Source organism: Tachypleus tridentatus, chromosome 8, assembly GCF_004210375.1.
Source record: "Tachypleus tridentatus isolate NWPU-2018 chromosome 8, ASM421037v1, whole genome shotgun sequence".
Classification (NCBI taxonomy): domain Eukaryota; kingdom Metazoa; phylum Arthropoda; class Merostomata; order Xiphosura; family Limulidae; genus Tachypleus; species Tachypleus tridentatus.
Window position 1 is genome coordinate 27,239,131 of NC_134832.1, and position 252,128 is coordinate 27,491,258.

At 33.8% G+C, this 252,128-nt stretch overlaps 2 protein-coding genes across 2 annotated transcripts; both read right to left on the bottom strand.

The window, feature by feature from the left end:
• Window positions 1-30,024: 30,024 nt before the first annotated feature.
• Window positions 30,025-236,063, bottom strand: LOC143222033 (metabotropic glycine receptor-like). The gene is made up of 11 exons (XM_076447861.1): window positions 235,880-236,063; window positions 193,504-194,914; window positions 139,201-139,309; window positions 132,996-133,358; window positions 87,044-87,112; window positions 67,261-67,370; window positions 66,023-66,258; window positions 60,111-60,252; window positions 56,525-56,630; window positions 37,097-37,276; window positions 30,025-35,751 (listed from the first exon to the last, which is right to left on the bottom strand). Exons 2-11 carry the CDS (start codon window positions 194,352-194,354, stop codon window positions 35,443-35,445), a joined length of 2,475 nt encoding a protein of 824 aa, XP_076303976.1. The 5' UTR covers window positions 194,355-194,914; window positions 235,880-236,063; the 3' UTR covers window positions 30,025-35,442.
• Window positions 210,603-217,771, bottom strand: LOC143222035 (uncharacterized). The gene is made up of 3 exons (XM_076447862.1): window positions 217,734-217,771; window positions 211,564-211,834; window positions 210,603-211,348 (listed from the first exon to the last, which is right to left on the bottom strand). Exons 2-3 carry the CDS (start codon window positions 211,667-211,669, stop codon window positions 210,822-210,824), a joined length of 633 nt encoding a protein of 210 aa, XP_076303977.1. The 5' UTR covers window positions 211,670-211,834; window positions 217,734-217,771; the 3' UTR covers window positions 210,603-210,821.
• Window positions 236,064-252,128: the final 16,065 nt, after the last annotated feature.

The following is a 252,128-nucleotide window of genomic DNA, read 5'->3' on the forward strand; positions in this document are numbered from 1 at the left end:
TCATTTTTGGTCATTTATATCATTTTAGAACTCAATTCACTTTGCGTATTGCCCTTAAACTTTCAAGTTTTGTTTCTTTACTACTCTGAATTACCTAAGTTCATTTTGAGTCGGTTTAATCCTTTGAACATGGGAGTGTTCTGAGGCTTGTTCCAACGCAGTGTCTGAGGTGAGGTATAAAAGCCACAGATTTTGGTGTTACTTTTGTACCCTCTCTGTTGGCAACACATTTTTACTCTGTAAATATTTTAGACATTATGTCAGGTCCTACTAACGTAGGTGTGAGAAATCAGATGGTTGCCTACGACAATGCTGGGTTGAAACAAGGCGATATTGCAAGACGACTTGGTGCCACTGCAGCATGCGATGATCGCTGGACCCTCACCATTACTCGTCGAAACCGTACGATGTCCTCTAGGTGGATTGCAATTAATTCGGATTTCACGCTAAATGGGTAATTGGCAGTTTGTGCAAGCTAGATACAGAGCAAGACGGATAGTCAAGAAACCTAAACTGACAACTACACATCGCAACAACAGGCTGCAGCGGGCTGGAATCACGTAGTTTTTGCTGACGAATCCAGATTTATTCTCTACCCCGTTGACGGATGGATACGAGTGCGCAGGCTTCCTGGAGAACAGCTGAATGATGAAAATGTTCAGCCCAACGTCGCAGGAAGCGGAGGTTCTGTGGACGTCTGGGGAGCATTCTGTTCTGCAGCTATCAGCCAGTTGGTCATTCAGGATCAAAACGTTACTGGTGTTGTGTCACAATATCCGGGATCGCCACTTACTGCCACTTGCACAAGGTATTTTCTAGGACAATTTCCGGCTGCGGCAGGACAATGCACCGGCTCATAATGTTCGCAATGTGCAAGATTTCTCGCAACAACGTGGTGTGTTGGTCCTGTAAGCCCAGATACCAATCCGATAGAGCATCTCTTGGATGAACTTGGCCGTGCAGTAAGCAATAGAAACGATCCCATTAAATCCCTACAGCAGTTACACCAAGCACTGACTAAAGAGTGGAATAGGATTCCAAATCAAAGACTCGTAACGTTAGTTTAGAGTATGCCACGCCGCCTAGCGAACATTATTGCAGCACGTGGGGGGCCACACACATTAATGAGTTAAATATTCTAATGTAATTGTAATTGTTGCATGTTTACTGAAAGTTGCAGATTGATAATAAATATTTTCACAAAATGACGGTCTTATTTGTTTTGCCTTAGAAGTGGAGAAAAAAACGTCCGTTTCTGGTGGTACACGGCTCGGCATGGCTAAGCGTGTTAAGGCGTGCGACTCGTAATATGTGGGTCGCGGGTTCGCATCCCAGTCGCGCCAAACATGCTTGCCCTCACAGCCGTGGGGGCGTTATGATGTGACGGTCAATCCAACTATTCGTTGGTAAAAGAGTAGCCCAAGAGTTGGCGGTGGGTGGTGATGACTAGCTGCCTTCCCTCTAGTCTTACACTGCTAAATTAGGGACGGCTAGCGTAGATAGCCCTCAAGTAGCTTTGTGCGAATTTCAAAAACAAACAAAACTGGTGGTACAGATCTTAAGGTCTACAGAAATTTCCATAAAGAAGACATAATCATGAAATATTACACGAATGTTCATGTTATAACCGTACTTACCAATAATTGCAAAAGGAAAGACATTGCACACTTTAAAACACAAAAAAATAACAAATAAGGGACAAACAAGCTCAAAATATCACATGTAACAAACTTTTTGAGAAAGGGTGTAGAAACAAACCATGTAACCCCACCTCCTCATTAAGTATTTCACCATTGTTTTTCAACACCCTTCTTTTAATTGTTTTTTGTGACGTAGTTCATTTCATCGCATGTTTTCTCACATTCGTTCGTTTTGCCCTAGACCACGAAAATTTCTCTTTTCGAGATCAAGATTGGAATGTTTCAACCCTTACGATATGTTTCAAGCCTGTATTTTCCGTATTTGGTATTGTGGTTTTTAAATAATATTTTCAATCTGCTTGTTTATCTATACTAGATGGGCTAACAACTTACTCACTTAAATACCTGTTGAAGAATCTGCAAGCGATTGTGGCCCTATGTTCCTAGATGGAATCTAATGGTGATAACTAACTAATACATTATATACATTAAAAACGAAAAGTAGTTCTTGAAAACCTTTAAGTATGTGTATACTTATTATTTGCAATCCACAAATACTTCAATACTCCTTAAGAAATTCTTATAATAAGTTCATAATCCTCTTGGTTTATTTATGTCAAGGCGTATAGCAATGTTTCAACCTGAATTACCCTAAAACTAATTATTCTGTTAGCATATCCTTTGCATAAGATTAGTAGTCAATGGATATCAATTACCTATTACTGGTATATATGCTTTCTTCAGTAATATCATATCAGAATACCTGTATGAAAATTAAAATTTGCTAGATAGAAAAATGTGTATAGGTATGTTTCATTAAATACATACTAAATGTTAAAACCAAATATCGTATGTATGTGATTGTAGGAAAGTCAATATTTAAACATTCAAGCAAAATATCAAAAGGAATAACTGTGTTAAAACAACAAACCCAAACCTGTAATAAAAGGCAGGTTTATTATTGAGCAAAACAAAACAAAACGAAAATAGTGTGTGATATAAAATATGCACCAGGTTTTGGATGCGACGGAAAAAGTAGAACTCATATTGAGATGGGGATACGCCTTCTATTAGTCAACTTCCGTTCGCCACTCTTACAAGAAAAAAAAATTAAAAAATCAAGTAAAATCATCAAAAGAAATGCAGTTTAAGAAAGCGATATATGGGTGCTCAAGCCCACAACTTCCCATGTTTACATCACAGTTCACTGTCTGTAAACAGTTGTTAAATTGACACAAAGTAAGGTATTACCACATGGGGTAGGTAATATAAACTTACCTCTTGAAATTGGTTTCCAAACCCCCCACCTCCCACACACTCATTACAGCATCAAAAGAATAATTTAACTTAATTAATACTACAGTTGATAAATCATACTAGTATATAGTTATAAAAGCCCAACTATATTACTCAAATTTCTATAACCACAAACGAAAATCAAGCACAGAATAATAAAATAGTGAAGCTTATCATAGATAGCACATATCGATTATGTATTGATATGTTGATTGAATATTGGTTATTGACATAAGATCTGTTACCATATTAAAAATATTAAAATAAGTCAACAAAAAATGTTGTCTAGCTTTTAAACTCGTTTTTAAATCTTTTGAATGCTAGACATTTCCACTACGATATAGATCTCTTCTGAGGTGCAACCTTTTAGTTCTAGAACTTCTTTCCCTTAACACTCGACTCGCAATATGAGGGTCGCGGGTTCGAATCCCCGTCACACAAAACATGTTCGCCCTTAGAGACGTGGGGGCGTTATAATGTTACGATCAATTCCACTATTCATCATAAGAGTAGTCCAAGAGTTGGCGGTGGGTGGTGTTGACTAACTGCTTTCCCGCCAGTCTTACACTCCTAAATTAAGAACGATTAGCGCAGATAGTTCTTTATATAGCTTTGCGCGAAAGCGAAAAACAAACAAACAAACAAATCTTTCCCTTCGTAGTCAGTAAGTAAGTTTAACACACAACACAGTTATTTTACTACATGATTACTATTGCAATATTTTAACACTTTCGTCTCACATTGCTTCATCCTTGCTCGTATCGATCAATGTCGGATTTGTATTACGTGCGCCGGTTTAACAGGGTTGACGTTTCTCTTGAGATATCGATTTCAAGTATTTCATAGTGTCTTTACGAATTAACAGACATTATCGTCATCGGGTTTCTAAAGTATAAACCCGGCATGGCTAGGTAGTTAGGGCGCTCGATTCGTGATATCAAGGTTGCGCGTTCGAATCTTTGTCACACCAAACATGCTCGCTCTTTAAGCCGTGGGATCGTTAAAATGTTACGGTCAATCCCACTATTCATTGGTAAAAGAGTAGCCCAAGAGTTGGCGGTGATGACTAGTTGCCTTTCCTCTAGTCTTACACTGCTCAAGTAGGGACAGCTAGAGCAGATACCCTCGTGTAGCTTTGCGCGAAATTAAAAAAACAAACAAAAACGAATTTTACAGCATTTCAACGCACTCGTTCCTTGATCTGGACGATAAATCTAGCTCATGTTATTAATTTTGGCTATTAATTTTGTTACTAATATTTATAATTTACTATCATCATCGATTTGCTTTCTAGCTAATCCAAGTTTGCCATTAATTTATCTAATTATGTGGGGCCTGCTTAATTCTGCTATTCGAAGTTTGTTCATTCTAATATCTCAGTAGTTTCAAGCATAGCCACATGATTAGTGAACTCGACTCACAATTTAAGGGACGCGATTTCAAATCACACAACATGTTCGCCCTTTCAGTCGTGGGGACTTTATAGTTTACGGTCAATGCCACTATTCATTGCCGATGAGTGTTATGTCTAGCTGCCCTCCCTCTAGTCTCACACTGCTAAATTAGGGAAGACTAGCACTGATAGCACTCGTGTAGCTTTGCGCGAAATTCAAAACAAAAACTAGTTTCAGAATAACATATTTAAACTTTTCCTGTCACCCCCTTTTCTCTCAGTGGATTTTGATAATCCATCCAAATTTCAGATTTATCCAAGACAATTTATTTTATACCTTGTAAAACAATATCCTTATCATGATTACTGATAGGCACAGTGTTGTCAACAACGACTTTTTGATAAAGTGTTTTATACGCTGTTGAAATTCATTTATTATTAATCTCAATTTTTTTGAGGGGTAAATGTTTTTACCAATATGCTTTAATTAAACAGTTTGAATTTGCATCTATTCCTCTGAATAAGTATGATTCTTCTTCAGTTAATGATTACTGTAAATCAGAATCTAAATCATGTTGTGCAGTAGTACATTTAGCTTTACTTCTAAATCTGTAGGGTAAAGTTATTCCTTGCCCGTGTCTGCGCTTAATTATTTATCTGCCTCTCACGATGTTTAGCAGCTTAAAACAAATGTTCATTGGCTATTTCAAATGCCATTTACATTCTCTGTATCATTTTAGCTTGTAGTTTTCATTTATTGCATAGTTAATTTTTCTGGGGGTTAATGTTTCTTGCATAGGTAGGCTTACATTTCATCCATGTAACATAAACAAAGGACTTTGTGTAATTGTTTCAGCACTTAGATAAGCTAATATTAACTTGATGACAATACTGAAAGATCGTATCTAATAAGAGTTCTGTTAAATCTCTAGCAGATTGTTAACAGATAGGTGATAAGCACCAGTTTCGATTTTATGAACATCTATCCAGTGTACAACACATTTCTTTCATTAGCCTAGAAGTAAAGTTTGCACCTCTATCTGTTAATAAGTACCGTAGTTTATTTGTTTAGTCACAATTTGATTCACAAATATTTTACCATTGTTTCTGCTTTCTGATCTGGTAAACAGATCGCTTCTGGAAATCTAGTTAGTCAGCAATGACTAGAACATTTATTTCCTGGGTGATAATGACTAGCTGCCTTTCCTCTAATCTTACACTGCTAAATTAGGGACGGCTAGCGTAGATAGCTTTCGTATAGCTTTGCGCGAAATTCAAAACAAACCAAAAACAATTATGGGCATATTAAGGTTGAAACTCCTTACCAGACAACAGACAATGATCTGGATCATTGATAGTCTGGATCTGTGAAGAATATTTTGATTTTTTGAACTTGAAATTTGACATCATCCAACTTAAGCACATGTAATCTTAAAAAGGAGCGATGTGGCGAGGGTATACATTCTCTCTTATTGCTCTTGTTAATGCATTGTTTGGATAGCTTATAATATACTCAAAATGTACATAACGTAACTATTTACAAAGCTCATAATGTATATACGTTTTGTTGGTCAATAACATTACTCCATCTTAAGAATCCAATAAATAAAATCAATGCCTATATTCAATGCAATATTTCAACATTTGCACATAATCGATAATACATGCTTATAAAACACGTATTTCCCATAATACATACCGCTGGCCACACGTAAACAAAAATAGGGATTTCACATGTACAGAAACAGCAAAACATTTTAAGTTTTTGTATTTCATTTATCTAAACGTTCTTACTGGCTGGCGAATGCCTCAACCCTTTATACAAGGCATACACATCTTTCTGTGCAAAAATGTTCGTCCTGCGTCACTGGATATTCACAAGTTATGGATGACGTTGTTAGTCATCGATTAATCAATTTGGTGCATAGCCTGATGATCGGTTTGTTCAAAAGATTGTCTTTCACAGCGCCATTGGTTTATATTTCTGCCTCACATAAGCAAACAAGTCAAATACATTATCGTATTCTAACTCCCTGTCTTCAAAGTCCAAGCTTCTCATTGATGTATGGAGTATAAGGGATGAAAATAACTATACATTATGCTTGGATGAACTGCAGGGCATCTGGGCCTGCTCTTTAACTAATTAGTCTTCTAAGAGGCGGAGCCCGTCAATTTCCGCAATGATATTCTTGATCACGTGATTTTGTAATTCCACATATACATTCAATCACTACACAGGAAGAAAAACATCACTGTCGGTTACTAGTGCAATGTATTAGTTCTCGATGCACGTGAATCAACACCATTTGTCATCTGTCTTCTGGATCACTTCCACGTATTATGTAAATGTCTTTTCATCTTTATGACAGTTCACACCTCGCTGCATCACGCACTCATTTCTTCAGCTGATTCTGTATTCTCGACCATGTCGTTACGATTTGCATCACAATTAGTAAAATCAGTTGATACATATCAGTTCATCGTTTTTATCGCATCCAAATGTAGCTTCTTTGCATTTCCCTATCAACCTATTCAGGTTTTACTTAATAATTTTGCATTCTGTAATTATTATAATTCATTGTCTTCATTGATTAATACTTACAATATATAATTTTTATTTTTCTCTATTCAATTTTTCTGTGTCTAGTTCAAATTTAGTTGCTCTAAACCGTTTAACACAAATACTTTGATTGTCTCACAGTATGAAACACTTTTATTGCTTAGTAATAACATTACCACAAATATTGCTATCAGTATTATGTTTATTACTTTAAACTTATATATTTCGTTTTCTGGCATCATAACTCTTACATTTTCTATGTGCTGTTGAAAGTCCTTAATTGTTAGTCCACACCTTTTACATGGTAAGTATTTAGTTTGTTTCAGTATGCTTTTTTAACATTTGCATTTTTGGTTTAGTTATAATTTTTTAAACAATTGCAAGTCTTCTACTATTATTAATTTTCGAAGTGCTGAGGTGTTTATGTTTTAGTGTGCTTTTGTATACCTAGCCTTAATTCTAAAAATGGAGATAATGATTATTCCCTATCTGTGTGCTGAACAATTGGTCTTTAGTCTTAACTTTATTATATTCTGTTCAACAATCAATTTGATGAATATTGGGTTTTGGATGCACTATTGATAATTGTTTTTGGTTTGGTTTTTAATGTCATGCAAAGCTACATGATGGTTATTTGCATTAGTCATCCCTAATTTAGCATTGACAGTTAGTTAGTATCTTCCACTACTAAATCTTGGCTTACACTTGGGCTACTTTTTTAACAATGTATAGTTGGATTGACTGTAACATGATAACACTTTCACGGCAAAAAGGGCGAGCATGTTTGCTTACCAGGATTTAAATATCACATAGCTGTATGATAAGGCTGGTATGGAACATGTTCCCAAATTTGGATTGCATACTTTGATTGGTCCATCTATACATTTTGACATATCGTCCTCTGTTGTATATCTACATATGTGTATGCGTGTGTTGATCGTTTGACACTGCTATGAAGGATATTTCACCTTCCACTGTTAAAGTTAGGGTATTATCATGGACAGGGTAGTAGATCCTGGGGGTATACATCCCCCCTTCATTTTAGGTGGGAGATATGGTGTATACAATCATCCCTCCTACAGTTTTGTCTGTTGAATTGTTTTATTGTATCACAGGTCTACAAATTGTGTGTTTGTTCTTGTGATTCTCATGTTCTTACCAATCGAATTACATAACTAGGCCTAGATGTAAGCTTTTTCAGTAGCCGAAATGTACATCTTTAATATAGGCGTGCTTCTAAGCTTTTCGATTTAAGCGATAATTCGTAAGTATTAGTCAGTAGGCCTAAGTATACATGCAAGTATCGTGGCAACAAGATTACTTTGTGACTGCATGTTTCAGGTTTACGTAATCAGAGATTACCAATTTGCAAATTGAAGAGTCCGCATAAGTGGTTGCAAAAATCACCCCTCCCCATCGGGTGTGAAAAATCTACACCCTGATCATGGATAATTTAAACACATGTCAGTAGCTTTTAACGACATTTCTATAAACATCCTGAGTGTGTTTTCTACAATGAGGTAGTTCCATCTGTCAACGTGTAGTACATGTAAATCTGATCACCATGTCTAGGGGATACAAAATGTAAATATGGTCCTGATCTTCTTTCAATGTCATGTGATACTTCTTCTAATTTATTAGGGGATACGAAATATGAAAACTTTATAAATGCTGTTACATTAAATACGTGAATTCGTCTAGCCAATTCAGTCTTGCTGCTTTCTACGGTAAAAAATCAAATATAAACATAAAATTTCAGCTTCTGCTCCACCAATTTTAGGTTGTTCAATTCTAGCATGTGTTAACTAATTAGTAATATTTGCTAGTGTATTTGCTACTCGTGTACTCTCCTTATTGTACATTTCTAGGGTCTGGTTTAATTAATTCTTTAATTTTAGTTGCTTGATCGCTTGTTAGATGTATCATTTCTTTTGACATTTGACATTTACTTTTCTGTCGAAGTTCTGAGCATATATATACTTGTATAACAATAATTAAAACGTACAAAAATATCCCAAATAATCATGAAAAGTGGTAACTAGAAATATATTAGCATTTAACATAATAGATAATACTAAATTAGTAGCGTGTGGCATTTACTAACCTACTTTGCATCGCAATTATAAGCCATATACTTCCAAGGTGTTTAACGATGGCTATATCTCATGCAATTAACGTCTTATGTCACTGCTTTTTCAAAACTTCAGTAATTATGTATTTGTGCTACTAATGAATGAAATTCAAATATATTTTTTATTAACTAAAACACTACTTTTTAACTCTATCATGAAAATTAAACGCAGTAACACTGAAAATATGCTAGTGGTTTAGATTATTTTTACTCTCTTTAACTGGTTAACATGAACTAGCTACTTATTCTTATCATGAAATTCTTTTGTTTCAGATTTTACTGTTTTAAACAATAGGCGTATATACTAACACTTTATCTCCGAATTCAAGTTCATTAATCTGCGCCTTCTTATCTGCTCGTGAACTTTTGTCAAATGTTCATTTGTTGTTTTAAATGTAGTTTGCGTTGTATGCATAATTTCTGCTTCACAGTTCCCATCTAATATACAATTCACTTCCTTAGGTAATAATATATCACACGTAATCACTGCCTGATTACTACTGATGTTTAGAGACAGTAGAATAGAAGTCGTTTTCTTCACATCTGTAAGTTAGTAATTACAAAGGAATCCATTCATCCCATATCTTTTCATCCTGTTCACAATACTGTGATATCATATCTAATAGTGTTATGCTAATTCGTGATGACGAGAAACCCATTTGAAGTATAAATGTATTCTCAAGACGGTTGGTATGGGTATTAAAACTTTAATTAAAATAAAGTACAGAACAATGATTCGACCTTCATAGGTCATCTTCACTTTAACAAAGAGTTTGAAAGTAGGTACAAAACAAAAGTCCATACTATGTAAAAATACACTGATAAACACCACATCAACATTATTTATAAAATACAATGCAAAAGTTGCCACGACTTTTATATTGGAGAAATAAGAAGAAAAATTAAAACCAGATTCAAATAACACACACACACAAACACCATCACATGTTTTTTGAACACCGCATATGAAATAAGTGCAACATAACCATACAAAACACTCAGATAATAAGTAGGGAAACAAATATAAACAAAATCAAAGAAGCCCTACCTATAGAACTATTCAAACCAAAACTGGATCAATATAAAGGAGCACCTCTATACCTATACTAAATATTAATCTAACAGGCTCGGCATGACCAAGTAATTAGAGCGCTCGAATCTGAGGGACGCAGGTTCGAATATCTGTTGCACCAAACTTGCTTGTCCTTTCAGCCGTGGGGGGTAGGGTTATAATGCGACCAGTCAATCCCACTATTCGCTGGTAAAAAAGTAGCCCACGAGTAGCTCCCTTCCCTCTTGTCTTACACTGCTAAATTAGGGGCTGCTAGCGTAGATAGCTCTCGTGCAGCTTTTCGCGAAATTCAAAAACAAAAAAACAAAGAATTAACCTAACGTCTAACTGCAACGCTCTCTACAATCCTGTACCCGATTACACTCTCGTTCCTAAGACATGTGCCTGGGAACGGCCAATTGCGAACTCTCTTTATTACCCTCATGATGACCTAAGAAGGTCAAAACGTTGTTTTGTGCTTTATTTTAATTAAAGTTTTAATACCCACAATACCCCTCTTGAGAATGTAGAGTACTGTTAACTTTACTAGTTTATCAGCAATTATATGATGAGTAGTGGGTTTAATTTTCCTTATTTCTAATACTTCACATACTTACTTCATTAATTTTTAAACAGTTTTCGTACCTCTGTCTGTTAGTGAATACTGTGGTATGTCCTACCTAGCGACAATGTGGTTTACTGATTCCTTTGCAGTAAGGTGTCTTTGCTGTGTGACCTAGCAGACATGTTTCTTCTGATCAAGTAATCAGTAACAACTAGTATGTACTAATTTCCTGTGCGTAAGGTTGTTGTGGGCTGTCAATATCCATAGCTATCGTTTGAAACGACATTTTCTGGCTTTAAATTCTATGTAAGGGAGTAATTCTTAATTATGGATTGTTTTGTTTTTTTCTTTTGGCATTCTGTGCACTGATTCACTACAGGTTTTAATATATTTTCTCATGTTTGGTCAAAAGAAACATTTAATTCTTTCACTGTATGTTCAGATGCTAAGTGGACAGCAATCACAGGATCATGGTAAATACACATGACTTTCTTGTGTGGTACTGTGTGGTACTCCTATTCTTGGAATTCTATCTTTATTTTCTTTACTCTCCACTTTCTGTAAAACCTAACATATATTTTTCATCTTCTCCCGGCAATACTCTTCTTTCTCAACATATTTACTGTGGCATCTTTCTGTTGATCATAAATAACATGACCTACCTATGTTCCATACTACTTCAAAAGTATCATCACTATCAAATTTCATTTCCTTACCTTGTTAGACGATTGTTTTTCACAATTCTCTGCATTTCCGGTTATAATTCTACTAAACACAGCAATGTTAAGTATGTTTTTTTTATCTAATTTACGTATAAATAAAAATATAATTCTGCGGTACTAACAACTATGTTGCTAACCTTGATGATGGGCCCTTCAAAGGCACTAGCCACCTTAGGAATCCGTGGTTTGTGATAATGGCAAACTTTCTTCCATATAAATAATAATGAAATGTTTAATATTATACACTGCTGCTAAACTCTCTTGTTCTATTTCTGAGTAATTTATTTCCATTTTTCCTAGTCTTCTTCTCTGATAAGCTATAGGATGTTCTTTCCAATTTTCACCTAAATGTGACTGCAGCAAAATCCAGAGCATTCGTATTTATAACAAACACTCTACTGAAATCAAGACAACTTACAACTGGTGTCTATAATACTGAGTCTTGTATTTTTTTAAAACACTTCTTGTTTTTTGTTTTGAATTTCGCGCAAAGCCACACAAGAGCTATCTGTGCTAGCCGTTCCTAATTTAAAAGTGTAAGACTAGAGAAAAGGCAGCTAGTCATCACCACCCACTGCCAATTTTTGGATTACTCTTTTACTAATAAATGGTGGGATTGACCGTCACCTTATAACGCCCCCACGGCTAAAAGGGCAAGCGTGTTTGGTGTGACGAGATTTCGAACGCGTGACCCTCAGATTACGAGTCGAATGCCCTAACCACCTAGTCATGCCGGGCCCCCATAAAAGTGTATATCGAAGTAGGAATAACAATGCATCCATACAAATAGCCACTGTTCCATAATTTATTACAGAAGAAATCTTGTGCCATACAAGCCAAACATGAAATAAAGTGTTTCCCATTCAGAAAGGAGGCAACATTAGATCAGAGGTGTAGCCCAAATGTTGTTTTGGAATTACTGGCAGTCATTTATAAGGCTTTGTGATAGTAATGATGCTACAGTTACACTTGTTGCAACATGGCCAAAATCAAGTATGAGGCTACCAATTCATCTGTTGGTTGAGGATTGTGCAACCAATAAAAAACAATGCAGGAAAAACAAAATTATGAATCTGATTGGGTTGAACTATAATAAGTCGCCATAACAAAGATACACGCAATGCACGTTCAATAAACAACTGCCATGATCTTTTCTTTGGAACGCTAGTAGTACGATTGATAATACTGACATACAGTACATGTTGAAGAACAGAACCATGTAACTTTTGTTTGTTTGTTTTTGAATTTCGCACAAAGCTACTCGAGGGCTATCTGTGCTAGCCGTCCCTAATTTAGCAGTGTAAGACTAGAGGGAAGGCAGCTATTCATCACTACTCACCGCCAACTCTTGAGCTACTATTTTACCAACGAATAGTGGGATTGACCGTAACATTATAACGCCCCCACAGCTGAGAGGGCGAACTTGTTTAATGCGACGGGGATGCGAAGCTTCGACCCTCAGATTACGAGTCACACGCCTTAACACGCTTGGCCATGCCGGGCCATATAACTTTTGTATAGTATTTGATTGTTTCTACTAATGATTATCAGAAAGAAGGAGCGTACACCAATATTCCTTGTGGATTTTACATAGATGATAATTCACATTGATACCTTCCTTTTATCATAAGCATATTAATGTATAAAGACACGAGCAGATTATTGTTGGTTCAACATTTTAGATATTGTAGTGAAATTCTGACAGGTTGCGCTAGTTGAAAAGAGAAGACCTAAAACACTTTAAGCATGAGAGATAACTTCTATAAATTCCACGTTATACCACTTGGCACCGACCACTTTCTATAGGAGCTTGCATTGAAAGGGCTCCAGATGGAGAGATGCACTGTTTGCTTAAATGATGTTTTGGTGTTTGGCCACATGTTCAAGTTTGTGGCTGAGACTGAGTTTGGTATTCCAATGGATAAAAAAAAATAATAACAGAAAAAAACAAGAACAAGTAGGTACTAGTCAATAATTAAACCAAAGCTTTATTCGCATAATATATGAAATTATTGCCTACAATATAGTCTGCTTATAGCTTGTGGAACTATTGTCTGACTGCTGATCTATGAGTTAAATACTCCAACCAATAGTTTATCCATAATTCTAAATCAAAGCATTCGCATATGTTCCTATTTTACCTGTGTGAAGAAGCTACCTCTCTAGAGGTTGATAAAGAAACACTTGTTATCGTTAGATTTATGAATAAAGGTTGGAGTATGTAACTTTAAACTATAAAAGATTCAGGGAGTTCAAAGGGTAACAGATCTTTCACCAATGCAAAAAATAAAATTGAAGAACACAATAAAATAACAAATACAAATAAAAAAACAGACACAAGTTGCAGACATATTATATTTTATGTGTGTGCTTTTTTCTTAAAACAAAGCCACATCAGACTATCCGCTGTGTCCACCTTAGGAGAATCGAACCCCTAATTTTAGCATTGTAAATCTGTAGACTTACCGCTATCCCAGCGGGGTCTTATGTAATGGGATCATTACAGAAACTGGACTATCTGTAATGTGTAAAATGTTGAAGATAGCTATAAAAAATGTTTCTTTCAAAATATTATGATTGACTTAAAAAAGCACCAGAAATAATTCAGAGAAACCATTTTCATTGTTATGGATAAAAAAATGCTCCATTCTTCATAATCTATCAGTTAATTCCACTTGATATAAACTTGATTCTAAGGATTCTCTTGACAATCCTGAATTTACCTGATTCCAAGGATTCTCTTGACGATTCTAATTTTAGCAGTTAACAAGTGAGGAATAGATGTTTTCAGTCGTCGCAGAAAGTAGTGGTGATTCAGATTTCTTATTATTAATTTGCCAATGGTAATAACCAGCAAACTGCAATGTAATGTGTCAGGAATTTGAATTTAAATGATCAGAATGTCTTCAGCTTATTTGAGGTAAACTAAGACTTATGTAGGAAGCTCAAATATCTATTTATCTGGATCTCTCTTACTGAAAATCTTCGATTTTCTACTGGTAAAAGGTTTAGCACAGTTGTATCTCAGAACGGCTGGTATGGGTATTAACACTTTTAGTAATAAAGCAGAGAACAACGTTTCGACCTTCCTAGGCCGTCTTCATATTAACGAAGAGAGAGTTTATAACCTTAATATACATATTTGATTAACTACATGTGGAAAATACATGAAAAAAATTTTAAATTGTGAATACCTTTGAAGTAAGATACACAGGGTGTTCCAAAATTGTCTTTTCCATTTTAAAATTTAATATTTGTATAATTCAAGAAATACAATCATGTAATTTCAGTATCTTGTAGCCTTATTTAACTAACCATTTTGTGATAGAAGGTAAATATAACTTGCATAAATAACTGAAATTACTATTGATTTTATAGAGACAAAACATTTTGTACTAACCACAAAGTTTACAAGTTATTTTATATAGATTTACTACACATTTCTTTCTAGATCAAACTATTAAAGAATGATTATTTCATTTTAAATGAAAAAGTTATCGTATTATTATTATTATTTAAATACATAAAGACCGAGTAACATAACCTATGTTCCCCAGTGACACAGAGGTATGTCTGCGGACTCATACCGCTAAAAACCGAGGTTTTATACCCCAGGTGGGTAAAGCACAGATAGTCTACTGTGTAACTTTGTGCTTGTTTCCAAACTAACAAACATAACCTATACACATCTCAATTACCATTTCCCAAGGTATTCCTTCACTAATATCAACGGAAACAATAGCCCCATCACGGGTTTCAACTGGTGTAATGTAGATTTTCTCTCTAAAAAATTACATGCTTTTGGATAATTTAGCTAAAACCCAAATCTAAAATATTCTTTCTCTACATTATTAATGTGTAGGCTTTACCTGTTTTGAGCACAGCACAGCTCAATCCAATTACTTTATTTACAAAATGTATCTCCACACTGCAAACCGCCAAAGTTTGTTTTATTTGAGGGAATTAGTTGTACTCCCTTATTTACTACATTTGTATGGGTAACACATACCTACTGGTTTAATATGTACCACAAAAACGTGTAAACTTCAAAAAAGGATTGTATTTCTTCTACACATATAAATCTAAGCATAGTTTGTACTATATGACGTCACTGCTCTCTCGCTCTGTGGTTTCTATAGCAACGAACTAGCACCAATCGCTTAGTTCATGTGCTTCTTCAAAAGTACATTAAGGTGAAATCTGCAGTTCAGTTCAAGTGATATCACCAGAAAAAAGCAGTCACAGGAAATGGAACTATAAAATAAATGGATTATTCGACTATAAACATCAATCCAAATGACATTCTATGTTATCATTTTTAAAATATAATCATACATACAGAGTTTAATGTAGCATGCATGCAAGAAATGATAGCACAATTACTGTCACTGTCATAGCATTACAATAATCTTTGGTCGCCATATTTATCTTAAAAGGAATGTCGTCTAATATTGAGAAACACGAATAACGTCTAAGAGAAAAAATCTAGAGAGATGTTCGAACGTTTGCCGAATTTATGAAAGCCATGTTAGTTAGTTTTTATGCTATCATAGAGTACAATGTTTTGGTGCACTTCAAGAAGTCTGAGAGACACTAACTAGGTCATCAGGCATGATCTAGCAGACCAGCACAACATAAAATCAAATTCGATCGTGAAGATTCTTCAAACAAACACCTGAAAAGATTCGTCACAAAAATAAAGACTGCACGCCCTTTCAACTTATTTGTTAGAATCCACAGTTGTTTTCAACAGTTAAGCCTAATAGTAACCGAGGATTTTCATTTAACAATTTTGGCTGTCGTAGCTTTGTATCTATAGAATTTGATATGCTTTTTTATATCACTACAAATGAACTACAAAGGTTGGGTGATTATTGTAGAATGTCAGAACAAGTTATTGCTACCATATATCACTTAATATATCAGAAAGTGAAGTTTGTGGTTCCCTTGTAGTAGTTGACTTTGGAAATAACCAACTGTCCTTACTATAAAATATTCTAGTAGCTATTTTTAACACATGCTCCACTGTATGTATATTACAATAAGAAAACCCATTTGATAGCCTATAAAGTAAGAAACGTTATTTCGTTTCTGTAATTGGTATATTCTGTCTACTTACCATTCTAGTTGCTAGTCAATAATAAATACCAGTCATAATGATTAGAATGTCATTGTCGGTATTTTGGCCAATGACCAAAGCAACTAGAATTCATCTCCAATGGTTTCTTGTTATCAGAATCATCAAGAAGAACCAATTATACAGTACCAGTGTCCTCTTACTCCTCGTCTATTTGCACGAGGTCACATGATACAGTACTTTCATCACTGGAGCTATTTGGTTAATCTTCCTCTGATTTCTGAAGAAACCAGTTCTTCGGAGGCTTATCAGGGATATAGAGTTTAAACTTGTTGTCATTCTCTACTTGTGTTTATGAAGCTCATTACGTTGTTATTAGACATATACGGACTAGTCTTGTGAGAACGGAGTAGTTCCATGATGCAGGTGCAAACCCAACCTCAAGCTTTCATTACAATCCCGTTTCATTGTAGCATCTTTTTGATGCACAGCACTTATATTAATGTATTATCGTATAAATTAATATATACTAGTTAGTGCAGAATATAGATATGCCACATATTCCTTTGGATATTATAGAATTTCTGCACTGAGTAGAGGATCATATATCAAATATAAGTGAAGCTATCATACCAACATCAGCGAACTTAACAAACCAACCAGATACACTATGACATTCAGTAGATGATCATCCAAATCAATTTGGTCAGTGTTAACACTCCTACGAAAATTGGGGCCTAATAGGCCCCAGAGCAACTTGAAAGGTTATTAATATTAGGCTAATAATTTTGTATTTAAATGAAATTGCCATTAACTGACCCTATCCCTTTATATTTTAAGGAGCAATAATATTTTGACTTTTCAGACATTTGCGAAATAATATTTAATTTTTTTTTAAACATTCACTAAGGGTATTTTGGGGCCTATTAGGCCCCAGATCAAAAAACATAAAAATGACTTTATTTATTTCCTGAATAATTCTAGAACAGGCCTGGGCAACCGCAAAAAGCAAATTATAGTAAAAATATATTAATTTTACAACTTCTTTTCAAAAGATGGATATTTAGGATAATAACTTTACTCCAACAATAATTTTAGACGGTCCTGATTATTGCCTAGTTTGCCCCACGCCTGTCTTAGAACATTCTAGAAACTTTACAGAAGTATTTAGAATATTCTTGAAGCTTCTCGAATATTCTAGAAGAATCCACAAATCTATATATATAGGAGCTGAAATCTTCAAACCGTGTCAAAAATGATATCTCTTGATGAAGCTGTACATTTACTGACAAAACCATCCGACGATGAAAGTGAACATGATAATGTCGAAGACTACGAGGGCTGTTCAAAAAATACGCGGACTGACGTCACAAAACAAAATGTACTTTATTTAGAAGTTACAGGACTGGGACCCCTTCAAAGTACTCTCCTCCCCAACGCACACACTTATCCCAACGGTGTTTCCACTTGTTGAAACAGTCCTGGTACGCTTCTTTTGTAATGTCCTCCAGCTCCTTCGTCGCATTTACCTTAATCTCGGGAATCGTCTCAAATCTTCTTCCTTTCAAGGGTCTTTTGAGTTTGGGGAACAGGAAAAAATCGCAAGGAGCAAGGTCAGGTGAGTAGGGGGGGTGGGGAAGAACAGTGATCGAGTGTTTGGTCAAAAACTCACGAGTTCTGAGGCACAAATTTCGCAGCAATGCGGTGCATCTTCAATTTTTCGGTCAAAATCTCGTAACAAGATCCAACTGATATCCCACACTCTTCAGCAAGCTCCCTGACAGTCAGACGTCGATTTGCCCGCACCAGGGTGTTGATTTTGTCGACGTGTGAGTCGTCAGTTGACGTGGAAGGATGTCCAGGACGCTCATCATCTTCAATGGACTGTCGACCATCCTTAAAACGTTCATGCCACTTGAAACATGCCGTACGCTTCATAGCAACATCACCGTAAGCCGTGTTAAGCATAGCAAAAGTTTCAGTCGCAGAGTTTCCATGGTTAACACAAAATTTCACAGTGAGTCGTTGCTCCTTCAGGTCATTCATTCTGAAATCCGCCAAACGAAAAAATCGCACTTCACTTAAAACCGCGTAGCTAATACACAAATGAAGATAACTGCAATCGGGAAATGGCGTCGTAATCAGCTGATCTGTGCGAACCTAGCGACACCAAGCGAATTCCCCTGGAACCAACTGGAGCCGCGCAATTCAAACAGTCCGCGTATTTTTTGAACAGCCCTCGTACTCTGAAAGTTGTGATGATCATCCTTCTGTAGCCGAAAATGATGAACAAATCGCGCCGTACCCTTCTGAAAATGAAGAAAGTAATCAAGAAGATCTTACTACGATGCCAGTGAACGAACTTTTGTCCAAAGATAAGAATTTTAGTTATTCAACAACACCTTCAAGAATCAACAGGAGAACCGCAGCTCTCAATATATTCAATGGGAACCCAGGCATTACAAGGCAAGCTGCTCCAAGAGTCTCTACACCATTCGAAACATTCAAAATTTTCATTTCTGATAATATGATGGAACAGATCATTCACTCAACAAACACCCTCATGAAAGAACCAATTTTTGAAGAAGACCTCTGGAAATGGATCGCAGCTAATCTTTTCCTTGGAATAAGCAAATCCAAAAATGCATCGATAGACGAAATGTTTTCAACCGAATTCGGTTTGCCATTTTTGCGAAAACTGATTACACAAGACAAATTCAACAAAATGTGCTCAAAAATCAGATTTGACATCCACTCTCAAAGAAATAGAGAAATCAAAGATGCCGCCATCTCTGGAGTCTGGAATTTTTTCATTGAAAATTGCAAAAACAGTTACAACCCAAGCGAATACCTTTACAGTGGATGAACAACTATGTAACTTCAAAGGAAGAGTTGGCTTCAGAACATACATTCCAACAAAGCCAAGCAAATACGGAATAAAGATTTGGTGCCTAACAGATGCAAAGACAAGTTACCTCCTTAACGCTCAAATTTATACTGGAAAGGTTGGAAATACGACAGAAACAAATCAAGGAGAAAGAATAGTCAGAGAACTGAACAGCCATTTCTTGGAAAAGGAAGGACAATAACGACAGATAATTTCTTCACAACAATGACATTTGCCAAGTACCTACGAACAAAAAGAACAGGACTTGTTGGAACCATACGGAAATCAAGAACCTTCCTGCCTCCTGAAATAAATGCAAAATCTAGAGAGTTATCGCCAAAGTTTTTCTACCATGACGACATCACTCTTCTCAGGCACTCAGACAAACCAGGAAAATATGTGCTACTACTGAGTTCTCAGCATCAGTCTGGTGAAGTAGAAGAGAATGGAAAGCCCGAAATCGTCAATCTTTACAATGCAACGAAGGCAGGTGTCGACACTCTCGATCAACTGGTGAGATATTATACAACAAAGAGGCGATCAAAGCACTGGTCAGTCTGCATATTCTATAACATTCTAGATCTTGCTGCGTACAATGCTTTCGTTCTATATTCGACAAAACATCCAGAATTTCTTCGTCAACATAAATCAAGAGCCAGAAGAGAATTTATACGGCAATTGGTGCTTGAAATCAAAGAAATTTACTGCAAAGATAATGACAAAACAACCTCATGTGAACCGCCTGCAAAGAAGGCAAAAAGAGGACGATGCCATTTGTGCGGCAGATCAAAAGATAGACAGTCGAAAATTGTTTGCTCAAATTGTAAAAAAAACGTTTGTCAGAACCATTCTAAAGTTGTTTGTAATGAATGTTGCTAAATCACTGTGTTTCTATTGGAAAAATATATGGGGCCTGATAGGCCCCAAAATCACTTTAGTGGATGTAAATATTTTTTTCGTAGGAGTGTTAACAAACACAGCATGTATGTCAATGCAGTACACAAGCAGTATTAAATGTAATATAATAATTCGGTGTTACTGAATTATAGGTCCATAATATATCATCACCTATAAGGAAATATTCTTATGTACTAAACCTTTCATCATATTCAAAATCATTTCAATCCAGGGAAAAACGATGCAAAAGCTTCTCCAGGTGAACGCAAGTTCTTTGAAATCATCACTATGATTTGTAATCTAGGCCTATCTGTTAAATACACAACATTTTTAGCTAACCTTACGCTCGTTTTGTCTTTCTTTATGCTTAAGGGTCAACAAAAATATTGGCATAATAACAATAACAGGAAAAAAGAAAATGACAGGTAATTATTATATCATTTTTGTAGTTAAATATTATAATCAACCCAGATTTACTAATTGATGTTTATTTTTTTCTTCATAAAAAGGCAAGTCGGCTTCTACGTAAACATCTTATTGTCTTCAGAGATGGCGAATTGACATTGGTTAAATACTTACCTACTACAAAGATTAAACAAAGGATAAAAAAAAGAATGTTTTTGGGTAAGACAGTTAGTTAAGAACAGAAAGAACACGTGATATTTCTCAGTGTTTTTTTTTCACGCTGACTTTTAGAAAGGAAAAATGAGGTACACATGGAATTTTATTCCAACCAGCAATAGTAAATATAGACGTATGAGGAAACCTTACGAACAAGACAAGGTGTAAAAATCATGTGGAATCTTGATATTTATCATTACCTTCTCAACACAAACAAATCTGATATTCACTTTGGCCTGTGTCTTTATTAACAGAAATAAAATACAATAAAAACAGAAATAAAAATGACTTTCTTTACGGGCATATTTATAAACAGAGATATTTATCGTTATCAGTAGCTTTATAAACAGTGGAAGAACTAACTGTATACATAGAGGTAAAGCGGAAGATTTCACCTTTACCAATAGTTTTATAAATACAGACATAGTGGATATTCGTGTAAAGAATTTTACTATTGCTGGAACCAAAACCTCAGTTTAGTTGTAGTCATGTGCTCGTGTTTCGTTAGCTTTCTTCATTAATTTCCTACAAATTCTAATGCTATTTTATATAAAAAAAACTTCCATTTTTCTGTATCTATTTGAAAACAATTGTAGCGAGAAAGAGTGTGTGTTTTCGTATAGCAAAGCCACAAATGGCTATCTTCTCAGCCCACCGAGGGGAATCGAACCCCTGATTTTAGTGTTGTAAACCCGGAGACATACCGCTATACTAGCGGTGGGATGCGAGAAAGAAAATCAACGAATCTTTTCATACTTTGATTCGCTGTGCCCTCTGGTGTTGACTTTAAGTCTTGTTGATGAACTGGCGAAATCGTAGATAACAGCAAAGATGTGACGAATCAAAGAATGTATTATATCTTTACGTCACAGATTCTATTTTCAATTTCGCGTTTGGTAACAAGAAAATAAATCTTCAATAATTTTATTCACTTACCCTTATCAAAGTCTACTACTGGGAATTTTTCTGTTAATTTGTTTGTTTGTTGCGTTTCGCGCAAAGCAACCCAATGACTGTCTGCGCATGTCTTGTGTAATTTTGAATTTATAAATTAAAAGAAAGGTAGGTATCAAAGAGAAAACGTCCTCAGTGACGGAATTCGAATTCATAACATGCTATTTGAAGAAGAAAATCAGTTTAACGGGACAAGTTTAGAGTTATATTTGAGTTTATTTATTTCTTTTATACACGATTAAAACTTCTAACTTGTCAAGGTAAAACTTATTTATTCTGTGAACAGTTAATGTAATAATGTAGACAGCAGGCAAGTGAAAGTTCATAGAGATATAATCATTAATAACATGTGTCTAGCAACGTAAAATATAATTATTTAAATTGGAGGCATGTCAAAAACGTAACACTAACATACTTTATAGGTAACACAAATGAAATAAAAGCCAGTAATAAAAAATAAAACAAAGGACAATCTTATAGTTTTTAATAGTCCACTGTTGACAACACCTGTACATAATATACATGCAATCTTATATCTGGTCATTTCGAAAGGTGGTTAAGGAGCTCGACTCTAGTGTTACACTGATAAATTAGGGCGGCTGGCGTAGACAGCCCTCGTGTAGCTTTGTGCGAAATTCCGAAACGAACAAACACAAAGGGTTTGCATATTTAAATCAAAAATTATAAATTAAAACATTCCGTTCTGTCGTGTTGTGGGTGCGTTATAGTATAGTGGCGTCTAACACAAATAACTGTGTTATAGTTTTGTACGAACTTCAAAATACAAATAAGTACAAATCTCATTAAATGTGGATTTGCCTTCAGAACATCAGTTAGATATTCATGATTGTCAGCAAGGTAATTGTTATTTAACAATGTTTATTCTGCGCAGCCAGGAGACCTAAACTTCCCAAGTGAGCCAATAGCTTAGTACAGCAATATAAAAACAAGTCAGGTTAGAAGCTGTCAGAATCCGTTGCTGCCTTTGCCTCCGTCCAAGATAACATTTAGAGTGACATCCTCCACCCCCCCCCAAAAAAAAGAGCAAAAAATTGTTTAATAAATAAATAAATAATAAAACTAAACCTAATAACAATTCACGAAAGGGGACGAAGAGGAACCACAACGTTCCTGAACACCCCAGTTGGAGAGAGAACTCTTCTGATTTCTCTCTCTCTAAACTAAACCCCTGCCACGTTAGTTTGCGTTTGCGTTTGAGCTGTCAGAATCAGGCTTCACCAGGTTAATTAAGGGATAGCCTGTGATGGGTGGTTCTATATTTTGTCGCCACAAAATGATTTCTCGTCAATGACATGGAGAACATGTGGATTGACTTGTGATGAATAAAAAAATCTTGTTTATTAATGTTGAATTATTTAGTGGTAAGTTCGTGTGGTTGTATAATAAAACCCTATATCTTGTGGTTCTACTATAAAAATAAAGTTGCTAGAAACATTTTTTTACGATTGTTCAATGAAAAACTGATACTTTATAGCACTAAAGGAAGCCAGACTAAATCAAGGCAAAACTAAGACAAACTAGAATAAACTTATGAAGTAAGTAAGAACAATGATGACTTTACAACTACCTCAAGTGGCAATTATAAAACTTTTCCTCAGTCAAAATGAATTTCCTGTTCTACATAATTATTCAAGTCCAGCAAATAATTTTACTCAATTTATTATTAAAAGCAACAACAATAGAAATTCAAAAATTACCTTAAAGTATTTCATTTCTGTGTGTTTATGTTCTGTGCAAAGTTACACCGCACTAACTGCTGTGTCCAGAAATCGAACCCCACATTTCAGGGTTTTTAATTTGTAGACTTACTATCGTGCTACTAGGGGACTTCGTGTCTGTGCTAAGGAAGTTAACTCCACTCTTAGATAAAACGTTTTCAAAAACACAAGTTAGGAGTGTTTTGAAAATTTTCAAAACTTTTTCATACATTTAACTGTAATTCCCATGGGTAAACATTGCTTTCATTAACAAACTTACATATTCTTGCTATTAAAAGAATGCGAAAGATCCACCGCTTGGTCATTTTTAAATATAGAAAGAACAATGAATACTATATCTTGTATAGTTCATCACGTGTTAATCTGAATTAATGTTTCAGACAGGAACTGGTAATGTTAATATACTCAACGGTGTAGAGTTTCAGTCAATAAATAACGAGAACATATTCGTTACTACCAGACTGTAGCCAGCACAATAGCAACAGAATTTTCCTGGCTTTTTATCTTCTCAAACAGTCTCTTGTGTATAAAACAAAAGCTACGTTTATACAAGGAGAGTGTTAAAGAATATGGCATGACAGACAAGGAATATATATCTAGTGCAATTCGAACAACCATTTAGTAGGTCTATATGTATAGTCTTTAATGTTGAACACTTTCTGTTCCTCAATCAGGTTCTATTTCTTTCTTAAGCTACAATGCACACATACTGAGTTTAGCGCGTAAACATAAATAGATTACGTATAAAAGCAGTAAAAACGAATATTAAACATCGTGTACATCTAGTGGGGTTGACTCAGACATCGTTGGTAAGACTAATAATTCACAGAATATTTGATATGTCTGACAGATAGCGATCTTTATTGTTACTTATGTGTACGTGACACATTCACTTGAAGATGAGACAAAGAGTAATTGCGTTTGACAAAAACGGAGTAAAGACATGCAATGGAAAAACTGATTCTCATAAAACTTCTTCAATTAATAATTAACAATAGACATTATTGAAGCAAGAAAAACACACCAAATTTCCTGTTCTAGTGGGTGCAAAAATAAAATCTAAATATAAACCTAAAACCTGTATGAATAGTTACGGATAAAAGTTTTGAAGTTCTTTGTAGCACTACATATGTGTAAATAACCAAAAATGTAATATTATTTAATTGCCCAATATTGAACTCTTGAAGATTAAACACTGCGTTTGAGTTAATACTTCACGTTTAGTCCAACAGCGACACAAACTATTGGTCTGTCAACGTTTCATATACACATTGTTATAATGGGTGTTTTAGTAGAAGGTAAAAGTTTCATTATTAATTTTTTTCATAATGTTGTATAAAGTAAATAGAAAATACCAGACACATCGTTACTGCAAATAGAAGAAATATCTATTCTCTGTATTAAGTACTTGAAGAACCCAATAAAACGTAGACTTTAATAAAAACAACAAAACATTAATTTCTTATGAATTTTTTATTGCCAAAATTTAGTGTGTGTTGTTTATATACATTCTGTAGTCTGAATGAAGTTAGGTGATAGGATGCATGCATGCTCATTGTACTCGTTAAATCTGGGGTTGTATGCAATTAGTATGACAAAGTAGAAACAGTAGTATCATGCATGGGGTGAGTATTGGAGATGAGCAATCGAATACGAATACATAATAATGTATTCATGGATACTTTGTCAGGTAATATGGAATAATGATAAAACAGCAGACGATAGGATTTATTTTATCAATATGAGCTACAGTTTTATCAGATGTTTGTCGCCTTTTAAAGCGCCGACATGCCACATGACTGTTTGCATTTTCCAGTCAAGTATAAAATGACCAGTGGTTCCAAGAAAGCTGCACATTCATCTGTTGTTTTAGAATCACACAGATGTATTGATGTTGGATACAAGTTTCAGAACAGAGATGACTTTTTGTTGGACTTCATCAAATCTGTTCTCAATCAACAATGTGGACAGATGCTTACGACTGGAAAGAATATACTGAGAATCTATGGCTCCTATTAATTCTTGAACACCTTTTTACTTCACCACTAAGAATAGTAGCAGCGTACTGAATGTGTTAGTGATGTGCTTATGAAGAGGATGTGTTAATTTATATTTAGTTGATTCTGTACAGTTTGCAGCTATTGTAGGATTATGATCGCTACTGATGTTGTTGTTTTCTCAAGAAAATAAAAATAAAATAATTGCGCAAAACTTATTGAATGGACCGTTTTAAAGTCCCTCGTGAATTAAATTATTAAGAAAGCGAAAAGTAAAAATTTACCATAAAGAAAACTTGTTAAAAATCATAAGTATACTTAACAGAGCCAGTAATATCAGGTGTGATTTACTAGAACCAATTATTACAAGTGCGATCTACTAGAACTACTAATCACAAGTGTGACTTACCAGAACCAGTAATGTCAGATGTCAATTACTAGAATAAATAATCTAAGGTGTGATTTAATATGATAAGTAATTTCATGTGTGATTTAATATGACAAGTAATCTCATGTGTGATTTACTAGATCCGGCAATTTCAGATGTGACTTACAATAAATAGAAATCTAAAGTGTGGCTTACCACAAGCAGTAATCTTAGGTGTGAATTATTAGAACCAGTAATATTATCCGAGACTCACCAAAATCAGTAATTTCAAGTGTGACTTACTAGAACTAGTAATCTCAAGTGTGACTTACCAGACCAGTAATGTCAGGTGTCAATTAGTAGAACCGGTAATATAAGGTGTGATTTAATAGGACAAATAATCTCAAGCGTGATTTACTAGATCAGGTAATTTCAAGTGTGACTTACTAAAGCCGATAATATAAGGTGTGACTCATCAGAAGCAGAAATCTAAAGTGTGGCTCACCACAAGCAGTAATCTTAGGTATAAATTACTAGAACCAGTAATCTCACCCGGGAATTTCAAGAACCACTAATTTCAAGTGTGTCTTAATAGACACATTTGGAAAACACAAACGTTTAGGAATATTTTACTAATTATAACTTTAATCTCCTAATTCAGCCGTTAAAAATAATCGCTGTATGATTTGTAACATTTAATTTGTCTGCTGTGTCCATATTGAGGACTCGAACCTTGATTTTTAGCGTTGTAAATTCGTAAAACTAACTTATTGCATAATAAGCTCAATGCTTAGAAATTAGCCATACCACTTGTTGCGTAAATACTATATCCAGATTCAACTAATCATTATCACTAAATAATCGTATTAAATAAAACATGTTTTGCCTTTCGAAGGACAACTTACCAAACCTATTTCATTCATAGATCATTTACTCGAGTAAGTATGATAGCTGCAAAGTTACCTACATAGGAAAAAAGCAAGCGCGATTTAAATACTCATCCATGAGTATACGTAAGACGTTTCTACAGAACTGGTCGCTTATACTACATCCAGTGAAACTACTGGGCACACAACCTCTTCTGCGGACTTAAAAGTGTTAGTTATGGACCATATATATTTGAAAGCTTTGGTTAAAGTGTTTAGTGGTTTTATTGAAAAGAACCTCACTATCTAAAATATTGATCCAAATTCGATTACTGATTCTTACCCTTTTCCTCACTTCCTTTAAATCTCAACATTCGTTTCACAAATTATTGTACAAAGTATTGTCTTTCAACATTTACTTATTATCGTAATCATTGTTTTGAATTTATTATAAGAATTTTCTGAAGATAGATTGTGTCTATTTTGAAATATGCTATTCTATGGCTGTGCTTATGTCATTAGGCTACGTTTTTGCATTTCATGAATCTTCACGAATATTATATTTTTCATAAATAGAACGAATTATATTTTGGAATAGAATATTCACCTTTGTTACTTTGTTCAAAGCTAACATTTTGGTGAATAATAACGAAACGTCCAGTAGTTCGCTTTGTTACAAGTTATCTTAAACATTGGGCTTAAGAAATAAACTGCAATTTTGAATGAAATTGTTTATTCCAAAAAAAAAAAAACTTTACTAATATTTAATATCACGGTTATCTCTTTCTGTCAAGAAATGTTTGCGTTTATATTTCCGTCCTTCGATGCTTGTCCATATTTTTAAATATAATTAAATACATATAAATTCTTAATGTAAAAATGTTTTATTAAAATGTTTAGACATTTGTTTACATATCATAAACTTTGTTTCTGGAATCATGTTTTCCCTTTTGATTTCATCTACAGGACTCTTGAATAATTTTCTAATTTTAACACGACAAATGTAGAATGCCTTTTCAAAAGTAAGTTTTATAGTATGGTATTGTCCTTCTACTATAATGTTAACCCTTCTTCTATCACATACATTGAGTTTTCTGCCTTAAAAGAATTTCCCATTAACAGATTGTTGTTATCCAGCCAGATAAAGGTGCACGTGTAGTCATTTTGAACAATTTTAATTAAATCCACCTTTAAATTAGGTGTCAACATTTAGTCAACGGATGGAATATTTTTAATTAAAACAAAACGCTTAGTGGGATGATTAAACAGTTGAATAACGTCATAGCGCTCGTGTGAATTAAATTTGAAATCCATATGAAAGCAGATCCTATGGAATAATTCAAAAGTAAAGTATAAAATACCAATATCAAATATAATGGAAGTACGTGCTCAGGTTTGTTTGTTGTTTTAAGTGCGAACCTACATAACGAGCTATCTGTGCTCTGCCCACCACGGGTATGGAAACTCGATTTGTAGCAATACTAAGCCCTTAAATTCACCTGCGAGTCACCGAAAGTCGCGTGCACCAGAAAAAATTGCCAACATACATTTTTCGCTATTTAACCAGAAATTCAAGTAACTGTCGTCACTGAACTTTGGTGAAATACGTCATTCGTTTAAAACACATCAAAGGAATTTCTAAAATGTTGAATATTATACAATCATATTATAGTAACCGAGATAATCATATTACAAGATAAAATTAATTATTTATAATAGATTGTTTAACGTTCGACTCTGAACGTTTATTTGTCTGTGGATAATTACAAATCTACACACTGGAATATCTGTGCTGTGTGTATTTCTATACTGGTAGAAGGTTGTTAAAAGGTAGGTGTGTATATTACTATATCTCATGTTTCACATAAATTACTAAGTGATGCTGAGTATATTTTATTGTTGTGATAATTGACATCATTTAATACTTGTATTATGTACTTAAATGTCTAACGGATTTAATATTGTGTATTAATTTTAATATCTATATTTGTTTCAGTTTAATAAATATTTAGAAATTCAAGTAACTTACATTGTTAAATGTGCATTGCGCCTGCTCACTAAATTTGTAGGAAATTCTCGAGTGTATGAATCAACAATTCATGTTTTACATTGTTGTATTCGAAAACTTCATGGAGCCCTTCGCCTAAAGTTTATAAATCGACGCAGCAAGAGACAGTTTTTAGAATATTGTTGGTTTGCTACAGTTACTATAAACCTCTGAAGATATAACTGTGATAAACGCTTATAAATAGAAAAACTACAGATATTTGACCAAGAACCTTTATAGATTTAGAACATTACAAATCGTTTTTCTTTAGTGAATAAACTTCGAACGGTAGTATTTCTACAAAGAAATTAGATATTTTCTTCAGGAAAAACACACGTGCGAAGAAATTGGTCAGCTTCCCGTCAAGTGAGCGCCTACTGACACGTGTAAACATATAATTAATTCGCTTATCGTGATCGTCGATAAAATTTTGTTCCAGACCAGATATAAGACTTAGTATATAAATCATTATTTGTAATACCCGTTACTGTATATTGTATTGTTGTTTCTGAATAATATATATCGGTGTTAAGAAATAAAACTGTTTGTATCAATCTTGTTGACAAATATCATAAGTGTGATACATATCGGCATTAAATTAACTTGAAAATTAAAATTTCAGGCTATTTCAAATTATAATATGACAAATGCTTTAAGCAACAAACTGAAAAGTTACACTAAATCACAGAAAAAATTAAAACAAACTAGAATAAACATATGGCTCACATAGGAGAAGAAGAAAGGATTATGGAACTGATTTTCATGTTCTGTTACTGTAGTGAAGTTGGTAAGCTCCACCGTTACATTTATGTTATTTACAGCTAAGTTATTTCTTGGATTTTTTATATTTATGATCTTTTTATTCTGCTAGTCGATCACATAGTGTTGGATCTCACCAGAGACGGTGGGATGGGTTTTACTGCCATGAGAAAACGCTGACTCTGCTGCCCACTACACAATTCCACTCTTCCGCCATTATAGAAATTTTTACAGTCACGCCCCATAAAGAAGCTGCCTCCCTGTGTAAAAGCACTGCTGCACTCACATCGACCCTGTTTCTCTCATATTTCTTTAAACAATAAGGTGATGAAAACACTAATATCAAGTTAATGCTTTCTTTTGGTAACTACATATTCAACTCTTAAACATTACAAATGATACTTTTCAACATACACGTAACTTACACCTTGAATACACTTGACTTAGAGAGTAGTTTAGTTTTCTTATATATTACAAAACGTAGTTCTGTATGAAAAAAGTATGACAAGTATCAGTACCTTTGGGGGAGGCAGGTGCAAAATCTGAAGGGTGGCAGCAATGTGTACAATGAGACGGACTGATTTATCACTACAACAATTACCTCATGTAACAAAGTCTATCTACTCACAATTATTCGAGTTGAATTAATAAACGTTTTATTCATATCTTTAATAAAGGCAACAGTTACATAATTCCAAAAATTTTCTTAAAGCTTAACACAGTTCGTGTCTGTAATAAGAAATTTAACTGTCATCTTAAATAAAACCTTTCTACAAGCACAAGTTAACTAATTTTCAAGGGCAAACATTGCTTTTATCAACAAACTTACATATTCTTGCTATTAAAAAAAAAAAGAGTATGAAAGACCCATTGCTTGGTCATTTTTGAATACAGAAAGTACAATGAATACTATACCTAATATGTTAATTTGAATTAATGTTTCAGACAGGAACTGGTAATGTTAATATACTCAACGGTTTAGAGTTTCAGTCAATAAATAACGAGAACATATTCGTTACTACCAGACTGTAGCCAGCGCAATAGCAACAGAATTCTCCTGGCTTTTTATCTCCTCAAACAGTCTCTTGTGTATAAAACAAAAGCTACGTTTATACAAGGAGAGTGTTAAAGAATATGGCATGACAGACAAGGAATATATATCCAGTGCAATTGGAACAACCATTTAGTAAGGCTATATGTATAGTCTTTAATGTTGAACACTTTCTGTTCCTCAATCAGGTTCTATTTCTTTCTTAATCTACCATGCACACATACTGAGTTTAGTGCGTAAACATCCCACTATTCGTTGGTAAAAGAGTAGCCCAAGAGTTGGCGGTGGGCGGTGATGACTAGCTGCCTTCCCTCTAGTCTTACACTGCTAAATTAGGGACGGCTAGCACAGATAGCCCTCGACTAGCTTTGTGCGAAATTCCAAAACAAACAAACAAACAAACACTTGAAGATGAGACAAAGAGTAATTGCGTTTGACAAAAACGGAGTAAAGACATGCAATGGAAACACTGATTCTCATAAAACTTCTTCAATTAATAATTAACAATAGACATTATTGAAGCAAGAAAAACACACCAAATTTCCTGTTCTAGTGGGTGCAAAAATAAAATCTAAATATAAACCTAAAACCTGTATGAATAGTTACGGATAAAAGTTTTGAAGTTCTTTGTAGCACTACATATGTGTAAATAACCAAAAATGTAATATTATTTGATTGCCCAATATTGAACTCTTGAAGATTAAACACTGCGTTTGAGTTAATACTACACGTTTAGTCCAACAGCGACACAAACTATTGGTCTGTCAACGCTTCATATACACACCTAACGTAGTTCAAAATCAGTAATGTCAAACACCAGAAGAGGAATACGAGATCCGATCACTATGGTAGATGATTCACACCAGCGTACTTTCATTATGAAAACATACATACTACATGTATTATAATTATGCACGGTGAAGGAAGATTATTAACCAGTTTAGAAATATTAAAGAATAATATTTATAAGGCGTAGAACAATTAAAGAATAACCAGTTTTCGATATTCTAGCTATGAAGAGGCACAATTGTTGTCAGTAAATAATGCAGTAGTGTCTCTGAGTTTATTTTTATGCAAACAAATAATAGATGACCAGTCATGTGATATGGCATGTAGATGTCTACTGTTGAAGTTTACATTCACAAACGTTTATTTGGCACTATAGATTCTGCAGCCGAATTAGAAGACGTTTGTTAATTAGAATCACTTCGGACATTAATGCAAGTCGCCATATTGCGTGTATGGAAAGAGTTACTAAATGGTAATATGACCCACTACTCCTCAGTTCTGCTTCCAATTCATCAACAATGTTGAGTCTGAGTTACGTAGATAGAAGAATCTTCCCAAAATATCACATGGTTGAAAAATTGGATTAAATCCGGTGAGAATGATGATTAGTTAGCTTGCTTGAAACCTTTTAATTCGACAAAGTTGCTAACTGTTTGAACACTATAGGAACGCGTGTTATCAACTAATTATCGTTCACATGGTAATACTACTGATTAACAGCATATCGATGGCACCTCTGCCATATTCGTGTATTTTTTTTCTGTGCAAATAGAATTGGATCTAGTTTTCATTCAGGGCTCGAGTTTTAAAAATTAACAAGTGGAACGGTTGGAATTAATATCCAATTTGCGAACAGCAATTCTATACTGCACAAATCTGCCTAACAAGTTAACAACTGGAACAGCGTTCTGTCTCAACTCAAACACTGTCCTTTGCACTCTTCAAAGATGTAAAGTTCTTTATTAGCTATGGTATAAAACATACTTCATTTGTGAACAAGATATCCATTACAAGTTATCTGAATCAATTCACATGTTCCCCACGTCATCGACAAGAAACCGTTTTATGACGATTGGATAGAGGAACATCCACCACTGGCTATCCGTTAACCTGGTGAAGCCTGATTATGATAGCTTCTATACTGACTTGTTATATTCTCTACTGAGCTGCTGGTTCATTTAGAAAGTCTAGATCTCCGGGTTGCATGAAATAAACATTATTAAATAATGATTATAAACAGCATAATAAACGTTAAAAACCGACTGTCTTGCTGACAATCATATATATATATATACACATATATTTTCTATATCTCTAACCAATTGAATAATATTATGAAGGCGAGTCCACATTTTATAAGATTTGTATTATTTGTCTATTTCTTTGTTGGATTTTTTTATTTAAGCGTCACACTGTTATAACGTGCCCACATTTAGATAGGGTTTAATGTGATTTTTTAAAATACAATTTCCTAACGCAAGTATGCAAACCAAAGAACCTCATCTCAACAATTCGGCACAGTAACCAGTGGGTAGTGCTCGGTCTGTTACTGTGTTTAACTGGATTATACAGACCTACCGTTTTCATATCATGTAAATGTTAAGATCGTAGTGTTTCACTATCAGTTGAGATATCACTACATAATTTGCTGTTGTTCAAAGTGCAAACTGAGGGAACACTTCAATAAAACCTGCATATCAGAACACAAAACCAGTTATCCCACAAAGAAGTTACTGTGAAGTGATTTATGTGTGCCTTTGTATTGCTTTAATGTAGAAAACTTCAGTTGTTCGTTAATAAATGTAAGCAGGAAATATATAACATTTTTATACAGTGATAACTGTCTTCATTTACATCACCAACAACACTTTTTTCAATTATCATATAACATTTTAACTGCATCTCCAACAAATCCTTTTAGTTATTAAGGTAATTTTACAAATCGCCATCTTTAATAGTGAGATACAAAACTAGCCTCAACAACAGCTAATTTCAGTTATAAAATCCAAAGTTAACGTCAACAATAACAATCTTTAATGGTGAGATACAAAATTAACCTCACTAACATATGGCTTCAGTTATCATAAAATAGTTAACCATCGTAAGTGCAATCTTCAGTTATAAGATACAATGCTAACCTGGTCACTAGCAGTTTTCAGACATCATTATTAAGTTCACTAACTGTTATTGGTTATAAAGTTAACTTTACCCACAGAAACTTTCAAATATCACATTTAATGTTATAAAAGCAATCTTCAACTATCGATATAATATTGAATTCGCTTACAAGTAGACATCTTTAGTTATCAAACGTAAGATTAACCCTCCCCACGACTGTACTTTGATATCACTAATATTAACTTTATCACTAACAGCTATGGCTCTGCTGCATTATTATGTCAACAGTCAATCTCTTGTCTACAGTGACCAAACTACCCTACAAGAAGGATCCTATTTTATCCACCAAAATGTGTTTAAAGCACTCTGTTGAGGTCCTTACACAATGAACTTTGAATAAATACACTTGAGTCCTATTTTAGAAATATATATATAGGTTTAAATGGTAGAGATACGTATAACAAAGATTAATTTTTCAATGTTTGTCAACAACTTTTATTTAAAGCCGGTGAACCGTTTTACATAAATAAAACCAATAAATTATAACGGTCTTAATTTGATACAGAGAAAAAGAAATAATGTTTACAGTTAAGTGCTGTAATATATGTTATTATTCGTTCGGTCTCTGGGTTTTTCTACTTCAGTGCAGCAATCACAAGATGGTCTCAACAAATTTTAAAGTAAAAAATAATTTTAGCTCACCTTATTAATCGAATTAGTGTACCATAAGCGAGTACTGATAAATGATAAACTTGCATTAGAAAAATGGCTCTTTATGTCGCTTATAGACCCTTTTTAAAAGAACGAAATTGTTACTTTTTTAACATAATAATTTTACACAATTTAATCCAAACTTTGCAAACAGTCAGGTTTGTACATGTATGTATAAGAGTTGTCAATAGTGGACCAACAAAAACTATAAGGTTGCACTTTGTTTTATTTTTTTATTACTGGCCTTTTTCTCCACATTTATTACCTATAAAGTATGTTATCATTAGATGTTTGATATGCCTCCAATTTAAATAATTACATTTTGCGTCGCTGAATTCATGTAATTAACGATTATATCCTTATAAGCTTTAACTTGTCTGCTGTCTACATTATTACATTAACTGTTCACATAATAAATAGATTTTATTTAGACAAGTAAGAAGTTTCATTTGTGTATAACAGAAATAAATAAACTCTGATATTATTATGGTAATTTTCCTATCTAAGCAGTTTAACGAACTAGTTAGCGTGAAATAACACATATTTAAGCTTTTGTATCTAACAGTGGATATATATGATATTTTATTAACAAACAAAACAAAACTCCCATGTTTTGCTTTCAGCAGAAGGAGGCAGTTATCACCAAACTGTATAAAACTATTCTGCAGAGAAAATATAAACCTAGTTTTACCCGAACGATTTCATTTCTTGAATCTAATAATTGTTCCTCTTCTCCTATGAAGGCCAGTAAAGTTAAATAATATAAATTATATTATAATGAATGAGAAACTTTAACTAACGGTTTTTCTGCTAAACACGTAAAAATACTATTCTTATTAGTTTTTACATTTGTAAATCAGGAACACGGTTATGTTCTCTATAAGGAACGTATACATTAGATAAATAGAGTTTAGATATTCCAATAAATTATTTTACAGTTACATTGTACTTTTCACAACATGAAACATATTATTGTTTGGAGCTTTTAAAAATGTTGAAGTGAATGTTTTTCACATCAATTTCTATTTATAATGGTAAAAATGATTCGACTTTACAGGCTAAATGCACTCTAAATTTTTAATACGGCATCAAAGACTGGTTTCTATAACTTAAATCAAAAGTTTCTTCCATTGATATGAAGAACGCCTACTGAATTACCCAACTAGCATCTATTAGTGTTTGAATATACACCGAGTGGTGCTTTCTACTTAAGTCCATTTTTAAAGCTGACTGATGCAGCAGCCATTAAATCTTCATTTCTGATCGACAGTCTATCTCCCTGGAGCGGAGCGCCCTCTACACTCGCCACTGACTCTTCGGGAGTTTTTGATATTTCGGTAAACTCGTGGTCGTAATCGTGATGTTGTTGTTTATGTTTGTGAAAAGCCTGTAATGAAAACCTTCTGTGTGTTACTTTTCGCCCTCCACGTCTTTTGGAAATGTGTGGATTGTCCTTCCTCATGGTCTTGTTACGGAGAACTTGAAGTTGAGTATAAACACGACGAAGCTCAGCCTTGTAGATAAACAATATATATGTTACTATCGGCGAGTTCCCTCTAACGTTGAATTAAAAAAAAGAAATATGTAAAACTTATACATTTAATTACTAAAAATCATTGGTGCTTAGTTACTTTCTGAAAAAATAGCATGAGACACTATTAATCATAACTAATATAAATACTTCTCAAATTCACAATACGACTGAAAAATAACAAACTAGAAGAAATTTGGGAACCAAAAGGGGGAAAAATTTCAAAGTGAAAAATGAAAATTAAACATGTTACACTTGTTTCTTAGTGCAAAACAGTTTATCTTACATGGTCACTCTTTTTAACATAAACAAAATATTGAAATAATGAATATCTTCTTAAATTAACTTTTCTAACACTTGTAGATTTGACCTCACCTCTTGATTATTATGCTCTTTAGCAACCTGAACGTATAATAAATGTACTCACCCCAGCAATTTAACAGTGTAAGACTAGAGGGAAGGCAGCTAGTCATCATCACCCACCGTCAACTCTTAAGCTATTCGTTTACCAACAAATAGTGGGATTTACTGTACATTACAATGTTCCTTTAGCTGAAGGGAGAGAACATGTTTGGTGCGACAGCGATTCCAGCCCGCGACTCGAGCGCCCCTAGCCACACGATGGTTAAAATAAAAAGTATTTTTAGCAATTATCTGTTGTATAAAAGTAGATTTTTCTAGCTTTAGTGTTCAAGAACGTTCTAAATATTGATGCTATAAAAACATGAATCAAACTTCTAATGCCCCACTCAGTTCTTAGGCCTCTATTTTCTAAACGTTAGAAGTTTTTCTTGTTCATATGGAAATATGTAACAGAATGCTTAAGGTTTTAGAGTGGTATTATATACAACAAAATTCTGTTTCGTTTTTATGAATTTCGCGCAAAGCTACAAGAGGGTTATCAACTAGTTGTCCCTAATTTAGCAGTGTAAGGCTAGAGATAAGGCAGTTAGTCTTCACCACCCACCGCCAATTCTTGGGCTACTCTTTTACCAACGAATAGTGGGATTGACTGTCACATTATAACGCCCCATGGCTGAAAGGATGAGTACGTTTGGTGCGACGGGGATTCGAACGCCTTAACCCACCTGGCCATGCCGGGCTCTAAAAATCAACAAATGCCACACCTCTAATTGGCCCTACACATAGGCGAAGTTACAGCTTCTGCAAAATAGTTTTAAACCTATTTCACCTGGCCTGGACTAGACAGTAAATAAGTCTATACAACTTTTTATTACATATTATAATCCGCTCGTCTTTAGTAGTAGAAACATTGATTTAAGTCTAATAATTTTTCCTCTGTTTAAACTATCTTAGCTAGGCTTACTGTAACATCTTCGGGATCCATGTCGGATAGATTGATATCAGCAAGGTCCAGCTCGCAATTAGACATGATTGCTTCGTGCAGCTTCATGGCTTCCGGAAGGTGATCGTGGACGTCAAAGGACGAAAAGTGTCGAGTGTGTGGCCGTGCACTGGGATCCGGAGGCCGGTAGTGGTACCACAACTAAAAAGAGTTCAGTTTTTTACATGACATTTTGAAATTAACCCTTGCCACATGAAACAAAGACCATTACATAAAACACGATTAAATAAAATAAAACATGCTGTCACACAAAACTACAAAGTGGAAATAAATTATAAACGAAAGGTAATTAACCAAACATCCTTGTCTATTACGAGACAGATGTGTCAACGCGGTATAATTGCCACTCAGTTTGAGTTATCCGATACTGTATTCTTATGATCACTTTAAATGTTCTTCTTTTTAAAAAAACAACAAAATAAACTAACAAAAATCGCTCATTAATGGCACAGCGGTATGTCTGCGAACTTACAGTGCTCGAAAGCGGGTTATGAAACCCGTAGTGTAGCTTTGTTCTTATCAATAAAGTAGCAAATCTTTTCCTTTTTAAACAAGTAGCAACTTACTAGCCAAGATACAATACATGTAACCAAGCGGAAATCTTGTAAAAGTACCATAAGCGTATTGTAACATAATAATAAGGCATTGACTTTAACGTTTAACGTTTTTTTTCTTTCCTTAGTTTTTATTGTTAATATTTTTACCATATTCAGGTGCTTTGAGTCAATAAAATATGCATCAATGACAATTGCTAAAAAGATCTTCAAAAGAAACCAGTACGCTCGCTTTTGTGCTGAAAATATGAATTCCATACCAAAAAAACAACCTACCACTTATTAGGTAATTGTTATGTTAGAATGCCACATACACAGGTAAACAATAACCAGAAATCAAGAAGTCTTTATATACATAACAGATGTTTCAAAACGTAACTGTGTTTCTATAACTGTTTACAGAAAGCTTTAAATTCTTTGTTTGTTTGTTTGTTTTGGAATTTCGCACAAAGCTACTCGAGGGCTATCTGTGCTAGCCGTCCCTAATTTAGCAGTGTAAAACTAGAGGGAAGGCAGCTAGTCATCACCACCCACCGCCAACTCTTGGGCTACTCTTTTACCAACGAATAGTGGGATTGACCGTCACATTATACACCCCCACGGCTGGGAGGGCGAGCATGTTTAGCGCGACGCGGGCGCCAACCCGCGACCCTCGGATTACGAGTCGCACGCCTTACGCGCTTGGCGCTTTAAATTCAACCAACATAATAACTTTCTTTGTTTCAGAACATTCCACTTCACTAGAGTTATACCTACAAAGCCATCCCTAATTTTGGACTGATAAATTGAAGGGAACACAGGTAACCAACAGAACCTATAATTAAATCTTGGGCTACTTTAATCTAATAGTGTGATTAAACAGTCATTCTTATAAGTTATCTATGAACTGAGAGCGTGAATTGCATTGCGGCAACGGATCACTAACCATTTGGCCACGCCTAACCCTCACATAATAGCATGATATATACGGCATTTAACGACAAGAACAAACAAAGATTTCTGTTAAATATAATTAAATGAGTTATATACAACAGTTTTAAAATGACTTGACTACACATGCCTGTGAATTTGTTTCGTTTTAATGACGGATTTTCCATAATTCAGATACACAGATTTCGAAAACAATACTCTTTTTTTTTGTCACGTAATAATTTTTTACAAATCAGGAAGAAAAAAATGGTACTTAGATCAAATTATTATTTCGTTTACCATAATGAACATCTTTGATTATTATGTTTGTTACCAAAAACACACACCACAAACAAACATGTCAAACGAATATGTGAAATCTACGTCTTTTGATTTCAAAACTACGTGCTGTGGTATCTCTTTTATATATTGAATATAGTTTCCATGATAAGCATCATGCTGAAATTCCATTCTCTCTTATATCTCCTCTCCAACTCCATGGTGTCTTGATGAAACCTTTTCTCTTGTCCTTCGCTGGTAGCACCGAGATTTTAAAGCAAATAGTCAATACGTGAGTGTAAGAAGTGAACTTTCAAGTTCGTTTTATGACCTTACTCTTTGAATTTATTGAACATGTTATTGACAAAACTTATGTAATTTGGATCCTTGTTGTTTTCTAAAAAAATTTCAATAAGATCTATGTTTTAACTTTTCTCATTGTACTTCCGAACTCAATTACCTACTCTGAAGTCCAAAAGTAAATCACTCAAAGAAAATAGCTGGGAATTGCCCATAAAAATAATTGAAAAAGTCGCAATCTTTGTCTAAGTCTTTTACAAAGTGCGTTATCAAATCTAGCTTTAGATGAAGTGGAATTAATAGGGATTTTTTTGTGTCAACCAAACTTTCACATCTAATGTTTTTCCATCCTTGTATCAGGCTGACTCTGTGAGGCCATTGCTTCTTTATACAGTGATTATTTGGCACTCTGCAACAAAATAACAAATCAAATTCTTTGTTTTGACCTTATCGAAAAGAAGTTCGAAATTTTTGTAAGTCTTCTTCAAGTTAATCAAATAACGTTTTTTACACTTCCTTTGAAGGAATCAAGTAACAATCGCCACTCGCCTGGTTCAAATATTGCAGTTCCTAGCACTGGTATTAATTCAGCAATATTGTTAAAATAAACAAGTTAATATTATTTCTTTTTCTCACGATTTCTATACCAGTAAAATGGTGTCCCTGGAGAAAGTAAGTTCTTAGCCCAAAGTTTGGACCCACAAATCCCCGTAGAATCCTTTGGAAGGTCCAAACTTCTTACTAAATCATTAAGTTCACTCCATATGACAAATTGGGGTTCACCAAACGTTCCAGAAAGAAAACATTCCTTATCATAATTTGTATTAATATCAGATGCAGAACCAAATTAAACTCTATAATGAGTCTCCGGTGGAGTTGATACAGATACATCAGGTCCATGAGCAACGGGCCTTATAGAAGATTGAAGGTTTATGTAAGAAATTTCCTTTTTGTTATGAGTGTTATAGCCTTGCACGACACATGACCAAATATAGCAGTCATCTTGTTGTTTCTAGGCTCACGTCAGACAACCGGAACTCCAAAAAGCAAAGAAATTTTCTAATTTTTAGTCCACTGTCTCAACTTTTAGACTTGAACGTTGTAAATTTTGTGCAGAGCCAATGATTTGTCTTGGTCCCCATGTTTCATCCAAAAATGTATGTAATGTGCTTTTTTTGACGAATTTTGAAACGATTTGCCTTTGTTTCTTTACCACAAATATAGCAGAATATGTTTGGGTCATTTACACAACCCCTTGTTGCCGCAACAGTAAATAAATGACATAAAAAAGAAAAAATAATGTTAAAGTACATGCATAAACAAATGTTGCCCAGAAAAGACACGTCACATGGATTGTTAATCTTTTATATACTAGTGGTGTGGCTTTTGTGAGTTCTAGAACGATCGATAAGTCTTTTACGATTGGTCTAGAGAAATCTATAGCCAGCGGTTGCCAACATTTTAAGTATGACAAAATGGGATCCGATTTCAGTGAAATGTATGAAAGTACATACGATGTTTTGTGAAAAATATGTGCGTAATGGAGAAAATGGATATCATTTTCGGTTTCAACGTACTAGAATTACTACGGAACATGTAAATATTTCAAGACAATAAACCCATTGCAGGCTTGTGAATTACTGATGAGATACATATAAAATAACATACACATATATATATTCAAAGTACCTTTAACCTACGCAAAACTATTCATATGTAGTAAAATAGGTAGGATAATAGTGAAAACAGAGATAAGTCATCAAATTACCTATTTATTTACATGTCGCTCACTACAGGTAGCCCTCACCTTACCGATTTGTTATATGCCACTCATTACTAGTACACCACACTTTGTAGAGCTGTTTTCATAACAGTTTTTGAATCATACATCATGAGGTTCAATTGTTGTGAATCGCAACTGTTATATTATAGAGCCATGCTACTCGAACATTCTAGGTTTATCTCTTTTTTTTTGTATGTTATTATATCATACAATTCCATATGTATGGAAAGTTCTAGACCTCTGTCGGGCTACAAACATGCGTTCAAAATGTAGTTAGTAAGCTGGTTAGATAGAATTTGGTTTGTTTTGAATTTCACGTAAAGCGACATGAGGATTATCTGCGCTAACCGTCCTTAATTTAGCAGTGTAAGACCAGAGAAAATGTAACTAGTCATCACCATCCACCGCCACCTCCTGGGCTACTCTTTTAGCAACAAATAGTGGGATTTACTGCACATTATAAGGCCCCCAGGGTTGAAAGGGCGAACATGTCTGGTGCAACGAGGATTCGAACCCGCGACCCTCGGATAACAAGTCGAGGGGCTTAACAACCTGGCTATGCCGGGCTTGTTAGATAGAGATAGATCTTGGCTAAGTGAGTGTGACTTTAACCTTAAACAGTGTGTAGTGGCTATTATATTATATCCACCAACAGGCTTCAAGTTGAACAAAATACATTTTGCCTAAGGAGTGAATATTTGCTGTAAAATTAATTCCCTCCGCTAGTACAGCGGTGTGTCTACGGATTTACAACGCTAAAATCAAGGGTTTGATTCCCTCTCGGTGGGCTCAGCAGGTAGCCCGCTTTGGCTTTGCTATAAGAAAAGCACACACTGTAAAATTATTATCGATCAGATGGAAACAAAGTTTGATAATAGATATTAAAAACACGGTAATACGAAAACCATTTTTAGAATACAATTAAATTCCATCATCAACAATATTTCCATGAAGGTTTGAGCGCTCACACTTTTTTTATATATAACCACTGATGATGGAAGTTATATTTTCTACAATAAACCTATAGTCATTGGCCATGGTTTCAAACCTGAACAAGAATATACATTTTCTACAATAAACTTTATAGTCGACGAACAGGAGTTTTTCTTGAGGTAATTTATAACTTTTTTTATATTCTTTCACGAAATGGATTATTCAACATTAAATAGGGTTTAAAAAACGCTTGTTTAATCTTTGTCTTTAGAGACTGTTGTTTTCTTGTAAACTCTAAACAGCATTTATCCTATACAGCTCTAAAACATGAAAATTATTGATAGCTTTGTTTAAAAAAAATAAAAAGCACAGAAATAGAACATCTTTCCCAAATAAAATTGGGTTGGTTTGATTTTGAATTTCGCGTAAAACTACACGAGGGCTATATATTCCCAAACCGTCCCTAAGTTAATAGTGTAAGACTAGAAGGAAGGCAGCTGGTCATCACCACCCACCGCCAACTCTTGAGCTATTCTTTTACCAACGAATAGTGGGACTAACCGTCACATCATAACGTTCCCACGGCTGAAAGGGCGAGCATATTTGGTGTGACGGGGATTCGAACCCGTGACTCTCAGATTACGAATTGAGTGCCTTAACCACCTGGCCACACCGGGCCAATAAAAGTGGACAAAATCTCGAGACAACATAAAATTGCAGAACGAAATTTGGTTGGAACTGCCCACAAAAGTCTTTCTTTAGAACGTTTAACCGCAGTTGCTTTATGCGGCTCGCGTCTTCTCCACGTTTGGCATTAGAAATCAACTTTCAAATAAAAAAATAATTACTAAATGATTTACTCGCGATTCGTAGTTTGTGTTATGCATTACACACTTTAGTAATGTACAGTAATAGAAAGTAATTAGTAGGGCTACGTATCTCATCATGGTAGTCGATACTACACGGATCTAAATATTGATGCTGTGATACGACAGTCATCTAGATACACAAGTTGTACAAACTGTTTGTTACAAAGTTTGGCAGGCTTGTCTATAATTTATACTAACATTGTCTTATTTAAGTACTTTACACTTCACAGTACTTTTTCAAATTCTTAGGTTTGATCAACTAAACGGCAAATAACAAGATAAAATACCATTAACAAGTTAATGTTCTTTTTGTTGTTGTTAATTTGCTATGTTACTTTACATGTAATGTTTTTGATAAAAAAATTCTGTATAAAAATGTTCTGACTTTTTCTAAAAGAAAAAAACTTATAATGTTCACTGAAAGCTTACCAAATTTCGTGAAGATATATAAATCGTATCGTATCTGCCCATGTATAGATATAATGGTAACATAGCTTCAAAACACCAGTATCGTATGATGTCGCAGTATCGCCACACTTTTAGTAATTGGTACTTTTCTAATATTCCACGCTGTAAATCAACAATTGACTAATAACTATATTTCCAAATGAGAAAGTTAAGACCAATATATTATTACATAACAGGACTAATTCGTAAAATATGATTTGTTTTTCAGAAGTCACCTCTTCACTTTTACAATATTGGTTATGTTATGAGCGCTAATCATGTGTGTGTGTGTTATAACTTGGATTCATAGGATTTGGTCTCTCGGTATCACCTACCTTCTCATCGGTAGCTCAGCTTTAAGGGATTATAATGTTAAAAACTGAGTTTCGACAATCACGATGTGAAGATCATTGTGTATCGTTTTGCTTAATAACAAACACACAGCATCTATCTAAAGATTGTTTCATAGCTTTCAAAGCTTCCCAATTAATTCCCAGGTTCAGTTCATGGAAAAGATAATAAGAATTTAGCTTGCGCAAAGTACTACGCAAATCTACGCTAATCTACGCAAAGTACTTTGAATTAAGATTGCTGTATAAAATAACATTCGCCCCAGTTTATAATCATTAGAGTATTTGATAAAACTGATTTTTAGCTTGCAACGTGACTTTCGGTTTCTGTAAATTCAAAGTTGTAAATGACCTGACAAAAACAAACTAAACACATGCAATTGTTTGTAATGGGAAGTCTTGTAAAAATAGACAAGCAAACAAAAATTTAATTGTTTGGAGTTCTGATCTCAGTTAATACACTGGCAGACCAGTGGTCAGCTGCCATGCGATAGTTTTTGGAATGTTTTTTGTTTGTACGATGGGATAAATCGAATGTCGTTGATGGAGTTGGTAGGCTGGGACATTGTCTGACAAGCTTCACGGTTGTCTTTTCGCTTGATCGGTCACCAGTGACCAATGTCCAGGTTTTTTCCCTAATGGAATACTTATTTTCTTTCGACTGCTATTTCTGATAATCTCTACTCGATGGATATGCACTTCTGATATGAGTGTATATCAGGCACTTTTCACCAATTTTAATGATATAGAAACTTTTGAAATTTTGTGTAGCTTATTTCTATGCTATTTTTGGAATGAAAACACTTGGCTTAAGAATTTCTTGGTATTGGTGAGGCTTCCTCTCTTTGTCTCTCCATTTTTTTCAGTCAATCCCCTTCTCTCCCCTCCTCCTCTCATCTGAAAACAGAAATGTAATGAGGACCTTCCGTTGGAGACCTAAAACTCCCTTTATAAAACAGTGTTATTTGTTGTTGCTTATATTATCTGAGATAGTGTTACTTAGTGGTGTAAAAGATTTACCATATTTAATTTGTAATCCTACGGATTTACAAGGCTAAAATCAGGGTTCGATTCCCCTTGGTGTTTCCGAACAGATAGCCCGATGTGGCTATGCTATGACAAAAACACACACACATTTATTTTAATTTCTATGCTTATTTCAAGCCAGTTTTCTTTTTTTGCATATGACATATATTATCGACTAGATATTGCGCAAGTCCCGCATATTCTCCAAATTTGTAGATCATTTTATGCGTAAAATCAACAATGTACTAGGCGTGTATTTAATACTAGTGACTGACAATACTGTTGCAAGCGAACTTTCATGAAGGTTCTAGAGTTTCGCGTGATTGATATATAAAAAATGACAAGCCGAGAGATATAGGATTTGTATTTTTGGACAGCTACAGTCAGAATGCTATAGGTCTAAGAGCTACAATGTTTATCAACGCCCGGTAATAACCGGGAAAACTATAGAATTTGATCAGGAACGTATAGACTTTGAACACTATAAACCGTTAAACTTCAGTGAATAACTTCGAGCATTAATATTTTTACGAGAACGTTAAATATTGTCATCTGTAAGAAGTGAACTTGTAAGCAATGCGAGTCCAATCAAGCGAGGTGTGACAATATCGACTTAGAATTAATTTGCTCGTTATGGACCTAGATAATCGATAAAATGTTCAGTTCTAGACCGTATGTAATATTCAATATTGTTTGTAGATTTGTAAAACTGTTATATATATAAACCGTCATTTGTAATAACTATTAGAAATAACCGTTATTATAAATTGTATTGTTTTTATATTTGTATATTAAATTAAATTTTTGTTGAAAAAGAAATTGTGTTTCAAACTTGTCGGCAAATAACATAAATTTGATACATGTTAACATTTTATTAACTTCCAGATTCAAATTCAAAGTTTCAGTTAACATACATAGCATAATAAATCAGAGACTCGTCCGAAATATATTATAATACGTAACATAATAAACTGTAGGCTCGGATCTAATTCAAAGACAAAATTTGAAATAAATTAAAATTCGTATCATATTACAATTTACATTTATCAGTGCCAACAAGAGTTGATTACGTCTGATTGTCAAAATTTTCTTGAATCATACTCTCTCGAACAATTAGAAAAATTGAATAAAGGTGAATTGCTTGAAACTGTCACAATTTTACAACTAGAGGTTAAAAAATGAATAAGAAAAATAAACTTCAATATTAGTCGATGATGATTTATTGTCTGGGGAAGCATAAGGGAAATACTTTAGTGTCTCCACTAGCCAACCAGAGTTGGGATTAAGTTAGAAATCTAGTTAAAACTCAAAGAAATTGAGCTTCAACAAGCTTGAACTCAGTCTATATATTAAGGTATCACCATTTAGTGAAAATGATGTTGATAAATATATCCAACATTTTAAGAAAGTTCCTCAAACACTAAATGGTCTACCGAAAAATAGTTATTGTTATTATTACAGAGTGTTTTGACTGGTAAAGCTCAAGAAGCTTATACTGCTCTGTCTCAAGAAAATTGTACTAGTTATGTTGAGGTTAGAGCAGCTATCCTCAAAGTATACTAGTTAGTACCGGAGGCTTATCGCTAAAGGTTTCGAGGTTATCACAAGCAAAATAGCCAAACGTATATGGAATTCGCTCACCAAAAAAGAAGTTTATTTTGATCGCTGGTGTAACTCTATGCATACTGACAATAGTTGAGACAAAATATGACAGTTATGTTTAATTGAGGAATTTAAATGCTGTGCAAGTGACAATCTAAACAATTATTTGGATGAAAAGAAAGTTGAAACATTACAGGAAGCAGCGGCTTTTTCCAATGATTACACTTTAGCTTATAAAACCAATTATCATAAAAAGAAATTATTGCCATGTCAGCAACAACGTGTACCTGTCCTATCCACTAAAGTTGAGGATTCTTAGAGGAAATCCAGCTTCTACGGCTCAAAATTTTCAGTCGGTCACAATAAAGTTTTATTTAAACTATCAAAGCCTGTCTGTTATTTTTGTAAAAATCCTGGTCTTGTAATGTCCGATTGTTGGAGGTTGAAAAAGTGAAGGAGGCGAAACCCAGTGTGTTTGTTTCCACATATGAACGTGTTTCACCAAATCACTCAACGTTGTTGATTTAGCCACTGAAGAAAAGGCTGATGAAGTTAGAGAGGTATGTAGACATTCTGTGTCTTTTGGTTCTGTTTCTATGACAAATGACACTGTTAATTCCATGTTCATACATATTTTATATAATACTAATGAGATCCAATCACTGTTGTTAGAAGGTGTATTGCCTTTAGATTCAAGTTCTGCCATTGGTGAATTTGTTATTGTTCAGTGTACTGAAGGTGGATTTGTGAATGTTCTTGTTCATAACATTTAACATCAGACCTAGTTTCGGGTCTAGTTGTGGTGGAAGTAAAACAATGGTGTATCCTTATGTTGAGAAACGATTTGGCTGGGGGAAAGGTTGTTGTCGAACCCAAGATCGTTAGTGAGCCAATCACTATTTCATCTAAGGATGATGTTGTTGTTATCGAGAAAAATCCAGACGTGTTTCCCTTGTGTTTCTGTAACTCGAGCTTAAACTAAGAAATTAATCCAAAGTCAAATGGCAGAGATATGTTCAAAAGATGATATTATTGATTTGTTTCAGACATTTTTTAGATTTTACAGGGATCTTGTGAATGATTGCCGTAGTGACAATTTATTGGTGTGTGACGAGAAAAAAATATCCCATAATTTTGTTACATGTTTTGTTGATACCTATGTTACCCCCTTTTGAAAGTCCATGGCCAACTTTTACTATCTCAGAACGTTCATCTGCTGAAGTTTTGTTTGCAAGAAGCAAACTGATTGCTGATCAAAAAGAGGATCTGCAGATCCCAGCACTATTTAAATATGAATTCTCAAAAGATGAACTGGAGAAAGTTCAAAATGGTTACTTTTTTAAAATGATGTGCTCATGAAAATACTGAGACCACCAAATGTGCCAGTTTCAGAGGACTGGGCTATAGTTTATCAAATTGTCGTTCTCAAAGTATAAAGTTCTGAGATATTTTTCTCGTCAAAAATTAATTAATCGGGAAATCTAACCAGAAAATTCCCATTTCTCCTTTGAAACCTATTCCAGCTTTCAAAGAACTCTTCAGCTGCGTGATTATTGACTGTATTGAACCTTTACTAAAAACTTTATCAGGGAGCCAGTATCTGTTGATTATCATGTGTGCATCCACTCGATTCCTCGAAGTTATACGCTTAAGAAAAATGGCATTAAAAATGTTTAAGGTTTTAATCCATTTATTTACTTTTGTTGGCTTGCCCAGAGAAATGTAATCTGATCAGGGAATATATTTAAGTCTGTGTTGTTTCAATAGGTTGTTTAACAGCTTGATACTAAACATATTAAATCTAGTGCGTACCATCTCAAATCACAAGCTGCTCTTGAGAAATTCCATTTTACCTTGAAAACAATTATTCGGATTTATTGCCTCGATAATGAGAAGGATTGAGATGAAGAAGTTAATTTATTATTATTTGCTGTTCGTGAGTCAGTTCAGCCTAGCCCATTCAAATTGGTGTTTGGTCATTAAGTGCAGGGTCCTCTGAAGTTTCTGTACAGTGGTTAGAAGATGACCCGAAAGAAATGCACTTACTGGATTATGTTTCGAAGTTTTGGTCCAGGTTGTTAAGTGCTTGTGTCTTGAAGTCATCCTAAGCTAGAATGAATAACATTTATGATTACAAAGCTGAAGAGCGTATGTTCCATCCCGGTGACATGGTCTTTAGTATTGTTACAAACTGTGGACCACCCACTAAAAACTGGGTACCATGGTCCATATGAGGTTATTTGGAAAATCAATGAGACAGACTATGTTGTAGAAACATATCAATTTTTTAAAGCTCCATCACATCTGAGATGTATGTGAAAATATTTTAGCTCTTGAGTGTTTTCCTAATATTGATGACAGTCTATTTGACTCAGACGCCCATAAGTTTGAAAATATTAGAGATGAATGCAACATCAATCTGAATAATTGCGTCCATTCTGGCCAATCTTGATGCCAAACTCAATCACTTGCTTCCTGAAAAGAAAAATCAACTTTCTATTTTACTGATAGAATATGAGTGTATATTTTAGGATGTTCCTAATCAAACCAACATTGCTGTTCATGAGGTTCTTGTAGGTGATGCTCCTCCTGTGAAACTACATTTTATTATATGAATCCAATCACGGCTTAGAAAATGGGTAAAATATATCCTATATACTACAAAATGGAATTATAGAGCCTAGTAAAAGTGATTGGTCTTCACCTTGTGTACTGATTCCTAAATATCATCATTCAGTTAGATTCTGTACAGACTTTTGCAGAGTGAATGTTGTGACAAAGATAGACTCTTATCCCATTGCTCGAATAGAGGATTATCTTGACAAAATTGCAAAAGCCAGTTACATCACAAAATGTAACCTGCTGAAGGTATTCTGGGCTGTTTCTCTTAGAGATAGAGCAAAGGAAATATCTGCTTTTCTTACTTTTGATCGATTATACCAGTACAGTGTAATGTCATTTTGGATGAAAATTCTCAGACAACGTTTCAACAAATGATGATCAAAAGCCTTAACAATCTGTCAGATGTTGGAATTTAGTTTGATAATATTGTAATTTACAGTAACACCTGGAAATAACACTTATGTGTACTAGGTAGTGTCTTTCAGAGGCTTAAGAAATACAGTCTCACTATAAATTTGGCAAAAATTGACTTTTGTAAGGACAAAGTTGTTTACTTAGGTCATGTGTTAGGTAACTGTCAAGTTGCTCCAATTCAAGCCAAAGTTGATTGCATTGTTAATTATCCAACACCTACAAATAAGAAAAGTTTGATGAGATTTTTAGGGATAGCTGGTTACTATAGAAAGTTTTGTAAACATTTTGCTGACATCTCTGTACCATTACCAAACCTACTGAAGAAAAATAAAAACTTAAAGCGGTCTGAAACAAGCCAATTTGCTTCTGAAAAGGTCAAATATTTATTGTGCACTTATATTATATTGATGGCATTTGACTTTGATAAGCCTTTTGCACTAGCTTTTGATGCCAACGATTGTGGTGCTGGTGCCATTCTATTACAATTAGATGACAGATATTTTAAACACCTTGTTTGTTATTTTTATAAAGTGTTTAATTATTACCAAAATAACTATTGAACTGTAGAAGAAAAATGGTTTTAATGTTAGCGTTAGAACATTTCAATGTATACGTATATGCTATATATATGCTTTACAACAACCCATTGTCATTTACATTGATCACCCAACCCGTTGACGTTTTTTAACCAAATGAAGAGCAAAAACAGAAGTTTAACATTACAATAATATGATTTAAAGATAATCCATGTCAAAGGGGTTGATTACATCTGTGCTGCTTCATTTTCACGTGCTATGTAATTTTATTATCACAAGATTATTTGTATTCATTTTGTTATATGCTGTCATGATTTTTGAAGTTGTATATGTATTTAACAGTGTTGGTCACAATGTATATGTAACTTCTTAGTTAAAAATTGGCGTTAGATAGTTTTTAATTCTCTAAGGAGGGAGGTGAATAAATTTACAGTTGTACATTTCTTTTAGTGCCCTCTCTTGTTTCCATATAGTTTCATTTTAGTACGTAACGTATATTCTTTGTTTTGTATTGCGAAAGTCCCTCCTGTTCTCCAAATTTGTAGAACGTTTTTGAAAGTAAAAATCAACAATATTTTTTTACGGAAACGCGCTAGATAATTGTTGAAGCGTGATTCCTATAAAAAGCGGCTAGCCGAGAGATAGAAGAGAATGTTATTGGATATTTACAGTCAGTACGCTAAAGGCATTCTGATTAACGTCCACTGATAGGAAAACTACAGAATTTGACTAAGAACGTTATAAATTTCGAACATTACAAACCGTTTAATCATTATTGTTCTTACGAGAAAGTTAGATACCTTCTTCGATAAAAAGTGAACTTTTAACTGGTGTGAGGCTAGCCAGAAAGGCGTCATTAGCTTAAGCGAGGAGCAAAAATATCAACTCAGAATTAATTTGCTCGTTGTAGACTTGGATCGTTTATTAAATATTTAGTTTTAGATCGTATATAAAACTCATATTGTCTGTAGGTTTGTAAAACTGTTGTATATAAACCGTCATTTGTAATAACTATTAGTAATAGCTGTTATTATAAATTGGATTGTTTTTATGTTTGTATATTAAAATATATTTGTATTAAAAATGAAATTTTATGTATCAGTCTTGTTGGGAAAATAGCATAAATTTGATACATATTAAAAGTTAATTAACTACTTGAATAAAATTAAAATTTCCGGTTATTTGAAGTAGCAGTACGTAAAGTACACAACATAATAATTCAGAGACCTATAATTCTTTGTTAAAATGTCCTGTTTGTTTCACTGTTAAAGTTAGCACTATACTTGTGTGTTTTTCTTCTTGTTTTATTTTTACCTATATTTTTATTAGTTATATGTTTTTAAACTTATTACTGAGTACTTGTATATTATGTTCTTTGTTAAAAAGTCTTCACTGAAGGGTAATAGTATATTCAGCGTTTAAGGGTATTTTCATGTATTTCTGTATTAAAGAGTAGTTTTTTTTTTGCTAAAAGGTTTTCCTCTTATATACTGTTGTTAACAATAAAAAAACATTGTTGTTGCCATGATATGTATAATGCTATATTTCAGTTTTAGGGTTTTATTGTTTATTTAGTTTGTGTTGAATAGTAGTTTATTTTAAATCTTTATGGGGGTGGGGAGGGAGTGATACGCAATTATATTATATTTTCTGTACATAATGAGGTATTTCGCCATTTTTATCAATACTGAAATAGTGGAAATTTCCATCTGATTTGCTTCTCGACTGTTTCTGGCATAAAAACACTTTGTCCATGACATGACTTCTTGTCCTTGTCTCTAATTCCATCTCTCATACAGAATTTTTATCCTTATTCTCTCCATCGGCAGAAATGCACTGAAGTCTTTCCATTGGAGATCTCTCTATGTCACAGGCCCTAGTTGTTACGACTGAGAGATTAGTCACATGGTCACACTATTGTGAGAGAAAGAAAATAGAACTTTCGCGAAATTGAAAGCTCCATTCCTAAAGCTGGTTTTCTATCTTAGATAATGCTACTTGGTTTTAAATCCAGAAGAGCGCTTTTTAGCTTTTCTAACCGCATAGGTATATTAATTAATAACCTAAAATCCACCTGCCACGCCTCCTACAATTCCGTAAGCGCTTATACTCTCGTCCCTGAGACATGTGTCCGTCAACGGTCACATTCAAATTCTTTCTTTCTTAACTTGAAGATGACCTAGGAAGGTCGAAAAGTTGTTCTCGTCTTATCAATAACAGTGTTAATACCCATAACAGCCTGTTCTGAGATACATTTTTATTTCAAATGGGTTTCTCGTCATCAAGTAATATTATATTTACTTAACTTCAAATGTGTCTAGTCTGTTTATGTCTTGCTCAGCTTAAGAGGCATTCACTTTTTCATATTCAGATAACTCATAAAATTTCATTTTCAATCCTTTTGTAGTTAGAGGGCGTATTATAATTATATCATTATAGAGAAATCAGTTTATCTGACAATGAAACGCTCTATAAACATCAAATAGATCTGTGATTCTGCCCATTTTCTTGCTTTGTAGCTTGTTATGGCCATTATGGCCATGCCTCTTTACTTAAATAACCCCAGTCATCTTATACGTCATATAATTAGCATATACTACACATGTAAATAAATGGGGTGATCGACAAATATGTATAAGCTAGAGGTTTAAAAATTTGGACAGTTTATATGTAGCCTACAATTACTGTAAATATAAGAATGTCGTCTGATTCTCAGGCTATATGTAGTGAACAAATATTTTCAATGAACTCAACACAAAAATCTGTGAATGAAACAAGCCTCAATTCTTACATAATGGGAAAGACTCTGTTGTTTATCAAGGTTTTGTATTTATTTGATCTTCTCAATAACACAGGGAGTTCAAAGGTTAAATCTTGGGAAAGACAGGATAGTGATTTGTTACAAGAATAAAAGAGACAAAAGGTTAAACTAATAGAATCTTTGTTTTGATATGGCCAAGAAAAGATAACTGAAGGATTATTGTGTTTATGAATTGATGGTAAAATTTATTGATTAACATTAAAAAAAATTATAAATTAAATTGTATTTACTTAAAACTAAAATAAAACAAACTAACTTCACAGAAGTATATATGTGTTGAAAAGCAACTGAATTATTATTGAACTCACAGTACAGATCAAAACATACACAATCAGTAAGTACTGAAAGACAAAAAAATCATGGATGAAACTATCACAGCAAGTTTTGAAAGATTCAGACAAATCTGAATGTAATTGTTGGATAAATTCTCTGAAACTGATCAATCATTATATTTGGTGACCAGTACAGTGTCTTTGTTTTTTAATTTCGCGCAAAGTTACACGAGGGCTATCTGCGTTAGCCTTCCCTAATTTAGCAATATAAGACTAGAGGGGAGGCAACTAGTTATCACGACCCATCGCCAACTCTTGGGCTACTCTTTTTACCAACGAACAGTGGCATACTGTTCAAATATGACTCCCCACGATCCTCAGATTGCGAGTCCAGCGCCCTATTCACTTGGCCATACCGGGCCACGACGAGGATAGAGACATTTCTACGCTATATGATTATCATAAAACAATTCTGTATATGCAGTCATAACAGTAGATAAACCAGTTTATCGAATCTTTCTGTAGAGGATAACACTTTGGATTGAATTAAGACATGACTTCGAACTAATTTACCATTTGTTCGAATTAAGACAAACGCAATCTAGTAGACAGCCTCATTTACCGATTTTTTTTTATAAAGGAAATGACACTGATTGAACCTTTACTGAATTACAACTACCAAAATTTACAAAGTTTGAAATATATAGATTGAAGAGCGAGATGTTAGTTATCTGCACACCATAAGACAATAATATAACTTTGAAATATAACTCTTGGTTTACATAATCTGGAATCCATTTATTTTTTTTGTTAGAATTCTAAAATGCAAGGTTAAGTGTATAAATTAAAAACTCTTTGATCTTGCTTTACTGGTTGGGAAGAATGTGTGAAAAATGCAAGCCAAGCTCCACACCGCACTTTCTGAGTCTTCCAGTCCTCGAATGCGACAAGTCTTTGTTCTAACTGAATTGGTTGGCAAGAATGAAATTTATCAGGATTCTTAAGCTTGTAACACTCAGAAACTTTCATTTCCATTTTTGTATGCTGGGTGTGGTCTAATAATCAGTACGCTGGACGACCGATTAGAATATTCAAGGTTTAAGCCATGATATGCTGCTGAACGCACTTTATGATAATTGTAACTGCAACCGTTAATTCTAATATTCAGCCAAGGTTAGCCACACAGATGGCACATGCTTCTGACTGACTTCCTATGTTCTGAGAAGCGTTTCTAAATTAGGGATGACTATGCCCGAAGTTTAAGAGTTTCTGCCCAATTGCTGAATCAAGTACTATTCAGGTGCCAAATACTTAATAACAAATTATGTATTTGTCAGTTGTAAGTTTTTAGCTACAGAGGTTAAGGAGTGGAACACTTTTCTGTAAAAGTAGTTCTTATTGTTTTAGTACAATATGTTATATACACTCTGATGACCAAGGAGAATCGAATTCACAAAATTTAATATTGTAAGACCGCAAACTTACCACTGAACCACTGGGAGGAACTACAAAATTTAAAGTCTTTTGTTTGCTTGTTTAGAATTAAGCACAAAAATTACACAACAAGCTATCTGTGATCTATCCGCTACGGATATCGAAACCCGGTGTATAGCGGTGTGAGTATGAAGATATACTGCTGTGCTACTGTGGGGGAATTCTGAAGTCTCATGTAAAACATATAATGTAAAATTAAAAACAAAATGGAGGATTGAATACGTTATGTTAAACGATTTAGAATATAGAGATCATAAAGCACGTAGCAACCACAGCAGATATAAAGTCTTGATAGAAAGGAGTGTATTAGAACAACATTTGACATTGCTTGACATTCAGTAGAGAGTGTGATGAAAATCAGATTTATCACTTCGAGAAAATCATGTATTCAGATCAGGGATTTAGAATGTAGGTAATAAAATTGGAAAGCAAAGGAATATAAGTCAGTTTGTGATTCAAGGATCATCCAAAAAGAGACCACAACAATTCATACTCCACCCATGCTGAGTAAATGGCATATTGTAACAGGTGAGAATCCATGAACACAAAGATCACTGGAAAAAGCCATTTACTTGACCCAAACAACAGTCACAACATACTCAAAAATGATATCCATCTGAAAAACAGGATGTAGATTCCTCTTCCATTTAACAATCTGATGCCTCAAGCAGCTGTAGAATGAAATATGTATTTATGTTGTTCAACACAAAGACATGTTGGTCAAGTCACAACTTATTATGTGAGATTGAATTTATTGTAACAGGCACTGGGAGAGTGTCGTACTCACACAGTAGATGTACAATGGAAAGAAAGAAGGAAAGTTTAATATACTTTGAACATGATAAATTTATGATGGCTTCTTTTACAATAAAATCTACCCTGCAAGCAATTGTCAACCAGCACAGTTGTCAGGTAGAATATGATCGGACGTAGCGAGAATTTTAATACTTTTATGTGAAATTTGCAATAAATTATATATATATATGTACGTGTGTATATCTATTTTTCCACAGACATCAGTATTACTACTGATTAGTACAACGATAGCTAGTTACACTTTATAAAAACAGTGCTATAAGTTTTGTATTGCCCGCTGGCATAGTGGTATGTTTACGGACTTACAATGCCAGAATGGACAGAGCACAGATAACCCATTGTGTAGCTTTGTGCTTAACTTCCAACAAACACACACTGTACTGCCATTTGAGCCTACACTAATGACCATAATTGTGCATAATGGCTGTACCACACGCAATGTCTTAACAAGCTTCTGTGAAAAATGACGAGGACAACCCTGAGATCTTACATCTTCAAACTTTCCACAAACTTCACTGTACTAAGACGTCAACTATCAAGATTAAACTGATTTTAAACAATAAAAACAAACAAACTGCATCAGTTGACCATACAGATGTGTATTCAAAGAGAATAGTATTGCTATGATTCCAGTTTTTCTAACTACCTTTTTCTTTAAAATAGTTGTTGACTCTGAGGGTTCTCTTCCATAACGACAACCTTTACTGTGAGTATGAGGATGCTGCCCAGAGAGATTATGGTGTGGTTTAATAGCCTATTGCTTTTTTATATATTCCTCTGTGTAACTTACATGTTTCATATAGTTTAATGAAAGCTCCTTTCCTCAAAATGCTGTTCATTTAGCTCTGTTATATTACCTAGAATTATATATAATTCAGTGGTGATGGATGTGACGTATAAACCGATCTATGGCAACATTGGAGAGCTGAATGATCAGGAATTCACTTTCAACTAAATACATAGGTACAAACACATTATCTATGGTATCACGACTCGATGTGAAGTAACATGCAAAGGTATTAACATATCAAGATTATTCTTATAATATGTGGTTAACTCTTCATATAAAGCAACAAGCAGAAATCAACAGTAGCTATTCGTTTGAAATGAAAGCTTACATAAAATGTAAACTTTTAACTGAAAAACTTAAGGTATCTAGAAGTTGTTAATGATTCAACAGTTGATAGGTTTATTATGTAACAGGATTAAGGGGTTAAGCTTCTTCGTCATTTTTTCTTCAGTGAGGAAAAGAAATTCATAAATTAATGATTTAACGCCATAATAGCTATTGTTGTTGAAACAGCATATTACATGAATTGTTACGAGTTAGATATATGAAAGCTTATTTACTTAATATCTTACCTTTGGGCCAAATACCAGGATTAGAATACCAGAAATAGTCAGCTGGCATCGAATGAAAAATAGAAAGAATACAAAGTCTGGACCGAGGGAAAGTCTCATGGTATGCCTAAAAATACAAAATTAAATGTGTTTGAGTGTGAGATAGAGGAGGTCATAATACGTGAAAAAAGAAAGGTAACGTCGTTATTTTTCAATTTAAAGGATATTTTATAAAATTTAAAGAAAAGTTTAAGAGCAGCATATTATTAAAAGAAAAATAAAGATCAGTAGATTCTAAATGTTAACACACATTAAAGTTAAATACCAAACACTGAAGTCACAATTTTTCTTTACAGATAATAACTGTATTTCAAACTGTGAAATCCAGTTCATCTACAGGGGTTTTTGTATTCACATAAATTATTTATATTACTTTAATCTTTTACTCTGCACTCCTATTTGTAATTCTGATTAAACAACATATTTCTCATATTAGTTTCATTCGTTATTGATATCTGTGGATTTGTAGATTTGCTTATGGAAAATATGTAAAAACTTCTTGTCTTTTTACAGAAAATACCTATGCAGTGTTCAGAGATATACTAATTTCTCAACAAGTATTGGTTCATTAATAACAGGAGGGTCTAACAGAAAATTCGCTGAATCTGAAAATTGGACTGTCTTTTACTCAGCGGGACATAAACAGACTGGAAAGATTTAAGAAAAGTTCAGCAAAAGAAATACCAGACATACTTACTTAGAAGGTCACTAACTCTGGTTCTCCACGGTATTGTGTGTGAAAGAAGACAAATTCCTGTCCAATAAATCAAACTGGATTGCTCTAGCTTGAAAACATATTATAATTATTTTAGAAAGGAAACTCAATAACACTGATTCTAAATGGGACTTTTGTTTTTACAAAAGCTCCATTATCTTCTGTCACGATGACGTGATGCTGTGACCAATCCCTCACTAAAAGTAACCACAGTGACAGACTAGAGGAAAGGCCGCTGCTCAACAGCACCTACCACAAACTCCTACACTACTATAATCAATAAATGACGCCCTATTTTATGTAGTACAATCATGCTACCCATATGATAGAGCCGTTTAATGTGAGCTAATATGTAGGCAACTTGTCTGCAGGAATGAATGAAGATGGGTCGATTTTCATTACAGTTTTGAACGGCCGATATGCCACTAGGTAAGCTAATTTGTTTTGACGAGGAAATAATTAAGGTTTGAAATGAACCCATATTTGAGGAGGCACAGCCAAATTACAAATGTAATACAACTGCTCTAACGTGAGTTACGAATGAGAAATAGGTAACTAGCTTTAGCTCAGAACAAGAGTTACGTAAACGTTTTGTGGAAGAAATGAGGGATTAACATTCTAGTGCTGCTTCTATCCCCAAGTTACACTAAAGACTGACAGTGCAATATACGAAAACTGAAAATAATCATAGTTGATGTTTATTTTTTAAGCTTTGAATCATAGAATTTTAGAAGTAATATACGTTTGCAAGATATCTAGTTTCAGAAGTGAAAGTAAACCACGAAATAACTGCAGCAAACGTTAACAACAGATGAAAGTATGATTATCGGAGCGACAAAACAAAGTAATACAAGTGACAGATTTAGGAATTAGATGAATGATAAATTATAATGCAGCAAATATGTGCCAATAATTTTGTTACATAAAATCGTGTAACTGTTTGGCAAATTATTGTGCCAATTTTAACTAACGAATCTGAAATTTGGAAATATTTGCATACAGTGTTAAATAGAAGACTAACAAATACGTTGTAAATATATTAAAGTTTTATAAATTAAGTACTAGTTGTTTTTTACATAGCTCTAGCGAAGATATGTACAAGACAAAAGCCAAGTAATACTGGTTGGATTGTTTGTTTTGAACAATATAACAATGTAAGACCAGAGGGGTGTGTTTGTGTGTGTTTTCTTATAGCAAAGCCACATGGCCTGAGTGGAAGGCAGCCAGTTATCACCACTCACCAACAACTCGACTACCCTTTTACCAACGAATAGTGGTCACATTATGACGCTCCCACACCTGAAAGAGCGAGTATGTTTTGATTGAAGGGGATTCGAATTCACGACCTTCAGAGTGCAAGTCAAGCGCCCTGAAGCCCCCCGCTAGTACAGCGGTATGCCTCCGGATTTACAACGCTAAAATCAGGGGTTCGATTCCCCTCGGTGGGCTGAGCAGATAGCCCTTTGTGGCTTTGCTATACGAAAAACACACACACCCTAACCACTTGGCCATACCGGACCTTAGTGGTTGGAAGTGGTTATGTTTTAAATGGTGTTTTGTGTTTCTTACGACTGCAAGAAGAAGAAGAATGTATAAATAGAGAGGACTGGTAGTGGTATAGAATGTATAAATACAGAGGACCGGTAGTGCTACAGAATGTATAAATACAGAGGACCGGTAGTGCTACAGAATGTATAAATACAGAGGACCGGTAGTGGTATAGAATGTATAAATACAGAGGACCGGTAGTGGTATAGAATGTATAAATACAGAGGACCGGTAGTGGTATAGAATGTATAAATACAGAGGACCGGTAGTGGTATAGAATGTATAAATCCAAAGGACCGGTAGTGGTACAGAATGTATAAATACAGAAAACCGGTAGTGGTACAGAAAATTTTAAGGGGAAAGCGATAAATTAATAAGCTGAAATTGATCTGAATGCTTAATTAAAGCAAATAAAAAAATCTAATAGTATTTATAGAAGTTTTATTTTTAAATGGTACAAAACGAGTTTATTATATATATAAAAGCTGAAAAATAAAATGTGATCAATATGCCTAGACTTTTCAGTGGGGTCGTCCCCGTTGACTACGCCTTTGTGTAGCAGGTAAACTTTAACATCCACCTTTAAGCAACTTGTTTGTATGTTTTGTATGGATGAACATGCAATGAAAAATAATTTGTGTTAGTTGTCCCTGATTTTGAAGTGATTAAATAGATATCAACCAGTAAATCATCACCACCCATTTCTAACTCTTGGACTACTATTTTACCAACGAATAGTGGGATTGACCATACATTATGACGCCCCTATGGCTGAAAGGGCGAACATGTACGATAAAGGATATTGGAAACCGTGATTTGCATATTGTAAATCGAAAGCCATTATCAAAACGCCATGCCAGGCCTCCTTGTGGCCCGCCAGTGACATAGAAGAAACAGTATGGAACTATAGCGCTAGAAACCGGGTTTCATTACCGGTGGTGAGTACAGCACAGATAGCCCATTATGTAGCTTTGTGTTTAACTTCAAAAAAACAAACAAGCAACACAAGGACTAACTACAGTAACCCACCAAAAGCTCTTACGTTACCATAATAAATAACTGAGACCTGATTGAAAGGAAGGCAGCTGGTTAACAGAACCCACCACAAACTCTTACATTACGATAATCAATAAATGGTACCTGACTAGAAGAAAGGCAGCTGGCTAGTTTGACAAAATTATCTTGATGTTTCAAACATTTTAACAAAATCCTCTTGATATTTTATACATTTAACAAAATCCTCTTGGTGTATTTCACACATTTAAACAAAATCCTCTTACTTACCTTATTGCGTGTACAACGAACGATACGATCACTTCAATATAAATAGCAGCAAACAAAACAGTTTTCTCTCTAAAGTAGTCTGCTTTAGCGTTCCTGATGCGGTAAGTTAAATATATTCCAAACAACAAGAAGACAAGCTCACCTGTTAGAAAGAAACAGTTTACAGTTAAAGGTCAGTGTAAGAAGGTCACGAAACATATAACACAGCACTGTGTAGGAGATTTCAACAGCAACATTCTCAAACATTCTAGAACATCCTCAGTTCTACGTCTTTACAGATTGCAACAGATTTTGTAATTAGTTCACTAAACTTATTCCCCAAATTAAATTTCCAGAATCCTAAATAAATTATGTAATTATATAACTAAGATTATAGAAGCAAAAAAAGAATTTAGTTGACTGGTGAGTTGTTGTTTCGTTAAAGTATAGTGTTAATTATCGACTCTTAAGACAACTATGGCCTGGCATGGCCAGTTGATTAAGGCACTCAACTCATAATCTGAGGGTTGAGTGTTCGAATTCTCGTCACACCAAACATGCTCGCCGTTTCAGCCTTAGGAACGTTAGAATGTGACGGTTGATTCCACTATTCGTTGGTAATAGAGTGTCCCAAGAGTTGGCAGTGCCTTTTCGCTAGTCCTATACTGCTAAATTAGGGACAGCTAGCACAGACAGCCCTCGAGTAGCTTTGCGCGAAATTCAAACCAAACCAATTGAGACCATTAATTTACCTGAATTAAAATCATAAAATTATTTTTAATTGCTCAAAGATCATTAAGAAATTATAAAAGCATTCGCTGTAATTTATTATTGTTCTATGTATTAAAATAATCATTAATCTAAATATTCAAATCGCATTTTATAAAATTAACTGTTTCAATTACAAGAATTGCTAAAGAAACTAAACAAGTGAATAAACAAATTAAAACTAGTATAGCATCGATATTAAACATTTCTTTTAACTTCATTTAGTTCAAATAATTAAAAACATACTATATTATTAATGTACTTTATCTGTATCTTAGATGCTAGGATTGTCGTAAAAATTTACATTTTAATTCTCTTGTTTGTTCAGACTTAAGATACATATTAAGTAAAATACAAAAAACAAACAAACACTAGTAACATTTTCATTACATCCTCCTCCCCCCTCGAGATTAAGAAATTCTTGATATCTGAAGTGAAATACGAGATTATTTGCGGTTTTTTTTCAGTCGATTAAATTTCACTCTTTGATTGGTGAAAAATATAACTATTTCTTGCAAGTATTGGCAACTTTAATTAGAAATTATTTTCTAGTGTATTTATAAAATACATATTTTGTATATTAATTTGTACATAAATATAATTGGTTGACAAACTATAACAATAGTCAAATAAGAAATAACACTGATATTTTCCTACTAAGTAATAAAGAGAGCACCTACTTAAAAAAATAAAAACCTTCAAAATTTACTGCATACAAACAGAATTAAGCTTAAACCTAGTTCTTGGGTCAAAACGGAAATTAACCTCGCATATCGACTTATCAAGTTTGAAAAACACGGTAATGAACAAAATATATGCTGTTTATACATTCATTGTTATTATAAGTAGTCTCCATGATAACCCAAACCTAATCAATTTCACAAAACATCGGATACCCTGAACACTTAATAAAAAAGAAGAGAAACACCACTAATAAGGAAGAAGTAATTTGCATACACGCAAAGTCTCTCTGAAAATGTACAGAGACTATTGAAACAGTTCAAAGTTAGAACAGTATTCCTATTCTGAAACCACAACACAGTAATATACCATGAAGAATAAAACACCAGTACGCTGGAGAAATAAAGGGCAGAAATCAGGAGCAAATACACTTACAAAATCTGTGCATTAATAAACTCTCTGCAACAGCTCATTACCTCAAAGAATAAGACCATACAAGTGGAATATGAACCACACACGAGATAAAGAATCATTCTACAATTACTTAACTTTTAGTCAATCTAGCACAGAAGTCAGCAAAACCTGGATACCCCGTTTGGAAACATTTAAGTAGTTTTAAACCATACTTAAGAGTGTTAAAACAGTTGATTCAACCTCCTTATTATTCCCTTCAAATAACTGACTCAAATCCCTCTTAAAACCATTAATAAAATTTATTCAGACTCCTTATAAAACCTTTCACGTAGTTGATTCGAGACCCTTTTAAAAGAATTCCAGTGGACGAGTTTCCATACTTGTGGTTGGCAAAGCCCTGATATCCCTTTGTATAGCTTTACGCATAACAACAAACCAACCAACCAAACAAACTCTTTTAAAACTGTTACTATAGTTTATTAAAACTTCTTATAAGATCACCAATTAAAGAGTTGTGTTCGCCTCATATTATATATGTTAAGAAGTAAAATTGCCTAATATGCACATGCACGTAGATAAGTAAAAATACCTCGGTGCACACCCTCAGGGTCCACATAATATGGTTCCAAAATTTCAGGTTTTTCCTCTTGGAGCTATGATGGTCACATTTTTTATATGGTTTTGCGCAAGAAATTATGCACGTTCGCGCATGTTTGTAGATAAGTAATAACATCCAAGTGCAAGTACTCAGGATCCACTTAGTAGGGGTGCAAAATTTTAGGTCTCTATATTCTTTTCTCTTGAAGCTCTGACCGTCACATATTCTTTTTAATGGTTTTACCCTTGCTTACCTCACAAAACAATGAGCTCGCACACACAATGGAAAAATAATAATACACAGGTACACACCCTCAGGATCCACTTAGTATATGTAGAAAATTTCAGATTTCCAGGTTCTTTCCACTCTGAGTTATTTGGTCACAAACACACAGAAAGACCCATAGATATGTCGTTTTATTGTTATAGATAACGAGAAATTAGATTGTACCGGACAATACATATGTTTTTCATTCATAAGAAGAAATGTCTTAGATGATTAACTGTACGAGACCAGGAAACATACAATACTTTAAACATTGCAAATCTCGTTGGGAATGTTTGTGAAAGAGGTCTTTTTCAATAATACAATGACAAATGCTGGAAATATCAGCAATAAAAATGTATTGTAGTAGTAATAGTAGTAGTATTCAAAACAATTAGCGTTACAATAACTTGAAACTATTTGTACTTTTACAATTGAATAATTAAAAATGTTAATGGAACGATCATATCAGAAACAGAAGGTATCATAATTCTGGAGTTACGAAGTTAGAATAATTTACATTGCAATTTATAATAAAGTAATTACTCAAATTACAAAATTTGCTTTTATTAAAAGGTTATAGTTTTGATTATATACCAGTATTTATACCACAGCTGTTTGTTTGTTATATTGAATATCATGTATAGCTACACGAGGCCAACGCCAACTATTGTCAAGTCCTTAGATAGTATTGTCAGACTGAATAGTGGGATTTATATACACGGCCTTAAACTGCGACATGCTAATCACTGGATAGTGCACTACCCTTCGCAAGTAAGAAGTGATCTAATGTAATTCCAAACATTTTAACAGCCATTTTTCCTGTTGTTGCCATTGTCACCTGCTTATAATAAACAAGGTAATCTTGCATTTAATCATGGTTATGTGATTAGGGTGCTCACCTTCTAATTTGAGGGTCGTGGGTTCTAATTTTCGTCTCATCAAATATACCCGCCCTTTTAGCAGTGGGGGCGTTATAACGTGACGGTAAGTCCCATTATTCGTTGGTAAAAAAGTAGCCCGAAAGTTGGTGATGGGTGGTGAAGACTAGCTGCTTTTCTTCTAGTTTTACACTACTAAATTACGGATAGCTAGTGCAGTTATCCCTTGCGTAGCTGTGCGCGAAATTAAAAAATTAAAATTCATTCAACCAGCTCACAAGCAGATGTAATTGTTAGCGCAAGTGTTCCAATGCATGAGTGATTTTTGTTATAGTTTATATTTTTCTTTATAGATCCAGAAAAAAAAAACACTAAAGTTTTAGAACTGATGTTCTTTTAGATGGTTTCGCCTTAAAAGACTTAAAATATATGATTAAATAATAGTATTTAAATATTTTGGAAATAGTTCATATCTAGTGCCCACTATTGTTATTCGAATAAACCTGATTTGTAGCTGTGCGAATTTGCGTGACTCGATTTATAAGGACTTTCATTAACAATTACTTGACGTATTACCTTCGGACCAAATTCATATATATAATTAATTTTGAAGAAATAATTTAAAGATTATCAGATTTTAAAAGCTGTTCAACATAATAAGGCAATTATACAGTTTTGGTTAGGATATAGCTCGTTTCTAAAAATATATTTTTCAGAGGGAAGGTCTTAATGTAACAGCAAGGAGGAAACAACATATTATTTTTCAAAATTCCACGTAAACAATTTATATTAAAAGATAAATATCAATGTCCATACGAAGTAGCATTACTAGTTTTGATAATCTATAAACAAAGAGATGAAACTATCTCCTCAATGTTGTCAAAAGTTCAAATGAGATAAGCCAAAATGCTTACATTACTTTGATACAGCAATATAGGAGGCTCGATAACGGCAGGCTTTTGTGAAACGATAAAGCAGTAAATGAAAAAAAAATTGGGGTGATATAATGTTTTAGGAAATAGTAAACGAAAGGCTTATGTAGCAAAAATGGATGGGATTCAGTATCATTTATAAACAATTAACTGAAAATAATAAAAAATGCTGGAAACTTTTTCTGCCTCTTAACGAAAAGATTGTTTGTTTATTTTGAATTTCGCACAAAGCTACTCGAGGTCTATCTGTGCCATCCGTCCCTAATTTAGCAGTGTAAGACTAGAGGGAAGGGAGCTAGTCATCACCACCCACCGCCAACTCTTGGGCTACTCTTTTACCAACGAATAGTGGGATTGACCGTCACATTATAACGCCCCCACAGCTGAAAGAGCGAGCATGTTTAGCGCGACAGGGATGCGAACCCGCGACCCTCAGATTACGAGTCGCACGCCTTAACACGCTTGGTCATGCCGGGCCATAAAACGAAAGAAAGTATAGATCGTCAGGTATTTGTTCTTATAATACGTTATGATAAGCATGACCTGTATTAATTCTTTTGTTTGATTACTAAGTTATACTATATTGTTTGCTTATCACGTTATATTCTATTCTTTGATTACTAAGTTATAATATATTGTTTGATTATCACGTTATATCCTATTTTTTGATTACTAAGTTATACTATATTGTTTGATTATCACGTTATATTCTATTGTTTGATTACTAAGTTATAATATATTGTTTCATTACCAAAAAATACTCTGTTGATTATCAAGTTATACTGTATTCTTTGATTATCAAGTTGTACTATATTGTTTGATTACAAAGTTATACGGTATTGCCTGATTACCAAGTTATTCTTTCACGGGCTTAGCCGAATGCATCATCTTCATTTTTGTTTTTAAATTTAAGTTGGTATCTTTTTTATGACTTATTGAGAGTAACTTTGATATTTTATTCATTAGAAAAAACACTTTAAGCAAAATCGTGCTGGATAAAATATATCTTAACCATCTTACCAAAAAAATGTATATTGTAGACACAGCTTCCTGTAAAAACATATTTCAGTAAGGCAAGCTCTTTTCAGGGAGTTAGATAGAGCTGAGTTTACTGAATTATATCTACCTCGAGGAGGCAGACTAGGAGACTGGTTTGGTGTTTGAGACTAGAGAATTGCTTCGCACGTAAAGATAAGATTGATGAATCAGTTGGAACTGACGTTATTGTTAATTTACATGATAAATGCAATAAAGAATGTCTGGTGGGAGCAGATATATGGCGATTTTACAGTTGAACTTTGTAAATTTAGACTGAGTGTGGCATTATTATCGTTTCCAAGAAGGATATTTGAAAACATCTCTGATTTTGTGGCAAAATATTTTAATTCAACTTGCCTACTTCGGTAACGTAATCCCACCAGAGTGCTCGACAGGTAAAAAAGATGAGTCCTTCCACAGTCTTGCCTTCTTCCAAGGCGGTGTGTCCATTGCTTGTGCTATCCACGAGAACAGCTGTCCAAGCAGCCATATAACCCACCACCACCAGAATAATTCCCAACAAGTATTTCAGTAAGTCTCTGTTCCTTACACAAACTCGGTGTGCTCTTCTGGTTTGAAACTCTGCTAAGATTCTAAATCATCAGAAGGCAACGATTATAAAGATAGCACACATATACCAAAAGTACACAAACGCGTGTTGAAGTTACACACTATTGCTATAATGATATTCCTGAAAATGCAGTTAACAGTGAGGATTTACAAAAAATAATTTACTCTTGGTTTTATTACGTATTGATAAATAGATAACATTGTGTATATCTAGTCAATTTGTTATAAAACGATGATTTTATAAGGATTAATTTATGTTGTGTATTTTATATTTTTTGATTCAGATCCATACAATTAACTTTTTTTTAATCCAAGTTTCCTAAAAGTAATAAAATGCAATAACTTACGTAATTAGTACTTTAGAATGGTTACATGTAGGGTACAGAACTACAACATTTAAAAACCTATACATTATTTAAACATTTCGCAGTAAGACGTGAACTACTACACAGAAAACTAAGACACTATCGTCACTCGGAGCATCTATGTTGCAGGAAAGAAAACAAATTTCAATAATCTCAATGACCTTCGTTGACCTTGTATACCTTGTCAATGATACATGGATATCAGTCTCATGTCTTCCTAACTCTAGAATTACAGTGATCTCCGTTGACCTTGTTTACCTTGTCGGTGATACACGGATATCAATGTTATATTTTCATGACCGAGGAATTACAACGCTCTTTAGTGGCCACATAAAGAAGCTACAGTTGGTACCAGTGTATTTAAGTATGTTTTATCAGTGAACCATATTTTGGATACTAATAACCCAGAACGTGATAAATGTTATAAATAATGCTATATACCGAGCCATAAATGGCCAAAACCACAATTATACAGTGTTTACTGTTATGGTCAACCAGTAACCTTTACTTACATATGCTTCAATGGTTGGTTTTTTAATACCGCTCTTTTTAAACCACAAAACCTATTAACCTAGAGTATCACTTCAAATGATAAGTATGCGAGTATGTTACGAACATAAATGTTACAACTTTCAACTTCCTAAGACATTGCGTTATTACCTGTAAACCTTCAAAACGATCGTTCCGTAGAATGTGGCAAACCCCAGTTCCCTGAACCATGGCTCAGCAAGACAGGTAACTACCGAAGGTTCGAAATAGCGAATAACCATCTAGAAAATACGACAGATGTTTAATAATGTTTCACATATCAAAGTGGAGGGATCTGTAACATGTGAATTGTCGGAACAGTTAACAGCCAAAAAATAAATATTTTACTGTAAATACAATTGGGTGTATTTTCAAAAATAAGCGTATGAACTCACCTTAATAAAAGATCATAGAGTATACTTGCAGAAACAAGCTTATTAACTGATTCCGTACGTAATAAAATTATTATAGAGTTTAATTATAAAAATAAGATTTTCAACTGATTTTCCCTGAAATGGAATTATTCTAGGATGTATTGGCAGAAATAAGCTTATCAATTGATTTCCCCTGTGATCGAATTATTATAGAATGCATTTGCATAAATAAGTTTATCAAGTTATTTCGTCTGTAGTAGAATTATAATAGAGTTCAATTACAGATTGGCCACTGGATGTATGTGATCTCAGAAGAAAACGTGCTGATTAGAACTGAGTAGCAGCGAACTAAGAATATATGTCTGGAAAGATAAAAAAATTATTGGTATTTGAACCAAATGCAATCACCTATGCTTATATTTTAAACGCAGAGTGTCTGATAATTATATTCTAGCTGCCAGTGAAAATGACGTAAGCGATCCAAGCTACACTCTTTTTCCACATTCCAATCCTGGTACATCCTCTTACAGACAAAACTCTGCAACGGGCAATAATCATGCCAAACGCATTATCTGATTAACTCGTACCAGGTAATTGTTATGCCATTTGAAACACAAAACAAAGTATTTGTTAATGTCATTTTTCTTAAAGATCGATACATAATAGAACCATCTGGACAGAAAGCAATTTGTACCGAACTGGTATCAGGTGACAGTTGTAACACTTGAAACAAGAAATAAAGTATTTGATGTTCTTATCTATTCTAAACTTTAATACTGAGCAGAACTAACTACCTGGACATAAAGCAGTTTGTACCCAACTCGTACTAAATGGTAGATGCAAAAATGAAAGACCATACCAATTGTAACACACATAGAACAACTAAAAGCGTAGGAATATATGAGACTCACAAGCTAATCAGTATTACATATTTGAAAAATAACATTATGAAATCTGTAAAAATTTATTTTGAGGTTCTTCTTCTTAAATTCCATACGGAGTTTACAATTCAGCATGGTATATTGAGTGCCTCATTATACTACTCAAACTTTACTGTAATTTTTGGTTTGTTTATATAAAATTGTAGCGCAGGGCTACAAAATAATTACATGTGATTCGTTTTCCCTAATTTCAAAGTGACATACTAGACTCTAAAAAAGGAAATTTGTCAAATATTAACTGCTAGTGATTTATTACTCTCGCCTGGCCAGCCAGTGGGATTTTGCCATCACTTTTATACTGCACCTATGACCTTATAGTATAGAGTGGTTTTTGGTGATAAAGGTGTTTGTTTGTTTGTTTTTTTAATTTCGCGCAAAGCTACTCGAGGGCTATCTGTGCTAGCCGTCCCTAATTTAACAGTGTAAGACCAGTGGGAAGGCAGCTAACCATCCACTCACCGCCAACTCTTGGGCTACTCTTTTAACAACTAATAATGGGATTGACCATCACATTATAACGCCCCCACGACTGAGGGGGCAAACATGTTTGATGTAACGGGTTCCGAACCCGCGACCCTCGAATTGCGAGTCGAGTGCCTTAACCCACCTGGCCACGCTGGGCCTTGTGATAAAGAGAGAAGCAACCAAGTACTCTCGGATAACAAGCTAACCACTAAACCCAATTTATAATTGATTTTTGATCGTTACTGCTTTCGTAGAATGATAAGTATTGAATGGGTTTTTGTAATAATGATTTTCATCAGTACAATTTTGAGTTGTAAGCTAAAAAAAATAATAACACTTTGCCTTTGGTTAGCTAAGTGATAATATTTCTTCAAAAGTTTCAACGTTGAAATAAATTGACTATAGAAATCAAGAAACAAGAAACAGTGTAAATCTGTCGGTTAAGACTAAATTTAAAATTTAAAAGAACGCATTTTAACGAACTTAAAGAGCTATCAATATAAAGGGCCCTCTGGCTTGTTCGTCAATCAACCGTACCTTCATTATTTGTATGTCTCGTTTCACATGCAATCCTAAACTGTTGTCTGTTTGTTGTGTGTATTTTTAATACAAAGCTACACAATATCTGCGTCTGTCCCTCATGACGAATTGAACTACAGATGTTTAGTACTGTAAGTCCGCAAACTCATCGCTGACCCACCTTTTAGCATAATAAACAGTGTAAAAATCTGGGTTTGTTTTTGAACAACATATTTATTAATCAAGTCTCCAACTGGAAAACTTGGCATATTTTTGCCATTTAATTTTCATTCGTTAATTTATTTTACGACAAAAACAAAAAGAAGGAAGAGGCGTAAGATATGACACCTACCTATACAGATTATACAACAATTTCTTGGGATTTCTTGTTCCCCTACATAGAATAGTAGTTAACAACACAAGGGAACGGGTTTGTTCTAAATTTATTAATTTTCAGAAAAAAATTTAAATTAGATGAAAATTATTATGAAGTGTTTAAGTAAGCTACCAGAAGCATTAAAATTGGTTTAAAAAACCACCAGGTAGTTTGGGTATTGTAATTAAATTTTCATTCCTTTGCTCACATAACGTTAGAATATCATTGATAAGCGTCCTTAAAGGCCCGGCATGGCCAGGTGGGTTAAGGCGTGCGACTCGTAATTCGAGGGTCGTGAGATCGCATCCCCGTCGCGCCAAACATGTTCGCCCTTTTAGCCGTGGGGACGTTATAATGTGACGGTCAATCCCACTAATCATTGGTAAAAGAGTAGCTCAAGAGTTGGCGGTGGGTGGTGATGACTAGCTGCCTTCCCTCTAATCTTACACTGCTAAATTAGGGACGGCTAGCACAGATAGCTCTCAAGTAGCTTTGTGCGAGATTCAAAACAAACAAACAAGTGTCCCTAAAAGTTTAATCCACGTTATAATATAAAATACTTTTAACTTAAAAATAATATGCAAAGAAATATACCTTGCACTGTAATGTAAAACTGTCTTTTAGTAAAAGAAATTAGAAGCGAGTTAATCAAATAACTTAGACTGTCTTGCACGTTAAACTTTTCACGTTTAAACATAAATTGCATAGGTTGTTGTGGGATAAATATCAAAGTTATGGTAGTTTAATTGCTGTGACAGTTGGGTATATATATCAATACAATAGTTTTGCTTGTTGTATGTCCATATTACTACTTCGCATGGGGGCCTGGCATGGCCTAGCGCGTTAAGGCGTGCGCTTCGTAATCTGAGGGTCGCGGGTTCGCGCCCGAGTCGCACCAAACATGCTCGCCCTCCCAGCCGTGGGGGCGTTATAATGTCACGGTCAATCCCACTATTCGTTGGTAAAAAAGTAGCCCAAGAGTTGGCGGTGGGTGGTGATGACTAGCTGCCTTCCCTCTAGTCTTACACTGCTAAATTAGGGACGGCTAGCACAGATAGCCCTCGAGTAGCTTTGTCCGAAATTCCAAAACAAACAAACAAACAAATACTTCGCATGGTGTGGATGGATCTTCACCAATATTGGTACATAGGTTCATTTAGAGATAAAAATTCTTAGTTTTGCGTTTTGCGGGTCTCCCACTGGGACTGTGGTAAGTCTACGGATTTACAACACTAAAATAACGGTTCGATTCCCCACAGTGGACACAGCAGATAGTCTAATGAGGCTCTGTTGTAAGAAAAAGGCGTTTTGCAGATTTGTTGGGCTTTTTTGCTTTTTTTTACCACTACACCCTTGTTCGAATTAATTGAAACAAATGGTCATTTTACAATATTTTCAGCATGGCGGCCAGTGTAGGCTCGCTGGACCCGCTGATTTCCTTTAACAGTCTTTTTTTCACACAGACGGCGTCATTAGCTGTGTTTTGCAGTACGGTCGATCTATTTTGGGATATATAACGAAATTTTGAGAAATATTACGTCATTCGAAATTGCGTTAGAAGGGCAAGGAGATCAATCAAAAAACAACTTCTTACCAACTCAATGAAGAAAAAACGGTATTTCAGACGGTCTGAAATACAAGAACTGGACGCAAGAACAATGGAGGAAGGTGTTATTCAGTGACGAGACTAATTTTTTCGTACAGGGTCAAAGGAGTCTGCATGTTCGCAGATTTCGATGTGAGAAACTTCGAGAATCTCACATCAATCAGTTCGTAAAACATCCCTTGAAGAAGATGTTTTGGGGCTTTTTCAGCTACTATGGCGTCGGAAGCTTACATATCGTAGAAAGTATGATGCGAGAACCACAGTACATCGAAGTTTTGCAGAGAAGAGTCGTTCCAGAATTGAAAAAGAGATTACCAGATGGATCTGGCATTTTTCAGCAAGATCTGGCTCTGTGCCACACATCGAAACTTGTGATAAATTTTATGACTACAACGCGAATAAAAGTGCTGGACTGGCCTGGAAATTCTCCAGTCTTAAATCCTATTGAAAATCTTTTAGCGATTTGTAAAGAAAGACTTCGGGGAAAAGACTGCTCTACGAAAGATAAGCTAATTGAGACCATAATTGAGGTGTGATTGCAGTCAGCTCGTGACTCGATGCCAAAGCGGATTAATGATCTTCTCAAAAATAAAGGCGGTCATATCATGTATTAATTTGTGAGTAATTTTTGGTTTCTCAGAAATAAAACGCAAAAAATTTTAAAAATCGTAATTTTCTGTCTTGTTTTAATTAATTTGCACAAGGATGTACTTTGACCCCAATTGATGTTTCTTCACCAAATTTATATTGAAGTTTTTTTTTTATCCATGCGGAGGTTCCTGCGAACTTGTGCTTTCAAATGTTTTTGTTTTGCGATTTTTATGGGCGTTTTACACTCATTTTTCCATTATATATAAGGGAAGGAACTTTTCACGTCATAGAGAAACCTTTCATTAATTATGGATGTACATAACGTTTGTCCAGGGTAGGGGTACTCCAGCTAGTTATAATTACCCTGCCTTTATAAGCTTTGATAATGAAAAAACTACAAAAACTAATACAATTAATGAGTTAACCATAAACATGTTAAAACAATTAATGAGTTAACTATACATATGTTAATAAGAATAATGAGTAACCAAACACTTGTTAATACAATTAATGACTTAATCATAGACATCTTAATACAATTAATGTGTTGACCATACATATGATGATAAAATTAATGAATTAACCATACGCATGCTAATACAAATAATGAGTTAACCACACAGATGTCAATACAATTAATAAGTTAATTATTCATATGGTAATAACATTAGGGAGGTAATCATACACATGGTAATACAGTTAATGAGTTAACCATTGACATCTTAATACAATTAATGACTTAACCATACACAAGTTAATACAATTAATGACTTAACCATACACAAGTTAATACAATTAATGACATAATCATACACAAGTTAATACAATTAATGAGTTAACTATACACAAGTTAATACAGTTAATGAGATAATCATGCACTAGTTAATAGTTAATGAATTAATTAGTGTAAAGGAAACAAATCATTGGATGATCACACTTTTAACACCAAAATTGAAATACACCTAACATTAGCTACACAGCTGCTCATCAGTAACGGTGATTATTGCACACTGTTTAGTTCTGTAACTGATGTTAGTTGAGATTGTATGCAATATGAATTTATTATTATTATTATTATCTACAAGTCTAGATTAGTAACTATCAGGCAGTGTTTATTACAAAAGAAACTATATTAGCATATCACATAATTTTAATATCAGTTAATTGGCAAAATTCTTGTTGCACTTATAATGCTTTGGATAAATAATCGCCGACATGGAACTTTACTTGTGAATTGTATTTGACGAACTGTTGAAATACTTTCAGAGAAGTGCTATAAGTTAAAGTTGAAGGTTGAGAGGTCAAATTTTCGTCTGGTTAATGATTGTGTATTCCGTATAATAAAATGTTTTATCCTTACAAATAACTTTTATTTCAATACGCCTTCGTCAGATGTTTTATTCAGATGTTTTGAGCTTGCAGTAAACAGAGCTGTGCATTTGTCAACATTTGATCACACATCAGTTTTCTTTCCCAGTAGGCATTCTAATATTCTTAGAAGCAATCATGCCAAACCTTATAGATGGGCACTTATCAAGAGCATTTCCGAATATATAACGTCATGTGTTCACAATAGTTTTATAAAAGTAAATCAGACCTGTTTAGCTCTAATAATGCTTATCGAAGGATTATTTAGAATTTTTATCACTGTCAAATTTATTATATTACACTATCACAAAACACTTCGAATGAAAATCTATTTGTATTACAATGATCACTCATTAAAATTGCTTAAGACAAGTTAAAACTGGAGTTTAATAATTTAAAATTATCTAGCAAACCATATTAAGAAGTATACACAAAAATAATATATAAATATATATATATATATATTATACACATACATACACTAACAAAGGTATTGGGCAATGCTACGCTTAACAAGATATACTATAAATAGGGCGTGGGGTCCGGCATAGCCAGGTGGTTAAGGCACTCGACTCGTAATACAAGGGTCGCGAGTTCGAATCGCCGTCACACCAAACGTGCTCACCCTATCAGTCGTGGGGGCGTTAAAATTTGATGGTCAGTCCCACTACTCGTTAATAAAAGAGCAGCCCAAGAGTTGGCGGTGGGTGGTGATGACTAGCTGCCTTCCCTCTAGTCTTACATTGCTATATTAGGGACGGAATGCGCAGATAACCCTCGTGTAGCTTTGCACGAAAATAAAAAACACAAACCCAATGGAGCGTGGGTCCTCATTCGTAAAATTAAGGCAATGAAATCAAAATTAAGACCGTTCTATTATAAAGAATCTCTTATGAGGTCTGAAGAAATATATTATACACGATAACAATAATAACCATCTATATATCCACATTGATATTCAAATAATAAGTGAAATTTGTTATCAAAATCTCAACAGCTAATGTAAATTTACTTTTCTAATGTTTTTAGGAATGTAGTTAGTATCAATGTCTGTCTGTAATTATTAATTTTTCTTTTATGAAAAAATAACCGATGCAAGACCAGTAGCTTAAAGTGAAAATGTAATCGTTAAAAAAACGTAAACAATTTACATTATTTGCTCAAATTACATATCCCTATTTTGATTCTTCTAAATATTACACCATTTACACGTGGAGTCAAAATATGGATTTGTAACTTGAGGGAATAATGTAAACACTACGTCTCAAACTTTAAACTTGTTTGTTTAATTTTTGCGATTACATTTTCACTCTAAGTTACCCATCTTGTTTTTGTCATTTTCTGAAGGTCTCTATTCCTGCCTTTATTAATTGTATCATAATATAACAGCATCTACATATAAATAAGCATTTTTAATATTTCTTATAATTGTTGCATTTCCTCTGTCCTATTACATCTCTCTGCTGGCCGGTCTACAAGGTCGAAAACAAGCTAATTACAGAATTATGAATTGATTACAGTATCGTACCTTTCCATACCATTTCTGATGGAGTTGTCCCCTACAGGCACAGTGGTATGTCTATGGACTTACAATGTTAGAAAACGGGTTTCGATATCTATGGTGGGCAGAGCATAAATTTCCCTTTGTATAGCTTTGTGCATAATAACGAAACGTAGCAACAAACAATACTGATGGAGTTTGATTTGTGATATTTCTATGACCCTCTTCAGCGGTGACGACCTTAATATCTGGTGGACCGTTGTGCTACTTTATCTAAAACTAAATATATTCTACATAAAATACATAGCTACAAAATTTCTTCGTCGCATTAGGACTAGAATTGCCGTATATTCGTCATCTCCTGTTTGCATGATTTTTGTCACTCCAGATAGTCAGTTTCAAAGTTGGCTATTCTATTTGTAGTATCTATAAAATTCACAATCAAGCAGTTTTGGATATAATTCTACACTTACTATCAGTCAACACCGTGATTTCCGATTCGATGCTCTGAACTGAACTTAATGCTATCTTTTAAATTTCGTCTTAAAGATTTCTGGTGTGGAGAACGTTTGTATAGCGTTAAAGACGTTTGTGTAACATAGGCAAAATCAATAGTACAGTGATACAAAAACAATAAAAACTGAGATTCTATTGACAGCGTCGTGCCTGAAAGAACAGGAACCCTATACACAAATAAATGATAGATAAACTCAGTATAATTGCAACAGTAAGTTAATAATTGCTTTGGCACGTGTATGTGCCATGTTTGTCATATAAGCATTAAATTACATCTACGGCCTGCGCGCAGCTATGTATGTAGTAGATCATGAGGCTCCATATAAACTACAGACTACATTAAAAAGATTGCGTGTGAACAATTATATAGCTGCTGTCATTTGGTAGGTTGTCAAAAAACTTTAAAACTACCCTCCTCAACGCGCAGTGGTGCGTTTAGTAATTTTATCCAAGGTTTATTACAATACTCACAGCCATTTTTGCTGTAGGCTGGTCAAACAGTATTAAAAACAATAAAGAACAAATGGGTGGTCTTTAATTATGAACCACAACCGTGGCTCATGATTTTTTCCAAGATATTTAATTAAGTTATCAATAATCTTTCTGAATTTTATAATTCACTTTGAATTTTTGAGTAATGTATGGTTGAGTTACAGAAATGTGAGAAATTTATCAGTAATTATTTCCAAAATAGTTTTGCCTAAACAACTAACAAAAACTTATTGATTTGTAACTTCCTGGTCTATCTGCTGGCTTTCCCTTTTTATATATCATGAGAATATTGGATTTATTCAAGTGTTTAGTAAAGTATCAGATGCTCTATATCAGCGGTTCTCAAACATTTTGGTCTCAGGACTTTTACACTCCTAAATTTGATTGAGGGCCCCCAAAGAGCTTTTTTAATGTGAATTATATCTAACGATATTTACCGTATTAGAAATTAAAACTGAGAACTTTATAATTATTTATTTATTAATTAATTAATTTTAAAATAACAATAATAAACCCATTACGTGATAAACATAACATATTTTTATGAAAAATAATCATATTTTAAAAAAAAACATTTTTAATGAGAAGATTGGCATTGTTTTACGTTCTTGCAAATCTCTTTTATGTCTGGCTTAATAGAAGACAGCTGGATTCTCATATCTGCTTTTGCATGCAGTCTGTTGCGATCTGTTGTTGTGGTTGAAGCATATGAAGAAAATACAGTCTCACACAGATATGTAGTTGGAAAAGGGAGGAGTATTTTAACAGCTTTTTCAGATAATTGTGGATATTCTTCTTGATACTGTACCAAAACTCGACAAGTGCTAGTTTCTCAAAGGTTAGTTGCAATGTGGAATCTGAAACCATATCAATGAACTTTGCGTACTCTGTTACATTAAAATCCATTGGTCTATTCTGCACTTCAAGTGAATCTTTTCCCCATGTATGATTGTGTAGCATCATGCATTGGTCATTTGGAGAATATTGATTCACTGAGTTATGCAGATCTTCCAAATGTTGACAACTTTCACTATACAATATCAAAAACATCTTTAATATCACCACCGATTTCGTCAAAAAAAATCTTTATGTATTGGGAAGCGATAGAGGATACAAATTGTCCAAAATTTTAACTTTTGCTTAAAGGCTCGAATTTTATCATTGACAACAAATATTGTCAGTGGTTTTACTTGAAGTGATAGGCTCACTTTTCGAGAAAAGGACTGCCAAATACCCAAGTCGGAATAACCATAGCTTGCCTGTCAGTCGTTCTTTCAAGTATAAATGGTGTTTCATGAAAAAAAAACGGCTAGTTCAGTTCGCAACTCAAACAATCGCACAAGTGCTTTTCCTTGAGACAACCATCGTACATCGGTATGCAGCAATAATGCTTTATGCGAACTTCCCATTTCGTCAAACAGAATATTAAAAAGACGTGTACTCAAGGGTCGAGATTTAATAAAATTAATAATTTGTACTGCTTCATCAAGGACATTCTTAAGTGAAACTAACATTTCTTTTGCTGCGAGTGCGTGACGATGAAGAATACAATGACTACTAGTACAGTTTGGTGCCACTACCTTGGTCGTGCTAATGCGCCAGCAGTTTTACCCACCATTGTTTTTGCACCATCAGTGCAAATGGCAACACAACTGTTCCAGGATTAACCATGAGATTCAAAAACATTATCCAACATATTAAATATTTTAGCACCAGTTTCTTGTTGGCAAGAATTTACATAAAAAAAGATCTTCTTCTATGGTTAATTGGTGCTGATACTGGACGAATACAAGCGAAATAACAAGTCCAACCACGTCTATAGATTTGACCATTTGTAAGGCAAAAGTACAATTCTGCAAACGAGATATTAACTCAGTCTTCATGATTTCAGCTAAATCTTTAAATCGAAGAGTACAACTGTACAAGGCTTTATTAGTCTCTCAGCTATTGTGTACGCTTCTCCAGCCAGTGCAATACGATAGCTTACCCTGTAAGATGCTTCAGTGGCTTTTTTCATTTATAGTTTGAAAACCTGTGACAAATAGTTTTTGGATTTTAAAGAGCTGATTACGTTCACATTTAAAATATTCAGTTCCTTTTTCTTTAAAATCTGAATGATTGGTCTCAAAATGACACCGCAACTTAACTAGCACCATAATACTATTTGAAAATGTTATGCTGCATAAGACACAATAAAGCAAATTATTAGCACCTAAAAAGCCGAGGGAAAGATAGCTTTTGTCATATTTTAGTTTCTTATTTACAACTTTGCCCAGTTTCTTTGAAGCAGCTTTCTCCCTTCTCTGAGTCAGAGAACTATCTGGTATATCAGTTTCATTTTTTTCAGCATCTTTGGACGTAGACAGTGCAGCTGTGGGTTGAGAAAGCGAGGCTTCTAATCTCCCTTTTTTAAGCCAACTATCCATTCTTAAATATAAGAAAAATATTTTATAAATAAATTTTATTTTATTTTAGAGTAAAATATAATTAAATTATAAAATAATAAAGGTTTTAGATAAAATTTAAAATTTAGAAAAGTTTTCAAAAGTGTTTTTGAATATTATTGCAGAATAAAACAACAAAATATATTTACTTCTTAAACGATCGAACAAGTGTTTGCTGTTTGATTCCTCTCTGTACTCGTATCTCTTCTTCCAAATTTTTCTATTAGAATGTTAGATTTCAATTTATTCAAGCTTAAGTATAATTTTTATGTGTATTTATTCCTAGAATAGAGAAAAGTCTAAATTTATGGACCATTCAGATTAAAATTCACTTAAAGTTCAAATAAATTCAATGAATGTTTGATCCAAAATAGTATCGCTTATATATTATGAAAATAGTTTTGACCTCGCGAATCCCCTGAAGTGGTCTCGGGGTCCCCCATGGGTCCTCGGACCACACTTTGAGAAATGTTGCTCTATATTATATCTTATCCAATAGCTTTGCTATCTATGAGTTCAGTTGTTATTCTGATGTTGTAATTAATATATAATTGTGCTTTGTTCCTCCAAAGTATGTAATGCGTCACCAGCACTGTCAACAAGAAAACAGTATGAGGAAAGAGTAGAATTATTATTCACAAACGTGTTTACCTTCTTAGAGAAGAATATGCGTACATTTGATTCGGTAATTCGAACCTTTTGTCTGATGCATATCACGTTGAACTTCATCTCTATGGATTCGCATGAGTTTCTTTACTCAATTTTATCGAAATTGGTTTAGCCAGTTTCGATAAGTAATAGTAGCCCAAGAATTGATGTTAGGTGCTACTGACTCTTCTTTCTCTCTCTAGTCCATCAGTTCGTAGTCAGAAACGGGCTATTTGCAGACTTCGTGTAACTTTGTGCAAAAATTTGAAATAGGTAAACAAACTCGGGAAAATTAAATGAGGAAGCGATATATATTTTACGTATTATACGAACGCATACGTTTATTGTTTACAACGCACTCATTTTACAATTGTGGCATATTATATACGCGCACGCAGTATGCTTTATCAATAATATCCAATGTTTTTGTTTGTTTAATCGTAAATCTACGCAACGGTCTACCGGTACTGTGCTAATTGCAGGTATCGAACGGGTGTCGATGACAAATTTCAGTTTATAAGAAGGATGCTCTACACCAAACTGTTAGGAAAATGCTACACTATGATTTACATTTCAAAATGTGACGTACCTTAAGGGTGTTATTTCGAAGCAAAGCACAAAGCTACACAATGTGTTATCTGTGATCAGCCCACCATGGGTATCAAAACGAGGATTATAATCTTACAAGATTATAATGTCCGCAGACATTCCGCTGTGCCACTGGGGAGCTAATTTAAATAATAAAAATGTAGATTTGCCGTATGTTATTTTTGAGTAGTTTTTTAATGTGACTGAAATGCTCAAGAATTACTTTTCGCTGTGTATAAGTAACTCAGAGCTTTGGCTTTGAGTGAAACGAAGAATGCAGTATAATTAATCTTTTTAATGTCTACTAAATAATTTAAACAGAGAATAACTTAAACTTCTCCTATTACTGGGGACGGGTACTGTTACTTATACTTTCCTAATACGTTACAACATTGATTATTTTAATTTTTCTACTATATTTCACCCAAAGTATTTCTTATTTTTAACTTGAACAGCGTCTTATGAGCAGAACGGCTATATCACAGACCTAAAGTTTAGAATAGAGTGACCAAAGGAAGAAAAAGCTATCAGCATGGCTAAGATTAACCAAAAAGCAGTGTTTACTGTCAAGGTTTTAACGCCCTGACATCTGAAAGTACGAAGAGTTTTCAGCAGCACATCATGGCTCGAGCCTTGAACTTGTTTACCTTCAGCCAGACTCGTTATAACTAATTGCGACCAATAATATAAGAATATAGAAAAGTATTAAGTCTGATAACTTATGAATTCAACATATAACAAAGTGCAAAAAGCGAGTCTGTCATGCTGGTATTATGCTATAGGGTTCCCTTACGTGTATTATATGTTCTTGATTATGTTGCTCTAGGAATACAATAAGCATTATAATTTGGCACCGAATAAAAAACATACGTCTTTATATTCGTAAGTAAACTTTAAACGAAATCATAAAAACAAAATATCTTTTTGAACCCAAGCCATTGATACATATATGTATATTTAGAAGTATAAAATCGGAGTTTTATATGCAAAAAATGTCGTTTTGGTACTAGACTACAAAATATTCACAGGGGAACATACATGAAGAGTAATTGCTCACTCCTCGTGGTCTGAAAAATTGTGTATTTTGGTAAAAGTTTAACGATGCGTACGAACTTTGCTGTGGCATACACACTTCCATCTTCCTTATGAGAGTCTCATAAGAAGAAGGCCTTCACACTTTCAAGCCTGCTCCGCTCCGGAAGGTAAAAGTGCATGTGTCGCTACGTTTGGAGAGTTAATTTCAAAATTTTTATTAAATAGCATTTTTACTACTTACATCAATGAGATTGGCATCAAAATGTAATTTATAATTTAAGCATTAAAAAGATATATGTTTTAACTTACAACTTTAAAAGGAAATGTAAAGAAAAAATGTTAAGTGTCGGTTTTTGTGTCATATACCGTGTTCAGTTGTTTTATTGCTCAATTTTTATTTTATTACGTCCATCATACAACATGTACAAGCATCTAAGGAATTAGAAATTTGAATTTGAGATGTAGACAAGTTAAATATAAATTAATGCCTTTCCATCTTTATAATTTGCTGAGATATCAACATATATAGCAAATATACTAGAGTGGCTTTAACCTCCAAACCAATCATTTGAAAGTTCTTAACTAGTACTACCTACTACTACGTAACTCAACTTTATAACCAATATACAGAAAATTTTACTCTCTACCTAATTCTGACAGTTCTGTGACCAGATAACACCATACATACACGTGTGGTGCGAACTTCGACAGACATCAAATAGATGAGCAGTAGCACTGAAACACCTGTAATGTAAATGGATCGGCGAGGCTCAGAACCTACAATGTTTATTGGACAAGCACAACTTTGAACCATATAATAAATGTTTTCACACATTCTAATTGCAAGTTTATTACCTTTAGAAATATTCTTTTGTAAGTTTTATCGAAAACATAAGCCGCTTAGTCCAATATTATGTTCTTGCACCAAGGGCATGTATGAATGATACTTTTGTTTTGCACGTGCGTTCTTGCTCTCAAAGGTGTCGCATTACGAGTACCATGTGCAACGACGGGCTAAAACGTACTCAGAGACGGTCAGTGATATCAGCTTTATTTGCAGTAGGTTTAACTTCAGATGTTGAAATAAAATAAACACAGAAAATTTATGGGATATGTTTAACAGTTGAATCTTTCAGGGTGCATACTCTGAAACCCCGTGACTAAGAGGTTCTAGAAATTCTTGAGAGAAAGAAAAGTACTTTTAATCTCAAGATGAAAATTACTTTGCTCTCGTACTAGTTAAAAATAACGACAATTTGAAGAACAAATACTAACAAAAATATTTCATTAAAAAAACTGACTTTTTGTGTGCAAAAATATTGTAATGTTTACTAAGGGTATACCAAACTTTGTAAAGATACACGTGATATATCAGAAGTTATTATTATGTAAAGTGTAACAAGCACAAATGGTTACAAGTTTGGGTCTAGGCAGTGTCGGTAAAGTTAAGGCCACGCTTTCAGTTACTGTTATTTATGTAGTTTTCTAGACAAATTTGAGAGTTACCATTCTAAATTAATTCTGGTCACTAGAGAAAAAGACCTAGTGGTCCTAACTGTTATTTAAAAGTTGATAATTAGTTGACTTAGTACACTCTGCTTTTCACACCTCTTTTTCGTGACCTTTACATACGTAGAATGTAGTTAATAGATTTTTTCCATTGATTCAATTTTGTTTATAAGTCCTGGAATGTTTTAAGAATTTTTTCTAAGATTGATCACATAACACATAGATCATAATCGGATCTGAGATTTTACCTACTGAGATACAAAGGTGTAGTCATTTTGGAACTATTGACCAAAAACCATAAGCTCTGGTCTAAGGTGGTTTGACTCTACCAATGGTTCTGTTTTTTCTCTCTCTTTTTCAGTGGTATGAATTTCTGCATGACAGAATAAATCTGCAAGATGGCGTTGCTATAACACTTTACACTCATACAATAAATAACTTAGGACACATTTCAAAAATGACCACCATGTTCAAACATTGAAAATTTATAAACCTTACTGATGTTGTAACTTTACAATAGCAAATGGATAAGCATTTGCAATTTCCCACAAAATGTTAAAAACAAATGTTATTTCAGGTTGTTAAACAGTAGTATATTTGATAAAATGCGATGCATGTTTATTTCCATCTAACTAAACTCTTGTGGTTAAAAAAACGGGGTAAAGAAAATGATATTATTTGTTGACACAAAAACTGTAAATAGTAACGTTGGACAAGTTATAAAACACTGAACTTTATTTACAATAAACGAACACCAAAGAAAGATGTTAATCATTATGGACAACTATTGCCAGAGCGAATGGGGCCGTCATTAATTCATTGTATTAATATTTGTTCCTTCCAAAGATGCAGATGCACATACTTGCGTTGAAATGCACATATTTGAGATAATGTTGCAATAATGGCTGAGCATTACTGAATACAGATAAGTTATGACACGCCGACAGCAATTAACTGTATTATTTGTACTAAATACATATTGCTTTAATATAGAAGGAAAATGGATCTAGTTTTACTGTGTAAATTAAGAATCTGTATCGTATTATGTAAATCTTAAGGTGAACAAATAACCCTTTACATAAATCTATAATAGAAATGCTATATTGGTAAGAATCTTTTGCAGTACACAGAAAGATAATATTTTATTTAAATAGACGTTTAAATATAAAATCTTACAAATCTCCATGCTTTTCAAAGTACTGTAATATAATGAATATCATTGTATTATGAACTGGAGAAAAATGTTCGCACACATATTACAGTGATAACGAGACAAGTAAAAGTACTTAAGTATTTTTAAATCATAGATATTTATTTTAGAGAGATAAACAATATTAACTTACTTAAGACGTGGTTTGTTTGTTTGTTTTTAATTTTGCGCAAAGCTACTCGAGGGCTATCTGCACTACTTGTCCCTAATTTACAAGTGTAAGACTAGGGGGAAGGCAGCTAGTCATCACTACCCACCGCCAACTCTTGGGCTATTCTTTTACTAACAAATAGTGGGATAGACCGTCACATTAAAACGCCCCCACGACTGAAAGGGTGAGCATGTTTGGTGTGACGGGAATTCGAACTCGCGACCCTCAGATTACCAGTCGAGTACTTTAACCACCTGGCCATGCCAGGCCAGGTTCACAGTGAGGGTGATTTTATGTCTACCCCATATAGGTCATACTTAAGAAAAGAAGAACTAATTACAATATTCTTCGTAATCATTTAATGTCTTCAGATTAAAACAGAAGAGAAGCCAGTGTATATGAGCCTGGTATGATCATATGGTTAGAACGATGAACTTGTAACCTGTTCACCCTTTCAGCCGTAGGGTGTTATAATGTTACAGTCAGTCCCACTACATTCGTTAGTAAAAATGTAGTTTAAGAGCTGGCGATGGATGGTGATGACAAGCTGCTTTCCCTCTAGTCTTACACTGCTAAATTAGCAACGTCTAGCGCAGATAGCTCTCTTACAGTTTTGCGAGAAATTTTACAAAAACAAAAAGAGTATTCTTGAAAAAAATACAGAAAAACGACAGAGCTTTTCAGCAATCACTTAAGTTTATGCCCCATATTTCGTAAAGACAGTTTGGCACTCGGGTAACGATAAATCGTTAATATGTAAAAGGTCTTGAGTCACCGATTTATTTGATTTTAACAATACTTATTCTCGCAGTTGACAGAGGATTTTTGTCAAACATTATTTCTTTTGCGAAAACATTCGTAAAGATGGACTTTCATTTGTTTAAGAGCATATTAGAAATGAGAGAGATTGTAGTGGTATTTACCAGTATCAACAGGTAACATAATAGGAATAAAATAGCAAAAAATGGTATAATAAAGCTCTATAGACATATTTAGAGAGATGGTGTAAGGCGCACCTAAAATAAAAATGACATTTTTATAGACACACATGGATATATAAAGTCAAGATGACATTTGTAATGGTAAAACGTTATAAAGGAAAGCAATAATTCATCATTTAGCGAGGATGGTGAATTGTAGGACGCTGCTAATTGGCAGTTAGGTATTCGTTAATCTTAAATGGGTGAAAGTAAAATTATGTAATAGTTTTAGAGCATCGAATTAATGCGAATTTTAAAGTTTGGACACTATATTTGACTAAGAATTGTGTACTTAAAGTTAGATGGTGATGAGTGAATGGTATATGCTGTTTAAGATGTGTTAATGTTCCATCGTGTATAATACACATAAATATTACATAATATATAAGATGCATGAACGTTACAGGTTATATAAAATGCATTGATGTTGCATGCTGTATAATATGTGTGGATGTTTCATGCTGCATAAGATGCGTGAATGCTGCATGCTGTATAAGATGTATGAATGTTACAGGCTAATTTTATTAGATGAAGGTTTGTATAAATGCTTGAATGTTGCATGTTGTTTAAGATTCTATAGAAAACTAAAGAAGCAAAGAAAAAATCCAGAAAAAATAAAACTATCACTTGGAAACACAACCATTAACATGAGCAAAAACATCACATTCCTTGGCGTCACTTTCGACACAAAACTAACATGGAAAAAACACATAAACAATATACACTCATCAATCAGAAAAAGGATTTCATATCTAAAGACTATAACTGGTAAACAATCTAAATGCGCACCGAACACCATTATACAAATATACAAGGCTTACATCCGTCCACTAATAGAGTACGGATGTTAAGTAACATACAATATGTCAAACAACACACTCCAGAAAATCCAAGTGCAACAAAACAGAATATTAAAATCTGCATTCAGCCTACCATCATTTACGCCAACAAATTATCTACACCAAATTAGTAATTTACCAACTATAAGAGATAGAATAACAGAACTTTCTCACAAATATTATCTAAAAGCAGAAAATAGAAACAAACTAACGGCATCACTACACAAATTATCAAGTGCACCAACAAAATATATATCACCTTACAACATATTTCAAGAATCACAATCCACTCAACAAAGAATCTAAATAAATAAAATCCATGTTATTAACATGAATTCCTTTTTTTTCAGGTACAGGGCACACGACAGGCAAAACTTTCGGCGCCTGTCCTGTGAAAGTGGGTTTTCTCGGGGCACTCCCGTTTCCCCCCACATCAAAATCTTTAGGCATTGGATTTCTAGATCCCAGCCCAGGGAACTCTTTTGCCAGACCCTGAATCGTGCCGTTTGATTTGATCTGGATTTGAATGAATTATATTCATGTCCACATCTGCTCAACTTCTTCCTTTCGGGACAGGTCCCGGCCTTTCTTTCCGCTGCTGCCTTTGCCTCCACCCAAGACAACATTTAGAGAGACATCCTCCACCCAAAAAGTCAAGAATAATAACAATAATTAATTTATTAAATAAAATAAAAAAACTACCACTTAATCTTAATAACAATCCACGAAAGGGGACGAAGAGGAACCACAACGTTCCTGAACACCCCGGTTGAGGAGAGAACTCTTCTGATTTCTCTCTCTCTAAACTGAACCCCTGCCACGTTAGTTTAGTTTTAGTTTTAGTTTTAGTTTTAGTTTTAGTTGTTTAAGATGTGTGAATGTTGCATGCTGTATAAGAATGTTGCATACTGTATAAGATGTGTGAATGTTGCATACTGTATAAATGCCTGAATGTTACATACTGTATAAGATGTATGAATGTTACAGGTTATATTTTATTGGATCAGGATCTGTATAAATGCTTGAATTTTGCATGCTGTATAAGATACACGAATGTTACATAACATATAAGATGCGTGAATGTTGCATACTGTATAAGATTCGTGAATGCTTCTTGCTGTTACGACACAAGATATAATTTAGAGTAAAGAAACTCTCCTATCCTGCTTCGTGAAATAAAGAGCAAAGAAGCATCTGTTTATGAGAGAAGAGATGAGGTTTTTATCATTAACTGAATGAATTTCGTATTAGACTAAAAATTTTCAAGTTTTGTTACTACTTTTATGGTCAAAGGTATTGAGCGTTCATTCTTTTTCGTCAAATATTCACATGCCTGAAGATTGTTTTAACAAAATCTGTCCAAACATCCACGTGCGTGGCTTAGAACGTATTAGGTGTCACTGATGTTGTAATGAAGATGAAAACTGTTTTAAGATAATCTATCACAATAATGTGAGTAAAAATATAGTTGGAAATAAATCGAAAAAATAAAAACTAAGCAATTAATACCAAGCGGTTCAAAGAGAAAAATATTCGAATTCTCACATAAAATTCTTTAAGCTTGAAGTAAAACAAAATATACAAATAATTGCGTTCAGTCAAATATGCTAGCCAAGTTTCCTACAAGTAGGCCCTTCCAGTAAATATTATATCATCTAGTGAAAAGCTCTTGCGAAGATTCATTATTTCATAATTATATGAGTATAAATCACTGTTAGTTTCATTTAATATCTGACACAAATATTTCAAATTCAATACGCACCGTTTGATAAAGTAACACAGCACCCAAGAGTAAAGTCTCCAATAAGATCCATATAGAACTGGATATGATCTGTACATAAGAAACAATACCAGTAATCAATGATGAATCAAATCTGAATACCATAACTAAGGTGTTAACTAGAATTAGAGTAGGCTTAATCTGTATTTTATTTATACACGTCGAAATTATATTACTCTTATAAAGTCATCCAACTCTAATTCCTAAATTAATTTCATTTTATTATTTTTAAAACTGTGTAATAATATTTTGTTTATAATAAATTAAGAAGATAGAATAACATCATAAAATAAATTTCAGATGTAAATCGCCACAACCTTTTTAACCATTAGTGAGCTAGCCCTTCTGACGTAAGAATCAAAATAATCAGCAGGACGTCTGGCTATTACACTACATACCGGTTCTCTTTTTTAGTGTTGTTTATTGGATAAACTGAAGATCTTAATAGTTTTTGAAAACCTCGAAAACCTATATCGGTTGTTTATAAAAGTCTTTTATATTATTATAAGACAGATTTGAGACTATGATAAGCAACAATATGGGACGACCATTTTTCCGGCACATCCCTACATACTAAACACTACCGTGCTTACTGATAGAGCGGATTCACAAAAATGACTAAGTCATTTTTCTAACAGTTGTTTTTCATATAAAGCAGGGAAGGTAACTTTTGTTTTATTTTCTTTAAATATGTTGTACTGTGAATGTCGTTCTAAAACTGTAAAAGAATCATTCTTCATGAGGATACTGAACTTTTAATGTATTTAAATATGGGATATACACAGCTGGATGAGCCACGATTCGTTATTTGAGGGTTTGACACTGGAGCTGCAAAACTCCATGAGCTATCTTCGTCAATCACTGTTTTTTTTTTCCAGTGATGATACTACTCAACCTTAAAGAAGCATTACGAGATAAAAATGTCTAAAACAACGCCACTACTGAATGCCAGAGAAAAAAGCCTGAAAGTGAAATATAGTGAAATACGAGTGTCATACTTTGGCAAAAGTAAGCAATGATTCAGTGGCCAATGAAAGCTTGTCATGAGTAGTTTATACCTACAGACTAAACAGACTTATAGACTTGCGTAGACTAAAGAGACAGAGATGATAGACTTGATCTGGACAAGTTTTTTGTGTTTTTGCCCATCATCTACTAGATGTGGTGAAGCCTTATCTTGATAAGGGACTAAGAACCTGTAAACAGACAGGTTTATGTGCCAGTGCGGTAGATTTGGCTGTTGTGTTGACAAGTTAATGTCCCCTAATCAAGAATTAGGAAAAGCTAGATGGATAGATTTGATGACGAGAAACGGGTTATGTGTTTTTTAATATCCAAGGAAAGCCAGTGAGAACGTATATTAAGCAGTTCCGTGGCCTTTAGAGAACCAAGTACAGATATGATCCAAGACAAGCGAAAATGAAAACAAATCATCAGTGAACACACACTCTACAGATAACATACTGCGAAAAACAGCAGAATTGTAGCAAGCCATTCCAGACTCTATATTCACCCAACTGTTAGCCACCCATAAAACTAGTATGGAGTGTGTTTTTCTTATAGCAAAGCCACATTAGGCTATCTGCTTAGCCCATCGAAGGGAATCGAACCCCTGATTTTAGCGTTGTAAATCCGGAGACATACCGCTGTACTAACGGGGGGCAACTAGTATGGAACATCCGAGAAATGGAAGTCAGTATGTCTAATAATGATTACTTGCCTACTTCGGATGACTCAATGAAAACTTCGTAGGAGAGAATAGCGACAGGTCAATTAGCTAACCATCTGATTTAGCAATGTTACATAAAGGTCAAAGCCCTCTGCAATATAAAGACATATTGCTAAGTGGGGTGGTGTAGCAACGAACTGAGCATCCCAGTATATTGCAAAGTGAGTCCAAAACATTGGATTTGAAGTGCATATTCATGGGACTATGTGAAGAAACTCTAAACTGAAGAACTGTGCAAAATCCCTGAATGCAAATATTTAGCGAAAACATAGACCAGATACGCATAATGCAGATTACTTTAGATAAGAGCACAATAGGTTCTGACTATACAATATCTATCCACTCCTTATGATGTGATAGTGAACATTAGAATATTTCTCAGTGCCCTCATAAACGTGAGTTTAAGCTGCTTTATATGTGGAATAAAAGTCAGCTTATTACTAAAGAGAAGTTTCAAAGAACTTGTTTTTTCTAACACAGGTGGAACTTAGAAGAAAGAATTTCGTTTAAGTCACCGAGGTATAAACTGTATCATGTAAAAAAAAGATAAAAACAAACATAATACTAGCTCTCAATTTAGGGAGATAAGGTAAATTTTATCAACCATTTTCTTTCATCAGGACATAACGACCCATGTATTGAATAATCTTAACCATTTTATATCATCATCCAACAATTTTTTGTAGCCCTGCAAAGAATCATAATTATCCTTAAGCCTAAGTACACTTCGTTTCTTGTAAATTGTTACCATTGCTTGAGGAGTAAGTTCGTTTTGTGATTATCTAAGAATATGTGTGGAATTTTAAAGATTACACCAAAAAAAGCAATAGAAGGCAATTTTATGTCTTTTGTTTCACAGAAGTAATCGATACTTGAATTTTTGTTTATCACAAGGTTATGCATAAAAATATCAAAAAATTTCAATTTTGGTTTTAAACGGCACTAATGTACAAGTACATCACACGTTTCAGCTCTTCGTATCACAAAATATAGCGTCATGAGAATCACTAATTTCAGTTTCTGATTACCAGAACATACAATATAAAAGTATCAGTTCAGTTTTAATCACTAGAAAATACTGCATATCAGAATAATATATACAAGAGGGAATTAATAGGACCCATTTATTTTGATTGATTGTTTAGAATTAAGCACAAAGCACCACAATGAGCTATCTGTGCTTTGCTCACCACGAGCATTAAAACTCGGTTTCCAGCAGTGTGAGTCTGTAGATACACTGCTGTGCCACTATGGAGCATTTATTTTGATATTCTAAAGCTACTGCATGAATACAAGAGTAAAAAAGGTTTGGAAATTTATGAAAAAATCATACGTAGATAACTGTTAGTACACAGACACGTATTTATTGTACGTAAATGGACAATATTTAAAGATTTTACAGTGGTTTTAAAACATCCACTGCATTTGGTGTCTGAGAAGTACAATATTTCAGTCTGATACAGGATAACTACTACTACGAAGAAAGTGAAATGTGTGATTCCAAGTTCAATTCCTCTACACAGTTGCAGAGAAAATTCTGATAATGTATTGTTCTTACATGTAAAACAATTAATAAATGTTTTCATCAGTTTGTGTAGAATGAGACCTACGTAAGCAACCGATGGTTATGGTCGCAGGCTCGAATTTGATTATTGAACATACTCGTTCTTGTTGCAACTACTCAAAGATAACCATTGCAAATCCTTGGTCTACTCTAATCCAATAATGGGATATGACTGTCATTCTTATAATGCACCCATGTCCTCAAAGTCCGCAGTTCTGTCACTTAATTGCTAACCTACATCTGACTAATAAAAAAATGAATAAGTATGAGTTATCAAAAACACCTCATAATAACAATAAACTATTTTAATTGTTATTATAAAATAGGTTTCACAAATGCTAGTAATAAACGCTTTTCAGTGCCACGAAATACAGTGTGACATCATCAAAACCTCCACGTTTAATTACTGAAAAGTTCTGCTTAAAGATATAATGTACTCATATTAATTTCTAATTAACAAACATCACTGCGAAATAATACAAGACCAGTACTTAGTTCTGGATATCAAAATCCCCTATGCAAAAACCCTCAGACCTTAAAGCTACAAAACGGTACCGTCAAATGGGGAATATACGATTTTTCCATGTAACCAGTAACCGTTTTTTCTTTCATCTACCACTCGTAAATGTCCACTTAGTGTTATACTAGAAACGAAAAAGAAAAGCCAAACAAATAGAAAGTACTCTTTCCTTTAACGATTCTATCACTCAGTTCTCCACTTTGTACTAATCTACTTCGGATTACTTCATCGTGCTTTAAGATGTAAAGGTTATACTTGTTACTTTCGTTTAAAGTGAGTAGTTGTATATAAAAGCACGAACTATACGTGTCTGATATATTCGCACCTTAATTATATAATTTATGCTTGAAAGTACGTTAGGGATAGTATCCTTTTTGTTTATTAAATTAATTGCTGTGTTACAAACGTGTGCCAGTTAATAATTATACACAGGTCACAAGAAACTCTTAATGAATGCCCATATAACTAGCCTTTTCACCTTTTATTCATAATTGATTGTCTTTGGTCTTTATTATAATTTGTTGAAGTTTTATGATGACGGGTTAAAGTTTCCTGTTTATAGTATTGGTTGTATTACTTGGTAGAGCATTTACTTATGACAGAAAAAAATCTAATATGTAGAATATCATGCGACATTGTTGCTAAATTTAATGTTCCCTTACAGATGTTTGAAGAATATTATTCAATATTTACCAACAGATAAGATTTTAGGGGACTTCACACAAACAAACTTTCAACAACGGAATGAATCTCAAATTAATTTCACACATCTTCGGCATATCACAACGGACAAGATTCCTACTAGACTTAATCGCATATTAATAATTTTTTTACCGAATAAACGTCTAGAGGATTTGATCCAAGTCAAGCTTTGAAAAAGGACTGGGCTTCTAGGTGGCTCACTTTCATCAACTTCTTGAGTTATTCCTTCTAGAAGTTATTAAATTAGTTCTTCAGCTATGTTTCTCTTTTGTCTTTTACCTTTAGTATGCCGTTTAGGCAAACTCTGGTACCTTTTTTGTGACTTACTAATAATTATCCTGGCCCGGCATGGCCAGGTGGGTTAAGGCGTTCGACTCGTAATCTAAGGGTCGCAGATTCGAATCCTCATCGTACCAAACATGCTCGCCCTTTCAGCCGAGGGTGCGTTATAATGTGACTTTTTGTTGGTAAAATAGTAGCCCAAGAGTTGGCGGTGGGTGGTGATGACTAGCTGCCTTCCCTCTAGTCTTACACTGCTAAATTAGGGACGGCTAGCGCAGATAGCCCTTGAATAGCTTTGCGCGAACTTCAAAACAAACAAACAATAATTACCGTGATATAAGAGAATCTGAGACTGAGTTTCAATAACTTATACATTAAATTCATAATATATCAGTAACATGATTCAATCCTAGTAAAGCGGTAAGATCTAGAGTTAGTCAAGGTCTCAGCAATACAGAGAGAACCCTAATATGAAACAATTTCAATTTATTAACGACTGTCTACGTCACAACTCACATGCTGTTCCTTCTATTTTGAATATCTTACAAAGTAACCGAAACCTTATAAAACATCAACTAAAATGCAAGCCCACAATAAAATAAGTTTATTGCTAATGGAACTTACCAATATAAAAGAAGAATGTTCGAGCATTAAAATAGAAACTACTACTGTAACCAACACTACTTCCATATTAAAGAACGTCACATATGCATGTCGAAATGTACTGTTTATTACTTCCAGTAAAGTAACGTGTGAGTTAATCAATTTAGTTGAAATTTTCTTTCCAAATGTAGCAGAACATCACTCTATAAACTTAAACTGTATAATCAAAATAGTTATCTGAACTTTTCTGTCTTCTCGTCAAAGAAATTATTAGAAATTTCGTATTCATTCGCAAATACATTGATTTCTTATGTAAATTTGAGCTATTCTCTCATTAACAAACTTTTGTAAGTATCCTCATAACAGTAATGTGCGTTTATTAGAGTAGAAAACAGTGAAATATATAACTTATTTTATAAAGTTATACCATATTATTCATATCACATTTATCATATGAACATTTAGGTTTAATAACATTAAGACTACTTTTCTTTTTTTTGCTTTCAATTAATATTATACCAAATGATTTAAACGCATCCTGCAATATATATATGTATGTATAACGTGTGTTATAAGTTTTATAAAATATAAACATTTGAGCACTTCACTCTAAAAACAAAACAATACTCAGTGCTAGATAACGTGCGACAAATATAATCATTAGTACATTGTATGCTCTATTATTGTTTCTTGTGAAGTGCTCCTCTTAGTGGCTCGTCGGTAAGTTTGAAGTCTTAAAACAGGTTTCGATACCAGTGGTGGCCATAATTCAGTTATACCATTTTGCAGCTAAGTTCGTAATGACACATAAAGAGACATATTTATCATATCACTATTATGAACGTAAGTTGTAGTAGATATTCAGTTTCAATGCTTGTCCTCTTTCAAGCTATTTGTTAAGAAGGTTTGTTAATTTTTGTTTCACTTTTACTGCTGTATTTACAAAACTCTTGAGCCAACCCGAGAGAATCATAATGAAGAACCTAAAACTATTAAAGAATGTCGTCTACCAAAATAATTAAATATGTACATTAATACATAATGGAGGTAAGCCTGTTATGTAAAAAAGTTTTGTTTGTTGTTAAGCGCCAGACCAAACAACGGACTATCTGTGTTCTGTACACACGGGTTTCGAAAATCGATTTTAAGAACTGTCAACCCTCCAATTTACCACTTTGTCACTGGGGGAAGGGACACAGAAAACGAGAATAAATTATTTTTTAAATGTTACATCGTCTGACAATACTTTGTATAGAAACTTTCATTTTTTGCAATCTGGAATAGAATAACGGTTATCAGAAATAACGTTCGTGTTGAGTTTTACTTGTTGATGAACATAAAACTGCATACTGCTCCATCTGTGTTTCGCTCATTGGGGATATCGACATTCGTCTTTTCGCGTTGTAACTCCTCAGAGTCAAATCTAAGCATGGATTATTCAAAGCATTATTCAAAGCATGGATAACGTTGAATGTTCTTGATAAATTTGTGTTACATTTCGTACTGCAATGGTTTTCAGCTTCACAGTTCTTGCCTCATTACTTTTTTGCTTTTCTTCTGAAAATTAAAAATTAAAGAATAGCCAGAGAAAAATGAAATGTACCTTACAGAAAGACAACTATCCTCCGCTATGTTATATATGTATATCAGTATTTTCTTCAATGGATTTGTATAAAGTGAAATAAAAATCGCTTTATTAACGTATCAGAAGTTATTTGGTTCTCACTTCAACATGTCGAGATCCATAGTGAGTTCATTTGTTTTTAATTTCGCGCAAAGCTACACGAGGGCGATCTACGCTAGCCGTCCATAATTTAGCAGTGTAAGACTAGTGGTAAAGCAGCTAGCCATCACCTCCCAATGCTATCCCTTGGACTACTCTTTTACTAACGAATAGTGGGATTGGGTATCACATTGTATCGCCCTCATGCTGAAAGGCTGAAAGGGCGAGCATGTTTGATGCAACGTGGATTTGAACCCGCGACCCTCAGATTATGAGTCGAGTGCCTTACCTACCTGACCATGTCGGGAACCATAGTTAGAATACAGCTGCATTTCTAAATCATATTCTAGTTACTATTGGTAACAATAGACACAAATGTAGTTTGTAGAAGAAAGAAATTGTTTTTATTTATTTCTATTTTTGGAAAGAATGTAAAAACTTCAGTTGTTTCAAAATAACGTTTGAAATCTGTAATTTGGCTATTACAATTTACCATTTTTCTGTACCGTATATATATATATCGTTTATATTTTCTTTCATAATTTTACCGAGTTCTTAAGGCAATCTAGTAGTGAACGAAAAGCCTCTTGGGCAACGAATTATGGCAAACAAAATATAGAAGATAAATCAGTAATGCTATTTTTAGTGCTTTTGATTTCAAATACGTAATAGAAAAATTAATGTGAACGTGAAATAAAAACATTTGTGTCAAGAATAAGAAATATTAAATCTATTGATTTTCAATAGTTCGCCAGTTTTCGGTGTTCAAAATTCCAACTTTAATTCAAAATGTTTTGCTGATCTATAAATATAACATTCTACCCAATAGCAGAATTACAATAATCCATAAGTCTAAATCTAACTTTAGAATAATAGAAAAATATTGTATTAATTTATCAAGTATGATCTGCGACTTTAATGGAAAAGTAATATCTTAAACCATAAATTTTATTTTCAACATTCAACAGCGTCGATGTAACTCATTAAACTATACATCTAATATTCAATCTTCAAACAATGACCTGTTATATGCTTTTCCTACTATAGATATAAACAAGCTTTTTTGCGATTCAATTAAACAGTATCAAATATTTGCATGTTTAGTGCCCTATGGGTTTTCGTTTAGTTATCACTCTAGGTAAAAATAGTAATTGTGTTACCTGTTATTGAATTTTTCGTTTAACTTCTAGTATCTCAGATAAGAAACGTAAATCATTCACTTCCCGATTTCAAATTTTAGAAAATTTCAAATTAATAACAGTGTTTTGATAAAATACAAGCAGGAATGTCGTGAAATAGCACACTAAATGGAACATTAAATTGTGCTTCAATTATAAAAAATCATATTCAATGTTGTCAACAAGAATAAAAATGGAAAATGATCTATTTTTCACACTGTAAACTCAAACATGTTTTCAAAATAATTTAGTTATCTTTTTGTTCATTGTGTTCAAATATTGTATGTATTTCTGTATATATATAATACATGGATTGCGTGTGTTTTAGAAACAGTGCCGTATTAAAAATTTTCAATGTAACGTTTTATATGTGCCATTACTTGTTTTCAAATACTGGGTGAAATAATACTCTTTCGTCAAAAATACCGATTTACAATTATAGTAATGTATTTATCGTTTCAATACTGATTTTTCAGCATATAAATGCAGAAAAAAACATTTTATGTATATAATTCACTTTTTATATAAAGATAAAAATCATCAAATAAGATTGTCTGTAGTTAAGCACAAAGTTGCACAATGGGTTATCTGTTCTCTTCCCACCACGGATATCAAAACCACCCCGTTTCTAGAGTTATAAGACAACAGACATTCCGCTGTGCTACTGTGGAATTAGAATAAGAAAAGTAGCTTATTCTAACAAATTTTTCATAGATCAGCTTTGCAATGTGAATATGCTTGCAATCATTATTCGTGTCGGATTTCTTCTCCATACGATTCGTTGTTCTGTTTACTAAATATCGAAACAACGCAAATGTTAATTTGTTTTTTTTACTTCTGATCCGTCAGTGGATTCAAGTGACTCAGTGGAAAACTTGAGGGCTTGTATGTTAAAACTCGGGTTTCGATTTGTTCGTTTTAAGCACTATGGCACACAAATGGCTATCTGTGCAGTGCATTATAAGCCTTCAGATTAACAGTTGGGACACTGGGGTTTTATACCTGTATTAGATACAGTATAGTTACCCCAATTTGTAGTTTTGTATTGAAACACAAACAAATAAGACAATGGTCGTTTAGAATGAATAGTACTTCGTACTTAAATTGATTTTTTTTCAGTTTTAAAAATATTACTTAGAAAGTAAATGTTAAAATATGAAATTTTAACATGAAAGATTCTCCAAACATTTCAAGCAGGATGAAGTTCACAATCTCAGTAGAACGAAAAAGCCCATCAAAATAAAATGGGTTGTAAGTGAATTTTACTTATTGTTACTTAGTCGTCAGGTGTTCTTATTCGATTAAGGATAATCCAGTTATGAAAATCGTGACACTGCATTACAGTTAAATATCTCTTAAATTATTGTTCCCCATGCTATGCTCAAGGAATAACCACAGTTAAAAACATTAATTCATTACAATTAAATTTAATCCTACAGAAAGTGGTTCTTAAGCGGATTTTACGTATTACTCATAAGGTCGTTTTACGTTTTTAGTGGGAAAGTTTTGATAGAATAGATTAATCTAATGTACAATTATTTTAATGTACAAAAAGAAAACGTATAATGATCTTCAGATTTGACAAGCAAGAGCATGTGTGTTTTCTTATAGCAAAGCCTCGTCGGGCTATCTGCTGAGCCCACCGAACCCCTGATTTTGCGTTGTAAATCCGAAGACATACCGCTGTACTAGCGGGGGGTAACAAGTAAGAGCAACCGACGAAACTGTTCAAAGCGATATGAATAAAACATAAAACGTTTTTCCTTAACTTTCAGATTTCTTGAATCTGTGTGGCTTAAAATTTCGTAAAACCAACTATTCTATTTTATAAAGACCGGTCTATTCTAGAAGAGTTTTTCCTCAAACGTTTGTGAGCGAAGCTTATTCCATAAAAGACCGCAATAGAAATGTTTAAAAGTTTCCGCAAAAGGTAATTGTAGTGTAAGTTCTGGTCTCCTGTTGTACATATTTGTCGTAGTATTTTCACTTCACATTCTCGCTATTATTCAATACAATCGCGAGGTTTAGATACAATCTCTGGAAAACCACACTCTTCAAATTTTATGGAGGCTCTTGAAATTTTGGGAGGGAACAAACAATTGTTACTTTAACAAAGGTTGTAAATAAATCTCTTAGGTGGCCTTTTTATAAGTCTTAAATGATATTTCATCAAGATATGAGAAAAACAAACCCGTACGGGGTTTTATATTGTTGAGATCACATCCCGTACTTCTCATTAAAGAAGTAATGTATGTGGATTGTTTCCTAAACAAGGAATTCTGCATTATCCTGCAGTCGTCTTAGAAGAGAAAGCATTAAAAGATTCAACGACCTAAAATACAAGTAAGATCACAGCGAACTTATTTTTTTGTAATAATTTTTAAGTTAATTAATGCAATATACTTCGATCTTTAAGTCATGTATAATTACTTAGTCGGTTCTCAGGCGAGTGTGCGTCGACTGTTAGTAACCAGAACATTTTCTCATACGCTGATCATTCCATGAGTAAACATTATTATCTTGGACGGTTGTAGTAAATACCTACTTATCCAGAAACAAAAAAAACTGGAAAAAATGGCTGATCATCTAATGGTTTTCACACTTTTTTCTGGTTCTTTCTATATAGCCGTATGATTAATTAAAAGCAATACATACATGTATGTGTAGTACTAATAAATATACAAGTATGGACTTAAGCTAATTAAAATAATAAAATAAGAGAAGAAGCAAAAAAAACCTCTAATCAAAATAAGTACAAAGAGAAAATATACAAAGATAAAAAATGAAAATAAACAATAAGTCATAATTGCTTTTATAACAGAGCAAGAAATTAGCCGTTTCTTTAAAATAACAGTATTACGACTAAACCGCACCATTTCTACAGGACGTTATTGCCACATTTGTTTTGTTTTGCTTTTCATATAGTTGTACTTATAAATATTGTCAAGTCATAGTTTAACTAAAAATGCACAGAAAAAAACACATTCACGTCCGTAAGTACAGTGTAGTTAACAAATAGTGTTCATAAAACGTCAGTGGATATATATATATATATATATATCTACTTTTAATGTCAATTTATACCGAACCCGGTATGGCCAAGCATGTTAAGGCGTGTGACTCGTAATCTGAAAGTCGCGCGTTCGCATCCCCGTCGCGCTAAACATGCTCGCCCTTTGAGCCGTAGGGGCATTAAAATGTTATGCTCAATCCCATTAATCGTTGGTAAAAGAGTAGCCCACGTTGTCGGTCGGTGGGTGGTGATGACTAGCTGCCTTCCCTCTAGTCTTACACTCTAAATTAGGGACGGCTAGCACAGATAGCCCTCGAGTAGCTCTGTGGGAAATTCAAAAACAAATAAATAAGTCACCTTATACCAATATTATTGCTTTCTCATAGAATAAAGCAGAATCTCGTTTTTGTTCAAGCAATAGCTATATTGAATAAAAACCTAATATAACTTCATTTGGTCAATGTTTCTGAATAAATTAATTACGTGTCTTGTTTTAAAAGTTTTTGAGAGGAAAAAACAATTTTGATCAAAATATTTTCCTTTCGTGTAGTTTATAACTCAAACAGTAAACATAAAGAATATTTATTAAATAAGTGCATTCATTTTCTTTAAAAATGAAATATTGCTAGTTCGCTATTATTTGACGAAAGACAGACAACACGGTAACTGAATAACATAGTTTTAAGATTTTTAAAAAACAGGTTGTAAAAATAAACAGTCACCAAAATGGTCAGGTTTCACCTACTGATGAATTTGTTGAACTTTGATGTACAGTATGATCATTGAAGAGACAAGATGTGATCTAGTGGTTAGTATGAAAAACTTCAATGAACTGTACGATCGTTGAATACACAAGGTGTGGCTTAGTGGTTAGTATGAAAAACCTTAATGAACTGTACAATCACTGAATACAAAGGGTATAACCTAGTGGTTAGAATGACGAGAGTTCATGTCTCGTGTCCCATTGTTGTAAAAATATGCTAATTGTTTTGGGACAGTGTATGAATTATAAGAGCAACGGTAAAATCTCACTAATCAATTAAAGAAACACAAAGTTAGCGATCAGTGGTTTTAACTAGTTGTAATTTCTCTGGTCCATCATTACAAAGCTACGAACTACACAGATATCATTTTTATTCATTTGTGTAAATTTTCAAAACAAACAAAAGATCACTAGAATGTCAGGAGTGTTTTTCTTAACTGACCCGTGAATGGACAGAACATAGCCTAGTGATTAGTCTGTCTGATGACGAGTAACGGGTTAGTCCGACAGACCAGAACAGTGATAAGTCTGTCTGATGACGAGTAACGGGTTAGTCCGACAGACCAGAACAGTGATAAGTCTGTCTGATGACGAGTAACGGGTTAGTCCGACAGACCAGAACAGTGATTAGTCTGTCTGATGACGAGTAACGGGTTAGTCCGACAGACCTCATAATAGAAAAGGAATGCTGACTATAAACGGGTTAGACCTCATAATAGAAAAGGAATGCTGACTATAATTCCGAATCCATCACGTGTATCCTCTCGATATATGACAAACTTTTAGTAAAATTAGCTGAAGATACTTGTTAAGAAAGCTAACATGGTATAAAGATAATTTAATCTTTCCTCCCTCTCTTCGTACTAAATCTCTAGTAACTTTATTACATGCTAATTGTACAACTTGCTCTGTAAAAGATATTAATTGACTAAGTACGTGTAGCGTTTAATCAAAGGCTAAAAGTGTATAGAAATGGATATGTGTAATATTCCAGAGTAATTTTTATTTCTCTTAACGGCCAAAAACCCTAAAATAAAATAATCACTGTAAACCGTTGTACAGTTTCATTTACTATAGAAACATTACGGAACCTAGGCAACCAACTTTAGGTGACGGATGCTAACACAAACGTAATGGATCATACCTATTGTAATATGTATGAATGAAACATGTTACAAAAATGTTTGTGTTCAAGATACATCTAAAAATTGAAGACGTCAATATGACTTAGGCTTTGAAAAATCGGAGTGCTAGGTGATGCTAACATTATGACTAAAAATGTAATTTTGTTCGTCGTACAGTTTGTATATTGCATTTGCAAAATCTCCGAAATGGATATCTACAGTGTTGTTGTTTTTTTATTTCAGTAAACCTGTCGGTTGTACTCTCCTCAACCACAAACTTCAGCTAAGTCAGCAATGTAAGACAAAGTAAATAGTTGACAATTCTCAATGTAAGACAAAGTAAGTAGTTGACAATTCTCCCATCAAAATGTGATACCATGTTGAATCACTCTCAGTAAAAGATCTCGTCATGTGCACTTTCACCGTCATCCGTGCACTTAGGGTTAATATTTTCTTACTAACACCTTAATCAGTGTCTGGGTATTGTCTGGTAGTTAAGGAGTTCGATTAACAATATGCGGATTGTGGAATCGAAATCACTCACGGAAACTGCTCGCCCTTTCAGAGTAGTCCAAGAGTTGGAAGAAGATAGTATTAACTGGTTGTTTTCTCTCTAGTCTGTCGCTTTGAAATTAGAGATGTTTAGCCCAGAGGAGCTCTTGAGTTGCTTTTCGCAAAACAAAGAACAAGCAAAAAATAACCTTAATCCAATCTTATAACATAGAATATTATCAAAACCTTTGTATGCATTGTATCTAATACACACTATGATAACTCCTGAGTAAGTGACGCAGTCTGTTTTGAAAGAACAACATAAATGTTTCCAACATTTAAGAAACATTTTGTTTGTCATTTATTTTGTTTACTGTAGTCAAAAGTGACCGAAATTTATGATCTATGTTCGTAAATACAGTTTTACTTTTTATCAACAAAGTGTATTTAACATAAACGTTACATATCAATACTTATAATAAAAAACGTTCATTCGTCGCTATTTAAACTTTTATGTAGTGGATGAGGAGTATGCGAAATGTCTTAAAATGTAGGGCAAAAACAAAATGAAAATTAAACTAAATATTCGTATTTACTTGAAGAAATTCATGTGTTACGGATCTTTTTTTTATAAAACACAAGCTAATTTCACAAGCAAAACGATGCAATGACATGAACAGCCATAACAATGTGGTGCAATGAGGAAATAAAAATAGTAAAAGTTTATTTATATGGCTATTTTTGTTGTTATTGTTAATTATGGAAAAAAAAGGTTTCCCTTTCTAAAAGTAAGTTCACTTTTTTATAGTTACGCCCAGAAATATTGGGTTATTGTAAAGATCCTTAATTTTGAAGAAAAACTACAAAAGAAAGTTTGTCAATAACTCGTAAAAACAAAACATTTATTCATATTACATTTTGTTTTCTTCTCTTTGGAGTAAAAATTTTCCTCTTCCAAAGTAACAAAGTATGAAGACAAAGATCTTAAACTATGTTTAGTGAACCAATAACCTACTTTTTAATGTGCACATTCTGAAAAAGAGGTTTTACTATATAATCGTTCATTCTAACTGTGTAATAAACTAAACATAACACGTAGTGTGGCTTCTTATAATATGGTTACTTTTGTTTGATCGGTAAATTGTGGCTGAACTACAAGTATACTAAGAATCCACAAATAACTCCGTGGAATTCTTCTTGGATTGTCAATGCAATAAAGTTATAATAAGGAATCTCTCAGAATTATAAATGTGCCAAGTACTGAATATTAAGTTTCACATCTGAGACCTTATTAAAGACACTTATCGAACCAAATGCTGGCTATTTATCAAACTTCTAGCTGCCACGAATAAACACACCCTCCATGCCGTTGTAATTACCAGTAGCTTCTCAGTAGGCTTTAACATACTTAGAGTGTTATTTTAAGGTAAGGTAAATAAATTTTATGTTGTTGTACTTATATGCATATATTTACATATCATAAGAATTAAAAAACAATTTTCATTTAGTCATTCCCCATTTATTTTTACGCTGATGAATTAAAAATATAATTCACTTATTAATTTCTACCATTAAAATAATATCACAGATGGAAAAAATACATCGTGTTTGCAGATAACTAAAATATTGCACGATAAGTAATTCAACTAAAATATAATATAAGATCATTAGATTGAGATACTGCATCATAAAGAACCCAGTAATTCTGAATATGTTGAAGAAATTGCTTTATTTGAATGTAATGCCAATTTGCTCAGTACGCGTCTGGTGTTGATAATGTATTAGAAAAACATCTAACTTAAAACACATGCACGTTTATACCACTGACTTTGATCTTACTTACTCATGAATAACAGCTAAATATTATTTGTTTTTATCGCTTTTACTCAATCAGTAACAAATGTATTTTGCAAGATTCGCTATATATGACAAATGTTTTTTATACATTTTTTTAATGTACAGAAAACTTTAACTTATTTTTATTTGTTTGTTTTTTCGTAGTTTCGCGCAAAGCTACATAAGGGCTATCTGGGTTAGACCATCATAATTTGAAACTGAGAAACTGCAGGGAAAAACAGCTAAATCAATAGCATCCTACCGTCAACACTTGAGCTACTCTAACAGAATAGTGAAATTTGACTATCTTTTTTATAGCACACTCGCTCATGAACTGAAAATGTGGAGGTCAGTCAATTTTATGACAACAAAACACGAGAAATGATTCATCGAATTCATAACCACTATATCTACATCAGGCCTTAACACGTTGTTATAACATAACATAATGTTTAGGACAACAACAGACTTGTTGGTCCATCTCAGCTGTCCCATCCTCTAAGACAAACTAAAAAAAAAATAAAGCCAAGCTCTTATCCTCCATTTATCTATCGTATCGGATTTACAACGCAAAAATCAGGGGCTCGATTTCCCTTGGTGTACTCAGCAGATAGCCCGATGTGGCTTTGCTATAATAAAACACAAACAAACAAACATTTATCTATCAAGCTTTATTTCAAACTCACTTTGATTTACTTCTACCACAGCATCTAAAAACAACCCATTCTGTAGGCCAACCACTCTATTTGAAAAATAAAATTGTCTGTCCTGAAGACGGCTTCTATCTTGCCTAAATTTATATTTGTGACCCCTGGTTCTATAATTCTCGCTGTTAAGTATGAAAAATTATCGATGCATCAACATTCTTAATTCCTTTTACAATCGTAAACATTTCAATCAGATTTTTCTCTAACTCTTCATTTTTCAAGAGTAAAGAGTTTCATGGACACTAATCTCTCCTCATACAATAACTTCTCCATCCCAGGTATCATTTTTGTAACCCTTCTCTGAACCCTTTCCAACAATGTCTTTCTTAAAGTCAGAAGCCTAAGACTGAACATAATACTCCAAATGTGGCCTAATTAGTGACCTATACAATGAAATTATAGACTCTTTAGACTTGTATTCAATATTTCTGTAGATATAACCTAAAATCCTATTTGTCTTACTACTAACAACAGCACACCACCTGGATGGCTTCAGATACTGATCAACCATAACGCATTGTTAAGGTTGTTTCCATTTAAATTATGTTTATAATTTAAATTATGAAAACTCACATACAATATTTTGCATGTATAATAATTAAAATTCATTCGTCATTTATTTTCCCAACTCACTAAATGATCTAAATATTTTTGTAAAACAGCAGCATCCTCTTTACATCCAGCAACACCCTAGACCTGGCTATCATCAGTAAAGTTAAGTAATGTATTAAATATTCCTTCACCTATATCATTAATGTAAATAAAAGAGAGCAATAGTCCTAAGACTGAGCTCTAAGGTTCATCACTTGCAACAATAATTCAGTTTGACTGACCTCCACTTATATAAACTTGCTGCTTTCTTCCATCAAGTCACTCTTCTATCTAATTAATTAACTTACTCCCCACACTTATAGTGATAAATTTATTTAAAAACCTTTTATGTGGCACTTTGTCAAATGGTTCTGAAAATCCAGATACACCAAATCTACATTCTTGCTCTCATCTACATATGCAGTAACATTTTCAAACAATGTCAAAAGATTTTTAAATCAAGATTTTCCCTTAGTAAAACCATGTTGACTATCCGATAAAATTCTAAACTTTGTGAAATTACTTTGCAAAGTACTTTTTATCAGACTTTTCAAAACTTTTCCCACAATTGATATAAGACTAATGGGCCCTATAATTACTGAGACAACTTCTCTTACCTCCCTTGAAGACAGGTGTGACATTAGATAATTTCCAATATGTTGGTGCTTGTCTACCTATTCAAGGCAAGTGTGGCAAGTGGCTCACATATCCAGTCCTTGATTTCCTTTAAATCATCTGGCCCAAAAGACTTAGAGTTCTTTAAAATTTCCCAGTTTTCTTTTAACAAATCCAAAATTTATACAGTTGCCTTGTTCAACTTTGTTTTCATCTATCTGTTGGTCAAAATGAGGAATAGTGCTTACGTCTTCATTAGTAAAATCTGAGGAAAAGGCAGAATTTAATAACCTAGCCATTTCATAACCATCAGACACAAGTATTTCTGTGTCATCTCTCAAGGATCCTATTTCAATCCTAACATTTTATTTATTTCTATCGTATCTTTAAAAAATATTGAAAATAATGTTTGAGATTTTTACCCATTAAACTCACGGCAGGAGCTAAAACGCATTGTTATAAAAGAATGTTTGAGAATTTTAATCACCAAACCCACGTCAGGCCCTAACACACTGTTATGAAAGAGCGTTTCACTTATCTAGTTAACCCCACTGATGAGATTCCTAGTAAGTTACTTTTTAAAGATGTTAGCTTACATCAGTCCGATGGTCTCTTTTAATCAAGGACGTCAAGATAGAAAGAAGTAACCTTCTATTTTTAATTTAAACGTCTTAGAACAAACTTTCTTAAACACAAAGTTTAAGGTGAGAATTGCAGCTAAAGCTACTCCGCAAAAAACTCTCATCAGGCAACAAGTTCTGTTAGGGATGAGCGCAGTCTAACAGAGCACAAACCTGCAGTACTCATCTATCGTATTACAGGCTTTCTAGCAGGTCTGACATAGTCCAAGCTTGCAGTCTTCTTCTATAACAATATGGGCTTTGTAGCAGTCTAACAAAGCCTAAGTCTAAAGTCCTCATCTATCTTAATATAAACTTTGTAGTAGATCTGACAAAGTCCAAGTCTTCATTCATTATCTATCAAAATATAAAATTTGTAGCAGGTATGACAAAGCTCAATTCTGTAGTATTCATCTATCATAACATTGGCTTTGTAGCCTCTTAGTGTTTAGTATATAATCATCAAAATAATTTAATAATCGCGAAAAAATATTTTATGAATACACCTAACTGCAACTTTATAATATATAAATAAAATATAATTAACCTTTTCTAGTGTTCTATTTTCATAATGTAATTTTTATCCTGTCTAGTGCTGCCTTCAGTGACAGATATGCATATGTTTAATGTCTCGTATTCATCTCATGATGGCGGCGTATGTTTGCGAGCATTATATTATATCGTTATTTCAAAGTGTGTGTATGTATGTGAATAAAAGTTTAATCATTAAAGGTTAACGTAAATAACACCAAAATTCAGACAGTAGAAAGTAATCACACTTAACGATTTGATTTCATTTTTTAAACGTTTTTTTATTGACGCACCTCAAGCGATTAAAATGTTTCGAAAGATAAGAATATTGATTTCAGGAGTAAAATATTCAGTACTATTACAGAGAAAGTGCTTAGATGTATAATTTTGTAACACCTTTGTTTTTAAAATGTACAATACAATTAATGGTAAATTATCCGGAAATGTTATGGTGTTACGAATACACAATTCCGTAAATGATGTGTTGCTGATCATAAAATAACAGTGAATCATCTGTAAAGTATATAACAAATCGGTATAACAGACTTGAAAAAAAGAGAAGATAATATCTGACGTAAAAGTAAGGGTAAGCCTTTCCGAAATATATGGTATAACAATATTAGGTATAAAACATATACGGTAAAAACACTTGGAAATTTGAACTACAGTATATTTTACGGTTCTTAAACACGTGTAATATAAAATCGAAATCAGAAAATTTGAAAAAAAATACATACTAGGTTTATCTGCAGACTTTGTAGAGCTTCGTTTCCGAACTATACCCATCAATGTAACACAAAAGTTTAGTTCAGAATAACTTCAGATATAAATTTAGGAATATAGTACGACACTTGTAATCAATTAATTACATGGTTAAATTGTTCATTTAAAAATATCAGTATGTTTTAGTGCATAACTATTAACTTATATAAAGAGTCGCCTCCCGCTAGTACAGCGGTAAGTCTACGAATTTACAACGCTAAAATCAGGTGTTCGATTCCCCTCCGTGGGCTCAGCATATAGCTCGATGTAAAGAGTCAACACAATATGTCATTAAAATTTAGTTGTTGTTTTGAATTAAGCACAAAGCTACACAATGAGCTATCTGTACTCTGCCCACCACAGGTATTGAAACTCAGTTTTTAGCGTTGTAAGTTCACAGACATTCCGCTGAGCCACTGGGGGGCTAAAATTTGGTATCTATCTAACTATTAAAACTGAAATTAGCTTTTAAAGTGTGGAGGAAAGTTTAAAAACTTTGCAAGTAGGATAACAAAATAACCAATGAAATTGTTAGACCAAAAAGGCACATTTTAAAAAGAAGTTTTTTCATTCTAAATCACAAAGAATACAGTGGAATATCTGTGTTGGGTCCACAACCGGTATCTAAACTTGATTTTTAACATAATAAGCATTCAATTGACCATTGAGTTTTTGAGAGTTTCCTTAAGGAAAGACGTCTTTATAATCCGGATTCTTTAAATAACAAATGATTACTCAAAGAACGTCACGTATTAATAATAATACTGAATAAAATTAATGCTCTTTATTTATTTATAATATCATTATTATTTTAAAAAGCAATCAGAAAAATAAATACTGATTGAACTCTAGGTATTGACTTTAATACTCAGAAATCCTTAAGACTGCACTAAAATGATTATGATCTGTTGGTCATACTTCTAACTTTACTTATTTGTTATTCTCTGCTGTGTGAAGTGTTATGAAAAGGGCTATACTGGAATCAAGAAGAACCACACTTTCCTTCATCAGTAAATAGGAGTAGAGTGTATAGGAATAATTAGCAACATTCAAACCTTGTCAAACTATCATTACAAATATATATCACTGCACGGTCAAACTGAGTTCAAGGTGTCTTTCATCTTACAGTTCTTATATTTTGTTTATATGACATATATAACTTCTTTAACGAGTATCGAAAGTTTTTGATTAAAATGTTATATTTATTATAGAATGGTTTCTGATTAAAACAGACAAATACAATTTTCGTTCTTACATCTTTAGGCCTCCAACCTTTCCACAAATACTTTTTTTAGTTTTATTACTTTAATTTTCTGTAAACCATTTATAATTATCGTAACAAAAACAATATATCGCCAACAGAGAATGCCGACAGCTTAAAATTTCATCAATTACACGTCAAAAACATAATATTTAGAAACAACAAAGAATCTACTGGTACATTTAGGCAGTCTCACCCACTAAACTAAATCAAAATTATAAAACAAAACCCATTATCAGATATAAAAGACTGTTTAGTGTAACTAGTATTATTATCTAATTAATTTTGTTTTTGTAATTCATTGATGTCGAGGTTATCGAACGTTGTATTTGCAATCATTGACGTGGAGGCTGTGGAGATTTCTAGATGGCCTAAGTGATAAATGCATAAATAACGGCGATCTAACGAGCGAACATAGAGAGAGTTAAAAGTAAAATTATGGGAGAGTTAGAATATGCAAGATTAACCGTTGTAGGAATGAGAGGCCTAGTGGTGATATGTTAAAGTGAGATTAATTATTTGAAAAAGATAAGTAGTTGTTGTTGTTGCTGTTTTGAAATAAGCACAAAGCTACACAATGGGCTATCTGTGCTCTGCCCACCACGGGTATCGAAACCCGGTTTTACCGTTGTAATTCCGAAGACATGCCGCTGAGCCACTGAGGGGCAAAAGATAAGTAGAATAATTTGTTTAAGCTAATTAAATCCGCTTATGTGGACCTTGACGAAATACAGACAAATATTTGGAAGAATGAAAAAACAGACAATTATAGGAAATACAGGTTACAGCTGCGGCAGCTTCCGCGATAGGGTAAGTGAATTATATATGAATACTATTACAATAAAATTAGAAAAAGATGATTCGGCTTGACAACTGAATTCTAAAACAATTAAATTCGCCCAAGTGAGCTTTTGACAAGAAGAAGAGAACTGCACAGTGTTCAAGATATAACTATGATCTAGATACTGTAAAGAGTTTTGTATATACATTTAACTTGTTTCGAATATATATATATATTAATTTTAAAACAGGTGGAGTGCGTGATGTTCGTGTATTATCGGATTTATTGCCAACAAATCACAGACACCTACTGCAGAGGAATTCTTAGCTCAACACACCTATATATTGAACTTAATATATATATAAACTAATAAAAATTGAGTTCCTGACATCCGTAACAATGCTAGCTCTTACTATTTATATATTTATAAAGCCTTATCTTAACCATACTTAAATTTACTGCCTTCATCACATCCGAAAGCAATCCATTTCTTCTTAAAAAAATAAAACTGTTTTAGCTGAGGATGACTCCTACTTTGCCAGTCTTTATATTTATGCCTTAATCTTGCCCTTCTCTCCCAAATGTGTGAAAAAATATGATGCATCAACACTATTAGTAATCTTAAATATTTTAATCAGATCCCATTTAACGCTTTTTTCATAAGAAAAGTTTCAGAGATCTTAAACTATCTTCATGCTAGCAGCCCTCTTCTGAACCCTTTCCAACAATTCAATGTCTTTCCTAAAATAAGGAGCTCAAGACTAAAAACAATATTTCAAGTATATCCTAACTAGTGATCTGCACAATACAATTATAGCTTTGTTGAGACTTGTATTCAATATTTCTCTACATGCGACGTAAAATACTGTTCCTTTTACCACTAGAAACAGCATACTGCTTTGATGGCTAAAGAGACTGATAAGCCACTACATTGAGATCCCTTTTTCCATAATACCGCTAAGGTTATTCCCATCCAAATTACATTTATAATTCAAATTATGATAATCTTCAAAAATTGTCTTGCATTTATTATAATTAAATGTAATCAGCAAATTTAAGTAAATTATTGACCATTCCTTCATCTATGTTGTTGATGTAAATAGCATAAAGCAGAAGTCCTAAGACTGAGCCATGAGGTGTCCCACTTGGGATAATAATCCATTTTGTTTGAAGTCTATTTATAACAACACTCTGCTCTTCTCTATCCAGTCTCTTTTCTGTCCAATTAGATAGCTTACCCCCGCACCAACAAAGATAATATTTTACAAACCTTTTTTTTGGTGCCTTATCAAGTGCTTTCTGAAAATACAGCTACACCAAATATACACTCTTGCTCTCACCTGCATAAACAGTAACCTTTTCAAAGAATATCACAAAGATGTGCAAGGCAAGAAACTGTGTTGACTATTCCATACAATTCTAAACTTTGTTAAATTATTTTGTAAAGCATCTTCAATCAGACTTTCCAAAACTTTTCCCTCAACTGTTGCAGGGCTAACAGTCTACTTCTATTTGTTGAAAAGCAAATATTTGATTTATTGTTGTTACAATTATAGATTAATAAATAAAAAAATATTATAATATAGATTATTATTTCTGTGTCTCGATGCACGTTAGCATCTATTACTCAGGGTTGGCTGGTTCAATTACCGTAGTAACTGGAAACTGTCAGACAATGTGCAGAAGGTATTTTGTTTTAGAAGTTTTATCTGAAAAGATGAATAAAAAGTCTCTGAAATAAGTAACATTTCCACTTTTTATACACTTTCGGCTTTAAATTTAAAGGTCCATTGGTAGGACTTATAACGCTAACTGCCAGGGTTTATTTTCTCATGATAGACACAGCAGGTAAATCAATGTGGCTTTTCTCTAATAAAAAAACAAACAAATGAATTTAAAGAAACAAGTATGTCATTGATTAAATAAATAAAATATCACCTTTCATAAATCAGGGTATGCAATTAGTGTGTTTTGAGGTAATTACGGATTTAATAGCAAAAGAAAGAAGGAAGGGGAATATTATATAAATCCTTCATACTATTTCTTCTTCCTTTACACGTATCCTCATTTGGTATATATACAAAAACAAGAAGCTTAACACTCAATCTGGAATTAGGGCCTTTTGCAACCAGGTTCGTAGTTCAGTAAGCCAATTTTGCCTTCTGCTAAAAATTACTTCATGTAATTTTCAAATGTGCATTGTAGAACACTAAATATACATCATGCGCTACAAGAAGATGTGTCCGAGCCACTATAATTTGTTTGTTTGTTTGTTTTGAATTTCGCGCAAAGTTACACGAGGACTATCCTAGCCGTTCCTAATTTAGCAAAGGCTAGAGGAAAGGCAGCTAGTCATCGCCAACTCTTGGATTACTCTTTTACCAACGAATATTGCGATTGGTCATACATTATAATGCCCCCACGGCTGAAAGGAAGAGCATGTTTGATGCAACGGGGATTTGATCCCACGACCCTCAGATTACAAGTCGAGCGCCCTAACCACTTCTAATTTAATTGTTTCTGATGAGAAAACTTTAACCTGGATAGGCCATATGGCTTCCAATGTTACTGGCACGATAAGGATATCCCACCGGAGACATTTTCTACACCACATAGTGGAGAAGGTTCCATCATGATCTGGGGTGCTTTCTCTCTCCATGGAACAATAGAGCTTCACGTTATACAGGAGCATCAAACAGCAGCTGGCTACATTGGCATATTGGAGAGAGCATCCTTATTGACTGAAAGCCCTCGCTTGTGTGGAAATTACTGGATCTTTCAGCAGGACAACGCTGCTATCCACAACGCCCATACGACAAAGGAATTTTTCATGGCAAATACCATGATTGTTTTGGACCACTCAGCGTGTTCGCCCGAACTGAACCCCATTGAAAATGTTTGGGGGTAGATGGCAAGGGATGTCTATAGAAATATACATCAATTCCAAACAGTGCATGATATTCGTGAAGCCATCTTCTCCACTTAGAACAACATTCCAGCCAGCCTTCGGCAAACGCTTATATCGACCATGCCAAAGGGAATGTTTGCATTTATTCGCAATGACGGCCGTGCAACTCACTACTGAGACCTCTTGCTGAGCATTTCCGACCCTGTTTAGAATTTCTTTTTGGTATGATCTTAAACTTTTTATTAGCTAGTATTTAGGCTAATTTCATAATGCTCACATTTTCCATATTAAATGCTAAAAAAGTCTTTTTTTTTATTTTCCCTTTTCTTATTTTCATCTTTCGAAGCTCTACTCAAATATGTGGTTGAGTCTAACAACGCAAAATGCATATTTTTTTCTTTATGTTCATTGGCCTTAAGATTTTGGCCAGCAGTGTATTCAGATTGTATTATTTTTCATATTTTTAAACTTATTTTAAAATGTTAACGTTGAAAAACTGAAGAATGTTGGAATCTATAAAAACCGGTTTTCTGGAAAATATCTAATCTTGGGCAACTTTACAAGTTAAATAAAAAATAAAGCGAATTGTTGCTTGGAAAAATCTGATAGTAATTCTATGAGCTACACACCCACATCTAATAAATATTTTGTAAATATACTCTTCAAAAAAAGAAACGCAAAAGGCAAAATATGAGACAAATTCTTAACAAGTTTATTCTGGGTAGTTCTGTATGACATGTATAAAACTTTGCACATTCACTGCTGAACATCCAAAGTCTGCAAAGGCGAAGTCCACGCTCACTAAGTGAAGTTTAACGTCACTCAACGTCAATAACGAGTATGCCCCCCGTGAGCATTAATAACTGCTTGGCATCTCCTGCCCAGGGAAGCGATGAGATGACGAATCACATCCTGTGGAATGGCTGTCCACTCAGCCTGCAAAGCTGCTGTAAGCTGAGGTAGAGTCTGCGGTTGAGGTTGTCGCCGTCGCAGACGTCGGTCCAACTCGTCCCAAAGATGTTCGATGGGGTTTAAATCTGGTGATCTGGAGGGCCAGGGAAGAACGTTGATGTTGTGGTGTCTCAAGAAGACAGTGGTGAGTCGGGCTGTGTGAGGACGGGCGTTGTCATGTTGAAAAACGTCGTTGACGTTCACCATGATGGGTTGCACATGGGGCCTAAGAATCTCGTCGACGGTCGAGTACGGTCTGATCGGACATCCTACGCAGCCCTGGTATGGTTGAGGCAGTAGATGTCGCAGTGGTGGTCCTATCCCGAAGGTGACATAACTGGATGTTGCGATCTTGTGCGGACGTGGTCACACGAGGTCTGCCAGATCGTGGACGGTCACGAGTTGATCCATGTTGTTGGTGACGATTCCATAGCCTTGTGATGGTGCTTGGGTGGACATTCACAGCTATGGCAACATTTGATCGAGATTCGCCTGCTTCCAAGCGACCAATGGCGTTGTTGCGTTGTGCTTCAGTCAGTCTTGGCGTAACTGTATTGCGTGTCGGTGGCTTAACACTGAGCTATGGAAACCGAGAACCCGTCACTTTTATAGGTATTTTGCACATGTTGCACTTGCAGAACATGCAGATCTCTCAAACAAATTTATTGGACACGCATGCGTTTTGGCGAAAAATCCGATGTTTTCCTTCGTTTTCAAAGTGCACAACTTTTATTGTCATTTTGGTCTGACAATAAGTGCCTTAACACATGTAACATCACATACTCTGAGCTTGTAACGTTACTACATATATTTCTCTTTAAAATAACAAAAATATCCCTTTTGCGTTTCTTGTTTTGAAGAGTATATTTTTAAATCGTGTTTATTAGGATTCATGAAGATTATTTCAAATTCTTAAAAGATTTAAGACATAATTTTTAGTTTTTATGGGATGTAAAATATCTTAATATTATAGTCCTTAACTAACAAAGAATCATCACGATTAATAAACCAAAGACTGAATACACATGCCTGTGACGGTTTTATTGTCTTGAATTTTTGACATGTTCTACAGTAATTCCTGTACGCTAAATCTAAAAATATGTATTTTTTCTCGGTCACGTGCAAGTTATTCATAAAACGTCATATATACTGATATATAAGTGAATCATTTTCATTGAAATCGTATCACATTTTGTTATGCTTAAAATGTTGACAACCACTGGCTATAGATTTCTCTAGACCAATCGCGACGTAAGAGTCTTACCGATTGCCCTCGTGTAGCTTTGTGCGAAATTCAAAACAAACCTCTCTCTCTCGTTTTTTTGTTGTTGTTGTTGTAACTATCCGCCGGGAATAACGATCCCAAAAGTTTAATGTGAACGGGGTCATTCACATCACATCTTATAACATGACATCATTTTTTTTTTTTCATTTCTACAGTAACTTAGTGAGATGAAAACCATCATATATCAAAAGTAATTAAGTGCTTATGTCAATTTACTTCATACTTACTTTTTCATTGACAACATGCATGTAGTATTGTGCTTGGAGAAACACGTTGGAGTTAGAAGATTTCAAGAACTTGGATTTACTTTTAATGCAGGAAAAATTAGTATCTTGTTAAAGTGTAAGTAAACGTCGCATGAAATCAGTCTATGAATAATTAGGTATTCTTTTATTCTGCCGCGGGGAGTATATATCATACGAAACGTATGTAGGTTAAATGTTCTTTGCTGTACAGAAACCTACCTGCTTCAATTTTCATCGATCAGTAACGCCGAACCAAATATTTATCTAGAAAGTTTTAGAAACCACAGACTCTGTTAATATTCTTTTTAAGTGGATGAAATAAATCTTTGAAATAGTACAAACACAGTTATGACGTCTAATATAAAATGTTCGTCAAATCGTATCATTTGTTTGCATAAAAGAACATTATTGAGACATCTATTTTAAATGCTTACAAAACTGAATAAAAAATGAAAAAGCTTCACATTTCTATATTGTTAAGATATAAAAGAATGTTTACTGTAAATATTGTTAATTAGTTTAGTTTGTAAATAAATTTTTATGATCGTTTAGTCTTTTTTTGTTGTTATAAAAGAGTTAAAGCCCCACAGTGGTACAGTGGTATGTCTGCGGACTTGCATACTTAAAACCGGGTTTCGATAAACGTAGTGGGCAGAGCACAGGTGTCCCATTGTGTAGCTTTGTGCTTAATTCAAAACAAACAGAGTTAAAAGCAGACGATTATTGGAAGTTGCGTTTGTAACACAATGATTTAGAGAATGTAACGAGCATACGATTTAGTAATAATCATACAAATAGACTGAGATGAGTAGAAAACAGTAGAAAATAGCAAAAGAGAAAGAGGTCAAGGCTAAAATACGACGCGAGTTAACTACTATAGAAGTGATAGGCCTAATGTTTAATATGTTAAAACTAACAGTAGAAAAAGAGGGGAAAATAATAGTTTATTTTGTCAAAGCGTGGTTTTAAATCAGTTGAATCAGTCTGAATGCACTTTGACAAAAGGAATAAGATATTTTTAAGAAAGAAGACCAAACATTTACTGGAAGAGCAATACGGTACGATTATGGTATCTCGCGCCAAATATTTAAGTGATATTATACACAGAAATAGAGAAAGGTAGTTCAGTTGACATTCTAAAGTAACTGAATAGGCCTAAATGTACTTTTTACAAGAGAACCATGTGGTGTTTATGAGATCCCTATAATTTCTACAGTGTAAAAAAACTTGTTGTACATACTTTTAAGTAGTTTCGAATGTATATACTATTTTGAAAGCAAGTGAAGCTCATGCTGTTCATTTATCGTTGCATTTATCGCAAACAAGTTACAGATACCTACTGTGGAAGAATCTTAAAGTCCGACAACAACATGCTATATATTTGTACCATAAAGAAGTATAAGTAAAATCCTTTAATTGATAATCGGCGAACACAACCTTAACATCTGACATATATCACAAAATTACTTTAGAATTAAAAGCTATAATTTGAGCAGCGAAACTACGTTAAGTAACTACGCAAGTGTATTGAGAAGCAGCATTGAAATATATTGTTAAACTAACTATAAATTTTCGCGACAAAACGAAGAAATGTTATAATTACGACTCCACAATAACAGCTTTTACACTTGTTATGTAATATACCTTTTCTTGGATGAGCTTCTGATTTATGTTACATACGTTATGTATTACGATATCATATAGTCGAAAATTTTAATTTTAATTTAGAAGTTAATTGAATGTCGACCTATATCAAATTTATATTTGCCAAAAAACTTGGTACACTTTTCTTTCATAACACAAATATGTTTCAATATACAAACAACAAAACAATTTATAATAACGGTTATTACAAATAATGATTTATATATAAAAGTTTTTCACAAACATAGACACAGTATTAAGTCTTCTATGTGGTCTCGAAATGAATATTTTATCGACGATTCACAACGAGTAAATTAATTCTGAGTTTATAAACTAGCTAGCTCTTTATTCTTGGCTGGCCTTACAACGCTTGCAAGTTAGCTTTTCTCCTGCGGAGATGTCTAATTTCCTTGTAACTAACATCCGAAGTTAAACAGTTGTAATATTCAAAATATATATATGTTCCTGATTAAATATCTATAGTTTCCTGATTAATAAGCGATTATCGCAGTTATAGCTACCGAGGTTTATAGTATACTAACTGTAGCAATCCAACATATGTTTCTCCGAGTTACGTTTTATTCGCCTAAATGCAAGTTTCTCGAAAGTTCAGCTGGCAATAATACCGAATCACAAGAATTTTATCTCAGGACAGCTAGTATGGAAATTACTACTTTTACTAATAAAATAACACTTCATCAACATCAGCAAATTTCCTCCAAAAGACCTGGCGTGGACAGGTGGTTAAGGAACTCGCTTCGTAATCCGAGGATCGCGGATTCGAATCCCCGTCGTACCAAACATGCTCGCCCTATTAGCCGTGGGGGCGTTACAACGTTACGGTCAATCCCACTATTCATTGGTAAAAGAGTAGTCCAAGAGTTGGCGGTGGGTGTTGATGACTAGTTGCCTTCCCTCTAATCTTACACTGCTAAATTAGGGACAGATGACCACCGTGTAGCTTTTCCCGACATTCGAATCAAACCAAACAAACCAATTCCTCCAAAAACCGTTAAAAATTATACGCACACATCAAGATCAACAACACAACCAACAACAAACAAACGATAATAAATCCCAAGATACACCAAACTACACAACCTTACACTGCTGCATACCATATATTCCCAACATCAACGAAAAAATAACCAACATTTTGGAGAAAGAGAAACTTATAACAAAACAAAACATTCCAGTAAACACCAAATTTATTCAAAAACCGTGTACAAAACTAAAGTCCATACTATGTAAAAACTATACTAACAAACACAACACCAACATTATTTATAAAATACAGTGCAACAACTGGCACGACTTCTATATTGGAGAAACAAGCAGAAAATGGAAACTATATTAAAAAAACCCACAAAAAAACCTTCACACGTTTTCGGACATCTAATATCTAACTGCAACGCCCCTACAATCCTTTACCTGTTTACACTCTTGTCCCTAAGACGTGCTCTGCAACGGTCAGTTGCAAACTCTCTCTTTATTAACCTGAAGATGACCTAAGAAGTTCGAATTGTTCTCTGCTTTATTAGAAAAAGTGTTAATTCCCATACCAGCCATTCCGAGATACATTTATACTTCAAATGGGATTCTCGTCATCACGAGTCACAAGAATTACATACACGCATAACACATTTTTTATTCTTACCTTCGAGAATTTTCTATAAATTTAGAGAACAGCGGGACTTTTGCAATATACAATTAACAATATTTTATATACATTTCTAAACATATATATTTAGCTAAAACAAGCATCGATATTAAAATAAATATACAATAGTTAATTCGTTACACACGAACATAATTTATTAAAATTACTGAAAATTATCTATGATATTATGTTTTATCACCAGAGGGTGCTCGGTAATACCACCCTTTTAAAACTTAAAACATGCATCTCCGTAATATGTGTATTTTTTTTCATAAATTGTTCTCTACTCAGTGTAATTAACTATTGTTAAAATGCAGGCAGTTTTAGTCAGATACGAATACACGCAATCTGTATGTTCGTAATTGTTTATATTATCTCTAAAGCAAAGAGTTATGGTTAAATTTTAGTATTAACAAAATGAAGCACTTTCTATCCAGCGTAGTGTATTAAAATGTAATTTGTCATATTATCAATGCTGTGTGTAAACGTAATATGGGCCTGTTTCTTAATGCATTTTACTATAGTTTTCTGTTTCAATAAGGTGGGGATTGTGTGGGAGCCTCAATGTTATTCATGTCTAGGCTCTTATATTTCTCAATTCGCCTACGATCGGTAGCTGAGTGGCAATTTCGCGTGAGTTAATTATCTCATCTAATATTCCTGTCTTCCCCACTCACTGAACCTTCACCTTGCTATCTGACAGTTTAAGAGTTACGTTAACAACCTGTTTACAAAACCTTACGCATAATTGGCAAGATTTTGTCTAATAGAGTGAAATAGCAGCGAATATAAAACACGGGCTACACGAAGCTCCGTGGCAACCTGATGGAAATCGATAAGAGAAGCTGCGCTGTGTAACGAAAGCCAGTCCGACACACTGATGAAACTATATTATTTTGTTAAACCGAATATTAATATAAATGTATACAACTCTAAATCCAAATACCTGTAAAACAGTTTGATATATGTATATGTGCGGAAAAAGTGTACGTTTAAAAGACAACTAGTAGATTAAGGCTTAAACATTGACATTATAATATTTTGAAATTTTGCATACTGATGTAGTGCTTACATAGACGAAAAGTAATTTTGAGAGCGTTTTTCAGAAATTAATATTAAAAGTGAGAAATGTTCGTATAAATTTTGAATACCTCAAAATAATAAAAATGTATGTTGTTATTGACATAAAATAATTCCGTAAAACCAAGTTAGACTGCAGAGAATTTATATATAAATTTGATGCATATCTTTAGCTTCACCAGCTAAAAAGATTTTGTAGTTTTTAGATGAGTAGTATTCTAATGACATAATTTATTTGCAATCTAGATGTCTCTACATGTTTAAATTTTCGATTCGCTGACAAGGTATCTAAATTAAAACATGAAATTAATATTATCTTTTATCAACCACAGAATTGCTAGAAGATCTCATGAGAATTTTAAACAAATTTTCTAAACTATCAGGTCATCCCGTAAGTAATGTCCGAAAATTTAATACAGAAAGTGCATCATCATTTCTGTCTTTGTAAAAAGCTTTAATGACTAAAATATATAGTAGGACGTGTATAAAAATGATCACACAAATAAAAGAAACTATAAATCAACCCCAATGTTCAGACTATTAATCAAATAAACCCTTATGAAGATGGATGTGTCTGAGGAGCACATTACGCATATAATACTTTACGAGTCTAAAAAGGGCAATAGTTCAGTAAAAATTACACGAAACACTCAAGGTGTTTATGGTGTGGAGTCTCTTAGTGAAAGAAAATATCGAAGGTGGTTTCAGAAGTTCAGATCAGGTGACTATAGATTAAGTGATGCGCCATGTTCAGGTCGTCCTGTTGAGTTTAATGATGACTTGGTGCTGGGTGCACTTGATGAAGATTGTGCTGTAACAGTTGAAGAACTAGCACGGATGCTTAATTCATCCCATTCAACAGTTCACCATCATCTGTAACAACTTGGAAAGGTGTCAAAACTTGGAAAATTGGTCCCCCATGATTTGACAGAAGCCAACCAAAGAGTAAGAGTGGACATTTCCATTTCTCTGCACTCTCTTGAACGTAACTCACCCTTTTGGACAGGTTAGTGACTGGAATTGTAAAATGGATATATTATAAAAAAAATATTAAGCGCCGTAGACAATAGCTCAGTACAGGTAAACTGGCTGAGGTACAGCCCAAAATGGACCTCCACGCTAGGAAAATCTTGTTAAGCGTTTGGTGGCATATTGTTGGTGTGATACACTTTGAGTTGCTCCCACTCAATGTTACGATTACATCAGACTTCTGTTGTCAAGAGCTTTTGAATGTTGCACTGAAAGAAAAGATGCCTGCTTTGATCAGTCGTAAAGGTATTGTATTACACCAGGATAATGCACGGCCCCATACAGCAAGGATCACCTCTGCAAAGACAGAAGAGCTAGACTGGGAAAAATTCCACATCCTCCTTATTCTCCAGACTTTGCCCGATATGATTATCATCTATTCCGAATTTTGCAGAACTGTCTTGATGGAAAAGAGCTCAGAACACATGAAGATGTCAAAACTACCTTCTATACATTCTTTTTCTCCAAACTCAAAGAACTTTATAGAAATGGCATCCAAAAGCTTGTGAATCGTTGGCAGAAAGTAATTAATAAGAATGGAACATACATTATTCATTAAATAACATTATAAGCGTTTTAAATCCTTTCTCTTTTTCTAAATCTAAAATCCGACATTACATAGGAGATGACCTGACACTTATACACACAACAAAATGCTAGAGCGATACATTTATGAACTTACAAGTTAAAACCCAGGGATTCGATAAACACAGCAAGTAGCCCAATGTAACTTTGTTCGAAAAACTAACAAAGAACCAGGTTCTTGTGGATCCGTCACTTTGTTTGTTACAGCGTCCCTAACAACAAATATTCCAAAAATGTTAAAATTAATTTCGCTAATTACTGGAGGTTACCCTATGTGGTTTATCTATTTTAACCACTAGCGTGTTGTCTGATAGTCAGTCAGTAAAAACTAAAATGATGTCCCATAAAGGACACTTGACGTCAGTAAAACGTGCGCATGCCATGAATCACGAGAAATATTATGCACTCTATAGGTTACGACATAGCATGACATATGAAATTCAAAAGCAAGATATAAAAATATTTGTTAGTCTTAATTTTGGATTTATTTACTCTTGAAACAGAACACTTGCGAGGATCTTTCGGAAGTACATCTAGCTGTATTTCTTTTTTCTGTCAATTCTTTAGATCTATTGTTATAAGAGGGAAAAGCATGAAAATTACACAACACGAATCAATATGGGGATCCCAATGGAAATGAACGTTGTAGAAACAAGTCGGTAATATGATATTTAACGGTACACTTAAAAAGAATTGGAAAAACGTGCTCTGAAAATTTTAAGCATTATGGGATATCTTTCTCTCAAAAAAGATGAAACAAACTTTGAATGAAATAAGAAAACTATATTCGTGGCATAGCTTCTGAAAGAAAAGTAAAATACTTCAAAGTGTCACCTAGTGATCGGCATATAAAACAGTTTTTAATAAACTGAAATCGCATGTAGCAATATAACAAATGCTTGTACATTTTCATAATAAAATAGAAAATGTATAATTCTTTAAATAACCAATATTTAAAAGTTGCGTATATAACATGTATAGAAATGTCTACACGTGTTGTACTTGAAAAATAAAGAATCCTTTTGATGATATTTAAATCAAATCAAAATCAATTTACATGTTTTAAAAAAACTTAAGACAAGAATTACGAAAAATTTCAAGTTTTGAAGCTACCCAATTAAAACTACGTATATATAGGGCTAAAAGCAATGGTTTTCTCAGTGAACACAGCAGAAAGCTCGATGTGGATTTGTTATGATAAAAAACACAGTTTTCTTAACAATATTTTTTCACGAAATAACTATTGTGAGAGGTATAACTTTATTCGTTTCAACTTGATAAACCATTTACTGCACACATTCAGCTTGTCTCAGGAAATTAATTTTATGAAAGACATAAAGCACTAAATCTCGAGAAACCATTAAAACTGCTTATTGACACCTTCCGGCAGTAAATGTTCTCAATGTTTATATTTCTATTATTTAGAAAAAAAAATGCCTAAACCAATTGTAACGCACCAGGTAACATCTCTGTCATGATACTTTAGAGGAATTTGCATTATAACCAATATTAAATACCGGGGTAAAAGAAGAATTTACTTCATTTTCTTACAGCTTAAGTAGTCTCTGTTGACATGGTTTCATAACGACGTTAATAACACTTTAACAGTAAGTTTTCTTTTGCAAGTATCAAGTGGTCAAGTTATTTCCTCACGACCGAAAATACCGAGCATTTACATCATTTTCCATCAATCACAAGTAGTAAATGTTCATGTTATTTATACCTTAAATAAATGATATTCATTATAAACTTGATAACTAATATTTGTCAGATAAATAAACAATATTTTTGATTTTTTCAAAGCTACGAAGAACACTAATTGTACTAGAATTTATTGCCTATCCTTAAAATGATTGTTCCATTGTGTACAGAGAAACAAACGCGTTGTGCAGAAAGCTACACATTGCCTGAGGTAAAAGATAAGATGGTTTAATGACGACATCTAGATAATCGAAAATCAACTATTGAAATATAAGTAAACGTAATCGTTAAATTACTGGGAACAGAACTGATGTATGAAAGAGAAAGTACATCATTACAAAACATAGTAATTAAGTTGCTGCTATTTAATCTCTTTCTGCTGTCGTATAGTAGTTGATTTTTATCACTTTAAGTTGTTTACAGAACAACTCTTAACATAGTTTTATCAAATATTATAATCAAAGCGACAAATATAAGAGAGAAACATTTCGTTGTCTAAGTTTAAGATATTTTGACACTACAATGACTTTAAATTTCATTTCTCCTTAAATATATTCTCGGACTCCTGAAATGTAAAATGCATTTCAGTATATTATCGCTTAATGAAAAGAACCAAATGCGTTTACCAAAAACATTCCCACTTCTTCCCTTTTCTAAATAAACGTCATTTGTATTAAATTTTATTATCAAGACCATAACCCTCGTAATCTGCATAAATATGCATCGGCTTTACAATCTGCAGTAAATATCAAACCAGTGAATTAAGAAATAGAGTTTTCTATAACCCACATAGCTGTTCCCGTGTCGCCACAAATACTCTCATTACATCATGAATAAGTTTGGCATTCACCAAACACTGCAGGGTCTGTTTGTACTTCTTATAGCAGTTCTTTACCTCTTGTTACGCTATAAAAATAATAAGTTATTCATTTTTTTCATATCAAAAAACGAATACAATATACGTTTTAGTTTCTTTCAGTGATCTGTCAGGCAGTTGTTAAGCCATGGATTGTACTTCTTAAAATAATTGAACCTAATACTGTTCACTTACCATTCCAAGGTCCTGGTATTCTTTTGAAAAAAATTAGTTAGTAGTTTTCTTTTAAACCTGTCACTCATGATTCAAAAATGCGATGCAATTACTATAGAAGAGTATTACACATAGTTATATGTTATTAACATCTTCATATGTGAACCTTAAACACCATAAGTGGGAACTGACAGCGTATAACTTAGGTGTTCTCAGAAAGTTCAAATAATTTAAATATTAAAAATAAATAACACTAACAAATTATTCAGATAATTAAGAAGCATTTAAACATAAAATACTTCAAAAATAACAACTGATCTAACCTTTATATAAGAATTTAACTAATGTTACTTGGGTTTTATTGGAATTTTTGCTCACTAGTGTAATTTAAAAATGGATTAAACTCGGATAATTAAAATTTTAAGCAAACCCAGTACATGCCTCATCCTTCGTGGACTGAATATTGTTTAAAATTCATCATTAACATCATTAACTGACAAAACAAACTTCCCTCTAACTTGTTTTATGTCGTTGTTGGAATATTTAAATTATTAAAGTTACCATAATCACTTAATTTCTTTTTCGATCTCAATACGTTTAAATGGGGCATTTTGTTAAAAAATTATTATGCACGGTTATTCACTGAAGTGCTAAGAATACAGCTGTTATAAAGTTAAATATTGCTTTGTATATTACTCTAAAACAAGCAAGAATATGTTTGTTTTATCCTGTTCAGATTAACTATTCATTAGGCCCCTGGTTTCTTGAAAGGAGGATTGTTTTTTACAATATGTTTTTATCTAAATATAATAAAGTTAATCAAAGGATGAATGAGAAATTTTGAAAAATCAACAGGTTTTATAGCTCGTCTGGGAGGAATAAAACTAAACCCGAGAAGAAAAATTTTGTTTCATTGTTTTTGATATCTGCGCCAGTCATCCCTAATTTTGAAGTGAGAAAATAGAGGAAAAGCACCCAGTCGACAGAATCCATTGCCAAATTTGAAATTACTCAAATAGAGCTGTGGGGTTCGGCCGTTGACCATATAACTCACCCACAAACTCAACTTTAGAACGCAATTTTGAAACAACAGGGCACGAACTAACCATAAACCCCAATTCACAGTCTGGTACGTTAATTACTAGGCCCACATCCTTTCCAGATGAAAAATTAATCGACCAATGCTTTAAACTCATTTAAAAGGTGATTTTGGACTAGCAACTTTATCTTCAGACACTAATGAAATATAGTGACAGACTGAGGCTACATGAATATATACTACTGAATTGAAAAAAAAATGTTTTATACAAGTAAATATCGAAAACATTCACGCAAAAACTTCATACTAGAAATATGGAATAGTTCACGTTTTATAAGAAACAGATAAGATGATGAGGTAAGGTGCACTTAAAGAAACGTTTATACTACCTAAGAGTATAAGAGTTACTATTTCAATTTTCACGTATACTTATACGCTTTCCAAAAACATAATTACGGCCCAGCAGAACAAATAGTTAGATTTACCGTCACATTATAACGCCCCTACGGCCTTAAAGGGCGAACACGTTTGGAGTGACGGGGATTCGAAACCGCGACTCTCAGATTACGAGTCGAGTGCCTTAACCACTTGGTTATGCTAGGCTTTTATTTGTAGTAATGCGAAAGCTGCATCATGGGCTATTGAAACTCGATTATTAGCGTTATAAGTCCACAGACATACCATTGAGCCACTAGAGGGGGGAAAATAATTTGTTGGATTTCTTTTAGTAAAGCGCAAAGCTACACGATGAAATATATGTGCTGTGCCAACCACAGGTATCGAAATCCAATTTTTGGTTTTATAAGTCTTCAGGTGACACAATCTCTGCACATTCATCTTCAGTTTTAATTCCAAAACTATGAAAACATAATGATGAATATCTTTTGTTTTTGCTCAACTATCGAAGGGTACAAATTAGGACTAACTCGTGTAAATACCCAACTTGTAAAGAGCGTACAATATTCTTACATATCTACATATTTTTTTTAAGAACTGAAATCTTGGAATCTCGTACAACCAAACAAAGTCAGACAACAAATATTACTATAGATTTACAGTTTTACAAAGTAGATGTGTAGCAGATGAATATTTATATTTTATTCTTTTAAATATTTAAAGAGAAATATATTTTTCTAAAATAAATGTAACCTGTTTATAATATAAGAAACTATTGGACTACTTATTCACAATTAAAATACAATAAAAAGCATGGTGAAATATAGTATAGAACCGTGTAAGAATGATATGGTAAAAAAATAAAAATTACACATTAAAATCTTGTTGCATTTAACGTCATTAAAATCAATTCAGAAAATTAAACTTAGATTTGCTGTTATAATTCTGTTAACATTATTAAATATAAATCAAATTTTGAGTGCTAAGTTATCGCAATCAGTTTAATTATCACTCCCCTTGTTATTACATAGACACATTTACTGTTGAAACACCTTCTACCCTATGGTTTGCTTCCTGTATCCTGATTTAACAGTTGTCTAGTTAAAGGAGTTTTATTTGCAGTTCCTGATAAAATGTCTCTTAAAGCTGCAAATGAAACATTTGTCGGGTGAATTATTTTTTTCCATTCAGAATTAACAATTCTCTGACGACTTGTTTAAGTTCATGAATCGTTTCCAAGACCTTCATCAGAGAGAGATAGTGTTTCTATACTACCTATTGCCATAATTTCTTAGTTATTTAGCTGCGACATTAACAGATTGAAGTTCCATCGTCAGCTGGGCAGCTTTTTGTAAAAATATACATCTACCTTCCTTTAGCTAAATTCACATATCCTCATTCACTATGACATTGTGAATTGGTCACTTGCCAACAAATTCACCATTCGGGTAGGATGAAGAGGAGGAACAAATCTTTTCACACCTTTTGCAAGAACAAGAAAGGTCTCATCGTTCTTACTTACTCTGCTCTTAAAATGTGTTTTGGAAACTTCTTTCATGTATGTGTCACTCCAAGCCTGTTCGATAAGGCAGTCAGATAGTTGTTACTGTTCTCAGCTACAAGATTGCTTTAAGTTGTTAAGGCTGGTTCTTTTAAATGAGCAATAAGATGAAAGATATTTTGTTTCCTTTTCTATCTATTGGCTTGAAAATTATTTATAACTGAGCCCGATGTACCTCTGATTGTATCTTTCCGCGATAGAGTGTTTGTTCCTTAATATGGCGATGGTGTTGAACACGTCTAATAAACTCCTTAAATTAATGAAGCAATGATATAACTGAAGTAATCAAAAAAGGTCTTACTGTATGTAATAAATGACAAATCAGTAGTGGTAAGAGATGTAGACAAAATTGTTCTTCCTATTTCACACTTCATAGTTAAATGGTGTTTAAGGGTGAAATTCTTGGGTGAATTTAGAGAAGAATGGTGTTGTATTCTGTCATTAATTTTCTTTTCTGCCCAATTTGTCTTGACATTGTAGTCTTTGTGCACATCACTGGTGACTTTTTGCAGTAGTTCAGTTTTTCATTACAGTTTTCTGCATTTCGTTAAAATATTTTTTGTGTTACTTCAGTTTTGCTATTAAACTTCTGCACATTAACAATAATTTCTTCGATTATGCCCTTAGTTACATTTATTTTTGTTTGTTAATTCTGCTTTATATATTTTCTTTTTAACTCTTTATCTTACTATAATTTCTGTCTCTTATTATATTATTTGGTCTTCTTTTTAGATTCCCTATATTTTTTTTATTATTCTTTTAATTTGATTTTTTTTTGCTTAATGTTGTCTCTTTCTGATGGTTTTTCTTTCCACTATTTCTTCATCTCCAGCAAATGTTCGATTTCACTTCGAGCACACGTTGTCATCTTGAAGTTTAGTACAGGTTATATAATTTTGCCATAACAATCTCACTCCTGACACCATCGTTATAACGCTTGCTGTAGTCGGTGGATGATCTTTTATTATTCGATAAATATAATGCAAAACTAAGTTTACTTATCTATCTGGAATTACTTATATTTTAGATAACGTGCTATAGGCTATGTCGCTTGTTAAATTTCCTCTCTTTTCTGTGACACAAACTAAACGAGTTATTAAATGACTAACAAATTAATTAAATTAGTGTTTAACTGGCTGATTTACTAATTAACTTACATGTATTATTATATTGCATTGTCCGTTTTTATATCGAATTTAACGTGATTTCAAGACATTACACCAAACTCGCTCTGGAAATCTGTAAGCATCACAATACATCATGTCAAAATTACCTCTACTAAATAGTACAAAATAATTTAAATCATAGGATACAACAATATCAATTTACGGAATATTACCCTTGTTCAGTTCTGTATTTCGCACAGAGCCACACGAGGGCTATCTTTGCCAGCCGTCCCTAATTTAGCAGTGTAAGATTGGAGGGAAGTCAGCTACTCATTACCGCCAACTCTTGGGCTACTCTTTGACTGACGAATAGTGGGATTGACCGTCACATTATAACACTCCCAATGCTGAAAGGGCGAGCATGTTTGGTGTGACAGGGATTCAAACCCGTGCCCCTCAGATTACGAGTCGAGTGCTTTAACCACCTCACCATCCCGAGCCTCAAGAAAAATGGAAAGATTTGTTTGTTTTTGAATTTCGCGCAAAGCTTCACTTAGGGCTACCTGTGCTTGCTCTCCCTAATTTAGCAGTGTAAGACTAGAGGGAAAGCAGATATTATCATCACCCACCACGAACTCTTGGGTTACTCCTTTATCAACGAATAATGGAATTGATCATTACTTTATAACGCCCTCACGGTTGAGAGGGCGAGCACATTTGGTGTGACAAGGATTCAAACCCACAAATTTCAGATTACAAGTCGAGCTTCCTAACCACCTCGACATGCCGGGCCCTAACTGAAAAATCAGCTACGATAAGTTTCATCAATTTTCTAAGAATTATATAGCTAATTGCGCTGGTCATCCCAAATTTAGAAGTGATAGACTAGATGTAAGGTACAAGTCAACACTACCCACCGCCAACTCTGGGGTTATTCTTTATGAACACTCCCTGTAGCTAAAAGAGGTGTATGTTCGGTGTCGAGATTTGAACTTGCAAGTAGACGAATCGAGTGCTCTAACCTTAAGGCCATAATAGACTTACATTCTTGGTACATTGTTTTAAACTGAAATGTTAAGTGAAGTTATAGTTGTGTTTGTTTTTGACTTTTATTTATTTATTTAAATATCAAACTTGACAGATGCACGTGTACCCACCAGCTAATCAGCAGTAAGTCTTATGATGTACTATATTAAAAATCGAGTTTCGATACCAGCGGTGGGCACAGCACAGATAGTTCATTATGTTGTTTATGTTTAACAACAGACAGGCAGACAAACAAACATGTATATCAGAGTAATACATCAAGATGTATATAAAAATGTTAAGTGAGATCATTAAAGTGATTTTACAAATGGAAAATATACTTAACATTTGGTAAAGTTTAAGAATGGGTGCGCTAACAAGTGAGGAAACAAGGTAGGAATGGGCATAGTATAATAAAACGTCCTCTATACATCCTCACAAGGGGGAGTGTCCAACATCCGATCCATGCCTACTTTCTTTATTCTTCCTATCCTGTAAACAATAAGCCAGGGGTACTAAACTTATCAAATTTAGTTGTTTTATCATACAGTGATTATAAGTTCCTGTAAATCTAATTATTGGAGACAGTACAAGTACTGGAAAATGTTTACACGACACCAGAAAAAGCAGATATTCCTGTGAATCCGCAACTTGTATGCTTGTTTTGTCTTTACAACTCATAAACATTTTTATATTTACTCGTAATATCGTTAACACAGAAAAACGAAGTAGGAATAGATCGAATGTTGGAAACGCCCTCTTGTGAGGTTGTATAAAGGAGGTTTTATTACACCATTTCCTTTCGTACCTTGTCTTCTCACTTGCTTGTGCATTTTTTCAAACAAAGTAATATTATCTTGTGCATCACTCATTCATTTGTGTTTATATTCTGTATGTATATCATTAGTGTGAGTGTGCACCATATATTATGACATGTGCAAATAATGATGCATGTGTGTATGGTATGTATTTTCTTCACTTAGGTAGCCTGTACACCTTGTGAATATGCGTGTGTGCTGTACATGTGATGGTATATACTCTATACTATAGCGTGCAATGTTATTTGGATGATGTAATGTGCGTTGTGGTCGTGTGCATATATTAAGTGTTGATAAATTATTTAATTAATTTTATTAAATAATTCATCTAGTTCAGGCAATAGCTAGAATTTCATGCGGTTAAAACTTGTATTGCAAATTGGCACTTATGAAAGAAACATGTCTCAGCTGGACTTTATTATTGTTTGTTTACATGTAAGTACCCTGATAATCGTTACAACAATTACATAGTTACATGTAATTATCAGTCTGGTTTTACTCCAGCATTAGATAACACAGGGAAATGAGTTTGGAGTGTTGTAAAGGTATAACTTGATAGGAATACCTTTGTCCTTTTTTTTTTCTATAGCTTTGGAACTTATCAGTTATCTCCCACACCCACCCAGTATACCATACTTTGTTCAAAGTGATACCTGGTGTACGTTAAATATATCTTTCTTTTTGGTGAAAAACTTTATCGAAAAATTTATTTTCAGTATCGAAAACGTTAGCACCAGCACATGAGCCCAGTGCTATTGTTCTATTTGGTGCTCTTATAACTACGGTAAATCTGTTTGTTACACAGCTAAAAGGGTACAACGATGTCAGCCAGTCAATGAGATTGAAATGAATTTTTAGTATCTGTTCTGCGAACTTTCTCAGAAGGTTCTATAACTTGTAATTTTGTATGTGGTTTGTTTATCATTTAAGGGTCTCAAGTATCTTTGAATATTTATTATTTGATTGTTAAAGGTGATATGAGTTAATAGTTTGTGTTGCACATATTATGTATCAGTCTCATTCTTACTATAAGTAATACAGTACGTAAGATACGATGAGTTTAAAATACTTCTTAGCAAGAAGGCATGGTTTGAATTACATATATCTGTACGGTATAATGTCGGATTACGCTCCAAGTTATTAGTGTAAATAAGTCTGCAAAGCTGTCAAAATACTTCCAAAACCAAACATTAATAACGTAATTTCTAAATGTATATGTGTTAAAAGTTTTATTTATCGCTCTAATTTCAGTTATGTTGAAAATTATGAAGCATGAGACAGTTTAACAAGCCTACAATATTAAGTAATGTTTGTTTGTTTTCCCACGAACATTCTACACCCAAAACATAAAGCTGAGAAGCTTACAACAGAAAATTCCGTATTCCTTTATGAAACGAAAAAAGCTGCTAGCTTAGTTTGTTTTGAAGCTATCAAATTATACTAGCAGCGTAAATGATAAACAATAATTATCAGTTTTAATTTTAAGACACGTGAAAATTTCATTGCAGAAAACTTTCATACGTAATTTGTTAGAAATGAAGTGCGTTGAAAACGTTAAAGATTCATCTGAACATATCAATAACTTTATAGCTTAGAAATATAAACAGAGCAATTTCCTCGACTGGATAGGTCACCTATTTTAACCACTCACATCACTTGCTAATAATCTGTCAGTTGACACTAAAATGACATCAAATATGAGATGCTTAATTTTGCAATTTGTACCGTCCTGACGTCAGTAAATCGTGCGTATGCCATGAATAACGAGAAGAATTATGCATTCTGTAGGCTACAACACAGTATGACATATGAACTTCAAAAGCAAAATATAAAAATATTTGTTACTCTTAATTTTGGTTTTATTTACTCTTCAAACAAACGTTCGGAGTCCCTGCGGAAGCATATTTAGTACATGATTATAATCCCGAACAACTAGTGTATTACTGCTTTTCACGAATATTTTATCTTCTAAGACGTTTAATAAATTGTTGACATAATCGAACTGAACCGAGCTACCTAATCGACGTAAAGAAATGAAAATAAATATGTTTACACAAAAATAAAGTCTCCAACTACGCCTAATTAAGATTAGTTGGCCCTAACGGTATGTTTGCGGACTCGCACAACTAGAAATCTGTTTTCGATAATCGTGATGGGCAGAACACAAATAGCCTATTATGTAGCTTTGTAAACAACTAAACAGATTACTACGTTTTAATTTTAGTGTTTTCTTCATGGGCCTGTGTGGTTGTTGAATTTTGCTCCAAGCCACACGAGGGTTACGTGCGCTAGTCATTTTCTAAGTTGAAAAGCAAAAACAAATGAAAAGTCAGCACAATCCACCGCAAACTCTAGGGTTGCTAACGAACTGGAGAACCTCGGATCCAAAGTCCATCATATTAAACACTTGGCCACGCTCAACATTATTTTAATAAGAATTGGAATAGCAAAAGAAAAAAAAAGACTTAAGAAACGTTTTTGGAATGCGAAGGTGAGAAGGGCCATCACGAAAAGCTCCTTATTCTGATGTAACTTGGATAGATTAACAAAAATTATTCTAATCTTCTCACAATAATTATGTGTTCCATAACCTTATTCATTCATCCTACTGTGCCATTTATGACTTTGATTTTTATAATTATTCATTATATACACAGACAACTTTATCAGCACATTTGCCTCGAAATAGTTTCACATACATCTTTTTCTATGTACAAAAATACAAAAAATTAAATCTTCAGAGATGAGCAATTTTAATATTAAAACATTATGTTTTCCATAAAAAGGTTTATTTCATAGATTTTAGTTCAGTAATTGTTTATTTTCATTTATTCATAGCCTTCTAATGGAACAGTGCACAGTCTAATTCTTATAACTCGAAAAACAACGGGTTTCGTTACCTCTTTGTAGATACAGCACAGATAACTCAATGTGTAGCTTTGTGCTTATTTAACTACAAAAAACAAACAGTAATTTTTTAAAGTCCTTTTCTGTGGTTAAGAGATCTCATTGAAAATTAGGGATTTTGGTCACCCAACCCCTTTTAAGAGAATCTTCACACAAAATTACTGTATATTTCATATTAATGTGTGAATAAATAATGGGGGACAAGTCAAAGAATAAAGATTAAAGATTTTAAATATATCGTGATTTCACGCATGATTAGTGAGTTCATAAAGTCATCAGTCTGAGCACAGTGCGTGGATTTGGCAATTGGGCTAATATTAGAAGCATTTGTCAGTTAATGATACAAATTGCCTTCAGTTCGTGTTTTGTAAAACTTTAATTTGTGAGTCTATTAAAAAAATATGTGATAAACTACGTCCAATTGATAAAAATTATTTATATTTATAAATGGAAAACTTCGTGACTGAGAAATTAATGTTTGAATAAGCTCAAAACATTTAAGAATGAAGAAATATTTAATTCGTCATTTGTACTTACAAGGAAAAAATAATATTTTTAAATATAAGAAGAACGTGTTTTCCATACACAGCTTCTTCCTTACATTTTGACTGAATTGGTTGAGAACCAGACCCCTATATTACGTTTAATTTAGTAACCTGATAAGTAACTTAGATCTTACGATCTAACTCAAAGTGCGGAAAGAAATCAAAGTGTCTGTGTAAAATGTTTTTTTCAATTTGTTGTAAGTGAAAAAACAGTATAGCGTAACATAAACTATCAAACAATGTACGTTACAACAGAAGTTTACTGTTATGATTTTATCTCTTACTGAACTTCATCAAAGCGTCAAATACCTTATATGTTCTGAAGTTTAATATTCAACATCATGAGATTACTGGGACACTCTTCTCACTTTAAATACAGCATCGTGAGACTACTGGGATATATTTCTCAATTTAATATTCAACATCATGAGTTCATTAAGATATACTTCTATGTTTAATATCCAGTATCATAAAATTACTAGGATGCACTTCTCAATTCAATATTAATACATCATGAAATTATTAAAACGCACTTCTTAGTTTAATATTCAACATCATGAAATTTTTCGGACGCACTTCTCACTTTAAAGAAACGGAGGTTGTGTATCTTGTATTTCTGGTTGTTAAATATGTTTTGTTTTAAAGTAAATTTGTAAAATGTTTCCCGGTTTAAACACTGTGAGAACACGAAGAATAAGTTTTCTTGTTATTTGAGAAACACTAAAGCATAGGTAGTTACTTTTTTGTACAAATGTTACTGATATCTATAAAATATAAAACCAAAATAAATACCTACTTATTATAAGAAACCAGACGTATTTATTCCATTCTAAATATATCGTCATGTAATTATGAAAATGTAAATGTTTGAACTATTAATGTGTTTAATATTAATAAATTCTCTTTCACAAAAGCAAAGTTGATTAGATCAGAAATGTCTCCTACTCCATCAAATTATCCTATAAGTAACCTACATGGCTTTTATTGATACAAGCATATATATATATATATATATTCTTACCTTGGACTTCCTTAGTCGAAAGACAACGACAGTTAGAACAACGGTGATGGTGGTGCAGAAACTCTGTAGTCCAAGAACTATGCTTCTCAGAAGAATGTTGTACTCTACGCTGCAAGAGCTATCATCCACACAGCTGGCACAACCAGGCTTACAAGGAAGACATGTGAACCTTTCCGGGTGTTTAGGTCCTTTATTCTCCACGGACTTGTCATTTAATAAACTGGCCACGTAATGTTTTTCAACAACCGTGCCTTCGAAACAGTTCACGGATTTATCTTGTGTTCGGTTAGGAAAAAAATATCCTTCTTTACAACAACATTTATAAGCTCCTCGCCGAAATCCCATCCCAGATATAGGAACACACTGAAAAAAAGTGAACCAGCTAAAATAACGATAGCAATTGAATATTCCGATATATCAGTTTGGAAAAGATAAACTAGCTAAATTAACGAAAACAACTGAAAACATTGAAATATTAATTTGGAAAAGATAAGCCAGCTAAAATAGCGAAACCAATCTAAAATCCTGAAGTATTAATTTGTAAAAGATAAACCTAATAAAATAATGAAGGCAGTTAAAATTCTTGAGAGATTAATTTGGAAAAGATAAACCATCTTAAATAACGAAAGCAATTGAAAATCCTGAAAAAATAATTTAATGATTACATCATCATAAAATTCCGATCAGTTACGTCATTTATACAAATGAATCCAAGTACAAAATACCAAAAAAAAAAGAAACGGTATCAGCCGTTATACTTAATTGGTCTAACCATTTAAAAAATGAAACAAGGTAATTAAAAAGATAAACTATATCGTTATAAATTATTATATCAATAATAAAACTACTATTGAAAAGCTATAAAAGTAAAGCAATTGTATGAAATAAATGTGAACACACAAACTTTATAAAGTGTCTAATTTCTTAAAAAATATTTTAAAAATACGATCCTTGATTACAATATGTTCCATTACAGTGAGGGAGTATCTTTACGTTACTTACAGTCTTGATCAACTTATAGTAATTTGGTAATGGGAAATAAATGTTTTTGTTTTTCAAATAAATTCTTTAATTAGTGAATAAATTTCTCAAATATTTTGATTAAATTTCATGCTGGATAGAATATCAATTATTAAAAAAAACAATAAAGTAAATTATGTGATTATAGAATAAATACATCATCTCTTTGAAAATTACTATCCAGACAATGAAAGGCACTTTTTATAGCAGAATCCCATCGATATGTGTTGTCTATACTGGCCTTCTCCAATGTGTTGAAGGGTAACAACAGTTTACTGAATGATCAAAACTCATTTCACTGTCGTAGGTGCATTTAATAATCACTTTTATAGCACATCATCGCATCGCAGAAATTTATAGTATCTTAGAGCTCTGCTTGTTCTATCTAATCACAATACAGCAGTGTCTTCTACTGGTGTGAATATGGGGTTTATTAGCAGTATTAGGGTTATTCATGTACTATTTCAATTATTTCTAAGCGATAAAAGCACAGAAACAGAATAACCACACCTGTTATTAGCGAACATTTAAGATTAATGTGATATGCAATGTACTTCTTTCGTAAAACTATTCTGTAGTACGCTTTGTGGATAAATTCTACATTAATATAATGTAAACTACCTAACCTTATCGTTGTAACGAATCCTTGTTTAGATTTTTTCCATATTGTAGACTGTTTGAACTGTGCCAAATAGGCACAGTTTAAACTACTTAATTACATTGTAATAAAATCTTTTGAATGAATGCTGCGTGGATATAATGTTACCTATTCAATCTTACACTAGAGAGAAAACTCGTGTCTCGCGAATTAAACATTTATTTATTATTTGGTTGTGGTATCTTGTATTTCAATGCATAAAGATCACAGAATGTAAGGAGTGCTGTGTATGTGAGGTAATTAAAATTGTTATGTGATCTGCCTAGACTACTCACGTATGACATTAGATACTTAATAGTTCTAAACAAATCCGATGGCCGTACGGGGCGTCTCAATGGCTGCGAGGTTAAACCTACTCCGCAACATCTGATACCCACGAAACATAACTAGTAAAAATATTAAGAACCGATTGACTTATATAGTAAGAAACACCAGATCTAGCGATGTTTTCAAAACCTATATGTCTGGAACAAGTATATAAACTTATTCGAGTGACAGTGCCGGTAATCTACGCATCTATAAAAACATATAGAAGTTTTCACACAAAACCGTAACACATAAACACCGTTTTCTACGGTTTGACTCTGAAGGATAACAGATCTATTTCCCTTTCTAATGCATTGCACTAAATGCACCTGACTCTCCCTTACGCACATGTTTACACTGTTTAATTAAACTTATAAAACTTCCAATGTTTGACTGAAATTCAATCTCGATCGAGAATTATGTTAAATTTGTAACTCCTCGTTAGTTAGTCCATAATATATCGTTTGAAGAGTATTACATAGGAAACATTATATTAAAATAGTTAGGGTTCGAGAGAGCTATCTGCATTAAAAGAATGACGGTCGAGTCACATTCATCGATTATAGTACTGTAAGAGTTGGCGGTGGGTGCTGTTGACCAGTTGCCTTCCATTTTGTCTATCATTTCAAAATTAGAAACTGCACTAGTTGACTCTTGTTTTTGAATTTCACGCAAAACTACACAAGAGTTATCTGCTTTAGCCGTTTCTAATTTTAAAGTGATAGATTAGAGGGAAGTCAATACCACTCGCCATCAACCCTTTGGGCTACACTTTTACCAACGAATAGTTGGATTGGTCGTGATATTGTAATGTCCCAACAGTTTAAATGGCGAACATGTTTGGTGAAAGGAATTTGAACCCACGAGTCGAGTGCCGTAACTATCAGGCTATGATAGACCAGTGATGTTGGAAGTAATACAACTACAGAATTTACCATAAAATTCGTGTGAACAACTAGACTATGTTTGCTGATGTATATACTTATGGCATCTGATCATTTTGTAGGCTAAAAGTAATAAGAAGGTCTAATAAGTTACATCACGTAGACAACACTTGTTATAACATAATATGTAATTAAAATAATGAAAAGTTGAGGTGTTTTCAAAACCCAGTGAGATCATATTTGAACAGATATCGTAGAGTTTGTTTTGAAAATGTATGGTTTTACGTATGTTTCTGTTATGTGATAAAATATATAACAAATTAACAACAATTTCAAAGGGTGACTTTTCTTTTTGTTCACCCGCTGTATGTTAGATTTCTGCTGGTTTAGTACACGTAAGACAAAGAAAATATAAACATTAGTTTAAATTTATACTGGTGTAATAGACGTAAGACAATGACAGTATAGCATATGTTAGCTCTCTGCTGGCGTAATAGATATAAGACAGTGAGAATCTAACATAAATTTAGATTTAAGCTGGTATAGTAGATGGAACACAAAGACAGTATAACATAGGTTAGATCTCTGCTGGTGTAGTAGATGTAAGACAGCGAAGATGTGTCATCTCTTTTGCAGCCTTTTTATTGATGAGAAGCATCATTTATAATGAAATTTTAAAGTAACATATAAGGATGCACCTTAGAAATCACACTTTCTATATCTCTTTCTTATCATCGATTAAAGGCATTCAAAAGTAAATTGTTAATAACACTAATTAATAAAATATCAATATTCCTAACCATTCGTAATATTGATTTTCAAAAGGTAAGTAGGGAGAATGGTTACTTTACACTGCAAAAACAAACAACCAGAGTAACAAAGCATGTTCTATGTTCGTGTTTAGATCATTTTATTTCGTTTACGTGCAGAAAAAGAAACTTAATATTCCATTATCATCCTTCGCTGCAGTCAGTAATATAATTGTTTATAATTTTTTCAATAACAGCGATATGTGTGCGGATTTATACTGATAGAAATCGAGTTATCATATCCGTGGTAGGTATAGCACATACATCTCTTTGTGTAACTTTGTACTTAAGAAAAGGAAAAACCAAAACAGAAATAGTTGTAAACTATTCAAGATTCAAATTTCGTTTTGTATTTATAATGTTGTTTTCTACCGTTATTTGTATTTAGAACTAACTTAAATATCCTAAAATACCTGAATCTTGAGAAGATACAGCAAGAGTATATCCTACCGTTTGTCCAGTGCATTATTGTCATGGTAGACTTTGTGTTACTGACATCAAATTATTCTCGTATGTTTGTTTTGTTAGGACTCTTGACTCGCATGTTGCGAGCCATGAGTTCGAATACCGTCACTAAACAAGTTCGACCATGGAGGCGTTATAATGAAAACGTCAATTCACTGTTCGTTAGTATAGAGTAGCCAATGAGATGAACACTTGGTGGTGGTGTTTACTAGTTGTCTTTCCTCTAGTCTATCACTTCAAAATTAGGAACGGCTAGCGCAGGTGGCTTTTGAGTAATTTTGTGCGAAACCCAACAAAGTCTACAGTTCTGAATAAATAGTTTCTTTCAATCGCCTTGCTCCATAAGAGAAAAATAAAGTTGTTTTATTTATTTTTACTTTTATCATTGGCTGGTACTAAAATCCAACAAATATAGTTTGTTATAATTACACGGTAAACATATAATTTGGTATAATTACACGGTAAACATATAGTTTGTTATAATTACATGGTGAACATATAGTTTGTTATAATTACATGGTGAACATATAGTTTGTTATAATTACACGGTGAACATATAGTTTGTTATAATTACACGGTAAACATATAGTTTGTTATAATTACATGGTGAACATATAGTTTGTTATAATTACATGGTAAACATATAGTTTGTTATAATTACATGGTAAACATATAGTTTGTTATAATTACATGGTAAACATATAGTTTGTTATAATTACATGGTAAACATATAGTTTGTTATAATTACATGGTAAACATATAGTTTGTTATAATTACATGGTAAACATATAATTTGTTATAATTACATGGTAAACATATAATTTGTTATAATTACATGGTAAACATATAGTTTGTTATAATTACATGGTAAACATATAGTTTGTTATAATTACATAGTAAACATATTCACACTCTAGCAATAAAACGAACAACGATTGCTTATACTTTACCAACATAACTTTTATGTCTAGAGGAATTACAAAAAAAAATCCAACACTTTAGCCTTAATGTGATATAGCATTTCCGTTTCTTTGCAGAGTGTGATCCGTGGAAAGATTTAAACAAACCTTTTAAAGACATGGGAGTACGAAACACATAAAAATAGGTAAGTAAAATACTTTCGTTGTAGGTAAGTTTATTTCATTGTTTCAATGTACTTCTTATGCAGGTATTTTAAAGGAACAGCCACCTATTTTTATCTTCGTTTTTCTTTTTGTACATGACCGATGAACGCCATTTTGTTTATTTCAACAAATCGAACATTGGTTTACCATGTTTAAGTGAGCGTGCTATGACAGTCTTTTGGATAAAAGCTGAATAAATAATAAATTACTGAATTGAAGTTTCTCACTGGAACGGCCTTTCTCTTTCTGCCTTTTTAAATGGGATAAAAGTGTATTGCTTCTTCAAATGTTCACTAGTGGAACAGTAGTAATTTTACGAACATACAATGTTAAATACGAGGCTCGATGTACACAGCAAATAAACCAATGTGGCTTTACTCTAGAAAAAGAAAGACATGTCCGAATTATGTAGAACGTAAGTAGGGTGAGAAAATCTACGTTTGTGTTGAAGTTTATTACTCTTCCACAGTATCATTGTGTGTTTTTAAAACAAACTTGGCTGAAAGGTTTCAGAATGTTCATGCATTAAAATTAAATGCTGGTTAATCTTAAGATTTTCCAGACTCTTAAGCTTTGGTTTACATCCAGATAACTCGAAGAGAATTGATATAGTATGTTTTTTTAAATACATATATAAAATTTAAGGCATATAAAATCAAATATATTGACATTTAAAAAGAGTTAAATTTATTGTACATTAATTAACTGGAAAAATATTGAATATTTTTATGTACAAAAAATGCTAAACAAAAATTATTTGCTGGTGAAACCTTAAAGATGAAGAAAAATAATAAAAAACACGTCATTTCCTTCTTGGGCTTAAACTTAATTTTTACCGAAATGATCACTTAAAGAAATTTTCTACTTGCTTAATGTTTTTTCCTCTTCAAGGGTAATCAACAGACTACGAACTTGATTCAAATAATTAATTTTACTCACTTCTGTTGTTTGAGTTTCACATTTGTGTGTGCCAGCAAACATCCCTCTGTCTTCAGAGCATTGGTCAATGTCTACGTTATTCAGATCGATGCTCACCATAGACACTCCTCTAAACAAATCATAAAACACACAATATATTTCTAACGACAAAAAACATCTAATAGCAGTAATTATATAGCAAAATTAGATGGTGTTTATTACATTTGACGAATAAAAATACACTTTTCTCTCTCGATATGTACTGTTGTAATCCACAACTTTCCCTGTACTTCCTTAATATAATCTATATTTCTGCAACGGTTTATTACCATGTATATCGCTGCAATGTTGTTGTTTTTTGAAATACCTATAGTACACGTTTTTTATCAGAATAAATATAAATGAATTTAGATACATTTGTGTCATAATGTAGGACTTTTGAGATATGTTTTCAGAAATATATCTGAGAAAATTAGAGTAAAGTTTCAGTTTAAAAGATAACCAAAACTCATATAACAATATGAAAAATGTGTTGAAACAAAGTGCTTGTCAGCAGTAAATACGATTATTAAAATATACTGACCATAACGAGATTTTGGCTGCTAAGAATAAATTAGTTACCAACTGTATGGAGATATGGATGTCGTTGTTTTAAAATCTTAACATAACTTAATTTCCTTTCAGTCCACATCCATGTAATGAGCAGTTACCTACATCAAGGTAAAGTCAACATCATTTTCAGATCGATATCCAAAAGAACCGAAACACGTATCCATACACCCTCCCCCCCCATGGCATAGCGGTATGTTTTCGGACTTCCATCGCTAAATTCCGGGTTTCGATACCCGTGCACAAATAGCCCATTATGCAACTTTGAGCTTAATTACAATAATATATATATTAGGGCTAGTTGTAAGCCTTCATGATATTTCAAAGCTGCGAGAGATGTTTACGTTGCTCCGATAAGTTATTATCATTATATTATTGAAACGATCCGGTCTAAATATCTGTAATGATGTTGTAGTATGGTTTCTTATCAGTTAAATACCTACAGCGACAGACAACTTCTGTAGATCAAAGTATTCATCTAATCTCCTATTGTTTGTCAGCATCTGATACACAGCAGTGACCTACAGACATTTCTTTTTTTTTTTTGTAAATGCTCTCACCATCTTTGTCGTAGACGTTGCAGCAATGACTTCTTCTGCCACTGACGACAGTGCATTACTTATCGACCAAAATCGATACTGCTGCAGTGGGTTTTCATTACCTGCCTGATATAATAATCTACTAGAATTTATGCTTTTGTACAATTACAATGGTGATTTGTCATCGTTTAATTTGCTACTAGTAAAGTACGCATTTCAACCAAAGAACTTTAGAATAATCTCGTTGACGTAGTAGCTGTAGCATTTAACTTAGAAACATTAGTTGTCTTTCTATATTGTACTGAAACAAAATGAAAAAGTTCTGCACGTTAACTTAAGTTCCTTACGAAACAATATCTGGACTTGAACTAATGACAAATTAAACTATTTCGATATCATAACATCGTAAAACGTTATCTGGACTTGAACTAATGACAAATTAAACTATTTCGATATCATAAAACGTTTGTTTGGTTTTTAATTTCGCGCAAAGCTACATGAAGGCTATCTGCGCTAGTCGTCCCTGAATTAGCAATTTAAGACTAGAGGAAGGCAGCTAGTCATCATCACCCACAGCAACTCTTGGGCTAATTTTTTGGTAACGAATAGTGGTATCGGTCGTAATACTATAACGCTCTTACGACTGAGAGAGAGAACATGTTTGGTGCGACGCGGATTCGAACCCGTGACCGTCAGCTTAGGAGTCGAGCGTCTTAATCACCTGGCTGTGCCAAGCCCGTAAACATATACCATAAAATCCCAAATTTTCAAGTGTCTAATTTAGAAACTTTTGGTCTCGTCCTGAGGTGTTTGTATTATATTTACACTTGTCTATGTTTCAATCCGTAACTGAGACAGTCCTATCCTAGTAAATCTTGTCGAAGTACAAAACAGGTTTGAAGAATGCAATGCAACTATAAATACGCCTTTTAACATTATTTCAACAAAAGGAAAACATTTATTTTTTCAATCAGTTAAGTTTTCTTAATTAAATTAATGAGTTTTTGTTCTTCATGGGGGACAGCGGTAAGTTTACAGATTTACAACGCTAAAATCAGGGGCTTGGTTCCTCTAGATGGACGCAGCAGGTAGTCCGAGATGACTTTGCTATAAGAAATAATACATACGCAAGCCCACTCATTAGTTTTGTAGGGTTTTTTTCATATATAGATTTCAAAAATGTTTATAGATAATTTCTAAATACAAATTAATAAAAAATCCTAGATAATAGCAGAATAACAGTGAAGCTGAATTGGTGCTTTCATTACGTTTAATACACAAACATGAGACAGTAAGTAATAACCAGGAAGTAATTATTTGTTATTAAACATAAAGCTAACCAATGAACTAATTGTGCTCTGCCATCTGCGGGTATCGAAACTCTATTTTAGCGATTAAGCCCACACAAATACCGCTCAGATACATGGAGGCAACCAGGAAAAAAACGATATCCGTATTTGAACCATGTACATAAAACAGCAAAAGTATTGTAATAGATAGCAATAACTTTTGTACGTGAACTTCAATTCTTTTTACAAAATCGTTTTATTGCTGTGTTTTTAATAATTATAAAATGTTCGATATCGTTTTAACTTCATTATGTAAGCACCTATTATCTTTTCCCACTAGTTCAGGTGTTGTTGTTTTTTTTTCGGAAGAAGATATTTGGTACAGAACTTACTCGACGTGTATATTTAAATCTTACTTCATCCGAGGAGGTTTTGCAGTTACACTTCAGCTTCCTATTATTTTCAGGGCTGTTTCATGTCAGGATATTAAAATTATTTAGCCTTACTGCACCTGACAGCTACCACTCTTCAGTCAAACTTCTTAGTTTCACTGGACCATAAAAATAACTGACGAGTAGCCTTACAACTCTTCGCCCAAACTGCTGAAACAACTCAGTACTTATCTTCACAGTGAACCTTACGGAATCACTTATCTCTATTCCCACGAGGTAATCACGAACTGCTAAGATTCAGTTAAAGAAAACGTAAAGTTGCCATAAAGAAATCTCATGCGTTATATGCCATTATAGAACAGTCCTTAAGTAGTTAGTTAGCACGATTCTACTCAAGTTTGAGGAAAATCTAAAGTGTGTCCACAATTGGCCCAATCGTTATGCATAAGTTTAAGCTTAGAACTAAGCATTCTGACATCACATATACAAAAAAACAACATTAAAAACATTTGATGATAGATTAGAAGGAAGAGGGATTATGTGTGCGAAATATTCTTCATCTGGTTGTTGGTAAAACATATTAATAAGATAGAAAAAGAAGGATTTTATGTAAACTTGTATAGATATTAAAGTGTCGTGAGACAGTATTTCCTAACCATAAAGTTCTGTCAATGTTCGCACCTGGTCGCGAGTATTTAATAAAGTGGCATAATAAATATATTCACGCAAAGCATGCAAGCAATTTGAATAAAATAGACAAATCTGATTCAATTTAACAATCCAGATATCTTGCAACATACCAACATAGCGGTACATTAAACTCTCTTACAAGCTGCAATGCATCATTCTTTGTTAGTTGTACCACATAACGTTAAGGAAAAACATTAACTAGAAAAAAAAATTATTATGTTTCATTTTAACACACTATTGTGAATTTATATATTTTTACCCCCAGTGGCACAGCAGGATGCCTGCGGACTTACAACGCTAAAGACTGGGTTTCTATAATCGAGGTGGGCAGAGCTCAGATAGTCCTTTGTGTATCTTTGTGCTTAATTACAAAGAACAACAACCATATATTGTTTTCTCCTACTAGCACCTTTACTTTTTCTTATTGCATGTGTCTACTTGGATTAAGACACGACCTCAAATTTTAAAACACATTGGAAGCTCTGATCAGTTGAAAACAACGGTAAGTTTTGTAGGCCTATAATTAAATTCTATTTTATTTTTTGTATAATTAGAGCATAAAGTCCACGAATCTCTGGCAGTAACCATGTTTGCTGTTTCATAAAGGAGTGCTAGTTGGATAAGAATTTAGAGAGTTGTGTGTGTGTGCGTGCGAGGGGAAACTATATGCTCTACGTATATAAATCTAGGATAGAGAACAGATCAATGTATATACGTGTTATTATAATTATTTATTTGTATAGTGTAATTCTATGGCTTTCAGGCAAATATCCACGCAGTACTTCGATAATCTGAATTTAATTGGTTGACGTTGAAAACTATGAATTCTTGTGTAGTCAAGGGTGTTGTTTCTTTGAAACTGTTTTTCAGATATTTAAACATTAATTTAAAAAACGATATATGATAATAACTGAAAGTTTAGAGATATAGATAACAATAAGTTTTAACTAAAACTGTTATTCCTTCATTTATTTCAAATATTTCTGAATGCAACACATACAAAGTTTTGATTTACTATGAAATTATTGATTTTATTTAAGATCACGTACGTAATACCATACCTATAAAGGCTAAGCAAAGGTTGTATAGCGTGTCCTACATACGTACTCATGGCAGTCTTATAGATAAATACAGTCATGTGAAAAAATTAGGAAACCTTATGAAAGCCTGTGTATATATGTAACAATTTTGGATAAATGGATATGTAATCTCAATTGTAACAATACTGAAAGATTAAACTAATATAACTAAACAATTACAACTGAAGAAAAGACTTTCAAGATCTTCTGTAAAATGCAAATCGACAAAAATGCATATTCTAACTGAGGAAATAGTTAGGACACCCCCACATTTATACCCACATAAAATGGCTCAACTCACACACAGGTGTATCAAACCAGGTACACATGATTAGAAGACCGTTACTCAGCATTTTGAATGAGGCTTGCCCTATTTAAACCTCAGACATTTTGATGTGCTCCTGACTGTTGAAGTGAGAGTGAGCACCATGATGACAGCAAAATAGCTGTCTGAGGCCTTCAGAAAGAAAATTGTAACAGCTTATGAGTCTGTTAAGGGATTTTAAAAGATCTCAAAAGCGTTTGAAATCAGCCATTCCACTGTCCGAAAAATAGTCAACAAGTGAAGGGCTTTCAAAACAACTGCCAATATGCCCAGGTCTGGTCGTCCAAGCAAGTTCACCCAGAAAGCAGACCGCAAGATGCTAAAAGAGGTCTCCAAACACCCTAACATGGCATCACGGGACCTACAGCAGGCTCTAGCTACTGTTGATGTGAAAGTGCATGCCTCTACAATCAGAAAGAGACTGCACAAGTTTAACTTGCATGGGAGGTGTGCAAGGAGGAAACCTTTGCTCTCTAAGAGAAACATCAAGGCCAGACTGAAGTTTGCCCAAGAAAATGTAGACAAAGACCAGGACTTCTGGAATAATGTTATTTGGATAGATGAGTCCAAAATTGAATTATTTGGACACCTGAACAGAGGACATGTTTGGCGTAAACCAAATACAGCATTCTAGGAAAAGAACCTCATACCAACTGTGAAGCATGGAGGTGGAAGCGTCATGGTTTGGGGCTGCTTTGCTGCAGCAGGACCTGGACAGCTTACAATCATAGAATCCACCATGAATTCTACTGTGTATCAGAGGGTGCTTGAGGATCATGTGAGACAATCTGTAAGAAAATTAAAGCTGAAACTGAACTGGACCCTGCAGCACGACAATGACCCAAAACATACCAGTAAATCCACCAAGGACTGGCTGAAAATTGTGAAATGGAGAGTCCTGGAATAATCAAGTTAAAGCCCAGATCTTAATCCCATTGAGATGCTGTGGGGTGACTTGAAACGGGCTGTACATCCTAGGAACCCCTCAAACATCTCACAGCTGACAAAATTCTGCTGACAAAGAGTTGAAGATGTGTTTGTTTGATTGATTTCATGTAGAGCTACACAAGTGTTATCTCCGCTAGCCGTTCTTAACTGTGAAGTGCTAGACAACAGAGGAAGTCAGTATTTTTCACTGCCAAGACTTAGGCTAATCTTTTCAGTCCGTATAGTGAGATTTGACCATCACCTTTATAATGCACCCACGTTCTCAAAGTAAGGAAAATGTTCTTTTTATGTTGTTGTTGTTTTTTGTGGTAACAGGACAAAAATCAGAGTCAGCTCTAGCGCCCGCTTTGCTAAGGATGTGATATCTATCTACAGAAAAAAGCAAAGCTACAAAAATGAGTCAACAACTTAAAGATGTCATACATATGCATAACTATGATTGAATGTAACAAAAAATAACTTTATGAAGATGTCTTTCATTCGGAATTTCCATTCTTATATTTGTTCCATGACTAAAAGCTTCTTATAATAGTGTTGAACCATTGATATTTCGTGTGAGAGTTATTTTCAATTATCTGGTGAAAATAATTCAACGTCAAATACACGTAACGATGATAAATTATGTTTCATCCCTGGGCGTTTCTACAAACTTCGTCATTTGCACAATGCTGTAAATTGCTTTAGGCCTTCGTTACAAATGACGTTAAAATAAAGTAAAACAAAGCAACTTATTTATAGCAAGTAACCGCATCAGCTAACACATCGGCAGTTCACTCTTCATCTTCAAATAATTGTCTACACTGTCTTAACTATCTTGCATATGTAATCTACTACAGAATATACTGGAAAGCTTTGTATCACATCCTTAGAGTTTTCCATATGTTCTAGGCCTTAGTTATTAAACCTTTTATTCTTAACGTCATCATAAAGTCTCATGTCTGGTTTTTCTTAACACTTAAGTTACATCATTAAAAATGTAGCTTATAACAATTCCGTAATCATAAAATGTCCCTCTATTTGAAAATTAGTTCTATATTAGTTACTCTAAAGTTTTGTGATTGTGAAAGATTAGAAGGAACATGCGCATTACCTCAAAAGTATATTACTTAAAGGTGAATTTTCAACAAATTTAATAATTGCCTTAAAAACTGTACTTTGGTTAGGTATAATTCCTGTGTGGTTGCTATATTTTTAAACACTTTAGTTTTTGAGTAAAAAATGAAACAAAATATGCGGGTCCTCGAACTCAAGTTCCTCTTGGTCGTTCGGCTGTTTCCGTGACGTTTTACAACTTTGACGTAATAGTTGCCAAACACGCTTCGTTGCGCGCCGACCATTGTGTTCCTTTCAGTGCTGGTGTTTTATGTAAATCTATCGGTGCTTTTTTCAGATTACATACTTTGTGAAACTATTTTTGCCTTGATATTGCTACTTTATGTTTGTTTTATGATAACATGGTTTACTGCGTTGCTTATGGTTGTAAAAACGGTTCGGCATCAGGCAAAATCTTCTTTTCGTGGCCTGGCATGGCCAAGCGTGTTAAGGCGTGCGACTCGTAATCTGAGGGTCGCGGGTTCGCATCCCGATCGCGCCAAACATGCTCGCCCTTAAAGCCGTGGGGGCGTTATAATGTGACGGTCAATCCCACTATTCGTTGGTAAAAGAGTAGCCCAAGAGTTGACGGTGGGTGGGGATGACTAGCTGCCTTCCCTCTAGTCTTACACTGCTAAATTAGGGAGGCTAGCACAGATAGCCCTCGAGTAGCTTTGTGCGAAATTTCAAAAGAAACCAAACAATTCTTTTCGTTTCCGTGCAAAGAGAATGAACCAGCAAAGTGTCGACAGTGGGTGCAGATGGTCAATAAGAAAACTAGACTCCTTCACACCATGCAAAGCTTTGTCAAAATCACTTTGAACGCTCATGTTTTGTGTCGGATCCCACTGTTTTGGATTCCGTGGGTTTCAAGCCAGGCAGGTTGAGAGTGAAAAAACATCGGCAGTAGACAGGGGTCGTCCTAACCATCTTTCCTCGTGTAGAGCTGAGGACTGATCTCAGCCTGCAGCGTACAGGTTCCACCCCTCTGAAGTAATTCCTTGCCATCACAAAAGAACAAACTTAAAGGTATGTGTGCAGTATAAAGCGATAAACAATAACTAGTATAATATAATAATTTAAAAAGTACAAGTTTTTGAAGAATGTAACTAGACATACACATTTCACATTCATGAGCGTGTTTTGCATTTGTGGCACCTGAAAGTCAGTGAAACCTTGATTTCCTAGTCTAGACAGTGGACAAATCTATCCCAAATAAAGTATATTCCAAGTTTAAAAGCTGGTAGATCATTCTGTAGATATTTTTGTATCTTTCTTAAATGTGGAAAAGTTTGAAAAATTCCATTTTTCCAATTACATTTCTAGATAAATTAAGTATTCAGACTACAACACCTAGTTTGATTTTATAGACAGAATTATGACGTATAATTGAAATTCATTTTGTTACGAGTCATAAATACCAGGTACAATGATTGTGGAAGGGCCGAGTATTAGTTAACATAGTCGGCAAAGTATAAACAAATGAAATCAAGTCTGTGATACCAATAATTTATAAAATCAGACAGGTTTAGAGATGCTTAAAATTACACGTGAAATAATACAGACCATATTTGTTGTCATGACTTTGGCTTACCATTCTTTCACTGGAGGTATGACCGACTCGCAACTGGCCTGGGCGCTATCAGCATCACTCACAGTTCCGCTACTCTCGCTCGTGGAACTGTCCTCATCACTAGAACTTGTCAGATCTGTGTCAAAAGTAACTGTTCTAGGTTCGTTCAGAGTAGGTTCGAAATGATATGGCGCTACTCGACACTGTTCAGAACACAAAGTCAAAACAGACTCCGCCTCTGTTTCTCCGTGTGCACTGGCCATGTTTATTTATATTCAACGCGCTAGCGTTGGCGGTTTGTTTGGCAACTATTACGTCACAGTACTTTTCCTGGCGGCAAACGTAAAAATTAAAACGTTCGGATTGCCGCTCGGAAAGAGCTCTTTCTGCACCAAGTTTTATGTTTCATTTATTAGCAAATATTTTTTTATAAAAAATGTGAACCTGCAAAATTAATCAGTATGAGTGGTTCTTTTTACTGCAGAGTTTTCTTTTTTCTGTAAAATTCACCTTTAACTAAGCTGTTTCAAATCATACCTTCAAAGAACTTATTTTTGTTTAATTCTATCTATAGACATCTTACCTTTAAAGTGTTGATTCATTTACATAATTTGACCTTTTTAAGATTCGTGTTTACAGCTTACCCTATTTTGTAGGTATCACATCTTTAAATGAATGACTCGTTTTGAAACTTTACGTTTTTTACATAGTATATATTTCACTATGCTATTTTTTAGTAGTGGTATGAGCGTGTTTTAATTTGTAACGTTTAGATCAGGTATAATGTATATTTTACCATCATCACTGTTTATTTCTTATGAGTGTTTTGTGTGTTTTTCTTATAGCAAAGCCACAAAGGGCTATTTGCTCAGCCCACCGAGGGGAATCGAACCCCTGATTTTAGCGTTGTAAATCCGGAGACATACCGCTGTACTAGGGGGGGCTATTTCATATGAAACGTTTAACAAAAGAATTTTTTTCCTCACTACTCCGGCAGCCAGAATTATTTTAATTCAAAAGTAAGGAAACTGATCATCCAATATATTTTGACCTCAGTACAATTTTTATGTGATAAATAATTGTTTTCTTCTATTTATTTTATATTTTTGTTCTACTTTTATTTAGTTTTATTAATCAAATATTTTCTAACCTCCTATTATACGGTGGTTAATATTTTCTTGTTATTTCCGTTTTTGCTTGTGAATACCAAAGATCGATAATACGTTTTATGAATACTCTAACTATTTCTTTACTTAGATTTTCTAGCAATTACCAAAAAATTAACTGTGTGTTCTTTTCACAAGGGGTATCGAAACCCGGCTTCTAGCTTAGTAAGACAGCTGACATATTATGTCGGAGTAATGATCTCATATTCAAAATCTCGTTTACATTTTTGTGAATTCACTTTAAATAGACAAAATATATGCAGCAGTAATATGAGACTACATTCTATTGTTAGTAAATTGAATTTGCATATATTACAATGAGAAAACATATAGTTCAACTTACCTCAAATTAAGGAGCAAGAAAGAAACAGCAACAACTGAGTACCTTATAAAAATCACAAATATTGAAATAAATTTTAAAACACATCTTATTTGCGACTTATTCTCCTGCAATTAGTTTCCAAAGGGTGAGTGAAACCGTCTGAAGATTTATGCAAAGGTTCCTTAAAGAATAAAAATTGTTCATCTGATTTTCAACTCATTTTTTTCCAGATGTGGATGTTAAAATCGCGTAAGAAATAACTGTGATTAGGAAGTGATATTTAATACGTTGGCTCCCAAGCCTATTTTGCCAATACTTTCCAGGGTCCCACTAGTCATTTTATAATTACTTTTTTTAGGAAGAGTGTATATGTAGCCATTGTGTTCTAGTCAATAAGTGACCTTTTAAAAAGAAAATAGAACACACGACACACTGGTGGGTCGTGTGACCACCGTGTTAATAATTAAAATATTATAAGACAATTAACGTGAATTACTTTTAACATTTCTTGTTTATTTTTTTAACACAGCCACGCTGAGCTATCTGCTACATCCTCCGCAGAGAATCCAAACCTGGATTTTGGTGTTATAAGTCCATATGTTTATCGCTGTTCCACCATGTTACATTTACAAAATTTAATGAACAATTCGGATGTCATTATCAGTAATATAATTCTTTATTCTATAGTGCTGAAGCTCTGTTAAAGTTTCTGTTACAAGTGTGCATTCACCATTGTATTAAACAATCTGTGTATGTGTTTGCTTATAGCAAAACCGCATTGGGCTATCTGCTGAGTCTAGCGAGGGGAATCGAACCTCTAATTGTAGCGTTGTAAATCCTTAGACGTTTCGCTGTACAAGCGGGGGGATCATATTAAAGAACTCGAGATCAAAACCAAATTCCCATTTCTTGATTTTAAATGCCAGAACACAGTTCTAAAGAGCCCCACCATTGATTAGTATACGTATCACACAGAGAGGTAGTAAGTGTATTCTTTGTCTCCAAATAAACAGCAAGAAAACACCATTTTCCAAAATATCATAGTTGTTTTTTGGAAAACTATCCAACGCCATTATTTCACTAATGATATTCTTGTGTGCTTGTCAATATACAGATTAAAAGGTAAAAAAAACAATTTTTCATGTCTAACAGAGGAAATTTCATATAAGATTATTCTGTATAGAAATTCCATGAGGAAGTCGCATTCTCATGAGTAGCTTGGATAGAGCTGTTATTTATCAGGTCTGTAATGCTCATTACATAAGCTGTCATTAAAAAAGAAAGAAAGAAACATGTTACAGATTTTTTTTCCTTGGCATACCTTAAAATTTGAAGTGATAATAATGACGTTTGCTATTGACTTGGCTTCGTGACAATGGACAAACAACAATACTTTCCATGCATTTACTTTAGTATATCATCTGTATACAGATAACTCTGTATTTTCAACTTCATAAATTTGGATAAAAAATTTACTTGCTACGTTTTGTTAAATAAATAAACTTTTAAGTATTATACAAATTGTATAATATCATAGTACCAGAGTAATATTTACATAAGGCGTTATTAATACTTTTTATATCAGTGAAAAACAGCTGCGCCATGAAGCGTACACTGCCGATACCTTGATGAAACTGAAGTTGTACTGTGTTTTACATATTAGTAACTATTTTACGTTTTCCTTTTAGTATAAATACGTGCTGGTGTATAAATTTCTGTCCATGTTCAAGACGTGCATAGCCTGGTGATTAGAGCGCTTGTTTCGAATCCCTATCACCGAAAATATTCGCCCATTCAGCTATAAGGGGGTTATTGACGATCAGTTCAACTATTCGTTGATAAAAGAGTAGCCCAAGAGTTGGTGGAAGATGAAGTTGACTATCTGCCTGTCCTTTACTCTCTCATTGATAAATTAGGAAAGCTACCACAGATAGCTCTCGAGTAGTTTGTGAAAAATTAAAACCAAGCCAAGATGTGAATTTCAATAATTATTGAACAAAACTATGATTATATATATTTGAAACAAATACGAGCCTGTTAGAGTGAGGTGTTTAGGGTGCTCGTCTGGCAATCTGAAGGTTGCGGGTTCTAATCTCCCTCGCCTTTTCAGTCATGGGGTGCTATAATGTGATGGTAAATCCCACTGTTCTTTAGTAAAATTGTAGCCCAAGATTTGATGGTGGGTAGTGATGAGTAGATGCCTTCTCTCTTGTCATTCACTGCTAAATTAGGAACGGCTATAGCAGATTGCCCTCCTGTAGGTTTGCGCGAAATTCTAACCAACCTATGAAACAAATATTAATAGATTCACAGCTGAAATATTGTGTGCTCACGTGGAACTAAGCTCATAGGAACACATTATATTGAAACTCATATTTGTGTTGCTAATTTTACAGTTTTCTTTTTGCATTTCCTTATATTTGTTTCAATATTTCTAAGTTTAGAAATTACCAGACAAGAAATTAAAAGACTCCAAAATAAAAAAAACAAACAAATTGACTTATTTCTAGTATTTACGTCATATTCCATCACTCATGTCTTTATGAATAATCACCAATTTGTCAGTCTGCATTATTGAACGGAAATCCTGAAATATCTCGTTTAATAAGTGTTGCTGGCGTTAGGTACTAGCCCGAAGCTGTAAATTTGGTGCACGAAACAATGTAGAAAACACCAAATGATAGTCTAGTGTTAAAATTAGAGCGAACTTCAACGTTGGAACAAACCAACACGTTTTGAAGAGAAAGTGTGGAGATTAAGGATAGGAGATAAGAACACCGTCTTTGGTCACTTGCAATGATTTACGACTGTAAATAATTTTATGAGACGCATTAAAATCGCACGTGGACATTTTTTAAACTACAGTTATGTGACGTATTTGAGAATTTATTGCTTTCACATCGCTTTACGTTCTTCCTGGTGTTTCACTTTTTCTAAACAAGTGAGTAGAATTGGTTTCAAGGCTGTTGAGTCAGAGGATTTATAGAAGTAAGAGACACACACGAGATAAACTACTCACATAGACCTTGAATAAAGGTCTTCATCAGCGGATATGTAACAAAGGATTAACGAGATTTCCACTGTCCCTATCTACTATCTAGCTAAACCACAGCCATGTGTATTAGGTAAAGTAAAAAAGACAAAGTAAGATAAGCTACTCACACAGACCTTGAATAACGGTTCTCATCAGCGGACATGTAACAGTAAAGATGGGTATGTAACATAGGTAAAGTAAAGAAGACAAAGTAAGATAAACTACTCACACAGACCTTGAATAACGGTCCTCACTAGCGGACATGTAACAGTAAAAGTGGACATGTTTAGACGTAAATAAAATAAAGAAGACAAAATAAGATTAGCTACTCACACAGACCTTGAATAACGGTCTTTATCAGCGGACATGTAACATTAAAGATTGGCATGCTAATCATAACTAAAATAAGAAAGAAAGTTAGATAAACTGCGCACATAGACCATAAATAAAGATTCTCGCCAGCAGACATCTTTAGACGTAACTAAAGTAAATAAGACAAAAGCAAGATAAACAACGCACATAGACCGTGATAGGTGCTCGGTTTAAAGATGATGGAAATGTACAACAAACCCTCAGATAAAAAATGAATACGTTGATTTTGTAATATTGTTCTGAATAACCATGACAACTTTGTTAACTAAAAATAAACTGTTTTAAAATGTATTTAGTGGATAATTTAAAATATATAGTATGGACAGCAGCTTTAAATTATATCAAGCACTTCCATAGTAACAAATACATATATTATTGTGTTTATAGAACATCTATGCAAAATTCTAAAATTCATGTCAGAAAATCCTTCGTTTGTTTATATCGCCCAAAGAAAATGGAATATAGATATTTCCTGATCAATATGTTAAGCAGATGGTGTCTTATTTAATACAATCATAAAACCTTTTGTGATTGTGCATTTTGTAAAACTTAACAGGAAGAATATAACGTCAGAGAATAGAATAAGAAAATGAAAATATATAAAAATTTACATTTCAACAGTCATAACCAGCTAAAGCGTCACTTTTATTCGATTGGCTATCATTTAAAACTTTAAAATAAATACTTTTTTTTCTTATTTGTCAATATAGTTAGTTGAAATGAGGTAAGAAACAGTGTTGTAAACTACCGATGCACAAGAGGTCTTCATTATGTTTATATGTGTCCTACTTAGACTTTATGTTCCTAAGGGTTAAGCCTTATAAGTATTATTGTTAATTATATTTTTTTCTAAGGCAATTTTTATCCTTATCCTTCACAGGTAATTTTGACTTTATTTAAAATGTCTAAAAGCTTTAGGTAAAGTATCATGCTTAGCTTTTTTTAATGTACTTACTTAGAGTTAGTACATATTTTTAAATTACATCATAATGTAGTTGAAACTACGAAATAGTAAAAATCCTCCTAAAATTGACAGTGTTAGATCAATATTGCAAACCAAAACTTATCATAACCATTCTCAAATTTTACAAATTTCTAACAAAAAATATTATTCCTAAATGTATCAAATAACACGTGTAGAATTTGTCTTTAGAATCACACTTTTTATCATTTCTCTCTTCACTAAGTCGATCTAAAAAAATCGTAACTTGAAAAAGTATTACAAGCTGATCCACTCGAAACTTTTTTAAAAAGTTAATTCTTCTTTAACGAGTTATAAATTAGAGCTGAGCCACTTTTTTCTGCAAAAATACTTTTTTCTAAAAGTGGAATTTTCCTTATCAAATAACATTATCTAAAGATTCAGTATTTATTATCGGTCATATACTAAATACTTACCTGAGTTTCCTTTTTCAGGAAACATACTAATATTATAGTCTAACATCCTCGAGAAAATCAATTCCGATTTCTACACATCTTTATTCATAATACGAATGGTAAATTTGAATGTAAACTATTTCATAAAAAACTCTTCACACATTTGTATTTTAATTGTGGTAGCTTCATACCAGTTTCTTTGAGAAAATCCGTAAAAAAGCGATTATTCATCAAGCGACAAACAAGACGTATAGTTTTATCATCCATATATTTCTCTTTGCATTATTTTTAGCGTTCACATCTTTTCCTAATTTCTCACCAACAAAATATTTTTATTACTTCTTTGTATTGATTACCCCCTTCACTTTGTACTTAGTATATAGACAGAGGTAAATCATTTAAATTACAATTATTATTACAATTTTAATTGCTGCTAGTTATTACGACTAAGCAATGACATCATTTACTGCCATGAAACACATAGGGTGGATTGAGGTCCAAACTGACCATGTGATAAATTAGTTGTAGGGTTATACTGACTGAAACAAAGAGAAGAAAAATGAACATTTTGGTCGGAATGTCAATTTCTGGTTTGATATATTAGCGATAATTTATTGGCTTCTTTTTGGACTTCTTGGGTAGAGAAACAAATAAAAATGAGTAGCAATCATGTTTCAAACTAAAACTCTCTATCGTTGTTTTCTTTTCTGTGCATATTTGTATTACACCTCTTGAGTACCTTGGCCATACGTACATTCTACTATCTATGAGATACACGACTTGTTTTAACTACGTATCGTCGCCTAAAGCCTTATCATACATCAGCAGCAATTGGCAAAAGACCTGATACAAATCAACAGTTGTACATACTCCAATACTTGATAAAAATGGACGTCTGTGGCCTGACAGCTAAGTTATCTATAGTGCATTATTTAACAGTTTTGGCACAGAAGATAAATATGTACTAGTAGTATATGCACATATATTATTCCGAAATAAAACTAAATATTTTACTGGCAAAACCATGGTCGCGAATAACTGATGTATTTTGAAACAGTTAATTGTCTTGTTTTTCTTCAGTTCTCTAATTATGGAATTTTACCAAGTACCAAAGGTTTCAAGTATTAATTATATAAAAGTTACTTCCCCGTCTGACTACAGTTATTGATCTCAGAAAAATAATATTATTAGGCATAAGTTCAAAATTTAAATTAACAATGTACGATAAAAGCGAAAGTAACATTAATCTTTCTTTACCTATAGTCTTAAAGCTCACTAAATACATCGAAAGTGAACTACAGAGTGAAGTATAAATATAACCAAAACGTGATTTTCTTACATTAAAATATCTTGACTTGGATATAAATATATACAAAATTTACAGTCTGATTCTCTCAATACGTCTACTCAGTCTTGAAGAAGTAGATTTAAGATTGCGTATGCAGAATATTTAAAGTTATAAAACCCTAGTAACATTTATAGACTGAATAAAAACTTCCATAATATTATTTCGATAGATTTATGAAACATACAACACTTTACAAAGAAATCCTGAAAACAAACAATAAAATAATTGTATTTGTATTTCTAAAACTTAAAGTAACCTTGGAAAATATACCACAAAACAATTGTATTTGTACTTTTAAAACCAAGATAAATCCTTGAAAATGTACAACAAAATAATATTATTTGTAGTTGTAAAACTTAGAGTAACGTTGGAAAATATAGAAGAAATAATCGAATTTCCACTTTTAAAACTCAAAAATACTTAATCGAACAACATGTGGTAGCACGCGATACCAGAAATCGCCACAAGTTAACATTAAAATATTTCGTGTGAACAATCTACAGGGAAGATATACGTATCATAACAGTTTATTGGCGTTAAAGGAGCTAATTTTCATTTTCATTGGAGTTAGATACTGTCCAAACGTTTTACTTGACCTGGTCGATAACAACGCGATACACCTGCAGGGTTTCACAAGAATTCAAGCGGCAATTTTTTTTTATTTGTTCCCGCTGATATTCCCTAAGTGTCAGTGGTTTGTTTCCTTTGATATTCCCTAACTGTCAGTAGTCTGTTTCCGTTGATGTTTCCTAACTGTCAGTAGTCTGTTTCCGCTGATGTTTCCTAACTGTCAGTAGTCTGTTTCCGCTGATGTTTCCTAACTGTCAGTAGTCTGTTTCCGTTGATGTTTTCTGACTGTCAGAAGACAAATTTATGTAAAAAACAACAACAACTGGATTCTATAAAGTACCATAGTACAAGACTGTAAGACTCGTTTGAAGCCAGTTTAAGTTGTGTGAAAAGCTGATATTTACGGTTTCCAAGTCTCCGTCATTAAAAAAACAACAAAAAACGATTGGGCTTGGCAAGACAAAATGGTTAGGGTGATCGCCTCATAATCAAAAGGTCGCGGGTTCGAATCCCTGTTACCCCAAACACGCTTGTCACTTCAGCTGTAGGAGCAGTATAATGTGGTAGTCAACCCCACTATTCATTGGCGTGATGATAACTGTCTTCACTCAAGTCTTACACAGCTAAATTAGGGACAGCTAGCGCAGATATCTCTTGTATGGCTTTGAGGGAAATCCAAAAAACAAAAAATAAACCTATAGCAAGTTAATTATTGTTCACAAAAAGTCTTAATGTAGAGCTGTATTAAATGGAATATGTCAGAGTAGTTCTCGAGTTACTACGCACATCATCTCACATGATACTTTACTGCAAGATCACTCAAAGAATACGTTTTGGGAAATAAATATGTCTGTTCTCCTAAAGTTGGAACTTTCTATTAATTACGTATTTCCTGTTACTGTTTCTTGTTTTACATAAATGGTCTTGGGGGCATTATAATGTTACAATTAATCCCACTATTCAAGAGTTCGCGGCGGGTGATGATGACTATCTACTTTTCCTCTAGTCTTACACTGCTAAATTAGGAACGGCTAGTGCAGATAGCCCTCTTGTAGCTTTGCATGAAATTAAAACAAACAAACACCTCCCAAGCTGAACGTGCAGAACGTATTCAAGAATATACCGTCGCTCGAACCTTGGACCTTTCGATAAGCAATCTAGCACCATAACCAGTATGCGACGTTTAACTCAATCTTAAGATAAATCATTCTATTACCCTTATTATTTTTGCTGAGAATTATTTCAAAAGCTTTATTTTTTAACTGGGTAATATTTCTTTCGTAAAACGTCTCATTCTAAAAATTTGTCACCGTGAGAAATAAAATGTGAATGAAAATTAAGATTTAATAACTGAAAAAAGAGAGGATTTGATAATCTGAGGGTAAAGTTTTATCTCGAAAGAAAGTAGCTAGGAAGTGGAAACACTCTCGGTTTGGAATGGAATAAAAACTCACGTAAGTTACGTTAGAAAAATGAATCCGTAAATGGCAGGAATATGCTTAGCGAGGAAAGTTGTTTTTTTTTAAAGAACGTTAACTTTTCATGCATTTAGAAAAATAGATCTTCCGGAGAAACCATTGTAGACAAAACACACTGCGATATTTTTTAATGTCATACGTCAGTAGAACTATTACTTCTCTTACTGATATCCATTTTAACTGAATAGGGTGATAGTATAACCACAGCAGAAAGAAAAAAAAAAAAAAAAAAAAGGCGCAGTTACACAGCCTTCGGTCATTGCAGGATTTTGTGATTTGTAAGCCCGACGTTTTCGTCACTAGAACGGACTAACTTCTGTTCGTATCAGGTTTTCATGTTTCCAAGGGAACGTCATGTCTGATAACAATGTTCTTTTCGTTTTTCGACTGTCTCGTTCGCCACATTATATATAGAGCTGATAATGTTCCTAATTTCGATTTCTCAGCTACGTTTTTGCAGAGCTGGTTCAACCTACCTGGAGCATGTACGAAATCACTAGGAAATGTGTCCGTTTATGATAACTCGATGTATTTACGGACAGTTGAATTATATTTTTTTGTTTGTTTTGGAATTTCGCACAAAGCTACTCGAGGGCTATATGTGCTAGCCGTCCCTAATTTAGCCGTGTAAGACTAGAGGGAAGGCAGCTAGTCATCACCACCCACCGCCAACTCTTGGGCTACTCTTTTACCAACGAATAGTGGGATTGACCGTCACATTATAACGCCCCCACGGCTGGGAGGGCGAGCATGTTTTGGCGCGACTCGGGCGCGAACCCGCGACCCTCAGATTACGAAGTACACGCCTTAACGCGCTAGACCATGCCAGGCCAAATTATATTAACATCTTTCAAAAACATATTCCGTGTTTCAAAGTTAGGCTTGCATTTTAATACGCTTACTTTGTGATATCGTAAAAACTCTTTATTATCATCGTAAGATCAGTTAAAAATCGAAATTACAGTGAAGTAACTTTTTTAACGTATAAGACATTTGACTCAAATTTGAAACTGCTTAAAGCTATTCAAAATAAAATAACATTACGAAATAGTTGACTATCTTAAATTTTATCTGTTGTTAAAAATATTTAACCAAAACAGTATAAATACTCCAACTATTGTTTATCAACTACTGTTTATCAAAGGTGAAGCTATAGAATTCAACTCAAGTTGTGAATATCAACATTATTTTAGTAGATAACTGATGCTTTTACAAGTTAAAATTATAGCCCCCCAACGTTTTTTCGAGCGGGATGGAGGGCTCTCGGAGAGTGTCCGACTGCTTGCGGACAAATCTCCCAGTCAGAGGCTGAGTCTCAATAGATCGCAGTATTGTGGCTGCTCTACTAATATGCAAATTACAAAAATAAATGAAAAAATATTGTAACTCATTTAAAAACACAAAGTCAAAAGATGTCATAAAACATCAACTTGGAATGTGTTATTTTCGAGCACATGACTCTTAGTATCTTCCAACACAAATATCTGGCAAAAACAAGTTTCTCAATCACACAACTCCCAGTATCTCCAAATAAAACAAGTGACAAATATCTACAAAAATTAAGCACGTGTTTCGTTTCAAATATATTTCATCTTGTCATAAATAAGTAATAACATGCTTTTGAGTCGATATGAGGACAAATGAGACACAACGAAACGACTTGGTGAATAGTTAAAAAACGTTGTCTAGAATAAAATCTTAGGGTGTTTTATAATATTCTTTATTAACTTTTTTTATTCTTATGACAATTTACTTCAGTAAAAGACAAAATACATTACATGGTCAAAAGTATATGGACACCTGACCATCACACCCATATGTGCTTGTTGAACATCTCATTCCAAAACCATGGAATTGGTCCCTCTTTTGCTGATATAACAGCTTCCACTCTTCTGAGAAGGCTTTTTACTAGATTTTATAACATGGTTACGAAGATTCGCTCCTATTCAGCCATAAGAGCATTAGTGAGGTCGAGCGAGAAGACCTGGCTCGTAGTTGGCATTCCAATTCATCCCAAAGGTGTTCGATGGGGTTGAGGTAAGGGCTCTGCGCAGGCCGATCAAGTTCTTCCACACCAACCTTTCCTATTCTGTGAGCTTGTGTGGACTACCGTTTCGTGACTAAGCTGCTGTTGTTCCTAGACGTTTCCACTTCCCAATGACAACACTTACAGTTGATCGGGGCAGCTCCAGCAAGGCAGATATTTGATGAACTGACTTGTTGGAAAGGTGGCATCCTATGACAGTGCCACGTTGAAAGTCACTGATCTCTTCGATACGAGCCATTCTACTGCCAATGTTTGTCTATGGAGATTGCATGGCTGCATTCTTGATTTTATGCACCTATTAGCAATGGGTGTGGCTGAAATAGCCGAACCCACTAATTAGAATGAGTATCTGCATACTTTTGGCCATGTAGTGTATGTGTAATTGTTATAATTATTATATCAAAGATTTTTATTTTGCAGGAAACGTTAGAAAAAACATGTCATAGACTCTTTTAAGAATATTCGCTTATTGAACCAAGGAAAACAACATCTAGAAGAAAGAAGTCTTTTTTCTTCTTCATTACAGAAGTGGAAACCTTGCGCAAAAAAAAGCATAGCACAACATCAAGCTTCAAAAACACACGACAAGCAGATTCGAAATATACTCAATAATACATTTTAAACCGATTCGAAACAAAAATTTGATCCGAAAACACTCACTAAACTGATTCGAAGCAACGATGTCATTCAAAACTACACGCTAATCCCATTCGTAGCAACGATATAACTTGAAGTTACAAACCTATTTTATTTGATCTGAAAGTGGTTTGGTTTGGTTTGAATTTTGCGCAAAGCTACATGAGGGTTATCTACGCTAGCCGTTCCTAATTTATGTGAAAGGGCCCGGCATGGCCAGGTGGGTTAAGACGTGCGACTTGTAATCTGAGGGTCGCGGGTTCGCAACCCCGTCACACCAAACATGCTCACCTTTTCAGTCGTGGGGGCGTTATAATGTGACGGTCAATTGCACTATTAGTTGGTAAAAGAGTAGCGCAAGAGTTGGCGGTAGGTGGTGATGACTAGCTGCCTACCATCTAGTCTTACACTGCTAAATTACGAATGGCTAGCGCAGATAGCCCTCAAGTAGCTTTGCGTGAAATTCAAAAAACAAACAAAGTACGTGAAAATACTTAAACACAAATGTTATCTTTTGGGCTTAACACAACCAATAAGCACACGACTGATACGTTCTTTCAAAGCTGGGATTGGTTTCAAAAGAGTAACAGAAATTTTGTGACCAAGGTTTCCAACCAACTGACATATATGACAAGTTTTATAAAACTGATAAACGTCTTGCCTATTTGTGGCCAAAAGAAATGCCTCATAATTTTCTCACGTGTCTTGTTGACACCTAGATGACTTCCAATGGAAGTTCGTGAGCAACTTTCAATATTTCAGAACGATATACTTCTGGAACACACATATACAGAAAGAAACGTAGTTATTGAAATAAATGTATAACGGTAAATCCGTTATAGTCTGCTATACACTAAAAAGCATCACTTGTTTTCTTATTTTAGTCTTGGTTTTAACAAAAACGCAAATAAAACAACTCAGATATTGTTATCGTCATAATCATGCACAAAGCTACAGAGCGTGCTATTTTTGTTCTGCTCACCACAGGTATCGAAACCCGGTTTCTAGGGTTGTAAGTCTGCAGACACCACTGTGCTACTAAGAGGCGAATTCAGATATTCAAATATTGCTATAAAATGTTTATATGAAATATTTATTTCTGTCTTTGTAGTTACGCAAAATTTATGTCTTGTGTTTCTAAAACTTATTTCAAGATCAAGGTTAAAAGTTTCAGACTAGGATTTTGAAAGCTGTCAGGTTCGAAATAAAATAACGATTTTCTTTATCATTCATCCTCCTTTCATGCTATTGTTGATTAAAAACATCATACATTATTATCACTCCATTGCTGTAGTTGAGAGTTTACTATAATACTATGCTTAAATTGCAGACGGGTAAAAAAGCAGGCTTAGCTGAATAACAACCACACCGGTCGCAGACAACATAAAACAGCCTTGACGCTTACACCATTGATTCTTCAAATAAGCAGCCTAAATCTAACAGGGGGAAAAGATGTAAAGCAAGGCTTCGAAACTGGTTTGATGTACGCCATCTGTTCCACTTAAAATGCTTTTTGCTGAGATTGAGTAATCTTTTCTATACACTGCGTAAACACAAAGCCCGAACACGTTTCTTTACTCACCCCCAGCTTCACTAAGTAATTAAAAGAGATTCTTGCTTGAGAATGATAGGTTTTTGTTGTTTCACCTGTACTGCGTCATCATCAGTTCTTGACAACACTTTCAATATTTTGGTTTATTTCTAAAATAAATTTCAGACGAAGCAGGGAGAAGTCAACTTGTTTGCACGAACTAAAAGAATCAAAGTTAAACATTTTTCCCCGATCAAACTAGATACGAAAAAACATTATACTTCTTCAGGATTTGTTGTTGGTAATTCGTTTTGTTTGCTTTAAAGCTAAGCCACGTTAAGCTACCTGCCATATCTACTACGTGGAATTGAATCCACAATTTAGTGGTGTAAGTCCATAACTTTCAGCTATTCTATCGAGGGACTCTTCATTTAAAACACAGTTATACTGCTATTGATTTAAATTAGTTTTGTTAATAACTCAAGATGTCTGGTCTATAAGCATATGTGAAATAGAGTGTTTTCAATATACACTGCTGGCCAAAATTTTAAGGCCAATGAACATAAAGAAAGTATATGCATTTTGCGTTGTTGGACTCAACCATTTATTTGAGTAGAGCTTCGAAAGATGAAAATAAGAAAAGTGAAAATAAAAATACAAAACTTTTTTAGCATTTAATAGGGAAAATGTGAATACTATGAAATTAGCCTAAATACTAGCTCTTAAAAAGTTTAAGACCGTACTGAAATGAAGTGTTAATCGGTAAACACCTAACGAAATTTAGTCATTTGTGTTCAAGCATTAGCGTTGTCAACATCTCCCACTGACATCTCCTGTGTTACATTGGGTAAAAACATGGCAATGGCTAAAACGTTGACAGAGTTTGAACGTGGCAGAATTGTCGAGCTGCAAAAGCAAGGTCTCTCTCAACGTGCCATCACTAGTGAGATTAGGCGTAGTAAAACTGCTGTTGCAAATTTCTTAAAAGACCCTGAGAGATACGGAACAAGAATTTCAAGTGGTCGGCCCAAGAATATTTCGCCGGCGTTGAGCAGGAGGATTCGACGGGTTGTCCGGCAGGACACCAGCCGATCGTCGAACCAGATTAAGGCCCTTACGGACGCAGAATGCAGCTCAAGAACAATAAGACGGCATTTACGAGAGAAAGGTTTTAAAAACTGTAAACGTCTTCAAAGGCCTCGCCTCCTTCCACACCACGAAACAGCTTGGTTAAACTTTGGTGAGAATAACCAAACATGGGACGGAGAAAAATGGACGAAAGTTTTGTTCTCTGATGAGAAAAAAATTAACGTGGATGGTCCAGATGGCTTCCAACGTTACTGGCACGATAAGGATATCCTACCGGAGACATTTTCTACACGACATAGTGGAGGAGGTTCCATCATTATCTGGGGTGCTTTCTCCTTACATGGAACAATGGAGCTTCAGGTTATACAGGGGTGTCAAACAGCAGTTGGCTACATTGGCATGTTGAAGAGAGCATCCCTATTGATTGAAGGCCCTCGCTTGTGTGGAAATGACTGGATCTTTCAGCAAGACAACGCTGCAATCCACAATGCCCGCAGAGCAAAGGACTTTTTCATGGCGAATAACGCGATTCTTTTGGACCATCTAGTGTGTTCGCCCAAACTGAACCCCATTGAAAATGTTTGGTGGTAGATGGCAAGGGAAGTCTATAGAAATGGACGCCAATTCCAAACAGTGCGTGATCTTCGTGAAGCCATCTTTACCACTTGGAATGACATTCTAGCCAGCCTTCTATAAACGTTTATATCGACTATGTCAAAGCAAATGTTTGAAGTTATTCGCAATGACGACCGTGCAACTCACTACTGAGACTTCTTGTTTGGCATTTTCTACTCTGTTTAGGACTTCTTTTTGGTATGGTCTTAAACTTTTGACTAGCTAGTATTTAGGCTAATTTCATAGTGTTCACATTTTCCCTATTAAGTGCTAAAAAGTTTTTTATTTTTATTTTCCCTTTTCTTATTTTCATCTTTCGAAGCTCTACTCAAATAAGTGGTTGAGTCTAACAACGCAAAATGCATATACTTTCTTTATGTTCATTGGCTTTAAGATTTTGGGCAGTAGTGTAGGTATTACTATTTTAATATTATTATATTCCATTTGCAAGGTTATTTAAACCAACTTAAGAGGACGCTGTTAGCTGAAATGAATTGTAATAACCGAACAAGGTATAACAAAAGCTGTTTCAAATTATATGTATTTGATAAAAATAACACACTTTAGGAGTAATACAATGATCTCTTGTAACCAAATATACAAAGCCTCACATAAGGTATAAACAAATGTGTTTCATTTAAGATTCAGTGTTCTTTTCTGGTGGGAAAGTTAAAAGCTGTAGTTGATAATACTGCATACGAATGTTGCATCGATAAAAGAAATATTATGCTTTGAACTTAAATTATTGAAACACAATATATATCAAAACTACAGTCACAACTGAAAATTGTACTGTGTGTGTGATACGTAATTACAATTAAACTATTTTGTATATTATTGTATTAGCACTATATATTTGACATGGAGGAATTACAGTGAAACTGTAGCTGTGTAACATTGTATTAATACGTTCTGTGTTACACGGAATTACAATGAAATTGTATCTATGTAATATTGTATTAGTACCTTGTGTGTTATACGGAATTGGAATGAAATTGTATCTGTGTAACATTGTATTACGTAGGAAGAGCATGCTGTATGAAATATAATATTATAGGGAAGCATAATGCAAAAGTATTCGCATAAATTTTCCAAATCAGGTTCTCTTGTCAGCAGGTAGCGCTATATTTTATATATAACTTTCTCGAATGTTATCTATAGAAGTTCTATTTTCATGGATTTGACTTATAGCGAACTGTAATAACAGTTCCCTAATATTTCACTTTGATCCGTTCTATCTAACTTTAAGACGCCTAAATATTGTAGAACTAGCATGTTAATGTTGATTAGATACCAGAAATGGAAATATGATTGCAATTATACTTAGAAAAGTTATTATTAAGCCTGTTTTATTTTTAACACTACATTCTTAATCTAATCCGTAATTAGTTGTAATTATGCTTCACCGGCTCGTAAAAGGAACTCACGCTATAGCATTTGTTGTCGTAACAAGCGAACTATATAAATAGTGTTTCAACCTCTCACGTGCTCGTTGTATCCCAGGAGACCTGAAAAACTTTTGATTGAGCAGAACACATCGTCGTTGGATGTGACGAATATAATGTGGTTGGAATACTGTGATAATAATCCACCCTATACCTAGAAAGTCCTTAAAGGACTAGATCAAGAACGTAGTGTTAAAAATGTAATTAAATTATGTTCATGCGTCGCCAGCTTGTAAAAGGCGTTAACACTATAACAATTGTTATGATATTAACTATGTTACTCTACTAACGTTTGGCATATATTATTTATAAGAAATATGAAACTAAATACAGTTTCGAATTACTTTAGTATATGCCATGAAATAAATCAAAAGTAATCATATTTCGTTATTTGCTACAAAAATGAATAGAAATGAGCGGTTAAGAAACAGAGATTTTAGGATGAAAGAATACAGTTGTTAAAAAACTGCTATTACGTGCATCGTCACTGAGTCTGCGAGTATATTGGATAACAGTAGAATATAAATAGATAGATCAAAGTGTTTGCAAGACACACTGATACGCTAGTGCACGCGAGTGTTGGTATACAGGATATATTATTAACAGTGATGGAGATGGTGTGTGTATTTGAATAAGACTATTTACACGTACCATCCTCCGTCTGTTTATTTGAGGATGTTTTCATGAATGAAGATAGTTACCATATATTTTCTTTATTTAGAATTTTTGGTTGTATGCAAAAAAAAGAAACTGTGGACGGGATTCAGTTGTGTGTTTGGAGTTCTATGTTTGTGTAGGAAATGTTGTACTGAGCGGCTTTACATTTTTCATGTCTATAAAACACATTAATGTGTTCAAAGATAAGAGTTGGTAAAGATTTTCCGTCTTCTCTTATATATATGCGTCTCCACATACATCGTGTATGATTTCATAGACTACGTTTTCGGTATGGTATTATTGTTCTGCTTCGTAATCTCGGGAGTAGCGATTTTTTCTTACATTTTGTTTTTGAGCACGAGGAGTTACGCTGATTGTTCTTTTAATGTTTTTAACTGTTATTGTTTGTTCTCATGTTGATTGTCAATTGTGATCGTGATGTTTATTAATGGAACGCTCATTGTAAAGATGTTTTATATGCAATTTTTCTTATCGGGTTTGTCGTGTATTTGTTTTGTATTTTGTTGTTTTTTTTGAGGGGGTGAAAACATTATCGAGTATCCGTTTAGTAGTGGTAGGTTTTCTGTTTAAAATGGCGTGAAACACTTTCAATTTATTATTTTTCGTTCTCGTGTTGTTCCCATTTTGACTTTTTCTGAGTGGTGTGATATATCGACTTCGTACGTTTTGTTTATATGTATATATATCTAGAACTCTGTACTTGACTGTCTTGAATTTTTAGGGTTACGTTTAAGAAGGATAAGTTCATTTTATGTTGGGAAGTTGTAAAATGAACTTGATTGATGAATGAAAGTAGTTTAGGAAGCTGTGAAACTGCAGTAGTGTATATTTTCCATGTTTCAATATAATAAAAATCGTCAGTTTATCTGGAGTTAACCCTACTGTGTTTTTACATATTCCGAGGGTTATTGTTTCTAGTGTATGCAAAAATATTGCTGTGAATGTGGCTGCAACTCTCCTTCCTTTCGCTGCTCCTTTCTTTTGTTTCTACAAAGTGTCTCCTAATTTAAAGTAGCGGTTGAATATAGTTAAGCAGTGTACGAATGGTTTCTAAGGTGATATTCGTTGGAAGGATTACTGTTTAAGCACAAATGTGGAGTTAATGATATTATATAAGCTTTTTTCGATTGGTACGAATGGATATATAGCGATAAGGTTTAAGGTAAATGAAATGAGTCGTTTGTTTGTATTTTGATTTCACGTAAAGCTACACGAACTCTATCTGCGCTAGCCGTCCCTAAATTAGCAATGTGAGACTATAGGAAAGGCAGTTAGTCACCATCACCCACGACCAACTCTTGGGCTACATTTTAACAACAAATAGTGGTATTCATCGTGCATTATAACGCCTTTATGGCTAAAAGAACGAACATGTTTGGTTTGATGAGAATTCGAACTCTCGGATTACGAGTCAAATGCTTTAACCATTTGGCTATGCAGGGCATGAAATGGAGTCGTCGCATATTATTTGTGTGAAGAGTGTATTTTGTCAAAGAGATGTTTTGGATTGTTTAAGTGTGGTGAGACACACTTTAATCATGGTTTCAACAATCAAAGAGATGTTTTGGATTGTTTAAATGTGGTGAGACACACTTTAATCATGGTTTCAACAATTAATCGAATATCCAAGATTTTTTCTGCTTCAAAGCCATGTGTTGACATCAAGCGTTTTAATACGTTCGTTGTCGCATAATAAACTGAAGAGGAACCAATGAACAGTTATAGTACACCAAACGCATATACCACAAGAGGAATTAGGCTTTGAAACATAATTGTCTGTAACCCACCGGTGTGTCACGAGGTCCATAGCTAATTGTCGGTTGTAGGCCACCGGTGGACCACATATCAGCGAACCTGTTAAAGATAAATCTAGTTTATGATATATAAGGATACCATATCGATCATATATACAACGTCGTGAGGATTTTTCTTCTGTTCACATTTTCAACACTTCTTATTTTAGTTTTTGACCTTTTTGTCTTCTTTTTCCAGAAGTATCGTTTCGATCTTTACTTATGATCTCGTAGGTAGGTGTGTCTTGAAAGTGTTCTTCTATTTCATATTTTAACCATTTTTTGGTTAAGGTTATGAAACTTTTCCCTTTTTCTGATTCTTTTATGATTAAATTGTCTTTCGTTCGGAGCTCTTTTACATCGGACTTTTAGTTGACGAGGTATTACATTTTTCTTGATTATTTTCTAGAGCAGCCACGTTATGTTTTGTCTGACACTGTTGACGATAGATTCTTCTTTGAACCATGTTGGGAATTGCTACTTGAAATGTTACTCAGGTTATCTCTTAATGATTTGTATATCCTAAGAGAGTCTTGTTTAGTAATGGACAGAACGAGCTTTGGACAGAATATCTCCAGAGGTTACACATGTGTCTTTGTTTTTCGCGGGTGGAGGTTTTTGAGGCACTCATTCTTTCTTTAGTTTCATGATATTCTTCACAGTTGACACCGCCTGTAGTTTTTCCGTGTTATATAAACACTTCCTTACGGGTGTAATGAAATGACTAGGTCAATAACCTGTTATCAATTCAATTAAACATTTATGGGCTGAGTTAAACCAATATTATCTAAAGTTTTCACTTCTTCTGAGGGGTTCTAGATGTGACAACACATCAGTTAACATATAAAATCATTGATTTAATTTTTTATCATTTACAGTGTAATGTAACAAGTAACGTTTTCATTTTTTTTAGATTTCAAGGTTTTTACATTTACACACGTATATGTGTATATATATATAACCAGGTTAATTACATAGTATTGTGGCTTAAATCTCAGACTTTTTACACATCACACGTAAATAAATACGAAGATTAATAAACCTCGAAAAATTCCAAATAATCACTGAGTAATAGCGAGTTTGACGAGTTGCTATTGAATTTATTTCTATCTTTAATTTTCTGGATCAACATCATATCTCGTTTCTTTGTTTTCCTCTTCATTTTCACTCCTTGCTTTTCTTATTAGTAACTATAAGTTAATTAGAATTACTTAATTAAGCGAGTGCATACTAAAACTAAAAACGAGTTGGGGAATTCTCTGATTGTTTATCCTAGTTACAGTGTCCTTTTGGATTCGTAAACTCTGTGAATTGCCTCAATAAACACCCTACGTTAATAATGTAACTTTTATTTTCTTCACAGCTGAACAAATATCTCTCAACTTTCTGCGAACACGTTTTTGTTTTGTTTTTTATATATACAGTCTATATATATCTATGAATATCACTGTGGTACTAAGTTTCTAACTACTCATTACCATTTATGAAATAATGGTATTATGTTATCAAACATGTCTAACGTGTAACTAATGAAAACAAAAAAAATAAAAGTCTATAAATAAGTTGCCTTGAGAAACATAAACATTCTTATACAAGAAAGTAGGTGCGTAGCCTTACCGCTGTCCCATTGGGGCACGTGTGTACAGTGAATTATACTGTAAGAAAATACACGCACGTGTTACGGACCAGTTGCTTCCACATCAGAACATGTAACAAATGAATACAGCTTTCGACTTTCACATGCCCATCGTGCGTGCAAACATAAGAAACGAAATGATATTCTTCATCTTTCAAACTATAAAGCATAGAATTTATGCTTCAGAATTTTTGTGTGAAACTACACAGGGGCATCTGCGCGTGGTTGTTACTGATTTTGAACTGGTGGACTAGGTGGAAGAAAGCTAGTCAACAACTCCTCGGCCGAAAGGATAGTGTTTTCATGCTTCACGTTTATCGAGGCGAGAACCACGGTATCTCGGCACAATCATCAGTAACAGAAAGTACTATATCGAGACTTAAAATGCAATTTCTGGGATACTAATATTTCTTTAAGCTATCTTTTGATTGTCGCTTTATAAACCATTTTTTAATTCGTGATTAAATATTTGACATAACATTACCTCTTGAAGCGATTATTTAAACGTCGTTCTGTATAACTTGGGAATTTTAAAACTAGTTTAATCCTTCCTTAGCGCGTGGTCTTCTCCTCCCTAGGCTTTGTCTTTTTGTTTTGTTTTCTTACAGCAAAGCCACATTGAGCTCTCTGGTGAGCCCACCGTGGGTAATTGAACCCCTGATTTTGCGTTGTAAATCTGTAGACTTACCGCTGTACTAGCGGGGGACTGCCACCTTAGTCAGACTCACATATCTATTATTTTCACAGCAATTTTGAGAACGATATATTATTCTTCACCTAATTTGAATATTTTTTAAAAACTGAATGCCTCTAACGCAGTCTCTACCTTTAATTCTTTTAAAAACGAACACACGTGGATTATATTTGTTTAACATTTAGCTTGAGTATTCTGATAAAAATCAAAGTATATCATCATCAAGACTGTTATCTTTGTCTTTTACTGTTTATTCTGGGAATTTAAGCATAACATATAAAGGAAACTTTTCTTCACCGAACAATATTAGAGTGAAATTTACGGTTACTTTGACCAAATTGTTGCAATACTGTCGTGGTAATTGTAAATCCTAGTATTAGATGGTTTCCATATTTGACATCTGGTGTAGCCACGTTATGCTCTTCTCTGCTGATCCTTGTTTTACATTTGCGGACATAACTAGCTGACATCCATTTAGATAAGAATATCAGAGACATGCTCAAGTGATGGCAGGTAGTACCATTCTTCCGTACGGTTTGATCGTTTACTTTGTCTTGCACAGAAATCGAATTATAATGTTATTTTCAACGACAAAAACTACACAATGAGCTCTATGTGATTTTCCAACCATGGGTTTCAAAACTTGGTTTTTAACATTATAAGCCTTACCGCTTTGCCGATAGGGGCTAACTTTAAGAATATCGCCTTTAGAAAAGCAAACTTTCCTCTGCTGGCGGCCCAGCATGGCCATGTGGGTTAAGGCGTTCGATTCGTAATCTAAGAGTCGCACCAAACATATTTGCCCTTTCAGCCGTGGGGGCGTTATAATGTGACGGTTAATCACACTATTCGTTGGTAAAGGAGTAGCCCAAAAGTTGGCGGTGGGTGTTGATGACTACCTGCCTTCCCTCTCGTCTTGCACTGCTAAATTAGGGTCGGCTAGCGCAGATAGCCCTTGAGTAGAATTCAAAAACAAACAAAAAACAATCCTCTGCTGGCCAATTCGAAATAATTAAAAAGCCTTTCTTAGGGAAAACAAGGTGTTATTCCTATTACGTACACCCAGAAAGACCGTAATCAACTCGACCTGTTGAGCAACACGAAAGATAAAACATTATTTCACTAAGCCACATTAAGACTTCAGGTGTTTTCAGTAAAACCTTTACTAGTGTCACTAGATAAACAGATTCTATAACTTAATGTGAGACTTCAACGACAGAAGAGGGAAATGCTTTGTTGATAGTTTTTTTTAGACTTTACGGTGTTGTGGAAAGTATTATGTGTCCCCAACTCATTTAGCATGCATAAAAAAACAACTAATATTGGTTCTAAATGCATCGAGCTTCAACGAGAAAATTATGTATTAGATGTGACCTTGGTACTGATATCTTTATGAAGTTATATAGTATTTTTCCAAATTTAATGTTTAAAATTGGACAAATCACTTTAATATATTTGCTTAAGAATGAGTTATGTACAGTATAATTGTTGTATATTTCATCTTCAGTCTAATGAGGGCAAGTTTTATTATATACTCTGACTTAATGCCCCTCTGAAAGTGGTCACAGCCCAGTGTGGTTTTTAACTAAAAAAGCGAGTTAAATGTATAAAACACATTTGCTCACTATTATAATGAAAATACTTGTGCCTCATCAAGTTATTCTGGCAGATAAAGTTTCATAGCACGTTTTTCTACGTGAATTTTTAACAAGTATTTACTGGCGATATAAATAAAAACCTAAAGATAGAATATTCTGTAATATTATTGAGGTTTTCAACAAACACAAGTTGTTTCGTTCGGCTGTCGTTTTTCTGAATTGGAAACAGTTTCACACGCTCAGCATGTTTCGATGTGTTTACTGTGGCACCTTATTAAGGAAATAAATAAGCCTGATGCTTGCACAATAGTGCACTCCTGTGACGCAGTAAACAAGTCGAAACATGTTGAATGTGTGAACTTTTTCCACTCTAATAGGGATTGTTTAATACTGGATATGTTGTTGTATTTTGAAACTGGGAAGTCTCATTTTTAGAAATGTGTATAATGAATCTTTGTTTATTAAAATTTTAATTTTAATTTTGAGCATTTCAATAAACGACAACTGAATTTTAACACAGAGAGATATTTTACAAACAATTATCCTAAAAGGCTGTACATACTTAGCTTACTTTTACTGAGCCCTGACAACATCTGTAGTAACTTTATAATAAACATCGATGGATAAAAGCTTATTTTCAATAAATATTAAACGTTTGTTCATTGCCAATGTAAGTATAACTGGGGTACAATAAGAACTAGAGCTACTTAATGAATACCCTCTTGTTATTATAAGTTAAAAGAAACTCCTCGCCTATTATGAAATATCCTTTAATAACCTTAGTGGTTGTCATTGAATAAATGTACTGGAAAAAGGCATAAAATGACAAATGTTTTGTGGAATAACTGAAAGTAGTTACAAAGAGAATAAAAATATTTGAACTGTTAAATATCTTACTTTAATAGGTCATCTATTTGACGAGATTCTACTTCAAAAATAAATGTACTTAGATTACAAGTCTAAAAGTTCTATCTACGTATAAATAGGCATGCGTGACAGCGTCAAAGAGTCACAGATATCTGTATGTTTGTCAATTTTGTGTTTAGGGATAACTCTAAAGGTGGTGGGTTTGTTTGTTTATTTTAAATTTCGTACACAGCTCACGAGGACTATCTTCGCTAGTCGTTCCTAATTTAGCAGTGAAAGACTAGAGGGAAGGTCTATCCTTCATCACCACCCACCGCCAACTCTTGAGCTACTCTTTTACTAACAAATAGTATAATTTACTATAATTTTATGACAGCTGAAAGGTCGAGTGTGTTTGGAGTGATGGGTATTCGAGCCCGTGACCCTCAGATTGCGAGGCAAGCGCCTTAACTACCTGGCAATGCTAGGCCAGAAGGTAGGAAAAGCAAGGTAAAATTGTATAGAATGTCCATTTTCACAATGCCAGTGTAAACTACAAATACTTGTGCACAGAAGATTTACTGTTTTTTATGAAAGAACAGTAGAGAGCTTCATAATTTAAACCATGTACACAACAGAGAGGTTGATGACTATTTTCGAGGTTGACCATGTCTTTATGTGTACTGTACCTCATTATCATTCTTCTTGACAATAATCTTACAGCGTAGTTTTCATTACAAAAGGGCTAAGTCGTAAGTTTGTCATATCTAAGGCGTAATCACTATTCCCTGCGGATTTTCATAGTTCATCTAGTGTTCAGAAACTACGATTTTCAGCGCCTATTTCAACAGTCCGATCGCACGTAAATCCATTAGCTCTATACCTGGCAACATGACTGGTATGTCTTCGTAGTGAAGAACACGAATGTCTATTTCATTATTCAAGTACTTGAGGTGCGCAACGGTTAACTGGATATTTCATTGAAGCAACTTATATACATGGGACAAATGTTGCTTTTCCAGATGAAGATAGTTTATTCATTATGCTGCTTGGAGCACATGGACGGCGTTTACCACTAGCTTCATTTGTGTTCGTGGATTCTCACCTTTTACAATACATCGTGCGTTGCTTGCTACGCCTGAGGTATAACTTGTTTCAGCCCTCTTTCTTGATTGTCTTGGGGCCTCTAATTGATACACATTCCTTTGTTTTTTATTGCCTTAAATGCAAAGGATATAACGAATTTAAACACACTTTTATTATTTGAGTATATGAATGTTTTGTATCGCGAAGGACTATTAAATACCTTTCCAAAAGTGACGCTGCATGGCATATCCTGGTGGTCAGGGCACTCGGCTCTCAATCTGAGGGTCGCAAATTCGAATTCCTTCACTGAACATGCTCGTCCTTTCAGCCGTGGGGGCGTTATCATGTTTCATTTAATCTGCTTATTCGTTGGTAAAAAGTAGCACAAGCGTTGACGGTGGATCATGTTGACTAGCTGGCATCCATGTAGTATATCACTTCTAAATTAGGGATAGCTACAGCAGAATAACCTCGAGTAGCCTGACACGATACTTAAAAAAAAAAGCGATCGATGTTTGATGCCATTACCATATCTACAAAACGTCTTTGTCAACATGTAGGTTTGATACACTCCACTTTGCCGCGACTAAAATAAACAGCTGAAATATAACTGTAGTTATCAAGAAGTTTGTAAATCTGTATATTCAAACTCCTTTCAATATAAAATACTAAACCCTCCGTAATATCCAAAGTAAGGATAAACATGAAATAAATAATAAGAAAAAACTTCCTATTTCTTTCTGCCTGACTGCTCACCTTTTTTAAAGGGAATTTTAAATAAACAGCTTTCTAAATAAATCCAGATAGAGAAAATAAGTTATATAAAGCAGTAGGTAAATCTTTGTTCCTAAAAACTTACTTTAACTTTCTTTTTGTTTTACACCGGTATTAAAACTCGATTTTTATTTTCATTAACCCATAGAATAACAACTTAGTTACCGGAGAGGTTAAGATTGTATTTAAATTGTTCTTTGTTGTTTAAGATTTCAATGGATTGGACACTGCTATGCTTATTGATTGGTGAGAATTTAACGATAGTTTGCTATTTCCACAAAACTTTGTTACTCAAGCATAATCAGTAAAGTGATTATTAAAAATGGGTAAATACATTTGTTAAGATGAACCCGAAACATGTTACTGGGTAGTTGATTGCACTAGAAAGGGAGAAAGTTTTACACTTTTATTTGTGATGTTAATTTTATAACTTTAATACGGTACGGTTGTTATTCAACTGAATACAAGAATAAACAAAGAATAAAAATGTCCGTGAAAACGGCACACATAAATGCTTCAGTGGTAGCTTTAGAAAACATAATTCTAAGCAAGTCGAAGAGCTTTTATTTTTTGATGTTATTTCGAAGGATCGGAAAGTTATCCAATGCATTCTCTGTGTATAACGCAAGCTCAGCGAACCATGATACCCGTCGCTGTGAACGAAACGAAAAAACATAAAATAAAAGATATTTCATATATATGCTTAATGTTCTTGTCGTCTTTACAGTGTATCATATAGTTATAAGTTCACATAGTTTAATGTAGCGAAAGGAAAGGAAGCCATATTTAGTTACGAGATTCATACTTAACAATTCTACACTATATGAAGCTATCACAAATGGGTGTCCTCCCATAAAAGTACCACATTTGAGTCCTAAATGGGTTTTACTTGCTAGTCGTTGGACAGTTTCCTACGCTGAGTGAAAGTACCTTTTCGTCCCTCCCTTAAGCTCGTAAGTGAACTGAAAGTATCAATCTAAGTTAGATTAATGAAGCATATCCTACAGAGACGGTTTAAACAGTGTTAACTTACGTAAGTTAGCCAAAAATGACAAACTAAGATAATATATGATTTAATTAAACAGAGTATTAAAAGAAATTGTTCTAATCACATGTAATATAATGATAATATATACATGTATATATATGCCAAACTTGTACCAAATCTGCGTGTCACCTTATGTGCAGTGGGCTATATGCACATTTATGTTATAGCCGTTCGTAATTTTAAATTATTGATCAGAGGGGGGGCAGGCAATAGGCAACACCCGCCAACAGAATGACTTGGACCAACTCCTTTAACCGTATAACGGAACTGAACATTATTTTCATAACGCGCTCACAGCTGAAATTTAGTATCAATCCACAACTTGACAACCTAAAAACTAGGCCTCGCCTAGCTATACACATAGAGAGGACAATAAGTTGTTGTTGTTGTCAGTTGTAAATTAAGAGCAAATAATTAATTATTTGATGTAACATGCTCATAACAATGAGCAACTAGTTTATTCCTCACAGCTTATTATAAAAACTGAAGCACGAATTACTTCATGCATATAGACGTTCGAAATGAATTGTAGATTATAGTAGATGTTTTTAATAAGAAACAAAACAAATAAAGTATATGAGTAAATGTTCACATCTACTTAAACAAGGATAGGAAAGAAGCGTTAAATGCCAATGTGGTTTGTAATCTCTGCCTCCTCCCCGAAACAAAAAATAATACTGAACTGGTACATAACTAGATAGTTAAAAGGTACTAACACTGCTTGCTTAAATACACTTTTTTTTTGCACCTGCGAATTATTTGAGTTAAAATGCCTTTGAAAACTATGTTTATTGATTTCTAGCCATTTTGCAAAACTAACTTTCACAGAAAAAATGTGTGGTAATTATCCACAAATTCACTTACTATACTACACATCACTTCAAGGTCCAAAAATGCATTTCTCTCTTTGAATTCACATTTTATACTTAATTGGAATTGAGTAATGTATAATACTTTTATATAACTATTAAATAAAAATTTTAAGGCTTATTATATCCTAAAGCAGTACAAGCTGTTTCTTTATTTAGTAGATTAACCTCTGATAGTAAATAGTTTTAAGAACTATTACATGTGCATCAATATTTTCCTGATTGTTATGGCTATATTTGCACGTGGTTCGTTTGTTTTCGAGTATCTCGAGTGCGAGGTAATGCGTGGTTATTATTCATTAACAAATTAACTTGATCATAAATGCGTAAAGAATAATACACAAAGAGATTCAGTTACCTAATTTTTTTAACTTACAATAAGGACTTCAAACTATCGTTTTATCGCCGCCATATGATTCCTTCCAAAATTACTTTATGATCTCAAAATTATTTATTGTTTAGCAAAACATTTGTTGCTTATGAGTTAGTGTAACTATATTTAATTTCGTTCGCTTAAATGCTCCTTTCTCTGACCAGGTCCTGTGGACTTTAATTTACTGCACTCAGAATAAAGAATAAAACATGTACAAACTCGACGAGTAATTTAGTTCTCAGATAACAATCTTGAATTTTCTCAAGAGTTTTGTACAGTTCTTGTTCATAAAAAGTCAAATACACTAGAAATAAAAACATACTATAGTGCTATAATTTTTGTAAACGATAAAAAGGCCTTTATTAATGAATTTCTTTTATATTTACTTTAAGGTTCTGTTGCTGATTTTTTTGTATGCTATTCTTAGGAGCTTTTAGAAATAACCTTACCAGCTCAAACATTTTTTTTTCAATAATATGAAAATCACACTTCTAAAATTATCTCTGATTTCTAAATAAGATGGAAATATATCAAACATTAATTATTAGAGATTGTAGCTTACAGGCACACTAAGTACTTAATATTCTTCTTTACTTACTAAAGTGAACTCATTAAAGTTCATTTAAACGTTTTTCAAAATGTTCATATATGCAGGTTATGTAGATTTGCAATGGAGCACTGGTCAAGGAAACGATTGATTAAGTCAATTTCGCCAAAGTTTTCTATTTTCATAGGTCATTCTCGTAAAGTATCACATGTGTTTTCTCGTGAAAATAATACTGTAAAATACAACACACAGTGTAAAGGTGACAATGATGTTTTCCACTGGTAGATAATACAATATAATCGCCCTTATTGTTTATTGGAATGACCAGAAATGACGTAATTAATGCACGGGCTCTAAGATGGATAGCAATGTATAAAATGTTAGTCTGTCAGTCTCAGGTCCTTAGTCTTAGTTTGACTAGTAAAATGATTTACTAGATTTAACAAGTAACGTTACCTTATTCTTCATAAGCCTCTCATCACATTCTTAGGATAGTTTCAAGAGTAAAAAGCTGTCTTTTTTACTTACAAATTTTGGCAAAATTTAACTCTATAATACATTTACTGTCAGAACTTCCTGTTAACTTGCATATCCTGAATAATTACTTGAAATGAAATTAGTGCACTCGACAAATATCATAATATTATGGGATAAGAAAACTCAGACCAAGCTGCTTATGAATTACGAATTACCATCATCTTTTGTCCCTTAATAAACATATTAGATATTAGAATTATGTGCATATTGATCTTTTGTAAAAAGTACCTCTTATTTTCAAAATATGTCAATTTTTAAACAGTAATTGCAACCATTGGTAATGGTGTCGTTAATAACATACGTTGATTTTGAGAGTTGTGAATATGCAGTTACCCTACTTTTAAGTCGTATAAACAATCGAGCTTCGATCAACTGAAACTACTTACTAAGTCAAAGAGTCATATGTTCTGTTCTAACTAATCGTTGTTATCTCGACTTTGGTTCGTAATTTTAAATGAACTAGCATGGTAAAGATGACTGAATATTTAATTAAAATTAGTATATACTGCCGAATCGCATACCACCATTTATTTGTTGAAAGAATACTTATTCACTAAATCGTCCAGATATATTTCAGAATTACTCATGAAAGTAAAGATCTCGAAACTTTACAACATTAATTAGTTACTTAGGAAGCGCCATTAACTTTCCATTTTCTGCTGACAAAAACGTATTCGGCACACTAAATTATTTAATATCTTAACATTAAGTTTTTCATGGTAAGTTTCGTCAATTGTTGAAACCTAACGCAAATAACGAGTTTTCACTCATTTTTGATGAGGTTTCTATATAATAAAACGTGCACGTGTACTTATTCAACTAGGCCTAGCTCTGACGGTTTTGTGGCCTAGAATATTGCACTGCTTATGCATTATCCTATCGCAAAATGTCTTCCATGGCATAGCGGTATGTCTTCAGACTTACAACGCTAAAAACTAGATACTCATGGTCAGAAGAGCATAGGTAAAATATTTGTGTAGATTTGTGCTTAGTTATGAACAAACAAACGCATTACAGAAGATGAAAATTAATCGTTTATAACAGTTGCGGCGGCAGAAGATCTACGTGAAAAGTAGTGCGCAACATAATATTTTATTCATCGTAAGATGTTGTTGTTTTGAATTAAGCACAAAGCTACACAATGGGCTATCTGTGCTCTGCCCACCACGGGTACTGAAACCCGGTTTTTAGCGTAGTAAGTCATCAGACATACCGCTGAGCTACTGTGGGGCTCATCGTAAGAGTGTATTAAAAACGAAAAATGAAAAACACATCATTTTTATGAAAGATTAATCTTAAGGTATCGTAAATAAAAGCAAGTTTTTGCCTTTCTTCATAATATTAAACAAAACCGAATTCAGATGACTTGATTTAATATCTAAACCATATTGCTTTTCATAATTTTTTTTAAGTAAGGTGGTTAGTAAACGTTTGTCAATTTTCTTTTAAGTACAAAATCCGTAATAGATAAAAAAATCTTAAATTGTTAGAAATCTCAGTTGCTGTTTAGTGTTACCTTGTGCTTGAAATAGAAAGACTGCATGGAGTGAAAAACTGTTCCTCTTACGAAAATAAAACAAATCCAGAAATGCAATATTAGTGTTAAGAATCTATTTCTACAAAGTTTGATTATGAATACTCTGTCTAAAGAATATATTTTTAGTTTGTTGGACAAAGTTTAATGGAGTTTTCACATGAATGTGTGGACTTTTCACATATTCTACTTTATCTAGCTACGTTTCAAGATTTTCAGTGTTTTCTATTCATTGGCAGCTCTGTTATAAATTTGAAAATGTTTCTTAGTCACTTACACGAATCACGTTGAACTTTAAAATTCATGTGACAGTAGACGTGATATATGTTGCATGCTCCAAATACTGCCTTTTTAATTTTGTGGTGGTGCTTCCGACATACCAAATAAAATATTTGAAAAAAAAGGAGAAAAATCTTCACTTTTACGAAACAAACATAATATTAATTAATAAATATTTCGATACCTGTAAAAAATGTTACCAAAGATAAAAGAAGATAAGTGGAAATCAGATGATTCAAACTAGAATAACATAAAAGCTGCCTAAGATATAGTACAGTAAAGTTTAATCGATCCAAAAATTATATAAACCATCATCAAATACCGATTATTTAAAATCTGAACTTGTAGTCTGTCATTACTCACAGATGAATTACAGAAAATTAATTAAAATAAATTGATACCAAAACAGATATTATGTTGATCCAAACATCTTCATATTAAGCAATTCAAGAAATCACAAAACGTAAAATTAAAAATGATCAAGCAAATATTCTTTGATAGATCGTTTAGTCAGAGTATTCATGATGAGACCTAAAGATGAAAGGCGAAAGGCTTTCGAAACGTTGTTCTCTACACTTGTGTCTCCACAACAGGCAGTTGCCCTTTGTTCAAGCAAATAATTATCTTCACTGCCAAATAAATATTTTAATGATAACCCTAGCAATACACGTAAAAATACTCTGTGCTCTATATTTCTGTGAGTTTCTTTGAATTGTTTGACCATTTAATTTGAACTAGACTGGTTGATCTTATTCTTTAGAACGAAGATGAAGCTATGTTTCCTCTAGTTTCATTAAACTCAATCTTATTATTGGTTAATACTGATTATCACAACTTATTACTACTTGTTACTGTTTATACCAGCGTATTATTGCTAATTCTAGCTAATTGCTACTTATTACTAGTCCTTACAGCTTATTGCAGTTTATTATGCTTGTTTCTGTTTACTCTAGCTTATTACTTCTTATTCTAACTTATTACAGTTTATTCCACTCTGTTGTTTCTTACTCTAATGTATTTTGGTTATACCAGTCTATTACTGCTTATTTCAACTTATTAGTTGTTATATCTACTTATTTCTTCTTTGTAATACTTTTTACTGCTATTCCAGCTTATTAATACTTATTAATGCTTATGAGAGGCGTTGCTAAGCGCTGGCGCACAGGGCGTTTGCCCCAGTTTTATTTAACAATGCTCCGAAACATCAAAATAGAAAACCACGATCGATATTATACAAACTCCGAAAATTCCTGTGCCCATGGGTCTGAGCCACGAAATATATAAGCACCTGGTGACGCCTCTGTTGCTTATTACTTATTATTCTAGCTTATTACTGCTTGATGTACATGTTGTCTAAATATTTTTCCCTTCTGGATTAACTGGCCAGTGCCAGATGTTTGAACGATATTGAAGATCATTTGTAATGATTTTTTTTTACACAGATAATGTCAATGCCAGAAGTATTTTTGAAGTTCAGTCAAGGCTTCATATTCAAAGATACAACACTCATGTTTTTATCATAAACTCGTTTTCTGATATTGATGGCAAATGATTTCAAGTTCAAACTCCTCCTAAGGTCGTACGTCTATAGGAAGAAAAGTAAAGTAAGTTTATATTTTGAATTTCGCGCTAAGCTACACGAGAGTTATTTGCGCTAGCCGTCCCTAATCTAGCAGTGTAAGACTAGAAGAAAGGAAGCTAGTTATCACCACCCACCGCCAACTCTTTGGCTACTCTTTTACCAACGAATAGCGGGATTCACCGTCACATTATAACGCCCTCACTACTGAAAGGACGAGCATGTTTGGTGTGAAGGGGATTCGAACCCACGACCCTCGGATTACGAGTCGAGCGCCGCCTTAGCCACCTGGCTATGTTGAGTTAACTAAAGTATGAAAGTACCATACTTTAAAAAAAAAAGTTAGTGAACGAGGCGTTTTAAATATTACCGGTACGATCACGCAGTGTCTAAATTATAACGAGTTTTCTATTACAATTGTTAACTTAATAAGGTATTTTAAATATTCCCATAATCTCTATTATAGCAAACGTCATTAATACCACACCGACTTACCACTGTATTAGAATAAGGTTGGATCACCTTTTATCGTTACTTATCAACGAATACTGATACTGTGAGTTTTTAAGTTCTGAATAATCAAGTCCACACAAAAGTAGGGCGTAAAAGATCTGTAAAATAAGGTTTGAAAAACAAACTTAAAACATAACCTACAAAACCCAAAGATTGATTTGAAGACAATTTATGACGAAGTCACGGGACCTTCTTCAAGATTTGGTCGTACACACAAGTTTCAGAAGTAGAACCAGTTCACTGTTGTTGTTTTTCAAATCGAATTTCCAGTGTGCGTAAGTTTATTTCATTGCTAGCTTGTAAAATAGTTTTGAACTCCTTTTGTTTGGATGATTGAATATCACATATATTCGCTGGTGAGAAACAGGTTTTAATCTCCGGCGTTTGTTGAATTTTCGCTCAAGTCTTCTGACGGTGGAACCAATCTACTCAAGTCTGAATACGTGTAGACATATATACTGTATAACAGTGGTTCCAAAACGCTTTTAGTCAGAAGCTCCTTTGATGTGAATAAAAATATTTTAGCCCTCCCAGCTTATAAAAAATGCCTTAAATGTGATTTATCATTTTTAAAAGGTCGAAACCTTCTTCGGTTATCGTCAGGTTCACAAAGAAAGAAAGAGGTAACTGACCGGAAGCTGATCACATGTTTGAAAGGGAGCGTGCTTAGATGTTTGAATATATAATTTTATATTATTTATTTTATTATTATTATTTATTATATTATTTTTAATATAGGTATAAAGGTGTTCCTTTATATTGGTTTATTTTGGGCTTGAGTTGTTGTATAAGTAAGGCTTCTTTAATTTTGCGTTTGTTTATGTTTGTTTCCTTATTCAGTATTTGAGTGTTTTATATGGTTATGATGTGTTTATTTGACTTGCAGTGTTCGAAAACGTGTGAGGGTGACTTTTTATGTTCTTTGAATCTGGTTTCCATTTTTCTACTTGTTTCTCCAATATAGAAGTCGTGGCAGTTATCACGTTGTACTTTATAAATAATGCTGGTGTGGTATTTGTCAGTGTAGTTTTTACATTGTATAGACCTTAGCTTTGTGCCTGGTTTTTGAATAAATTTGGTATTAACTGAAATGTCATATTTTGTTACTAGTTTTTTTGCCAAATGTTGGTTACTTTTCTGCTGATGTCGGGAATATATGGTATGCAGCAGTATATGGTTTCTTGATTGTTTGATTCGTGAGATATATTTACTTTTGTTGGTTGATTTTGCTTTCTGTCTAGGTGTGTGCGTATAATGTTTTCTACGGTTTGTGGAGGAAACTTATTGATGTTGATGAAGTATTGTTTTATTTTGTCTAATTCATCGTTAATTTTATCTGGTGAGCATAGTTTTATGGCTGTGTTTATTTGGTTTCTTAGCATGTTGAGTTTTTGTTTTGTTTCTTGTGCTGAGTCCCAAGGAATGTATAGTCCAATGTGGTTGATTTTTCGTTGGATTTCTGTTTTAAATTGTGTATCGGTTCTTGTAACTTTGAGGTTAAGAAATGATATTTGATTGCTTTCTTCTTGTTCACATGTGAAGTTGATGTTTGGATGGTGAGCGTTAATGTGATTAAAAAAATTAAGTGTGTGTTCTGTAGATGTGAATCCCGCAACCGTGTTATCTACATATCTGTACCAGTATAGTGGTGGATGTAATGCTGTGTTAATTGCTTGTGTTTCAACTTGTATCATAAAAATATTGGCTAGAACTGGTGATACTGGGTTGCCTATGCTTAGACCATTTGTTTGTATATAGTTGTGGTTGTTCAACCTGAAGTGTGTCTTCATCGTGGTGAATTCTATGAGGGTTGCTAACTGATTGCTTGGAATGTCTATAGATGGGTTAGGGTCTCGCATATAGAGTTCTAAGGCTATCTTGCAGGCTTCAGCGGTTGGAACTTCTGTAAAGAGGGATATAATATCGAAACTGGCCATTAAACACAACATGGAAAACACCCACATATTAAATAGCGAAACAAATATAAAGAAACACAAAATCAAAAAAGCTCTACTTATACAGTAACTAAAACCAAAATTAAATCGATATATAGGAACACCTTTATACTTATACTAATTAATAGCCGGACATCCACCTGCAATGCCCCCTGCAATCCCGTACCTGTTTGTACTCGACGACCACATTCAAACTCTCTCTTTCTTAACCTGAAGATGACCTAGGAAGGTCAAAACGTGGTTCTCTCCTTATCAATAAAAGTGTTAATACCCATACCAGGCGTTCTGAGATACATTTTTATTTCAAGTGGGTTTCTTGTCATCAAGGATAGTTTTTTTTTCTTTTTATCTTTTTCCTGAATCCTTTACTTATTACAGTATAGCGAACTGTTAGGGCGCTTGACTCGTAATTTGAGAGTCATGGGTTCGATTCCCCGTCCCACCAAACAAGCTGACCCTTTCAGCCGTGGGAGCTTTATAATGTGACGCTCATTTTTATTATTCATTGGTAAAAGAGTAACCCAAGCGTTGGCGATGGTTGGTGATGGCTAACTGCCTTCCCTCTTGTCTTGCAATACTAAATTAGGGGCGGCTAACACAGATAACCCTCATGTAGCTTTCCGTGAAATTCAAACAAATCAACGGAGAAACGTGGCTACTTGTGCTACTTTTGTTTCTATAGAAATCGTTAATATGTTTATTAAAGTAAACAGCAGAGGACTTGCAAGGCTAATTAAAGTTTTTGTTACATGCAACACTATACTAAGGATCATAACCACTTGTTTCTATACTGTTTTAATTAAGGTGTATTTTATGGCTATGATCTTCTTTTTCTAGTTTTAATTTAACGGTCTTCGAGGTCAATGTCTGTGCAAACATTGAAATTACATCGAAAATACGTAATCGCGCAAAATTTTAATTTAATACGTCTTATTTTAACAATCACGCAAGAGAATATTGTCACCAAAGCTCTGGATTTTGCTATTTTTCACACGAAAACACCAACCTGAGAATTGAAAAGTGTTAATACCCATACCAGCCGTTCTGAGATACATTTTTAGTTTATTAATGGTTTTCCAAAGTGCTAAAATTTTTAGTTGTTTGAAAGTTTTGTTTTCAATTTATTTTGTTACATTTTAATAAATAGGTTTTTTATTTGTCCCTATTCGTAGTCGCGTTCTGTTCAGCCCATTATAGTGTAAATAGTTGTGAAGTGTGCGTTTTGGAGTTCTAATAAACAGGCCAGTCTGCCTGTACTTGTGAGATTTATGTGTTTCATCAACATTTTCTGTTTCATAATTATATTACACACTCGGTACAGCAGTCTGTAGGCAGAGATGGAATTGTGAATGTTGTGTCTTTGTTATTTTCTTAAGATAACTAACGAAGCCATTCTAAGAAAAATGAGAAAGTTACTAAAAACTTAGAAATCTAAAACACTTTTGAAAAACTAATGATTTCGATAGAATTTAGTGTTTATATTTTATTTATAGTTTGAACTAATTAATTTAAAAGAAAATTATAACTCTAGAAATAACGAGTGAATATATTTAGGATGTTTAGTAATTATTTTATTTATTGTATACAGACAGATTTTAATCTCCACAATAGCCATTTTATCATCATAATCATCAAGAATATGAGGATACATAATTATTTGTTGGATGTACACCACTTCTTATGGAGTTATTTTGTTTTCTGGCATGTATACATGTGTATATGCTTTGCCTATTGACGGATAAATATTCTTCCGTTGCCAAACACTCTAGACCCTATAAAAAGAAACCTACATTTACTTTTAGTTTAGACAGTCTTGGTTTTCTTAGTTTAATGTGTTTTTATATTAATTAGTTTATAGCTGTTTATCTTTAATTGCGTGCTTTGTTGATATTTCGATCTAGGAAATGTTTCTTGTGGTCAGTTTTATTTAAAACACTAGTGGTTGGAATCGAATTATCTATCTGTATTACTCTGCTGTTGCAGGAGAAACAACTATAAGTTTGACCAGAATTTGTTCAGAACATGTGTTTTAATTAGATAATCAGTTCCAGCTATGAAGTTGAATTTCACTAAAACTATTTCAAAATAAATATTTGATAAGGTAATCAGTTCCAGCTCTGAATTTCACCAGAACTAGTGTTCAATATATATTTAGTCGGATTATTAGTTCCAACTATAAATTTCACCAAACCTAAATTAAAATATATATTTAGTCAAATGTAAATAGTTCTACTAGAATTTCGTCGAAACTAATTTATTGACTAAAATATTACCGCCTTTGCTTCTCTAAATGTTTATGCAATTTTTGCTTGTAGTGTACGATATTCTTGTGACATGAATACTTCAAGATTTAAACATTTACTTTTTTCAACTTAGTTAAAAGTTATACATGGAGATTATGCGTGTCTCACAGTAGAAACCTAATGATAATAATAAGCCATCTAGTGTGTGTAAGAACCGAATGATAATAGTAGATCAGCTAATTTGTGTGAGAACCGAATGATAAGAGTAAACCAGCTGATGTGTGAGAACCGAATGATAAGAGTGAACCAGCTAATGTGTAAGAACCGAACGATAAGAGTAAACCAGCTAGTGTGCGTGAAAACCGAGTGATAACAGTAAGCCAGCTAGTGTGTGTAAGAACTAAGTGATGGTAGTAAACCAGCTAGTGTGTGTAAGAACTGAGTGACGATAGTAAGCCAGCTAATGTGTGTGAAAACCGAACGATGACTGTAAGCCAGCTAGTGTGTCTAAGAACTGAATTATAATACTAAGCCAAGTAGTGTGTTTAAGAACTGAATTATAATGCTAAGCCAGGTAGTGTACGCAAGAACCGAATGATAACAGTAAGTTAGCTAGCGTGCGTATAATAATTACCTGACGACACCTACCTTGAACAAATATTTTGTATTAATTGTAAAATTCTTTGTTTCTTTTTTGCTCTTTGTTGTCTGTGTTCGATTTGTTTTCTACATCTCGTTTTCGAAAGCTCTTTTCTGAAGGTAGTTTTAAACTTATCTGCCGGATATCAACGGACCTAAATACCACACTGATGCGTGTCTCTATTGAGTCTCAGTTATTTATATGAGATATTAAGCTTTTCTAAAGTTAATGTATCGAAACCTGTTAATGGGGTTTCATTGTTCACGAGGAGATGTTTAGGGACAATCGTACAAAGTTTTACGTAAGGTTGTGCACGCTTTAGAAGAATCGGTGATCGTGCATGACACAATTAACCAGTTTTTATAATATTTTATTTTCTAGTTTTTATTTGAAGTTAGTTTAAATAACAGTTTTAATAAATTTTTGATATATTTATACATATTTGCTTTCATTTATATATTTGTTGTTTCCTACTGGGTCAGCAGTAAATTCACGGCCTTACACTTGAGATTCGACACCCCGCGATGGGCACAGCAGATAGTCCAATGTGACTTTGCTCTAAAACAAATAAACTATGTATTCATTATATTTAAGTTATTATTCTAATTATTTTGAATTTTAGCTCATTATTTATACTTAGGACTAATCTAAGATTCCTTAGCTTGTCATACTTCGTGAGATACGTTTAGGATTATAGCCAATAATATAGTTTATAGCAAGGGTGAGAGTTTCGATTCGCTGGTAAAAGTTGTCTTTTTTAATTTCGCGCAAAGCTTCACCAGTGCTATCTTGCGCTAGCCGTCCCTAATTTAGCAGTATAAGACCAGAAAGATGGCAGCTAGTCATTATCACCCATCGTCAACTCTTGGGCTACTCTTTCACCAACGAATTGTAGGATTGACCATCAGATTATAACGCCCCCACCTATGAAAGGAAGAGTACGTTTGATGTGACAGGAATTCGAACTCACGACCCGCAGATAGCGAATCGAGCGCCCTAACCACCTGGCCATGCCGGGTTGTTACAATGATGGTACCCGGTTGATGAATCAAAGCATTGTAATCATTATTAGCTCTATTAACATGTATGTTACTAATTATAACGCAGTCAGTGTATTAATTGTGACACATACTTATTTCTTGAAGTCAGTTATTGAAATCAAGGATTCTGTTATTACGGCTTCATTAGATTGATATGCCAATGGCAATGAGACACGTATTATCTTCGTGTCTTGAGTACAAGCGAGAATCATTAATAATATTTTATGTCCTTCAAGAACGTGTAAAAAACTCGAGATATCTGAATAATATATAATTCCTATTACCACACTATTTATACCAGGAATATAGTTAAAATTATTATCTTCACCAAAATTATTGAAAAAATTAGATATACCTCTCTCTCCCTTAGCTAGTGCAGCAACGATAAATCCGTTAATAATTGCAGTTAGTAATTACAAGGGAAAAAACAACAACAACAAACAAATAATAAGCTAATACTTAACTTGTAATTATAAAAAAAATCATTATAATAGCTTAGCATGATGAATATTGATGTAATACTTTACCAGCAATGATTCGTTATTATAATAATTCAGCATAAATGAATATTGATATAATACTTTACCAACAATGATTCGTTATTATAATAGTTCAGCATAAATGAATATTGATATAATGCTTTATCAGCAATGATTCGTTATTATAATAGTTCAGCATAAATGAATATTGATTACTTTACCAACAATGATTGTTTGTTATAATAATTCAACACGAATGAATGTTGATATAATACTTTACCAACAATTATTCGTTATTATAATAGTTCAGCATGAATGAATGTTGATATAATACTTTATCAACAATTATTCGTTATTATAATAGTTCAACATGAATGAATATTGATATAATATATTACCAAAAATGATTCAAGGGCATTAAAATTTGCTTCGTTTGTTTCACTTAGATCTCTCTTCCACATGCAACTGTGCAATCACAACTAATTCGGACTGACCGACTTCTTAAATTATTACAGTCTATAGCTATGTATTACTCCACTGAAAAATATGAATCATGATGAAAATTTGTAGAATGGACGGCAATTGGCTGAACAATCTATCAAAGAATATGAATCATGGCATTATATACCATACTTTTCCATTGCCAGATGATTCACGGACATGTGTTTAAAATTATAATATGATGCCGATATAATAATTGTTTGTTAAGTACAAAAGTTCTTAGATAGGACATAACAATTTATTGAAGTTCTGTGTACTTTAGTATTAAAACAAACATCAAAGAGACCTTTCTTTTCTGGTATTTCCTTACTTTTATTGCGAAATGTAAATGCAGAAAGTTGCTAAACTTTAACTGAATTGTAGCTGGACGTAGAACTACTTAACACGTTTAAAAACTATTTATTAATTTGAACAGGCGGCAGTAAATTATACATGAAACTTGATAACTTCTTCTATAAAACTCTTTTAACTCTTCATTGATCGGCTTTCTAGATCGGCTTCCTCGATGTTTTTATTTCTTTAAAATGCGGTCTTCTAAACATTGAGCAAATGACAGACCACATCATCTTCACTAGTAAATGGAATATCAACTTACAGTCGTTTTGAAAATTTTTTACTGAAGGAATTATTACAAAAATGTACATGTATATTGAAACAAGTCATGATAAAAAGATGTTAGATAACTGAAAACCTAATACAACTCGACAAAAACATCCGTTCTGAACTCATTATTAGTAATAAAGAATCAAACAGAAATGTCTTCTTTCTTATTATTATTTTAAATTAAAAACACCTCACATACCTCGAACACAGTTTTGATTTACTCGAACTTACTTCATTAAACAAATTGTTTTCTTTCAGAAAAGACAAAGATACCCTAATTCATTTAATGCTAATTATGTACCATCCTAGACACAATGGTTCTTAACTTTTACGTTAGATACGCAAGTGTCACGAAAACTATTGAACCTTTCTCAGAGAGATAGGTCAAAAACCGTTTTCTTTTAAATAACTTGCAAACAATCAACAAAAAATAGTTTATAAAGTGGGAAAAATGTAACATTCAGCATGCCGAAAAAACTCACTGGCACAGCGGTATGTCTGCAGACCTACATCACTACAAATCGGATTTCAATACCCGTGCTGGACATAGCACAGATAGTCCATTGTATGGTTTTGTACGTAACTTCAAACCAACAAACGTAAAGTGCGTTTCAACAACCATGTATCTTCTATCATCACCAAAAAAGACTTTTCTGTTGTCCAGGGTTTCAACTAATCTGATGATGGTTTTCTTAGGTAATGAACTGGTGCAGACATAGATCTGAAAGAAGCCTATTAGATCTCCAGTTTTACTACTGTTCGTCCATGTGAGATTATCATGGGTTATGGAGTAAGTAATCTTAAACTAGGTGAAAATTAGTTTGTATAACCCACATACATATTTCCATATAAAATACCTCTGTTTACGCTGTATTTATATTTTTGATCATTTATTATTATTAGAATTTGAAAGTTCTTATATATATATTATTCATTCTAATTAACCATGTCTTCTAACACCTATTCAGATTCTTTCTTTGCCTTAGGTGCTTTGTAGCCAATTTTAGCTCCCAAATAACATTTAAAATTTCTTCTTAAAACATTTTTCTTACATCTTTGCAAACACATACACACACATACCTTACTTTGCTAATTATTATGGTTATCGGTTTCCTCCATTATCGCCTTTCCAACTGTTACATTAGTACATTAGTATTTTTACATCATCACAGTGGGTTATTATGACCTAAATGAAAGTTAATTCATTTTACACTTTTTTTTTCATTCAAGGTTTTCCTCCTCCCCCGACCACCACTTCCAAAGAAAGGAAAGTCTGTGCTAACATATATCACGGCTATTACTCTTTCATAACATATAAAGTGTATATAGTTTTATTGGGATTTATTTAAGTAATACGTTTCAAAATTTCAGTACACGCACCTGTGCTTGATCAGACGTTTTACGTGAAAAAGATGTATCCGCTCTGTAACTCATGAATCTCTTCCCTATAAATTGTTTTCTCACATTCTTAAATGTAATCCTAGAACCCATCCATCCATACACCATGTAAGTTTACTGGAAAAACCTCCTTGATGAGTCTCATTGGAATGTCTAGTATGCAAGCAATACAAAATAGATAGAAAAGTTAGAAACTCTGGTTTTCCTTTTCTGTTAATGTAACATGCCTGTTAATTTGTTAATTTGGTATTGTGGAAAGTTTGGATGATCCTTAGGATTGAATATGATTCTATCTAAGTTTGTTTGGGTCATATTTACCTTGGTAATTGCTCGCTGTAGTTATCTAAATTTCTTTATACTGTAAGTTCTGTTTATTAGAAACACTGACCACAAGATGAGAGATGATTTTCACGTGAAATCTGTTTCTGGTGTTTGTGTTGTTATATTGCATTAAAGTGCTTCTTTTCCAAGCTGTAACAACGGGCTTTTTAGAATTGTGAAAGTAGCAACTTAGAGATTATCTAATCATTACTTCCAGAGAGCTCAGAGAAAATGATTCATCTTCTTCCTTCGCACTCGATTAAACTAAAATAAGGCAAAGAAGATGAAACTCAAACGTGGAACAAGTAAAGGAGAAATAAGCTCTAAAATTAAATAAAAAGCCAGTAACGGTTTTATTTGACTACAAAAAAGAATCAGTTAAGAAGTAGGCTTTAGAAAGAACACACAAACAAATGACGTAAACGTTACAGAAAACGGAAGTGGGAACTAAAAAAACAAACAAAAACAGTTAAACCAAGTAACTAAAACCTGCTAGCAAATAAACACTTGGTTTCGGCTAAATTCAGTAAAGGCAGTTAATATACAATTGAGGTAGGATATATATAGAAACTCGTTGATAATCATACTTGAAGTAAAGTTATCAAAGAATACTGAAGCAATAATTGTTAAAGTACGTCCTGAAAAGTGTGCGTGATAACTGGTCGAAAAGTGAAGAAAACTAAACAGGATTTCAGAAATGTGGAAGAAACTATAAAATTATAAGAGATAAAAGAAACGACTTATGAAAACACGACAAACCAAGTAGCAAGAAGTTCTTATTAAATTAATGAAAAGTCAGAAGAAAACTTAGTAATAACAGTCCTTGCAAAATTCATTTTATCGATTTTTCGGAAAGCGAAAAAATAGGAACATTTAAAAGAAGCAAAATAGTACAGCAACAACAACAAAAGCAACTTTCTGCAAAACTTAGCCCTCTTTCCTAAGGTTTTTCTATGATACAGATTATAATAGCATTATTCGTGCTTAGTTATTACCCTAATTTAGTCACAAACCATGAACATTTACAAGTATGACTCAAAACATCTAAGAAAATAATGATGAGATATCTTAACAGGATAATTATCAATTAGTTGAAGACGAAATGAATTGAGTAAGGGATTAGATCTGTCATTCATTGGTATAACCCACTGGCGACATAAATGGAAGATAAAACGAAGGAAATCCAATTTTACAGAAATTAAAAAAATCAGTGGTTGGAACAGAAAACTTGATGTTTCGTATCAAAGTTTTCAGCGTAAAACCAAACAAAATGCATTCTTATAAGTAAGAGGTAAACAAATTAATTTAGGGAATTTTAAAATTAAGCTTCTACGTGGTAGTTGTCAAAAAATGTTGGAATACAGTAGATGGATAAAATAATCACAAGTTTTGTATAGAAAGTAGGTTTTATGACGACGTAAATAATCACAGGTTTTGTATAGAAAGTAGGTTTTATGACGACGTAAATAATCACAGGTTTTGTATAGAAAGTAAGTTTTATGACGACGTAAAACTTTGTGGACTAAATATCAAGGTAAACTTTTGGTGTTTCGTTAAAACATTTTTACAAAACCTGGAGCTACAAAATACAGAAATAAATCTATTCCCTGCGACAGACTTAAACAGCGAGAGACAAAAAAATAGTGAAATTTAATAATAAAGCGTCTAAAGACAGAGACCGTTTAGTATGAAATGTATTTCTCGAAAGACGAAGTAAAGTGTTGACATAGAGTTCAATTTGTCCTTCAGGCTAAACTTTCCGAGAGCCTAGTAACGATCGCGTTAACTTAAACACCGCCTGTACATAAGCTGAAGTCTAACGTTTTTATATAATTACTAAATATATAGGATGGGTCATATCGAATCCTTTGTCTGTCCGTAACTTTCCTCGCAAATCTCATGTCATTAGAAAGGCCTTCGTCCGAAAAGTCTGGATTGTACGTTAGCTTTTCCATTCAAAATTGCCTTACTTTTTTTTTTTTGCATAGTCAAACATTTTAACGCAAAGCAAATGCTACACGATGACACAATGTCATTGTCACTACGTAATGACCGGCTTTGATTTGACCTTTAGTTTTTTATTTGTAAAAGTGTTGACACCGAAAACAAAAACTTAATACATATAATTTACTTTAAAAGATGAACATTACTTAAAATAAAATTGCTTTCTAGAGTCATTTAGGTCTAAAATACACATTCGCAGTTCGTTCAAACACATATGCTTATCACTTTGTAAACATACAATCAGACGTTTCGCCATGTTCAACTAAGTCTGCCTTTGTTACAGCTTTACATTCACTTTACTTTGTTTTTGAACTCGTAAAAAGTATAAAGCTTGTAATGAACAGTTTTTATGCTGTTGTAGTTGGTAACTGTGTTATTTTTATGAGTTTTAGCCCTGTTCATTGGGGTAAGAAAAAGATCTTACGAATTTTTCATTTTTACGTATTATTTTATCCCTCATACCTAATGTCAGAATTATCCTGGAACACACATTAAACTTAAACTCATATCTCAAAATTAAAATTGGGAAGGTTGAACTGTAGTCGAATCTTTAAGACAAGACAAAAAATCCTTTAATCAAATATACTTTGTTTGTGTTGCTTTTGGTAGAGTCCTGTCATCGCTTCTAAATATAATTTAAAATAATTTCGACTAACTGCGTGCCTGTATGGTGTATAGCAAGCCAAATGAAAAAAAGCGTCGAAAATGACATCAATGAATATTGTGTTTACTTAGAGCAGTATTGATTTCACTTGCACTAAAATTCTTATTGTACAGATTTTCATTTCAAAAGTAAAAATCTCATATTCCTGCACATTACGTAATGATACGTTATTGTATAAGATCGCGTGAAAAAAAAGTTCAGTACAAGTGCTAGTAATTTTTTACTCATTTGACTTTTGTGGAACTTGGAATACGGTTTCTATTTGTAATTTCATTAACCAACAGATTAATATGAAAATATAAATTATGAAACTGACTATAATACAATTCATGATACAATAAAGGTAATTTCTTGTCAATATTTTTAGTTATTATTTTAGCTAATCAATATACATATTGTTATTATAAAACAAAACAATAAAAAAGTTAAGTCTCAGAAGAAGAGAGGTTTTAAAGAAAACATTAAATGCAAAATATAAGAATAAATAAGCACTGACATTTTAATAATAAAAATGTATTTTACTTACTTGAAAATAAAATAGTCTTCCTGACGACCGAAGAAAGGAGCTGAGAATGATATAATCCAAGTATTTTCACCTCTACAATCGAAGTATGGAGATGTCCACTGACCGTCTTCGATCCCTATTAATAAATCTTTGGTACCTTCGAGAAGATCACTATAATACTGTGAAAACTCAGAACCATACTTGTGCAAGAGAAATTGCGAAAAGTTTTTTTTTGCATGAACCCAAAACCATTTGTTTCCTACCGATTCTTCAGTATCATAAGATATATTGTAACTTTTGGATAAGTCCTTGGTGGATACATAATCGTTTTGTCGAAATGCGTACGGAGCAAAGAAAGTTAAGGATGACTTGGTCCGAGAAACGAAAGTGTCTTTCTGAAAAGCGATGGCACTTCCTAGAATAACATCATCACTTTCAACATTGACTGTAACAAGCGAGTAGTAAAATGCTTCGTTATATAAAACCTCTGTTTCATTGGAAGCCTTCATGAAAAGATTATTCAAAATGTTGGATGTCTTTAGTGCAGCACGGGCTTGATTTTCAAAAGGTGTATACGAATGATTTGACAGAGGGTATTTAAAATGAGTTTTCAACGACGTTGTACTGCAATTATGAGATTCGCTACGATTACGCATTAGTTCTATGTAATGTAAAACAGCGGACACGTAATCTTCTTTTTGTAGAAGACGAAACACGTCATCATTGAAGTGTGTTGGGCTTAAATCGTCAAGTTTCTGACGACGAATTGCATCTCTTAGATGAGAGTTCTTAACCGCAAGGTGTGATCGTACAAAAAATAGGATTGCTGTCAGGAACAGCCAAAAGGCCAAATAATGTCTTATTCGATCCATGAAGCTTTAAGAAATTGAAAGTAAGAATGGCATATTATACTACCAAATGTTATAACAGATTGTGTGGTCAATTAATTGTATATTCTGCACCATTAAAAATATATCGTGAAAGAGCAAATATATTGTTTCAGACAATGTTTTTTCTAGTTTATTTTTAATATCAATTCCATACGTCGTATGTTCTGTTTCTCACAGAAGGTTAAAAATTTGGCGATAAATACTTAAGTTTCCCTTGCCATTACAAAACACAGTTCCTTCAAATAAAATAGTGTTCTAAAGTTCCATGTATAATTTATGAGACGACTAAATACGTTATACGCCTTCCAGAGTCACTGCCAGCACGAGAATAATGATAACATCTTAAATCTCTGAACCGTATAGGGTGAGTATTTGTACTTCTGATTCACAGATCAGTGCTGATGGGCATGACGCCAGTAAAACATCTCTTGCTGACAGCATTCGTAACGATCACTGATCAGAAAATGTCTTACAGCTAATAGGGTATTTCTTTTGTGTTTCCAAGCCAGCTCGATTGTCATCTTCCTACTGGTTGGTTCTACCTATTACACCAAACAAAAACACACAAAGGTCAGTGTAGTTCATTGAAATATAGCCTTTCATTATCCAGAAAGTAAGAAAAAATTTTTTGTCCTTTCCTTATATTTTCTAATGTTGAGAAAGTTAGTGACATTGTTACAATAGCTAAGTCGAATACATATATATACACACAAAACACAAACATTACAACGACACTGAAAAGTGTATAGGATTTATTATTATACACTTATTTTAACATCTGTGTTCGTTTCAGTTTAAGATTTATTTAGATGTGCATCTAACTAATTGTTATATGTGTACTGCGAAAGACCCCTCTGCTTTAAATTTGTAAAAGATCTTCAAGTGTAAGAATCAACAATGTACGTTTTACGAAAGCACTAGCGTATCTTCGAATATTGTTACCAACTGAATTTTCAAGAACTTTACTCTAAAAGTTTATAACAACGCGTCAAGAGACAGTTTAATAATTTTGGTTTTCCACAATTAGTATACTATAAACTTCGGAAGTTATAATTGTGATACTCTTATCAATCGGGAAACGACAGATATTTGACAAGGAACCTTTATAGATTTCGAACACTATAAACTGTTAAACTTTAGAGAATTAACTAAAGACGTTAGTATTTCTACGAAAACATCATCTAACGTCAGCATAAAAAGAAAAACATCAAACACTCACACATAAAGAAACTAGCTAGCTTCCCGTCAAGTGAAGTGTACCTCTGTTAAAGCACAAAATTAATTCTCTCATTGTGAACTGTTAATTTCAGGCCCGATAGAAAACTCAGTATTGTCTGTAAGTTTGTAAAACTCTTATATATAAATTATTATTAAAAACAGTACTAATACCCGTTACTATAAATTGAATTTAAAATATATTTGTGTTAAGAAATCTTCTTAGCAAATACATTAAATTTGAAACACCTCTACAATTAACTTCTAAATTCAAATTCAAATTTCAAGCTATTTGAAATCGTAATCAGTAAAATAATAAATCGGGAACTCGCCCGAGATAAATCATACTACAAAACGTATGTAACAAAAGTGAAAATTATTTTTCCATTACCAGTCCGTTTTGCTATCTTTAAGTCAAAACAGATAATGTCCCTGGCAAAAGCAACCAAACGCAATGAGGATATTACACTATTAGACAAAATATAAAAGACATTGACAAACTAATCAGCTACAATATATATGTATATATACACACACATGCATAATTATAACCTGCATTGCTTGTTAATTAGAGCAGCTGTTGGAACTCTAATTATATCTATATTTTATATTAGTGTATTTAAAGTTTAAATACATTTGACTTCTAATCTCATTTCTTGCTAAACAATAAGCTAATTGGAGCAAGTAAATAATATTACTCAGATCAATTTTTTATTTTATCTAAACATATTTTCTTGTTGTTTTTTTTCTATCTATTATTAGCAAAAAGGTTATCATGACCTAAATATACTGCGTCTCAAAGTTAAGCAAATTGCTTTAAAACTCTGTAATAAAAAGATTCAAAACATATATATATTTCAATATAAAAATGTGATACGAATGTCTTAAATAAAGGTACGCATCAGCATGTTTGATATGGTTCAGCATATTGTCTAAAGGAATATTTTATAATTTGTGAGCACACTGTTCTTGCTAAAACTGGTAAAAGCATATTTATTATTAATATACTGGTCATTCGAGCGCGCGCAATTATCAGAATGAAAAAAAATGACCACGAAAATTCTGATTTTTCTTATTAACTCAAAATTGTAAAAGCAGTACCGATTCCAAATAGAATTGAATAAACTGATGAATAAGATTAAAGAAAAATATTGGAATGAACCAACATATCTATCCAAGTTGTTTATACCATCACTGTTTTAAACGTTTCTTTTCTGATTTAGTCAAATAGATTCCACCTAAAAGTAACTAGCCACAGTGGACGACACTACACTGAGAAAACTGAGTAATTTGAGGGTCACGCCAAACATGCTCGCCCTTTCAGCCGTGGGGGCGTTATAATGTGACGGTCAATTCCACTATTCGTTGGTAAAAGAGTAGCCCAAGAGTTGGCAGTGGGTGGTGATGACTAGCTGCCTTCCCTCTAGACTTACACTGCTAAATTAGGGACGGCTAGCACAGATAGCCCTCGAGTAGCTTTGTGCGAAATTCCAAAGCAAACAAACAAACAAAAATTCTTGTGTGGACCGTTGATAACTTCACTTTATTTCTAAAAGAAATAATATAATTCTACAAGCTTAATTAATTTGGTTATTATTATGTAATCTAATGATCAAACTTCAAGCATTTGTTAAAACTTTAGACTATATGTAAGGATTTTCTGGAAAACAAAAAGATGAAAATAATTTTAGATTTCGTTTACGGTTATGATAAACACTTCACAAGCCTATAAAAGATGGCTGCCTAAGGATCTAACACATGTTGAGAAACGAATTTTTATTTTAGGAGTTCTCTTTCTTCTGAGAGCCTCCCCAGTAGCATTGCGGTATGTATGCGGAGTCGCACTACTAGAAATCAGGTTTCGGTACCCGTGGTACCGAAATATTGTGTAGTTTTGTACTTAATTAAAATCAACCAACCAACTCATCTGGCAGGTCGTTGTCACTCGTTTACAAGTCCTGAAATCACAGAATCATTCTCTTCTTAACACCTGCTTCGTGACTCTCCTCCAGACATCTTACCATATCATCTCAAGCTCATATCCTTTAGTTAAAATAGCATCCAAATATTTCAACACGTTTAAACCACACAGAGCTGTATTTGTTAGCTCTGCTACAGATTTCAAAGTTAGGAATAATAAAAAAAAACAGAAACAACTTGAAATTTTTCGGAAAGGATTGCAACATAAAGTGCTATGTGCACTGCTAGAGGTCAGATTTTGTATTAAACTCTATATTAGGTAGCAAATTAAATAGTAATATGAAACCTTTTGTTTAAAAATCGTATGCGTCACCTAATTTTTGTCTTTTTTTATATAAGTTAGTTAAAACTATTGGTAACAAATAGTCTTTCAGTTTGATGCCTTCACCGCACCAATAATCAATTTAGAAAAGTTAATATTGAACTCGATCTTTTTCCTTTTCTTCTCCTTAATGACTTTTAATGTCCTTCTACATCAGAATGCTTTGTACTGTATTTTGTACTATATTTTTATGTATAAATCAAGCATTCAGTCTGAATAAAAACTATTAATATATTTTAAATTATCTTGAGGTACACGTTTATCTGTATGTGTCTTAAAGAAACTAAGCTTGGCCTTTGGGGTTATATAAGTTATGTTGTTGGTATAAAAACGCACCATAATTTCATATATTGGACATTTTTTGCCTTAATCATCACCATAAATGTAGAGCAGAACTAATTTCATTGTTCTAATAACTTTCCTATCACAAAATACCAAGGTCAAGATTCTAATACATTCACATGATGTAGAGGAACAAATTAAGGGCGACAAGGATTTAGAGATGAAGAAGGAAACTCCCTGAGTTCGAAGCATGAAACTAATCACAGACCTTAAATAAACAATGATTCTCTATTAGACAAGTAACTTTATAAATGAAAATATTAATATCGTACATTACTTGCTTTCGAAAATAACATTTCGGTTATATTAATACTTGTGTTGAGTAACAGTTGTTTAGTTTTATTGCTTTGACGACAAATTAACCGAGATTTAGTAATTATATATTTCCGATATAGTTTATACTGGTGTTATTAAAACTTTCGAGAAAGTAATTATCGAAACAAGAGCAAGCCATACATCTTACCTTGCATGCTTCATTTATTTATAATTGAGGGTATGAGTCAAATGGTTCGCAAATAAATTGTTTTAAATTATAAACCTTGGTCCAAAAAAAATTTACGGCATCGTATATTTAATAGTGTAATAAATACATAACAAAATTAAAGCTGGCAACTATTAAAGATAGATGAAAGTTGGTTTGTATGCTTCTTCTCACTTATTTTCATTAGGAATTATCAATACGAAAGACAAAATACATTTTGCACGGAAGGTTTGTATACGTTAATTAAGATCATGTCTTCATATTAAGAAAACCTGACGCCAAGGCAACATTTTTAGAATCTAGTTGTTTATTTAGGTCACACTGAATTTCTTACCATCGGACAGTGCCACCAGAAGTTGCATTATAGCTCTAGCTTACATTTGTTACAGAAACAAACGTTTGTATACAAATATTGTCAAACTATGTAATATTAAACGACGAAACATTCCAAAAATGGAGTCTTCAGTGTGTTCAAGATGTAATACTAAACGATGGAACATTCAAAAAATGGAGTCTTTAGTTTATTCTTCTGAATATCCAAATCTCGCACAATAGAGACTTTAAGTTCTCATGCCACACCGGAGCAATTCCTTCACAAATAAAGTAAAGGTTATAATTAAGAAAGAGAACCTTTCAATCCAAAATTTCATTATTACAAAGCTGGCTGTAGTTTCAGGTACCGTTAATAAGATAACGTTTTGTTTGTTTGTTTTTCAAGTCGATTAAGGCTCACAAACCAAAAGCTCACAATCTTTCAGTCATAGTTCTAAATTAACAACTGGTTTTGTGATAAAGGTGGGAGAAGAAAGTGGAATCACAGCTTTTACACTTAGACTAAATACATGTACCTGTCAAACCTCTCTATGGAATGCTAAATATCGTTTGTGCCTTTAGTCTGTTTAAATGTGGTCATAGAATAATATGTCTACATGTAATGTTGGATCTGGAAAAAGTCGACAATATCCATGTATAATGATGGATCTAGAGAAAGCTAAACAAGATATGTGATCTAATATTGACACTGCACAGGTCGTCAATTGCTAGGTAATAATGTCTAATCACGGCCAACAGATTAAGCACGATCAATGATGGGATAAGCAGTTCCAAGAAAGCAAAGAACCTTAAACGTTGTTCTAATAAAGTGCAAGTAATTTTACTGCACAAAACATTTAGTGATGTTATGATTCATTTAAAATTATATTTATAAACATTATAAAAAGCTCTTATTATGTGACACTTAATTTTTAACGCAAATCATGTAGCACATTAAACAAAGTGTAACACAAGTTCTTTACGAAGCATACGATTATCAGATGAACATAACATATTTACAAAATTTACATTAGCCTGTCGGGAAGTAAATTATATTTTCCCCTTTACATCACTGTATTTTTTGTATTAGATAATATCAGCTAAAATTGTTAATAATTCTGTAACTACAGAAGATCCTTGCTTAATTGAAACTCAAAGAAATTTAATGTTCTAATGTAACTACTGTAGTCAATATTAATAATGATGCTACTCGAAAAATATAAGCTAATTAATCATAATAAAAATACATAATCAACTAGAATACGGTTCCTGTTAATGATTAAATACTTATATAAGAAACATCTGGATTAACAAACAAAGAATGAAACCTTAAAAAACACACAAACAGGCACACATATATATATTTAACCTTGAATATATGTATATATGATTATTGGAATGACTGAAAAATATAAGGTACAAGTTTCTGCAGTTACAAACTCTCGTTGTTAATCTGAAGATGACCAAATAAGGTGGAAACTTTGTTCTGTACTTCATTTTAAATAAAGTTTTGATACCCATACCAGCCGTCCTGAGAATACATTTTTACCTCAAGTAGATTTCTCGTCATAAGAAAATATTCATTATCTTCATATCTATGTTCAAATACATTATGTCAAAAATATTCACAGATCTCAATAATATTGCAACAAAACACCATTATAGCTGCTCAGTTATATTTCTGTATAAAATAAAAATAACAAATATCCTAAATGTATAATAATCTTGGTACCAACGAAGTAACATACGCGGGAATATTAAGTAAAACGGTCCCCTTGTGTTAAATGGCCATTTGTATATCGTTTGCTGTGATGTGCTGTTATCCAGAGCGAATTATATGTAATTGTTAATCAGTGATGTCGCGAAAACCCACTTGTAGAGAAAAAATATATATGTAAAAACGGCTCGTTTGAGTTGAGAAAATTTTTACGTAGAGGAGCAAACAACGTTTCGACCTTCTTTGGTCACCGTCAGGTTCACAAAGAAAGAAAGAGGTAACTGACCGGAAGCTGACCACATGTTTGAAAGGGGTTGTGCAACTGAGTGTCGGAATATAGAGGGCGTGCTTAGATGTTTGAATATATAATTTTATGTTATTTATTTTATTATTATTATTTATTATATTATTTTTAATATAGGTATAAAGATGTTCCTTTATATTGGTTTATTTTGGGCTTGAGTTGTTGTATAAGTAAGGCTTCTATAATTTTGCTTTTGTTTATGTTTGTTTCCTAATTTAGTATTTGAGTGTTTTCTATGGTTATGTTGTGTTTATTTGACTTGCAGTGTTCGAAAACGTGTGAAGGTGACTTTTTATGTTCTTTGAATCTGGTTTCAATTTTTCTACTTGTTTCTCTATGCAAAAAGTTTTCTCAACCCAAATGAGCCGTTTTTACATTTATACGTAACTGTGTTCACATCACCTTTTGCATAAACACCTCATGGAAAGGCGTGAATGTGAATTATCAAAGTTGTTTTCATTTTTTGAATAGCTTTGGCCTAAGGTAGTACGTTGAAGTTTAAGGTTACAAATTCTCAATACGGCTGGTATGGGTATTAAAACTTTAATTAAAATAAAGTACAGAACAACGCTTCGACCTTCTTAGGTCATTTTCAAGTTAATAAAAAAAGTTTGCAACTCACAGTCTTGAGAATACAAAGAAGGCAGTTCAAGTAATTTCGTTTTGTTTACTTCGAACAATGAGAAATTATAGACACCCAAATGTGCCATGAAGGAAAAAGTTCTATCTCACATATTTCTCTTATAGCGCATGATCACTTTATGATGAGTGGCTTATGGTAAGACTCTTCTCCCTTTCCCCTTGACGGCATCTTACCTTTTGCCAGTAACGTTACACATATTTGTGCCGTAGGTTTTGACCACAATATACGTCATTTTCCCACATTAATATCCATATTCATTTGCGACATTGTTGTAAATAATATACACAACTTATGCATGACCTTTTTAATCTCTTAAATGATATAAATTAAATTCGTAAATGTTGCATTTATTGTGAATTATAGTTGCATGAGTTATTTGTAATCTTCTTTCCCCATCTTGGAGGACGTTTTATCAAACCCTATAAACAAAACGGCTCCAAATTACTAAAAATGCATTTTTCGATATCTTAAAAATTCTATGGCTAATCTATGTTTTAACTTCTGGCTTTTCATGAAATTAATCTCAACTGGTAAAAATAGCATTACAGGTAAGGTTATCTTCTCCTACGTTTAATCATGTAGATGAGATTAGTTTACAGAAAATTAATTTGTGTAAAATAAATATGATTAGGTTAATGTAATTTTATTTTTCGGTATAGCAATTTTATGATCTATATAATTATTTGAGAAGTTATCAATTACAAAATTTTTATAGATTTTAATATAACTGTGTATTAGAATTGTTATTAGTTTTTATTATACACTAGGAGAAATGCTATTTAAAGTTTCTTAAATGAACGTGAACTGCCGCTGAAACCATCATATATAATCGCTATTTGGAAATATGGATTGTTAAGATCAGGTTGTCTTGTTTAATTTGATTTGATTTTCCTTTTTGTGTGTATTAAGTTTCAGTATCCCACCTGCTCACGTTTTGTTTTCAATAAATCACGAACCTTAAATTAACTTTTGATAAAGTTTTATAACAATATTCCTATTCATCAGTATCAAAGAAACATTAAGTAGAACACTTATACATCATCACTATCATAAATAAGAAAGTAGAGTAAAATCCCTATCATTTAGTTTCTGACAAATTATTGAAATATTGAGCTTCCTCTGGTCAAACAACACCGTGCAGACGCTAGTTAAAATAATGGCTACGGCGTTTCGAAGATATAAGACTTGTGGGTCACCCATGTTGATTCGATCATTCATCTTATGACAAAAGAAACATTTTTCTTCTTAAAACACTCGGCGAGCGTTAAGTCTAACTGATTCATCACATAAAGTTACACAAGTTCTTTTTAGTAAGGTCATTAATAACAGTCTGAATCCTTAATGGAAGTAACTATCTCGTCACCGACATGGAAACGGGAAGTTAAAAAATGCAGACACAGTTGGTCTTTCAGCAAAATATTATTAGATAATTTGTGGATTTTAGTTAACAGGCTCTGAAAAGTTTAATTGCTGAAATAAGTCATAATAAAAGTATTAAACTTTCAAAAAAACTTTAAAATGTTTTATATTGCAAACTGACTACTTTTATTCTTATTACAAATACATTTGTTAGTGTTATAAAGGGTCGTTAACAAGGACTTGTTTGTTTTAAATTTCGCGCTAAGCTACGCGAGGGATATCTCTCCTAGCTGTCCCTAGTTTAGCAACCTAATAGACTCTAGTCAATACACCACCAACTTTTGCGCAATGATTATTCATATTATAACACTCCCACGGTTGAAAAGGTGAATATGTTAGTTATGGTGAGGGATTCGAACCAGCGACCATCAGAAATTCGAGTCGAACGCCTTACCACAAGACCACACCAGACACGCCCACGTGAAAGCTTTTCTCTAAACATCAATGCTCTGTCCAACTAATTTGTTTGTTTCAAATTTGGTTGAGAATTTTTAGTAAACTAACCATTCAAGTGGAAGACATTGTTTTAGAAATAACTCATAACACTAGTATTTCTATAAAGAACTATTCTGATGAACTCTAACTGTCAAAAAATAGGCAAAGAGTAGAAATGTTATTATACTGTTATTTATTGAATTATCAATTAGGTGCCTCGGGGAATAGCTTACACACCTATTAAGAAAAAATATTGGAAAAAAACTGAAACATGCATCTATAAAAGTTGTTAAAAGATACAACATATTAAAACTTTAATTTTTTATAATATTAATTAACAACAAATAACTTGTTTCAAAATGGAAATTAACTATGTGTATGATAGTAAGATCTGCGTAAATAACTAAGTAGTTCATATCGACCATTCTTTTTAAATGGATTATTCAAAGTACATTTTTTTACGTTTTACGGAGTCAGATTTACGTACTAAGAAATATCAATCACATACTCTTAACCATACTGTCAAACCCTCATAACTTTTGAGTCAGCGCTTTCTAGCCCTTAACAAAACTGTCAAACGCTGATAACTTTCGGGTCAGCTTATTTGTTTAAAAACCGAAATAAATTACTAAAAATTTCTATTGCTGAAAATATGCAAAAAATTATGGTTCAGTAAGAACATGGCTAAGGTTTTTGGTTTTTATGGTATCATGTAACTTGCACATGAAAAGTTACACAAAGGAAAATGGGGAGATCTAATGGCATTGTCTTGGCACCACTACTATTCTTGAATTTGCTACCATCTAGATTGTGATTAATGTATTTTATAATTTGTTTTGATTATCATTTCAGAAGTTCTATCAGTAAAAAACGGTCTAACCTCACTGTATGTTCACAGGCTTTTCAGACATACCGGCAACTTACAGGTAGACAATACACAATGTAACCTATCTAAACGCATACTAATGCTTCAGGAGTTATTTCGGCAAACACCTAAACATTTCCAATGCCGAAAAACGATGAAATGTGAAGAGTTGATTGTATGTGATAAACAATACATTACATTACAACACATTATCACATGGATCGATTTTTGTTTGTACCGTTTTAGCAATTTATAATTTCAGCTCTTTAAACTTACCTATTTTACTAGAATAATGTATAACTTATTCATTGCAAATCTACCTTCAGCAACTACTTCTGTATTTATTCTCGCTAAGTTCCTCGAAAAATAACACACATAAATAATGTCACATGCCCAAAGGTAGTGTTTAGTTATATCATATGATATAATTAAATTTTCCAAGTTGGAGTTTCATTATCTACAAGTTGAGCACGTATCTTTAATTGAAGTTGAAATTGAAATATTTTCCAGTCTTTACATCCAGTTATAAATCTTGTTGATAGATGTTACATAGCAAGTGTGTTTTCAGTCATCTATTGTTAAACGAAACCGCGATTTTCGTACGAAAATTGGGCATGTGCTTGTTGTTTAGAGTTTTAGTTTTAATTTAAACACGTAATCTTTCATTTGCGTTGTACATTTACGACTACTACGTTTTAGCAGTTGGGGAATAATATAAAAATTGTTCCTTTTACAATAGACTGGTTATATGAAGTTCTTGTCCCCCGGTGGAAAAGCGGTAAATCTTACAACGCCAAAATCATAGTTTCAATTATCCCCGGAACCCCAAAAGATAGCCCAATGTGGCTTTGCTATAAGAAAAACACACATGAAGTTCTTTTCATACTTTTAAAATTATAAATAACGATTAATGAGTAACTCTAAACTCGAATATGTTTTGAGAATTTTGCAATAATTAAACTACTCATAGATGAACTTATAAAATCATTAATGTGCCAATCATGAGCATTTGGAAGATGAATCTAGCCAATCAACAACTGTTTTCTTTCACACTCTGCATAATTATACCACTATCATTCTTATTTAAATATCAAAAATAAAAACTAGTTTTACTTATTGTTTTTTTTATAAAATGTCAAACCAACCCGGCTTAAATCTTATGCTTTTATCAATATTATATTGTTTTGAAAGATATTTTATGACATGGCTTTCTGAAACTCAAAACACTGGTATTATAATATTTACTTAGGTACCCAGTTAACATAACATGAATGTAATCATTCTTTGACTTGAAAGCTAGGACTAATTTGTAAATTACCAAAGTCAGTAGTCAATAATGTCATTCGTTCAGATATTAGTTCACAAGAGCAAAACAGGGGAAAATTGCTGTTGAATTATTATTTTATGGTGAAAGAAGGAGTCGCATTTATTGTGTAAGAAATAAAAATTAATTGTATAAGTTAAACTCATTAGTTTAAATTTAAGGGATGAATAGCAGTTACATTGCTTTGTGTTTTAATGACTAGAAAAACAAAAATCTGTTTTTATGGAGATAGTTACACAAACTAAATTGAATCATAAGTCTAAAAATTGCCGTATACTAAAGCTTTTGCCCTCTAAATCTAATTTATATTGAACCAACTGCTAGTTTCTGAGTTTATTGTGAAATTTGTCGTGGGAAAAAGATAAAATGTTAGCAAATGAAATAGAGAACTTTTTTTTTTTTAATTTCTACCCTCTAAGATTCAAAGATTCCAAAATAGAATGAAAGTTATTTATCAGCAACTCAATCTCCTAGCCTTAATTTGTTTTTATTATTTTGATTCACGAACCTTTAGATGAAAAATTAGATATTATACCATGATATATTTATTAACATATTATTCATTTATTTTTAACCCTCCATTGGCACAGTGGTATATCTGCGGACTCATACCGCTAGAAACCGGGTTTCGATACCATTGATGGGCAGAGCACAGATACTCCAATGTGTAGCTTTGTGCTTAATTTCAAACGAACATTTTCTTTAGAAATGTAAACGTTAACCATTTGCTTCACACAAATAACTAATTTATTTATATACTGTTCAAAAAAAAAAACGCAAAAGGCAAAATTTGAAACAAATTGTTAACAAGTTTATTCCGGGAAGTTCTGTATGACATGTGTGAAACTTTGCACATTCACTGCTGAACATCCAAAGTCTGCAAAGGCGAAGTCCACGCTCACTAGTTGAAGTTTAACGTCACTCAACGTCAATAACGAGTATGCCCCCGTGAGCATCAATAACTGCTTGGCATCTCCTGCCCATGGAAGTGATGAGATGACGAATCACATCCTGTGGAATGGCTGTCCACTGAGCCTGCAAAGCTGCTGCAAGCTGAGGTAGAGTCTGCGGTTGAGGTTGTCGCCGTCGCAGACGTCGGTCCAACTCGTCCCAAAGATGTTCGATGGGGTTTAAATCTGGTGATCTGGAGGGCCATGGAAGAACGTTGATGTTGCGGTGTCTCAAGAAGACAGTGGTGAGTCGGGCTGTGTGAGGACGGGCGTTGTCATATTGAAAAACGTCGTTGACGTTCACCATGATGGGTTGCACATGGGGCCTAAGAATCTCGTCGACATTGCGTACATTCTGATCAGAAATCCTACGCAGCCTTGGTATGGTTGAGGCAGTAGACGTCGCAGTGGTGGTCCTATCCCGAAGGTGACGTAACAGGATGTAGCGATCTTGTGCGGGCGTGGTCACACGAGATCTGCCAGATCGTGGACGGTCACGAGTTGATCCATGTTGTTGGTGACGATTCCATAGCCTTGTGATGATGCTTGGGTGGACATTCACAGCTCTGGCAACATCTGATCGAGATTCGCCTGCTTCCAAGCGACCAATGGCGTTGTTGCGTTGTGCTTCAGTCAGTCTTGGCGTAACTGTATTGCGTGTCGGTGGCTTAACACTGAGCTATGGAAACCGAGAACCCGTCACTTTTATAGAGATTTTGCACATATTGCACTTGCATAACATGCAGATCTCTCAAACAAATTTATTGGACACGAATGCGTTTTGACGAAAAATCCGTTGTTTTCCTCCGTTTTCAAAGTGCACAACTTTTATTGTCATTTTGGTCTGACAATCAGTGCCTTAACACGTGTAACATCACATACTCTGAGCTTGTAACGTTATTACATATATTTCTCTTTAAAATAAAAAAAAAATATCCCTTTTGCATTTCTTTTTTTGAAGAGTATATTTAAAACTATATAAATATTATTTAGACATAATGATTGTTTTCATATCTGTGGTTGATATGTCAAGTTTTTATTATTATAATGTAACCGCTAGGTTAAATCTGAAATTTCTACTGTTATTATATTCGTTTATGCTTTCTGCCCAAAGCCATAAGCAAACTCAAGGGGCGGAGCAACTTAGGCCTAAAGAAATAATGCATAGCTTTTACAGACAGTAAAAAACAACGTCTAATCACGAATTAATTTGTTCGAAAACATAATATCATCAACCGATAGAAGTACAATTGTTTCTTTACTGGGTGGAGCTTTGGTGTTTCATTTTCAAATACCATAACTGAGAGAACGCTGTTATCCATCTTAACGAATATAGGACAGTGTTATTCGTCTTAACTTGTAGAGGACAGTGTTGTCCATCATAGTGTATAGAGGACAGTGGTGTTCGTCTTAAAGTGTGGAGGACAGTAATGTCCATCTTAGTATATAGAGAACAGTGTTCTCCGTCTTACTGTATAAAGGACAGCGATGTTTTTCTCAGTGTATAAAGGAGAGTAATGTCCATCTTAACGTATAAAGGACAGTGATGTCCATCTTAGTGTATAAAGGACAGTGATGTCCATCTTAACTTACACTGCTGGCCAAAATATTACGGTCAATGAACATAAAGAAAAAATATGCATTTTGCGTTGTTAGACTCAACCATTTATTTGAGTAGAGCTTCGAAGTATGAAAATAAGAAAAGGGTAAATAAAAATAAAAACCTTTTTTACAATTTAATAGCGAAAATGTGAACACTATGAAATTAGCCTAAATACTAGTTGTTCGAAAGTATACGATCATATTAAAACAAAGCGTGAATCGGTAAATACCTAACGAAATTTAGTCATTTGTGTTCTAACATTAGCGTTGTCAGCATTTCCCACTGACATCTTCTGTGTTACATTGGGTAAATACATGACAAAGGCTAAAAAGGTAACAGAGTTTGAACGTGGCAGAATTGTCAAGCTGCAAATGCAAAGTCTTTCTCAACGTGTCATCGTTGGGGAAATTGGGCGTAGTAAAACTGCTGTTGCAAATTTCTTAAAAGACCCTGAGGGATACGGAACGAGAATTTCAAGTGGTTGGCACAAGAAAATTTCGCCAGCGTTGAGCAAGAGGCTTCGACGGGTTGTCCGGCAAGACACCAGCCGATCGTCGAACCAGTTTAAGGCCCTTGCGGACGCAGAATGCAGCTCAAGAACAATAAGACAGCATTTACGAGAAAAAGGTTTTAAAAACCGTAAACGTCTTCAAAGGCCACGCTTTCTTCCATACCACGAAACAGCCCGGTTAAACTTTGGTGAGAAGCATCAAACATGGGACGTAGAAAAGTGGAAGAAGGTTTTGTTTCCTGATGAGAAAAGTTTAACCTGACGAGAAAGGTTTGTCCAGACGGCTTCTAACGTTACTGGCACGATAAGGATATCCCACCGGAGACATTTTCTACACGACATAGTGGAGGAGGTTCCATAATGATCTGGGGTGCTTTCTCCCTCCATGGAACAATGGATCTTCAGGTTATACAGGGGCATCAAACAGCAGCTGGCTACATTGGCATATTGGAGAGAGCCTCTTTATTGACTGAAGGCCCTCGCTTGTGTGGAAATGACTGGATCTTTCAGCAGGATAACGCTGCTATCCACAATGCCCGCAGGATAAAGGACTTCTTCATGGCGAATAACGTGATTGTTTTGGACCATCCAACATGTTCGCCCAAACTGAACCCCATTGAAAATGTTTGGGGGTGGATGACAAGGGAAGTCTATAGAAATGGACGTCAATTCCAAACAGTGCATGATCTTCGTGAAGCCATCTTCACCACTTGGAATAACATTCCAGCCAGCCTTCTGCAAACGCTTATATCGACCATGCCAAAGCGAATATTTGCAGTTATTCGTAATGACAGCCGTGCAATTTACTACTGAGACCTCTTGTTGGGCATTTCCTACCCTGTTTAGAACTTCTTTTTGGTATGGTCTTAAAGTTTTGACCAGCTAGTATTTAGGCTAATTTCATAGTGTTCACATTTTCCCTATTAAATGCTAGAAAAAGGTTTTTTTTTTTATTTTCCCTTTTCTTGTTTTCATCTTTCGGAGCTCTACTCAAATAAGTTGTTGAGTCTAAATACACAAAATGCATATTTTTTTCTTTATGTTCATTGGTCTTAAGATTTTGGCCAGCAGTGTATAAAGGAGAGTGATGTCAATCTTAGTGTATAAAGGAGAGTGATGTTTATCTTAACGTATAAAGGACAGTGACGTTAATCTTAGTCTATAAAAGACAGTGATGTCCCTCTTAGTGTATAAAGGACAGTGATGTCCACCTTAACGTATAAAGGACAGAAATATCAATCTTAGTATATAAAGGAGAACGATGTCCGTCTTAGTGTATAAAAGACAGTGATGTTAATCTTAGTCTATAAAGGACAGTAATGTCTGTCTTAACGTATAAAGGACAGTAATGTCTGTCTTAACGTATAAAGGACAGTGATGTCCATCTTAGCGTATAAAGGACAGTATTATTCGTCTTAACATCCAGAAGACACCGTTTTAGGTCTTAATATACCGAATCTAAAATTAACGTGTACACCTTAATTGTCTTGTAATTAGCATAACAGTATAAGATATTAACCATAGTGATATTTGTTACATAATTTAGATTTTACCCAAAATTATAGCTTGCAAACGTATTATGTGTATGATGTAATGTTAGAGAGGGTAACTCGTCACACAGAAAAGAATAAGAAAATAACGGGTAATTTTCTATCTAGTGCACTGCCATTTCCCTTACATTTATGCCTCCCAGTAGCACTGTGATATCTGTAGACTTACAAAGCTCGAGACTAAGCTTCGATACTCGCAGTGTACATAGCACAGATAGCCCATTGTTTATTTTTCTGCTGAACTACAAAGAGACATTAACATTTAGAAAAGCAACGTAGGATTCAACATTCCATGAAGATTTTATAATAGTTAATTAATAAAATGCTTGAATTACAATATGTAACACAAATTTCGTTTCTGGATAGTATGTGTTATTACTTTATTGCTTATGCTGTAAAAGTACAGAAAATGGTCATTATTCCCTTCAAACTTTGCTTTTGTGACCTGGATAATGAAATTTTGAAATTAACCTATTTTATTTGTAAAACCTGGCAAATTTGCACATTGTGGCAGAAGCAGAGTCCATTTTGACGAGTAAATAAGCTTGAAAAACGTCGGTGACTCTTCCTCTGAGTTGCACACTTTCATCTAATAAATCACACTCCTTGAGCCTAGATGTCAAAAGCTCGGCATTCGACTTTGTTAGACCACGATCTCTCATCAAGTCATTGAAGTCTCTTTGGTTGGGGTAGTATGGCTTTCTCTCACCAGCTGCACCTCTGAAATTGTAATCTGAATCTTCAACGTCTACCTCCTTTTCTGATTTCTGCTCTCTTCTAAAGATGGCTGCCTTCTCTTTGGGTACAGGGAGCTCAGGGCAGTGTGGCACTGGGGGGATGGATGATGGAAGGTCCGGATACATGATAGCAGATGCATTCTTGCCAGCCCGACGTTTGTAAACGTCCACCATGCAGAAGTACCAGTTGCTTGAGTGGTCAGTGGGTTCACGCCAAATTCTTGGAATAGCGAACTTCATGACTCTCTTTTCCCCTCTGTACCATCCTGCAAAGAAGCAAAATAAAATTGTTATTATGAAAAATAAATTTATTTTATCCACAACTAATGTGTAAGAGGTTCATGCAAAAATATTTATGTGATATTTTCTATACTATTGGAAATTAAAAAAATAAATTAAAAGATATTTAAATTTTAAAAGGTCTAATATTTGCATAATATAAAATCTTACTATTCAAGCAAGCAAAAATTGTCCATTTTACCTTCTAGGGTATTTTTACAGTGCTTGCAGGTAAAATGAGGTGCCCAGGGTTTGTCTTGATCCCTGACAGGCATGCCAAAATACGTCTTGTAGGCTTTACAAGACATAGCAGATGCTGTCACAGAGTACGTTTACGCTCTTGTCTTGATAAATTGGTCACATGCGTCTGGAGAATTATTATAGCTTCTTGATGCCATCTCTGATAAAATCAGATTGGTTTATGTGTTCACTTAGGCAGCTAGAAATAAACTGAAGTGATGAGTGGTGAGCCCCTGTAAATATATATATATATTACTATGGAAAGTTCTAGAAAGTTCTCGTAAGTTCCACAACATTCTAGAAAGTTCTTGAAAATTATTGTAAGTTTGAGAAAATTTTCCATCAGGTATTCAGCACTGAATCTACCTGGAATGTTCTGGAAAACGGGTAAATTTGGAAATTTTATTACCCAGGTCACAAAAGCAAAGTTTGAAGAGAAAAATAGGTCTTTTCCATTTACTTTAGGCATAAGCAATTGGAAAGTAATACTTTCTGCCCAGGAACAAGAAAAAATAAAGTTTTTGTTACATAGTGTTATAGATCTATCGTTTTAAGTTGAGAAAATGATACACGTATATGCGAGTTTATGCTTATGTCATTCTTTCAATTTGCTTTTTATGGTAATACTTTACACATGGTTATTCTGTGGAGTAACAAAACAAACATGTATATATATATATATATTCATGTATTTAATGCAAAGATTTCTATCTCTCTGATATTGTTCTGAGGAACGTGTTCGACCAGTTTCAGTTAAATGTGGGACAGAAACTCAAGCGCAGCGGCTCCAAAGATCGACTTTCAATGGATAAGCATCGGACAAATTATTCGATCGGACAATCAATTCAATTTTACCAACTTAATGTCACGAACAATGATACCCTTTCCAAGTGAACTTGGCAGCAAAATACGAGAAGCCGATGCCAAACGAAAGAGATGTCTGGTGTTGCGCGAAGTACGGATATCTTTGTTCGTTTAAACAAAAGCAACACGGCCTTCATTGCGTATTTCTCGTTTGGTGATATCGATAAATATTTGAAAAAAAGACGTGAATAAGCTATCAAGCTAATCTAGAAAGTGTAACCACTGTCAAAAAGTGCACCCAAGAAATAAAACACGTCACAGTGTATTACAATGTACAAAAATGTTTCTTCTCATTGGTTGTGTTCCATTATCTGATTTGCTTTTAAGTATTCGACTCTACTTCTACAATATTTTATTAAATAATTTGCAGAAGGGTCTCGTAAATGATGAAAAATTACTGTTTACTTTAATAAACTGAAACAATATTGTTAGAACTTTAGTAACTGTAAACTCTGAACGCTTGTGCATAACAAGAGTTAATTTTTAGTCAGCAAAATAATGAGTAACTTACGACATTTTTCTAAGGGTGTGGAAAATTCTTCGCGTTTTTTCTCGTTAATAAAGTTTGTAAACACATCATTAAATACTATTTTCGTTTATTATTTGTTAGTTTTACTATAAATTAATGATGCTTGTAAATACATCATTAAATAATATTTTTGTTTGTTATTTGTTAGTTTTAGTTTTGTTATCCGTTAATAACATTTATAAATACATCAATTTTATTTGTTATTTTTAGTTTTCTTACTCACTGATAATGTTTATAAACTTTATAATGAAATACTATGTTTTGTTCATTATTTATTAGTTTTGTTACGTCCTAATAATATTTATAAGTATATCATTAAATACTAGTATTTCCTTGTCGCTTGTTATGGGATATAAGATATTTTTTGATTCGTGGTCTAAGTATCAGTAAACACGTTACATTCCTAGACATATTGTTACATGTGTTTTTAAACTGCAAATTTTCATTCATGTTTTGAGTCAAAAGAATGAATTTCCCAATAATTTATTATATAAAAAACTATTTTAACTGCTTACGGTAAGTTTCACTGAATAGAAAATAAAATAATTAGAAAAGGAATTAACGAAAACTGAATCTATTTCCGTATGTTTGTAATATGGATAATGTGGTAAGTATTAAAGAATTAAAAAGAAAAAAGTTTACGTGAGTATTGTTACCCTGATACCTTTACAAATATTGACACTTACAACATAACTAACGAGACATCTGAAACACCTCATGTGACTTCTTTCAAGAATACAAGTTTGATAAGTTTCATGACACCGCTTTCAAAGGTTGTTATTTATGACCACCTAATTATAAAGATAAACAACACAAATCACGACCTGTTGACGTTGTATTCTTGGGTATGGTGATAATCTTACAAGGTTAAAATATTAATTGCAAGTTAAACAACACAAACCATGACCTATTGATGTTGTATTCTCAGGTATACTGATAACCTTACAAGATGAAAATATTAATCGCAATAGCCAGGAATGACAGAAAATGTTATAGTTAAAACTCAATTTTTTCACCTGAATGAGTTGAATAAACGAGACTGGACAGTATGTGAAAGAAGAGTGAACATCAGTGTTTACACACTTAAATGCAAGATAGCTGTCCATTACAGCATAGTTGGCAGATATGCGATACAACAGATGGTATTTCTCTAGACGATCTGGAGAAAGACTCCATAAATGTTAATTAAGTATTTAATCTAAGCTGAGACAACTAATTATTGTATATCTGAACGAATACGACCAATTATCTTCAAGTGCATCCGGTACCACCTAACCTGGTTACTCCCTAAATAAAAATAAACACACAACAAAGACTGTACATATTTCACTGGTAAGCTTGGGTGATTATAAGGCTAAAAATCAGGTTTCAATATACACGGCGGATGTAGCATAGATAGGCATTTGTGCATCTTTGCGCATAAGTTCTTACAAACAAACATACTACAGAACGCATTTAAGGGACTGAAAGAGCAAACCCTCTTATGAATAAAGTGGGAAATATTCAAGTTATATAGCTCTAAAAAGTATAAAATAGTGCGCATAATACAGCCTCTACTGCAAAAACCTACAAGTTAACCTAAATTAAAAGACCACTGTATAGGTATACTGATTTACAGCGCTATAGTCAGAGGTTCGGTTCTACTCGGTGGACGGTCGCACCAAACATGCTCGCCCTTTCAGCCGTGGGGGCGTTATAATCCCACTATTCGTTGATAAAAGAGTAGCCCAAAAGTTGGTGGTGGGTGGTGATGACTAGCTGCCTTCCCTCTAGTCTTAAACTGCTAAATTAGGGATGGCTAGCGCAGATAGCTCTCGAGTAGCTTTGCGCGAAATTCAAAAACAAACAAAAGACAAACCCCTCGGTGAACTCAACCGAGAGACAGATGTGGCTTTGCTATACGGAAAAAGACACACACGAACACACTGCACAGATGAATGTACACATTATATTTTAAATTTTGGGTGAAAACAGAATTGTTCACGTTTATAAGCATTAAGGAGAAGAAACATGATATTTTCTCAAATACCATAGCTTCCTTCCCCTTAACTTCAAACTGATCATACCGACACTAACTTTAAATATTGAAATCAGTGAAATTATTAACAAAAATCTGAAACTAAAAATGATTTTCGTGCTTCCGTTGTATCATAGTCTTCCTCCTGATAAAATGGTTTCACATTATCACACATCGATAAGACCGACAAATACAACCTTTTCAACGACTATCAATCGACAATTCTACTATAAATGTAAACCTTTAAAAAATTGGTGTAATTAAATTTACAATAAGTCTATAAACATGAAACAAAATATACAAGGTGAACATTCGTACATGCTTCATAAATCAGTCCGCTGCAACATTAAATGGAAAATCACAGTTCCACATATTTACAGTCTCTAAAATCCAGGATTGTAAAATTGCACACTACTCTGTCAAAGTAGTTGCAGAAGAATGTCCCTTAGTTACTTAGTTGCTTATTCAGCGTTTAAAGGGAACAGTAAAAAATGGACAACATATGCTTAATATGTGTCATATCTGATAACTGGCATGGTCACAGAAGAGTGACAATGCACTAACCTTAAATAATAAATACATCATAAATAATCTTCACAAAAAATTGAAATATGACGGACATTTTTTTCTTGCAGTTAATCACATATCATCACAATGAATTGACTTCACTGTGCCTACCACTGGTAAAGAATCTCACTTTTGAGCATTATAAACCTTCAGACTACCGGGATAGGACAGAAGAATAAGAAAATTATTTGACAATGATAAACGTATTATTTAAAGAATAAGTGCAAGATATAACCTATAAGACATAAACGTTTATCTGATATCTCCATTTCTTTGAATGGTGTTGGAGCACCTGGTATGACAAAGATATCAAGGGAGGCTATGGAAAGTCTTTCGTAAGTCCCACTGGTACCTAATGTTAGTGTGTCAAGGTACTAGGGTGTGTTTGCAGCTGATGAGTTTATGGTGGAGCACAAACCTATATATGTATATATAACATTAGAGTGGAAGTGACAGTAGAGTTTTCCTGGTTGGTCCAGATATTTTGAGGTAGTCCAACACTGCATTTATAGGCAGGTGGTATTCACTAAATATCTAGAATCCAGGTTAACTCCATCAGTAGCATCAGAGAGAATGTTAGAATATTCTGACAGTACAAGATCTTCCTTCAATGGCTTAATTTGATGGAAGCAAAATAACTTCTTAACTTTTGTCACTCTAGTTGGACAGAAAATATATTCAGAGGGAGTAGTTATCTTAGATAGCAAATTCTAGGCTGAAAATACTTGAACAGTTTGTCTTTTGATTGATCAGGAGTTTAGTTACAATTGTGCATTTAAAACTTGTATTGGCACAGTTATACTTGTCGCTACTTTCGTATGAACATGTATAAATGTTCATTGCCTTTAGAAAATTTCTCCCAGAAACATTCCAGTTTCACGTGTGTGAGATACTTGACAAGTATAAAGCCATGATAGGTTCTCCACCAATTTGTTCTCGGTAGAACAGTTTCTACTTACATTCGTGTGAGCCTTCCACCATTATCTTGTTGTTATAGAAACAGATCCTGGTTCAATAGCGAAATACAGGGTAAAACAGCAGATACACGTTCCTACATACAACAGAAATCATGACAGCTGTCATAAAATCCCTGGCTATAGCTTCTTACAATGAACTTTTGTTAGTACAAAAATCATTTTCATGTAGATTTGATTTTACACAAATGAAATATAGTCTAAAGCAACTACAAAGCAGTGTTAATTCGGTGTTACTTTCTTCAGCCAAACAATCACAGTTCACACAATTCTAGCTCTAAGGTAGGCAAAACTGCACTTATAAAACTACTCGTTTATGAAATATTTCCATCTGAAAGGTTGAACATAAAATAAAACATTGGATACCAAGGCTGTCTTAGGCTTCATATAAACAAATTCTCATAGTTGAAAATTTCAATTTCATCCCATTGTAAACAATACTTATTAACATCACACATTAAGTTATGTCATGTTTAATTTTAATGCCTCTCCAATGAAAAATCTAATATATTGCAAACATTTTAATTTGGAAACTGAAAACATTCTCTGTCAATATCACTGAAAGTCTCAGGTACACAATATTCACCTAAGACGCAACACAAGTGAGTAACTACAATTTCACTTCATATACCACTATCTTAACATCTATGATCAAAAGCTTTATTTTATTCATTTGTTACCTAATAATTGTAGTCTCCATGTATTTCATTCATGTATGTAATACAGAATACATGAATGATGTCAAGCACATAAAATCATGTGCATATTATACAAAACACATTATATCTACGTATGTAAGAATCACCTCTTATATTTAAGTACGTAGAAATCACTTGTTATTAACAAGCACCGAGCAGACTGTGTGATTCGCATAACACTAGCAACTGAAGCTGTTTCACACACCAGCCACACTACTTAATGCCATAGCACTATTTGTAACCCAATAAACTCGACTGTGTCTTTCTATTTAGGTATCATGGAAAATTTAATTTCCGTTAGAGTTTAGCCAAGCTAAAATTCTTCTGTTAAAATTAATCAAATTTGTATTATTATTGGTGCTTTCCTTCAAAGCACAAATCTATTCACACTCAGAACTATACAGCTTAAATACAATGTTCGAACGGAAAATTCATTTACTAGCCTAAGTAACCACAAGCAGCCAAACAGTTAAAATATAGTACCTTTATTGATGTGTGGATCTCACCCGCTACTGTTGGCAACACTGAATAATACAAACAAGTAAAACCCAATAAAACGACATATTTTTTTCACAAGGATTTATCACAGCATAAGTCGATATATACGCTGATTAAGAACAAGTGCATGTGAAAATCATGTACAAATCTCATACGTTGGTAAGTGACACTTGAATTTTGTACTTTCGTGAGGCTTGTGTTGGGTAATTTTTTATATGTATATCTTACGATGTTCAACATAAAACTTTACTTTACTCAAGTGCTCTTAAAACAAGGATTGGAAAGTAGTTTTACCACTTGGATGTATCGTAAATCATAGCAATAATTTTTAGTTATGTCGTTTATAAATGTTTTAGGTATTTAGCTGTCACTCTATATACTGTTCATATATCACGGCCAAATACTAATCAGTTGCTCAAAATGTAAAGGCCCAGCATGACTAGGTGGTTAGGCGCTAGACACCTAATCCGAGGGTCGCGGGTTCGAATCCCCGTCACATCAAACAAACTCGCCCTTTCAGCCGTGGGGGCGTTATAATGCGACAATCAATTCGTTAGCAAAATAGTAGCTCAGGAATTGGCGGTGGGTGGTGATAACTAGCTGCCTTCCCGCTAGTTTTACATTGCTAAATTAGGGACGGCTAGCGTTGAGAGCCGTCGTGCAGCATTGCGCAAAACTTCAAAATAAACAAACAAACAAAATGTAAGTAGCAGAATGTCCTGTCAGTTCTTAATCTTTTGATCATTCCAGCTTCTACATAATCAAATGGCTGCCATATATTAGACAATCTGTCATGAAACACCACTTGATACCTCTGGCGCTATGACATCATTTTACCAGTTAATCAGATGATCAGCATACTGTTGTAATTACTTGTCTGACAGTTAATTACAAGAAACAGCACTAAATCGTATCTTATTTCTGAGTTATTGTGTGGCTCGTTCACTGTCATTTATTCATCTTACACTTCTTAAAAATACATTATTTACTTCCATCATCTTTCTCCTCATCTGTTGAGACATGATGATAAAAAATAGTAAATATTATCCTCTGACTCGACAGTCTCAACCTCTGATTCCTTATACAACCAGTGCATTAAAAGCTTTTCAGTGACCTACAATCTAAGAAGCTTTTCAACATTTTCAATGGGCTAATACAAACCGTGAAACTACTTAAGCTTGTAATTTGACAGACTGAATTACTTAAAAACGAGATAAAGACTAGTCCAGACAAAATTGAAATATTTTCACACTGAAGGAACACATGAAAGCTGCATCCAATCTCCAACTTCATACTTTCCTTCTTTTTTCTATTTTCTCTTGCGCAATGTGGTGGATTTATCTAGCTGGCAATGTACAAATTCATATGTAAAAATGGCTGTAGATATCAACCACTTCTCATATAACTATATTATTTGCTTATTTGAAATTAAGCACAAAGCTACAAAATGGGTTATCTATGCTCTGCCTACCAGGTGTATCGAAACCAGACTTTTAGCAGTGTGAGTCTGCAGACATACCGCTATTCCACTGGGGGGCCATAACTGTATTACGCCTGAACTAGATTAAGATCAATGTTTTAATTATAGAGAATATTTCTCTGCTAAACACAGGTATGGTAAGCAAAAACACTCAACTTTTGCTTCATTGTATGACATATCATCATAAGATATAGCACGTCTTCATATCACTCCATTTTGTTGGGATTAACAAATTTTATAAACAGATGATTGATCATTTGTATTAACAATTCTGTCAAGCCATCAGAGTGGGAATACTACATAAGGTAAACATCTTCACCACATCTGGCACTTTACATAACTCCTGAAATAACTGGTTGTTGAAATTAGACTTTTTGTCGACGTAGATTTCTACAGATGCTCTGTATTGTATAATCCATTATTCAACTAATACATTAACAATGAATTTTGCTAAAGTATAAATCAATGGATAACCTTGTGTCCATCTTGTAATGTAATCAATAACAACCATAATTTAGTTATTATCTTGGTAATCCATTAGAAGAGGACCAGCTATATTCAAAGTTACTCGCAGCAATATCAGAAGCTTCCTACTAAAATACGTGGTGACACATGTGCAAGAAATGCCCCGGTGGTCTCAAGCTAAAGAACTAGCTACACCAGCTACATCGCTAGGTTAAGAACCATATTTTTTCTTGGCGGTTTATAATAATAGTACTGTACATATCCCTTGCTCGTAACTGCTTCCCAAAGTACCACAGGCTATGTGCCTCTACACTGCATTCCTTTATCTGTAATAGTCACCCAGGTGTAAGGTAAGTAGAACCCACGGCCGATCTCTGTCTTTTAGTCATCCTATCAGATAATCTGTGTAATAACTGATATGCAGAAGCTGAATAATCACATACTGTAAGGTTAGATGTTACTACTACAGGAATGGCTTTCAAACCCACGTAGTGTACATGACCAGAAGTTTTAATTAACAATAAACTTTCAATATCTAGTAATACAATTTATTGTTTTTGTGTCACAACCCGTTCAGAAATTCATAAGGATTGTCGTACTCTTTCAGTATAGTAAACCCTGATGCAATCATCACTTATAGAATTTAAAAAATAATAAACCTGTTCAGAGATACTTAAATCACTGGAATGATGAGCTCATACCATGTAAGTTCTGCTAGTAATGTTTGGTAAATACTTCATTTACATGCATTTATTTCTTTGTATTCCGGGACCTACGTTCAAGCACATAAGACTTCATATTCTGCTCTATCCTGTAGCTGTTTTAATATTGTTCCATTTCCAAAGATGTGATATTATATAACAGAAATATACAAACGATTCTTGGTTATGTTAACGCTGAAGTCTTTGTCAAAGTACTCCAGTGATTGAAATGTACGATTACATTCTACATTTCATCTGAACTGCATCTAAACTTTAATTAGCACAAATCACGGAGTACCAGTATTAAAAATAATTTGCCATGTATCATTGGTGATATAACACAACACTTAGGGAAATACACGTCTCTTGTTTAGACTTGTGATGGGAGTAAATCTGTCACCACTGTTGTATTTACAGGGTCCATCATGATTCTCTCCTCTCTCATGAAGTGATATCTACCTTTGTATTCATAAGTGTACTGTTCCCTGGCTTCATTTTTAAGCCTGTCTTTGTACCCCTTGAATAAGCACGATCTAGTCTCCAGCAGTCTACTGAAATATGCAGTCAAACATCAAAATATCATCAACGGAGATCATATATTCTTCCCATTGAAGGGCAAAAGCCATCAAATGCATGAAAAAGTTAGGTAATTACACAAAACAAATGGAATAATACAGAATTTGTGTAAACCATCATAACTGCTTAAAACACTTTAGGAATTGTTTTCATACTCTAGTTTGACATTCTACTATCCAAAAACCAAGTATAACATGCTAAACAAATGACCATTTTCCAGTGTGTTCAGTCATTGGTCTTTTTTTCAGAATTTAAATAACATCAACAGATAATTTCAATGTACCTTCCTCCTTCCTGACAGTTACTTCTGGAGAGAACCAAGTACTCTCTGAATGCTGTAGGAGTCCATCCTTCAACATCTGATATATCTCTGTGTTATAAATACCCCTAATGCTTCAGAAGTGCACATAATATAATTATAAGGTAAAAATTTATTGGTGTTCAGCCTAAATGCCCATCTAGACTCACATACAAATTGGTGTATCCAACCACAGTTAGTACAGCAGTAAGTCTATGAATTTACGATGCTAAAATCAGAGGCTCGATTCCCCTCGGTGGACTCATCAGACAGCACGATGTGGCTTCCCTATACGAAAACACACACACGCATGCTTTATAAATGTGTACGTTGGGTTTGTGTAATTTTCTTTAAAATACCTCTTTAAATCTTCTTTTCTATATATCTTGCTTTTCATGTTTTCTTCACTTATTTTATGAACAGGTTTTCGTCTGTTTATTTAGGTATGATGATCCTTTTCTAGTGTTTTCGCCAATATATGTAGATTCACAATTTTCACATTTACTTGTTTTTTTGCAGTCTTCGTAAGGTTTTTCCAGTCATCTTTTGTTTTCTGCCCAGGTTTTTGTATAGATAAAATAACATTGTATGCATTGCCTTTGTTTCCATACAAATTAGAAATTCTGAATAACTTGTTAGATTGGGTGATAGAGTGCTTCCCATGCAAATTCTATTTCTTTCTTATTTTCAGTTGTTCAAAACAATTGATTTTCGCAAAATCAAAAGGTTTTTGTATTTAACTATTTTGAATTAAGATTTGTTTCATGGTTTTGATTCAGTTTTTCTATCGCTATGTTATGACTTGAGGTCGTAACACAAAGCTACACAATGAACCATTTTTGGTGTGTCAATTACAGGTATCTAAACTGGATTTTTAGTGTTATAAACCCACAAACCTGTCGTTGAATCACTGAAGGCTAACTCTTTCAACGCAAAGATTTATTTTTTTTCTTATGTAGTTTTGGTTATCTTAAAAAGAATATAAGCCGTTTCTTTTTAAAGTTATTTGAAAGGTTTTTCCTTCCCCCAGTGACTCAGCGGTAAGACTGAGGGCTTACAACACTAAAAAACAGGCTTCAATAACCCCAATGAGTAAAAAAAAAAGATCATTGTGTAGTTTTATGCCTATTAGCTGGTTTTAGTGGAAGTAAGAATTTCGTGCTTACAGAATTCCTTAGGTAAAACTTGAAGGTTTAGATCCATAGTTAGGCCAATATACATTGCTTTAGGCAGTTTGGTATTAATATTTTGTTTTGATATTTGATTATTAATTTTCCAGCTATGTTTCTAATTACGTTTTGAAAACCAGGTTTTAATTCTCGGGTTGGTGTTTTTATGTGACAAATAGCAAAGTCCAAACCTTTGCTGATGAAATTCTAATGGCCCGACATGGCCAGGTGGTTTATGGCACTCAACTCATCGAATTCCATCAAACATGCTCGCCCTTTCAGCTGTGGGGACGTTACAGTATGACGAATTTCAATTCCACTGTTCGTTGGTAAAAGAGTAGCCCAAGAGTTGGCGGTGGGTGGTGATAAATAGTTGCCTTCCCTCTATCTTATACTGCTAAATTAGGGACAGCTAACGCAAATAGCCTTCGTGTAGCTACGCGCGAAATTCAAAAACAAACGATCAACCTGACAACAGCCAAGGTAAATATTTGTATAGATTATAGCTGAATGACGCACGTTAAAGATAATTGGTCTGATGTTAATCGTCTTGTCGTATTTGGTGTTCAAGCATCTATGTTTTGAGCGCTGCTATTATTTCATAAAGATTCTATTTTATGTATTTTTCAAAGAAAATTTTACTCGTGTTACTTTAATACATTCTTCAAATGTGTGTTCATCATTTAGTATATTAAACATAATAGTATTATATTTTACTCCATCTATATTTACAGTTGTATTGTCTTCATCTGCTTTGTCTTTTGCCAACTACAAGTATCTAAGCTGGGTGTTTAGTGTTATAAGCCCACAGACTTGCGCTGAACCATTGAAGGCTAACTTTTTTAATGCAAATATTTAATTTTTTCTTATGTAGCTTTGGTTATCTTCAAAAGAATATATCCCGTTTATTTTTAAAGCTATTTGAAAGGTTTATCCTTCCCCCAGTGATTTAACGGTAAGACTGAGGGATTACAACACAAAAATCACGCTTCATAACCGCAGTGAGCAAAAGAAAAAGGTAAGACTGAGGGCTTACAACACAAAAATCACACTTCATAACTGCAGTGAGTAAAAAAAAAAAAGGTTCGTTGTGTAGTTTAATGCTCGTTAGTTTGTTTAAAGGGAAGTAAGAGTTTTGTGATTACAGAGTTCCTTAGATAGAACTTGAATGTTTTGATCCATAGTTAGACCAATATACATTGCTTTAGGTAGCTTACTTCCCTCTAGTCTTACACTGCTAAGTTAGGAACAGGTAGCGTAGATAGTCCTGTAGCTTTGCGCGAAATTGAAAAACTAAACAAAAAACAAACCCAACAGTATAAAAGATAATAAAGAGAAAAAGTAGACAATAAGCAAATTATAGAAATTATTTCACACATGGGGCTCTGAGAAAAACATCTTATAAGAATATGGAACAAACTCATAAAAACAGACATTGAAACAAAATGTATACACAAACATAGAATAAATATAAAGAATTACTAAATAAACTTTACAATAAATAAAATTAAACAAATGACTATATCTACCAAATATAAAGTGTAAAAATTGTGAATACACATAAATACATATATATTATATGCTGATGGAACTGGTAGAAATCTAAACAAAGATTCAGTTAAATTTTTAAACAAAAGTCGCATATAAATAAACACTAAAAAAATCAACCAAGGAATAAATTATTAAAAAATAAACATATGCAATAAAAAACAAAATGTATACAAATAAAAACTAGGAAAATATTGATAATAATAAAAAAGATAGATCTAATATCACTATTTACAAAGAGCGTCATTTTTGCCTTTTTTGCTTTGCTTCGAATATCATTTCGTCCGGCTAGACCTACATCTTCGAAATTAGACCCCACCTGTCTTTCTTGACTCTCTACATATTCTACCCAGCATCTAAAACCCCATTAAAATTTTGCTAATGAATACTATAAAATAGCTAGAATAGGAACTTCAGTGACAAAAAACATTTTCAGCATTAGCAGCAACACCCGAAACATGGCACAACTACCAGTTTTCTTACTATATCTGTAATCATTAGCATGTAATGTGTTCACTGTATATGTTCTTCTCGTTTCAGGTACATAGCTCAGGCACTACCAAAATAGTGTGATTAGGTGTCTGGGCAGTACTCCCGTTTTCCTTCCACATAAAAATTCTGGGTATAGGATTTATAGATACCCACCGTTGATTCTGTGCTTATCACATGTGCCGCCTTCCTACTCTTTACTTGCTCTATCCAAACATCACGCAGGACTATTCTTAACTCTTTTTTCCACAACTAGCTCTTTAAGAAGTATATCAGTTTTTGTGTGATGTTTTTAGATGTAACGATTCAAATTAACCTTCTGCCACAAGTGGGGTGAAGAGAAAACAATTTTCTAAACACCCCTAGTTCTGTTTAGGATTAAAAGTTTATAATCAAAATCACTATCACGATTTTTGTGAATTTGTGGTCTTTATTGAATGCCCTCTTTCACACCTATCTCCTGTTTAAGCAATTTAAAACCAATGTGCTTATGTTCTTTTTTCTCGTTGAAGAAGTGAAATGTCTTGTTATAGAAGTTCGTGTCAGTTACCTTAGAAGCACTTGTATTTTTTTCACTTCCACCAATGGCACAAACGGTAGGTCTGCGGACTTATAATGCTAGAAACCAGGTTTTCGATACCCGTTCTGGGCAGAGCACCAACAGTCGATTGTATAACTTTGTGATTAACTTCAAACAAACAGATATTTTTTTGTTTTCAGATGTTTAAGTAAACTGCCTAATTCTTGTCAAATGTAACAAAAAAATGTAATTTCATCTTCATCTGATACAGAAGTGACTTGATCCAACAAGCAAACCGTTCAATCTATTTTTGAAGATAAACAATTAGGGACGCCTAGCGCACACTCGTGTAGGTTTGCGTGAAATCTAAAACAAACATTATTTCATTGTCTGTGTAAAAAATAAACCTTATCACTCTTTGTTTTGCACATAAAATTTTGTCTTCATTCCTTTGTTTCCTGAATCTACTGCTTATTATGGATTTTGATACATTCCTCTTGGATATCAAGGGTTTCAGACAACTCAGAGGTTACATTCTGATATCATGAGCAGGATTGACTTTACAGAAATTATTTTGGATATTTTACGTTAACATTTGACTTTTAAAGTTGCTACAATATGATTGTTAAAGGACATTTTCTAAACTCACACTTATGTTACGATGGAGAGGAGGAAGCTGTGGTTCATGTGGTGGAGGGAAATATGAGAGAGAATCAAGATCCAATGAGTTGCTGGATAGCTGACAATAAATGCTTCACTATCCCCCGTTAAAAAAAACGTTTTTTTCCCAAGCATTTTTAATTGCTGGTTGAATGTTGTGCTAACACTCCAGACTCGACGCAAAAAATTATAATTTAGGTGTTTCATTCACGAAGTTTTCTGATGTGTTTGTGATACAAGACTGCAAATTCGATAGGCAACAATCATATATCACTTGTTGCTGTTATAATTTAAAATAGTCTAAAACTGAGTTAAATAGTGATTTAAGTTAAGAAGTTATTTATATATTGAGATGTATCAAATTTATGATGTTTGCCAACAAGATTGGTACGCACAATTTTCTTTCTTAACTCAAGTATATTTTAATATACAAACAATAATACAATTTATAATAATAGTTATTACAAATAATGATTTATATACAAAAGTTTTACAAACTTACAAACGATATTGAGTCTTCTTCTATCTGGTCTGGAACTGAATATTTTATCGACAGTTGACGATGAGTGAATGAATTTCCAGTTGATATCGGTACGGTTCACTTATCGAGTGGCTAGCTAGCTCTTCACACGTGAGTTTTTTTGTCGTTGAAGTTATATAATGTTCCCATAAAAATACGAAAGTCCGATGTTAATCTGGTGAAGTTCAATGGTTTGTAATGTTCAAAATCCATAAAAGTTCCTGGTAAAGTAGTTATAGTTTCCCCATTAATTAGTGTTTGTCACTGTTATAGCTTCCGATGTTTATAATTTACCAATTGTAACAAACCAGCAATATGTACCTCAATACGACTAGTATGGGTATTAAAACTTTTATTAAAATAAAGTAGAGAACAAGGTTTTAACCTTCTTAGGTCATCTTACCCATACCAGCCATCTTGAGATACATTTTTCTCGTCATCACGAAAACAACAATGTGTACTGTCTCTCGGCGCGTCGGTTTATAAACGTTAAGATAAGGCTCCAGTAATTTCAATTGGCCCAACAATACGGATAATACGCTAGTACTTTCGTAAAATATATATTTCGATTCTTACACTCGAGAATCATCTGCAAATTTAAGTAATAGGCAGGAATTTCGCAATGCATAATTAACATTATAAGTTACATGCATTTCTACATATATATGCATTTAACTTACACAAACGTTGATATTAAGATAAATACATAATAATAAATCCGTACATACCTCACTAATATGGATGCTGCATGAATGGTAGAACTGCTATACACAACAAACACTTGAGACCACATTAGAACTTCACGTCTTTTTTTAATTTTACTTTTTATTAGTTTGTCCAAAAATATATGTTGTTTCCAGCTGTGAAGCTTGGAAAAGTACAAACCAGTGTTAGTAAACATGCTTTAATCAAAGTAAGGACAATTTGCTTCAACTTACTTTTGCCAACATGTAACGATGTTGTTTATGCCCCTGCTGTAGAAATCAGAGTTTCTATGGTCAATGAACTCCCTGAAAGCTTCTTCTGCAGCTGCCTTGTTTGAAAACGTTTATTGTTCAAAAAGTTGTCAAAGTGCTTGAAAAAATGAAAATATGTAGAGTAAAGATCTGGGAAATAAGATGGATGAGTCAGAACCTCGATTCCCACTTCGTTCAATTTTTGGAGCGTCATCCTTGACAGGTCTTATAAGGCTGATTTTGTTGATCTTCAGTCAGCTCATGCGGAACACACTTATCCAACTTTTTCGTAATTCCAATCGCACTCAGATGGTTGGCAATGCTTGTTCTGCAAGCTCATGTACTGTTGTGTGAGGATCTGTCTAAACTGCTTCTCTTAATGTGTTTTCATCTAAAGATGGCTTCCTTCCACGACCTTCGTGGTTTTCAAAACGTTCATCTTTGTGTCGAAACCTTTGGAATTAAAGCTGAACTGTATGCTCAGTAACAGATCCATGGCCGAATGCCTGGCTGGTGTTCCATGTAGTTTTGGTAGCTTTTTGTCCAAGTTTGAAGTTGTAGAGGAAAATCAGACTAAAGTCCTTCATGTCCATGCTGCCTTGGGGGTTGCGAAACTTACCCTAAGTAGAGTTGAAACAGCAGACGATTAAGACACCTTCTAAGCGACAAACATTGGACTAAACCAACCAGCTAACGATAAATTATTCATTATTCAACAACTAGATTTCATCGTGAGAATTCCGACTTTTATTTCTGGACAACCTAATACAATCGTTAGTTTGAGACCAATTGCACCATTTTATTATTGAATAAGAGTGATGTTCATTCTGTGTGAATATACAAGTTCTATCGACCATTCCGCTCAATAAATCATTCTTTGTTCAAACTACTTGTTAGCTTATTCTCATAAAGGTTTTCCATTCGTCCTGGGCACCAATATTATTAAAACTGGAGTTCTTGTTTTTTCATTGATGCTGTATGGCATGAAGCATGTGAATGTTTATGAGTTGGATGAAAACAACTCCTAAATTCTTGCACTGAATGACAAAGAAGTAATGCCATTAAATGTTCGGTAGATAGTTCACTACTTCAGTAAACTATTCATCAGTTTAGTGTTCATTAACTTCAAAGCTCCTAAAAGTATGCTTGTTCATTTAATAATGACGCTGTGACGATACAAGCTCACGGAATAGCACTTTTTGTTCCCGTATAACAGGACACTGTCAAATTAGCTTGTCAGTCAGTAAGCGTGTGTACCTTTTCCGTCCAAATTCTGAACACTGCACAGTGAGCTAAGCCTTTGCAGCAGTAGTGTCTACAAACCATACAACAAATGAGAACTCTATTTCCATACAAACACCAGAAAAAATAATCAGGAACTTCAGGAGAGTAACTGCACTTAACTTAGATTCAAAGTGGAGGACGACCTTCACAAAGTAGTTGACCTGTTACTAAGACATGTAACATCAGGCAAATTAATAGTAACTTATGAATATTGCGTTATCATTGTAGTGTCATTATGAGCTATTGACACAAGGAACTAATCTGTTATGTAGTTACTGATTCTCAAGAGATCATTTGGACTTTCAGTAATGTAAAGGTACCAGAGAATGTTATGAACACTCATGTACCACGTGTCCTATCAAAAGGAGGAAATGGCCATAGCAAAAAGGACACTGGAAGAAAGTTACATGATTTACTTTAGAAATAGTAACCCTTTATACAGATGGTTGTGTCCAAAATAGAGAAATGTAACCAGCAAATGCTGGTCAATATTCATTACTTCACCAAGTATGCCACAACATTTACGTTAATACTTTATCACATTCTATCCCTTACATGATGACTGATCAGTAAATAACACAATACAGAGAAAATTATGCATACAAATGAGCGATCTTCAACTGCCAGTTTCCTACAGGACTGTGCCGAGTGTTGGGTGTTTTCAAATTGAGCAGTTCACCGTATATCATCTTCAAATCGATGGCTAAAATGAAATTATGGTACGCATTATCAAGTGGATTCTTTTTAAATCAATGAGCAGCAATACGAAAAACCAACCAAGATTTACATCTATCATGTGTCATAATAGTGTCCCATGCAACTGAATAACAGTCAATAGGCTGGCATTTCAATCTTCTCATGTTCGAATGAGAACTAAACCATTGTCCACAGGAATATATGTAATGGGTATATCGTCAATAGTTGTTTCACATGAATTTATCATTTAAGTAGCAACTTATAAGCTATGCTAACTTGGTTAAGTTGCAGCTTCTGCTTATGAATAAAAGAATATTCTTTCACTTGAAGTGAAGTCATAAGGAGTACTCCATGTGGTATCAGTGGCTGGGATTCAATCTTGGAATTTTGTTTGTAGTTAATCACAAAACTACTTGAAGGGCCAATCTGTGATTTGCCCACCACGGTTATCGAAATCCGATTTCTAGCGTTGTAAGTCCACAGACATTCCACTGTGCTGCTAGAGGAACTTGGGGTTTATTGATGAAAGTGGTGGTATAGTATCCATTCGTATACGATCTTCGTCCTTGTGATTTGAATTTGTTTTATTATCTGAATTGTTTCAACAGAGATAACCAGATTTCACTGAATTCTATTTAAGTAAACTGGATGTATTATCAATTAGATGGACGGAAAAGGATTTTTTTATCTGTATATTTTTCTTATATATACAGGGGTGGACCCCCTTTCAAATGTTAATTTGTTGTATATTTCATTAAATAACAGAAAAATATGTGAAATTATGTTTTATGAATGCTCTGTTTATTTATGGTCTCAAATCCTAATTTTAACACTAACTTTTGTAAAAACCTGAACTTTTCATGATTTTAATTACATTTTCTCATAAGAGCTGTTGTGCTCCTGCTATAATTTCATAGATCTTATTTCAACTAGCTCTATATATATGTTTATATATTTTACTTTCTCTTCCATTATACCAAATTTACATCGTGCTTTGTTTGATTTTATTCACTTAATTTATGTCATCTTACAATTATGACGAATAACCGTGTATCATTTTATTTCATATTATGTTGTTTCTGATTTTCAATGTGACCAAATACATTAGCTAACGTTTTATTTTGCAACTTAGCGAGTTCTTAGATTCCTTTGATTTCGTAATATGTGTCAATTTACCCATTTTTTTAAATTTTATATTATGTTCAGTCTAATACTTCTATTTTTTAATTCTGTCAGGTTTGTAGAAATTCTGATTTCGTTCATAGCTTCAGTTTATGATTTTATTAAAGTTTATGTTATTTTAAGTTCCATAAGTTTACTATTTTGTGCTTATTCATGATCTGTCAATTTAAATTAACTTTTGACTAGCTTTAATCAGATTTATTTCATTTCAGCTTTATTTAATTTGTCCACTAGTGGCTCAGCGGTAATTCTAAAGACTTAGAGCGCAAAAGACAGGTTGTCAATATCTGAGGTGAGCACAGCACAGATAACCCATTGTGTATATTAATACGTAACAACAAAACAATTCAATTTTGTGATTTTACTCTATTATTTTTGTTTAGTTTCATTCTAGTTTTTTTGTAGTCGCGGTACGACAGCTTATAGAATACAAACTCAGCCTCTGAGTTTGTAATTTTAACACGTACAAAAGTTTAACTTATAGCTCCATCTTTATTTGACCGATTTGAAATCTAATTATAGTTTTGAACTCGAAAGGTCAAACACTTTCAATCACTTTCTAAACGAATTTCAGTTTAAGGGTTGGCTAGTAGAGATCTTGATGAGTTACAAGACTGAATTGATTATACACGTGCCCCACGTTTGGTGTTGCTTGCGCACAAATAGGTAATTCATACAAAGAAAATTGTCTCATAGTATACCCTGACCCTGCCTAAAATAATTTCAAGTGCCGCGGCTGTTGAGGACTCCTTCTTGTTTACTTTTGTTTAAATGACTTTTGGAGACTACATGTTTAGTAAAGCTCTTACTCTCTTCATATACAAACATATTATGGCATCATGTACGTTTGCAAAGGAGAAGATTACCTTAAAACTTCGGCTTTAATAGTTAAGCTTATACTTTTTGCTTTTAACGTTTAAAATTTGGACTTAGAAAAATCTCATAAAGAAGCTATGAGTTGTTACAGTTGAAGAATTTATGTATGAAAAGTTAGTTTTTAAGAATAATCGTAAAAGTGCTATGTGAAAAGTTGTAAATTTGCATTAATCCTTTATCTCATGCAAAGGTTACCCGCTCAAACATGTATAAACCTCATGTAGTGACTGTTGTAGCAGGTAACCTTTATCTCATACAAAGGTTACCTGCCACAACAGTCACAATATGAGATTTATACATGTTTGACACCTAATCCTTGATACAAGTCTTATTAGAATATGTATAATAGCAGTTGATATAGGTATGCTCTTATTGTCGGATACTGCACCAGGACATTTAACTACCTTAACAGTGAGGCATTATCATATTCCGTTTCTGCGTTCTAATATTGAAATAAGTGTTAAAATCTTTTTACGTTTCAGCACTTAGACTGTTCTAACTAGCTAGTAATCCGGCCAGTGGGGTCCAAACTGTTCTCTAACATATTTGTCATAAATTAAGATTAGTGTTATTTTTTAACATACGAGGTCTGTTCAAAAAATACGCGGACTGTTTGAATTGCGCGGCTCCAGTTAGTTCCAGGGGAATCCGCTTGGTGTCGCTAGGTTCGCACAGAGCAGCTGATTACGACGCCATTTCCCGATTGCAGATACCTTCATTTATGTATTAGCTACGCGGTTTTAAGTGAAGTGCGATTTTTTCGTTTGGCGGATTTCAGAATGAATGACCTGAAGGAGCAACGACTTGCTGTGAAATTTTGTGTTAAACTTGGAAAATCTGCGACTGAAACTTTTGCTATGCTTAACACGGCTTACTGTGATGTTGCTATGAAGCGTACGGCATGTTTCAAGTAACATGAACGTTTTAAGGATGGTCGACAGTCCATTGAAGATGATGAGCGTCCTGGACGTCCTTCCACGTCAACTGACGACCCACACGTCGACAAAATCAACACCCTGGTGCGGGCAAATCGACGTCTGACTGTCAGGGAGCTTGTTAAAGAGTGTGGGATATCAGTTGGATCTTGTTACGAGATTTTGACCAAAAAATTGAAGATGCACCGCGTTGCTGCGAAATTTGTGCCTCAGAACTCGTGAGGTTTTGGCCAAACACTCGATCACTGTTCATCCCCACCCCCCTACTCACCAGACCTTGCTCCTTGCGATATTTTCTTGTTCCCCAAACTCAAAAGACCCTTGAAAGGAAGAAGATTTGAGACGATTCCCGAGATTAAGGCAAATGCGACGAAGGAGCTGGAGGACTGTTTAAGAACTGGAGGAGAAGCGTACCAGGACTGTTTCAACAAGTGGAAACACCGTTGGGATAAGTGTGTGCGTTGGGGAGGAGAGTACTTTGAAGGGGTCCCAGACCTGTAACTTCTAAATAAAGTACATTTTGTTTTATGACGTCAGTTCGCGTATTTTGTGAACAGCCCTCGTATGTGCTCAAGTTTTTATTGCTTCACTATTCATTTATTATTTCGTAAAATTTCTTAAATTTGACGCTTATCGTAGTCATTTACATGTACTAGTTGGACACCAATGAAACTAAACGTCACACAGAATACACAGTGTTGATTTTTAAGTTTAGAAACAAGATTACCAATAAAATGCAAAGCATTAGATGACACATAATAAAGAATGTACAGCAGCACAGAAATCTTAAAAAACAAAAATCAAAACAGTACAGTCTACCATGTTTTGCTGTCTTTTTTATTCATAGCCTATAAAATGGTTTAAATAATATCTATATCAAATGTAAGTCATTACCAATCATGTTAGAAATACAATTTCAGACTCTGCATTCCTCAAATAATCAAAACTTTTAGTGTTTCTCAAATATTTATTGTAATTAGTATTTTAACACTATCTTGTAACGTGGTTGAAATAATTACTAGAATTGTTTTTATGAAATTGCTTAAATTAGTAAACAAAATAGAAAACAAATGATACTTTCTTATTCGTTAGGGAGATTACACGTGCTGAATATTAAAAAAAATAACATTTTGGAACAAAATATAACTTAAATCAAGATATTATTTATCAATAACTATCATTCCTAAAAAATCTATCCTCTTGAATTATCTTATTTATTATGAAAGATTGAATATATTTCAGTTAAATATTGACGAAAAACGACCCAGTTTCATTAGGAAGTAATTGTAGCTTGGTATCTTATATACAATAAAAGTAATGTCAATATTATATGTACTCCAGAGAAATTCATGAACAAATAAAATTATTACAAAGTACGCTTATTTCAAAAGTTTACAAAAATGAGGTTTGGAAAAACATAGATCACAGGTACAATACTAAAAATACAAATAAATCAGCAGTAAATAAATAACTGCATTAGGTATAGAATCGTAAAAGCAGGGAAAATGAATAGGAATAATTAGGAGTGACTACATTATATTGAAGTATTTGTTATAAAGATATTATGAAAGAAAGAAGATAATGAGTTTTTGTTCGCAAATTAAACTCAGTATAACATTTACTATTAGAATAATTTAAAGGTGAATTTATTAACAATCTCTGAAATGGAAGCTTCTGTTTTATAATTGTAGCTTATGCGCTGTAACCTGACAACATTGCACCCCGGACCACTATCATCGCAGCTACATCTTGCTATATTAATACAACTGATTAAAATAATAATAAAACCAACTCATGACGCTTGACCAAAATGTTCACGAATTCTACACTGTACACTCACGTTGATTTCTTAAGCTGAGGCAACTCTAAAGGTGCTCTTGGGGGCTCTAGCCACCTTAATCAGTATATTAAACACATCTCGGCGACAATACCTCATCAGTATTCTGTCCGCCCAATCTAAACTCCAACTTCCAACCTGGAAGAGGCTAGATCTCAAAATTGTCTCAAATAAGACCAGTTTTAAGTACACGAAATTAATATAGGTCTATTACAGAACCATCAAGTAAGGTAACGTGCTTGTAGAAGAAAGGAATAGTTTGAAAACTAGTTAAAAACACCGTTGTGGACTTCATATCCTATCATTGTAGAATCATAATTTCTCATTATTGACCAAAAGGAGGGGAAACTTCGTTTCGCACTCGATACTTTTCTCTTACAGCAGCTTGAGCTCAAATTTACTTTACTGTTCACTTTCTCAAACCTCTCACTATAAAGAACATTTGCGGTAGTCTCAAAGCCAATCAAAATTTTTCTTAATGTTCTCTATATCACATTTTAAAATCATTATCATTTCGTGGTCAATATAAAATTACAATGCTTGTCGCTTTCGTTTCAAATATATGTAAATCTTGTTCGATGTTGCATCAAGTTTGGATCTCTCAAGATATGCTTAACAGTCTTATACTACAGGGTGTCCATAAATTATTCTTTCCATTATAGGCCTTTAAAACGGTTTGCGCAATTAGTAACACAACTCGAGAAGTTTTTTTTTTTACTTATTTCGCAAAACATCCACATTCTTGACCATATTGATGAAGATGAGCAGTTTTTGAGCAATGTCGTTTTCAGTGATGAAGTGACACTCCGTCTGTCTTATAAAGTCAACAGACACAATTGCCGCATATGAGGAACAGAAAATCCACATGAATTTATTGAACACGAACGTGACAGTTCCAAAATAAACGTTTGGTGTGATCTTTCCCATAACCGTATGATTGGACCATTTTTCTTCACAGAGAATACTGTGAAGGCTAATAACTACCTAGATTGTTTGAAGCGTATGCTACACCTCAGCTTGAGGATATGCAGCCTCATGTGTTATTTCAGCAAGATGGGGCACCGCAATGAGTTTTTCAATGAAAAGTTCCCTTTTTGTTGGTTCGGGCGAGTGGGACCTATTCCATGACCGCCTCAAATTAATTGCCACAAACCGTTTAAAGACAGCTCATACGATAGAGAATTTATAAAGGTTTGTAATGGGATGAATAATTTATGGACACCCTGTATTTCTCTCTCTCTCTCACTCACCGTAGCCCGGAATGGTCAAGTGGTAAGGCGCTCAACTCGCAATCTGTATATCGCGGGTTTAAGTTTCTGGGGTAATCATCTGCAGATTTTGCAATCGTAACAAATGTCCTGTGTGTGACGAGGTGGTTTTACATTATTTTGTGGGTGTGCTTACCTTCTCATGCCGATGTTGTCCATCATGTCGAGAAATTCGTGTCTTGCATGTTTTTGTTACTTAACTATACTTGTCACAGCCCCGGAAAGGCCTGTGACATTTTTTCTCATAATTCCTTCCTCCCTAATTTTGAACCACTAGTCATGGCGAAAGGAAACTGTTAACAATAACCTACCATCCTTATAACACGCCCGCATGGTATCGGGCAGATTTGAACCTGGTTCACCAGCTCTGAAATCCTGATATATTAACATAGGGCTCCACACAGTTTTATCGTCAGCCTGTTTTGTACTAATGTACCAAAATAAATAATCATGTATTAAACATGAGGCAAACAGTTATGCATCTTCAAATGTAGCATCAACTATATACAGATTTTGGATAAGCTTACCTGTGACAGTAGTTTTAATACTTTTAAAATGAATTGTAGTCGATACTCAGAAACTAACGAGTCAAATAAACTTGATGAAAGAGAGAGGAAAAGCTTATTGCATTTTAACAAATCCAAATTAAATGGAGTTTTCATCATCCTTACCTCACTGTTTCTTCTAAGTTCGTTCAAAGAGGGAGCTGTCATATATCAGTTGATCTCGAGAAGCTAGACATCCGCTGCTTTCCGTATATCACGGATCCAACAGAGCCTGTTTGTGTCTGCGTTTGGCCTTTCCCTTCTCAGTGGAATCGATACCCTCGTTCCGGTAAATTCTCTCGACAGTGACAAGCAGCCTAAACTCGAAAGGTTTAAGAAATGCTGAGGCACACGAGTATTACCGAGCATGCGCAATTGGTGCTTTTAAAAGAAAGCTTATAAGCGCACATTTATAATTGTCTGGATAAAATCTTCATTTACACAACAAACAAAATATATCAGTCAGTTCTAGCACAAATGTATTGAAAACACGTAGCTCTCTGTATACCTAAACGTGAAAAGAAAAAAAAAAATAGCTACACGCTTTTGTATACAGCACATATATAATCAGCGCATTGAATTACAGCCAATAACAAAATTATACAAAACAAGGGAAAGCTGTTGTGTTTTGTTAACAAGCCATTTAGTTGAAAAGTGAAAAAAACAAAGTAATAGCGGTTTTGTAACAATCGTTAAAAAATAAAATAAAACTTAAATAAACTTTATTAGGTTATCTTTTTCTCTTGTAGAACAAATAAATATATATTGAAATTGAAGACAAAGTATTCAGAATTAAACATATACAATTAGGTTATTTTTAGTTTATAAAAATAAGTTGGAATATAAAGTTTTGATTAAATTACAGAATAAATTGATCACTGTAATTAGTTCAGTATTCCCTTTTCTTATTATTAAACCTTCCGCATATTCGATGGTAATAAATCAGGCAAGTCTTCAGTGACATAGCAAAGAAACCATGAGGAAAAGTGGAGATTGTCACACATATGTGTGTGTGTGTGTGTGTAGTTGAATAAAAATGTACTTTTTGGAGAGACTTATTTCACCAAAATGAATAGTTTCACTACAAAAAGAAAAAAAAAAACCTGCATTCAGAAGTTTGGTTACAGACAGATTTCTGACACAGAGACATACGCCATGCTATTATTAGTATATACCTTTAAATCCTATTATAAAACGTTTTAAACAAGCAAGAAAAACACAACCACGAATTACGACATGATTAAACCAATAGGTAATAAAATAGACTAAATACTATAACAATTCGAGTATTATGACATTTTCACAGATGACATTGGATGTTACGTGGTAGACAAAAGCTTCTTTCACAATAGCTAAAAACAAGTTTTATTTTGTCTTTATTCTGGTACATGTCCAAGGAAAACTAAGAGAAATAAGAAGGGAAGTATTAGTGATGAACTTTAGTGAACAAAATAATAGTAGAGAGCAAAAATGAAACAGGATTAACGGTTTATTAAAACACTTCAATGCAGCAAAGCTTACTTAAGTTCATAAACATGAACGTTACTCCTGTACAATCTATACTTTAGTTTACAATGACAGATCGTCGATCCTATTAAGTAATGATTGTAGAACAAATGTGCTATACCACGACTCACTATCATCTCCAACAGCCACAGTTGTAGCAATGAACATTAAATTTACAAATATACAGTTGCCACATTTATGATGTTTAAAAAACTAAGGTATACAATTCGAGATGTAGTTTGAGAAAAACACCACAAAATTTGATTATAATGGAAAATATCAAGTCACCTAAAACGTGTTATATTACCGTCTCATGTCATATAAGTTGACTATGATATCTAAGTAAAAGTAATTCGTCTAAGCCAGGGCTGACTGTACATGCCAACTTGTTATTTGTCTAATTTTAGATTAGACATGTAATTATATCAGGCAAATTACACAAAACACTGTTAAACTTTTTTTTCAAAATTAAAACATCCATAACCACCAAAATTATTATGTAGCTGTATTGATTACTGATTTAAAACGCTAGAGTCATTCCAAGTGAGACTGATGGCAAGGAACAAAACAGAATATAGTATTACAGTGATGAATAACTTCCCTCTTGGAGCTAATTACCATCTGTGTAGTCAGATTGGCTATATTGGTACGCTACTATGAGTGGGTGGCTAAATCTAACTCTATCATTATATTTCAATATACTAAAGAAAAAAAAAATGTATGTACTATAGTACTTATAATAGAAATGACTCGGACACACAATAAATGTAATACAAGTTTTATTACACGATGCGCATTCTTACCTTAATTACTCACTTTTTGTTGCAAACACTCACACTTTTCATTTTTTAAAGATTTTTCCACTTGTAGTTATAAAATCAGTTACTATTGTAAAAATTACGCATAGAAAGATAATCATAGAGTGAAGCATTTTTTCATATACTATACACGTGACAACTATGTGTCTATCTTTGCAGATAGTGATTTATTATCAAGAAAAAGCGTTTGATTTTCTAATTTTGTCCTGTGTGTGTTTTTTTTTGTTATTTTGTCAGCAGTTTTCAGAATGTCAAAAACTAGAAGCCATGGCTCTCTTTAGGTTTTAAGATAATACAGACTTCCTAACTTGTTATATGAGCTTCCATAACTGGCCCGAGCTTAGTCCTAAGTGTAATATAATGGAAACCAGCACATATGCTATCGCTTCAGCCCTAAGCATTGACTTACTTTACAAAGATTCAAAGAAATGGTACATCACTGTTGATATGATTATTGACTAGAATGAATAAAATAAAAAGGCTCTCTTCTCTCCCCTTACTTTGATTTTGTGTGTGGTCCAGTTATTGCTCCAATAACTCATCTGTGGCATATGAATTCAGCTTATACACCTGTTTGACAGGACCTTGCATTGCATGGATTTGCCTGAAAAAGTAGAATTCAGTTTATCTATGATTGAAAGGCTGGAACTCAATGTGTATTATAACCAGCCCTAATTTCCACACTCAGACTAGTATTTCTTTAACGTCCCTCGCTGGTACAGCAGTAAATCTACGGATTTACAGCGTTAATTTCCCCTCAGTGGACTCAGCAGATAGCCCGATGTGGCTTTGTTATAAGAAAACACACACAAACACATTTCTTTAACAATATTCTATTTTTTGTCATATCATCATTTTCCCAGTTAACAGACATGGTCTAATGTGCATTGACCATGGTTAATCATAATCATTCCATGTATTCCTCCAGTCATTGCTTTGGGAGTTAGAAAATAATCATGTTGACTGGGAGTTCAACTTCACTCTTAAAAGTCAACAGATTTAGTAAGAAATAAGTCAATCATTGTTCATTTAGCTGGTATATCATCATTAGATAGGGCACTTGAACAATTCAGTTGACTCAAATTAATCTTACAAACTTGGTAGTTATTCATCATTAACTTTTATATGACTCATGAAGACGAACCGTAGAAATAAGAATATTATGTTAAAGCTAATTATTTTCGGTATAAAGCATAATTTTGCACACACCTTACTCTTACAGTTGATTCACTGACCAGTATATACTTCCTTACAGACATTAAAACAAAGTACCCAATACTTAGCTAAACTGAGAATTATAGTATTGTTAGGCAAGTACATTTCAGCCCATTTAGTAGAATAACTGATTCTTCTTCTGACGACCATAGCTGCATTGTAGCATTAAGTCAGCCACTTGGGTCTTCGATCTCCATATATTATGGTCCTGTGTATTATTTCTAGTTGCACAAGCATCTCTAATATCTACGCCCACTATATCTCTCCATCCTATTCTCTATCTTCCTCTACTTCCTTGTTCCTCCACAGGCATTTCTAATGCTGCTCTCACTGCACACCGTTCGTCTTTTATTACTAAATGTCTGGTTCCTTGTTCTTTTTCTTTTCCCTTACAGTCTCCAACATTTTCCCTGATATAATAATTCAGTATTCTTTCTCTCAAAGATATTCTCAACACTCAACATTTTTCTGTTCTTTTTACAATATTCTCTTCCTTTCTTCTTATGGACCAAGTTTCTGCTCCGTAAAGAAAAAACTGACCTAACTAATGCTTCATAAATTTTGCTTTTACAGTATTTTCTTGTACAGAATCATCCCCGAGACTTCTCTTTAATTTATTCCACCAAATACTTACTCTTTCCATTTCTTCCATTTTAGAGACTCCTTCCTCACTTAGATTGAAGACTAAAAACCTAAATTCATTTGACAGATTTGTATCAAATTTGTTACTGTCTAATATCGTCAACTTTTCTGTCTATACTTCAGCTCGCTCCATAATGGAAAGGCACATACCTAAAGCCAGAGTCTGGAAGTCACTGGACTATAGTTTTAGATGCTCTCGGGTGCCTTCTGGGCTTTGTTATATATTTGTTAAAGGAAATTTCAAATAAATAAATGTTAAAGCTAACTTATGAGGTCTTTACACAAATTATACATGGTCTTTCTGAAACTATACACTTTTCAGAAGCGCTCATTAAAAATACAAGAATCACAAGCAACATGTTTTTATTCGTGGGTTTGCCAACAGTAAAATTAGCCTTAAATTCTTTCATTGATGACTTCATTTCTCTCATTGGAGTAGCTGCAAGGCTTAAAAGGTTGATGATGGTTATATCATAGCTCTGGTAAAGGAAAACAATAATTAGAACAAGGAAGGAAACCACTGGCTAGTCGATCAAAAGAGAGGGAGACTGAACATGGCCAAAACTAGTCTCTGAATGCTGAAGATCTTAGTTTCAAAAGCAAATATTGATTAAACTAATTTCAAAGTTTCACTTGAGTGTATAGGTTAAAATCAGTCTTAATGCTTAATTACTGATTTGGTCTAAATAACATTCACTCAAATCATATAAAAACTTAACATGTAATCATGCTCATCTTCATTAGATACATGTGTAAGGAACTTAAACTTTCTGAATCCCCTAGTTTCCCTGGATTTTCATTCGACCCTGCATCATCCTTAAACTAGTGTGTGGTTATCACACAGACAGAGCTAAGTTCCCAAAGGAATGAATGGAGGTTAGGATAATTTACATCCTACGCAGTCCAGTTGACTCTTAGGCATCAGTAATCTCACCATTCACTGTTAGCCCCCCGTCAGTTTTTTTTAATTGTCATACCTTGGGAACTTCATTATTCCCTGTACAAATAGTGTAAGAATTATTGTATTAATTACAGGGTTTCAACAAGTGGTTCTGTATCTCACTATGACAATTAAGCAAACACTTCCATGCTCCAAAACTATATTTTTTATATTAAAACTATTAAGTATTATGTTCAGTAAAACTGTTTGTTCATTAAAATGTCCTAATCTGTATGACTTAAAATATTATTGTTGTAACCAAACAAATGTATATACCTGTCAAGATATCTAATCTATTATTTGTTAATTTTATATACTCCAAACAATATCCCCCGATCGTTTATATTTCAGCTTGACCATGTCAAAATATTTGTGGCATTATGTTTACAACAAACCTCATGTAAGACATGTATTAGAATCTCTAGGTAAAACTGTTTACTTTAAAACCTCATGCGAACAATTTGTTTTCTTTCTCATGCTGTATTGTTAGTCTCTTTTAGTATTTGTATCTCTTCCGTGGGCTCCCCAATGGCACAGTGGTATGCCTGTGGACTTTGAATGATAGAAACCGACTTTCGTGATGGCGAGAATACAGACGTATTGACAATATAGAAACTGACATTCCATACCCGTGGTGGGCAGAGCACAAATAGCCCATTGTGTATCTTTGTACTTAATTATAAACCAACAAAAAATTCATCATCTTTAATATGTTTCAACATTGAAATTGGAACGTTATTTGAGCATGAAAACGACTCTGTATTTTCCAGGTTTTGTTTTACGTTAAGCACAAAGTTACACAATGGGCTATCTGTACTCTGTCCACCACGAGTATCTAAACCCAGTTTCTGCATTGTAAGTCCGCTGTACCACTGGGGGAGGCATTTTCCAGGTTATTCATCTCAGATAACCTTATATTAATCAATTCTTAATGTCGAACTGAAATTCTTCGTCTCCATACACTCGTTATTTTCTTATTATCCTCTTCGCATCTTCTTGTTATTTTTTACTATTCTCGATGTGTGGTTGTTTCGTCTGTTTAAAACACTTACGGAGGATTCTTGTAATGTTTTCAACACAAACAAGTGCAACAGCATATTGCCACACTTGCGTTTATGTTCATATACTATTCTATACATTACGTTTCATAATGCACTCTAGTGGTTTATACAGCTTGCCCACAGTTACCATATGAACAACTTTAGTAACAGTCAATTTATCGGTAGTGACGATACTGTTAACGAGAGGCCATAAAATTCAACTCCTCTTTATTTAGGGATTCAGAAAGTAAATATTCACTGGTAAAATTCAGGTGAATCAATAATTTTGAATTAAAAGTAGATTTACCAAGACTGAGATTTGTGCTTTTACTAGTGTACTCCAACACACACTCGGAAAAAACTGGGTTCTCTTGCTGTTCTTAGATCTGGCGTCTTTCCATCAGGATCAATAACAAATTTAGAAATAACTAGCTAATAAACCATGCAGAGCTCTCACTACTCAGCTAGATCCTTAAAATTATTTTCTTAAAATATTGGATGATAATATAGATTAGTGATTCTCTAACTGTCAATGATAGAATAGCAGCCAAATATAAAGTCCATGTGTTCTACCAGACACAGCTCATTAACTAAGAAATCAATGCATTAGATGTACAAACTATTGATTATCGTAGTTTGGAAGGTCAAGAATAATGTCTACAATTTGATGCATACGCTGTGATTTCAATACTACTTAATGGTTCGGAAAGCAATAGGTCATCACATCCTTTCAGTTAAAAGTCTTTCTTCATCTACCAGGTTCTCCTAGCTTTTAATAATCAGGTAGAAACCACACATTGTAGTGCATATAACATGTTTTATCGGATAGCTTGGAAAGCAAGGAACACAACTTTCTTTCAATCTTCAGGCTCTCGACATAACAATTGTCCTAGCTTTGATCTTCAAGGAATGGCCATATGAAATAATGAATACATGGCATTTCATATTACTACTCAACGCATAGAAGATAAGGGTCACTACATTCTTTTGGTCAATTGTCCTCCAACTACCTAATTTTCCTAGTACTAATAATCATTCCTATCCATGTTAATCAAGAGGCTTGTGTTGGTATCCCATCTGTGAACTGGCGATAGTAATTGCTTCAGTTTCGAGCAACACTTCCTCTGGATTGTCAAAGACAATCAGATAAGTATTAACAGCTCTCTTTTCTTCATCATATAAGCTAAGATAACTGGAGATGATGATTTTGTCCACCTCTGAATCATTCATTTTCTCTCAAGGCTCCTGGTAAAGCCAATGAATACACCAAAAGCTTGTTTCTGATTTTTTGATGCAGCTTAATGATGCGTTACACGTTTTTCTGTGTCTCATGTCCACTGTAACTCGTACATTAATGAAACAGCTTATCATATTATTAGGTACGAACAAATCAAAATTTCTTTTGCAGCTGAGAAATACTGCAACTACACCTACTCACCACATTATAACTAACACCCATTCCTTCATAATACTTATTCTGTTGTCATGTTGTCTACTCTAGTTGTTGTCAGATGAATTCATATGCATCGACCATCATCTGTCTTAATAATTTTACATACTCTTAGGACTCAAGGGTACTTCTTGTGGTGTAGAACATCCAAAGGAAGTAACACTACCCATCTAAAAACAAGAGCAGGTTAAGTAAATTGCGTGTGAATCTCACATGGCAAATGTTCTCTCAGTTGTGTCTGTTATGATTAACAAAATTTTCAGTATCACATCGAGACAGAATCAGAAACGAAGATGCCCAAGAATGATTAGGAATAAGACCGGTCCTAGAAGATATTAAAAAGCAACAAACAAAGTGGTTTAGCTACTTCACTAGGATGCTTTGAAATAAATTGCCACAATACAACAACACAGTGGATACAAAGCAAGGAAAAGAGCAAAAAGGAGATAGAATTATGAGCTGATAGGTAAAATTAAACGCCATGGAATTATTTTTAGAGAAGCTCTGGACAGAGCACATCAAAAGTCCCTACATTTTCCCTCTATACCTCACGGTAGAATAGAGAAGTAACTAAAGTAACATGATTATTTGTATAACCCATTCTTCCAACTGAAGTGATAAGGTGAAATTGTTTTCATCATAATTATCTTTTAAACAACTCAACAAACAGTTGGTTATTGAAATTAGTTCCCTTATCCATGTGGATTCCTACTAGTGCTCTGAATTGTGCTTTCCATTTCTTAACTAACCCACCCATAAATGGTCTGTGCTCTTGTAGTAATCAGTGGATAAACTCCAGTCCACTTCATAAAATAGTTGATTACAACAAGTACAAAGTGACAACATATTACAGCGTTTGGGAGTAGAACGAAAATATTCAAGGCTAACCTCTGGAGAGGAGATCCAGTAATTATATATTAGAGTTTATCTTCCCTTGGTTGTTTCTCTTGTATGTGACGCACTCTGTACGGCATTCACACAACACTGAACATCTCAACTCACTCGTGGTTGGAGCAACTTCTATCAGATATTAGCACAAATAAAGTTACACATTAATGCCCTTCAATTTTTTGTGTTGTGAAAAGTCTGAAATATTTATTGTTAAGATATACGGGAACATCTGACTCCAGCATTGTTAAAGTACCCTATCTTGTGAGCTAATAACACTGGTAAAGTACTCCTTCGAGCACTCACCGCTGCTCATATAGGTGCCACAATTTTCCTGCACCTGTTTTACATTCCTACACCAGTGATGTTCAGGCTTAACTTTCCTGGATAGCAAGGGAATCAATGCTAGCATTTGTACTATCAATACATTTCGCTACTAGCATAATTTAGGATTAACCTTGCTGAACAGCATGATAGGCTTTAACCATGGTAAAAATAGTGTGGGATTAAACTCTTATTTGGGCCCAGGGTTAGGACATTCCCCACACAGCAAGATATTATGTCTATATTTCTATGTTGTAGGCTTAGACAATGATAAAATTACATTATTGGAATATTGTTAGCCAATGTACTTTCATCTCTTTTGGATTTTTAAAGTTTACTAACAACTCCTCTAAAATGAGGTTCCATCAGATGGTGAACTTCCTTCCACACAAGTAGTGGCAATAATGTTTTACAAAAACAGCTACCATGAAAAGTTCTTTGTTATTTGTGCACCATCTGCATTTGGAAGCCATGCACATGTAACTAGAATCCTACAACTGTAATAACACTTCTCTAACTCCATTTTCACCGATACTGGTGTCCAGGGAAAGAAAAACAGTCCTGATGAGGATAGACCAGCACTGAAACACTAAAGTTTTAGAGATCAGAATGCCCGATCATATTTCTCACTATTGTGAGAGCCAAAAATGGTGCTATTATCTGCGAGAAGTTGGCCACAAATCGTTGATAATATGATATAAAATCAAATAAACTAGATACTTCTAACTTTGTCACTTTCTCGCAGTTACTTCAACAGGATGTGTCAAAACTCCATCTATCTGTATAATGCGATCAATAAACTTAATTTGATTCCTCAGGACCAAACATTTTTTCTAATTTCATTTCAAATCTTTTATGTATACCAGAAAGATATATTATCTTCAAGATTTCATATGTTAACTCAAGTGTGGCCAAGCACTAAACATCATCATTATAAACAAATCATATTTCCAATTGCAGTCCCTTAAATGTAAACTCCATCAGTTGCGTGAAAGTAGTTCATGGGTTACACAGACTAAATGGCATGATGCAGAGTTCTTGCAAACCATCTTTTTTTGTGAAAAGAAGTCTTAGCCCTGCTCCAATCACCCAGATTGACTTGTAAATATCCAGACACCAAATTCAAAGTATTGAATCAACAGATTTCTAAAGTACCAAGACATTCATAATTCCATGGTAAAGAAAATTCATCAATGAAAGTTATTGCAATGGGTGACCATCAGAAGTCCACACAAAAAATTGGCATACCTTACTTCTTCCTGACAATCACAATTGGAGATTATCAAACACTTGAAGGCTGCTTGATTCTGTCTTGCAGCATTTGCTGTATTTTGGTACTTATATTTCTATTTTTTGTTTTGAATTTTGCGCAAAGCTACACGAGGGCTATCTGCGCTAGCCCTCGTTAATTTAGCAGTGTAAGACTAGTGGTAAGACAGCTAGTCATCACCACCCACCACCAACTCTTGGGCTACTCTTTTACCGAAGAATAGTGGGATTGATCATCACATTATGAAAGGACGAGTATGTTTGGTGCGACAAGGATTCGAACCCACGACCCTTAGATCACGAGTCGAACTCCTTAACCCACCTGGTCATGCTGGGCCCTTATGATTTCTCTAGTGCCCCAAGGATATCAGCAGTGTAGTTGCTTCAATGGGCATGTGTCACCTGTATCTATATGGTGTTAAATTACCATCGTTCTACCCAATTATTGTCCCCCGCTAGTACAGCGGTAAGTTATGGATTTGCAATGTTAAAATCAGTGGTTCGATTCCCCTTGGTGGGCTCAACAGATAGCCCGATATGGCTTTGCTATAAAAAACACACTCTACCCAATTATCCATCTGGCCTCACAAATATATCAGAATATTCACCCAATAACTCACTGAAATACTTTAATGCACTAGATATATATTTTAAGCCTAGTCGTAAACACACTATCTCAGGTATGTTTGTAAACTCATATATGTTTTCGTACATAGTGTGATCAACACAATTTTAGCGTAACTATTACATTAGGCTTCTACCACTTTGGTTACTGTGTCCATAATAATTGTAGTGTCTAGCTTGGAAGCTAATCATCTATGAGTACAAACATCAGAACTTCACACATTACTTGGCAGATAATTACCTAAGCTAATGCTGCCTGCTTTTTTAACAGGAAATATTATTTATTTTATGTGTGGCTTTTAAAACTATGTCACATGGCTCCGATGCTCTAGACCAGGATTGGGCAATTCTATCGCCACTAGCCACATGTGGTCAGTGGATAACACAATTGTGACGAGCTCGAGTTTAAGAATCAACTCTTTCGATCATTTATTTTTTATCGCAAATTTGATAATCAGCAACTGCATTGCTTCACGTCATCGCTAATGTCGCACGCTTCATCACTGCCACAGACTCCGCCCATTTTGTAACGTCAGTCTGGTTTAGATGTTTATTATCGAGTGTGCGTTGTTTTGCAAGCGCTTGCAAACATATTTGTATTGTGCAACTTTCAAGTGTTTAAATATATTTTGTTTTTAGTCCAATAATATGGATAAGTGCATAATTCGAAAACGAAAGACTCCAGATGATGGTGAACACTCAGAAAATAAAGACAATTTAATTGATTCTGGCATTAATGCTGAAAAGAGAATGGCGAGTGACTGGAAAAACGTGAAACGAGAATTTAATTAAAGTTAGGAGATGAAATTTCTAGTTATTGAAGGAAATAATAAGCAAGTGTGTCTTTTGTGTAACAAAGTTTTTAGGAATAATAAAGTATAAACTCTTAAGCAATATTTTAACAATTTTTACAACGAATTTGATGTGAAATTTCCAACTGATAGCAAAGATCGTATGAATAAAATTAGCCTTCTAAAAGCACAGCTTCATGAAGAAAAGGAAGGCCTAAAAAGCTTTTTATCATCGATCGAACTAGTTACGTTAGCTAGTTATAAAGCAGGTTGGATTCTAGCTCAAAAAAAAAGAAATCATTTTCTGATGCTGAACTTGTAAAAGAAATATTGATTGTAGTCATTGAAACTTTGTTGGAGAATTATGAACCAAAAATAAAAGATGATATTCTTCAAAAGGTAAATAATTTGCAATTAAGTCGAAGAACAACGCTCCCAGTGGCTCAGCGGTATGCCTGTGGACTTACAATGCTAAAAACCGGATCTTGATACCCGTGGTGGGCAGAGCACAGATAGCCCATTGTGTAGCTTTGTGCTTAATTCAAAACACCACGAAGAACAACTGTCCGCAAAATGCTAGAGTTAGCGAAAGACAGAAAATCAGTTCCTTGAACAACTAAAACTGTTTGTATTTTTTTTAGCACTGGATGGGTCAACAGATGTTAGTTGCACTGCACAGTTGATATTTTTAATTCGATATGTAACTTCAGATCTTAAGTGAGGGAAGAAATACTTGGTCTTTGTGGATTACGAGATCGAACATGTGGAAAAAAGATCTTTGAAAACTTTTATGAAATGTCAAAAAAATTCAATCTGGATTTTAAAAAATTGATTTCTGTAACAACACACGGTGTTCCCGCCATGACTAGGGCGAAATTAGAATTTGTTTCTCTTTTGAAGCAGCATTTAATTGAAAATAATGTAAGTCCACGCTGCCATCTTTCCATTGCATTTTCATCAGGAAAATTTATGTGCTCAGATGTCTAAAAGCGATGGATTGAAAAATTTGATGGACATTGTCGTCTTTGAAGAAAAGCAGTGACTGTACATTTGATGATCTTACTAATTTTGCGAATGTAAGATGGTTGAGTAGAGGAAAAGTCTTGGAATGATTTACTTCCTTATTTCCTCAAATAAAAAGAGTATCTTGTTGAAAAAGGTAGGATTAAAAATTTCCCTGAAATTGAAACTTTGTCATGGCAGTGTGATTTGCACTTTCTATACGACATGATGGTTCACTTAAATAATTTGAATACGAAGCTTCAGGTAGGAGGTAAAATAACAAGCGAGCAATCACAGTCTATTCATGAATTTCAATTAGTTAAACCTTCTTGTGGAACAATTACAAAAGAATGCTTTGATAGATTTTGCAAAGTTGAATAGTTTTCTGGAAAATAACAAGAACTATGATTTCTCTGATGCTAAATACGATCTCTATGTAAACTGGATCAAAAATTTGAATCACGTTTCTCCGAATTTAAAAATTTGATATTGATATCTGAATCTTTGCGTTCTCCATTTCAATTTGACTTAGAAATTTTAAGTAAAGAAATTACATAGTTTTAGTCTTTGGATAAGTGTGGATTAGAAGGTAAACAAAAATGTTTTACGAGAAAGATATGGCTTACTATTCTGATAAATGGGTGTCTTCCAAATTTAAAAATAGCAATTTTAAAATTATTTTACATATTTGGATCCACATGGGTGTGCGAGTCAATATTTTTTACGCTAGGTTTTCTCAAGTCTAGACACAGATCTCGGCTTACTGACATAAATTTAAGAAGCAGAGCTAAGTTGCTCATTGAGTATAGATATTAAGCCAAGTTTCACGAATCTTGTTGATGAAAACCCCCATCAATTTTCACATTAAAGGTTAGTTGAAATGCAATTATTTTTATTAAACTAACATCTTTTAATTTGTGTTTTGAATAGTGTAACCAACGTTGTTTTCATTAGCCACAGTTGTGGCCACGATGAAAAATAAATTGCCCATCCCCGCTATAACCTTTGACTGGATTAAACAATGAAATACAACTTACGTACATTAAGGTACTATTATTTCCTTCACTACATACCCTCATGCAGTCTTGAGCTTGACTGGGAGTGCAAAACTGAGTGACAAACTTTATATGCAAAAACGGCTCGTTTGGGCTGAGAAAACACTTTACATAGAAGAGCGAACAACGTTTCGACCTTCTTCGGTCATCGTCAGGTTCACTCTTCTATGTAAAGTGTTTTCTCAGCCCAAACGAGCCGTTTTTGCATATAAATTTCTCAACAAGTGGGTTTCTCGTCATCACTGATGAGTGACAAACTATAGTAAATTCATGCTGAGGATGCCAATTTCAAATATTGATTGAAAACAGCTGTATTCTTTCTGTGAGTGACCCTACTAGACTAAGCCAGATATTCACTTTTCCTCCTAATCTATCGCTATTTTCCAAAGAGAAGTCAATATTTGTTGGCAGTAGTGGTGATCTTATTTGGGAGACTTGAAGTATTGCAAGGTCCAGTAAGGCTCTTGCTGCTTCTAATATACTACCAGAAATTCAGCCTCTCACCCTTTTACCCTCCCTGGAACAAACCAAGTTCCAATCAGTCCTGAAAAAGCTGAACTTTGGTACATCTGCTGTCATCCTTCAATGAACATTTCAACCAGAATACTATTCTGACCTGCAGAGACTATCCCCAGAATGCCTTTCTCGCAATCAGTACAATATGCCTACATAGGTAACCAGTACCTTGGTGCTGATCCTCTTCTGAACCTTGAGTTTGACCTGATGGATCATCCAATCGTTCACTTGATCGAATTAGTGACGTAAATCGTACAGTGGTTTCCAAGGAATCATGCTGCTCCTCATCCAAGTGTGTGACTTCTAGATGTAGATCATCTGAGCTCAAGACCAGGCATTACATACCTTCTTCCTCAGTCCATCCATTCCAAAGTAGTGACCTTCCTAAAATATTTTAGGAACAACTCTAGATTCTCTCTTACTTCCCATTGAACACTGGAAGTGTAATCTGCTTACCTACTCACAGGACCTAGTGTGTCAAGCTAAGACATCTCTCTTGTAATTTTGACAGATTCGAGATGTAATCAATGTTTACAATTCTGGGTGGAAACAACTAAAAGTATTACAACACCCTAATATGCAGTCAGTCTTTGGTTCAGGGCTACAAGTTACAACCCTGCATGACCCCAGGTGCTGTAAGCTGCTATCAACATCAAAATAACTTTTCCATCCTGAAAGATACATCACCCTAGGGGTTATGATCCTCACCTATGATTATTCACTGCATCAGCTGCCAGGAATACAACTCTGACTGCTGAAACTTATCCAAGAGCCCAAGAGATCAAGTAAGGGATAGTATACATTATATCATTGCAGAAACTTCACAACAAATTCTGAAAGCATAAAATTAAAATATCTTCTTCCTATCTACTTGTGGTACTTTCAGGTTAAAGATGGAAATATCAGACAGATGGAAATGAAAATAATTACAGATTCATTCACAAAATAAGGATTGTGATTTTTTTTATCAGAAGAAACATTCCTTGTGTGTAAAATAATAAAACTAGATAAATTTGATAACCTACAAAAAATTGTGGAGAATGGCAATTATAATGTGACACATAAAAGCCATTAGCTATCATATCTTGACCATCAAAACCTCATCCAAAGGATATCAACAACTAGAGAAAAAAAAAGCCATTAAATGATATATCTGATAGGAGGAGACAATATAAAGTGTCATTCCCCATAAATTAATAAAATAGCAGCATAAGGTCTTTAACCGTATAGTTGAAGGTGGCAAGTCATAAGAAGAAGTGGAATCTCATGGCAAAAAAATACGTTGCTTACTGCCTCAAAATGTAGCAATACAAGCAAGATAACATCAAACTGCCTGTACAGGCAAAGAAAATCATAAGGATCTGAAACTCCACAGAGAAGAAAGGTAAGAAGAACAATTGGAAAAACATTCAAAATTCTCTGAGACAGCCCACGTTTTGGGGAGAAAGGAGCAGTGAGGAAATGTTTAGAACAGTATCTCTCATAAATGTCTTAAGAGAAAAATAATGCATGGAACAGGTGGCCAGTGGTTCAAAGAAGGGAAGGAGAATGTGTAAGCACTCCAAGAAATAAACAAGTTTCAAGTGTCATTGTCAAAGATGGACCAAAGAAGGAAGAGATCCATAAGTTAGAGAAAAATATAAAAAGCTGGACAAAAGAGGAAAATCATTAACAAATGTCATTATGTAGCCAAAAATAATAGAAATTAGACAAAGCCCATGACAAGGAATGGTATAAGGTGAGAGACTGAACCAATCTTGACTCAGAGCATTCACTCCCAGAGTTATAGAATCCATGATTAGAAACCATAAATGTGTAAACTTGATGTTGAGAAGATTTGCAAAGACAATAATGAGAGGATTTCCAAATAAAGAGCATATCCACTAAAACCAGTAAAGGACATAGAGACCATTCCATGAAAAGGACCCAGTCTAGCCATTACAATTGATTCACCATCAAAACCAAAGATTGTGAGACATGACAGAATAACAACCAAATGTGATGTTCATGGACTTAAAAGCAAAAGGCTGTAGTAAGGACACAAAGTTTCTAAGAATAAGTGCTTCTCTGCCATTTCATGTATCTGTGTAAAAGTCCAACAGACCTGATTGAAAACATATAGGCTATAGTCAAACTGAAGGGAACAGCTTTGAACTGAATATTTAACCATTGTGGAAGAACTGAGATGTGAAGAGCATCTGACACATTAAACTTGGCCATTCACATCCCTGAGAGAGAGCACCAATTTCAGAGAAAGCATTCATCTGTACCTGTGGAACAATTAATTTGTTCAAG

Coding starts and splice junctions, on each gene's coding strand:
- LOC143222033 (XM_076447861.1), bottom strand. CDS start 194,354: ATGGATCGAATAAGACATTATTTGGCCTTTTGGCTGTTCCTGACAGCA. Junction 56,631..60,110: donor TTCGTTGTACACGCAATAAG/GTAAGTAAGAGG, acceptor TTGTATTTTTAG/GCATACCATGAGACTTTCCC. Junction 35,752..37,096: donor TGGATCCCGAAGATGTTACA/GTAAGCCTAGCT, acceptor TTTATCTACAAG/GCTGAGCTTCGTCGTGTTTA.
- LOC143222035 (XM_076447862.1), bottom strand. CDS start 211,669: ATGTCTTGTAAAGCCTACAAGACGTATTTTGGCATGCCTGTCAGGGAT. Junction 211,349..211,563: donor CTGTAAAAATACCCTAGAAG/GTAAAATGGACA, acceptor GCTTCTTTGCAG/GATGGTACAGAGGGGAAAAG.